The sequence below is a fragment of the Hypomesus transpacificus genome, chromosome 23 (assembly GCF_021917145.1).
Source record: "Hypomesus transpacificus isolate Combined female chromosome 23, fHypTra1, whole genome shotgun sequence".
NCBI classification, from domain to species: Eukaryota; Metazoa; Chordata; class Actinopteri; order Osmeriformes; family Osmeridae; genus Hypomesus; species Hypomesus transpacificus.
In genome coordinates, this window is record NC_061082.1 from 14,233,011 (window position 1) to 14,443,711 (window position 210,701).

The 210,701-nt window shown below is 41.4% G+C and overlaps 3 protein-coding genes across 5 annotated transcripts; 1 reads left to right on the forward strand and 2 right to left on the reverse strand.

Moving 5' to 3' along the window:
- Positions 1-33,273: 33,273 nt before the first annotated feature.
- Positions 33,274-42,291, reverse strand: mstnb (myostatin b). Of its 2 annotated transcripts, XM_047047876.1 has the most exons (4): positions 41,869-42,291; positions 41,101-41,471; positions 39,294-39,483; positions 33,274-34,283 (listed from the first exon to the last, which is right to left on the reverse strand). In XM_047047876.1, the coding sequence occupies exons 1-4, from the start codon at positions 42,233-42,235 to the stop codon at positions 34,276-34,278; spliced, it is 936 nt and encodes a 311-aa protein (XP_046903832.1). In that variant the 5' UTR covers positions 42,236-42,291; the 3' UTR covers positions 33,274-34,275. The 2 variants fall into 2 exon arrangements, with proteins under 2 accessions (XP_046903832.1, XP_046903831.1); XM_047047875.1 differs by lacking the exon at positions 33,274-34,283 and having other exon boundaries at positions 38,246-39,483.
- Positions 42,292-47,235: 4,944 nt separating this feature from the next.
- On the forward strand, positions 47,236-48,517 carry zgc:194221 (uncharacterized protein LOC100191015 homolog). The gene is made up of 2 exons (XM_047047731.1): positions 47,236-47,522; positions 47,614-48,517. Exons 1-2 carry the CDS (start codon positions 47,236-47,238, stop codon positions 48,515-48,517), a joined length of 1,191 nt encoding a protein of 396 aa, XP_046903687.1.
- A 17,422-nt stretch (positions 48,518-65,939) lies between these two features.
- Positions 65,940-179,800, reverse strand: hibch (3-hydroxyisobutyryl-CoA hydrolase). Of its 2 annotated transcripts, XM_047046787.1 has the most exons (14): positions 179,686-179,800; positions 179,428-179,470; positions 179,111-179,242; positions 177,616-177,700; positions 165,935-166,015; positions 165,661-165,713; positions 139,007-139,085; positions 104,519-104,664; positions 103,988-104,074; positions 103,831-103,889; positions 103,239-103,320; positions 85,692-85,811; positions 66,526-66,559; positions 65,940-66,199 (listed from the first exon to the last, which is right to left on the reverse strand). In XM_047046787.1, exons 1-14 carry the CDS (start codon positions 179,715-179,717, stop codon positions 66,042-66,044), a joined length of 1,191 nt encoding a protein of 396 aa, XP_046902743.1. In that variant the 5' UTR covers positions 179,718-179,800; the 3' UTR covers positions 65,940-66,041. The 2 variants fall into 2 exon arrangements, with proteins under 2 accessions (XP_046902743.1, XP_046902744.1); XM_047046788.1 differs by lacking the exon at positions 85,692-85,811.
- Positions 179,801-210,701: the final 30,901 nt, after the last annotated feature.

A 210,701-nucleotide genomic window follows, 5' to 3' on the forward strand; every position in this document is an offset into this window, starting at 1 on the left:
TTTGAGTAATGATGTCAAGCGCAGGCTTATTGATTAGACTACTTAAAAAACGTTATGTTTCATTATGCAAGATAGAGGAGTCTAGTTAGAGAAGGATTTAGGAGTTGTATTATTATATTAGCCTATTGTATTGATAGTTTTCAGAGTAACCTCAAACCTTTCTTTTGTTTCTTTGAACTTACATTTTCTTTGAGGGCTTATGGTCTCGGTGTAACATCATTATTTATAGCGACATCATTATTTATAGCGAAGAAGCCTACCGGACACTGTTAGCTCGCAACGTAGACAAAGAATGCTCCTGCAACAAAGTTGTTACTTAACTTCATTGCCACAGCCTCAACTTTGTCAATGTCAAAACTTTGTCTGTTCATGAAAATACTTCATTTCAGCCTAAACCGCTAGCTAGGATATACATTTGACTGGGTCTTGCAGCGCTGCTTGATTGAATTAGCCGGTCTGTAGAGATCTTGGGACGAAGCCACTTTTTTGGTGTTTTACTGATGCAGAATTCGATCAAATAAAATCGATAGACATAGCCTAATGAGTGGCACATAACGTGAAGTAGGCCTAACATTGCATTTCATTTTATTTGAATTTTAATAGCTTGTCCAGTGCAGTGGGGCAAGTAGCACTATTCTAAATTTCTCTTCCAGACTTCGAAAATCCACTTTTCCCGGAGAAGGCTTAGCTACATGGCTAGACTGTTGCTACAGATCAGAATCCTTCATATCTTGGACACCCAAAATCAGCGAATCTTGCAGCCAAATCAAGTAGCCTATATATATAGATAGGCCTTATATGGCTACAAACTTCTGCTGGGCGTCTAGTATATGGTCTAGCTGGCTATTTGTTATTAAGACAACTCTTTAATGTGACACATTAGGCTACTTACATGCAGGTTTTAAATTGGCTAAATGTACCGGTGTAAAAAATGACCTAATCTCTATGATTTAAACGTCATTATAAGTTTTTCCCTTCTCGTGATATTTTCAGGCATAGTAGCCTACTCATTGCATTGATTCACAACTCTTTAATGTGACACATTAGGCTACTTACATGCAGGTTTTAAATTGGCTAAATGTACCAGTGTAAAAAATGACCTAATCTCTATGATTTAAACGTCATTATAAGTTTTTCCCTTCTCGTGATATTTTCAGGCATAGTAGCCTACTCATTGCATTGATTCATAAGCTTCTTTTAAAAAACGTTAAAAACTGTACTGTACCAGCAGTAGCTATCTCAGATGGAATCGCGATTCAAATAGTACCATCTGCTAACTGAAAATATGCTCCCAAAAACGTAAATAAGCTTGACATTTATTTAGGGGGAAATCCCTCATTCATAAAAATGTCAGTGGTAGCGATCATTGTCAGTAACAAGGCAGAATGCGATAAGCCCTGTGTGGAGAAGCTGCCCCGGTAGATTGTACTACATACTAGACTGTTCGTCTTGGTACTGTAGCGATTGCGTTGGTTGAATTCGATTTAACGTTACATCCGTTGTACGGTCTAGGCTGAAATGAATTATTTTCATGAACAGTTTGACAAAGTTTAGGTTGAGGCAATGGATGTGCCGCCGTTTGAATTCCTACTGTAAACAGCTGTGGAGATGTTTTTGTTAGCTAGCGTTAGTGGACTAGGCTACAGCGTTGCAGTGTCGTGAGCTATACTGGTTTGAAACCACTAGTAATGATAATTTCACCCACAAATCGTTTACTTGTAATCTAATGTCATAATAAATCCGTGTGAGGAATGTTTATTTTAACGATTGAAAACAGATGCATCATAGACAGCTGTAGTATGTGTTTCCCGGGCAACAGAGGCTAATGTCATGATGCTAATGCTTCAGTGAAATTGTAGACTGTTTCTGAAAGTAGATGTACTTCCTTAATAATATTAGCTTATATTGTACATTACACATTACAACTGTGTCATATCACAAAGTAAAATGAGCAAATAGTTATCACCCAGGCCTCTTTGCTTGTGGCGTTTCTGCAACTGCCTTGCAGTAAAGCAGTTAGCCTAGCCATCTCCCAGAAGTTAACAAGCTGCTAAACTAATGTTCTGCTAGAGATAGTCACGCGAGCTTTCGTGACAGAAGTTAACGAGCTGCTAAACTAATGTTCTGCTAGAGATAGTCACGGGAGCTTTTGTGACGTTAGTGACGTTAGTGGCGTCTGTGACTGTGGCTAGCAAGTTAGCCACCGTTAGCTTCACCTTTCGCCACAGATTCTTAATGTCTACTTAAACCGTGCAACGGAACGTAAATCCAAATACGAGCAACTCAATCACTAGCAAGACGAACCTTTTGACATCGACGTTGTCTACGTAGTCCAAATATTGACTGAGCCTTAGGGGGGCAAAAATAAATAATAATAATAAATATATATGTGAGATTACAATGGTCTGTGCTCGCCGAAGGCAAGCACACCCCAATAATATATATGTGAGATAACAATGGTTGTGCCCCTGCCGAAGGCAAAGCACACCCAATAAGCTCATTTTGGCTCCTATTGTTCTGTGATATGGTTTTTTGTTCTTACGTGGAAGTCTAAAAAACAATAAGACATGTTTTTTAAGTTGACTTAAACTGTACCATTCCGTATTGACATTTACATGATATATACAGTACATGATATTTATTGATATTGTGTTTGAGGGTAAAAAAACATATACAAAGGGTTTGACTTAAATTAAACTGCAAATCCTTTTATTACCACCGTCTCACCATGTTGCTGTTTGGCTACCATGCCTCTTCATATTGTTGTATATTATACATCAATCAGTCACATTGGAAGAGTTGTGATGTAGGGAAATTATATTTGATAAATAAAGTTATTTAAAAGAAATCATGTCTTTATAAATATCTATAATTGTATATCCAAGAACAGCAGGTACTTTTTACGCCCAAAATGTGAAGGGTGTGTCATCTTAGATCACCGTTGTCAAATAGCTTAATTTTGTTAAAGACAATTGGTGAAAAGTTAAGGTTTGGGTTAGTATTTGACAATGGTTAATAGAGGTGACAGGAACATTTTGGAAAATGAAAAATGTGCCTATATGTAGGCTAAAATGCAGAAAACCTGACCTCTGGTGCTGGTGCTGCCATTCAAAATAATAAACCATTGATATTTTCTAATCAAATTGATTTTGTAATTGGCTTAGCAATCAGCATACAAATCATCACCAGCCCAGAATGTCGACTACTTCTCGTGGGGGGTCAGATGACTGAGCGGTTAGGGAATTGGGCTACCAATCAGAAGGTTGCCGGTTTGATTCTCGGCCGTGACAAATTACGTTGTGTCCCTGGGCAAGGTACTTCACCGTGCTTGCCTTGGAGGAATGTCCCTGTGCTTACTGTAAGTTGCTCTGGATAAGAGCATCTGCTAAATGTAAATGTATCACAGGATTTGCCATAACTTGTGGCTAATGTGCAAGGCCTGACCATCTCATGTTGTATAATGCATGTCCACCTCAGGCTACAGGATCTGCCAAAATATTGTCATGATAGTCTTTAATATTATGTCACTTCTCCAATGTGCAAGGCCTACAACTCTCAGGTTATGTTCAACTTCAGTAACGGTATACTTCTTTCACAGCAACCAAACTCCATCAACAAAGTAATCAAATAAAAATAAAATACCATGAACTATATTTGACCTTGCTACTTCATTTTTGGCTTTGCAGTGAGAAATCTCTGCACGGTGCCCACCAAAAACTATTTAAAACAATACAAGACAAAATATTTATGCATCCCCTTATTTCACTACAGGGAATTGGGATGTGGGGAATACATAACAACAACATAGTGGGTTATTCAACTGAATGTCCTTGCATCAGGTGTGTCACTCAGGGGACCAGCATTGAATACCACATCTTCCATCTGTTTCTGTGCTTTTTCAAAACTATGTATTTACTGCTGGACTGGTAACATGTGCAGCAGCAGTAGTGGCTGACAGATTTCTGGAGTGAACCCTGGTTGATTGGTTGATTTGAATGCCTTTGGATAGGACACTTTAATACCAGAGGGATACAACTTTACTGCCAGGCAGGCACTGCTCTGTGGCTGACCATTTGTGTAGATGTGTGTGTCTGTGTTTCAGCATTGTAAAATGATACAATTGGCAAAACTGAGCAGTAAAGGAGTTATATAAATCTTCAGCTGTGGTGGTCTATTGGTTGGATGCTCAGCAATGGTGACTGTACACCAACACTGGGAAGCACAATTACGTGTTTCAGGAAAGTTGTATAATTTGAGCAAACTCTTCATATGTATCATTAGACTGATAACGCAGTACAATTCGAAATGTTTCTACCTTACATCTTCCTGAGTGAAATAAATATAATAAAGAATGTTCTCCAGCCTTTTGTCCACAGTTTGCCATAAGGCATAAGGCCTCTCATCTGTGGTATCTGCAGTGTTTCCATTCAATACAAGTAATTTATTGTGCTAGGAATGAGACTGTTTGCCTAAACATAAATTATAGGTTAATAAAGCCAAAGAGAGAGTGCTGAGCACATACGTACTAGACGCTGCCAAGTTCCACACGCCTCATATGTTTTTATTATCCTGCCCTAGCGGCAATACTGAACCTATGTTGTATGATAATAATACCCCCTAATTGTACTCGGAATGATCAGGAGCATGTGTCAGGTTTGTTTGTGGAGTGTCAATCAGTCAAATTCAGACATTTTCAGAAACTCAATAAAAATGTTGTAAGGACTAGGAAGCAATATTAGATCAGAAGTAAAAAGAAAAATATTGTTTAAACGTTTTAATTATCCATTACACACCTTATGATGTAGTTCCAGTAAATATATAATTTAACAGATCAATTACTTAAAAAATAAAACATTATTTGGAATGCTCATATGCGGTGCATTTAACTGTGCCATTAATGTCACTTATTACATTGGTTTCAGTGAAGTACTTGCTCAGACCATTGTGTCCAGTGTTGAACTGGACATAAATGAAATACAGGACATGACCCACAGAAAATTTTAGTGACCCATAAAATTAATGTGGCATCAAGGAAAATTCTTCTTCCTTCAAATCACTTATTTTTAAAACCCTTTGTATGTATTAGCAGGTTGACCGTAAAAAGAAAAGCCTTTTTTTGTGGTGAATGCACTTCTTCATTGTTGTCATAGTGCAGTACTGCGCCTCTAATTACCACTTACAAATTAAGATAAAATGCTCACTAAATGTGAGCATATGTAGACTAAATGCTTGTAGTTAAAAGGGCATGAGTCTATCCCAATTTCTGCCTGTTACCCTCTGTCCATTCCTCCCATATAAAAAACACATTCACGTGAATGGTTGGGGGTGTAGGGAATATCTCATAACTACCTAAAGTGGGGCAGTACCACCTGACATATCTAGATAGGACTGTGATTTCCCAAAGGCATTTTATTTCCTAACCGTAAACATGCATTCTCACCCCAAATTTCTTCCAATACAATTCCCTTCCACTGCACAACACTCCTAGAATGTATTCAATCATCCATCATGAAGCCAGTCTCCATCAGCGTTCAATGTGAGTAAATAACAAGAGCGAAAAGAGAATGCCATGTTCAATAGAGGGGAAAAAAAAAACAAAGTTGCACATTTTGTTGTCACAGTGCAGTCAGGACAATGAAATGTTTTTTGCCTTTCCTGCTTGCAAAAAACATGGACGGAAGCAAGTCAAGGAGGTGACGAAAACCCACTTTATTTTGACAAAGTCAAAGATAATAGCAGATATTATTTTTTTATAATGAGGCTGATTATACCCCCTGCCCATAAATTAATGAAAACAAATAGTGCATTGAAGGTTTTTAATTTTGTTTGTTTTAATAATTGCCCCAAATGAGGGTGACACCTTGCCTTTGCGAGTATGACTGTGCTTTCGCAGATTGCAAGCTTGTGACACTGCAGATCTTGCACCCAACCACTGTATAACTGCCCATGAGCTTCTAGTGATTTATAACATTTAAACTCACTCAAAGCGTAACACTAAATCCAAAAGCAAGATAATTAACAATGTCTGGGTATGTTAGCAGTCCTGGGACAATTCTTGCCTCTGGGGTCAATAACTGTCAACCAGTAAAGACTGTTACCTCACAAACTTTAAGTCAAGGTTTGATTCATCTCGATCTACTGTATAATAGACCTTAGGATCCTCAGATAACATCTGCTGTCAACAACAATGTGTTATTTGCTCTCTGGGTGAAAGATAAGACTGGATGCTATTTGTAGAGAAGCTGAGAAAAGCTTGAACTGTGCATGTTACAGCAGTCAGATAGACTCTGGAGAACTGCAGCTGCCAATGACATTCCGCTCCTGACAAGTGAGGAAGTGAGAGCAAGAGAATAGAATCCACAGTCCACTCGACACTGTCATGGGACTGGATGCTTTTTGTTGGGCCCAGGATTCCCCCAACATCTGGGAAATGTGGGAAGGGGACACCCTATCCCTGACAAGGCAAAAAGCCACAAAATATGGTTGGCAGCCAGGTGTAGTCAAAAACATCTGGACTCTTAGACAAACATACATGAGGCACTGATTTTGACAAATAACTCATCTGGAGAGACATTATCACTCTGACAGTCCTGTCTGTGGGTAGGAAGGACTACCTTTTGGTGCATGGCATTACAGTGATAAGCTGAATGTGGCCGTCAAAATGTAAACGGATGACAACCGTTTTGGTAACAGTATAGTCAAAATTATGCCAGAAAAGACCAAAAGCTGATTAAGTATTATTAAATCTTTTTTCCAAATATTATTTCCATGCTTTTTTGTTAGTTGAAGTTCCACTTTAAATATAGAGCTCATGTTCAGCTGCTTGCGAAAATAGCTTGTGAGGATAAAGCAGGGTTTTTCCTACATAGAGAATATTTTGGCATGCGCCAAAGCCGTTTTCCCGAGCGCCAATGAAAAAATCCCGAGCGCCAAAGGCAAAGAAGGTCCGCAATAAAAAAAATATATAAAAAAACCTGTGTTCATCACGCGTGCAATGCATGTCAGCGAATATGTTCTCAATAGAATGTTTCAAGTAGGCTACAGCCGAACCCTCGATCTGTTTTGATCAATAATAATCAAGTTGATAAGCTGTCTTCTTGACTGATCAATACGCAACTGTGAAGTGCGCGAATGGACAGAGCGGCCACTAAACTGTCGTTCCGCTGCGAGGGTTAGCCCGACGTGCACGAATACACCTGTACAAATGCAAAGTTTGATTCACGATTTCAAACGCAGCCTCCATTTGTATTCTTAACCTGGAATTATAATAATATATGGTGCAGTGTTTCCTCTCTGGCTAAATTTCTGCCGCCACGGTATTAGAAATCAGGCTGTACAAAGGTTTAGTCCGTCTATCAGCAGTAATTGTTAGAGTGCATGTCGGAGAATTGCACGGACACGCGCTTCACACCGCAGTTGAGATTGCGTGTGTGCGTCCTTGAGAACTGTAAGTCGTATAACTTATGATGTCAGTTCTTAAGCCTGTTATTGTATAAGTCTATAGTTCTTGCAAATTTAAATCAAGTTAACTGGTGATTTTCGTTGTTTGTATTCTTCCCCTGCTAGCTAAATTGCACATGTCTGTTGATTTGATAGCGATTGCTGCCCTTGCTCAGGTTTGTATTTTAGGTGCATTAATATGCTGAAGTAGTTTTAATTAATAAAAAGTGGGTTTATTGTTAATATTTGCTACAGAATGTTTAGCCTATCAAGATCAAATGAAGCAGGCAGTGTACATGCTTCAGAGTTGCCTACCTTAATCGATAGGCTAGGCTACTGACCATTTACAATAAGTTGTTAAGTCAATTATTAATTGGCAGCATTTATGCCATTTAGAACATACTTTATAACTTAATTGCTTTAGGGGAAATAGGACAAAAATATGTGTGTGTGTGTGTGTGTGTGTGGGGGGGGTGCAAAACACTTGGGAATAAATACATTGATTAGAAAAAAGAAGAAAAAAAAGAATGTACATATACATATATTATTTTTTTTGAGCACCGAAGACCCATTTTGACCCAGGAAGAACCCTGGATAAAGTAGTCGACTCTCTGGTCCCATTAAAATACACAACATGCACTATCAGGGTGACCAACAAGATTATATTAACTAACAAACATTGGACCTCATTCTCGAACGCAGTTAAGAAGAATTTAAGAAGGAATTTCTTCTGAATTGGATTTAGGAAAATATTTGGCATTCATGAAAGTTTTCTCATCTGGGAATTGTTCTGAACTTCAGAAGACTTTCCGAACTCGAAATAGCAGTCGTAAATCGGCCAGAGTTGTCTCAAATGCGATTCCTTCAAAAACCACAAGGATCAAAGGAATCGCATTTAAGAAAACTTTCCGTGTTTGAAGTGTTAATGAAGTTATGAGAAATCGTTGGTGATTGCGTTCAACCATACAGACTATGGCAAGCCGTTTTATCATTTAATTGCATTTTGGATATCAAGAATTTGAATTTTGGATATCAAGAATTTGAATTTTGGATATCAAGAATTCAATTCTGGATATCAACAATTCAAATTCTGGATATCAACGATACGAATTCTGGATATCAACAATTCATTGGTTAAATTGCTTGCCATAACAGGCATCCTCGGATTTAAATAATTATACTAATTAACCTTGCTTAGTGTGCACACTGTTAGATCCAGTGGAGAACAATTCCACTGCTCATCTTACTGGTATGATGTTGCACCGATGCACCTGTGCACCAGTTGCTTTTCGCTTGGACATAACTTGCGTTTCTGTTGCTTTTCTAATTGTGCCGATTCTGACTGCACACGTCACTGCTGTTGCGTGCCCTTATAAGGAGCTTTCGGGGCGTGTATGTATGCAAATTCAGGAGCACGAGGACGTGCTTTCAACTTGCGAAAACTCTTCCTGGGGAGCACAGCTCAGAAGCCTTCTGCTGCGTAGCAACACATTTTCAAGCGTTCATGAATTCGGCGGATGTCTTTTTTTTACGTTGTTTTTCCGAAGCCCGTAAGAAACATTTTTGAAGAAACTTAAGAAAATGTTCGAGAATGAGGCACAATAACATTACAAACATCTAACTGAACGAACACAACAACTGAAATCCCTCGCAAGGCTGTTGTAACCAAACTATTTTCCACAAGTCTTTACGTTTTTGGACATGCCGCACTGCATGCTGGGTACCCAAGGGCGCTGATGCTGATTACCTAGCTGTGCTCCGACTGAATGATATGAGTATTAGCTTTGGTCAGCTTTGGGACAAAAGTTAAGAAACGGTTGATATTTCAAGGTGAAATTGCGTTAAATTGCGCATGATATTTTAGAATGATGTCTGCCTGTTTAACTAAACAAGTAATCAAAATGAGGACAGGCCAAAAGACTGTGCCTGGATTTGAACCTGTGACCTTGCGCTTTGCAGGACAACATTTCAACCCATTGAGCTTCCCGCAAGGCTGAGAATATCTGGTCAGTTACTGTATAAAAAAAGAAAGCCGTTTCTCCTGTAGCACGGATTATTTGATTTGGCCAAAGTTTAAACAGCTGTAATTCAATGATCTTTTGACATATCAAGGTGAAATTGGTACTTTAGGACGATGTCATCCTGTTTAACTAAACATATATTCAAATTTAAGACAGATTCAAATACCGTGGCTGGATTGGAACCTACGACCTTATACTTTGCAGGTCGCCGTCCCAGCTCATTGAGCTATTCTCAGTGTTGAATATTGTCATAATCAGTTACTGTAGAAAAAAGTAAGCTGTTTCTCCTGTGGTAAGCGTTGTTAGATTCAACCAAGGTTGAAACAGCTCTAATTCAATCATATTTTGACATACCAAGGTGAAATTGTTTGTGGTACTTCAGAATGATGTCATCCTGTTTAACTAAACAGATAATCAAAATTATGACAGGCCAAAAGATAATGGCTGGATTCGAACCTATGACCTTACACTTAAAGGGTAACCATCCCAGCCCATAGAAATTGCTGGGCCCCTGAAAATGTCCAGTTAATGCCCCCCCACCCCCCCCTAATAGGGAGGGAGTTAGATGGCTGAGCCGGGAGTCGGGCTAGAAATCAGAAGGTTGCCGGATCGATTTCCCGCCCCGCCAAAAATGACGTTGTGTCCTTGGGCAAGGCACTTCACCCTACTTTCCTCGGGGGGAATGTCCCTGTACTGTAAGTCGCTCTGGATAAGAGCGTCTGCTAAATGACTAAATGTAAATGTAATAGGTCTGTACTTATTAACGCATGCGCATGTGTGCTCTCTTCTACATAAAACATATGTAAACTTAGAGAGACTTACTCAGTGATGGAAGCTACATTATAGCAAAACAAATACATCTTTATACATAAAACTTCAACATAAAGTTAAATAAATATAACTGAGAGACCTTAACAACTAGTGCAGTGTCGGGCCAGACACACACACACACAACAATTTGACACACTGAGATCTGCAACACTCACACCACATTTTCAAGTATAAAATGCAATTTACCTGCCTTCATCTTTGCCCATTATACAGCCATCTTCCTTGTCTTTCTGGATGGAAAGTCTTTTATAATGTATTTGAAGTCAATTTGTGTGGCCATTTCACACTCAATGGAAAGTATTGTGATTGAGCCTCTCCTGGCTCATTGTGGAGCCACAAGTCATTTTTATGATTTAGAGTTTACTGAAGGACCTTTCTCCTCCTGCCAAGTTACAGGTAAAGTGCAGAATGTCCTCAGAGCAATGCAGAACATGCGCTTTCTCAGTGTCAGCTTTGCTAAAACTAGCTTCCTTTTGGCTAGCATCGTGGCTACTGCTTCTGGTCTCTGCAGCCTGGTGGGAGCTTCTTTCAGAGTTGACTGGAAAAAAATATGTTTTACTTTTATTTGGGGGTCGAATGCCCTTGCTAGCTCTCTCCTTTTTCTCTCTTTTCTTCTCTGATATCCCGATTTCAGAACATCCATAGCAACAAAATGTAGCCTACTCTGACCTACTTTTATCTTCCAAATAAAAGTACCCCCCGGAATAAAAGTACCCCCCGGACAAATCCTCAAAATTTAATAAAAGTACCCCCCGGAATAAAAGTACCCCCTGGGAAATTGCCAAATCAGCACCCAAACTGTGTCCATGTGCGATCCAAATGTGTTCCTATCAGTGTAAGTGCGCATCTTTTACTGTCACTTGCAATCAGGAATAGAAATGGAGAGCAAATATACCATTGCTAGGAAAAAACTTCAACACTTGTAGTTTGGAAATACATAATCATTATTAGAAATGTTCAAAAAAGAGGCTGTTACAAATATATGGTAGTACTTTTCCTCAAAGACTTACAGTCAACATGACTGCAACATAACATGAAAACCACTGGACATACTTAGTTATTACAAAGTAAAAAAAGAGTCTGTCTAGTTACAAACATACATGTACTAGTACTATCACTTTTCCTTAAACAGCTTACAGTCAACATGACAACCACTACCAAATAAAGCATTGCTAGGAAAATACTTCAATGCCTGTAGCTTGGAAATACATAGTTACAAATCTGACAAATAACAAACATGCCATGACTACTGGTATACGGTACCTCAACAAACTTATAGTAGACACGACTGCCGCGCAGCACAATTGCAGGTGCTGTGATATTTCTAATGACATCATCTCGCAGCACCTCATATTCCGCGTCTAGTGCGGCATAGTCTACAATCCTGAACTTGCATCAGTACTAGATACACCTTCAGAGTATCTACTGTACTTGAGTTTGCAAAATATAAAAAAGTATAATTTCTTAAAATATTTAAGACAAACATGATTGCGAACATGATCGCGGCTGGGCCCCACCACGGCTGGGCCCCAGAAAGCTTTGCCCCCTTTCCCCCCTTATGGGCGACCCTGCAGGTCACCATGCCAGCCCATTGAGCTATTCTCAGTGTTGAATACTGTCATGTTCAGTTACTGTATAAAAAAGTAAGCTGTTTCTCCTGTGGTAAGCGTTGTTTACGGTGGCCCTGAAGTGCAAAACACACCCCCTAATATGAGTACATCCCCCAAATGAAAACACTCCCCCCGAATACGAGTCAACTCCCCCCAAATCGGATGACTTGTTCACCTCCCCCCAATACAAAAACACGCTCCCCCAAATGGAAAACGACATTACTTTAACTCAAGAACACATTACATTAACTCTGAACGGAAAGGGTAGGTACTACACTTCAGCGCTGATTGGATGCCGTAGGCTAACTAACAAGATAAGAAATTGATCGACAGAAGTACAAAATGCCATAGCCTGACAGAGTCACGTAAACCAGGACATTTATTAGGGTATCGAAGCATGTAGCATAGGCTACTAATGCAACAGCATACATTGCGTGTTAAACGTAAACATTGATAGCCAAACAACTAGTCCACGTAACTCTGTTATTATCATGAACTTGATTGTTTTGGTTGGTAGGAAAGAAGAAACATTTGTGTTAACAATTCAGAGTCATGACACTACTCTTTATTTTGATCAGGGTCATTCCTATGAAATAATCTTAGATATGCTGTTAACGTTTCACAATATTAAAATATTAAAAGTACTATGTGCACGCTAAAAATGCACTTGACGGAAGCAGGACTTTTCAGAAGAAAAAACTAATAGTCCACTACTAGAACGAAATGCCACAATGACAGAGTAACGTGGACCAGGATAGTTGTTTGGATAGTTTGATTTTTACATTTAACACGCAATACTTTTGTATAAGTATCCTTCTATTTGCTACATTCTTCGATAGCCAAACAAATGTCCTGGTGCACGTACCTCTGTCAGGCTATTGCATTTTGTACTTCTGTCAATCAATTTCTTATCTTGTTAGTTAGCCTACTGCATCCAATCAGCGCTGAAGTGTAGTACCTACACTTTCCGTTCAGAGTTAAAGTAATGTGTTTTTGAGATAATGTAATGTCGTTTTCCATTTGGGGGAGCGTGTTTTTGTATTGGGGGGAGGTGAACAAGTCATCCGATTTGGGGGGAGTTGACTCGTATTTGGGGGGGAGTGTTTTCATTTGGGAGATGTACTCATATTAGGGGGTGTGTTTTGCACTTCAGGGCCACCGTAGATGTTAGATTCAGCCAACATTGAAATTGCTCTAATTCAATCATATTTTGACATATCAAGGTGAAATTGTTTGTGGTACTTCAGAAAGATGTCATCCTGTTGAACTAAACAGATAATCAAAATTATGACCGGCCAAAAGACTTCCAACCTACGACCTTATACTTTACAGGTCACCATCCCAGCCCATTGAGCTATTCTCAGTGTTGAATATTGTCAGGTTCAGTTACTGTATAAAAAGGTAAGCTGTTTCTCCTGTGGTAAGCATTGTTAGATTCAGCCAAAGTTGAAACTGGGTTATTATTAGGGTTCCTCCGGTAGGAGGGAACCTATTATTATTGTTGGTATTCTTATAATTTTTCTTCTCCTTGCGCCCCATTATCTCAAAAAGTCCCTGGTCATAATTGTTTTAATTTGGCACATTGATACTACATCCAAGTGGATAGCCCCACACCAAATATGGGCCACAGCGGACCACAGGGGGCGCCACAGGCCACGCCCAAAAGTCCAATTTTCAAAATGATGGCATTTCCACCCCATTGCTCCAATTCTTCTGAAACTTGGTGTTCATTGGCGTATTTAAAAAATGTTACTTAAGGCAATTGAATCAAGTACAAAATGGCTGAAAGGGGTGTATTTATGTAAATCTCCACATTGCCTCAATATGTTTGTGTCACTAAATCAAATGTATTCTTGAAGGAGAAACCTAATAGGCTTTAAGGTGACATGCCTCTGAAGTACCATGCAAAGTTTCGCATTGATATGTCAAAATATGACTGAATTACAGATGTTTGAACTTGGACCAAATCTGACAATTCTCGCCATTGGAGAAACAGCTATTCCATGCCTGGGAATGGCTCAATTGGCTGAGATATTGTGCTGGTAAGCAAAGGGTTGTAGGTTCAAACCAGTCAGAGGCATAGTTTTTAATTTTTTATTCTGACGAAACGGTTTCTAGTCTTCCGATCATCGGTTGTAAAAACATAGCAATGCGTGTTTATTTGAGCTCATCACAACACTCTGATCATCTGTTTAGCGAGACTGTGTAAAGCACTGCAAAACAAGCCAGGTTCACCACAGTAGCTAGCTACTTGTAGTCTACGCATGGTAAACTGCGTAGACTACGCAATTTAAAGTAAATTGATTGTTCAGGTGGATCCCTTGCCTGTTGCACACATTCATTTCAGTAACCTAAGCCAGGACACATCCCCACTGATGCTAGGCATGATTTAAAATTCCCTTCCATGACAAGTTATGGCATCCCAAACAACCTGTTTTAAAAAACGATGAGAAATATATTCTTTACAGCAGCAACCCAGTCATCCCGTTGTCCCGTTTTCATAGGAAATGTACAACCCTAACCCTAATAATAACAATACCAACAATAACAATAGGTTCTACCGGAGGAACCCTAATAATAATAATAAGAATACCAACAATAACAATAGGTTCCGCCATCTTTCCACTTCCGACTCTTCCGGTCTAGCTTTAAACAGTGGCTTTTTTTTTTCCTTGCTCCGAGACCTTGTGCACGCTTGCAACTAGCTGTACACGTCATACTTTGCGACAACAGTCGCGAGTATAGATTTATATTGTCGCCTGCGTGTGAGCTAAGGCATTGCAGTGGCAGAATGGGGTACAAGTCCGATAAGAATCAGAGACATGATGCAAACTTTATGGAAATGTATGCTGTCACTGTATAGTATTCCTTTCACTTGGTTTTTAGAAATAGGCTATAGGGCTAAATGTAGGGCTATTCTAGATGGAACTCATCACATATGTGGCTTTTTTTCTTTGTGATGTGAGTATGATTTCCAACGCATTGTATCGGATGAAATAAACTGTTAACATGAACAGCTCCGTCATTGTTCTCGCCAGGCAAAGAAAGCTGAACAGTTATTTTGGTAACAGAAATCTTCCATAATGCAGACTTACCATAGCTTACTGTCAAATTTATATTCAAACGAAATGCCATGAAATTCACAATTTAACATCAGTGTAACAATAATAATACATTTGATTTATATAGCGCTTTTCAAGGTACTCAAAGTCCACCACTCAAACAGAGTCAAGCAATCATTCAGGCACTGTCAAACCGGTGGTGGTAGGGAAGCGTGGCTGCCAATCTGCGCCTACGGCCGCAACGTTGTCAACATTCATTACCAACATTCATTCACATTCATACGATGCATGTCTTTACGATGGTGGGGGAAACCGGAGTACCCGGAGGAAACCCACGCAGGCACGGGGAGAACATGTAAACTCCACACAGAAAGGACCTGGAAGCGACCAGGGTTTGAATCAGGGACCTTCTTGCTGTGAGGCGACAGTGCTAACCACTGAGCCACCGTGCTGCTTGTGTAGAAATGTGGCCTGTGTTTTATATGTTCATCCTACAAAACCAAACGCCTATTGATGGATAAAACGTGATCTAACAAGACTTGGTAATAATGTAATAAATAAAAGCTTGAGAACTGTGTCAAAAATATTCTTTATTGAACATTTGCCTTTGAAAGGGGCATATTCACAGAACCATATAGGCTACAAGACGATTCCATCAGATGTAAGTGGGGGTGAAACATAGTCACTGAGGACCTTCATTGTCCCACAAAAGCAGTCTGGCTTGATGACACGATCAAAAAAAGAATAATGGGTGTGTTTAACAAAAGCGTCTGAAGGCAAGACTAATATTATTTTAATATATATCATTTCCTATTGTGGTTAACAGTTAGAGTATTAATCTTCGTCTTTCCTCCAGATACACATATCAACAAAATATGCTTGCGTTAACATAATATAGTTACCATCATGTCATTAACGTTTTTATGAAAAATCAAATCTGTTTTAAAATAACGGGAATTAACTATATTAACAACAATTCATTTAAGTGTGACAACCATTTGATAAACCTGCTACAACAAGGCAGGCAACTCAAGCCATTTCTTCCTGTGCTCATTCAATATAAGTCTATGGCTCATTCAGCTCAATGTAAATCGGCTATCGGCCAATGTGAACTTTTGTGCTCGTGCCCTGTTAGTATCCGCGAGCACATTTGCAGGAAACTTTTATTGACGTAGGCAAATAAATGGGGTGCTAATTTACCCATTTTGGATTGGTTTCAAACTTAGCAAAAATCTGGAAAAATTATTCTATGAAAAATCTAGTAGTATGAGCCAGGTTCAAGAATCGAACATAAAGTATTGGGGGAGATAGTTTGGTAAATGTTGACTGGAGTTAATAGAATAAAAACGACCGGAAAAGTCGGAAGTCAAACACGAAATGCAATACCACCTACATCCACCGGGGCCGTTGCTTCAAGCCGACGGGTGGGGGCTTGATTCCTCCTTGAAATGGCAAAATGTTGTAAAATTGACATAATAGATAGTTACACTGGGATTAACCAGAAGACTTGAAACTGTAATATCTGTCAGAATAATAAAAAAAAAATTGTACCACTGACTGGATTCGACCCCACCACCCTTCACAAATCAATACTGCGTCTCATCCTACTAAGCCATTCACAGACTTTGACATTAGATCATTCAGTTTTTGTATTAGAAAATAAGACATTTCTCCAATGGCACCCATTGTCAGGTTTGGTTGAAGTTCAAACAGCTTTAATTTTGTCCTATTTATATATGGGACATAAAAACGGGACAACGGGATGACTGGGTTGCTGCTGTAAATAACAGCTTACTCGTAGTGCTTTAAAAAGGTAGCTTGGGGTGCCATAACTTGTCATGTAAGGGAATTTCAAATCATGCCTAGCATCAGTGGCGATTTGTCCTGGTTTAGGTTCCTGAAATGAATTTGCGCAACAGGTTTAACAATCAATATACTTCATTCGAGCTAATTCGGTTCTCACACTACCATGCGTAGACTCCAAGTAGCTAGCTACTGTTGTAAACCTGGCTTGTTTTGCAGTGGTTTACACAGTGTCGCTAAACAGATGACCGGAGTGTTGTTATGGGCTCAAATAAAGGGTTCCTCCTACCGGAGGAATCAATCGATTCCTACCGGAGGAACTCTAATTATTGTCACTCCAACCATATACACCAGTGCAACAGTGGGTTAAAGTCTAGGGCGCAGCTCCAAGCAACATAGCAGCATGACAATTTAAATGAACATCTGGTTTACACATCCACACATGAAATATAAAAAAATTAAATAAAAACACACTCCACCAAAGTGCCGTGCTAAAATTCAACTGTCGATCAACCGAAAGTGAACCGACAGCAAAATTGGCTTTTTAGAGAGCACATTTGGTAATTAGCAGTGTTCCACAACAAGTTACCTCAAACTCACAGTTAGTTATACATACATAGTTGTACATCCAGTAGTTACATAGTTGTACATCCAGTAGTTACACATACAAATAGTTATGCAATACCTACAGTCAAAGTTGTAAATTTACAAATACAGTTAGGTCCATAAATATTTGGACAGTGACTCACTTTTCACAATATTGGCTCTGGATGCCACCACAATGGATTAGAAATTAAAGAACCAACATGCAATTAAAGTGCAGACGTTCAGCTTTAATTCAAGGCATTGAACAAAATTATTGTATGAAACGTTTAGGAATTGCAACCATTTTTATACACAGTCCCCTTATTTCAGTATCTCAAAAGTAATTGGACGTATTTACTAAATACAATTCTTATTTGTAATACTTTGTCAAGAATCCTTTGCAGGTAGTGACTGCTTAAAGTCTGGAACCCATGGATATCACCAGGGTTGGGCAGTATTTGTGATACATGTATGTAGAATACGTATTTAAAATACAAAATAGTATTTTGTAATTTGTATTTGACAGGGTTGATAAAAATAGCTTCATATTTTAAATCAAAATACTTCAGTGTCTTGTATTTTGTAGTTTAAAAAAACTGTAAAATACTTTGTGAGAAGTCTATATCACCAACATAAAATGTTGGTGAGAAGTCTATATGATGACATCATAAAAATGCTGCCTCAAATTGGTGATACTCTGATTTTCCCAGACTTGTTGAAATCAGGCTAGAAAATGTATCCATAGCCTACCAGAAGAAGACCACGCAGTGAGAAACATGTAGGTTGCTTTCCATCGATATTTTGCATAATTTGCAAAAAAAGAAAGAAAAAGTACAGTTCATAGTAAATTCTGGTGGTAGTTTTAGTAGTCTAGTTTAAATCGTTTACCAACTTACTAATGTTCTAGCTAACCATTTTGACCTGTGTAGCAGCCCTCACAGACCACGATAGATTGCTACTTCCAGTCCATATTAAGTTTTCGTCAGCTGTGCACAAAAAAATATATAATAAGCGTTTCAGCATTGTACATCAATACGTTCTTATGAATTACTTGTCATTGAGCTGATGTAGGCCCTTCATTATCAAACACTAAGGAACTAAATTAGGATACAATTATGAGTCATTAGCAAAATGCTAGTTAAACATTAAACTGTAAGTTACTTTAAAACTAACCTTCATCTTGGTGATCACAGGGATATTTGATTTGTCAGCTGATTGCATCAGATTCACTGCATGACTTGTAAGCAGAGAAAAGCTGTTGCTATCAAACATTGTATACTTAATCAACTGAATTAGTGTACTGGTGAAGCAATAGATCAAATAGGCTGGTGGGTAGGTTTGTCAATGGATTTAATGCTCCCTTGTAAAAGTATTTTTAGTATTCTTAAAATATAAAAATACAGTAGTTTATTTTGACACATGTTGTGGCTGCTGTATTTTGTAGTTTATTTTGATACTGTCATGGATCTATTCCGCAAAGTCTTGTCTGGCTCTGTAACATGGCGAATTCAAACTGAAAAATGCCAAAACTCACCAAACATTACTAAATAAAGTTTCCACTACTACGTTTATGACATTGACTATTCAAAAAACATAAAAATAAAAGTCTGATCATTAACGTGGATGATCACATCAAAATACCAAAACCCCAAACGGGAAATGCTATATAGCCTTCTGTTTAATCCGCCACCACTTAATAACTTCTGTTAAACTTGAGGGTGTCAAACGAACGACAAAATCACTCAGAAAATGCATGTCACGCTAACCCTATGGCTGCCATGCTGTTACGATGCGCCACCACTCGTTTCTTCATTTAAAGTTTTCATCTGACTTAATTTCGGCCATGGTCTAGTTCTCTGAACCCACAGCATTTATGGCCCTTTAATAATAAATGATCTTATTGGGGTGTGCTTGCCTTCAGTGAGCCTTCAGTTGCCTTCAAACCATTGTTATCTCACATATATATTTGTATGTAAATGTATATTTATTATTATTGTGAAAATGCTGTTAAGCATTCACACTATTGTTTTCCTGTTTCTCTTTATTGTGAGAATGCTCTCACTATTGTTTTCCTGTTTCTCTTCAACTTCTGAGTTCTTCCGCCGTTTTTGGGCCTTTAACTAGTGCTGCATACTTTCACCGATTCCTACAATTTTTGTATCAAAACGTTCAGCTCCGTCACGAGATGATGGCTATGACTTTTGGTATTTCTCAATTTCATACTTTTTAAAGAATTACGGTTTTTGTGCAAATTATTCTCCCATTAAAAGTAATGGTAAATCCTTTCAAATCATTAAAAAGCTTCCTCCTCTTTCAAACTTAACTTCTTCAGCATACTTTCAGCTAGACACACCATTCAACCTTTAAAATGTTCACAGACATTCAGCTATTCCCATATGATTCAACTTTTTTCAAATATCGTGACAGTTTGAAATACATGAATAATTTAGCTCCTTCTTGATTTTTATGATTGAGCTGGCTGCTCTTTTTCTGATATTCAACTAAATTGTCAAACAAATTCCTCTGACGTTCATATAGTTTAACTTACAGAAACGAGTCTTACCTTAAAATGTAGGAAAACTTGTCTTCTTTCAGCCAATTTAACTACTAAAGAGCTCATATTTACAGATTTTCAGCTTTGAGCCTTGAAGCGAGAGCAGCCTTTCAAATTCTCTCACTAACTTCAATGGAGAGGTGGGTAAAATTCGTCATAGAATTTCGAAAGTAGACGTGTTTTTAAACTGCCGGTAGAGTCGTATTTCTGACCACACAGAGATAGAAAGGACATGTCTGGTTTCGGGAGAGTGTTGGGTCTTGGAAAATATCCTCATTTTTTGGATTGGACGTATAGTTTTGCGTCTAGGTTAACTTGTTTGAGGTGTGGATTCCAGCAAAAAAAAGTATTCTCACTCCCCAGCTCGTTAGCGATCACAGCTGCGCCATCACCGTGGCAACCAAACAGACACGCACCATGAAAGCAGAATTGGGTGACGTTTTGGAAACTGCCAAAAGAGTTGTATTTTTAACCACACAGACACATAAAGGATATCAATGGTTTCGGCAGAGTCTTGGGTCTCGGAAAATATCCGTATTTTTTGGATTGGACGTACAGTTTTGCGTCTAGGTTAACTTGTTTGAGGTGTGGATTCTAGCTACATTTCTCGTAATCGAGCTAGCGTGATGGCTCTCCATAACTAGGCTAATAACGGTTCGACTTTTTTCCCACAATCGACCAAATTGGCCAAACAAGGTATGTACATTGATCTTAGGGTGTACATAATCTAGCTAGATCGTTTTTATTTTAGCAAGTTTTACAGAAATCTGTAAACATCGAGGCTGGACTGTCTTAGCTGACCGTCACGAACAGCCAAACCAGGGCTGGGGAAAGTGTTTAATGCAGCTGGTGTTAATCCTACGAAAAAACGCTTCGTAACTGGAAAGTTTTTACTTTTAATTGACGATATTGAACTCAGATGTAAAGTAACTTGTCTTTACTCTAAATATCTTCTCAGTTTTCAATTTGAAGTTGTTCATCTAGCTTATGTAGGAAATCTTCCGTTGCATCCTCTCTAGCTTCACGCCTTCGGTTATTATTCAAGCCTACGGTGTTAATACATACCACTTTGACACACTTACAAGAAATGATCCGCTGGTTCGATGTAGCATGATCTTGTTATTTACGTATAAAAAACTCACCGGGGACAACGACAACATCGGCAACCCAATGAATTATTATTTTGATGTCATCTTGACGTCATTAAGTGTCTGAAGCGTCTTCCAGCAAGTTCAAGTCATTCCAGTGTTGTCCTCTTACCTTCAAATTCGTTCAACCCAGACTTAAGCAACTGGTTTTCTGCTAAGTTTTCACATTTTCCTGCAGCTCATCTTTCTGAAATGTACCCCTTTTTGTTAAGCATTTTTCTTCTGTTTTCTGCCTTCATCTTGCTCCTGGTCCTTTCAAAAATACCTTTCACAGCAGTATCTTCCAACTGCCAGTACTTTAGCTTTTTTTTAAAATCTTTTCTGTACTTTTCTGCCTTCATCTTTCTGCGGGTCCTTTCTAACATGCATTTCAGGCCTTTTGAAACTCTTATTATATCTTATTATAGGGAAAAATATTTTTTCCCTACATTTTCAAATTTTTACGCATTGTTTCTCTTCTTTCAGATTTGTTTCACTTTGTTTTGCATTTTTCTTCTCTTTCCTGTAGTTTTATGCCTTCGTCCAGCTCCAGCCTCTATTTAAAATACCTTTCGGTCGCTTTGAAGCTTAAGCTTATAACTTTCCGTCCGTCCGTCCGTCATCTGCCGCTTGTCCGGGGATCGGGTCGCGGGGGCAGCGACCTAAGCAGGGAGGCCCAGACTTCCCTCCCCCCGGCCACTTCCACCAGCTCTTCCTGGGGGACCTCGAGGCGTTCCCAGGCCAGCCGAGAGACATAGTCCCTCCAGCGTGTCCTGGGTCTTCCCCGGGGCCTCTTCCCAGTGGGACGTGCCCGGAACACCTCACCAGGGAGGCGTCCAGGAGGCATCCTAATCAGATGCCCGAGCCACCTCAGCTGGCTCCTCTCGACGCGGAGGAGCAGCGTTTCTACTCTGAGCCCCTCCCGGATGACCGAGCTTCTCACCCTATCTCTAAGGAAGAGCCCGGACACCCTGCGGAGAAAGCTCATTTCGGCCGCTTGTATTCGCGATCTCGTTCTTTCGGTCACTACCCATAGTTCGTGACCATAGGTGAGGGTAGGAACGTAGATCGACTGGTAAATAGAGACCCTCGCCTTTCGACTCAGCTCCTTCTTCACCACGACGGACCGATGCAGAGCCCGCATCACTGCGGACGCAGCACCGATCCGCCTGTCGACCTCACGCTCCATTCTTCCCTCACTCGTGAACAAGACACCGAGATACTTGAACTCCTCCGCTTTGTTCAGGATCTCCTCCCCGACCCGGAGATGGCACTCCACCCTTTTCCGGTCGATTACCATGGCCTCAGATTTGGAGGTGCTGATTCGCATCCCAGCCGCTTCACATTCGGTTGCGAACCGCTCCAGTGAGAGCTGAAGTTCACGGCCCGATGAAGCCAACAGGACCACATCATCCGCAAAAAGCAGCGACCCGATCCTGAGGTCACCAAACCGGACCCCCTCAACACCCTGGCTGCGCCTAGAAATCCTGTCCATGTAGGTAATGAACAGAATCGGTGACATACGGCAGCCCTGGCGGAGTCCAACCCTCACTGGAAACAAGTTCGACTTACTACCGGCAATGCGGACCAAACTCTGGCACCGGTCGTACAGGGACCGGACAGCCCCGATCAGGGAATCCGGTACCCCGTACTCTCGGAGCACCCCCCACATGAGCCCCCGAGGGACACGGTCGAACGTCTTTTCCAAATCCACAAAACATGTGTAGACTGGTTGGGCGAACTCCCATGTACCCTCCAGGACTCCGCGGAGGGTATAAAGCTGGTCCACTGTTCCACGGCCAGGACAAAAACCACATTGCTCCTCCTGAATCCGAGGTTCGACAATCCGACGGACCCTCCTCTCCAGGACCCCTGAATAGACTTTCCCAGGGAGGCTGAGGAGTGTGATCCCCTTAAGTTGGAGCAGACCCTCCGGTCCCCCTTTTTAAAGAGGGGAACCACCACCCCGGTCTGCCAGTCCAGAGGCACTGTCCCCGATGTCCACGCGATGTTGCAGAGTCGTGTCAACCAAGACAGCCCTACAACATCCAGAGCCTTAAGGAACTCCGGGCGGACCTCATCCACCCCAGGGGCCCTGCCACTGCGGAGCTTTTCAACCACCTCGGCGACCTCAGCCCCAGAGATAGAAGGGCCCCCCCCGATGTCCCCAGACTCTGCCTCCACATCAGAAAGCGTGTTGGTGGAATTAAGGAGGTCTTCGAAGTATTACTTCCACCGATCCAGGACGTCCCCCGTCGAGGTCAGCAGCGCACCATCCCCACCGTATACAGTGTTGACAGAGCACTGCTTCCCCCTCCTGAGCCGCCGGATGGTAGTCCAGAACCTTTTTGAAGCCGTTCGGAAGTTGTTCTCCATGGCCTCGCCGAACTCCTCCCATGCCCGGGTTTTTGCCTCCGCGATCGCCAAAGCCGCGTTCCGCTTGGCCTGCCGGTACACATCAGCTGCCTCTGGAGTCCTACCAGCCAATAAAGTCCGATAGGCCTCCTTCTTCAGCTTGACAGCATCCCTCACCTCCGGAGTCCACCACCGGGTCCGAGGGTTACCACCGCGACATGCACCGACCGGCTTGCGGCCGCAGCTCCGGTCAGCCGCTTCAACAATGGAGGCCCGGAACATGGCCCATTCGGACTCAATGTCCCCGCCCCCCCCCGAGATATGATCGAAGCTCTCCCGGAGGTGGAAGTTGAAGCTCCTTCTGACAGAGGGTTCCGCCAGCCATTCCCAGCAGACCCTCACATTACGTTTGGGCCTGTCAGGCCTGACCGGCGTCCTCCCCCACCATCAAAGCCAACTCACCAGCAGGTGGTGATCAGTTGACAGCTCCGCCCCTCTCCTCACCCGAGTGTCCAAGACATGCGGCCCCAAGTCCGATGACACGACTACAAAGTCGATCATCGAACTGAGACCTCGGGTGTCCTGGTGCCAGGTGCACATATGGACACCCTTATGCTTGAACATGGTGTTCGTTATGGACAAGCCGTGTCTAGCACAGAAGTCCAACAACAAAACACCACTCGGGTTCAGATCGGGGGGGCCGTTCCTCCCAGTCACGCTCCTCCAGGTCTCACTGTCATTGCCCACATGAGCATTGAAGTCCCCCAGGAGGACGAGGGAATCCCCGGGAGGAGCGTTTTCCAGCACCCCCCCCAGAGACTCCAAAAAGGGTGGGTACATAAGCACAAACGACTGTGAGGACCCGCCCCCCCCCCCCCCCCGAAGGCGGAGGGAGGCTACCCTCTCGTCCACCGGGGTGAACCCCAATGTACAGGCGCCGAACCGAGGGGAAACCAGTATTCCCACCCCAGCCCGACGCCTCTCACCAAGGGCAACTCCAGAGTGGAAGAGAGTCCAGCCCCTCTCAAGGGGACTGGTTCCGGAGCCTATGCTGTGCGTCGAGGCGAGGCCGACTAGCCGGAAACTCTCTACCTCGCGCACCAGCTCAGGCTCCTTTCCCGCCAGCGAGGTGACGTTCCACGTCCCTAAAGCTAGCTTCTGCAGCCAAGGATCGGACCGCTAAGGCCCCCGCCTTCGGCCACCGCCCGTCTCACACTGCACCCGACCCCCATGACCCCTCCTGCGGATGGTGAGCCCACTGGAAGAGGGTCCCACGTTGTCTCTTCGGGCTGTGCCCGACCGGGCCCCATGGGAAAAGGCCCGGCCACCAGGCGCTCGCCATCGAGCCCCACCCCCGGGCCTGGCTCCAGGGGGGGGGCCCCGGTGACCCACTTCCAGGCAGGGGCAACTGAGAACCATTGTTGTGTTTCTTCATGGTTGTTTTTTTGAGCCACGCTTTGTCTGGTCTTTTACCTGGAACCTGTTTGCCTTGGGTGACCCTACCAGGGGCATGAAGCCCCCGACAACATAGCTTCCTGGATCACTAGGACACGCAAACCCCTCCACCGCGGTAAGGTGGTGACTCCAGGAGGGGTTATAGCTTTCTAATTAAAAAAAAAATGTTCAGCTTTTTTAGCATGGTCAGCTATCCACATTCAGGTTTTCAGCATTCTCACTGCTGTTTCGCAGGAACAGCCTTTTCTAGTTATTGTTTATTTTCGCGCCCCTAAGGCTCAGTCAATATTTGGACTACATAGACAACGTCGATGTCAAAAGGTTCGTCTTGGTCACGATTGCGTTGGTTCTATTGGGATTTATGTTCTGTTGCACGGTTTAGGTTTTAATTACGTTTTTGTGGCAAAAGTGAAGCTAACGGTGGCTAACTTGCTAGCCACAGTCACTGACGCTACTGACGTCACTAACGTCACGAAATATCGCGTGACTACCTCTAGCAGAACATTAGTTGAGCAGCTCGTTAACTTCTGGGAGATAGCTAGGCTAACTGCTTTACTGCAAGGGAGCTGCAGAAACGCTGCAAGCAAATAGGCCAGGGTGATAACTATTTACTCATTTTACTTTGTGATATGAAAAACAATATAAGCTGATATAAGGAAGTAGTTACATCTACTTTCGGAAACAGTAGTCTACTATTTCACTGAAGCATTAGCATCATGTTGCCTCTGTTGTCCGGGCAACACATACTACAGCGGTCTATGATGCATCTGTTTTCAATCGTTAAAATAAACATTCCTCACAAATACATTTTTGTTGTAGGATTTATTATGACATTAGATTACAAGTAAACGATTTGTTGGTGAAATTATGATGCATCTGTTTTTTGATTAAACTGTGGTTTCAAACCAGTGTAGCTCACTGCAACGCTGTACTGTAACCTAGTCTAGTACAGTAGCTAAACAAAACATCTCCACAGCTGTTTACAGTAGCCTACATAGGAAGTCAAACGGCACATGTTCGGCACTACCATTACTTAAATCAAAAGTCTTTCAATAGGTGAAACTATCTGACTAGTGACTACTAACCTGAACTCCATTGCCACAGCCTAAACTTCAATCTGTTCATGAAAATTATTCATTTCAGCCTAGAACGTACAACGGAAGTAACGTTAAATCAAATTCAACCAACGCAATCGCTACCAAGACAGTCTACTGTAGTAGTAGTTGTAGCCTACAATTTACTGGGGCAGCTTCTCCACACAGCAGGGCTATATCGCATTTTGCCTTGTTACTGACAATGATCGCTGACATTTTTATGAATGAGTGATTAGGGGAGAGCGGGGGCGAAAGTACAATTTTTGAGAAAAACGTCATTTTAAAAGGGAATGTTTTAGACATATATATATTTTTGCTTGGGTCTATAACTTATAAGTGTGGTCTATCAATACCAGATGGTATTTTGGACAAATGTCGAACAACTTCAGTATAATTTCATTTTGAACACAAGTTGCACATTGTTACTTTCGACCTCATCATTTGGGACGAAAGTAACACAGGGGTGGGTCAAAAGTAACACAACGATACAAGCTAGATTTTTTGTGTAACTCTGGTTTTTATTACATATACCTGACTATGACCTTGTTAATATGTAAATGGAAACATATTTTGTCCATTAGTTTTGCAAAAAAACTATGAATTTTACATTTCATTTGCATCAAATATTTATTATCATTTTTTACTGAATCAGACCTCTGTCTGTCTTTCTGACCCTCACTCTTGGCATATTCTGTTGATATAATATGACATAAACATGTTTTGATAAATGCTTTCCACAAACAGAAATTCACCACATACTATTGCATTAGCGGCGGGACAAAAGTAACAAGTGTTACTTTCGTCCCGACAGGAACTCATGACATTTAAACCACATTTACTTTAATACTGAAAAACTCTTGACAAGGCAACTTTCAAAATGTGTTAGAGCACTAAATAACCTGTAGATTGATTTGTGACACATGAAACGGGAAACACAACTTCTAATTAGAAAAAAAGGACCGCCTCAGTAATTTACTTTGCGCACTCGAAAAGTGCTTTCCGCACCTAACAGCGGCAAACGATGACAAAATCACGTGAAATTTGGCAGTTCCATCAATGGTTGCGTGCTGAAGGTGCTGTCATAACTTGGAAAGCAAAAGAAGTCAGGGCTCTGAGAAAATCGCTTTGTTACTTTCGTCCTATGTTACTTTCCCCCCCGCTCTCCCCTATCCCCTAAATAAATGTCAAGCTTATTTACGTTTTTGGGGGCCTATTTTCAGTTAGCAGATGGTACTATTTGAATCGCGATTCCATCTGAGATAGCTGCTGGTAACGTTGTTGTTAAAATAAGCTTCAAAGGGGGTTCTTTATTAATGAATGAATGCAATATGAGTAGGCTAAATGCCTGAAAATATCACAAGAAGGGAAAAACTTACAATGACTTTTAAGTCATAGAGATTAGGTCAATTTTTACACCGGTCTGCCAAATGTTCGTTTTGATTCAACTATGAGGACCACCATTCCCTATTTTGAGTTGTAAATGAGCAGAAAAAAATATGCTTTTAAATCTATGTAATCTTTATAAATAATAAGTAGGCTATGCATTTTAATATAAAATATACAGAAACGTAATTTAAATAGCCTACGGACCCCTGCAACCGACGCAAGTAAGCAAGCACACCCTACAATTTCTCCAGAAATTGTACCCTCTCCTAGTTTGTAATGCATTTTACATTTAGCTAAATCTCAAAGTGCTACATGTTAAAAACAAGAAAAGGCGCAAATAGTTTTCCAGTCCGCCGACTTTTGTCGCTAACACCTGATGACAGGCCGCCAAACAGGACATATTAGGTGCGTTCGACATCGACTGCGGCTGCATGAAACGACCGGCGAGAGCTGCCGCTTGCAGTCGGGGAGGAGTTAAAAACGCCTCCTTAAAGTCGGACATTCCTGCTTCTCGTGGTTTGCTGCGTTGACGTTAGTAATGGTCGATTAAGCGCTGTTTGCTTACTTTATCGCTGTGAACTGCATAGTTGAGAATTTAATTGTTATCGCATTATAACATGTGTTATATGTTCTCAATAGTATGTTTCAAGTAGGCTACAGACGAACCTTCGTTCTGTTTTGATCAATAGTAATCGAGTTGATAAGCGTGTCTTCTTGTCTGATCAATACGCTACTGTGAGGTGCGCAACTACGCTACTGTGAGTGGCCACTAAACTGTTGTTCCGCTGCGAGGGCCAGCCCGACGTGCACAAATACACCTGTACAAATGCAAATGAAATTTCCACTTAAAATGCTGACAAAAGTGTGATTAACGATTTCCAACGCAGCCTCCATTGGTATTCTTAACCTAAAATGATAATATATAGTGTACATAGGCTACATTGATTTTGAAAATATGTATAAAGTTCTATGCGCTATAACTTCTATTGGAGCCGTCCTCGCAATTAATCACTCGTGCAGTGCACGTCCGCGAATATGTTTAATAGTATTTTTCAAGTACAGCCGAACCCTCGTTCTGCTTTGATCAATTGTAGTCACGTAGATAGACTATCATGGCCTTGTCAGATCCTTCTATCAGGGGGTCAACAAAAAGCGAAGGGTGAAATGTTCAGAAGCTGGATGTGACCTCTGCAACTGGCTGCCTCCCCTTCAGGGATGGATTAACGAATGGGCCTACCGGGCCCAGGCCCAGGGGCCCATGAGCTCAGGGGGCCCCTAAGCCAGAGCCTCCGCGCGTGACGTCGCTATTATTAACATTGTATCGATAGGAATATGATGATATGACACGATGCGCCGTAGCCGGTATATGCTAGACTTAATTCATTCATGTCAGTAACAGGGCCCCAATAGTCCTACTGAGGGATGGATTACCGAACGAGCCTACCGGCACCAGGGGCCCATGAGCTCAGGGGGCCCCTAAGCCAGATCCTTTGCGTGAAGTCTCTGTTATTAACTTTGTATTGATATGACACGATGCACCGTAGCCGGAATATGCAAGACTTAATTCATTCATGCCAGTAACAGGGCCCCAATAGTCCTACTCAGGGATAGATTATCGAACGAGCCTACCGGCACCAGGGGCCCATGAGCTCAGGGGGCCCCTAAGCCAGAGCCTCTGCGTGAAGTCGCTTTTATTAACTTTGTATTATTATGATGATATGACACAATGTGCCATAGCCGGTATATGCTAGGCTTAAGTCATTCATGTCAATAACAGGGCCCCAAAAGTCCTACTGAAAAACTAAAGAATAGCCTAAACATTCACTTTGAAGATGTCACAAAAAGAAACCATCATGATACCTTTCAAGTGAGTGTTTATCCCCTCAGTTTATCTATAGGACTTTAGAGGGGCTGAGTACTCCATGCAATATGGGCCCTTCAACTCTGTAGGGAGAAATCCAAAAAGCAAGTGACAAAGAATAGCATTAGAGCTCTGTCTAAGCACCCCCACCCCCAACCTACACACAAATGCGCTGTTTATGTGGCATTTCTGTAAAGTTGTTCTTCATGAAGACCCCATTATGATGTTATCCACCCCTGATCTGTCTGAATGGAGCCCCTCAATCATAACACATCATAACACTGTATGATCCTTTAAATATGTTCTATTGGTAGGCCTTAACTAGGACAAGTGAGATTCCTTACATGAGCTTAAAAAAATATTTTAACAGTTTATAGAAAAAAGAAGAAAAAATCTCGCGTTAATCTCGCGATAAAAAATCGAGGGTCCAGGCCCAGGGGCCCGTGGTTTCTTAATCCGTCCATGCTCCCCTTAGCTTACTTTGTATAATAAAAATTAATCAAAATAATAGATCAACTTGAATTTCATAATTTGTGTGTTTCATTTCTGACCACTGGTTTGTTCTAGATACTATCGATACACATTTCAGTAGTTTGCATATATATGTAAAGAGGTAAACCTTGATAATCTTTGAACCATACATGATAGTACCATGGGGTTTGGACTATTGTCAATCTATTAGCCTATCTATTTTAATCTGAAGTGGAAGCAAAATTATTTCCTCAAGCATAGCCTCCATTATTTATGAAATGGTAAAAAAAACATAAATGTCTGCTAATAAGGTGACACGGTAGCCTAATACAGACTGTTTTGTTTTTTGTTTTTTTTGGAGCACCGAAGACCCATTTTGACCCAGGAAAAACCCTGGAACTCAATTAAACTTTGTTTTTCCGTTAGTGAAGAGGCGTACTAAAACCCAGCTTTCTTCAACAAATATTTAATTCAATTAAAAAGGTTTAGTCCGTATTTGAGTATTGGCAAAACTGAAAGTGTCAGAATAAATACAAAACACGCATCAAAGTTGTCGTGTTGAGTCTGGCCAATCATGAAATTGCTGTGTCATCATTAGAACCTGTGCAGTTGCTCTTGAGAAAATGCGCTCGGTTGCACAGCCGGCTGTTCTCGAATCGATCTCACGGTACTTTGATGGATACGTCACAGTGACCTAGCCTTTGCGCCGTCTCAAGTCGGACAAAAAGTCTAACCAGAATTCACTGTTTCAAGTCAGCCGCCTGCAGCCGGCTGCGGAGCTGCATGAAGTCAGTCCATGTAGAACGCACCTATTTTCTCGCCTCCACCTCTGGTGTCAGAACCTCAAGCTCACTGTCACCCAATAAATTCAAATAAACGCTCCAGCGTTTATTAAATAACGTTCATTTTTGGTGCGGCGTTTATTCGAGGGCGGCTTTTATTCTAAGAAATACGGTAATTCAGACAAAGAAATGACCTCAGGGGCCCATTTATAGTCCATGTGCATATTCATTTACGGGAGGAGGCAAGGCGGGGTCTGTTCACGTGCGGTCTATCTCACGTTGATTGTGATTTATTATGGAAAGGTGCACAGGACCTGGCGTACGACTGGTTTTATACATGTGAATATTTCTGTGCGTAGGTACTTTTCGAGTTTTGGCCGTACGCCATCTTCTGGTATGAAAGCTGCGCAATCCTTTAAATATGAGGCCCCTGGACTTCTGTGTGCGTGCTGTAGTGGCTATTTGGCAAGCTCAGAAGAGTGCGTTGACATGGAATTCTACGGGCATCTTTTGTTTTCGGTTAAACTGCTTTGATTTTACAAGCGTTGATTGGGATAATACGTTTTTCCTTCTGCCTTAAGTTGTCTTCATCAAGTGAAATGAAAGCTCAATTGGGCTGAGATCAGGTGATTGACTCGGCCATTGCAGAATATTCCACTTCTGTGCCTTTAAAATCTTCTGGGTTGCTGTCACAGTGCGTTTTGGGTCATTGTCCATCTGTAAAGTGAAGTGCCATCCAGTCAACTTTGTTGATTTTGGCTGAATCTGAGCAGACAAAATATCCCTATACACTTAAAAATGGATCCGGCTGCTTGTGTCTTCTGTCACATCATCAATAAACACTAGTGTCTCAGTGGCATTTGAAGCCATGTATGCCTATGCCCTCTGTATTTGCTCTCATGAAGTCTTCTTTATGGTAGACTTGGATAATGATAAATGCCTACCTCCTGGAGAGTGTTCTTCACTTGGCTGGATGCTGTGAAGGGGATTTTCTTCACAATGGATAGGATCCTGTGATCATCCACCACTTGTCTTCCTTGGACATCCAGGCCTTTTTGTGTTGCCGAGCTCACAAGCATTATTTTTTCCCTCAGAATGTACCAAACTGTTTGGTGATTTGGCCACTCTGATTTGGCCCATTTCCCTACCATTGAAAACTCCTTCAACCTCATGTTGTGGGTTCACAGTAACAGCTTGTGAATGCCACACTTGGAATCAACTCCGGACCTTTTACCTGCCTAATTGATGAAAACATAACGAAGAATAGCCCACACTTGTCCATGAAACAGCTTTTGACTCAATTGTCCAATTACTTTTGGTCTGCGAAAAATATGGGGCTGCACATCATAGCTGTAATTCCTAAACCCTCCCTCCAATTTGTATGTGAATACCCTAAAACCTAAGCCCATAGTCATTATTTAACTAACTTGGACATGTTTTGGTAAACAGTAAAAATAACAAAACTTGTATCAGTGTCCAAATATTTCTGGACCCAACTGTAATCATGGACCTGACTGTCATCGCAATATTGGGCTTTCAATAATGAACTAATATTTGAACTGGGGCAGAAGGATTGTACAACATACATCTTTAATTAAAAAAATATATAATAATTTGGTTAGCCAGGTTACATTTATTTGTGGTTTTCTGTAGTCAACACAAGGTTAGTAGTATACACACAGAATACAAAATATACCTACAGCACACCTAATATTTAGTTGAATGGCCCTTGAAGTTTCACTTCAAGCAGACTCTTGGTAGCCATCAACCAGCTTAGAGCTTTTTGTAAGAATTGGTCAAGTTTCCAGGCCCTGACTCGACTTTTAAGCACAGTCCACAAATGTTCAATAGGGTAGAGATCAGGACTTTGGAAGGGTATTCCAAAAGCATGATGTTTGCCTGCTTTATCTATTCCCTAAACCAGCTTTGATTTGTGTTTGGGGGCATTGTCCTGTTGGAGTACCCCATTGTGTCCAAGTTTCAACCGGCTGATGGTCTGAGATTATGCGGAAAAATTAAAAAGGTAGTCTTCCTTCTTTATTTTTCCATCCACCAGTTCCATCGGCAGCAAAACAGCCCTAGAGCATAATGCTACCACCACAATGCTTAACCATTGGTACAGTGTTCTTGGGGTTTAACACCTCACCTTTAATCCTCCAACATTGTAGCCAAACAACTCAATCCTTTTCTTATCTGACCATATGGTATTTTTCTTTGTTCATTTGTTCATATGGTCAGCCACAAAGTTTAGACGGGCTTGAACGTGTCAATTTTGGAGCAGGGGCTTCTTTCTAGTATGGCAGCCTTTCAGTCCATGGCAATGTAAACTTGCTTGATTGATGTTTCAGCAGCTTACAGTTTATGGCAGGCCTGTGCCTCGGTGGTTCCTGGGTTTTTCCTGACCATCCGAATCAATTTCCTGTCAGGTTAGGGTGACAGTTTGGGTCTTCTTCCAGACATAGTCAAAGTGGCTACAATTCCCAATAAACTGTACATACGTACAATTGTTTGAACTGATGATCTTAGAATCTGCAATTGTTTAGAAATGGCTCCAAGAGACATTACTGACTTGTGTGAATCCACCATCCTCTTTTTCAGATCTGCACTGTGCTCCTTGGACTTTTCCATAGTACTGTGTTGGTCAGGTCAATGAGTGCTGTCAAACAACCCTTTTTTTATTGGCACAGAGAATCTGCCAGCTGTAGTCAATCATGATCACTAACAGGACATTCAGAGGCTTTGGTCTTGGCTAACTAAAGGACATTTTGGAACTTTCAGCACCACTGAATTAATAATGCAAGTGCGTGTATGTTTATTTTTGACCCTGTATGCATACTTTTGGACCTGTGTTGAAGAAAGCTCCAGATAAATTAAAACTTGTGAACCAAATTCTTGTTTTGTTTTTCATTACAGATATTGTACAATCATTCTGCCCCAGAAATAGAAAAATTCAAAGAAATTATTGAAATCCCAATATTGCCATGACATTCATGTCCATGATGAGTGTATGTAAACTTCCAACTTCAACCGTACACCACTAGTCCTAACATTTAAAAGTATGAGACATTAGACTTGACAGTAGAACGTATGGGATGCATTTGACTGGCACTGGTCTTTCAAACTGATGTCAGGTTCTAACAGCAAGAATTTGGGCAGGACACCTATTAACAAAGATTTCAGCAACTATACTACACATGAGAAAACATAGGTTTCAATCATTCTATTGCTTCTGGTCAACCTGTAAGCATATTGTAAACACACAAAAAACAGCAGAGGATGATAATCTAGGCCAACTGACAGATTGTTTGTGAAGATATCTCTAGGGTCAAAAGAAAGCAATGAAAAGCAATAAAAGAGGCCAGTCTGGGGCAGAGGCAGCCAGATGTCCAGCTGTTGGACGCTACCTGTCTTCACTCCTAAAATGATTTATTATCCCATCCACACTCTGCTTGCTTTTTCACTTAGTGGTGGAATCACAACTCCCATCCCAAAAACTAAAGTAACTCCTGTAAAACTATTGAATGATTAATGACATGGTAAATATACGGCGGTGGAAATTCAATGTATTCATTCCAGACCATTGTTTTATTGTGACTTTAAGTTGGCTATCTATCCATGTCCACTACATTTTCTATGTCTCCATATCAGTCTTTTCCTGTAGAGTTTTGACATAAATGTGGCTTGAAGTATCACAGTAATGAAGCATGGATTCCTTGGGAAATGTGAACTGACAGTGATGGAGGATGGATGTTCCTCTGAGGAGACTGGAAGAAGCCTGGCTAAGGAAACCTCCAGTCTTCCTGGTGTCATACTTTGCAGGTCCGTCGACCGGATAATTTCAGGTATCTGTCAAATGGCAAAATATGGTTTCACATCTCAAGCAAAATTGTATAAGGAGGTTTTAGAGATTGCTATGAACAATTAATCGCAAAGAAATGTATTGATCTAGTTCTGGTGAAATTTCACCTTCAATAATGGACAAACTTTGATGACCAATATTAGAAATACTGACATTGATTACATCCTGTGCATGTCAAAATTTTTGTGGGTATGTGATATGAGATATTTGTTAAACTAGAAAATACATGTTTGTTCTTATGGAATTAATCGTCTGCATTTGTGACAGTCATTTTACGTTTCTGTAGACTCAAAAATATAAATGTGACAAAATTTAAGTTTACCCTCAGGGATTACACAAGAAAACGTCAATTAGGCTAAACTGATTGTTGCCTACTTAATAAATTGTTCTATGAATGAAACGTGCAATTTGTCAATCACAGCCATTTAATTCCTTTATTTGGTTTGTAATTTGAACACTTCCCACATACAGGTGAATTCCACCTTGGCCCAGCTAGTACTGCTTCTGCAGCGCACAGCTCAATGCCACACTGTGTGACAAAAAGAAACAAAAATGTTCAACCTGTGCCTTCCTGCTGCCTTAGGCCCTGGTAAGCCCTTGTGTTACAAAAGTATATCCACCGAACGTGGAGAACAACAATCAATTTGCCCTCTGAACTGGAGCTTATATTGAATATAGAGCAGCACCATACAGTCAAAGCCCCTGGTGCTAAGATGCATGGTGTGGTAGCTACTGTGGAGTGCTGGGGACAAGAGACTTTAAAAACTACAGTGCAGTCTCTCTAAGCTCTAAAAGTCTCCTTTTTAATACTGACGTACATATATACCTGATTACAGTCACCAGGGACAGATCCAAGACAGCAAATTGAGATTTTCTTTGAGTGTGAATGTCCTGTACTTATCACTGACATTTTGACTGTCATGTAGAGGGAAACTTTAGATGGTGTGCATTTAGAGCCTATAACAAAGTTTTTCCTTCCCGCAAAGTTAATATTTTGTTTATTTACACCTTTAACAGTGTGTTGTGGGCCTGTGGTGTACAAGATAATCCTATCTTTGACTGAATTAAACCCTCTAGTATTTCCAGTGGTGTTGTCTACAAAAAGATAAGAGCGGGGGAAATATTCAATAGTTTACGAGAGGTCAAGCCTCAAATTAGCATCAGCTTCAGCACAATACATGGATATTGGAACATTAAGGTTAGCTTAAACAGTTTTAAAGTAAAAAATATAATAATTAACTTTAGATAAATAACTGTAATGGTGTGGGCACCACCACTTTTTTTCCCCTAGGGTCTTTGTCCAGTTGTTCTGTATTGTTTTTATTTGTATAAATACAGCAATCAAAAAATTACAGCTTTTTAGAAAACACTGGGGAAAAAATGGTTCTCTGTCAATCTACTGTGCTTGTCTGGGGCACCTGATTGTTGTGGCATGCCTCCAAGTCACAGCAGGAAAGGAAGTTGTTCTTAGAGAGTGCTCAGTTCGCCCTCTGCTGGGCGGAAGTCATGTCTCCGTGAAATCATCAGTGTAATAGGTCATGCTGTCAGAGAGCAACAGTTCACATCCTCTCATTATGGACTACATCACCTTCTGCATCCCCTACTGCACCCCCCGCCAACCCCTGGAATAGCTGATTCAGGGAAGTTGATGAAAATTTAAAAGGCAACAGAATTCCCACTATTTTTACACACAGTATGTAACACACATCCACAAGCTCCTGGCCGAATCCCAATACTCCCCCTTCCCCTTAGTTTTGCGCGTTCCTGTGAGAGCTAGTGGTGTCCCAATGCTCTTTTTGAGCTGGGGGTAGATCAGCTTCAAACCAAGTAAGATTGGGAGCTTATTTGAAATCTAGGGCTATGTGAAAACTGCGCGACCGGCAACAATGGTGGCCAGATCATCCAGAGAGTCCGATAAATGTAATATTTTCGGCTTAATTAATTGATAAAAAAATTATGACAGTCTTGTTTTGTGTTATATACAGTCATGAAAATATATATTTGCAACCATTTTCCTAATTGAAACGTTTCTAAAAATTGCTAGTTTGGTACGCTAATGTTACAGTGCTGAATTGCACAACAGTCCCGCATTTCTTTGACGAGCATGTCTACAGTTTTAAGTAAACTCAATTAGCAGCGAATTTCATTTAATATCAGTGCATAACACTACTTGCTTTGGAGATATCGATACGTGCTAGATAACGTACCTGTAACCAAGTGGCGTCCCATTTCTTAGGGATATGTAGCCCTTACCCCTCAGTTTTCGAGGGCCAAGGGGGAAGGGGTGAGCATGGACGGATTAAGAAACCACGGGCCCCTGGGCCTGGACGTGTCAAGGCCCCCCCCCATGCACAAAAAAAAAAAAAAAAAAGTTTTTCTTTTTTTTTTACGCCGTTCATTTTTTTTAATCGTGAGTTTAACGCGAGATTTTTTCTTCTTCTTTTTTTATATAAACTGTTAAAATATTTTTTTAAGCTCATGTAAGAAATCTCACTTGTCCTAGTTAAGGCCTACCAGTAAAACATATTTAAAGGATCATACAGTGTTATGATGTGTTATGATTGAGGGGCTCCATTCAGACAGATAGGGGTGGATAACATCATAATGGGGTCTTCATGAAGAACAACTTTACAGAAATGCCACATAAACAGCGCATTTGTGTGTAGGTTGGGGGTGCTTAGACAGAGCTCTGATGCTATTCTTTGGCACTTGCTTTTTTGATTTCTCCCTACAGAGTTGAAGGGCCCATATTGCATGGAGTACTCAGCCCCTCTAAAGTCCTATAGATAAACTGAGGGGATAAACACTCACTTGAAAGGTATCATGATGGTTTCTTTCTTGTGACATCTTCAAAGTGAATGTTTAGGCTATTCTTTAGTTTTTCAGTAGGACTTTTGGGGCCCTGTTATTGACATGAATGACTTAAAGCTAGCATATACCGGCTATGGCACATTGTGTCATATCATCATAATAATACAAAGTTAATAAAAGCGACTTCACGCAGAGGCTCTGGCTTAGGGGCCCCCTGAGCTCATGGGCCCCTGGTGCCGGTAGGCTCGTTCGATAATCCATCCCTGAGTAGGACTATTGGGGCCCTGTTACTGGCATGAATGACTTAAGTCTAGCATATACCGGCTATGGTGCATCGTGTCATATCAATACAAAGTTAATAACAGAGACTTCACGCAAAGGATCTGGCTTAGGGGCCCCCTGAGCTCATGGGCCCCTGGTGCCGGTAGACTCGTTCGGTAATCCATCCCTCAGTAGGACTATTGGGGCCCTGTTACTGACATGAATGAATTAAGTCTAGCATATACCGGCTACGGCGCATCGTGTCATATCATCTTATTCATATCAATACAATGTTAATAACAGCGACGTCACGCGCGGAGGCTCTGGCTTAGGGGCCCCCTGAGCTCATGGGCCCCTGGGCTTGGGCCCGGTAGGCCCGTTCGTTAATCCATCCCTGGGGGTAAGGGGGAGTATTGGGATTCGGCCCACATGTTGCTTATGTAACCCATTAACTGACGCCTATTGCCGAAGCTCTAGTGTGGACCAACTCCTGAAGGGAAAGATGACGTAGGCAATAATTAATACCTGTTAGAATGATGATGCAAGCCTATCTGATAAGTACATATTGTTGAGTTACTTAGGTAACAATACCATGCCATTCTAAGGTCTGATTTGTGAGCATGGACTAGTTGTTTTTTGGTTCTTTGAAAGTTACCCTTTTGGCTGGTCCCCTTCAGATACACTGTATCAATCCCCTGAACTACTCAACAAACAACTAATTAACTAAAATCTGATCATATTTCACTATTACAGCCTTATTTGTTGCAGATGATTTACAATACTTGTATTACTTTTATTGAATTAGATTTTATTGTATCACATGAGTGATGGGTGCTGACCAAAATCATCATTACAAAAAGGTCTGGCATAGGTCTGAAATAACAAAAAATAAAAGCACCTTTACTTTTGACAGGTAAATACTAAAAGTTACACTTTGGTAGGTTGTGCTCATACAGTGGTTGAGAGCAGTAAATCCTGATGAAAATAACACGTAAATCATCAAATATATCAAAACATTGTTTTTACAACTTTTGTAGCGATCCATTATTTATATTGGTTTGCCATAGTGCAAACGATGTTGTTTTGTATGAGTTTGTATGATATTCATACATACTTTACAGCGAAAATTGATTAATTTGCCTTTAACATATCTCAGTTTATACTGTACACTGCATTTGTTGTGCCTCTGGTTCAGTCTTCCTTTTGAGTATGGTTAATTTAGAATAAGAATAATTCAAGTGTGTCAGTGGTTTAAGCAGTTGGATGACAGTGAAGCTATGATTAAAATATATATTTGGATGTATGTACTGTAGGTATATGGGTTGTTATGACAATGTACATTAAGGCAAGTTTCGGTAACTCTTCATTAACTGTTCTCCAAAATGCTTTCAAAGTCCACAGGGATTATCAAACCAAAAGTTTAGCATTTGCCCTAAAAGCTTGGTAGCATGGAAAGAATGTGAAAGAATGTTGTGATTTTGACTAGGTGTACTCCCGAGTCCAGTAAGCACTTGGTTCTTACACCGACCCTGTAACAAGCCTCCATGGCAAATATTTGATTATGAAATAGAGAAAGAAAACAACCTAAACCATCAGATCAAGACATGTATTTTGGTCAAGCACCGCTCAACAAATTGCCGTTGCAGTTCTTTGACTTTCCACTGTTTTGCTCTATTTGTTCTGCAGAAAGCACTGTTCTTGGTGAATGGAATTGTCAGAATTAGGGGCTCTAGTTCATGAGCAGCCACATCTGTCCACCACCATGGAGGGAATTGTGCCGTAGATGATCTGTTCTTTGCGGTTGAAGTAGAGCATGTTGATGGGGGACATCTTGGTGGGGGTGCAGCAGGGGCCTGCAGTGCCTCTGGGGTTGGCCTTGTTTACCAGGTGTGTGTGTGGATACTTCTGCAAGTGCATGTACTCACACTCACCAGAGCAATAGTTAGCCTTGTAGCGCTTCGGAGCAATAATCCAGTCCCAGCCAAAGTCTTCAAAGTCGACAGTCAGCGGGTACCGGCAGCATCGGGATTCGGGCGAGTTCTCGTCACAGTCCAACCCAGAGTCCCTCCTGGAGCGCTTAGGGCTCTCGGATATCTTAACCTCCATGAACGGTTGCTATAATTAAGAGTATTAATAATGCTTAATGTCAGAACAGGAATGTTTAGTACAAGCAATTGGATCATCGGATTAAGTTTCTACTGCAAATTTGAATCTTTGATGCTTGTTAGTTTAAGTGTAAAACTAACACTGAGTTTTTAGAAGACAAGGCAGAAACAAGGTAAAGTATATCTACAAGCAATAGCATGATTGTTATTGACACTTATACAAGCAGGCCATTACATAGATTAGTTAAGTAACAAAAAAGGCACTGAGGACTTCCAGGAAAGGTGAACTCTTATGTGTAATCATGCAATAGGGCTTGAGGTTATTGGTAGCCAGGACAAATATCCAGAAACATATGTTTATCCAGAAGTGTCTTCTAAATGTCAACTGTTTGACACCATGAAACCCAACCCTCTGTCCCCCAAAACCCCATCAAAGAACCAGCAAGGTGTCTGCTATGCTTTATTAACTTTGATTCTTAGATAAAGAAAAATGTGTCCACTTAATTTTACTGTAGTTTGTTTACCAACAAAGCATGGCAAGAATAACAGTGTGCATGTCTTAAGCCATTCTGTTGAATGTGGCTACATTTGGCAATAAGGTTGTGTTCACACTTGTAGTTCGGTTCTCTTGGTTCTCTTTGTCCGGACCAAAAAAGAAAATTATACATTTAGTCCTGGTTCACTTAGCGTTCACACAGGCATTTTTAACACTGAACCTAAACAAAAGTCATGAGGTTAAAAGTCGCAAGCCTGATAGGCTTTTACAGCTTTTCTGGTTCGTTTGAAAGCTGGACTGAGGGTGCTTCTCTGCATCTTTTACTCAAGATGATATCCAGGTCATCAAACCATGGGAATAATTAGTTTTCGTCCGCCTATCTACCACTTTTCCATAGAATATCACACACTTTTATTTATTGCTGCCTACGTTTTTTAACTTTCAAACGACATTAGTCCACTGTGCAAAAATAACCTTTTATTTCAGTAGGCCTATATCACTAAATAATTTAAATACCTCGCTATTCTTATGTGTCTCCACAAGTATCTCTGCGATATGATCATCAGCCCATATTTGAAGAGCTTTCACTTTATCAGTTCCCCACGTTTTCCCTCAACTAACTTTGATGGTAATAAGTGGCACGGCAGTCTCTGTCAAATGTCGACATCCTTTTCAACCCACAATGCACTACATTTTGGTTTGCTTCCTGGAATAGGTCAATAATATGTCCGATTACTTCACACTTAAAGCGAACCGAATCATGGTTCACTTGGAACCGGACCGAGTCCCGTCTTTTTAGGGGGACCATGGTCCGGTTGTTTGGTCCGTACCAGAGTTTGAATGCGTGTTCTCACCTATCCAAACGAACCGGACTTTCAGAGAAAACTGACCATGGTCCGATTGAAACGGATCAAACATGTCAGGTGTGAAAGCACCCTGAGACCTATTCAGTCGGTCTCGGTCCGCTTGTTTGGTGCGACCAAGGTTCGAACGCCAGATTTCACTATTGTTCAAATGAACCCCACAAACAGGGCAGTCGCACAAGAGTTCGTTTTAATGGAACCGAACCTGCCAAGTGTGAACACACCCTAAATATGTGTTCAGTTTTCTCTGTAATAAAGCTGATCTTACCAGGCCCTCTTCGCCCGAGTCTGCGGTGGTTACGGCCAAGTCGTTCCCTTTCGAATCAAATGCGTTTATCTCGATACCCCAGTTCGTCTCAGGCTGTCGCAGCCACACAGTCAATACTTGTTTCACATCTATACTTTGCCAAGAGCTCATTCCAGTACTAATGTCGATCTTTAATGACCGGATTCGAATATGTCTGGCCCCGTCTGAGACAGGCATCAGGCGGGAGATTTGCAGGAACACTGTGGTGGCTTCATTAACAGGTCGAAGGTGCACCCAGAGTTGAGCCCGGACAATCCGGTTAGCTTGAATCTTCGGAGTGAAGGGAAAAAAGCAACACTTTGGAGTCCGATCTACCTGTACGATTGATTCCGCTAGAAAATAAAAATGCAAAACCCATGATGAAATTTCATAAATAATGCCATTTAATTAATAGCCTAATAATTGTTTAGTATTTAAAAAAAAGTCGTTTCCATGAATCCAAAGCGGAAAAAAATACATAGCCCAGTATTTAACAAAACTATATGTTTTCGACAATAGCACAAAATAGACAAAATAGTACAATTGAATTAACTCTAATTGTGTGTGTGTGTGTGTGTGTGTGTGGAGGGGGGGGGGGGACAGGAACCGGGACAGGGACAAGGACTGTGGTCATACCGTGCGCTTAGTTCTGGGTGTGCTTTTTTCCAAGAGTAGAATGTTATGCGCTGTTGAATTATTATCGGTGATAATAGAAAGCATAGCCTATGAGAAACAATTAGTGGAACTTACGTTCAGTGGCCATCGTAATGATAGTTTCCGTGATGGCATGTTCGTCGTCTTCCTCCATAATTCCATCCTTATTATCATCTCCAAGTACATCGTACTGATCAAGAAGTTGCTGCAAGGGTGGTGCCTTGGGTAGTAGCTGTTTTACAACATCTCGGCTAATATTAGGAGCTTGCTTCAATTGAAGTTTGCTTAGAATTTGCGACTTGATCGCATTTATTCTTATTAGTTTAATATGCTGTCGGAAGTCGCATGTTGAGCACTGCTCATCGTCTTCCATAGGCTCACTTTTCCCAGTTTGATCACCAAGAACCATTGGACCAAAGGCGACCATAAAACAAAAATAAGCCAAGAACTGCAAAACAGACATGATCTACAGGAAAAAAATGTTGTTCTTTTATATATTGGTATAAAGGTATACTAGAGACACGTTTGTATGACACCAGCCTCCACAGGTGTCATCCTTCAATTCCGCAGCCCCTTTTATACCGCAACTTTGGCCTGTTCAATGTGTGTCGTCGAATTCTATGATTGGTCGGGGGGACAACCACGGATTGAATGGACAGATATGGGCCTATTAATTAGCCTATGCCTTAGTGTGGGCTATAGCCTATGCTTTGTTTTCTCGGAGGTAAAAAGTAATTAAAATAATAATAGCCTAACGATAACAGTAAAACATTATAAAAGTATAACAACATATTTCGTAACAGTGCTAGGCCTATATGAACAACAAGGCCCGAGAAGGTGGGGCTCCATATTTCCATTCGTGCAAAGCATTACGTTATTTTGAGTGATTATAATTCAATAGGCCATCACCAAGTTGCAAAGTGCCTAAAATAAAAGTTGCCTATAGTAAATGTCATTATCTTACAATAGCCTAGTCTATTGCAGGCAACACAGAAACAGGTTTGACACTGGGAGTAAGTCCTTTGGACTACATTTTACGTAGGCCTATCTTTTATACAAATGACTTCTTACTAAGCACCGTGTCATAAGTTGGTTTCCACCGAGGTGGTCTTTCGAGCCTACATCTTTTAGACCACGCATTTGGTGCCATCGTGCGGACGGTAAATGGATGTTAAATGCCTAGTTGTATGCTACGTAAATCTTACTTTATATATTTGACGGTACAGCCAGAGAGCCTTGATACATCGATTAGGCTATGTGTGATATGTGATCATCAGGGGCGTAGGTTTCATTATACATTTTAAAAATGTTGTGGAAAATGCTGTGGGAAAAATCTCAAAATGTTGACTTGAATAGGCTACATTCAGAAACTTGGTCAAGCTCTAGAGTTGTAATGTTTTTTAGAAGGTCAACTCACGGACCACAAGAGGGTGATATTGTCCAAGAAAAGGCGCAGCGACTCCACAATACCACGAATTATTTTCTAACTGAAGTCTAATTCAGCCAATAATTGTAGTTTGAAAACAATAAAAAATATAGACCTACATTAATTACAATTATCACGTCTTGCGTAGCCTACAATTACCCATAGTAGTCATGGGCATTCCGGCTCTTTTTCGTGAGCCAGCTCGTTCGACTCAGCTCACTGGAAAAAGCCGGCTCTTTTGGCTCCCAAACGGCTCTTTAAAAAATAAACATTTTAACTAAAACTTTGAGTTTGATAGGTGTGAAAACAATTCTTATTAAATGAAATCATACTCTACCTTAACTACAATGTCTTTTAAATGCATTGATTTGTTATGGCTCTCTCCTCCGAGTTTTGACTACAGTCTGACTGTGTGAGTTGGCTCGGCCCTCCGTCGTGCAGTATTTGTTGAAACCGCGTGTATGATTGACATGAACAGAATGTGAGGCTGATCAGACAGTCGAAACGAATGTGTGTGCGCATTTCGGCTTACATCATTTTATTTTAGTTGTTCTTTAAATTAGTCAATTATTTTAAATACAATTAAAATCCTTCATTATGTCATTATTACATAATCCTTTAATTTCTATAGGCTATATTAATCTATTAAAAATAGAGTCAGCTCTTCAGATATGCGAGCCAGCTCTCAGAGCCGGCTCATTCGCGAATGACCCCATACACGTGGAATATTCCATCGAGAACACCATACAATTGACTGCAGTAGGCCTACATCCGATTTACGCGTTTCAGATCACTTAACATTGATTCACTGTTTCGTTTTGAAACGAGGGAGAAGACCGTGCACAAAAAGGACGAGACGAACTGATCAGAAACGGGTGTGGATTTGTTAATCATAACCAATCATGGCTTTCTCTCTGGATTATTTTGACATTCGTGGTAGCCTTTCAATGGGGGGAAATAACCCCCTTTCACTTTCAAGAGCTTTCTCAAAGGTAGGTCATGTTTAATGATAATTTAATTGTAGTATATTATCCAAAAGCTACGTTAGTCTTATATCTGACAATAGTAACTGTTAGACATTAGAAATGTATATGATACAGTAGCCCAAGACTGACCATTTATGGCAAAATACAACGCTAAAGCCTTCTGCCTTTTCCAGTCGTTGAGCCTATAATAAACGATCTTGCCCTATGTATCATATTGTAGTTCTGTATTCAGATAAACAATTCAAATCATTATATTTAAAAAAAAATTATGATGTAGGAGAGGCCAATTGAATTCCAATCCTGGCTCAAGGCTTAATAAATTCTGTAGGCTTATAACACCTTAGTCATAGTATTTACAGTTAACATACAATGACACACATAAGATTTGAATTGGAAAAATTCTAAATTTCAGTCAGGTTATTTATGGGAATTTCCAGATAATGCTATTTCTAGATTTCACCATTTTGTATTAGTGAAACAAAAGGGTTATGGGCTGTTTACAGAAAACATTCAAATTACACTTTTTTTGTGATAGTACGAAAGATGCTAAGTCATAGGAAACATTGTAGGCCCCAAACCCTTTCCTCTGCCATGTGGTATTTTAGACTTGCTCAAATGAAACCTAAATCACTGAAAGCCATTCACCCTCTTTCTCCACAGTGCAAGGGTGAGATGAGTTCTAGCAATCTCAAGAGCTGAAACTGACTATTTCAACACCACTTGATCCATGCAAGAACCAGTGTCTAAGCCATTACTTTTACATTGATTTCACCCTCTCCCACCTTTCCCTTTAAAACCAGTGCAACTTCCAGATCATGGGATGTGTTAAATCCAGGCAGAATGATCCAAGCCAAAATGTTAATTTAGCAGAGAAGTTGGAAGGCAAGCCAGGGAGGATACAAGTTGAAAAGGTGCTCCTTGTCCACTCAGAGACTGGCAAGGTGGAAGACACTCTACAGATTGACCTGGTTCTATTAGAATACGCCCAACGACTGTCTGAGGAGATAATAGCTCGGGCAGTGCAACAGTGGGTGGAGGTGGACAACCGGCACAGCGACATCCCTTACATTGAATGTGATATGGCATAAGAAGATACTATCTGATGGAAATGATAGAATTTGTAATCCACTATCACAACTGAATAAATGCTGAAAGAATACTGACTTATATTCAGGAGTCAGGTGGCTGAGCGATTAGGGGATTGGGCTATTTATCAGAAGGTTGCCTGTTTGATTCCCGGTCATGCAAATTACATTGTGTCCTTGGGCAAGGCACTTCAACCTACTTGCCTTGGGGGAATGTCCCTGTACTTACTGTAAGTCGCTCTGGATAAGAGTGTCTGCTAAATGACTAAATGTAAATTGGTAAATACATCTAGCGTGTGTCTAAGACATTACAATAATAAATAGCATGTCTGTAATGTTATTTTCAGCTGTATTCATATAGCTCCAAAGTATGTGGTGGTGTCATGGCCGTGGGAACTAGAGTTGCAGAGGGTGCTGCAGCACCCGCCTGACAGCACGAGAATAAAACATTTTATGACTTAAAAATCCACCACCGTACGTGGCACAGCTCCGCAGAAGCGGACTGGCCGTCAGGAGCACCGGGAGAAGAATAACAATGGACAACCAGGCTAAGAAACGTATGGTGGGGTTGAAAAATTAAGAGACACCTTCACTAGACAAGGTTTTACCAATTGAAAAAAGGTTATGTTTATTTTACATAAAGCTCAACTATTTTGCACTCAAATAAAAAAATTGGCGATCCGAGCAACAACATTTTGCTGAAAATTGATTCATTTTCAATGGAGCCAGGCAAATCGCTTACGTGGTGCATTGTGGGTAGTGACGCGACGCGATTGAGTTGAGATTTTCTCAACTTTATGCAAGTGAGGAGCAATTTTCGCTAGCGGTGGCCAATCGCAGTGTTTTCCTGTTTCTCGTAACGTAGTAACCATGGTCAACATTTCTAGCTTTCAGTTTTTAAGATGGAGGAGAAACTAATCGCCTGTGGCTGCATATCCAGTCTTATACGAGACGTCTCTGTATTTGTACAAAGACATTAATAAAAAGAATGAGGCCTGGCGCAGGTTTGCCGAAGTTGTCGTTGCTTCTGGTACAAGTCTCTTGACACATTACGTAACTTTGTTCTGGTATAGTAACTAGCTAGTTACAGTAGTAGCCTGGCTGGAACTCCCTGGTCGTATCGACACATTAGCAGAGACTTTGAGTAATATCATAACGTTTTTACAGTAGAATACATGTTACGCCACCGGTCACTCATCCAGTCGTCTGTAGGCTGGGCTAGCAAGCTAGCAGTGGCACAGAAAAGTCACGTAATGTGACAAGACTGAATTTACAAGTATAAAAACACACCAGGGACAACATCGGCAACCCTGCACCATGCATTATTATTTTTATGTAATCTTTAAACTCAGGCTCGTCCGCACATTTGCCATGACATGGCACCGTTACGGTGCGTTCACACTGCAGACTTTTTTACCGCTCAGCACCGCCGGCCTTCCCACAGTGCACCATACTCGGGGGCGTGTCAGAGAGATTCATTCAGAGCTGTAGTTCTCTTAAATCACTGTTGTAGTTCGTATAATGTCATGGCAAATGTGCGGACAAAATACAACTTTTACACACATTAAGCAAAAATCCGACACACATTCTAGATCTGACATGATCTTATCTACAGCACACAATAGGTTATCTTTTTCCACACTTTTTGTAGGCTGAGTGAAAGATTAAATGCCACCCGCACTCTATGGAATGGGTCTTGTGCCGGCTGGAATACAGAGATCGTCCATGTTCTATTTGCGCTCATTTTTATTATTAATGTAGCCTATTGTAATAATTTCTACAAGCTAGCTAGCACGTTAGCAATTTTTCCAGTAACATTGAAAATAGTTGTATGCATAGGCTAGCTGGATTTATAACCACACCCTGTATTCAGAACCAACCAATTAAATTCCCTCCAGCTCTTTATATATTATTGGAGGGAATACATTGGTATAAATATAGATGCTCTCCATCAATATTAGTCATCATGAACAACCGTCAGAAGATTGCTGTCATCGCCCTGCTCTACTGTCGGAGAAGACGCCGCCGATCCTTTTGGGTTCATTCCATTCGCCGTTTGCGGGTAGACAACGGAGCTCATCACCGGCTGGTTCAGGAGCTGCGACTGGATGACGGCTTGTTCCAGCGGTACTTCAGGCTGAACCGGGCCGAGTTCGATGACCTGCTGACCAGAGTGGGACCCCGGATAGCGAGGCTAAACACCTCGTTCCGCGAGGCGATCAGCCCAGCTGAACGCCTCGCTATTTGTCTCCGGTAAGCTTTAATTATTATTAGTATTTCAGTATTAAAATATAGTGTAGTTATTTTCTATGCATTATTTTAAATGTATGGTATTTCTTTGTAGATACCTTGCCACGGGGGATTCGTTCATGACGATCAGCTTCAGCTATCGTGTGGGCTCAAGCACTGTGGCAGGTATTGTTGGGGCTGTGTCCCAGACCATTTGGGACTGCCTGGTGGAGGAGTACATGCCTGTGCCAACCAAGCAGGACTGGAGGGACATTTCTGAAGGCTTCCTTCAGAGGTGGAACTTCCCTAACTGCTTGGGTTCCATTGATGGCAAGCACGTTGTCATCCAGGCTCCTTACAGCTCAGGGTCACTGTACCACAACTACAAGGGGACATTCTCCATCGTTCTTCTTGCGGTTGTGGACGCCGACTGCATGTTCCGGGTCATCGATGTGGGGGGTTACGGTCGCAACAGTGACGGTGGGACCCTGGGCAACTCTGCGTTTGGTTTGGCCCTGAAGAATGGAACCCTGGACCTCCCAGAGAACTCCATCATCCCTGGAGCAGAGCCACGTGGACCACTGCCACACGTCTTCGTAGGCGATGAGGCCTTTCCTCTGCGGAGCAACCTCCTGCGCCCCTTCCCTGGGACGAACCTCTCCAGGGAGAAGAGGCTCTTCAACTACCGCCTCAGCCGTGCCAGGTTGACAGTAGAGTGTGCCTTTGGCATACTCTCCAGCCAGTGGAGAATGTATCGGCGTGTCATTGGTGTCAACCCAGCAAAGGCGGAGGCGTGTGTGAAGGCCACCTGCATCCTCCACAACTACATCCGGAGGTCCAGGATAGGTGCCAGGGGATCTCCTGCAGCCAGTCCTGTTCAGGATTGGTCTGCTGCTCTTCAGGAGGGTCCACGAGTGGGCAGCAACAATGCTGCGCGTGCAGCCATTCGTGTGAGAGATGCATTCACTGCATACTTCAATGCAGAGGGTGCAGTGCCCTGGCAGCAAAATGTCATATAGCCTGTGGCATTGAAAACCAAAGGTTCTTTTAAGAGCCACACATACTAATCACAAAAAAAGCAAACTGTTCCTAATGTTATTTTCATTAAATCAGTGTATGGTTGTGTAGTTTCTTATTATCTAATTTGCACTTATAAAGACAGTTACAAAAGCAGTAGCGAACATGTGCTCCTAAATAGTTAAATACTGAACAACAATACTGAACACCCTTCAGTCCAATCATTACAGATTCTTTGTGTATGTTTAAACAAAAATTATACCAACCATTCATATACCAATTACATAAAATGGACACAAGGTCTGTAGTGACATTTTTATTTTATATAGGTCTGTCACTCTGTGGCCCTCAGCTCAGCCTCTGCCTCAATAAACAAACGGTGGATGTTAAATTTCAGCTCAGAACGCTTGGCTGGTGGCATTCTCTTTAATGAAGGGAGGAGGCTTTTAAAAAAAAGATCATCCTCGTCTTCCTGTGGTGGTGGTGGTGGTTGAGGTGCAGGTGCTTGAATAGCCTCAAGCATCCTCTCCTCAAAATGTGTGAGCCTCTCCTTCCGCACCCTCTTCCTAGCCTGACTGTGAGAGGATGCTGGAGGCTGGCCCCTAATTACAAGGGAAACTCCAGCCTCACTGGCAGGCTCATCACTGGCGTGGCTGGCTGGGGGCTCTGGCTGGCTGGCTGGGGGCTCTGGCTGGCTGGCTGGGGGCTCTGGCTGGCTGGCTGGGGGCTCTAGCTGGCTGGCTGGGGGCTCTGGCTGCCTGGCTGGGGGGTCTGGCTGGCTGGCTGGGGGCTCTGGCTGGCTGGCTGGGGGCTCTGGCTCGCTGGGGAAGTTGCCACTTGTCTCCCTAAACTCAATGTATGGAGCTAGGAAGCTCATGGCCGCAGCGTACTTCCATGGTCTACCACTCCCTGCACCTGCTCCACTCCTGCACCGATCTTTCTCCTTATTTTTTTATTTTTTGTATCCGGTCCTCAACGTCTTCCATTTCTTTTTGCATACATCGACTAGAAAAAGAGCCATCAGACATAAACGTTGACAAGTGTAACCTTTTATTATATTACTCGAAATATCCGCAAATCAATCGCTAGATTTGATCGCTAGACTTGCCACTACACATTCACTGTATGGATAGCGAGTGGCTGCCAGCCAGCATTTCATCATTGAATGTCAATCGTGTGCCGGGTGAGCTAGCTAGACTATGCAGCTAGCACAGAAGAAATTTACGTAATGTGAAGAAACTGAATTGAAGTACAAAATACACACCAGGGACGCCGACAACCTCAGCAACCCTGCGCCAGGCATCATTTTTTTTGTTTACATCTCTGTAATTGAACAAAGACGTATTGTACAGTACTGGGTATGAGGACACACATACGATGAGTAGCTCTTCCATCTTGAAATTGTCAAACCTAGAAATGTTTACCATGAGCAACAGTTGCTACGTGACAAGAAACAAGAAACCAACCCGATTGGCCATCGCTGGCGGTTTCACGCTCGTCATTTACATAAAGTTCAGAAAATCCAACTTTCGCCGCCCCGCTCGCCTTCCCACAATACCCTACGCGAGCGTCGACGCCCCGCTCGCCTTCCCACAATGCCCTACGCGGGCGTCAACGCCTGGTTACATTGAAAATGAATTGGAAGCCGACGCCCCGCTCTGCCCGCCCCGCTGCAGTGTGAACGCACCGTAAGCCCCCCCCAGCACCTGCTTGATAAAATATGTTCCCGTGGCTATGGGTGTCAGCAGATGCAAGTTCAAACCAATATGTGCTTGACTATGCTGTGTATCTTTAATTCAGCGAGAAATATTCTGTTTATGGAGTGGAGATTTGCTTGCGCAGTGAATTTCTGCTTGATCAGCTGATTTCTGCTCACGCCACTCTAAATTACTTTTGGAGAGATACTATACCAGACAGTGGATGGAACTATGGCAGCAACACCTGAAGATTTACATGTAGGCCTAAGTGATATTGATAGATGATGGGTGCCTTGTGTTAGCTGAGTAGTGTACACTAGTAGTGTAGTTTGTGTCGCATCACTCTGTGCTTCTTGTAACGGAAGCTGTCAATCAAGGTACAAGGATGTCCTTGTGGGTGTTATCACGTTGAAAGCGTCCAATGTCCCACGATACCACAGCCCCTTATGAAACTACATCTTACAAATGAGCCTATTTAAATCGTCACTGTGAACCCAGACAATTTGTTACGATCAAAATACGCAAAACCCTAAAGGAAGATTCTTGTTGTGGATTTCTACAGTTGCCCTGTTGCACACAAACACGGTGCTCGATAAGTCTCAAACCATTTAAGACTTAGCACTTATCCGCCCAAGTACCTCTACAAAATCGACAATGTGAGCCAAAATAATACATCCTGACAAGCCATGCTGATCAATTTGATCTATAAGGCCAGTATGCGATCTCTGACACGACTAATGTCTTCCTCATATATATATTCATCTACCGAATATAGGTGTCCCTATATCTGCCTTCGATCTTGTGTGCAGCTGCGTTGGTCTGAAGATAACCACGCCCCTCTCGTTTGCATGTGAGATCGGAAATAAATACAGCACAGAAATAAATGTGGTGTGGAAATAAATGTGGTGTGGAAATATGTGTGGAAATAAATGCGGTGTGTAAAAGTCTCAAAAAATAAATAAATGTGGCATTAGGAAATAAAAGTCCCATGAAATAAATAAATGTTGTCTTTACAAAAACGTAATTTTTAAATAAATATATGTATTTATTTATTGATGTCGGTAAATGGATTCAGCTATATAATTATATAATGCTATATTTATATATTTATTGCCATCTTTTTTCATTTCAGAATTTATTCGTAGCCATATTTATTTATGTATGTATTATGTATTTATTTACCTATTTATTTATTTATTTATTTAATTTTGACTAACTCGGCGTTCCGAGTTAGTCAAGAGACTTGGGTTTATGTACTTGCAACATCGTTCAAAATACAACTTGTAGCCTATAAAAATGAAAATAAATTAATAGACATGCAAGTTGACGTGTAAAAATGTTTTATCATATTACTTGAAGTCTCTGCTAATCTGTCGATACGACTAGGGAGTCCCAGCCAGGCTAGCTAGTAATAATGTACACACACTATATTTATGACATAAATCTGATGCCATGTCATTAGATGCCATAGTATTCAATAACTTAAGGCCAATTTATACTTCTGCGTTTTTACGGACATGCACACAGGGAACGCCCTGTCCGTCAAGGAACTCCCTCTCCGTGCCCTCTCCGAGCCCCTCTCCGAGCTTTGCGTGCACCTCCTGATTTTCCTGACTATCCGTCCGTCCGTCATTTTACGGATACCCCTTGTCTGTGATTAGTCCGTACTAAGAACTGCTTGAGTCAGGGGCGGGGACGGGGTTGCCGTGACCAACAAGAAAACAGAATCCTTTGACCGCCATTGTTGTACGTTTTTACAATTCATATTTCAGCTGAACAGTACATGTAAATCAGTATCTGAATCAAAATGTGACGAGAAATGGGCAGTGTAGTTGCTGAAAATGTGTTTATTTTATTGATGAAACGGCTCATTTGTAAATTTGCTCCGACTTTTCGATAACCTAGCTAGCATCGCAGTGCAGCGCTATCTACTGTTCTGGTGGTGAATTGCTTTCAGCACGCAGAGCCGTCGGAGTAGTATAAATTCAACCAATCCGTCCGACTCCGTGCGTGCGTCTGTCTGTTAACGGAGACGCAGAAGTATAAATCGGCCTTTAAACATCAACCATTGCTGCTGTTGCAACTGCAGCTGTTAATGACTTTCTGCCTCAACATACTTTGGTAATGGGTTACAAATTACATACCCCTGTCTTTGGGATGGTTTGAAAAAGGAAAGGATGAACAGATAGAAAAGTCAAAAATGTATTGTAAGAGACAACTTATAAGAGGGCCAGAGTACAATATTAGTTATCCACAATAAGAGTGGTTCCTGAATTCACAGTACATATTGCAGAACTAATCAAATAAATAAAATAAAAAACTGAGAAATATGCAGCTCTCAAGGGCCCTTATATTACTGAAAGGCATTTAAAACTACAGTGGTGCTTTTTCATAAACTGTTAATAAAAATATTGTAATTTAAGATTGGTTTACAAGACAAAAATCTATAAGATTAGGGTGGATACAACTACCAAAGTCCTATTGAATGGTAATGCAAGCACAATAGTCATAATAAAAGTCATTCTTTTTTTACAACTTGTATGTGTTTAAAATTGAAGTAAACTATTATTTCAGAATCATTTTGTGTGATGAGGCGAATCATGCATCTAAATGAATAAAATGCTCCAGTGCCCCACTCAAATCAACAGGAGCACAGAATTATACACAACTAGTGCACAGTGCCTGTGATGCAGTTAGTGATTAAGATACCAGTGAAACACAGAAATACAGATTACTTGAACTATAGATAGTGCACAGTGCCTGTGATAAAAATGGTGGCACACACACAGATTCCTGGAATTATAGACAGGGCACAGTGCCTTCGATGATGTTGGTGACACACAGAATTCTGGAATTATAGATAGTGCAGTGCTTATCCAAACAATGTCAATCACGGCACTGCACTCCGTTGGATTTTAAAAAGGACACCTGCGAAATATGAAATTTGCGGAGAGCCCGGTTGTCAAGATACTCGTTGGAAACTAAACTCATTCTAATTTGTAGACACACACACAGATTCCTGTTGTTAAACTGTTGCATAACATTTGTGTTCTCGAATGTGCTCTTGATGTTGCCCTCTGTGTGCTGTTGCACACAGGTGCACCTAATCTAATCAATAAATGACTGCTGCCTGTGAAGGTTCGGGTAATGCCAGTTGAATGCAATCCAGTGGCTGTGTGTGTGTCTTTTTCCTCTATCATGGTACTTTCTGTTGGCTATTCCAGCCTTTAAGATATGGCAGCGTCAACAGGTTATGGGCCCAGAAAAGAGTTTGGAAGCCGATGGAATCGTTTATGTTTCGATGGAGATGAGAGAAAATATGAGTTGTGGGAAACTAAGTTCCTTGCGTACCTGCGTCTACAAGGTCTGAAGAGCACCATACTGCAAGAGCCAGACGAGGAGGACGAGGGTGCAGAACAAGACGCCAAAAGAAATGAAGAGGTCTATGCTGAACTGATTCAAGTGTTGGATGACAAAAGCCTGTCACTGGTGATGAGAGATGCAGCTGACGATGGTAGGAAGGCCCTACAGATTCTGAGAGACCATTATGCTGGTAAGGGGAAGCCCCGTGTGATCAACCTATACACAGAGCTTACATCCCTTCAAAAAGCTGTAAATGAGAGCGTCACAGACTATATTATTCGTGCAGAGACTGCCATCACAGCACTGAGACATGCAGAAGAAACTTTAAGTGATGGTTTATTGATTGCAATGACTCTGAAAGGTTTGCCAGACTCATTTAAACCATTCTCTATCCACATTACCCAAAGTGATGAAAAGTTGACCTTTGCTGAGTTTAAAACAAAACTAAGGAGCTATGAAAGCACAGAAAAGTTTAGTTCTGCCAGCTCAGGTGATGACAGCGTGATGAAAGTAAAAGGAAGACTTGGCTGTGAAGGAAAGCTGACCTGTTACAACTGCGGCCAGAAGGGACATAAGGCCATGGGGTGTCCTGCTACTGGTGAACACAGAGAACAGAGACAGTGGTGCAGTTTTTGTAAGAGTTCCACCCACAGAGATGCAAACTGCAGGCGTCGGGGACGAGACAATGTGAAACAGGCGGTGGATGAGGAGGACCACACGTTTGCGTTCAAGGTGGGCCAGGTGGATGACGCCCCCGTTGGTGGACTAAAGAAAAGAGGTCTTATGGTCGATACTGGAGCCACTTCGCACATTGTAACTGACATGGCACAGTTCAGGAGTTTTGATCCGGGTTTTAAGCCGCAGAAGCATATCTTGGAGTTGGCTGATGGAGAGAGAACCAGTGGCATCGCACTGAAGAGAGGTTTGGCCAACGTTAGCCTGATGGACAGCAGAGGACGTGCGGTGGACACAATGCTGACCAAGGCATTGTACGTCCCATCGTTTCCCCAAGACATCTTCTCAGTCAAGGCAGCGACCGCCCGAGGAGCAACTGTCATCTTCAAGGAGGGACAAGATGAGCTCATTCATAAAGACGGTACGAAATTTGACATTCAGGTATATGATAGACTGTACTATTTAAGCACCGTAACACATGAAAGTGATGATGTTGATGAATGTCATGGGTGTTACGATCTTCAAACATGGCACGAGATTCTAGGTCACTGCAACTATGATGATGTGTTAAAGTTGGAAAGTGTCACAGAGGGGATGAAAATTAAAGGTAAAACTGATGTGTCTAATCTGAAATGTGAAGTCTGCATGAAAGGTAAATTCGCCCAGAGCAGAAACCAAGAACCAGATGAAAGGGCAAAGGTAGCACTTGCACTTGTACATACAGATTTGTCAGGACCTATAGAGCCAGCAGCAAAAGATGGCTTCAGGTACGCATTGGCATTTACTGATGACTATTCAGGAGCAGTTTTTGTGTATTTCTTAAAAGTAAAGAGTGACACAGTTAAAGCTACAGAGAAATTCATTGCTGATGTTGCACCTCATGGGAAAATCAGATGTGTGAGATCTGATAATGGTACAGAATTTACATCTAAAGAGTTTCAGTCCTTATTGAGTAAAAACGCCATTCGGCATGAGACTTCAGCTCCTTATTCTCCCCATCAAAATGGGACAGCTGAAAGAAATTGGAGAACACTCTTTGAGATGGCAAGATGCATGTTAATTGAGAGTAATCTTCCAAAAGAGTTGTGGACATATGCAGTTCAGACTGCTGCAGCTATTCGCAACAGGTGTTATACCAGACGAACAGGACAGACTTCGTATTACATGTTGACGGAGAAAAAGCCTGATCTTTCAAGGATGACAACATTTGGGTCAGTGTGCTATGCATACAAACAAAACAAGAAAAAGCTAGACTCACGATGTGAAAAAGGGATTTTTGTGGGGTATGACAAAAATAGCCCTGCATATCTAGTCTTTTACAGAGACACTGGGAGAGTACTCAAACACAGGCTGGTGAAGTTCATCTCAAAAAGTGTGAAGGAAGGTGAGACTCAGACAGATTCTGACATGAGTGAAGATATTCTTTACAGGGAGAGGGCTAAAACGAACCTGCCAGAGGTAGAAATAACAAAACAGTTCAAACAGGAGCCTAATGCAGAGATCTGTGACTCTAATGCCACTACAGATGAGGATGAGAGTAGTCACAATTCACGCTATCCAAGTAGGCAGAGGAGAGCTCCTAAGTACTATCAAGACTGTGACTATAAAGTAAAATGTGATGACGATCATGAAATACCCAGTATTGATTATTGTTACAGAGTTATATATGATGTACCTCAAACCCTGAAGGAAGCTATGAGCTCACCAAGTTCAAATCTATGGGCTAAAGCTATGAACGAGGAAATGGATTCTCTGAGTGATAATGATACCTTTACTCTGACCACATCGCCAAAAGGTAAACATGCAGTGGGGGGCAGATGGGTTTACACAGTAAAAGAAAATCTAGATGAAACAGGAAATGAGACAAAAACATGCAAAGCCAGATATGTGGCAAAAGGTTATAGTCAAGTTGCAGGCATTGATTATAATGAAACCTTTTCTCCAACTGCTAATTTGACGTCTGTGCGTAGTCTAATGCAGCTAGCAGCACAACATGATTTAGACTTGCATCAGATGGATGTTAAAACTGCATATCTACATGCACCTATTGACTGTGAGGTGTATATGGAACAGCCTGAAGGATTTAAAGTTAAGTCAGAGACAGGTGAGGAACTAGTCTGTAAACTTAACAAATCCCTGTATGGTCTGAAACAGTCAGGACGGAATTGGAATAAAACGTTGCATGATTTTCTAACTGACAATGGTTTTATTCAAAATCCAGCCGACCACTGTGTGTACAGTAAACGAACTGAAAGTGAGAGGGTAATATTACTAATCTGGGTCGATGATCTTATCATCGCAGCAAGGGACAATCAAACAGTCACAAATGTGAAAGAGATGTTGGGAGCTAAGTTTAAAATGAAAGATCTTGGTAAACTTAAACACTTCCTAGGCATTGACTTCACACAGAGAGAAGGTGAAGTAAAGATGAGTCAGAAAAGGTATATTACAAAGATATTGGAGAGGTTTGATATGACCGACTGCAAACCAAGATCAACCCCATGTGAAAACAAACTGAAATTTGACAATGAAGGTGAACCTGTCAATCCAAAGATGTATCGAGAAGTTGTTGGCAGTTTGATTTATCTCATGACATGTACTCGACCAGATCTGAGTTGGGTGGTCAGTAAGTTATCACAACACTTATCTGAACCAAAAGAACCACACTGGATAACAGCAAAACACGTCTTGAGGTATTTAAAGGGAACTGTAAACCAGGAATTGTGTTACAAAAAAAGTGACGTAAATCTCAAACTTGTAGGATATAGTGATGCTGACTGGGCAGCGGATCATATTGATAGGAGAAGTACTACTGGATACTGTTTTAGTTTGTCTGAGACAGGGCCTGTTATTTCCTGGAAATCTAAGAAACAACGTACAGTTGCTTTATCCACATGTGAAGCAGAGTATATGGCACTGTCAGCTACAGTCCAGGAAAGCATGTATCTTGTACAGTTATTGAGTGCAATGGACAATGGATGTGACTATGTACCAGTGATGATTTTTGAGGACAATCAAGGCGCTATTGCATTGTCAAAGAATCCTGTATGTCGACAAAGATGCAAACATGTTGATATCAAGTATCATTTTGTTCGATCGGCAATCAGTGATGGGAAAGTCTCCATTGAATATTGTTCAACAGTAGACATGGTGGCAGATATTCTAACTAAGCCTGTAACTAAAGCCAGGATTGAGAAATTTCTGTGTTTTATGTTTGGTGCAATCACATCAAGAGTATAAGAGAAAGTGGGGGTGTTAAACTGTTGCATAACATTTGTGTTCTCGAATGTGCTCTTGATGTTGCCCTCTGTGTGCTGTTGCACACAGGTGCACCTAATCTAATCAATAAATGACTGCTGCCTGTGAAGGTTCGGGTAATGCCAGTTGAATGCAATCCAGTGGCTGTGTGTGTGTCTTTTTCCTCTATCATGGTACTTTCTGTTGGCTGTTCCAGCCTTTAAGATATGGCAACGTCAACACCTGTCATTATTAGAGAAATACTTTTTGTTTACAAAAAGCAATACTGTGACAGAGATGAGGGATAAAGAGCATACAAATATGAGAATGTTTTAGATGTATTCTCAACCAAGTACTGTATGTGGTTAGGTCCTATGAATGTGATCATCGAAAGTCTAATTTGGCACATTGATACTACATCTGAGTGGGTACCCCCACACCAAATATGGGACACCTTCGACGGTAGGGCGTGCCACAAGCCATGCTCTAAAGTTCGATTTTCAAAGTGATGGCATTTCCACCCCATTGCTCCAATTCTTCTGAAACTTGGTGACTAATAAAGTAAATTGTTAAAACTCAAACTTTAGATTTTACTGGGGCACAGCAGATTTATACTGGGCACGTGCCCCTGTAAAAAGGGTTAGGGTTAGGTGGTAAGTTATGTTTCATAAACGAAAAACACTGTGCTCCTAAATTTAACATTAAGAGCACTCTTACACACAATTGAGAGATGAAGCTTCGCGCAAGTTCAGTCAGGCAAGACCGATCACTGCACTCGGGCTTAATCGTAGTGTACACTACTCACTCCCCCCGCTAAGAACGCCCTACCTTCCCCCCGTACCCTGGTTGGGCGTTCACTGGGGTTCAGGTCAATTAGCGCTCCTGCCTAACAGTCAATGGCGTCACATGATCCGTGCCTTTAATTCCAATTCTCTCCCTGTGTAGTTCGTCTATGCTGTCAAGTGCGCGACCCTCCACCTCCCCGTCGCCGCCTGATTCCTGTCTCAGTCTTCGGCGCTGGGCAGGCGCCCGTTGATTTTTATAATTCCCTGTGGGGACCAAGCTCCAAACACAGTTGTCATTTATTATTCTGTAATAAACATATTTCACTCATCCCAGGTCTCTCCTGATTGAACTGACATGTTTGCGCAAAATAAGTAGTTATACCGTTTTCCTGTTCTAATTTAAAATGTAATATTTATCGCCTTCATAATTTTGCAACTAATAATTGTTACAATTTTACAAATTATGATATGTTTGTTTGTTTTAATAAATACACCAAGGGCATAGATTTAGGGGGGGACGCTAGGTACTAGTCCCCACCAATATTTTAAGATGACAATATTGTCCCCACCAATATTTTAGCGAACACCTTTGTGCTGCAATTTGGATCGATTCCGCAAAAAATATTTTGCACAATATATTTGCTAAAATCATTCTTTCTGTACAACTATATTTTGGGATTTGTTCTTAGGTAAGAACAGAATTTATGCACACCTAAGAGCACTCTTACACACAATTGAGAGCTGACATGTTTGCGCAAAATAAGTAGTTATACAGTTTTCCTGTTGTAATTTAAAATGGGATATTTCTCTCCATTATAATTTAGCAACTAATAATTTTCATTATTTTACACATAATGATATGTTTGTTTGTTTTAATAAATGTGGGCGTAGATTTAGGGAGGGACGCTAGGAACTAGTCCCCACCAATATTTTAAGATTACAAAATAGTCCCCACCAATATTTTAGTGAACTCCTTTGTGCTGCAATTTTGGATTGATTATGATTTTTTTTTTGCAAAATGTATTTGCAAAACTCATTCGTATTATTGTTCGTCGCCCAGAAAAGTTAAAAATACATTTCCAAGTTAACCAATGCACCCTTGAGGCTGCGAGACAAGATTATGTAATTAAATTGGCTGAAGTGGCAGAGTCAGAAACACTTTGTGAATCTTGACTTTCAGAAAGAGAGCTGTCAGTAGTCTGACATGGTCAGTGTTGGGTAAGTTACTTCAAAAAAGTAATTAATTACTAATTACTTCATCAATATTGCATTTAAAATACTTTTGTAATTACTCTTTCTGAAAAGTAATTTAATTACTCAACAAGTAATGCAATGCAATACTTCTTACAATCCCTATAAACCTTGACTGGATAGACAACAGAAAGGAAACTTTCAATAATTAAATACAAGTCAAACTTGGAATAGTTTAGCCTTTTAGCTTTTTAAAACAGCCTACTAATACTTAACATTTTAGTAACACATGTATCGTTCTTTGATCTTTAGTTACCAAACAATATGTGCATAACACAAAAGCTCAAATTTAAGTTAAACATGACATCAAAGAATTCTACAGTAGGCCTACGCAGCGTTAGCATCTCTTCCTGCAATCTAGTTTACAATGTTTTTAAGCTCACCTTCAGACACTTTCTGCACTGGCGATGTTAACTCAAGTTTTGCCTGCTTAACAGGTGTTGCTGAGGTGTTATCTGTTGATGCCAAAGTAAATTCCTCGTTCTGATTCTGATAAACATGGATCACAAAAAATGTCCGTCGAATGTTCGTCGATGCTGCCTTGTGAGGTGCTTCAGTAGGTTACTTGTGCTAGCCGCAGCCGCATGTCATTTTTTCTCCCAGGGACATAGGTTGCACTTTACATTAATGTTCTTGTCAACCTGTGACAAAAAGGTAAAGTACTTTTAATTTTTCCATTTGGTAAAACAGCTAAAGCTACTTCTTTGGCCGAGTCCGAAATCTTTCACTTCAAACCACTAGAGCCCGCACTTATGCAGCAAAAACTCTCGTCTCCCGTGCAACTGGACTACAGCTAACGATTTTAAAGAGGCAGTGTTCACTTTGACCCTAAGACGATACATTTAGATTCTAATTCAATATTGATTTATACAGAACTGTTTGACTAATTTACAGTATGTAACGCAAGTACATTACAAGTAACTGTAATTAAATTACCTAAAAATGAACAGTAATCCCTTACTTTACTTTTTCAGTGGATAAGTAATTTAATTACACACCCAACACTGGACACGGTAAACTACTAAATACACTAGGAAATAATAAAGCCTCCTATTAGTATTTTGTTTGGTGTCAGCATTGATATTTTTTACCCTTTTGTGCTTTGTAGATAGGAAAATGTCACCCAAAAAGAAGAGATGTATCAGAAGTTTTTCACCACCCACAGAGTAAGTAGCCATCAAGGTCGTTGTTAGTTAGCTAGTGATTACAGTTCTAGAATTGTACTGAAATGTATTATACATTCTTTGTGTTAGCAACAGCTGGTCTTGTTGAAGCCAGAAGGATAAAGCTAACCTACTCACGTAATGGGACCGTGCTAGTTTAGCACGATCCGTGCTAGTACCAGCAGGTTAGCAACTCAAAAGTGATATTAACTGGTAATAAGTAGGCCTATATGATCCCCTGGATAGTAATAGTGTTATCCCTGTAATCTTGACCAATGTCAGCAGTCAACTAAGCATGGTTAGTGTCTGTGTTAAATGTATGAATTACTGTGCAAGAAAAACAGCACCCTGAAGATACAGATGTAGAGCGGTTTTTTTTTTTGGGGGGGGGGGGGGGGGCTTTGAAATACATTTACATTACATTTATGCATTTAGCAGACGCTTTAATCCAAAGAGACTTCCAAGAGAGAGCTTTACAAAAGAGCAAAGGTCACTGATCATAACAACGAGGTAGTCCATAACATTGCAAGCAGCCAAAACATGAAGCATACATTGTGAAAAACTAAACAAGTCCCTGGTCCCAAGGGAAGACCCATAAGAGCATGCAGTTATACAAGTTACAAATTAAAACAACTTGAACCCCAAAAAATGCAAGACTGTACCTGTAGAAGAACAATCAACAGTAAAATATTTAACAGCGAGTACAAGAGTTCAAGAGTTAACTTCGTTATAACTAACCTACTAGAGCAACAAGTCTCTCAATAAGAGAGACTGTCTGGAGAGGGCTCAGGCAGATTACCAACTTCAAGCCCAGAGCCCCCCACTCCACTAACGACTCTCGACTGGCCAACGACCTGAACGAGTTCTACTGTCGTTTTGAAAGACAATTGGATTGCCCTGAACTATCCCTTCCCTCCCCCCCGCTCCCCACCAGCTCAGTGACAACACTCTCCATTCAGGAGAGTGAAGTTAACAGACTTTTCAAGAGGCAGAACCCACGCAAAGCAGCTGCGCCGGATGCTGTCTCCCCTGCCACCCTCAAAAACTGTGCTGACCAGCTGTCTCTGGTGTTCACCTACATCTTCAACACCTCTCTGGAGACATGCCATGTGCCAGCCTGTCTCAAGTCCTCCACCATCATACCTGTGCCCAAAAATCCCAGGCCAACTGGACATAATGACTACAGACCCGTTGCCCTGACCTCTGTGGTAATGAAGTCTTTTGAGCGCCTGGTGCTGGCACACCTTAAATCCATCACAGACCCTATACTGGACCCCCTGCAGTTTGCCTACAGAGCCAACAGGTCTGCCGGTCGTACTGAATAAACGACAATATAACATTGACAAAACAAGTAACGAACACTAAAATGACAAACAAAAAGCTGGGTTTTTGCGGAGCTCTTGTCGACACGGCCATCTCTTAGGCGCACCGGAAGCAGAGGGAAGCATTAGCTGTCACTGTATTGAATTTACATTTAGTCATTTAGCAGACGCTCTTATCCAGAGCGACTTACATTAAGTACAGGGACATTCCCCCGAGGCAAGTAGGGTGAAGTGCCTTGCCCAAGGACACAACATCATTAGACACGGCCGGGAATCGAACTGGCGAACTTCAGATTACTAGCCCGATTTCCTAACCGCTCAGCCACCTGACTACCTACTGTCCCTACTAATGTATGGTGTACATTTTATTCTTTAAGGGAGTGAGCCAATCACAGAGACAGCTACATTGATTGATTAACCATAGGTATAGATATAAGTGTTTCTAAGTATGTATTTGATGTTCAGCACCACTCTCTCGTACGACTTCATTTTAGTTGTCCTTCGTTATGACATGGTCACATAGTACTCTGTTCGCTAATGTACTGTGCTAACTAAATACATTGTATTAAGCCGGCATCTTGCCTATTCAAATTACACAGTGCCATCAGATTTTCCTTGACAGGCTGTATTATCTGTATAATGCTGTATAATGCACAATGTGTATGTACATTATAGGTCAAAATTATAAATAATATATATATATATATATAGTATTGTTATATAACATCATGAGTCTGTATTCTTTAAGGGAGTGAGCCAATCACAGACACAATTACATTGATTGATTAACCATAGGTATAGATATAAGTGTTTCTAAGGATGTATGTATTTGATGTTCAGCACCACTCTCTCGTACGACTTTATTTTAGTTGTCCTTCGTTATGACATGGTCACATAGTACTCTGTTCGCTAATGTACTGTACTAACTAAATACATTGTATTAGGCCGGCATCTTGCCTATTCAAATTACACAGTACCATCAGATTTTCCTTGACAGGCTGCATGATCTGTATAATGCTGTATAATGCACAATGTGTATGTACATTATAGGTCAAAATTATAAATAATATATATACATATAGTATTGTTATATGACATCATGAGTCTTCATGAGTCTTTACAAGTGTCTGTAACTATGCTTATACTGCATTGTTACTGCATTGTAATTTGTGTATGATGCTGTATAATGCATTACGCATATGGACTTTATCTAAAATGTTACCAAAAAAATAAAACTTATGATCTAAATTTGCCTACCTGTTAAAATCTGAGGGTGTTGTGTAAAAGTTATTGTTCATTTCCATCTAGAACAGTGTTGGGATGGGGCCGTTCAGAGAATGTCGGGGGGGGGGGGGGGGGGGGGGGGCGTTGTGGTCTACTTGGGGGGTGTTTGTGTGTGTTTTTGATTAGCAGTTTAGTTCTACATTTCGAAGCAACATTTTCAAAATGTTATCATTAGACTTACTTTTTCCATCAGCTGATGCTTCTTTTGCCAAGGCTTTCCATGCTAAATACAAAGCTATTTTTCTGAATCTCGTAAATCTTCAGTTTTCTTTGGAACGATGCTAGGCCTGTTACAACTTTTCCATTACAATTAAGAGCGTAGAACACAATGCTTATATAACATAAAGCTTGAAAAACTGAAATCAAACCTACGCCCTTGTTTCATAGAATCAAGCGGAACTGGTTCATGCAGAGGAGGCCAGACATAGCGCATCACTAGCAACTCATCATATCATGCAGTCGGGGCACACCTTCCTAATAGGGCGGGGTATATAGCAGGGTATCCCGGCATATGCATTGCTAGTGCAATACAGACGTCAGTCATCCTGCTGCGTCCGCCTCCCCGGCCTCCACCTTTGGTTCTGTGTTTCCTTTCATAGGGGGAATGCGTCGCTGCTCTCTGCTCGGATGTCGAGACGGTGTCTCCGTTGTGTGCAGCAGGGAGCTGATGCAAGCACAACCATTATGCCAAATCAAGTATAACAATGATATATTGTATCGTGTGTAATAAAGTATAAAGTAAATACTACTACTGAGTCCTCCTGTCTGAACCATGATTTTTTTACATGGTTTCTTTGTTAACACAGCATTTGTTGTATGAGATGGATCAATGCACACTTTTATTTGCATCCATTACACACATTTCCAATGTTTGATTCCAGCCTGAAACTTTATCTGCAACACACAGTAAAGAAACTGGCAGAGAACGACCAATTGGTGCTGGGCTCACACTCAATTTCTAAGTAATTTAGCTAATTTCCTTTGAAAGTTTAGATAAATAAATTATAATATAGGATAGCCTATATATTTATATCCAAAACACCTGATTCAAATGAATGGTCATAAGCAGGCTTCTGTAGAGCTGGAAAACGACCCATTCATTTGGATCAGGTGTGTTGGAGCAGGGAAACATCTAAAATATGCAGGACAGGTGTTCCCTGAGGACCAGGGTTGGGAACCACTGATCTAGAGCCTTAATGACTAGATGTGTCTGTCTTCCCCTTCACCTGGCCCCTTTTTAATATTCATCCTTTGTGTTGAAATATGATCGATAGCTATACACTGTTGATAGTATGATTAATGTTACTTATGAAGATGGGTATAAACGTTAGGTGCATTACCTGACCCTAGTTTTATAGTAAGTTAGGTTGCTAGTCAAATTATTGCTACAATTTACATAAGAACTAACTTGAACATCCTGTCCTCCCCAATTTCTGTTTGCCACGTTGTGTTGCAAAACAGGTATTTGAGATGGCTGTGCTAGGTATCTGAGAACCCCATTCATTTAAATACATCCAAATGACAATAATATATTTAGGTGGAATATGTCATTGTTATAAACATTTCCACACTTACAGATGTTAATCAATTCAATTTGCTCTGCACACAATGTACCAGGTAACAGTTACAATAAGCACAGTATAGAATGCAACAACATTTGAAATGTTATGAGAACCGGAACTCAGAAATAATCAAAAGAACCATGTTCATATCCAGTACCCCAATCACTCATTAACAGACAATCCTTGGCATAGGTACCCAAATAAATGTTTCGACACAATTTATCTTCTTGGATTTTTTTATATAGAGAATATACTATTTTGCTGCTATCAAGTTAACTTGTCAAAATTCAGGAACTGTTCTAACATCAACTTGTTCCAGGGAGCCCTCGAAAGCTGCTATATTGATCTGCTTGAAAAAACTATATAAATTGAATCACATTTAGACAGGATTATATGGCCCATATTGGGAACACAACAGTAAATATACAGTAAAAGAGGACTGCAACCATGTATGCAATAACTTTCTAAAGAAGCGTCTCATTTGAACATGAATCCTATTAAATGCACATGCAATGTATTACTAGCCATGTAATAAATTATTGTTGATGCTTGGTTATAGTAAAGACAATCTTTCAAATCCAAAATACCTTTTCGGGGACTAATTCCGGACTCTGTCGATTAATAAATCATATTATTACTCCATAATTTCAACAATCAATAACAGAGTACAGCTCTACTGAAAAGAGTGCAGCCAATTATTTGCCTGACATGTTAGCTTTGTACCAGTGCAAGAACAAATCACATTTGACTAATAATTCTAATATGCCTGAGCTACAAACATTGCTGATTTTGGCCGATTTTTCAGGTGGACTGAGAGAAACTGACAACACATAGCTTTTGTTTCTCTTCAGAGTACTCTGTTCTGCTTTACCCAAGAGACCACCCACACAACTTGAATCATTCCCTTTTCCTGATTCTTCCTGCTTGTGCAACAATGTTATTGCTCACCTCTGACCTGTTCACAGCTATGTCTTATTGAAGGGGACATTAGTTTGTTTTAATTTTAGTCACCACAAACACTGGACAAACCAACAAATCCTGTTTTTAGTAGCCAAATTGCCTCTGGCAAGCCAGCTTCTGTCTTATTTCAGGGAATGTTGTTACTGTAGCACTGCACTGTTAGGGTATTGTGTAGTAAACTAACAAACGTTTAGAAACATTCATTAGCAAGAGTGTGACAGTGGGACTCATAGGTGGTGGAGAACTGAGGGTGAATGCTGTCTTGGGCCTCTGAGTCGAAGATCCTGGTCTCCCAAGGAGGAGAAACATTCATCCACATCCTGCACTGACACCTCTTCCAGTGTCGAGGGATTCCATTTTGGATTTTGATCCTTGTTTATGAGCACTGGCAACACAAAGTGGCAAAAACGGCAAACACCTTTAAAATGAAATCATTCTAAAATAGAAAATGCCTTCTAAATTGGTAAAACCAAAACACTTCAGGCAACTACATCTGCTTAAATAAAATGCCCCCCCCCCCCCCCCCCCCCCCCCCCCCCCCCCCCCCCACACACACAGGCATTATCATAAACAAAGAGACTGAGCCCGCAAGTTGCACAAGTGGAGCGAACAGACAAGTTAAGCTTCCAATGAATTAAGTACTAATCTCATTTAATTAAAATAAAAAATGGTATAATGAGTTAGGATGAGTTTCAAAGTCAATAATCTTACCAGCTCTAACTCCCTCGTAGAAGTCTTGGCCCCTCTGTAAGAAAAAATACAAAATCCCATTACACAAAAATATGACAGTGCCTTCAAGTTCAAGTCCTTTATTTGTCAGGTACACAGAACAACACAAGGTTAAGGTGCCAGTATGGTACTCAGACTCCGTTACGGATGGGCGGGCCGCCGGATAGGACGGATTAATTAGCATTTCTGTTGCCTTTATGGTTCTACGAAGGCTGGGGGTGCTGAAAACAATTCACCGCCAGAACAGTAGGTGGAGAAGCATTTTTTTGTCGAAAACACGTTGCTTTGTTGCGTCTTTGTAGGTTAGAAATCGTTGTTGTTTATCTCCCACCTCTCATCACACGTGTGACCCTCTTACCAGCTGTCACTAGTCAGACGATGAGTGCAGCAGGTGCAGTCACATAATATTATATTAAAGACTGTATCTAATGCAATATAACCACCTGAAAGAGCAAACTTATCTCTATCATGGTAGGTATTATTTGTGGGGAAAATAGTAGCACTCTATAACAAAATGATATGCTTATCTTATATACCCAGCCACGTCATTTTATGTGGCCCGCGGAAGCTTAATGGGCTATTGAAATAAGTCTACGCTGCTTTACAGCGTGCATTGACCATAAACGACATCTCTCACCATGCATTTCGATTGTGTTACGGCAAAGTGACGACATCCCGCCTCTAGAAAGTAGTGTATGCACATCAGTGTTGAACGCAAAGTTTAAATGGGTGAAGGCGAGCATGGTTTGAATGACAGCACTCCAATGCAGCCGGGTCTGCGAACGTACCCCATGTGCATTTTCAGACAAGGTCCTCGGGCATTCAACCCAAGTTGGTATCGCTCTCGAACTTGGTTAGAGTACTCAGCCAAGCTAGCATGTTTCTGCTTCCCTTGTCGACAATTTGGAGCCAGAAATGATGAACACATCACCTTCATTAGACAAGGTTTTACCATTTGGAAAACGGCAATGTTTATTTTACATAAAGCTCAAAAAGCTATTCTGCGTTCAAATGAAGGGCAAAAAAAGTTTTGCTCTTGCGCTATGCGCGCTTGCATTTTGTCACCAAACACTGAGAAACATTTGCAAATTTATCCTCCAAGAAAAACAGCAGATTGTCCAAGAATTAAAAGGAGGACTTCAATTGCAGCATAATAGGCCCTATGTTCACAAAAGCTACAACAAAAACACCATGCTTTTACATCGTTACTGAAGTTACATCGTAGTTACAACTGGCCCTTTGACGGCAACCATAATGCTGATGTGGCCCTTGGTGAAAATGAGTTTGACACCCCTGCGATATAGACAAGGCTCTGGTTTTGTGAATTCATTTCTCCACCACCAAGTGTATAATCCAATGTGAAAAATTATAAACAAAAAGACTGATATAATTGGAAACAAAAGATCCATACAAACTATGTAATGTCAAAACTACAATGTACTACTCTAGAACTAAACTGTGGCAGTCAGTGCACAGACAACAAACTCACGTTTCTGAATTCGCTAGAGTAGAGCATAAACTAGCTCACAATAAACTTTCTCTCCAAAAAGTTCTCATCACAGACGTCTTTCAAAAAGACGACCTTAGAGAAAACGCCTTTCTGTCGAAGTCGGAAATGATGTCGTTTGGAAATGATGTCGTAGCGGACCAATCACGGCCAAGGGGTATCCGTCGCCGTACAGCACGGCATGACGGATCGACAGGAATTTCAACGGTGCACGGGAGAGCTCTCTGACGGCCCCGTAGACGACGTAGAGGGCGTTTCAGGGCGTTCCATCTATGCGTAGACCCTTCCCATGTGTCCGTAATCGTGAAGTACGGAGTACCATATAACCGCCTTTAGACTGGGCACTGAAATTCTTAAGACAAGACAACGCAAGCACCTGGCATAACATAACATATAAGTACACGGAACACAATTTACATCAATGCTGAGCTTAAATAAGTGAAACTTGCTAAATATACAGAAAGCAATAAATATCGACTATACTAACCCTAATACTAAAACTTCCTAAATTACAGATAACAATAGATAGTACACTATACTAACCCTAAATGCACAAAAAACCCTGAAATGTTTCAATAAAACAAATACCCCACTGGGTCACTACTTTAACTTCTCATCTCCACCATTCATTATGTGCAAGAGGAACTGTTTTTGTTGATCGTTGTATAGGTAGACAATGCCTTTTGAGCCCTTATGTAAGACCACAATACACAGTTGTATTACTCCGGGTTCCTCCGGTAGGGGGAAACCTATTGTTTTTGTTAGTATTCTTATTATTAGGGTTCCTCCGGTAGGAAGCAATGATACAACAGGTCACTCACTACTTCCAGACCGGTAATGGCCCATGTACGCCCATAGGTGGCGCTAGAGGCACCGCCTAAAGTCAATGGGAAGTCCAAAATGTCTGAGAATTGGTATACATGCCTTATTTCCCATGGGGACCAAAAACGCATAAGGTCCGCCAGTGAAAATTTGGAAAAACGTACAAAAATCTTCTTCTCTTGAACCGTACGTCCAGAATACATGTCTGTCTATATAGGGTGATAAGGAATTAAATAAAACATGGCTGAAAGGGGTGTATTTATGTAAATGTACACATTGATTCAATATCTATGTGTCAATAAATCAAATGTAATTTTGACTGATAGTTTTTCAAATCTAACAGTCTTCAAGATGACATCACTCTTAAGTACAGTGCAACGTTTCACCTTTATATATCAAAAGATGACTGAATTACAGCTGTTTGAACTTGGTCCAAATCTGACAATGCTTGCCAAAGGAGAAACAACTATTTTGTTTATACAGTAACTGAACACAGATCTTTCTAGCTCTGTGAATAGCTCACTAGGATAAGACGTTGTGCTGGTAAGTGCACATTCAGAATTTCGAAACCAGCCACATCCATCAAGCCAGTCATTTGCATGCTTTGTCTTAACCAATGACAGTCAAGAGCGCTTGTGTTTAAATAGCTAGCTAGCACAACATGCTGGCAGACAAAATTTGTAGCACAATGGCGTGTGATGTTTTTGTCTCCTTGTGGGCTGGACGCAAGCAATAAAGATTTCTTAAACTTGTTCACCGACTGACTGTGCAATGTTTGATAGATTAAGTTTTCTGACACAATGGTCCTTCGAGCCGGATTCCAACATCCTTTCCATCATCCAGAACCAAGAATTGAAATCGTGCAGACGTGCTTGACGGTGGTGAACCTTGCAGCAAACATGGCTGTTTAAAAAGAAGCCAGTTTTTTTTTGGGGGGGGGAGGGGTGGAAAGGTGACGGAATTCTGGACTAGCTAAGAGACACAGCTTTCGATGGACAAGGTAAGAATAAAATTGTATATGTAGTCGAAGAATACTTGTTTTTACTACCGCGAGGGATGAAAAACTCCACAGTGAAGTCGTTAAAAACTAATAACTGGTTAATAGTCTAAATCAAGAAAAACTCGAGCAGAACACGGAGCAAAACTCCACTGTGAAGTTGTGCACTACACTCACAATGGATTCAGACCTGTAAATGTATATTGGTTGAAATTGACATAATAACTGATTGTTATTGCTGATTAATTGGGAATTGTAATTTACACATGTTAAAAAGGTTCTACATTTGTGCATTTATTGTTGCTGAAATGTGTTTGTTTTGATAGATCTGGGTCTGGTGGTAGACACGTGCCTTACAAACATGTGTTATTAAATCCTTGCCAAACGAACAGGTTGACAAGGCCTGGGCGACCAGGACTCAGATATATGTGTGAACGTAAGATAGGACTTTTCAGTGTACAATGCAGAATTTGAACTCTCGATTTTTAAGTTAAAGTTAAATTAAATGTGCAGTTCTATCACCTACATTTGCTTAATTCAGATCCAGTTGTGAGATAGTGAAGACTAATCACTGAGTCATACCCGCTAAGATGTGGTGCCGGAGACCGGGAAGCAGCGTTAGTAACCTATTTTACAAAGTTTATAAATTACTCTGTGCGTACGTGAAAGGGAAAATAGTAGCTACTAAATAGTCTGAGGACTAATTGTAACGCGGTAAATATAATATAACCATGGTTAATTGTTTTAAAAGTTGTACAGAGGAAGTGTGAAATGCTTAGAAATATGGAAACCAAAATTTGGGTTCAATTGTGAAATTGAAGTTTTGTTTGAATTGCGATTTTTAAAGTTAAAGAATAAGTTTTTTTTTTACGGGCTTATGTTACTCTTGTTAAATTGTGAATTTAAAGGTTTTGATAGAAAAAGGGAGAATTTATATTTACTTTTGTTTTAAGGGCATTGTTTGATTGACGTGATTGCGAGTTGTAGCGTCCCTCCACTGGCTACCCATAACGGCCCGCATCAGATTCAAGACCCTGGTACTGACCTTCCGAGCAGTGAACGGAACTGCGCCCGACTACATCAAGTCTCTCCTGCAGCCTTACACCCCCACCCGCCACCTACGGTCTTCTTCAGACAACCGCCTGGTGGTCCCACCTCTCAAGACCGCCCGGTCCCAGCACAAGCTCTTCTCCTGCCTGGCACCCCAGTGGTGGAATCAACTCCCCACCTCCATCAGAGACACGGACTGTCTCTCCACCTTCAAGAGAAGGCTCAAGACGCACTTGTTCCGGGAGTACAATGGTACTTAGGAATGGTTTACTGAATCCAACGCTAGTTTCCTCAAGGTTCACAATGACTTTTGCTTAGACTGTTGCTCTTGTTGGTTAGTGGTAGCTGATTTAAACTGTTGTATTCTTCTTTTTTAGTTGATCCTATTTTTATTGCTTTCCTACAGGTACACCTGCACTTAGAGATTAATGTTGTGTAATTTTTAACTTGTTTAACTACATGCTCTTATGGTTTCTTCCCTTTAGCACTATTTTTTGGTTGTTCACAATATGTACTTCTTGTTTTTGACTACCCGCAATGCTGTGCGGCTATCTTGTTGTTATTATCAGTGACCTATGCACTTTGTGAAGCTCTCTCTTGGAAGTCGCTTTGGACAAAAGCGTCTGCTAAATGAATAAATGTAAATGTAAATGTAATTCTAGCATGAATTACTTATTCTAAGAGCAGTTTTTAATTGTCCGAACATATATTTCATGAAACAAAATTATGATAACGATAGTTTAAAGCTAATTCAAATGTGGGTCAGAGAATTAGTAGAAGGCTAATTTTGAAATCAAACGGCAAGATTCATTCGGTAATTGCAATCTTGGGAACTTATGGGAAGTTTTTGTGTTCAGAACAGAAAGGGAATGTGTTTAGTTTACGGGTTTGATTTCATCTGAAATTGTAACTTTATTATCTACACTTGATTTTCAAAACGACGTACACATTAAATATCTATTGACATGGAATCAATTGATGGCACTTTTCCAGTAGGGTTATTTTGAAGCTGTATTTTTCACGAATGTTTTATTTTGGTTTGAAGAAATTTATGTGAAATATTATGAGGAAATTATTAGAAAGTTACATAAAAGATTGCTTTAACAGGATCATGGAAGGTTATGAAATGAAACAAGAGAACGTTTTGTGGAAGTGAAGAGATGATTAGTTTAAACACTTTGATGTTCTGAAGAGGGAACTATGCATATACTTTGAAGGTATATGGGAAAACATTTAAAGTCAAAATAGTAAAATCTAGGGTTTTTAAGAATTTTGATGAAGGTATTGGATGCAATTTGGTTAAAAATGAGAAAAATCACATGGATTTTGATTTTGATTGTCAGTTTGATTTTGAGTTTTATCTGGATGTTTTATCAAGAGCCTGACACAATGTTTGGGACAGTTAGGCTGTGATGATGTTGTTTTAATAAATGGTATTGGTGCATAAGGAGGGTTATTTTAACCTTTGTTCTGAAATAATTTGGGAAGACTCATTAAATCTGATAAATTGTGGTTATGATGGTTTGTGCTAATTTGCTTGTTTTGGACTGCATCCAAAGCAGGTTATGAAGTTCTACCTATCTGACCTTTATAAACAATATAGTTGGATATATGTTTGGTTAATGGCTACATAAAGAACATTATGTGGTCTAGATATTTCATTTCTGGTTTGGGATAATGACAATGGTTTTTATGTCTTCAACAAAAAGAGGTGTGATTTGGTAAAATTGAGAATCTGAAACAATATATAGGTCTTAAACTTTTTTTGTTTAAAGTTTTTTTGGAGTGAAAAAAAAGAGATTAACAGTTGATTTTGTTTAAAAGGAACAAAGAAACAGATTTCTAGACATAAGTAATAGGAGTTGAATATCAGATGATGATGTATTGTCTTGTATTATATGCTGATAATTGATTCATGGAAGATCATATGTAATACCACAACTTAAACCTTCCACAAAGCATGATGAAGAGGCGATCAAAACGTTAACCGATTTTATACAAAATGCTAACTAGAAAAGAGATATCTTCTGCTAAGTTCTGTTCCAGGTGAAGCAGTAAACCAAAGAAATGAGAAGTCGAATGAGGAGATTTGGTGTTGATTAAAGTTATCTAAAGAAAGAACTGGTCCAGCCCAGGTGGGAGGGACCGTATCAGGTACTACTCACCACAGCCACTGCAGTCAAAATAACAGAGAGGACGCCTTGGATACATTTGTCACATTGTAAGAAAGTAAGGGACATTGATACAGGGACAGATTAGTTACTCACCAGTCTTGAGGCACAAGTCTGGCTACAAAGGGGAGTCTTTCTTTAAATTGAAAGGCCCATCTCAAACTCAGTGAAGAAACCATCGGCCAAAAGAGACATAGGGTGTAGACTAAATAGGCTAAAAAGATAGGAGACAGTAAGCAGGGAAAGGTATAAAAGATGGGTGACCTATTTCCTTGTCCGTAGTATTGTGACATCCGTGGTACCATATTTAGCTTACTGTTGCTAATATTCATAATAGTCTTCCCTATGCTATGGGGTGAAAAGGGCATTGTAACTGTCTTGCGTGTGCCAAAGCTAGATCTCAACCTGGCACAGTGCTATGCTGGCTGAGTGATCTAACAGATCCCATAGGTTTACAATGTATGCTTCAACATTATAAAATAGTTTTATGTTTACTCTAGAACAATGCAGGAGCCTTCTCATTACTGTTCCCTATGTTCAAAAGATACAATGTTTTATCCAAAGGAAGATATTGATTATGAAGAATTAGTTTGCTCTGCTACAAGTTCATACTGATAACATTGATTTTATTTTTGTGGGAATGCTAAAGCAGATGTGGCAGCAAAAGAGGCAGCCATACAGGATGTCTTAACATCAGGAAAGGTATAATGTGGATGAGACTGTCTTGAGAGATATGCAAAACGTGTCACCAAAATGATGGGTTATGTAAATTCACAGAAGGAACTTGTCATACTAAAGAATCTATTTTGTTATGCTATAGTATTGAGCCATGAGATTAATCATGTGTCAACAAGAGGGAGGGATAACAAAAGAGTGTTTATAGCTTATGGAGTTCCCAACTATCTAAGAAAAACTTTAAGAAAAAACTTTTTTAGCATACCCGATTTGAGAGAGAACATAATATGCATCAACTTTATTGAGCTAAAGAAATGTAAAGATTTAGGAATGGGCTGATGACGAGTCAGTTGCTGTCAACTGACCTCTGTGAGAATGTAATTTTAATTACTGTGTAGTCTACTTCTGAAATTCACAGACAAGAGAGAGATGCTGTCCAAGGACTGGATTGCGGTGACGGATTGAAACGTAAAGTCCTGGAAATGACCCGAGGTGAACGGGGTCATTCTGGCTAGTTTCACAAGAGATGGCATGGTACACCTGAGTCAAGCATGCACTTTGTTTGATGGCGCCAAATTAGGAAAACTCTGCGCTGTGCCTATAGTACAGTGCATTGAGGTTGCCGTTTTGATCAATTAGACTACATTTTCTATGAGAAGATTACACAAACCATGCATACACAATCCTGGCATCCGTTTCAGCAAATTGGACTTTGATAATGATGGGAATTGTCTTGGGAATGACGTTCCGTTTTGAATGTTGAAATACATATGGACTCAATGGTGCTGGATGTAATGATTTAACTCTTTCATTGGTAACAATGTAAATGTTAAATAGATTCAGAAATTAAGTTTTTGATACAAATTAAAGTTATCTGTTGAATAGAATTTAGGTACAAACACTATCATGATACGTTCTACCAGTTACGTAAATATGTTCGATTTGATTTGTTATGTTCCATGGCAGAAGTTTGAATGTTTTGAGAACAGTTATAGACTGTCGGAGGAGGTGATAACAATGCTGTTTCATTTATGTGACTTAATGAAGTATTATTTTGCATTAAACCTTATGCTTTGTTTTTGAGAAACCTGTTTTTACTACAGAAAGTTCATATTAATTTGAAAAGAAACAGAAATTGAGAACATGTAAGGAGATTTCAGGATATGTGCCAAAGTGATGTGTCTTATCATGCAGAGGTTGTAAAAGAGTTAGCAGCAGGCTGGAGAGAAATGTCTGTTGATCTCAAGTCCTGACTGCTCTGCAGGAGATCACCTTCGTGGGAGGGTGAGCTTCTTTTGCCATCTATAAAATGGAGTCAAGTTCCAGGGGAGTACATCTGGAGACAAAATCTAGGGTGATTTAAGGGTTAAACAGGTTTTTGTTTGGTTAACTGAGGTTTATGACTCCCTGACGTGGAGAGAACTGCTTATCACCTAACCTGGAGAGGAAGAGCACAATCAGGGTCTGTCTTAGAAAAACTTGACTGACAGTCTACTGAATGTTTGATGGATTCAGAGATTACCATGTTGACAACAGGTAGGCATGTTCTTATATCCTGATACTCTGGTAGGTCTGATAGGTCTGCCGGTGAATGCATCAGACGTAGGAGGACCACTCTGCTGAGTTATGGCGGGTTTTCATCCCAATACCAAGGGCTTCCCCATCATGCCCAAGCATTTACACGTCTAGACTATAATGCTGTATAGTTTCATAGAATATTAGAGATTCTGTATTTTTATGATTTTTTTTGATTTTATGTATTTTTGATTTTATTGACTGTGTGTAGGCGTGGTTTTGGAATAACACATTTTATTCAGGATAAACAGGAGGGATATGTTGGAAAAATTGAAGATGTAACTGTTATCCTGTATAAGAATGATTCTGAGTTTAGTATTCCCTAGTGCAAAGAGAGGCCTACCCCCAACTCTGAATTCTGGGTAAACATACAAGACCCTTATCTTGGGACTGAGGACTAAGAAGAGTTTTTTTTGTTGTTGTTTTAAGGATATACTGTGTGACAAGGACTATAGGTGGAAGCGCAAGGTCTGCTGACCATTTGTTGACACTTATGTGAAGGAGTTTAAGACCCTAGGACAGGAGATCCTGTTGTTGTGTTTCAATCAGGGTTGATGTCGTAAACACGCACGCCAAGTCTATGCAAGGAGCCAATGAAGAAGAGCTATGGAAAATGTGCATGCTTTGTCTTAACCAATGACAGTCATGAGTGCTTGTGTTTAAATAGCTAGCTAGCACAACATGCTAGCAGACAAACTTTGTAGCACAATGGCATGTGATGTTTTTGTCTCCTTGAGGGCCAGCCGCAAGCAATAAAGCTTTCTAAAACTTGTTCACCGACTGACTGTGCAATGCTTGATAGATTAATATTTCTGACACTAGTCACTCAGTGCACTCACGCAAACATACGCTTGAAACATGATAATGCCCGTGTCTCAGTGTGCTAGAGTGTAGCATCCATAACTCTAGGGCTAGTGGTTAAAATCACAGTGCATGCAGACATTTAGAGTTTAGCAATGTTCTTTCATGGTTCCTTTGACTGCAGGTAAGTTTATCCCTCAATTTTACAGTATTCTGCAATTTTGAGGAGGAATCCACTATTGCTGCTTGCAGCAATATATCTTTTTTGAAATTATTTAATGGCATCCCGGTGTAACAGGCCAAATTATCCCTCGCCCAGATTAAACCTGGGTACATTTTGGCCCAGGCCAGAGTATAACCTGGGGATAAACTGTCCTAGGCCAGAAAGGAAGAAGAAGAGAAACGTGCCAAGGAGAAAAGTATGCAATTTGGATTGTATTGTCATCAATTTTGATTGTATTGTAATTTGCATATTATATTTTGATTATTTAATACGTCTTACATATTTTACAATATATAATTTTAATTGAAAGCAAATTTGCATATATTCTTTTATTATTTGTTATTATTATTATTGTTTGCTAGCTAAGTTGTAATTTGTTTTGATTCGTTAGATCAAAAGTGATTGTGCACTTTGCATTTCTTCTTAGCTCTTGTTCTTGTGATAAATAAAGGTGCAGTACTTTACAGTAGAACTGTTAAGAAGTTTTGAATTTTTCATTTTTGGGGCAGGCGCCAGGGGTGAAGCTTGTTTATATAAGCACCGCTTAATGCAAGCAGAGGAGTACAGTTTGCTTAGGTGGGATAGCTGCTTTTATTATTTATTGTCAGATGGCTGAGCGGTTAGGGAATCGGGCTATTAATCAGAAGGTTGCCGGTTCGATTCCAAGCCGTGCAAAATGACTGTGTCCTTGGGCAAGGCACTTCCCCCTACTTGCCTCGGGGGGAATGTCCCTGTACTTACTGTAAGTCGCTCTGGATAAGAGTGTCTGCTAAATGACTAAATGTAAATGTATTTTTGTATGTTACAATTGCATTATGTTTTGGGTATGTGCTTTTATTTTTATGTGTAACACTAGTAATCTTAGATTTTTGGATGTTATGATGTTGTTATCAGTGTTTAACTTTGAACATTTATATTGTAGCAAGGACTTGCTAGTCTTAGAAGTTGAAGTTTCAGGAAGTAGTAGTCTTTGATCTTTGTGGAAGTCAATTTTTTTTCTGTTTTAAGTTATAAAAGTCTATGTTTTAGAGTTTTACTATTTAAGTCAGTTAGCTTTCTCACTTAACTTACCTGACAAAGCAGAACCCCCAATAAAATGTTGAAAAATCCTTCTTGTGAAAAAGTAATTATTGTGTATATCACTCAACACTACTGATATCATGGGGGTATAATCTGGCCCGAGGGGTATGAATTGGCCTAGGCCATAATATACCCGGGGTATAATCTAGCCTAGGCCCCTTTAACCCCCGGACTGGGGGTATACTATGGCCTGTTACACCGTGACAAAAACATTTTTGGGTTGTTGAACAGCAACCCCACTCCACCAACGACTCCCGCCTGGCCAACGACCTGAACAAGTTCTACTGCAGATTTGAAATACAATTGGACAGTCCTGAACTACCCCTTCCCATCCATGAAGCCTCCCCCTCCCCCCCTCTACAGTGACGACTCTCTCCATTCAGGAGGGTGAAGTTAACAGACTATTCAAGAGGCAGAACCCCCGCAAAGCAGCTGGGCGGACTCGGTCTCTCCTGCCACTTTCAAGCACTGCGCTGACCAGCTGTCTCCTGTGTTTACAAACATCTTTAACACCTCCCTGGAGACATGCCATGTGCCAGCCTTTCTCAAGTCCTCCACCATCATCCCTGTGCCCAAAAAGCCAAGGCTAACAGGACTTAATGAATACAAACCCGTCGCCCTGACCTCTGTGGTAATGAAGTCTTTTGAGCGCCTTGTGCTGGCACACCTCAAATCCATCACAGATGTTTGCGGACGACACCACCCTTATTGGGCTCATCTCTGACGGGGACGAGTCTGACTACAGGTGGGAAGCTGACAACCTGGTGACCTGGTGTAGCCAAAACAACTTAGAGCTCAATGGTCTTAAGACAGTGGAGATGGTTGTGGACTTCAGGAAGAACACAGCCCCACTCACCCCCATCACCCTGAGTGACTCCCCAGTCAGCACTGTGGAGTCCTTCCGCTTCCTGGGCACCATCCTCTCCAGGGCCTCAAGTGGGAACTGAACATTAGCTCCCTCACCAAAAAAGCACAACAGAGGATGTACTTCCTACGGCTGCTGAAGAAATTCAACCTGCCAAAGATAATGATGGTGCACTTCTACACAGCTATCATTGAGTCCATCCTCACTTCTTCTATCACCATCTGGTACGCTGCTGCCACTGCCAAGGACAAGAGCAGACTGCAGCGTATCATCCGCACTGCTGAGATGGTGATCGGCTGCAATCTGCCTTCCCTCGAGGATCTGCACACCTCGGGGTCCCTGAGGCGAGCAAGGAAGATTGTGGCCGACCCCTCCCACCCTGGACACTCCCTGTTTCAGCTACTCCCCTCCAGCAGAAGGCTGCAGTCCATAAAGACCAAAACCTCACGCCACAAGAACAGTTTCTTCCCTTCCGCTGTTGGCCACTTTAACAAGGCCAAGGACTCACACTGTCTTTAAATCAATATCTGCACAATGACACCCTGCACATTGCAATTTGCACTATTGTATCGTTCTCTCTGCACTATCTGTATGTTTTAGGTTAGATTGTAAATTATGGCTACATATATTTTACATTTTATTCCCCTTAGTATTAGCTAGACTTTGCTCCTTTTGTATAGTTAGTCCACATATTTAAGTTTCAATATTCCTATATGTTTAATGTAAGCACCTCCCTGCCAAAGTAAATTCCTTGTTTGTGCAAACATTCATGGCGAATAAAATCCCTTCTGATTCTGATTCCCTTGATGTGGTGCCGTCAGCAGATTATGATCAATGAGTACTGTCTGGCACCTGAGCCTCAGGCTTCTGAGGAGAACGCGTCGTACTCGGATGTCTCATCCGGCAACACCTCAGACTCTGATGGACCCGAGCTCTCGGATTATGTTAACGGTACCGAGCGAGATGAAGGAGAGACGCTTTTTTTATCGACCTAGACCCGACATTTGACCAATCGTAAGTATCATCCAGCTATAGTTCAATGGCTGCTGCCTATTCCTACTACTTACTTACTTGTTTTGTCCACACTACTGATACTCTGTGCTAGACTTAGGCCCTTCCACCTTTCCACAGACATATTGTTCCACTGGAAAAATGGATGACAATGCATAGTTTCAAATTTAAAATTAATATTCTGGGATGTCATGGAAGGGTAGCTTAGCTATTTAAATTAAAATTAGAGACGGTACAATTTCTGGGGAAACTGTGGTGTGTGCTTGCGGTGGTTGAAGATGGGTCCGATCCTAGTTGGCAATATTTTCCTGGTGTTCCGTTCTTAAGGGCAACCAGTAGGCCTAGGCCACATGTGTCAAACTCAAGGCCCGCGGGCCAAATGTGGCTCGCCACGTCATTTTATGTGGCCCGTGGAAGCTTAAATGGTGTATTGAAATAAGTCTACACTGCTTTACAGCGTGCCTTGCCCATAAACTACATCTCTCACCATGCATTTCGATTATGTTACGGGAAAGTGACGACATCCCTCCTCTAGAAAGCAGTGTATGCACATCAGTGTTGAACGCAAAGTTTAACTGGGTGAAGGCGAGCATGGTTTGAATGACAGCACTCCAATGCCGGTTTTGCAAACGTACCCCATGCGCATTTTCAGCCAAGGACCCGGGGCATTCGACCCAAGTTGGTATCGCTCTCAAACTTAGTTACAGTACTCAGCCAAGCTAGTATGTTTCTGCTTCCCCTGTCAACAATTTGCCAAAAATGATGAACACATCGCCTTCACTAGACAAGGTTTTACCATTTGGAAAACGGCAATGTTTATTTTACATAAACCACAAAAAGCTATTCTGCGAAGGGCAAAACATTTTGCTCTCGCGCTATGCGCGCTTGCATTAAGTGTGTAAGTCCCTATCCAGCATCACAACAAACCCACAACACGTCTTAGGTTTGGGCTAATCCCCGAAATGTTTACAACGCCTGGCTCTTTTTCTGGAAAAAGTTTTTCTGGAAGTTTTTCCTTGTCTTCCTTGAGGGTTTAGGTTGGTTGAGGGGCAGTTCAATGGGCGTATGTGAAGCCCTCTGTTTCATGGTTAAGTGTAGAAAGGGCTATACAAATAAATGTTGATTTGATTTGACTCCGCGCCTGATTAACACTTGGATTGATAAGCTTTCTCAAAAATGGTTGGCCTATCAATATAAAACATAATACGATCCCCTTCCATAATCATGATAGGCTACCCCCCAAAAATGTTCACTGCACCCCCAGTCAAAGCAGGCTGCATCTGGCGCTGGATGGAAGGCCGTTTCATTAAAGATGGGAAAGCGAATGTTTGTGCTTCAAGGAGAAACACCGGTATGTATTTTGTGTTATACGGCGATGTCGGTCGTTAAAGAGTACAATCTCTGTCTGCATTTTGACACCAAACACAGACATAAATATGCCAAATTTATCCTCCAATAATTAAAAGGCGGACTGCAATTGCAGCAGAATAGGCCCTATGTTCACAAAAGCTACAATTAAAACACTATGTTTTTACATCGTTACTGACTATACATCGTAGTTACAAATGGCCCTTTGAGGGCAACCATAATGCTGATGTGGCCCTCGGTGAAAATTAGTTTGACACCCCTGGCCTAGGCTAGCAAGCCTACATTTTTCTATAGGCTACCCATATTTTATTGTAAACATACTGGTAAGCCATCTTTTGTTCTTGTAATATCTAAAATTGTCCCATTATACCACCTGTTCAACCCAAGCTCTACATACACATTTTTAACTCCTACTGCTCTTGCATTCCAATAGGCTACTTGGAAGTCCGACTTGAAGTTGGTTAGCCCTGCCTGGCCATAAGTGCTGTGTTTTATTTAGCTTTCTCAGTGGAATCTTCCATCGCATTATAACGTTACCTTAGACAAAAGAATAATTATTTTTTGTTGTCACAATCCACTTCTCCCCTCCTTGAGTCACCACCTTACCGCGGTGGAGGGGTTTGCGTGTCCTAGTGATCCTGGAAGCTATGTTGTCGGGGGCTTCATGCCCCTGGTAGGGTCACCCAAGGCAAACAGGTTCCAGGTGAAAGACCAGACAAAGCGTGGCTCAAAAAACCAACCATGAAGAAACACAACAATGGTTCTCAGTTGCCCCTGCCCGGAAGCGGGTCACTGGGGCCCCCCCCTGGAGCCAGGCCCGGGGCTCGATGGCGAGCGCCTGGTGGCCGGGCCTTTTCCCATGGGGCCCGGTCGGGCACAGCCCGAAGAGACAACGTGGACCCTCTTCCAGTGGGCTCACCATCCGCGGGAGGGGTCATGGGGGTCGGGTGCAGTGTGAGACGGGCGGCGGCTGAAGGCGGGGGCCTTGGCGGTCCGATCCTCGGCTGCAGAAGCTAGCTTTAGAGACGTTGAACGTCACCTCGCTGGCGGGAAAGGAGCCTGAGCTGGTGCGCGAGGTAGAGAGTTTCCGGCTAGATATAGTCGGCCTCGCCTCGACGCACAGCATAGGCTCCGGAACCAGTCTCCTTGAGAGGGGCTGGACTCTCTTCCACCCTGGAGTTAACCTTGGTGAGAGGCGTCGGGCTGGGGTGGGAATACTGGTTTCCCCTCGGTTCGGCGCCTGTACATTGGGGTTCACCCCGGTGGACGAGAGGGTAGCCTCCCTCCGCCTTCGGGTGGGGGGACGGGTCCTCACTGTCGTTTGTGCTTATGCACCAAACGGCAGCTCAAAGTACCCACCCTTTTTGGAGTCTCTGGGGGGGGGGTGCTGGAAAGGGGATTCCCTCGTCCTCCTGGGGGACTTCAATGCTCATGTGGGCAATGACAGTGAGACCTGGAGGGGCGTGATTGGGAGGAACGGCCCCCCGATCTGAACCCGAGTGGTGTTTTGTTGTTGGACTTCTGTGCTAGACACGGTTTGTCCATAACGAACACCATGTTCAAGCATAAGGGTGTCCATATGTGCACCTGGCACCAGGACACCCGAGGTCTCAGTTCGATGATCGACTTTGTAGTCGTGTCATCGGACTTGGGGCCGCATGTCTTGGACACTCGGGTGAGGAGAGGGGCGGAGCTGTCAACTGATCACCACCTGGTGGTGAGTTGGCTTCGATGGTAGGGGAGGACGCCGGTCAGGCCTGGCAGGCCCAAACGTAATGTGAGGGTCTGCTGGGAACGTCTAGCGGAACCCTCTGTCAGAAGGAGCTTCAACTCCCACCTCCGGGAGAGCTTCGATCATGTCTCGGGGGGGGGCCGGGGACATTGAGTCCGAATGGGCCATGTTCCGGGCCTCCATTGTTGAAGCGGCTGACCGGAGCTGCGGCCGTAAGCCGGTCGGTGCATGTCGCGGTGGTAACCCTCGGACCCGGTGGTGGACTCCGGAGGTGAGGGATGCCGTCAAGCTGAAGAAGGAGGCCTATCGGACTTTATTGGCTGGTAGGACTCCAGAGGCAGCTGATGTGTACCGGCAGGCCAAGCGGAACGCGGCTTTGGCGGTCGCGGAGGCAAAAACCCGGGCATGGGAGGAGTTCGGCGAGGCCATGGAGAACGACTTCCGAACGGCTTCAAAAAGGTTCAGGACCACCATCCGGCGGCTTAGGAGGGGGAAGCAGTGCTCTGTCAACACTGTATACGGTGGGGATGGTGCGCTGCTGACCTCGACGGGGGACGTCCTGGATCGGTGGAAGGAATACTTCAAAGACCTCCTTAATTCCACCAACACGCTTTCCGACGTGGAGGCAGAGTCTGGGGACATCGGGGGGGGCCCTTCTATCTCTGGGGATGAGGTCGCCGAGGTGGTTGAAAAGCTCCGCGGTGGCAGGGCCCCTGGGGTGGATGAGGTCCGCCCGGAGTTTCTTAAGGCTCTGGATGTTGTAGGGCTGTCTTGGTTGACACGACTCTGCAACATCGCGTGGACATCGGGGACAGTGCCTCTGGACTGGCAGACCGGGGTGGTGGTTCCCCTCTTTAAAAAGGGGGACCGGAGGGTGTGCTCCAACTTTAGGGGATCACACTCCTCAGCCTCCCTGGGAAAGTCTATTCAGGGGTCCTGGAGAGGAGGGTCCGTCGGATTGTCGAACCTCGGATTCAGGAGGAGCAATGTGGTTTTCGTCCTGGCCGTGGAACAGTGGACCAGCTTTATACCCTCCGCGGAGTCCTGGAGGGTACATGGGAGTTCGCCCAACCAGTCTACACATGTTTTGTGGGTTTGGAAAAGGCGTTCAACCGTGTCCCTCGGGGGCTCATGTGGGGGGTGCTCCGAGAGTACGGGGTACTGGATTTCCTGATCGGGGCTGTCCGGTCCCTGTACGACCGGTGCCAGAGTTTGGTCCGCATTGCCGGTAGTAAGTCGAACTTGTTTCCGGTGAGGGTTGGACTCCGCCAGGGCTGCCCTATGTCACCGATTCTGTTCATTACCTATATGGACAGAATTTCTAGGCGCAGCCAGGGTGTTGAGGGGGTCCGGTTTGGTGACCTCAGGATCGGGTCGCTGCTTTTTGCGGATGATGTGGTCCTGTTGGCTTCATCGGGCCGTGAACTTCAGCTCTCACTGGAGCGGTTCGCAACCGAATGTGAAGCGGCTGGGATGCGAATCAGCACCTCCAAATCTGAGGCCATGGTAATCGACCGGAAAAGGGTGGAGTGCCATCTCCGGGTCGGGGAGGAGATCCTGAACCAAGCGGAGGAGTTCAAGTATCTTGGGGTCTTGTTCACGAGTGAGGGAAGAATGGAGCGCGAGGTCGACAGGCGGATCGGTGCGGCGTCCGCAGTGATGCGGGCTCTGCATCGGTCCGTCGTGGTGAAGAAGGAGCTGAGTCGAAAGGCGAAGCTCTCTATTTACCAGTCGATCTACGTTTCTACCCTCACCTATGGTCACGAACTATGGGTAGTGACCGAAAGAACGAGATCGCGAATACAAGCGGCCGAAATGAGCTTTCTCCGCAGGGTGTCCGGGCTCTCCCTTAGAGATAGGGTGAGAAGCTCGGTCATCCGGGAGGGGCTCAGAGTAGAACCGCTGCTCCTCCGCGTTGAGAGGAGCCAGCTGAGGTGGCTCGGGCATCTGATTAGGATGCCTCCTGGACGCCTCCCTGGTGAGGTGTTCCGGGCACGTCCCACTGGGAAGAGGCCCCGGGGAAGACCCAGGACACGCTGGAGGGACTGTCTCTCGGCTGGCCTGGGAACGCCTCGGGGTCCCCCAGGAAGAGGAAGGAACGGTCAACGGACAAAGACGTTGACGATACTTTCTGTTGCGAGTTGAGCTTGAATTGGTTTATTTCAATGGAAGCACAAGAATCGTAGCTTTCCAACGAGGTATCATATGTGTAGCAGTCTAAAAAATATATTTATTCAATTGTGTGCGTTATCACTGAGGGAGGGGCGCGTAGCATTTGTGGCTCGCCGGCGAGCCAAGGATCCAGAACAGGTTAATGCCCCTCTTGTGGATTATTGCTTTGATAATCTTTCAGCCCCACCACGATTCTAGCGGAGCAACAAAGAAAGTATTTAGCTAACTGGTTCACGGTTCACACCAAAAGTCGAGATGTAAAGCCAATGCAAACATGCAAATATGCGCGTATGACGGCCAATTTGCCCTATTCGCGTCTATCACTTGAGTTGAAAATGTTCAACAATGCATAAACACAGGGTGCTTTGTCTGATTCATCAGTATTTATTTCTGATACTTCCTAAGACTATTAACACCTGTTATTTTAATTCATGTACTTGAGTTGGATGTACTTGTATTCATTAGCATTTATATTTATCATTATTTCTACTTTGTATATCCAAAAATACTGCTTGGTTTGTTCTTTGAAGATCAATGTCAATGAGTAATAATGATAATCATAAAAAAAAAGAAAATGATATAGATAAAACATTATCACCTGACTCCAGCCTTCACGCCGAGTGCATTCTTTCATCAATTCTTGGAGCAACTATTTAGTTTTCTTAGTCCATTTTGCCATGATTCGAGATCCAAAAGTGTCGACAATACCAAAACGTATTCTGTTTTGGTTTAGCGCATGGGCACATGCCATGTGAGACAGCTATGCGCGCAGACTTTTAAGTTGAAGGTTCCAAAATTCACCCTAAACCTATATCAATGAAAGCTCCTATTGGGTCAAATGAGGTGTCAATCAAAAGGTCAGAGTGCATTGGTCATTTTGAGGCTGAGATTTGAGAATCTGAGAATGTTTACATCTGAACTGAAGTTATAACCAAGTTTACATGAATGACTGGATGTTTATGGATGTAATACTTTGTTTGGACAAAATATTTTACTTGGTCTAAATGTGTGTGTCGTATAGTTTAGTACCAAACAACTTGGAGTAATTTTTAAGAAGGCTTAGATTCCTTTGCCTGACGAGCCGCTACTGGTTACATACCATGCATGCCTGACTGAGCCTATACTCCATCACCAGCACTTCCTGCAGACTCATGGTGGCTCCCTGCTGCAGTTGTTTGAAGGTTATCTTTAGCGACGTAGGAGACATCTGGGACAAAATCTGTGAAATAACACAAAAAGATAAAACGATATAGTTGTACGCTTAAATCATACATGAAAAAAGCACAAAACTTCACAAAAAGGTATTTACCCAACATCTGAATTCCATAGATTTCTTTAAAGAGTGTACGTTTTTCCATAATTACTAGAATTGCCATAAACGGTTATTCAGATTCCAACTCTAATCTCGGTATCATGATAAATACTCAATGAAACATTTTAAATTCCATTCAATTATGGTATGATTAGCCAATTTAATCGAATAGTTTATATTTGTAAGAATATTATCAATAGCACCCCAGACCACTGGCAACGTTTCTTGGACATAGACAATGAGAGTGGCAAAGCAACAATCAGCCACGGGAAAGATCTAAAGTAAAAAATGTGTGCGGTTAAACTGACTGTGTATGGCCAAAATAGATAACGCTTTTTAGGTAAACCTTTTCTTTGCTTTGACTGTGATTTTCTGTAAAAAAAAAACGAAAAAAATTAATTAAATACTAACACTTTTAGGAAAAGTCAGGATCAGATTTTATATTTTTGTCAAAGTTATGGAGCATATTTAAAATAAATTAAATTATCGTAGTGTTAAGTTACACTCAGTGTTTCCCCTATGTAGATTTAACGGTTAAACTTCTGCCGCCACGGTATCAGAATTAGAGCTGTACAAAATTTTAGGCCGTCTATCAGCCGTGATTATTAGAGCGCAAGTCGGAGAATAGCACAGACGCGCTTCACAGCGCAGTTGACATTGCGCGTGTGCGTCCTTGAGAACTGTAAGTCATATAACTTATGTTGTCAGTTCATTTAAGCCTGTTATTGTAGTAGTCTATAGTTCTTGCAAATTCAAATTAAGTTAACTGGTGATTTTCGTTGTTTGTATTCTTCCCCTGCTAGCGAAATTGCAAGTCTGTTGATTCGATAGCGATTGCTGCCCTTGCTCAAGTTTGTATTTTAGGTGCATTATTATGCTTAAGTAGCCTAGTTTTAATGAATAAATAGTGGGTATATTGTTATTATTTGCTACAGAATGCTTAGCCTCTCAAGATCAAATGAAGCAGACAGTGTACGTGCTTCCGAGTGGCCTACCTTAATCTATAGGCTAGGCCACTGCATTTACATTAAGTTGTTACGTCAATTATTAATTGGCAGCATTTATGCCATTTAGAACATACTGTAAGGTGTCTTTAAGTATGCTAATTTTATTTCTTTAGGGGAAATAGGACGAAAATATGTGCAATATTACATTAGCTATTAGACTATTACATAAGCTGCTCCGAAATATAGGGTTAGCACTTTGTTTTGGCCGGGGGGGAGAGAGAGAGAGGGGGGGGGGTAGACCTGACCTGCCCCCACTGCTAAAAAAAAATCCTAGGGGAAACACTGTACACTTACTGTATTATTAATACATGAGCGACCGAGAGCATCATATAATGGGCATTTCTGCATTTCTATAAAGACTTCAAAACATAAAATTTTGAATAGACAAGGAGAGTAATGCTGGTCAGAGATTCTGAACAGGAAAGCAATAATCCATTCCAAGTCATTGATTCAATGGTTGGTAACCATGAACAATAGGTGTGACCAAACTCTGTTGAATGGTAACACTTTATATTAAGGTACACATATTCACCCTTTACTAGTTGCTTATTAGCATGCATGTGTAGCGGGGTCTCGTCGTGTTAAAATAGAAATACTTAATTTATCATAAAGTTCGGGGCACCACCCTAATATTGGTTTCGGACATTAGGGAAATCCTATATTTAACATGTAATAATCAGTCTCATATTTAGGAATGAATTCATTCTAAGTGTAGAGCCAATCGTGACATCAGTGAACACGCACGTCAAAATATCTTTACAATGAATTTATTCAAGTACGGTAAACAGATCTTATGAACAAGTTAGATTGTGGGTTTGATATGAGTTATTGGTTTCAATGAACAGAATGAAATGGACTAACTTAAAGAAAGACAGAAATGGTAAGTCAATGATTACATCCTTACAAATCATAAACAGAGCTCACGCCAATGCCAAGTCGGGGAGGAAAGAGCGTTAGCCATAATTACGTTTGATCAGGGGTTGATCAATGAGGTTGAGGGCGGTTTGCGCCAAAGGTCCATTTGAAGAATCGGAAGTGAAAGTGCGGCTGCGCTGCCGGAGTCGCAATGATAATTGTGTTTTTGGTTCTTCTTTTGAAACGTCCAGATAGTGTCGCGATCACTATAAAGTTGAATCTCAGGAGAAGCTTGGGGACATCCCGATGGCGTTCATGCCATGGTTGGTTTCGCTGGAGTCCGAGATTGATAGTCATCTCAGATATTTATACAGTTCAGAGTTCGAGGGAGGACCTGTCTGGGGTCAGACGTTGATTGGGGGAAGCTGGGCCCTCAACTACCCCCTCCTTTCTTCACACCTTCCAAAGGTGTGATATGGTCTCTGGCTGGTTAAAAAAAATCATTCAAATATTGTTCTGGACATCTTGGTACAGTTACAAAATATAGTTGAATGGTTGTTTTATTATGAGAGCTTTGTGTAGATACCAAGAATGACATGGTTATCTTTCAGGAAGAAGGAGTAGTTACTAGAATCAAGATTTCAGTGAACACAACATTAAAACAAAGTAACAAACAAAGTGACACAAATATCCCTCTCATAATTCTCCACCTTGTACTCTTGTGGTAAAGGTGAAGTCTGAAGAACTTTCCTCAAAAGTTCTGATTGAGGTATGTTCTTTGTTCAACTGCCGCCAAAACGGATGCAAATGGTTGCTGGAGACGTGTTGTCTCAAGCAGGCCCTTTGAAGCTTGCAAGCTAGCAGGAGGGCTGAGATTGGGGAGGTCCCCCCCCAATTCTATGGTTCCTTTGCATCGGCGTTTGGTGGGTAATCAGCATACTGAGGGTGTCACAAGGGCTGATTAGGTTTGTCTGATGTGATTGAATCACTTCAGGTGTGGCAAGATGTTGGCTCTGTGTGGTCTTGCTGACCTCACTACACATGTTAGTAGCAACTTGACATTTTATTATTCATTAATTATCACTCATTAATGACATATTATGCATGACCATATTCTACAACTACTACGCCATTAACTACAGGTTTTTCCTCACTAACCTCATAATTACTGGTTATTGATAGTAAGTAAGGACATTGTTTAACATGAATTAAGATCTTAATATGCTTTGCTCAGTATGGGCTTTATAAGACGGTAGTACCACAGGAATAGTAATTATACCTTAATAAGGCCTAATTGTAAATTGTATATTTAAATATAATAAACACAAAACTACAAGTGTTAATAGTGTCCTAATAGCTTTAAATTAAGTATTTCTAACTAAGAATGTGTTCCCTATTCTAAAAAGAGGTCTTGCTCATTACTCTTAAACTAGTAGTTAGAAACATATTAGCCCATATAGGTTCCCTATTCTAAAGTTACCTCCTCTTCACACCTATTATAGCACACAACTAACCCTTAACAGTGCATGTCCACTACAGTGTTTTTTAACGCGCTGCATCGCTTGTCTTTCCAAAGTACACCACGCTCGGGGGCGTGTTAGACAAGTTAATACAGAGTTGTAGTTCTCTAAGGTCACTGTTGTAGTCATGGCCAAGCGTGTAGACTTGGGTTCATATACTCACAATATCGACAGAAGATACAACATTTTACCAGTGCAATATTACAGTAGAATACATGTTACGCCACCGGTCACTCAACCAGTCGTCTGTAGGCTGGGCTAGCAAGCTAGCATTGGCACAGAACGTTACTTAATGTGACGAGACTGAATTGACAAGTATAAAACACACCAGGGACACTGACAACATCGGCAACCCTGCACCATGCATTATTATTTTAATGTAATCTTTAAACTCAGGCTTTTAGTCACATTATGTAACTTTTTTCTGAACAGCGCGCGGAGCGGCGGCTTCCAAATAATTTTCAAATAAATCGGGCGTTGACGCTCGCGTAGGGCATTGTGGGAAGGCGAGCGGAGCGGAGCGTTGCAAGTTGGATTTTCCCAACTTAATGTAAATGAGGAGCGTGAAAATGCTAGCGTTGGCCAATCTGATTACTTTCTTGTGCGTCTGCACACCCAGTTCTGTTCAGAACAAAGTAGCAGAATCACACTTTTTTTCAATTGGTTGTTGCGTTAAATCTTACTCAGATACAAAAGTGCTATTTTCTGAATAGCTATTGTGTAGACCTTTTCTTTTTTTGATTGGATGATAAGTGGCAGGCTCAACTAAGAACTCCAGGGGTGACGCGCTTGATTCCTGCCGGTTCCATAGTGAGAGAGGCGCGGCCAAAGAAATTTCAGTTGGGCGCTGCGGCATATTAAATATATTATCAATAGAGTTTCCGCGTGAGGAATACAATATGTGGCGGGAGTGCGTGACAAAGAGACCGAAAAGAGTGACTGTCACGCTCAGTGCGTGACACTTGAGAGCCCTGTATTGGGTGTGCTCAATTCTTCGAAGAGAGCACAACCATTGTTCTCTCTCATATATATTTGGTGGCCAAGCAGCGAAGACACTTACGTGTTCCTACCTTTTCTTATTGGTGGCCAAGCAGCGAAGCTGCGAAGCCACTTAAGTGTTTCTACGTTTTCTTAGTATTATTGTTGGTGGCCAAGCCGCAAAGCGGCAAAGCTACTTAAGTGTTTCTACCTTGTCCTATTGGTGGCCAAGCCGCGAAGCGGGAAAGCCACTTAAACGTTTCTACCTTTTCTTATTATTATTGGTGGCCAAGCCGCGAAGCGGCGAAGCCACTTAAGTGTTTCTACCTTTTCTTCTTCTTCTTCTTCTTCTTATTATTGGTGGCCAAGCCGCCAAACCTAATCCTAACCATTTGGTTGAACATTTCTACTCACGTATTTGTAGATTTCATTAATTTCATTGAAGATAACATCACAACAGAAAATTCTAAACTGCTCTGTCCTCTGTTGTGTAATACTAAGTTTTCCAAACTGATTTTGTATTGAATAATTGAATAATGGGTCAAAGTTGGACTTGTGTTTACACACGTAACTTTTGAACCGTAAGACCGATTTAAAAAAATGAGGTACTGTTGGATTCCCTGGGTCAAGATGAGTTCAACACACCCTATGACGTCAACTTCCGGTTAAATGGATTTTCCGCCATTTTGAATTTGAAGGAAAAACGTTTTTTTGCTTCTCCTCCAATTTTTGTCAAACCTTCACTAGAATTGGCACACATCATCGTCACAGCAACCCTCACTAAAAATGTCGAAAGGATTTTCAAAACCGGTAACAAAGCAACCAAACAGGAAGTTGGGTAATTGCTTTTTGTAGATGATGAAGATAGCAAGTATAAAGGATCTTTCAAAACAAGCCTATTTCATTTGTCGTTTTCCTGAGAAAGCGACCTACGTTAGCCAGGCTAGTTTCACTCGGTCAGCCTATTTAAAGGTCTCTGACAGTCAGAATCACTGTTTACAGGCAAAGGTCGAGCTGGTCTTTAGTCAGATGTGTATATTGACCAGTTTAGAGCTAGATACTCTTGCCAGAGCCTTGAATCGAGCCAGATGTATTTAGTGACTTTGCATAGGCCGGGTCTCCATCAGGTCAACACATTTGGATTCAAGTTCAAGTAATGCCACTGCATTTCACAGTCAAAACTGTAGTTTATGTCAAGTGTAGATATAAAAAGCTTCATTTTTCACAACTAACGTGGATCCTTTCTTCACTTTTACAGGTCTGGAGGGTCATGCAGAGGCCTGCTCAATAGAGTTCAACAGAGGATGCTGAGAGAAAAACAGATCCCTTGCTGGACTACCCCCCTCTAGCTGGACAGCTTCTCTTCAGCCCTGACCCCAGGACAGCTTCATCCAGCTGGCCTGCCCCGACTGCCTGCCTGCAGGCCCTGCTTGCCCCTGCCTGCCAGCCCTCCAGAGACAGACAGTCACCCCACAGACACAGTAGCTCTGCAGACTGCTTTTTTAAGGACATTGATGAAAAAGGACAAACCAGCATTTTTTACTTTGATGAAAGTCTAAATGTTTCATCCTTTCCATGTCCCAGCATGCCAAGCTGCTGACTTTTAGTGTCTAAAGTAATGAAACCAGTTCAAGTTATAGACTTTTGACCTGAATCCAATGATTAGTCATCTGAATAAAAATCACTCAAGAGAAGTACTGCTTCTTGGATGATTTGTGCTCCACATCAGTACATCTCACACATTTGCCTTTGTTTCCATGGGATTCATGGAATTGCTAGTTTCCGCTCCACCATTGTGTAATAAAAAATATTATTTAGGACAGCAATAACATTTTTGTGTTATCCTTTCGCATAACTATTTACATTTTGCACTACACTCAATTCCTGTAATATTTGTATTTTATATTGTAAATTGGCAACTTATATTTTACTTATTGCATATTTTAATTTAATTGTATTCCACTTAGTATTGCTAGTTTATGTATCCTTAGTATAGTTAGACCGCATATTTAAATTTAAGATTCCTATATGTTTACTGTATGCACCTTCCTGCCAAAGCAAATTCCTTGTCTGTGCAAACTTTCATGGCGAATAAATCCCATTCTGATTCTGATTACACACATTTAGTCAATGTTTTTAAACTCAACCGATTGTTGTCATTTTACCATACTGTTCATATTGAACAGACATCAGTGTTTGGGAAGATTACTGTATATTTCCACTTTTGATTTGTATTTCCATCGTAAATTTGGTCCTTAATTTCAATTGGAAGTGGTATTAAAATGTCTGAAAAAGTCTTAAATTTAACTTATTTACACCTGTAGACGTCCTGTGAAGCCCCCACCCCCCACTCCAGAGACAGTTGGTGACAGAGAGGTGCAGACATTAAATTAAACATAGTTATGCAAAAGAGTAGAGTAAAAAATGTGTAAATTAATGTTGAAACTCAGTTCTCTGAGTTGGTGCATGTCAGTTTAGGCAAACGTTGTCTTTTAAACCTCTAGGTTTAAAAATAATTCAGATTTGATTGGAACTCTCTCTTTTTTAACATTTATAGTTGGATTTGAAATTTAACAGCCATTTAATTCATTAAGCAAGTTGTTTAACTCAAACAACCATAACACAGTACATATGGTATACAAAGCTGCAGTCAGTTTTGGCGAAATTGTTAGCTTGGATGTTATCTTGACGTATAAATGGGGTCTTGATGATGATGCACACGCAGCTTCAAGGCAGAAAGACGCGTTCCATTTCAGGACATTCCGAGACCTTAGCGCGTTACTAGCATCTCGTCATATCACGCAGTCGGAGCACAGCTTGATCATCAGCGTCAGCACTCTTGGGTACCCAGCATGCAGTGCGGCATGTCAAAAAACGCCAAGACTTGTGTAAAATAGTTTGGTTACAACAGCTATGCAAGGGATTTCAGTTGTTGCGTTCGTTCAGTTAGATGTTTGTAATATTATTGTTTGTTAGTTTAAATAATCTTGTTGGTCACCCTGAGAGTGCATGTTGTGTGGTTTAATGGGAAGTGAGAGTCGGCCATTATACATCAATACTTTCAAGGAGTTGATCATGGGCTGTGCCATAGACTTATTGCCAATGAGGCTATTCTTGATTGTAAATTGACTGTGGTTCTGGAAAGCGGTCTTCAAGCCATCTTTGAGAAATTCTGGAAACAAGTGTTGCGATCAATGTGTTTTGATTGAGGGAGGCAATTTTTGGTCGACATCTAAACCTTATGCGTCCGCTAAAGCATTTCTGCTTTGGCGTGACTTGCGCTGGGAGGGAGGTAAATGGCATGGATTGGGATAGTGTGCGGGCAGGTGTGTTTTTATATAAGGTGAAATGGAATGAGAAATGTAATACAAAATGTCTGAAAGGGGTGTATTTATGTAAATGTCCACATTGCCGCAATATCTTTTTGTCAATAAATCAAATATCATTTAGATTGATGGTTTTTAAACCTTATTATGTTCAAGATGACATCACTCTGAAGTACCATATACAATTTATATATATATATATATATATTTGCAGCTCCCCCTGTCAATGACCTAGCACCCCCTCAGCACCTCCATAAAAAAGTATCTGGCGCCGCCCCTGTACCAAGGAAAAATTGTAGATATATATATATATATATTTATATATGTGTTTATATATATATATATACTATAAATACTATCAGGGCCGGAGTGGGACCCATTTTCAGCCCGGCAGTGTAATGGCCAAAACCAGACCATCCCTACCAGGGGCCCAGCCATACGTTGAACATTCGGTGCTTAACCCGAACCTAGGACCTAGTCAAGGTTTTGACGTGAACTGAAATCGGAACTTGAATGCGAGCGGGTATAGATAGCGAGATTTTTTGCATTAATTTCAGTGCAAAATTGTTTTTTGAGCTTTATCTAGCCTAATGTAAACACTACGTTGGACTCATATTGTTAGCCTATATTTTCCGGAAATTACAACCCACATTTTTACCTGAAAGATTCAGGGCTTTTGCGAAAATGTATTTTTCCCACCCTTGCAGGAACCTATGAAGTGACAGCTAGATCAAATACATTTTTACCTGGCTTTTTCATTTTCTCCTGGCATCTTTTTTTCCCCATCCATTTCATTATTTTCGAATCAGCTTAATCTTGGTGACTCCCTCCACAACAATAAATGAGGGTTTAGGGTTGTCTCCATGAAAACAACCTTGGTACACGCACTTGTTTGAGAAAGAGAGCATGCGCAACAACTGAAAACTGCACTTTTTAATGCACGGTCTGATCATGCGCTTATTTAAATTAAAACCTATTGTAGCCTATAAGCTTACATATCGGTCACACAGTAACTTAACAAACTTAACACATTTTTTTTTCACACCGAATAAAACTAAGACAAAGCAGGCGATCTGCTGGCCCAATTTATGAGCGGGTAGAGCGGCCCACCAGGAATTCTCCCGATTCTCCTGATGGCCACTCCGGGCCTGAATACTAATACTAAATGAGCAATATTTTAGGGGGTGCCATGGGGGTGCTTTGGTTTTTCTTGGGGGTGCTGAAGCACCTGCTAGCCCATCCCTAGCGCCGCCCAAGCCTTGGTATGTCAAAATATGATTGAATTAGAGTAGTTTAAACTTTGGCTGAATCTAACAACTCTTACCACAGAAGAAACAGCTTATTTCCTCCATTGAAAATAACAGCTCCATTGCCTTACTAGATCCTGCAAAGTTTATAGAGCAGTCATTGTGTGTCTCTCTCCAGCTGTAAACTCCAGCTGTGAAGCACTCCAGCTCCTCTTCTTTGGCTCTCGACGAAGGCGGTCACATTTTTCTCTCCTCCCCTCCCTGACCTTCCCTGCTTGGCTCTTTCTTGTCTTGTCTGTCTCAAGATACTCTCTCACCATCACTCTCCGAAACTAGAAGCAGGGAATTAATTAGCTGGTCTCTCAATGCAATTGACACCATCTTCTCGAAGAGAAACTCGGGTTCGGGGGAACCCAACTGTCCTGACGGGACGTTTGCAGCTGGTTACACGATGGACGCGTGGGGGAATTGGCGTGTTGTGTGTCTAGCGGCGCTTTCCGTGGAGGACGTTGAGGACATCTTCATATTCGGAACAGTGATTACAGGCTTTCTGCTGTTTGGATTAGGCGGTTGGTTTGTATATCGGAAAATCAAGGAAACGGCTGTGGCCATCAAAAGCCCCGTTAGGCTGCCCGACCTGGTTGATTCGGTGGGCAGAGCTGTTGGAGCTCAGACTGTGAACTTACAACACAGTATGGATTACAACAGGGATAAGTTTGCGGCTCTGCAAAAGAAGATGGATGAGTTGGAGACCTTCCTGAAGGGTGGACGTGAAAATTGAGTCGCGGCTACTCGTCTAAACAACTACACCAATCTTATCTACTTTCGGTCCCGTACCCAGCACAGGTCTTGGCCAAGGCCGTTGCTGGAAAACAACTCCCCCGGAGAGCGCCGAAGCGAGACTATCTTGCTCTCCCCCCCTCCCCCCCCCCCCCCCCCCCCCCTTCTTGCCAACACAATCTGCATAGGGAGAATCGGACTGATTGTGGCCTAGGTCGAGGGTGCCAACCCAGACCTACTCACACACTAACTTTCACCTACTACAGATACCCCCACCCCCCCCATCCAACGCCTTCGACTGCTTGTTTCCCCAGGCTGGCTGGCGGGTCTGTGTCCAGCGCCTACCATGGCTGCAGGTCCAGATGCTGCTTGTCTACCCCCCCCCCCCCCACTCCCCATTGAAAGTCATGTTTGTAAATGTTGTTGGGCTTATGTGCTGAGCTTACCTGTTCCCACACTGTACTCCTATAGGAGCATTGTGTGGGGGTTGCCTTTTTCTCTCCTCCTCTCTCCTCATGTTATGCTGTAACTTTTCTAGTTGGCGCCGAAAATGGCTGCCTAGGTAGGCTCTCCCGCCAAAGTAAATTCCTTGTCTGTGCAAACTTTCATGGCGAATAAAACACAAATTCTGATTCTGAATAACAGAGCAGAACTAGTCTGCTCTTATTTTTTTTATCTCGCTTGGCATTGTCCTTCAGGGCACAAGGATGACAATATGAGGATAGGACCTCACAGTAGGGATGCACCAAATCCAGGATTTCGGCCAAACGCTTGCAATACGTGCGCTACGCTGGTCAACATAATGACGCCGCCGTTGATTACGGGAAGTTGTTTACGTAGGTAGACCGTTCAATGCAGTAGGCTGAGAGAAAGTGAAAATCGAACTTGTGAGCAGAAAAAGTGTTGTTTGGCAGTTAAAAGAACGCGATTCAAGTCATATTCAATTTGCAATGCCGATTTGTCTCGTACTGGCAAGGACCCTAAACAATACACAATATATCCGCTGTTAAAACATTTGCGTATGAAACATCCAAAAGAAATCTAAAAGGCTAATATTTTGGATATTGATTGGATCTTGAGGTAAACCTAGGCATATGGTAATTGTCAAAATATTTTTTCCCACTTGTCTTCCTGGCATAATGTTGCCAATTCTTTTTTTTTACAGAAAAATAATTAAAAAATACACTGCTGTAGACATTGTTTACTTCATTAATGTGTTTACTGTGTTACTTCATTAATGTGTTTACTGTGTTAATGGACTGAGGATGGGAGTAGGATTCGGTATTCGGTTTCGGATTCAGACTAATCTTAACCAGTGGATTCGGTATTCGGCTGAACCCCAAAAATCTGGATTTGGTGCATCCCTACCTCATAGTCTATCACCAGTTCTGAAAGGAGGTCAATGCACACACCAATTCCATAGTGAGAGGGTGAAGCCTCTTTTCTGCCAGGTGCCGTTAAAAGACAGACTGGTGTTTATGACTGCATCTGCATCCTTCCTCAGCAACTCTGCCACCTCTGGGTCAACATCTGCGTAAGTCTGCCTAATCTGCTCCCTGTTCCTGTGCAGTGACTCCAACCCTCTCTCAATTTCTGCCACTTAAATGAAATGTAGTGTATCACAAACTGTTCACCTGGTTAAGTTTTGTTGATACAGGACACATTTCTTTTTACTTTAGTGGCAGAAGCATGACACACAATAAGAATAACCTATCTCCCTCCTTTTCTTTGTAAGCTGCCTCCATGTCCTATCCAAAGCACATATTTATTGTGTGTTATGTTAAAGGAAAAATAAATGTATATTGGTAGGCTACATTATTTAAATATTTTTCATCTTTGTTCACTTTGACATCGAAAGGAAAAGTCTGTCCTACAAAAGTAGATAGATGGAGGCTACAGTGGAGCCAGCAGTAATATAGGGGAGGGGGGGAGAAGAAACATAACAATGCCACTCTTCATTAGTTTTTGAAGTTTTCAATAGTGCCACCACTTTTACAGCTAGAGTGAAAGAGATGCATTTATTGTTACCCTACAGCTTAAAGTTTTCTTTATTTCAACTCTGTTTCCATACCACTTTACCTATTTTCTTCAGAGTAGCGTACCCCATCCCTAACTCATGCGCTAAGAGCACCATTTGCACATTCACAAACGCGACGTCGTACCTGGTTCCGTCTTGAAGACGCATGGATTTGTACACACTTTTGCGGTACTTCTCTATTTCACACCAGACTGCACTCAAGTTGTAGTGGAAAAAAACATCACACTGCTGTAATTATGAAGTTGAAATGATTATGGATTACATGATTGAGAATGAACCTCTTAATCACCTTTATTACTGTTATATGCTATATTACTGAAAACCAGATGCAAAGCTGTTGACTGATTAGTATTACAACTAAAACGTAGAAAATATAAAGGCCAAAATGTGGAAGTCCAGATAGATAGAGTTTGAGAGCAGCAGAGATAAGTGTGTGTGTAGGCCTCTCCCATGAAAGACAACAAGGCCCAGATATTGAGAACTACAAGCGCCAGACATCAGGGGACATATTTATGTCCTTAAACTCTGTATAACCTGTGCAGCTGGGCTGCAAGGCCCCACGTGGGCACTGAATGGGGTAAAGTTAAGGAAAGTCCAGGCTATGCAAAGTCTGTGACAATGGACCAACCAAGTGTCAAATGCATACATGAATCTGTGACTACATGCAATGTACCAATGATAAAATAGCATAAAATAATGGAGGAAAAATATATAAGCAAATGTCCGGAGAAAAGTTTCAGTCGGACTCCGCGGTCTACTCACGTTTGTTGGAATCAATCCTTTGTGTTGGATTCGAATAAACACTTTGCATCATACCTTGCTGCCTTTTCCGTGCTGTTTTACATTTTTATATTGGTTAGAAACTTAGACTATTTTTTCGACGACAAAGTAGCAAACTGATGCAGAACCCATGATTCTGCGGATCTATGTTAATTTAAAGGCCTGTCCCTGCGCAATTAGGACAGATTAACCCACTGACCAGTTCATTCAAACGCACTACATTAATTATCACCCACTGCTGTGTGGCGCGTTGGTCACCCTCGCTATCTTTTAACTTTCTGAATGACAATTTACATTTGGATGCACTTGGTGAAGGAATTTTATTATCTGTTTCATTAGTTGGTCTCTTTTGTGTTCTTGCTACTGATAATTGTTGTCTTTTCTGAGAGGGTTTTATCTGCGCTGATTTAATCATTTTTAGATTTAAAGGTCCCGCTAAAAGCTAAACAAGGAAGTTTCAGAACACGTAACGTAATGCATCTGAACGAATCACGTTGTCAGAAATGGACACCAGCCAATGGGATTTTGTTTTGAGGTCTAAACCCTCCTTTGTACTTTCACAATTGGTTGCTGATACAAAGGAAATGACAATGTTTGGATCCGATAATACTGTGCAGGAGAGAGCTTTACAACAATACCATTGATGACAGGGTGCATACAACGATCGCGGTACAGTACGTTGCATTAGAATGGTAACTTTTGTTGAATATGTGAGGAATCTACAGACGCAAAGAGACAAAGTGTACAAATATAAACACCTAAATGTGTATTTTGGATGTTTTACTTTTAATTAGTTTGAAAATCTCCCAAAGATCTCAAAATTGGCCAGTCCATGATAAAACTATTTTTGCCTGCCGTGTCTGGCGTTAGACAGTTTGCCTAAATTTGTTTCGGGGTTTGGGATGTATATGCACGTTTACCAGCGTTTTGCCACAAACTTTAAAAGCTCCATGAAGCGCGTTGAATCCAATCTTTCTAATTCCAACAAATTATGTTCAAGATTTATATTTTTGAGCTCTACAAATCAACTCTAAATCATCTGCGGATTTCCCTTGATGTCTACACAAGGTATGTTCTTTGTTTGAATGCCTACCACAACTTGGAGAACAAATTGTGGCTGAAGAAGTACAGTGCATCCGGAAATAATTCACAGCGCTTCACTTTTTCCACATTTTGTTGTTACAGCCTTATTACAAAATTTATTCAATATGTTTTCTCTCTCAAAATTCTACACACAATACGCCATATTGATAAGTGATAAGTATAAATGAGTGATAGATAAGTGATAAGTATAAAAGGTTTGTTTTATATTTTTCATAGATTTGCAAAAATTAAGAACGAAAATATAACATGTCATAAGTATTCACAGCCTTTTCTATACTTTGTTGAAGCAACTTTGGCAGCAATTACAGCCGAGTATGATGCTACAAGCCTGGCACACCTATTTTTGGGCAGTTTCTCACATTCTTTGCAGGACGTTCTCAAGCTCCATCAGGTTGGATGGAGAGCGTCGGTGCACAGCCATTTTCAGATCTCTCCAGAGATGTTCAATCGGGTTCAAGTCTGGGCTGTGGCTGGGCCACTCAAGGACATTCACAGAGTTGTCCCAAAGCCACTCATTTGTAGTCTTTGCTGTATGCTTAGGTGGTCCTGTTGGAAGATGAACCTTCGCCCCAGTCTGAGGTACAAAGATATATTTACATTTACATTACATTTAAGCATTTAGCAGACGCTTTTATCCAAAGCGACTTCCAAGAGAGAGCTTTACAAAAGAGCATAGGTCACTGATCATAACAATGAGGTAGTCCCAAACATTGCAAGCAGCCAAAACATGAAGCATACATTGTGAAAAATCTAAACAAGTGGCAAAGGGAAGACCCATTAAAGCATGCAGTTATACAAGTTACAAATTAAAACAACATGAACCCCAAAAAGTGCAAGACTGTACCTGAAGAAGAACAATCAACAGTAAAATATTTCACAGCGAGTACAAGAGTTCAAGAGTTAACTTTGTTATAACTAACCTACAAGAGCAACAAGTCTCTCAATAACAGTCATTGTGATCCTGGAGGAAACAGCAGGTCCAGCCAAGCATTCCTAAGTCCTGTTGTACTCCCGGAACAAGTGTGTCTTGAGCCTTTTCTTAAAGGTGTGGAGACAGTCAGTGTCCCTGATGGAGGTGGGGAGCTGGTTCCACCATTGGGGGGCCAGGCAGGAGAAGAGCTTGTGTTGGGACCGGGCGGTCTTGAGCGGTGGGACCACCAGGCGGTTGTCTGAAGAAGACCGTAGGTGACGGGTGGGGGTGTAAGGCTGCAGGAGAGACTTGACGTAGTCGGGTGCAGTCCCATTCACTGCTCGGAAGGTCAGTACCAGGGTCTTGAATCTGGTACGGGCGTTGATGGGTAGCCAGTGGAGAGAGATGAGGAGCCGGGTAACATGGGAGCGTCTGGGTAGATTGTAGACCAGGCGGGCCGCTGCATTCTGAATCCTCTGAAGAGGGCGGGTTGCCCCTGCTGGGAAAGCAGCGAGTTGCAGTAGTCCAACTTGGAGAGGACCAGTGCTTGGACTAGCAGTTGGGTGGACTGCTCAGACAGGTATTTCCTAATCTTCCGGATGTTGTAGAGGGTGAATCTACACGACCGGAAGACTGCAGCAATGTGGGCCGTGAGGGAGAGCTCGTCATCCATGGTTACCCCAAGGTTCCTGGCAGAGGATGAAGAGGTCACATATCTGGAGCAGGTTTTCATGAAGGATGTCTCTGTACATTGCTGCATTCATCTTTCCCTCAATACTGAATAGTCTCCCAGTTCCTGTTGCTGAAAAAGATCCCCACAGCATGATGCTGTCACCACCATGCTTCACTGTAGGGCCAGGTGATGAGCGGTGCCTGGTTTCCTTCAGACATGAAGCTTGGCATTCAGGCCAAAGAGTTCAATCTTTGTTTCATCAGAGCAGATCATTTTGTTTCTCATGGTCAGAGTCCTTCAGGTGCCTTTTGGCAAACTCCAGGTGCGCTGTTGTGCATTTTACTGAGGAGTGGCTTCCGTCTGGCCACTCTACCACACAGGCCTGATTGGTGGGAGTGCTGCAGAGATGGTTTTCCTTCTGGAAGGTTCTCCTCTCTTCACAAAGCAATGTTGGAGCTCTGTCAGAGTGACTATCGGGTTCTTGGTCACCTCCCTGACTAAGGCCCTTCTCCCCCAATTCCTCAGTTTGGCCGGGCGGCCAACTCTAGGAAGAGTCCTGGTGGTCCCAATCTTCTTCCATTTACAGATGATGGAGGCCATCAGGCTTATTGGGGACCTTCAATGCTGCAGACATTTTTCTGTACCCTTCTGTGCCTCGATACAATCCTGTCTTGGAGGTCTACAGACAATTCCTTTAACTTAATGGCTTGGTTTGAGCTCTGACATGCACTGTCAACTGTGGGACCTTATATAGACAAGTGTGTGTCTTTCCAGATAATTTCCAATCGACTGAACTTACCTCAGGTGGACTCCAATCATTTTGTAGAAAAACATCAAGATGATCAGTGGAAACAGGATGCACCTGAGCTCAATTTTATTGAGTGTCATGGCAAAGACTGTGAATACATAAGTGAAGAAAAAAAAAAAAAATTGTGGTGGGCATAGATTTTCTATTTTTTATCTAGATTAATCTCACTGTAATCTTGGAATTAATGGCTCATTTGAATTCCACCGAAAGGCATTCTTAAAATGTGTGCTACCCAAATAATGACAAAAAGTAAGTCTTTGAGAACGGGCTTCTCAAGCCAGGTGAGCAAGGAGATTAGTTAGCTTGGCTGATAGAGCTGTGCACAGGTTCTCGCCCCCTACAGTGCAATTCGGCTAGGTATACATCTGCGCTAAAATATCAAGGTAATAGTCATCATCGCTGGCGTAGTATAGACCCAGCTCCCAACCCAACTTTGAGAATAGATTAACGGCGATATTTTTTTAATCGCCCGATAAGAGTCTCACGTTAACGCAGCACGTTAACGCCGATAACGGTCCACCACTAATAATAATTCAATCCATTTTGGAATATAGCTGTAACATAACATGTGGAAAAAGTGAAGTGCTGTAAATTTTTTCCGGATGAACTGTATTGTCTAAAACAAAGCCTTTGAAGCTTCCTTGTAGAAATACAAGACCATTGCATGCAGAGTGGAGAGGTCCCCCACTTTATTGTCCTTTTGTGTGGCTATTTGGTGATGTGGTGACTCTGCTACAACGTGTACAAGAGAAAAGGGCAATATTTGGGAGGATGAGCAGCACTGATCTCATCCACTGCTTTTACTCCCGACACACCAAAAATCTGTGGCCCCTTATCAGTGGTAGACTCTTTGGAATCTACGGAAATGCACCTGATGTAGCATGAAAAACATCAAAGGCACAGACCGTTAACCATTAGACGGCTGCATGACCCATGTACAACAGCATGGTTGTACCCCTCACCTGTAAAACGTCTAGCCTCCCCTTCCAAGAGCCACAGCATGTGGAAAATGTTTCAATTGACCTGAGGCAAGTAAAAATCTGTGTCTTGCACAGCCATTTGTGTTCTGCATTTCATTCATTAAAAAGGCTAACTGATAGATTAGTTTGGCTAACCGCTAGCTGGAAGTTTGTTGGCTTCAAATTTTAGTGCAGTGTGCATTCTTGCAAGATACCAAACCGCTAATCCAATTTCAGTTGAAACTCCTTGGATCCTGAGCTATATCCTGAGCTACACCTGCCAGATTTCAAATCCAAACAGTGCCCGGTTCTCTAGATAGACGAGCCACACACACACAGACAAACCCACCTCAGCCTGTTTAAGTGCGAATGGTGATCCCTCTGTCTTCAGGTTCAGCAGAATCCCTTCCACACTGCTAGAGTTGAAAAGTCTGCGCTCAGAAAGAGGAGAGGAGACATTGGTAAGATAAAGTGATTGTACAGTGTACTCTAAGTTTTTGGATAGTATACTCTAAATTGTCATGTTTGACACTCAAGACATTTGAAAATATAATTAAAAGGTGAATATGATGTCAAAGTAGCCTTTTAGTCACATTTTATTGACTAATAAAATGCAACACATTGCACCAACTAAGAATAACAGCACTAACAAAGATATGGTGCAGGAAAGGCAAAATCTTTCACTTAACATTTCATACATTTACCTATTTGCTCAACATACATAATGTTACGTAGACCTAAGGTCAATTTATTTAGTATGTCCATCTTAGGCAACACAGTCCATCTGATCTGGAAAACAACACTGTAATCTCACTACTCTGGATTGTAGATATCTTATTGAATTGAAGCTTGTGACTGATAAATTACTTTGAAGTGGTGCTTCTAAGGGAGATGTTGAGGGTTGAAGACTAGGGTACTTGAAGGATACTTGAAGGACTTACCTATCAATCACATCTGTGTGCTGTTGAAGGACAAATCCATTTTCTGCATCCAGAATGCTCTGGGAATGCCAAATATCAAATTAATGCCTTGATAGTACACATGTCCATGATCAAACCTTTTTAGAAATAAAAGATTCATTTTCCAATTGTGTTTTACCTGTTTGTGGTAGGAATCTAGTATTCTAGAAACATCTGCATTGGAGGGAGACCTCAACTCAACCAGTTCCTTCTCAAGGGCTGCAATCTACGGCGAAAAAGATAATAGGAAGTCAGTTTGGATATTGCTTAACACTGAGACTGACAGAGAAAGACTAGATAATTATGGTAAAATAGGTGTGTAACTGCTTCTACTGGCTTGAAATTTTTTAATATTTGTGAATCCTTAACTTGTTTTAGAACCCTCAAAAAGAATACCCTCCCAAAATGGAACCCTTGCTGACAAGTGGTCTTCTACTAGGTATGTATTGTTACACCCAATATTAAAGTTAGAAGAGGAATCCAAAAATAAGATGATGATGTGTGGTTGCAAAGGCTTCCTAATTTTTATGCTGACGTTAAACATCTTAATTGCCATAGGTTTAAATGAGTACACTTGCTTCAGAGCTTTGGTGCTGTATATATTCTTAATCAATTTAAAGACTTCCCCCCTCAATTGTAGAGATTTATTAGTGAGTGGTTTGAAATTTACCTTCTGAGACTTCACAAAGTGAGTGGCCACCCCTGCTCTCTGCACATCAAGTCCTTTAAGACGAAAACCCGTCAAGGCAAGGAACAGACCTAGCTTGCCTTGCAACCTCGGCAGGAAGTAACCACCTCCAACATCAGGAAACAGCCCTGACAAGTCAAGACACACCAAGAGTTCAGTAAACTACTGTTGGACTAAAAGTAGTAATTTATGGGATTCAATTGATTGATTAGAGTCCATAAGAAGAAAGATGACCACATATATCCATGTTTTCCAGGTAAAAAAGTTTTTGAATAAATGTTTTTTGTATAAATTATAGACATACCTATCATACCCTCTCTGTTGAGATTGACTTCTACAGTATTTGCGTGACCCTTAATAATTATGTACAGTCAACCCGACTTATTGGCACACCTGCAAAATTTACAAAAAATTCATCTATTTGTAATTTAGCTTAATGTGACATTGAAATAACAATCCAACCTTAATTGAAGCAAATACATTTTGAGGATTGTTTTGAGAAAATATGTGTGCCAATAATTGTGGCACCCATGGTTTCATAAAAAATTGTTTCTTGTTAACAGATTTTTTCAGTAACTTCGAACTTCAATGTAAAGTTGGATTGTGAAACAAATCTATAAATTAGACATTAAGCTAAATTTCAAAAAGGTTGCATCTTGTATACACTTTTTACTCATCTTTGGCAGGAGTGGCAATAATTCCAGAGTTGACTGTAAATACTCTACATATATTTGCTGTATACTATACACATACTGTATACAGTATTACATTGTATGTTATTTCAGAATTTTTGCAAGAAATACAGCTTTCCCCCAAAATGTTGTGATGTACGGCAGAATCAAATGAGAGAGAAGTAAACAGTAGCAATTTATTTACACAAATCTTGCTGTGGTGGCATGACGGGAAGGCTCATGATGAATGGAGTCCTATGATTAAGTAGGATCAGGGATTTAGATTGTTTGACCTAATTCCAGGCTGAAAATGTAATATCATAATTGCAGATTATGGTAGCTCTTCAAGATAGGGGCAGGGAGGGGTTAAAGAAACACTACATCTCTTAATCTCACAATCAAGGGGGTTAAGAAGAGGGGTTGTAAATGTGCATGTGGGGGGAGGATTGTATAATCTCAGAATGCTGGCACATTTTGTTGTAAACAGAGGGCTTCTTTCTGTGCTCTAAAACGTGCTTTAAATGTTTCCGTCTTTTGGGGTCACTCAGTAAGTTTGACTGCATAATGGCTTCTGACATGTTCCACGATTATATCTTTTGGGTCAGAATATCTGGATAAAGCAGTTCATGCACAAAAGTACCAATTTCCTGGAGCTTCATGTTTAGATCGTTCAGATGGCCCAGTATGACCACCAAAAACAAAGTTGGCCAGCCAGTCTGTGTCTTGTAACTCGGGGAAGTTGTCAGCTTTACCAACCATTTCCAAGAACATACCAATCTCCTCTCTCAGCTCCCACACACGTCAAAATACTTTCCCCAGGCTTAGCCAGCACACATTTGAATGATACAAGTCCTGGTGCTCTGCCTCTGTGTCATTAAGCAGCTGAACAAAGTGACAATGGTTAAGCCCCCTTGCCCGTATGAAGTTTCACGACCACTTTGACAACATGTTGGAGCTTCAACACACCTATACACAGGGCTTCCGGATGAAGACTAGGGCTGTGTCTACTACCGCGCACTTTGTGAAGTACACTGCAATACAGTGCCCTGCAAAACAGTGCACTTACATATTCAGTGCACTTTGTCACTAATAAGTGCTGTCTCAAATGGAACACTTACGTTAAACACTTGGTGGAAGTGACGGACGCAAATCTGCTCGCCACACCCGCAAAACCTGCCAAAATTAACGCGCTTCTCCACTCAAGTGGAAAAAGCTGCCGAAAGGGGTCCTCCTTTTCCGCTACGTAGCCAAGATGGCGCTCGTTTAGGGCGAGTAGTGTCCATCGTTGTACACAGTTTTTTTGGACCGTTTGCAGTGCGCCATCCTGGTACTTTCAGTGCACTGAATTATTCTGGTTTTGTGAGTGAAGCGCCCTAAGCACTGAAAGTCAGTGCTCGAAGTGCACGGTAGTAGACACAGCCAAAGAATATATAAATTCCTCACTTTGGGCTTTCTTTTTTTATTTTGTCCTGTAATCTTTTTAATAGGCCAATGTTCTTTCCAGTTAGATTTGGGGATCCCTCTGATGTGACGTTTGTCAGATTACACCACGGTAGGTAAATTCTTTCCAAACAGGCAGACACACTGTCATAAGTCCGAGCACCTGGTTGTCCCCATCATCAATTCCATTGCAAGTTCCTTTTGTTTCAACTTTATCATGAATTCCTCTGACAGAAATGTAAAGATGAGCGGTGTCTTTCATGATAGTACTCACATCCAGTGCGATTGAAAAAAGCAATTAAACCAACGATTAAAACCAACTTTCTTTTTCAGCTCGGAGGTTCTCTCATCTTCTATGACTTCAACACGCCTGGTGATGGTTTGGCATGACAAGCAAATTTTCTCAAATTGGCTTATACTATTAGGACAAAGTTTGCTAGCAGTCTCCACCATCCACTCTTTCACAAACTCCCCTTCACCAAAAGGCTTGCTATGCTTTGCAATTTTATGTGCCACTATTTATCTTGCCTTATTTACTGATTGGAGTAGAGGTCTGTTTAATAAAAAAAAACATTTTGTCAGGTTTTTAGGTTTGTGGCAAGTTTAGAGGCCTTACGTGACTTTTCCTGAAAGGACAGATTGATAGTATAGTTGGCATCTTTGCTTGAAAGAGTACGACAGATTGCATTCCTTAAAGGTCCCATGACATGAAATGTCCACTTTATGAGGTTATTTAACATTATTATGAGTTCCCCTAGCCTGCCTTTGGTCCCCCAGTGGCTTTGTTTTTTCCTCGAGACATTATGGCTTGTAAACGTCCGAAGCATGGCAGTTAGCCCCGCCTATTTTTTTCTCATAGCATTTAAAGCTACAGAGACAGAAAAATGGCACGTCCTGAGGAAAGCTCATTGTGGGACTGCTCGTAGTGGCTGTAATTCTGCACCAAGGCTGAATTTAGGGAAAGAGACTTCAGATACAGTATTAGGGTACCACTAAGGTCTATATAAAATCATCCAAAAACAGCATATCATGGGATCTTTAAAAACTGCAATACTTTCTTGAGATATCAGACATACTATACTGCCTTTTGTCTTTCATTGGTTAGTCTACTTTTCTTTTTACACCCACAAATCTTTCCCATCAACGTTGTCAAGCATGGAGGTAACCGTGAGCCCATTCAGATTAAGTGAACTTAGTCCATCTATTGAATTCTTTTGTAAGAAGTGATTTTTCATTCCAAAATCTAATAACATTTCTTTAGTGTGTTTGCTGGAAGCAAAAAGACTATTGTTATTCTGCATACTTATTATTTTTATTGTTGGAATGCTGCTTCAGCATTCCAAGTATTGTTCTTTGAATCTTTAATCAACTTATTCTTGATTAAAGAATAAGTTGGCAGGCGCCAGTGAGGAGGCGCCTCACTGGCAGGCGCCAGTGAGGTGGCAGGCAGCCGTGAGGAGGCAGGCAGCAGTGCGGTGGCAGGCTGCAGTGAGGTGGCAGGCAGCCGTGAGGAGGCAGGCTGCAGTGAGGTGGCAGGCAGCCGTGAGGAGGCAGGCAGCAGTGAGGTGGCAGGCTGCAGTGAGGTGGCAGGCTGCAGTGAGTTGGCAGGCAGCTGTGAGGTGGCAGGCAGCCGTGAGGAGGCAGGCAGCCGTGAGGAGGCAGGCAGCAGTGAGGAGCCAGGCAGCAGTGAGGAGGCAGGCAGCAGTGAGGAGGCAGGCAGCCTTGAGGAGGCAGGCAGCAGTGAGGAGCCAGGCAGTAGTGAGGAGGCCTCGGGTAGCCGCGCCACAGAGTCAGATGATAATACTACACTTTACCCTGGTGACCGGGCACATTTCCCGGTGGATATTACTGATGCTGACATGAAAAAGTTCATTTTAAGGCAGGGACCATGTAAATTTGAAGGTCCGTATCCTAAAAATAAAAAGGGGAGATGTTTTTCAAAAGATTATCATTGAGTGTCAAAAAAAGGAACCAAGATACAACGCAAATGGCTGTGTTACTCCCCAAAAATTGACAGAGTATATTGTGAGCCCTGTTGGCTTTTTGGTGAGAGAAAATCTGCATGCCATAACAGTGCCTGGGCTACGGGAATAAATGATTGGCAAAGACTTTCTAGAAAAATAAAAGAGCACGAACACACTCGCTCACATATGGCAGCTTGTGTAGTGTATGAGACATGGCAAGGACATCAATGTATTGATGAGCAGATTCCAAGTATTGTTCTTTGAATCTTTAATCAACTTATTCTTCTATTTCTTCCGTGGCACCTTTCAGCACCTTCAAATCTTCAGCTATTAAAACCGTTCAACTATCAAAAAATTCAGCAGTTTCATGCCATGGGTGCTATGACTTTTCAGCTTTGTACCTCGTATGCTTGAATTAATATAAATCAATATTCATAAAATTTTGAACATGGGTTTCCAATGGAGTTCTTTCAAATCCTTTCAAACTTCTTAAAACTTCTTCAACTTCCAAATCCTTCTTCTTCCTCAATCTTTCAGCTAGAGCCACCATTTAAACTTTAGAATGTTGACAAAACCCTACACTATTTTTTAAATAATTCAGCTTTTTGATATCTATTCAACTTTTTTTAATATCACTGATTATGTTTCATGACTTTTTCAAACCCTTTCTGAGATTTACATGGGTGTGTACGAGAAAGCCTAGAGTGCAGACTGAAACGCTTAGAGTGGAGGGGAGCTTCGAAATCAGTTTCAAAAAGTATGTCTAGTTTGCCAGCATTGCCACAATTTTCGCTCTTCATGCTTCGTTTTTGGATCAATAGATAGCAAATTTTGTGCTGGTCGTAGACAGTTGTCTGTGGAATCCACCAGACTTACACATTTATTCAGAGCCCCACGAAAGCGAGACAAAGTCCAACTCTCGCCCCATAGAGTTCAATGCAAATCTGGTGACAAATTCGTCACAGAAAACAAAAAATAACACGATTTATAAACTGCGGGTAGAGTCGTATTTGTGAACGCACAGACATATAAAGGACATCTCTGGTTTCGGCAGAGTCTTGGGTCTCGGAAAATATCTTTAGTTTTTGGATTGGACGTATAGTTTTGCGTCTAGGTTAACTTGTTTGAGGTGTGGATTCTAGCTAAATTTCTGGTATTTTCTGCCCTCAGCACATTAGCAGCCATAGCTGCACCATCACTGTGGCAACCACACAAACACGCGCCAGTCTCTTACACAGGTGATTGGTATTAGCTGATTAGTGGAGACACAAGACAAGCTATTCAGTCAACTCGTCTCATTAAAAGACTAAGAGCACCACAACACAACTACTACCACTACCGATACTGCTATATCTTATGCCACTACTACAACTACTAATTCTGCAGATGCTGCTAATATCTCTTTTACTGACTACTATGCTAATGGTAGGCTACTGTTTTGTTCTACTACGCCACCGAGTGCGTTCACTTGACTATGAGAACCCCGATAGCCATTGTCGGTTTATGCCAATAATAGTATTGCTCCGTTTACATGTGTAATTAGTAGGGATGGGCGAACGATGCCTTGTGAGGCATTGGTGGTTTCTTCCGGATTGCTCCGAACCAAAGAGCCGAACTATTAGCGCATTGAAATTGGAGAGCACAGTGACATCTAGAGGTCAGCTAAAATTATAGCAGCCGTTTAAACCAACAATGCGATGTACCAGTAGTTTCTGGCGGTACTTAGCCTCGTTAATTATTCAATGTCGTTCATTTTTGTAAGGCTACGTGATCAGGCCCGTAAAGAATACCCCTGCAGCCCCCGCACCGCGGGGGGGCCTCGCAGGGACGGGGGGCCTCGTGGAAGGTGTCCCGTTTATTTATTTATTTTTTTCAATTTGAATTACATGGGATGCACACTATGGTCTTATTGTCTTGTCTGTGTTTCCAGAGGTGATATGAAAATGAAGAAAAGTATATTTAATTGTGCTTTCATTGTTAGCTAGGTAAGTGACGTGACGAAGCAGGTCAGGTGGTCACACAGACCGGCGAGCCCGCTGTAGAAAAAATGAAACGCTCATTTGAAAGCGGGGCCCAAAAGCGGCATTCCAAAAGAAAAAAATCTGAACTAAATGCCAAACGTATAGAAATGACTAGTATTTTTCGACCAGCCGGTGAGGAAGGGTACACAGAAGAGACAGGTATTGTACTGTTTGCTATAGCTAACATTACTGTACCACGTAGTGTAAGGGGCCCCATTATCGTACACTATAAATCTCTAATTTGTATTACAACGACATTTTGGTAACATTGCTAACGAGCGTCGAGAGCTGTAAAACGTAGTCATTGCTTTCTACAAGATTCACACGACAGATCAAAAATACATTAAACTTCACAGCTATTTGACAGTTGCTATGTGAACGATGCCCGGTTTGTGCACGTTCCAAACTTCCTTTGCTTTCCCGATCTCTATGGGCGTCAAAGTAAAAGTCCCATTCACCGTTTACACTTAAATCATATTCTGTGACAGAGGATAAGGGAGATCCAGGCGTGCGCCAAGGTTTTGCAAGTCCAGGGAAGTCAGGCAGCAGTGAGGTGGCAGGCAGCAGTGAGGAGCCAGGCAGCAGTGCGGTGGCAGGCAGCAGTGCGGTGGCAGGCAGCAGTGCGGTGGCAGGCAGCAGTGCGGTGGCAGGCAGCAGTGCGGTGGCAGGCGCCAGTGAGGTGGCAGGCAGCCGTGAGGAGGCAGGCAGCAGTGCGGTGGCAGGCTGCAGTGAGGTGGCAGGCAGCCGTGAGGAGGCAGGCTGCAGTGAGGTGGCAGGCAGCCGTGAGGAGGCAGGCAGCAGTGAGGTGGCAGGCTGCAGTGAGGTGGCAGGCTGCAGTGAGTTGGCAGGCAGCTGTGAGGTGGCAGGCAGCCGTGAGGAGGCAGGCAGCCGTGAGGAGGCAGGCAGCAGTGAGGAGCCAGGCAGCAGTGAGGAGGCAGGCAGCAGTGAGGAGGCAGGCAGCCTTGAGGAGGCAGGCAGCAGTGAGGAGCCAGGCAGTAGTGAGGAGGCCTCGGGTAGCCGCGCCACAGAGTCAGATGATAATACTACACTTTACCCTGGTGACCGGGCACATTTCCCGGTGGATATTACTGATGCTGACATGAAAAAGTTCATTTTAAGGCAGGGACCATGTAAATTTGAAGGTCCGTATCCTAAAAATAAAAAGGGGAGATGTTTTTCAAAAGATTATCATTGAGTGTCAAAAAAAGGAACCAAGATACAACGCAAATGGCTGTGTTACTCCCCAAAAATTGACAAAGTATATTGTGAGCCCTGTTGGCTTTTTGGTGAGAGAAAATCTGCATGCCATAACAGTGCCTGGGCTACGGGAATAAATGATTGGCAAAGACTTTCTAGAAAAATAAAAGAGCACGAACACACTCGCTCACATATGGCAGCTTGTGTAGTGTATGAGACATGGCAAGGACATCAATGTATTGATGAGCAGATTTCCGCTGAATATAAAAAGGAAGTCACGTTTTGGTCAGAGGTATTAACAAGAATTGTTGATGTTACGTTGACACTTGCATCATGCAACGTTGCATTTCGTGCTGATCGTGAAAAACTAGGAGAAATCAATAACGGAAACTTTTTATCTGTTATAGAACTTCTCGGCAGATATGACCCTATATTACAGAGGTTAATTTCCAGCGAAAGTAAAACTAAATACTTAAGCCCAAAAATTCAAAATGAAATGATTTCTATTATGGCACAGAAGGTTCAAAACGAGATAGTGAAAGAGGTCCACGACGCAGAATTTTATTCGGTAATAATGGACACAACTCAAGACAATTCCAAAGTAGATCAACTCAGCCAGGTGCTGCGCAACGTAACAATTTCAAAAGATGAAAGTGACACTCCGTTAGAGGTCAAAATACATGAAAGCTTTATGGGTTTCCATGCAGTGCATGATCAAAGCACATCTGGGTAAGAGAAAGACATAGTTGGCCTTTTAGAGAAGAAGGGTATATCTGTCAATAAATGCCGAGGACAGGGATATGATGGTGCAGCCACAATGAGTGGGGCGTACTCCGGGCGACAAAAACGCATCTCAGACAGAGAACGTAACGCAATCTATATTCACTGCGCTTCTCACAATTTAAACCTTGTCCTGAACGATGCATGCCAAAATGTAACGAAGGTAAAAGATTTCTATGATACTGTACAAAAACTATGTTTTTTTCAGTGGTAGCATCAAAAGATGGGAACTCCTGGAGACAGAGTTCAAAGCAGGGCCTACACTTAAACGGCTATGCCCAACGCGTTGCAGGTATAAACCTGCAAACCTGTAGAAAGTGTATCGACTATATGTAGTCCTATTTGTTATGTTGTTGTAACATATGCTCTGTTTGAAAGTTTTTTTCTTATTGAATAAATTTCCCTCACAAGACAAGCTTGAGTTTTGATATCGTGCATCTATTATAAGGCTCTCAGAATGTTCCAAAAAGTTTAGTTGATCGCATCTGGGTCCTGTTCGGCCCGTCGGTATTTGTATTACATTATCCCTTACATATGTGGGGGGAGAGGGGGGGGGCTCTCAGACTTATTCTGCGGGGGGGCCTCATGTGTTTCCGTTACGGGCCTGTACGTGATGGTCTAATTTTCGTGTTCATTCATTTAAACCATACATGTGTATTTGAGAACTGTGTAATTTTCATACAATAAATATGTTTTACTGTGATGTACTGGTCTACACCACACTTTGTAATGTTCAGCAAACAGTATAAGGGCGGTAGAATGCTTAAGTGTATGGAAGTATTAAATGACTGCTGATACAGAGTGGTAGCTTACACAACCACTCTGCTTATATAGCTGTCTCATTCCTTACATTTGTGATATGTATTGTGAATCGGGGGAATACTTGTGGGGACAGTGGGGGTGTGCTTGTGCAATATAAAAAGGCAGTGTACCATAACAGGGTTCAGAGGAATCGCTCTCTTACTCCGGTAGCATCCATACTCTATCGTCTTTTACTTTCTGCTCTTCTGCTAATAATTCTCAACCGTACTACTCTTCTGCTAATGAACTATACTCTTCTGCTAATATAACCTACTTCTCGTCTGCTAATGATAATTCTCTAATCGTCCTTTAATAATAACTATGTACTCTATTAATAACTGCTTGCGCTTCTGCCTATGTAGTGTTCGCCTCCTATTAAGACGACAAGCAGTGGTTTCTTTCCCTCTTCTAAGGTTTAGAAGTGCGCCACAACTTTGAACCAGTTTGTGACGTCTTAAGCATTGAACGTCATCAATCACGTGGCATCGTCATTTCACACAAGCTCCAAACCACTTTTTCGAAACTGTGCGTATTGGTTTTGCGACACAAGCATTGATGCGTCAGTGCCATACGTCCCTTCCCTAGTAATTAGTTATGCGATTACTTAAACAGGTCTACATGATTCTTTTTATTAATCGTTATATGCTCCACGGAAAAAACTTGCACCCTCATCCTTCTGCAAAAAAGTGTCGCTGTGTCTTCCTGTATGTTGTATGTTTCATTCAATCAACACATTGAATCCTACTAAGAAAGCCGAGTAAACGCACTCAATGATAGGCTACATCTGCTACTGATATTACTATCCCAACTAATTTAAGCTGTTAAAACTATAATATTCTTGTTACAACTAGCTAGCCTACTTCTTCTTCTGTTTAACAGTTCAACTTTCAGCTTCTCCCCCATTGTAGGCTATTTAAGCTCTTAGCTTTGTTAGATGATACAGTTCAGCTACCACACTGCCTCTTGAAATTCAACTTTTTCTTCGATTGCTTCACAACGTTCAAACTTATTCTCCCGCATTGCATTTAAGCACTTAGCTTTGTGAGATGATGCAGTTCAGCTACCACACTGCCTCTTAAGAGTGAGTCACACATTTTTTAAATTAATTTCAGCTTGCAGGTATTTTCTCATTTCTGTATTTTCAGCCATTTAAAAAATAATAATTCAGATTTCAGCATTCCAACGCATTTTCAGCAGGAAATGCCTTTTCGAGTTGTGAGAATCTCACAATTGTTTTTCAACTTCTCAGTTCTTCCGCCGTTTTTTGGCCTTTAACTAGTCCTGCATACTTTCACCGATTCCTAATTTTTGTATCAAAATGTTCAGCTCCTTCAGGAGATGATGGCTATGACTTCTGGTATTTCTCACTTTTATACTTTTTAAAGAATTAAGGTTTTTGTGCAAATTATTGTCCCATTAAAAGTAATGGTAAATCCTTTTAAATCATTAAAAAGCTTCCTCCTCTTTCAAACTTAACTGCTTCAGCATACTTTCAGCTACAGACACCATTCAAACTTTAAAATGTTCACAAGACATTCAGCTATTCCCAAATGATTCAGCTTTTTCAAATATATTCAGCCAATTTTGAATTGTGACAGTTTTAAATACATGAAAAATGTAGCTCCTTCTTGATTTTTTTATGATTGAGCAGCCCTCTCTTTTTCTCTTTCTGATATTCAACTAAATTGTCAAACAAATTCCTCTGACGTTCCTATAGTTTAACTTACAGAAACAAGTTATACCTTAAAATGTAGGAAACCTTGTCCTCTTACAGCCAATGTAACTACTAAAGAGCTCACATTTACAGATATTCAGCCATGAGCCTTGAAGCGAGAGCAGCCTTTCAAATTCTCTCACTAACTTCAATGGAGAGGTGGGTAAAATTCTTCAGAGAATTTCGAAAGTAAACGTGTTTTTAAACTGCCGGTAGAGTCGTATTTCTGACCGCACAGACATATAAAGGACATCTCTGGTTTCGGCAGAGTCTTGGGTCTCTCATTTTTTAGATTGGACGTATATTTTTGCGTCTAGGTTAACTTGTTTGAGGTGTGGATTCCAGCTAAATGTGTTTTTTCTCTCTGCCCAGCTTGTTAGCGATCACAGCTGCGCCATCACCGTGGCAACCAAACAGACACGCACCATGAAATCAGAATTGGGTGACGTTTTGGAAATTGGCAAGAGTTGTACTTCTGACCGCACAGACACATAAAGGATGTCAATGGTTTCGGCAGAGTCTTGGGTCTCGGAAAATATCCTTATTTTTTGGATTGGACGTACAGTTTTGCGTCTAAGTTAACTTGTTTGATGTGTGGATTCTAGCTAAATTTCTCATAATCGAGCTAGCGCGATGGCTCTCCATAACTAAAAACGGTTCGACTTTTTTTCCACAATCAACCAAATTGGCCAAACAAGGTATGTACATTGAGCTTAAAGTGTACATAATCTAGCTAGATCGTTTTTATTTGCAAGTTTCAGAAATATGCAAACATCGAGGCTGGACTGTCTTAGCTGACCGTCACGAACAGCCAAACCAGGGCTGGGGTAACGCTAAGTGTTTGCTGCAGCTGGCGTTAATCCTACGAACAAACGCTTCGCAACTGGAAAGCTTTTACTTTTAACGATATTGAACAGATATGTAAAGTGTTACGCAAACGCCTAGTGGCAGGGTGAGAGGGAGGTTTAGATTCCTGTCTCAGGAGAAACTTTTAATTGTAACCTTAGTGGCACGGCGGCCTTGCACATGGTGGTGATTGGAGGAGACTGGAACGGTGTCCCAATTGGGGCCTGGGTAATTAAGGGGAGGAGTTTATTGTTTTTAAACTCCCGGATGGCGGAAAGAAGGGGGGAACCTGAGAGTTGTTTTGGAGAGTGTCACCATTGACGCGACCGGTTGTCCCCCGTGTTTCCCCACGTCTGCGGATCCATATTACGTTGCATACGCCGTGCTTAACATACCGACTAAATCTATATACGCTGATCAACCCAACCAACCGAGAGCGAGCTGTCCGCCGAACCGAACGGCGGCTTGGGCTGTTCTGGAGACCGGGGTGGGAGTCTACTGGAGTGGGGTGAGTGTTCCCGTCTTCTGTTTCCACTTTCCACCTGTCAGGGCCTGCCGCTGCTTAGTGTAGCCTTTGGTTTAGCCTTGATATTGCCCCCTAGACAACGACTAGCGTAACATAAAGTAACTTGTCTTTACTCTAAATATCTTCTCCGTTTTCAATTTGAAGTTGTAGATCTAGCTTATGTAGAAAATCTTCCATTGCATCCTCTCTAGCTTCACGCCTTCGGTTATTATTCAAGCCTACGGTGTTAATACATACCACTTTGACACACTTGCAAGAAATGATCCGCTGGTTAGATGTAGCATGATCTTGTTATTTACGTATAAAAAACTCACCAGGGACAACGACAACATCGGTAACCCTCCACTATGAATTATTATTTTGATGTCATCTTAAATTAAGTGTCTGAACAGGACTGGGTGTGCAGGCACGCATGATTAGTTTCCCCTGCGTGTTGAACTGTTGATCTGTTGCCAATGACCAACGGTTGCTACGTTTTTCCAGCAAGTTCAAGTCATTCCAATGTTATTCTTTTACCTTCAAATTTGTTCAACCCAGACTTCAGCAACTGGTTTTCTGCTAAATTTTCACATTTTCCTGCAGCTCATCTTTCTGAATTTTTCCCCTTTTTGTTTTGCATTTTTCTTCTTCTTTTCGTCTGTTTTCTGCCTTCATCTTGCTCCAGGTCCTTTCAAAAATACCTTTCACAGCAGTATCTTCCAACTGCCAGTACTTTTCATTTGTTTTCACTTTTCTGTATTTGTCTGCCTTCATCTTGCTGCAGTTCCTTTTGTAACATACATTTCAGGCCTTTTAAAAGTCCAGCAAAGAATTTTCTGCTAAATTTTCACATTTTTATGCATTGTTTCTCTTCTTTCTGATTGTTTTAACTTTTTGTTTTTTATTTTTCTTCTCTTTTCTGTAGTTTTATGCCTTTGTCCAGCTCCTATTTAAAATACCTTTCTGGCGCTTTGAAGCTTCAGCTTATAACTGTCTAAACATTTTCACAATTGTCAGCTTTTTTAGCATGGTCAGCTATCCCCATTCAGGTTTTCAGCATTCTCACTGCTGTTTCGCAGGAACAGCCTTTTCTAGTGATTTTTATTGTTTATTTTTGCGCCCCTAAGGCTCAGTAAAAATTTGGACTACATACACAACGTCGATGTCAAAAGGTTCGTCTTGGTCGCGATTGCGTTGGTTCTATTGGGATTTATGTTCCGTTGCACGGTTTAGGTTTTGATTAAGTTTTTGTGGCAAAGGTGAAGCTAACTTGCTAGCCACAGTCACTGATGCTACTGACGTCACTAACGTCACGAAATATCGCGTGACTACCTCTAGCAGAACATAATTTTAGCAGCTCGTTAACTTCTGGGAGATAGCTATGCTAACTGCTTTACTGCAAGGCAGCTGCAGAAAAGCCACAAGCAAAGAGGCCAGGGTGATAACTATTTACCCATTTAACTTTGTGATATGAAACACAATTGTGAAGTTTAATGTATAATATAAGCTGTTATAAGGAAGTAGTTACATCTAGTTTAGGAAACAGTAGCAGAGCCTGTTTAAGGAGAGCCTGCCCACTCCCTATTAAGCCCCATTGTACCGAATTTTGTTGCAGTTCCACCAGAGTTCCACTGGGAGTGATCGTGGTCGAGTGCAAAATGAATGGGAGTCTATGGAGCTAAACGGCTAAATTTGTCTCTTTCGCCTGATTGTCGTTAACAATCTCAGATTTGATTGTAGTTTTTGCATGTTCAACATGGATTACAGGTCAAAAGTTGAATGAACGAGTACTTATGTCCTTTCGATTTCTTACATGGTAAGTCGTTGTGGCCCATAACACGCTAGCATTCTGCTAACAAATGCTGATTGGTTAGTGAAGGACTGACTACGACCAGAGATCCCGCTTGATGGCATCCGAAGCAGAACCAGAATGTCAGAGCATTAGCAACATTAGCAACAACATTAGCAAGCCAAAACTATTTCTAGAATGTGTATTGACACGGAGAGCCTAACCTGTCAGCTGTGTTGTCGATGCCTCGAGAGAAAAGTGGAAGTAACCAGAGCTTGCCGTCAAGCAGTAGCTCTGGTTGTACGTTGTGTATGACGTCAATGCCATTTTCAAAGGTTTTTTTAGAACAGAAAGGCGACTTAAAAAAATCCAACACCCCGCGGTGTGTATTTTCTTTGCCTCCCCTTTCGATTTCAGAATTCAAATTACTAGACAAAGAAAAGTGGGAAAAGTGGATTTTGAGGGGTATAGCTCCATAGACCTCCATTCATTCTGCACTCGACCGTTAGCGCCCTCATATGGAACTTGAGTGGAACTGCAACCAGTTCAGAACCCGGAAGTTTCCCGAGAGTGGGAGTTCTCTCTTTATTAGACATTCTCTGACAGTAGTCTACTATTTGCCTGAAGAATTAGCATCATGACATTAGCCTCTGTTGCCCAGGCAACACATACTACAGCGGTCTATGATGCATCTGTTTTCAATCGTTAAAATAAACATTCCTCACAATTATATTTTCGTTGTAGGATTTATTATGACATCAGATTACAAGTAAACGATTTGTTGGTGAAATTATCTTTACCTGTGGTTTCAAACCAGTGTAGCTCACTGCAACGCTGTACTGTAGCCTACTCTACTAGGCTAGCTAAAAAAACATCTCCACAGCTGTTTACAGTGGGTAGGAAGTCAAACGGCGGCACATGTTCGGCACTACCCTTACTTAAGTCTTTCAATAGGTGAAACTATCTGACTAGTGACTACTAACCTGAACTCCATTGCCACAGCCTACACTTTGTCAATCTGTTCATGAAAATAATTCATTTCAGCCTAGACCGTACAACGGAAGTAACGTTAAAATCGAATTCAACCAACGCAATCGCTACCAAGACAGTCTAGTAAAAGTAGTAGCCTACAATTTACTTTTCAGTTAGCAGATGGTACTATTTGAATCGCGATTCCATCTGAGATAGCTACTGCTGGTAACCTCGTTGTGAATATAAGCTTCAAAGGGGGTTCTTTATTAATGAATGAATGCAATATGAGTAGGCTAAATGCCTGAAAATATCACGAGAAGGGAAAATGACGTTTAAATCATTTACATTTATTCATTTAGCAGATCATAGAGATTAGGTAAATCTTTACACCGGTCTGCCAAATGTATTCGTTTTGATTCAACTGAGGTTGCTAATCACAGCAGTATTTTGAGTTGTAAATGAGCAGAAAAAAATATGCTTTTAAATCTATGTAATCTTTATAAATAATAAGTAGGCTATGCAATTTTATACACCTTTTTCCTGGTTAGCGAATTTACCCATGATTCATAGCGGGTTTCAACCGGAAGCTGGTTACCGTTTTCCGGTTCGAAGCTTGTGTATATTTGATAGCTCGTAGATTGCTATCTCGTTTGCTGTAAAAGCCGGTGTTTCTCCATGGATGAAGCACAAATGGACAAAAACGGAGGTGGATACACACCATGGATGTTTTAACAAGTTGTGACGACAGTACCGTAACAGTCCCTCATCCATCCCGTCTGACGGAGTGGCTAGATGACATGAAGCAATGACCCAATGTTAGCTACATCGCCGTTGTTAATTACCTTTTATTTTCTGAAGGTGTTGATGGCGAAGAGTTGCATAATTACACAAGCACAGAAGCATATACTTACTTGCATAGTAACAAAATAGGCAGCCTACAATATTGTTGAAGAAACACAGCAGCTTTATATTTTTGAAGGCAGCAGTAGAGCCCAGTCAGAGTGTCAATGAAGCTAAACATACAGCATGGGTAACGCTGAGGGAAAGTGGAGTCATTGACATTTACTCATTTAGCAGACGCTTTCATCCAAAGCTACTTCCAAGAGAGAGCTTTACAAAGTGCATTGGTCACTGATAATAACAACAAGATAGCCCCAACAACATTGCGGGTAGCCAAAACATGAAGCACATATTGTGAACAACCAAAATAAGTGCCAAAGGGAAGAACCATAAGGGCATGTAGTTAAGCAAGTTACAATACATTAGCTACAATACATTGAGACAGTCGGCAGCCGGGTTAGGGAAGTCATGTAGCCATGCAGCAGCTATTCTGTGGAAGGTAAAAATATAATACTACATATGCAGAGCACTTGACAAAATGTACTTTTACACTTGTAATTTAATATGTTCATGCTTACTGTCTTTATTTATCCACCTACTATTAACATTACCATTAATAATAGCATTATTGATAGTGATGCCATTATTACATTATTGCGTAGCCCAGATAAAGCTCCGGATCAGGATACAGTTCGGTTGGCTTTTTTTTTTTTTTTTTTAAATGGAAAGAGCAAACATACACTTCCATTGGAGGGTGTTTTAGTTTCAAAGCTGCAAGCCACGCTGTTTTGCGTTCCTTATTCCTTGGCATGGAGTGCAAAGCATAGGGCGATGGACACGGACAATTTCTTCGAAGTTGTTGATGTTCGAAGCAAGACGTTTCCGACGAGAATCTTAAATTTTCTTGAATTGTTTTGGCAACCAACAACGGCACAAGTGTAACCTGAGCTCATTTTAACAGCATTTAATTAAACACAACTTATTCTAATCAATGTAATGTTGCTTTCTCTGTCGATATCATGTTACACTAGTAGAGGTTAGCTGCTGAACAGGAAACACAAAACCGGAAGTAGTTCAGCACCTATTGGTTGCTGGAGAAACAGGTGGATATAAAATATACAGAAATATCAGTTGTAAAATGTAATTTAAATACGGACCCCTGCAACCAGTTCACACCTTTGGTAGTTGTGAAGGATAGAGGGGGAGTTGAGAACCCAGCTTCCCCCAAGCAATGCTACTACCATGCTAGTGTTACTTGTTAGCCTTCTCATTAATACATTTTGAAGTCTGTTTTGCTATAAAAACATTCTATAAGCCGCATCGAAATATAAGCCTCACCACCACAAGAAAAATGTGAAATCGGGGTATAAACCGCGGCTTTATTTCTTAAAAATACGGTAGTGTCTGGCAGGGCCGGCCCAAGCCTTTACGGGGCCTTAAGCAGAATTGATTTGGGGGCCCCTTGGCGTTGTTAATATATACAGTGCCCTCCAAAAGTATTGGAACAGTGAGGCGAATTCCTTTATTTTTGCTGTAGACTGAAAACATTTGGGCTTGACATCAAATAATGAACGTTCCAGGTATTTACATCAGGATCTGATGCACAACTAAGAAAATATCACATTTTGTTTGAATCCACCCATTTGTCATGTGAGCAAAAGTATTGGAACAGATATACTTAAAACATATTTAAGTGAATAAGACTTAATATTTAGTTGCAAATCCTTTGCTTTCAATAACTGCAGCAAGTCTGTGACCCATTGACGTCACCAAACTTTTGCATTCTTCCTTTTTGATGCTTTCCCAGGCTTTCACTGCAGCCTCTTTCAGTTGTTGTTTGTTTTGTGGGGTTCCTCCCTTCAGTCTCCTCTTAAGCAGGTAAAATGCATGCTCTATAGGGTTTAAGTCTGGAGATTGACTTGGCCAGTCTAATACCTTCCATTTCTTGCCCCTGATGAACTCCTTTGTTGTTTTGGCAGTGTGTTTTGGGTCGTTATCTTGCTGCATGATGAAGGCTCTGCCAATCAGTTTGGTTGCATCTTTCCTTAAATTGGCAGACAAAATGTTTCTGTAGACTTCCGAGTTCATTTTGCTGCTGCCATCATGTGTTACATCCTCAATGAAGATTAATGAGCCCGTCCTAGAAGAAGCCATGCAAGCCCAAGCCATGACATTACCTCCACCGTGTTTCACAGATGAGCTTGTGTGTTTGGGATCATGAGCAGTTCCTTTCTTTCTCCAAACTTTAGCCTTTCCATCACTTTGGTAAAAGTTAATCTTTGTCTCATCAGTCCATAAAACTTTGTCCCAGAATTTTTGAGGTTCATCTCTGTACTTTTTGGCAAATTCCAGCCTGGCCTTCCTATTCTTCTTGCTAATGAGTGGTTTGCATCTTCTGGTGTAGCCCTTGTACTTTTGTTCATGAAGTCTTCTGCGAACAGTAGATAGTGATACCTTCACTCCTGCCATCTGGAGGTTGTTGCTGATCTCACTAACAGTTGTTTTAGGGTCTTTCTTTACAGCTCTCACAATGTTTCTGTCATCAACTGCTGATGTTTTCCTTGGTCTACCTGTTCGACGTCTGTTACTTAGTACACCAGTAGTTTTCTTCTTCTTCAGGACATTCCAAATGGTTGTACTGGCTATGGCCAATGTTTCTGCAATGGCTCTGATTGATTTTCCATCTTCTCTAAGACTCACAATTGCTTGTTTTTCACCCAAAGACAGCGCTCCGGTTTTCATGTTGTTTTCACCTCTGAATACAGTCTGCATAGACAAAACCTATCTTACCCAATCTGAACCTGAGTGTAGACATTCAGTGGTATTTATTGATTGAATAATGTATGTAATAGGACACACCTGGGCAACAAAACACACCTGTCAGTCATATGTTCCAATACTTTTGCTCACGTGACAAATGGGTGGGTTCGAACAAAAAGGTGATATTTTCTAATTTGTGCATCAGATCCTGATGTAAATACCTGGAAATAAAAGCTGAAACGTTGATCTCTGGTTTCACATTCATCGTTTGATGTCAAGCCCAAATGTTTTCAGTCTACAGCAAAAATAAAGGAATTGGCCTCACTGTTCCAATACTTTTGGAGGGCACTGTATATATATTTAAAAAAAACATTAAACCCCGGGGGAAGAGGCCCCAGGGAAGACCCAGGACACGCTGGAGGGACTCTTGGCTGGCCTGGGAACGCCTCGGGGTCCCCCAGGAAGAGCTGGTGGAAGTGGCCGGGGAGAGGGAAGCCTGGGCCTCCCTGCTTAGGTCGCTGCCCCCGCGACCCGACCCCCCGACAAGCGGTAGATGATGGACAGACGGAAAAAACATTAAACTGTCATTTCATGTGCTCTTGGGGGCCCTGTGGTGGCCACGGGGGCCCCAAGCAGTCGCTTAGTTCGCTTATGCCTTGGGCCGGCCCTGGTGTCTGGACAATACTACCTGAACATTTCTACAGGAGAAGTACCCAAAATGCAATTTTAATTGGAACCTTACTGACATCACGCAGACTCAGTTTCATGATCCCTGCAGCACAGCCACGCTTTGACCCTCAACCTCATTAGTCAACCCTGATTAAGCGTAACTGGCTAAAGATCTTCCCTCCCCGAGGCAGGGAGTCAGGTGGCTGAGCGGTTAGGGAATCGGGCTAGCAATCTGAAGGTTGCCAGTTTGATTCCTGGCCATGCCAAATAATGTTGTGTCCTTTGGCAAGGCATTTCACCCTACTTGCCTCGGGGGGAATGTCCCTGTACTTACTGTAAGTCGCTCTGGATAAGAGCGTCTGCTAAATGACTAAATGTAAATCTACACTTAGAACAAATTAATTCCTTCAGATCACTGAATATTATAATAATAATACTTTATTTGTACAAAAGGCTCTGGACTTATTTGCAATTAAGAAATGTTAGTTCTGCTTTTCATGCGGAAGGACTCTTGATTGGTTACTGGTGGTGCCATGCGTCATGCCGGAGGGAGAACACACTGTTTGACTAATCTGTCGCGTTGCCGAAGCAGTAATTTCATGTCCATGTTGAGACGAAGTTAGAAACCCCTTCTTAGTTTGACGTGTGAGTCCATAAAATATGTAAGTTGTTTACCATGATGCTAATTCCATATATCAACCCGTGTAATATGTTCAGAGATGTTTAGCATTTATCGTTGGTGTTTGCAATTTTAATTGGAACCTTACTGACATCACGCAGACTCAGTTTCATGATCCCTGCAGCACAGCCACACTTTGACCCTCAACCTCATTAGTCAACCCTGATTAAGCGTAACTGGCTAAAGATCTTCCCTCCCCGAGGCAGGGAGTCAGGTGGCTGAGCGGTTAGGGAATCGGGCTAGCAATCTGAAGGTTGCCAGTTTGATTCCTGGCCATGCCAAATAATGTTGTGTCCTTTGGCAAGGCATTTCACCCTACTTGCCTCGGGGGGAATGTCCCTGTACTTACTGTAAGTCGCTCTGGATAAGAGCGTCTGCTAAATGACTAAATGTAAATCTACACTTAGAACAAATTAATTCCTTCAGATCACTGAATATTATAATAATAATACTTTATTTGTACAAAAGGCTCTGGACTTATTTGCAATTAAGAAATGTTAGTTCTGCTTTTCTTGCGGAAGGACTCTTGATTGGTTACTGGTGGTGCCATGCGTCATGCCGGAGGGAGAACACACTGTTTGACTAATCTGTCGCGTTGCCGAAGCAGTAATTTCATGTCCATGTTGAGACGAAGTTAGAAACCCCTTCTTAGTTTGACGTGTGAGTCCATAAAATATGTAAGTTGTTTACCATGATGCTAATTCCATATATCAACCCGTGTAATATGTTCAGAGATGTTTAGCATTTATCGTTGGTGTTTGTGTTAAACGAGTGAAAGAATGCTAGCGTTTACTGTGTAACTAACGTTTGTTTTAGCTTGCAACTGACCTTGCATTGAGCTTGCATGCGTATGCTATTTGTGTTTCTTATGGTGTAGCTACGTACTTAAGAATGTGTATTTACATGTTTGGGGGCTTATTTTAGTTATTTACATGTTTGTTGATGCCGTGAGCTGACTAGCCTGTTAAGTTAACATGTCAGCTTAATATGTGCACGCAGGCTACATATAGTTTTGTACTTATTGTTTTCTCAGTGACAGAGCTTAAAATTTGCTGCGATTAGCCTAATTATTGTGATTAATCTAGATTAATTAATTTCGAATATTGGATCGATTAACCCAAGACCATGTTGATATCTTAGTTTTCTTCTCTAAAAACCTTGAACTAACCAAAAAAAGCTGTGCAATGCTGTGAAAAAAACTGTTATCTTGTTAGCTGAATGGCTGCACTGCTATATCCACTGATGTCTAGAATGTGTCTGAGGACACTATAGTTGTTGCACTATGAGCATTAATTGCACATGTTTTTATATTGTTATGACAAGTATTTTAATAAAAAAGTTCATGTTTCAAGTAGGGATAGGCATAATTAATCGACGACCGATCATTAAGAATTTCGTCTATGTCATTATTTGTTCATCGATAAAACGAATACGTGTTCTGTTGCGTAGTGTGAGTCTTGAAGGAATGCAATGGATTTCGCTATTTGCAATTAAATTAAACATTAAGCAATTAAACATTTTATCAAACGATGCCAATGTTTGGAAAAAAACGCCACAGGCCTACTCAGTTACCGGCGATTTTCCATGTATTTCAAAAGTAAACATGAAGAGGTCACGGCGAAGTGTAGCGTGAGACCATTTTGACTTAAAAATTACTTTGTTCACTGCCAACACTGCAAATCTGAGTATAAATACAACTCCGCGACTCAAATGATGTACCACCTGAAGAACGTACATCCGACCCTGGATAGTGGCGGTGCATCCTGCTCTCGGTGTTAGCACAGAGGAGCTGCGATGCACAACGAGCAGAGAAAATTACCCAACGGATCTGCAAGTCCATCGAGATGGATATGCTATCGTTACGTATTGTTGAGGGCAAAGGTTTTTTATGCATCTAGGAGTTACAGAAACGGTTGTTCTTCTTGTAATAGCTACAGATCTCAATGCGGAAACACTCTGTGTTTTTCTATTTTTACAGATTTTTTATATAGCCTATAAATAGTGAATTGAAAAAAAATTTTTTTAATGATTAATCGAAAATCGATCGTTAATTCTCCCGACGATCGATTAAGACATTTTAATCGAATACCCATCCCTAGTTTCAAGTTCAAGTACATATAAAAGTAGAAAAACGTATTTTACCGTGGCATTGAAATTGGCTTGAGTATCGTGTTATTTTACTGGTATTGGCACAGATACGCGTCAGGGAGGATGGAAGGGAAGGAAGAGGCCAGGAGCCAGGGGCTGAAAAAGCCAGGTTCAAAAAAAGAAAGGCATTGGAGGAGGATGCTGCCAAATGTGCCAAGCTTACCGATTCATTTTCAAGAGGACAAACACAAGAAGCAACTGGTATTGAGAGATATAGGCCTAATGATTAGCATTAGCAACGTAATTATTTGGCTAATATCATTGTAGCGTTCTCAACCTATTCGCAAGCTAAATATTAAATTTAATAAAATGCCTTTGGTATTTACATTTAGCAGACGCTCTTATCCAGAGCGACTTACAGTAAGTACACATTCCCCCGAGGCAAGTAGGGTGAAGTGCCTTGCCCAAGGACACAACGTCATAAGCGGTATACATATTTGAATATTAAATGTAATTAAATATTAGCCCGATATATGGGAGTCAGATAGCTGAGCGGTGAGGGAGTCGGGCTAGTAATCAGAAGGTTGCCGGATTGATTCCCCGCCGTGCCAAAAATGACGTTGTGTCCTTGGGCAAGGCACTTCACCCTACTTGCCTCGGGGGAAATGTCCCTGTACTTACTGTAAGTCGCTCTGGATAAGAGCGTCTGCTAAATGACTAAATGTAAATGTAAATATATGATACAAAAAATAAAAGTGGGCCGGTCTTGGGCCTGAAACTCCCTGGCTGAAAAGTGGCCCCACTCCGGCCCTGGCTGCAACCATAGCATCTTATCGTGTCAGTTGGTTCTTGCAAAAGGAAATAAATCTTTTTCAAGGATGGTGAGATTGTAAAAAAGAAGCGTTCATGGAAGCCACAGATATGCTCTTTGCCGATTAAAAAAATCGAAAGGAGATTGTTTCTGCTATTAAGGACTTGCAGTTATTAAGATTTAAGAGCTCAATAGTTCTTGGGTCTGCTTTTTTATTTACTTGGATATTTAAGTCTCCGTTTAGAACTACTTTGTCATATCTGGTGACACAGTGATAATAGTTCAGAGAATTCTTGTATGAATATTGGAGAGTGCTTGGGTTGCCGATATATAATAACAAAAAGTATTGATTCGGTTTTGAGCTCTATAGCAAGATATTTAATTGATGTAAATTCACCTAGCTTAGTGATTTTGAACAACATTTTATATGAAAAAATAGCTGCGACGACTCCACCTCTTTTTGATTTCCTAGAAACTTGGTGAAAGCTGTAATCAGGCGGACACGCTTCTATCAATGTTGTTGTTGCCGCGTCTTTGTTTCTGTTAGACAGATGCAGTCCAAGTTGTTTTCTTTGACCTAGGGGGTGTTCCATCAACGTCGCTAACGCAAGTCGCGCTTACACAAATAAGTCTCACTTGGGTAAACGTCAACTTAGACTTAAGCCTCAAGCCATTCCACTAACGTTACGTTCCAGTAACAGGCTACGCTAATTCAAGCTAGACCTCAATAAGCTTAGACTGTGCAGCCCAGATCAGGTGATCGTCGAAAAGAGGAGTTATAAAGCAAAAAGCAAAGCGTAAACCAGCAGAGTGGCTTTATTTTCAGCAGCATAAATTGATTTTTGGAAGAAAAAAAAATTTTGTCCCCAAAAAGGGCAATGTTGCCACAATTAACACGGCAAAGGAGGCATTTGTCCAACCATTACGACCGTTAAAATGCGTAATGTGTAGGCCTATCAAATCTACTTAACATAACTATATTTATAAAATCATTCGGGGGCCGTACAGACTAACCCTTATCAACTTAAGAATGTGCCTGCTATATTTGGTCGAACATTTAATTAACTCACCCCTAATGTGATGGCTGGAACTGCTTCTCTTTGTGAGGTTTGTGATGTTAGCTGGCACGGATGCAGCCTGCTTTGACTGGGGTGCAGTAAACATTTCTGGGGGGGTAATATCATGATTACGGAAAGGGATCGTATAATGTTTTATATTGCTACCATTTTTGAGACTGTTTATCGATCCGAGTGATCAGGCGGGAGCCAGACGTTGTAAACTTTCAGGGCTTACGCCAAACCAACAACGTATTCTGGGTTTGATTTGCTAGTAAGGAATTCAACACTTAATGCGAGCGCCCAGAGCGCGCAACATTTTTTGGTACATTGCTGCGCACTTCCACAATCCTCTTCCACATATTTAAATAGTGCTGCTGCCAACAAATGCAGTGCCATGGCGGGCCAGACCAAATGATGTTGCGGGCTGGCCGGACGTTCTCCACCCCTGCTATATGCAGTTAGCGGGCCGTATGCGGACGTGAAGGCGTGCAGCGTCGCGTAGCAACGTTTCACGCCTTCAAGGTGTTTGTTGAAGGCGCGGAATGATCCATTCTGACTGGAGTGGGTCTGTCTGGGTCTCACAAAAATGTAGACTACAAAAAAATTCAAAGATGATTCAGAATGTCGATCTTGGTAATGGACAAATGATTATTTTTTGGGGGAAGTCAAAGGCAAACCTGTGTGCCTAGTTTGTGGCGATGCATTAGCTATATGAAAAAAGCTAATCTGGAGCGTCATTGCAGCTCAAAACATGCTAAACTTAACGCATTGGGAGGCCAATTGCGTCTGGATAAAATTAATGCTCTTCAGCGGAGTTTGGAATCACAACAAGCCACTTTCAGTAAGCCTCGTTGTGACAGAGACAACGTAATCAAGACAAGTTATGTAGTGAGCAAGCTAATCGCAAAGAAACTCAGGCCTCATGTTGAGGGAGAGTTTGTGACAGAGTGTATGGTTGCTGCTGTAGAGTTGTTAGCACCAGACAAAGTCAAATTGTTTCAGGATGTTAGTTTGTCTCGGAGAACCGTGTCAGATCGGATTACTAACTTTGCACAAGATATTGAAAAAACACTGAAGGATTCTGCAGGAGATTTCCAATTTTTCTCTCTGGCTTGTGATGAGACAACGGACATAACAAATACTGCTCAACTGGCCGTTTTTGTTCGCGGGATTACTGCCGAGTTTGACATGCGAGAGGAACTGGTTTCCCTGGAACCCATGCATGACACACAAGAGGTCAGGACTTGTTCGAGAGACTTGTTTTATCAATGAAAAAACGTCATACAAATGATTTAATTATATGCCACTGCATCATACACCAGGAAAGTCTCTGTGCACAGTCGTTGCGGCTCAACAATGTGATGTCAACCGTAGCGTCGTGCATAAACTTGATCAAAACAAGAGGGCTTAACAGCCGCCAGTTTAAGGTGCTACTGAGTGATCTTGACTGAGTACGGTGATCTTGTTTATCACTGTGAAGTGCAATGGCTGAGCCGCGGGAACATGCTCTGGAGGTTTTACGAACTGCAGGATGAAGTCAAGCAGTTCATGGACATGAAAGGAAAACCTGTCATGTACAAAAGCCTTCTATGACACTAGAATATGCTGGTGAATGCGCAAAATTAATTGAGGCATTTAATGAAAGATTCAAGGATGTGAAAAGTAAACAAATGGAATTGAACATCTTTGCTACACCCTTCAATGTGGACCCAGCTGATGTGCCTGATAACCTACAACACAAAATAATTCAGCTGCAATGCGATGATGTTCTGAAAGCTAGGTACAACAACAATTCCACTGCTTGAGTTCTACAAACGTCACATACGTAAGGATACATTTCCCACTTTGAGAAGACATGCATCGACGCAAACCTGGAAAACCAGTTGCGAGTAGCAACATCATCAATACCAGCTAACATCACAAACCTCTCCAAAGAGAAGCAGTTCCAGCCATCGCATTAGGGGTGAGTTAATGTTTGACCAAATATAGCAGGCTGATTTTTAAGTTGATTATTCTGTATGGCCCCCAAATGATGTTAAAAATATCCAAATGGCCCTTGGCAGAAAAAAGGTTCCCCACCCCTGGGCTAAATGCTGAGCTTTAAGATAAAAGAGAAAGATAACCATGACTAAAAAGGGGATTGACTGAAATAAGTATTATTGCACAGATCCAGCACAAACTTTCAGAAGGTGACCAAACTGTAGCACACTTTGCTTGGCAGAACAGTCATTTAAAATTGCTCAGTATGACTTAGAATATATAATTATTATATTACGAGTGCATATTTAATCCAAATCCAAATATTACTATTCTGTCTGACAGTGTATGGACAGCTGCCCCAGATTTCCAATGAACATAGTCTGCCTCCACAGATCCAGAGGGGGCTTGGACAGTGGCAGACTGTGGCTGTTTGAAGGGCAGGGGCGGAAACATTTAAAGGGCTGCTACTGCACGAAAGGGGCTCTCACCTGTGTAACAATGGGAATGCTTTTCTTCTAACTGGCTGGAGATGAACAGTCTGGAGGACACACATTTTGCATATACCTACAGGTACAATCTGGAGATTTTGTTGCTCAGAGACAACAGGAGTATGGTTTTGCAAACACTGCCTATGATTAAGTCATAGATCAAACAGCCAACAGAGACTCCAAAACTAAAGTTGGACTAACTGGATTCTCCTTAAAGATTCAGTGCATAGATGCACCACATCACTCCAACACAGTGACCTGCATGAATCATAAAAGGATATTCAAAACTTGTCAACAATCAAATGTATGATCAACCCATTTGACCAGACCTTGGAGGGATAGTCACATAACATCATGAAAACTAGCTTCAGATGCTGTTTTTTGAGGCTGAAGAGAGAATAGACAATGCCTTTGTAGAGTTTGTACAATAAAGGAGTGAAGAGATAAAAAAACATAATCTTTAGATGTTTAAGGACAGAGCAAGAAAGACAATGACGAAGGCTAAAGGTCGGGAAATAACTTTTAGGGCAGACTGATACCTATCGCTCGTTTGATTATGTTGACACAGCTTTGTCTCCCATCTTCAGCCAGCTCAGTCTACTATCTCCGGTCAGCTCAGTCTCCCACCTTCAGCCAGCTCAGTCTACTATCTCCGGTCAGCTCAGTCTCCCACCTTCAGCCAGCTCAGTTTACCATCTCCGGTCAGCTCAGGGTCCCATCACCAGCCAGCTCAGTCTACAGTACAGGCCCACTTTATTAACTGACATTAAGAGCCTTAAGTGGAGGATCGATTTGTTAATCTTATTATTACGTTATTGTATAATGTCAAACAGACTCATTCAATCCCATACTGTCGTAAGGAAGCACATGAACAGTGGTTACTGTACTTTCAAGACAAATGAATGCAAGCTACTGTAGAGAGCCTTAAATTAACAGTACAGCTAGCCTAGCAGGATTTTAAGAAGCACTTTTAGTTGTTCGGCCACTTAAATACATATTATTACAAACTTAAGTCCAGACATGTGCAGAGCATTAAAAAGAGAACCAAGAAAAAGTCTAAATGTACATTAGGAAAACATTTTCTAATGATTGAATGTGCCTAGCTTGCTAGCTGATGATACTCAAGACAACTCTTAATTATTAGCCTTTTTGAAATACAAACTTCCACCAAACTAGTTTTAAAGCTAGATATACTCCTGATGGTGACTCGATCCTAGTTACCTACACACGATATACGGCACAGACATTTTCAGGTAGGTTAATTGGTCTAGCGTTAGTTAGCTTGCTAGTGCCACTTCAATGATGTTTGCTCGGTGACGCATAAGCGGAGCTAAAGTTGTTTCTTCACAGATAACTAGTGTTACTGATAATATTGCATTTTACTGGGCAATATAAGGCTACTTATGACACCTAGGCCTACTACTAAACATAAAAATATACTTACCGAAAGCTCTCGAGGTGTCTGCCTTGCATCCCAAGTGCAGCCACGACGAGTCTAAGGAACCACTTGAACCACCCAGCAATGTCATGTTGCCTTAAAAATCACTGGACCGCTATACTGCCAACTGGTGGTATGGAGGCTTTACAGTTACCGAGGCACATGTTGTCGCACATGCACACGTGTTTTGGATTTGTACCATGGCAGAAGTGTAGCAAAAGTCACGTGTAAAAACACAGCCAATCGAGAGGCCAGCCTTTGTGACTACCGTAATTTTTGGACTACAAGCCACGCCTTTTTTCCAATTTTTCGACCCTGCGGTTTATGTAACGGTGCGGCTAATCTATGGATTTTTACAGCTAACGGCCACTAAGTGGAACCGAGAGTGGTACGAGAGACAGAACGAAAGACAGAACGAGAGCAAGACAGACATACATTACGAGAGTGAGACAGTTTGTGCAAAGGAGGTTTTCATGCACAAACCTTCATTATGGAAAACAAACGTAGAAATGCATATGATGCAGCTTTTAAGTTAAAGGCAATCAATCTGGCTGTAAAAGAAGGAAATAGAGCTGCTGCAGGTAGCCTTGGCATCAATGAGTCCATGATGAGACGTTGGAGACGCCAGCGGGAAGAACTGTCTCAATGCAAAAAGTAAAAAAAAGCTTTCAGAGGTCATAAAAGCAGATGGCCCGAACTTGAAGACTTTCTTGAAGATTGGGTGAACACACAGAGAGCAGACGGCCGAAGTGTTTCCACCGTGCAGATCCGACTGAAAGCTAAAACAGTCGCCACTAAAATGAAAATTCAACATTTTAAAGGTGGACCATCCTGGTGTTTCAGATTTATGAGACGAAAGGGACTGTCCATCAGGGCGCGGACGACTGTGTGTCAGCAAGTCCCTCCCGACTACCAGGAAAAAATAACAAACTTTGGCGAATTCACCAAAAGAAAGAGAGTGGAATATTCCATCGGACCGGACCAGATCATAAATATGGATGAAGTGCCATTGACGTTTGACCTGCCTCTCACTAAGACTGTTAACAAGAAAGGTGAATCGTCCATCACGTTGAGAACCACTGGCACGAGAGAACAAATTTTACTTGTGTTCTTGGCTGCACAGCATCTGGACTAAAGCTTCCGCCAATGGTGATTTTTTAGCGGTTTACAATGTCAAAAGAAAAGATCCTGAACAGCATTTCCTTTAAAGTCAACAAGAAAGGGTGGATGATGGAAAGCGTAATGAAGGAGTGGCTGAATGAGTACTACGCCCTGGAGGATTCTCTTGCCAAAAAAAAGCTTTGCTCGTTTTGGACAGCACGAGGGCCCATATCACAGATCCTGTGAAAGCAGCCATCAAGAGCACAAACTCAATTCCAGCTGTGATTCCTGGGGGTACAACGGAGCATCTGCAGCCACTCGACATCAGTGTCAATCGTGCGTTCAAAGTGGCACTACGCGTTCAGTGGGAGGCGTGGATGACTAGCGGCGATAAATCATTCACCAAAACTGGTTGCATGCAAAAAGCAACTTTCGCTCAAGTTTGCGAATGGATCCTGATAGCGTGGAGGAGTGTCAAACCATCCACGATAATCAACGGGTTCCGAAAGGCTGGACTGCTGCGTGATGAAGAGGAGGACGCCGCCACAGCCCTTCAGAGGCTATTTGATTCCGTCAGTGACGAAGAGAGTAGAGTGATTGACAAAACCCTGAGCCTGTTCGATTCCGACAGTGACGAAGAGGAGTTCGTTGGTTTTAGTACGCAGGAAGAAAACAGAGATGAGGATTGAATATGTTATACAAATATTTAACTTTGTTGAAATGTTAATAAATGGGAACTTTCTCAAGCAGCAATCTCTTTCCCGACAATCCCCTCTGTGCACGAACTAGGGATGCACGATAATATCTGCACGTCATCAGTATCGGCAGATAAAAGCTTCAAAACGTAATTATCAGCATCTGCAGATATGAAACTTTCTGCCGATGTACCTGGCCGATAAGGTGACGTGCAAATTATGCGCACGCGAAGCAAATGTTTAATTAAGCAATAAGCCCGTCGCGTTGTGCCTAACAACTCCCCTTACCTGTTCTAAAATCAGCGCAAAACACGGACTTGCGGGCCTTATTGCTTTTCTTAAACTGTTACTTCAAATATTTGATATGGTTGAATAAATAAAGACATAAAATAAAATAACATTTAAGAAACAAAATAGTTTAATAATAAACCGTAATTCTTCCGCCACTACAAAGTATAGTTCCTACATAAATCGTTGCCACGCAACAGATTGAAAACAGTGGACGGCCCATATCGTCTTTATAGTGCCGGCTTCATTCCTTGCCTTTGGTAACGCTTCGATTTCAGCCTCTGTCTTCTCTGCACGCCTGGTCTTTTTAAACTCTTTCTCCTCCATTCTGTTAATAGTCTCCCACCACTCGTCAAACGTCAGCCCACCCAGCAAAACAAAATTCACAACAAATGTTGCCATTCTCTTTACGACTAGGTTGCTTGCTACCGTGTAACTTTGTAACATCTTTTTATTTGAAATATTCGATGCGCAGTAATATGGAATGTTATGTTATGAGGACAACTTGAAAGGTTATGCTGGATTCTACAACGGCATGGAACACGATATAGCTCAGATATATATCAGAATCAAGGATTGGAACTATCAGTTTTAGAAGATACTATGAGCGCCAACAACATGATTCAACATGTCGGCTGTGTGGCAGGACTTTACAGTATCAAAGGATGATGACAAAATGGCTATTTGCGGAGTTTGTGTCAGTGATGCGATACATTTTAAGTTTACAGAGTGACAGCTGCATTTCTGTGCATATGTGTCAAGAATGTGTCATTGTCAACAACACAGTTTTAAGGAAACTGTAGTTGTTCAAGTTCAAGGAGGTACTGTTCAAGTATGAAAATTGTGACGTGAATATATAAATAAATCTGCCATATTTGAAATCATTTCAATAGTTTTGTGTCTATGTCTATTTCTAAAATGATACAAATCAAGTTTTTAATGTCCCGTATCTACAGCAAGTACCCCATCATAATTTACATTTACATTTAGTCATTTAGCAGACGCTCTTATCCAGAGCGACTTACAGTAAGTACAGGGACATTCTCCCCGAGGCAAGTAGGGTGAAGTGCCTTGCCCAAGGACACAACATCATGTGCACCGACCGGGAATCGAACTGGCAACCTTCAGATTACTAGCCCGATGCTCTACCCGCTCAGCCACCTGACTCCCTTAATAATAACAGATTAACTCTAGGAAGGAGAGACTTTTCAATAATTAAAAAGCAGAGGTGTATATATCGGTATCGGCATCGGCAATCGGCCAAAATGAGCTTGTAAATATTGGCATATCGAATATCGGCAAAAATTCAATATCGTGCACCCCTAGCACAAACGTGTTAGGGGTGTTATTAGGTATTCAGTAGGTATTCTACCTACTGATAAAGTGGAACGGATTTGATTGTAAAGCAACGGAAAGATCGCTGGACTAGTAGACCAGTCAAGCATTAATATTTTGATCGCAATTGTGGGGGGGTCCAAACAACTTTTTTTCTAAAGTGGGGGGGACATGACCCCCCCAAGTTACATTGCGGCGACGCCCATGACAGTTGCCAAATGTATTGCATTAGATTGCTATTGTTGAGGACGAGGGGTTCACCAAAGTTTTGCGAGTGGCAACGGGTGACTCGAGCATCAAGGTACCGCAAAATCAAAGACGCACACTAATGGCAAAAATTCGGAAAATCGGTAATATGTAATTAATCATGATTAATCCACAGAAACCTGTGATTAATTTGATTTAAAAAATATATAATTTCACAGCCTTATTATTATTATTATAGGGCCATAAATGCTGTGGGTTCGGAGAACCGGACCATGGCAGAAATTAAGAAGAAATGGTCCGATGTAAAACTTTAAATTAGAAACGAGTGGTGGCGCATTGTAACAGCATGGCAGCTATAGGGTTAGAGTGACATGCATTTCCTGAGTGATTTTGTCATTCGTTTGACACCCTCAAGTTTAACAGAAGTTATTAAGTGGTGGCGGATTAAACAGAAGGCTATATAGCATTTCCCGTTTTGGGTTTTGGCATTTTGATGTGGTCATCAACATCAATGATCAAACTTTTATTTTTATGTTTTTTGAATAGTCAACGACATAAACGTAGTAGTGGAAACTTTATTTTTTGGGTAATGTTTGGTGAGTTTCGGCACTTTTCAGTTAGAATTCGCCATGTTACAGAGCCAGACAAGTCTTTGCGGACGGCCCGCACATTCTCACGTCAAGTAAATCTTTATACATCACAAAGTGTGTGTGAAAACCAGCGTTTCATTAGCGTCTGTACCACTCAGACGTTTCCACTCATTACAGCCGCACCATCATAAGTCTGAGCGATCAGCTTTTCTCCCAGTTTCAGTGGTTTCAGCACACCCTTGATGCTATTAGAGAGGCCGAATCCAGTTTTGTCTTTGACTTCCACAAACCTCTCTGTCACTGTTGTCAGGCAACACGTATCGCAACACATCCACCATTTGTGATTTACAGGATACATCAGTTGTCTCATCTGCCTGTACGGCAACAAATAATGTCTCGTCCACTAGCTTTGCTATCTCCTCCTTGTACACTTCATACATTATGTCTAACAGTTCGTTTTGTACAGTGCTAGATGTCCCTTTGAAGATGGGCTGAGCGTCGTAGTGCCTCTGCAATCGCCCTCACAGAGTCTCGAAAATACATCTGAATATTCAAGGATCCAGGAAGTCCACAGACTCGTCGTGCCACCGCAGTGCGGTTTCACATTTTCCACACAGCTTAATACAGGTTATGATCCGACTGAGAACGTACCTGTTCTCCTCCACCTGTTTGTTATGTTGCTCAATGGAGCGTCTGTATGCACTGTCGACTTGGGCTGCGACATTTACCCTAACAAGTAAGCCCAATTTCACAGCATTGTCCAGATGACTCCCGCTGCTGTCATGTTTGGCAATTCTCTCTGAAAGATGTTTTAAATCTTTGTAACCCATCCTCGACCAAGTACCATCTCCACCAAATAGCAAACATGGAAAGCAGAAGAGTGCATTCTGTTGTATGCTAACCGTTAGCCACTTTTTTCTTTAAAAACCACTCCACATTACACCCACGGTTAATTTTACCAGCAGTTTGAGTTGTTACAATATCCCGTTGATATCCAAGTCGCTTGACTTCAAGTTTCTCCTCCAAATTAAGGGTTTCAAACGGGTGCTTTAGTATGAAATCAACTGTATTCATTTTCTTTGAGTTATCTTGCGTTTCGTTTGTGAAGCTAACAAGCTAGTGACGACAATCTACTCGCTCTTCTTCTTGCCGACTAATGTTGGCGTCGGACAGACAGCCAATCAGGTCTGAAATACGAAATGACGCTGTGGGGCTACCGGCTCTCAGCCCCACTTGGCATTAAATTTGTGTGATCTACATTACATTACATTCTGAGCATGCATATTAATACTTTCCCACGTCCAATGTACATTGCATTTTGAGAGAGGGGCTAACCCCACCAGAGCCCCACCTTCACGATTAGCCTATGGCCACTACTGCGAACTTGAATCGGCAAAACGCAGTCTGAAGCAGCAAGGCAGGGACCAATGAACATGAAACAATGAACATGAAACAAAATCCTAACACAAATGAATGATATGCAATTTAGGAAGATGCTATATTCATAGATAATAAATTATAGGAAGTAATCTTTGAGAAATAAAAAATAAAAATGTTGGTGCAGTTCTTTCTGTTGACAACAGGTGTGGCTGACAACAGATGATACAGAATGCTGCAGCATGAGTCCTCACCAAGACTAGAAAGAGGGCGCACATCACACCAGTCTTAAAATCCCTGATCTATCTTGAAGAAAATAATTCTAGATTATTTATCTATAAATCTGTCAATAAATTATTTGTCTATAAATCACTCCATAGTCAGCCACCTAAATGTATTCCCGGCATGTTCTCAAGATACGCACCCAGTAGATCCCTGAGGTCCTCTGGCACTGAACTCTTCACAGTTCCAAACGCCAGGACCAAGAGACATGAAGAGGCAGCTTTTAGTTGTTATGCTCCCAGCCTTCGGAACAATCTGCCAGAGACTCTAAGAATGGCTGAAACTGTGGAAACCTTTAATCTCGCCTTTTATTCCCTTAGATATGTCTTGTGGCTTTAAACCTCAGCGGCATAGATAGGGACTTCGTAGTAAGCAGTGTCTCTTCACCATTCTGCTGAGCGGGATTAAAAAGACGGCAGCACGGATATATACTTTGTGGTCTGTAATCTTTACTAGAGCGGACTTTACAAGCCAGTAGCATCTCCACTTTACCGTTGCCGTATAACTGGAGTCCATGGGTATTTATGGATGTAATACTGTGTTTTGGACTCAATGTTTTACTTGATTGGATCGCTTGGACCTTTGACAATGTAGCCAGACCATTTTAGTTGGAATGTTTTGTATAAGTGGACAACTGTGAGGCTCAATAGATGAGTCGTCTCGGTTTTCTTTCGGTTTGTTGACATGTTGGTGGCCGGACAAATAAGTTGATTGTACCTGCTATTGCAAATTGATCTTGAAATGGTTTATATCGATAGAATCACAAGAATTATAGCTTTCTAACAATATATGGCATGTGTAGCAGTCTAAAACAATTTTGGGGGGATAGGGGGTGATTTTTCGGCCCGCCGGCAGAGGTTTTAAGCCTACCATCCCATATGAGAAAAAGAGACAAGAAGTTTGGATGCAGGGGGAAAAAGAGTATTCTAAAGAAAGAAAAATTAAATTGTTTAAAAGTAAATTACTGTGGACCTCGGTTCCTCTACATTCCACAATGCTGCCTTGCGATTACTTATACAATTGATCACGTCTTAATCATGCAAAGTCTGAACTTGGAATTTTTCCATTGCCATGATTGTCTTACCAATTGCTGTCTCTGGCATGGCAAAAAGCGTCTTCTCCGTCGCCACCCTAAAACGCCCATGGACGGAGAGGCCGACACCCTAAGAAAAGGAAAATAACAAAAATGTCATGGGTGTAATGGGCTCAAGGGGTTGAAGCCCTCTGTGACATGTTTGCGTGTAAAAAGGGCAATACAAATACATTTGATTTGATGATAAGCAGACTGATACAAATTGTAAAATATATGAGAAAGACTCAGAGGAGGAGATAGAGGGTATGAAGGGAGGACATGTGTATAACCCAGGGGTCGGCATAGCCTGACGTTGTCATACTCATAATTCTATTCAGAATATGAGTCTGAGAACTCTCCGTTGGGCTTTGACTACAGGGCGTGTTTCAAACGAGCCTGGAAAACAAATGCCTCTTCGCTCAATTGGATAGATCTATAACCAATCAGAGCAACAAAGTATGTGACGTATGTTAAGCACCGCATAGTTGTTGTCAACAGAACTAAACTACAAGCAGACTTGAAGTATGCTTGAAGAATGAATACAAACGATTTTTGCCGGTGTTGTAAAATTAATTTAAGGGTAGGGAGAGTACTTGTTCACACAGTCAACCTTTTTGAGCGAAACAATAAAGGGCAATGCATATACGAACAAGTTCTCCGTTCAGGATTACAACTCCATCGGGGCCAGCTGATAAATTAAACTTTTACCGAATCCCGTAGGAAGGACGGCAAAAACAAATTTTCCATTGACAAATGCCTTGATTGCGTCTCTCTGTTCCTCTTTCAAAATTAATGCGCTCCCGATGTCTTCTAAAACAGACTCGATGGCAGAATCATAACATCCCAGATCCCCAGCGGTAGCCATGTTTGTTCAAAACGAATTCAACTTAAACGCTCTTTTGTGATGTGGGTGATTACGTTACTGGTTGATCATCTGTCCATCATCCTATAAAGCCCGCCCGGCAATTTAATTGGTTCGCCCAGATTCTGGTTTTCTGTAGTTGGTCCCCAATACGAGACCCTCCAGACCCAACTTCCCGAACAAATTCTTTTTTGGGCGGGGAGAAGTTGGGCTGGCAGCCAGGCTAGGGTCGGCAACCCAAAATGTTGAAAGAGCCATATTGGACCAAAAAAACAATTCTGTCTACCTAGCAACCTAGCATAACACTCGTAATGCTTCCTGTTAGTGTTAGCTCTACTTGCTAGCCTCCTCATTGTAAAATTTGAGGCCATATGATAAAGTTTCCATAGTCAATAAGATAGATAGGTACTTTATTAACCCCCGAAGGGAAATTATTGTGTCCAGACAGATAGCTAGAAAGCTCACACAGTCCAGAAAATCTTTAATCGATAAGTTGGATATTATAGCTACAGTACAGCAGTAGCTAGCGATCTCAGTCACTACGACGAGTTTGATACACCGTTAGGCTACAATATTACCGTTATTCGCTAAAAATATCAACAGCAACGACATCGGGAACGTCTTGTTTTTCAGTTCACAAGATCATAATCATGAAACGTGTTATAATCCTAATAATCATAAAACGTGTTCGTGGTTAAATGACATGGAAAATCCTGTTGGCTTCAATGGCTTGTTAAGGGCTCTCAAGTGTCACGCATTGAGAGTGACAGTCACTCATTTCGGTCTTTAGTCACGCCCTCCCACCACACGTTGTATTTCTCACGCCGAAAAAAAATATTTATAATATATTTAATATGCCGCAGCACCCAACCAAAATTCCTCTGACCGCCCCACTCTCACTATGGAACCGGTAGTCAAGCGCGTCTCCCCTGGAGTTCTTAGTCGAGCCTGCTACTTATCAAAAAAAAGAAAGGGTCTATACAATAGCCAAATCGGAAAATAGCACCATTGTATCTGGGTAAGATTTGATGCAACAACCAATGGAAAAAAAGCATATCCTGTAATTTTTCGGGATTCTGCTACGTCTTCCGAAAGTTTTGTTCACCTACAAAGCAAACCGCTGGAGCTCGAGCATCACTTTGAGCACAGTCATGATCTCCTGTTTTAATGTTACAACAAATTCTCAACTTGTTTGACACAAATAATGACAACTTGACTGCTGTTAAAAAATGTTTCCCAGATAATTATCATCAGTTTTTCACGAGTCTCTTAACCAACAGTTTTACAGCCTGTTCACTGACTACACCTGCTCAGAACAAGTAGTTCATAGATATAGCCGTTGTGTATCGGTGAAACTCACTCTTCAGGTAAGTAAAACGCCGCCCGCATCAATGGTTATCAAGCTTTTCGTTGGTGTAGTTGGTAGTGGCGCCGCTTGGAATGTCAGAGGTGTCAGGATCGAACCCAGTGCGGCATGCATATTGGCCCGATCCCTTTGACTTTTAAAATAATGTAATATTTCATTATTATACCCTGGCCATGGATGCATTAATCATTGCTGCCTTTAAAATATGTCAGGTAAAAAGCAATACATTAATTAATTTTGAACCCCCGACGGGGTGGGGGTGGGGGGGGGGGGGGGGGGAGGAAGGGAGAGTGTCACTCTTGCCTGTCTTCAAAACTTGAGAGCCCTGGTTTACTATCGCCAGCCAAGATCAACGTTATCCACCCAGATGTAAGATATTTGTTGTTGTGACGTCAGGCTGAAATGCGTTTGTCATATAGTTTTTGTCTATCGGAAAATAGTAGGTTGGAATGTTCAGAATCACACGTGTGACGGTACTCTGTGGGGCCCGCTTTTGAACGACCACTTCTGTGACGTTAAGAGGTGAAAACACAACCATTTTTAAGCCAAGGACAAATGCCAGAAATTCCCAACTCTGCTACAGAAGCACTACACACTGCGTGACTGTGTGTGAACACATCAGGACTGCAGCATGCTGTTGTGGTTTGTTTGATGAACCCATGGTGAACTGGTCCTCTGCATATGTATTTTGGCCTCACGTTCATATAGTTGTACCTAGCTGAAGCTAGCAGTAAACTGAGGAGACCCTCGAGTGAGACAAAGACAGGGTTTTACAGACAGTCAATGCAGAGACAAAGCCATCAGCTTATGGGTGGGATGCTGAGAAAGCTACTCTATCACTGCAACAGACGATTAGGATGCAGTACTCAGTTCTCCAGTAGACAAGGTCTGAGGAAAACTGACCTTTTAATGGATTTACAAACATTCCTCAAGGACTACACGACTCATGGACACTATTTCGATGACAGTAATTGATGTGTTATAATGTGTGCTTTTCTCATATTTTAGAATGTGATTTTAATTGATATTTGATTGTAACTTCCCTTCAGGTAAAGATAAGTCTCTCATTTTATATATTTAAAACCATTGAAATTGAACCCTTTTTTAACCTTTAGATGCGTGAGTTCTAAGTATTTCCAACGCTTCCACCAGAGTGAGCTATTTTTCCAAACCTAGCAACCTAGCAAAATACTCGTAGCAATGCTACTACCTGCTAGTGTTACTTGTTAGCCTCCTAATTGTAAATTTTGAAGCCATACTATAAGCGTTTGTCATATCGTTTTTGTCTATCGGAAAATAGTCAGTTGGAATGTTCAGAATCACACGTGCGACGCTAAGCTGTGGGACCCGCTTTCGAACGATCACATATGTAAGACGCTACTCCTTAACGGGTTAAAATAGGGTTTTTAAATTTATTTATTACAACCAAGTATCTTAGTAGCTTTACTTTCCACTGGGTTACACCCTCTCCCTTCTAAATGTCTGATGTCCTCAACAGACTTAAACTGGACTATTAACTCAACATAAAGGGAGTAGTGTGAGTAAGTATAGCTTTCTAGTCTAGCTCTTCCTAATTTTAATAACAACATCTCTTTGAACAATGGTAACAGGTTGATCTCTGGCTTTACCGGACTCATCATATGTAAGTCTCATTGGTTTAACTGATCTTTTTGGTATAGTCTGTTTAGGAGCCACTTCTGTTTTAAAGGGGCGATTGATTGCAAAACCGATTTTACCTTGTCATAGTTGAATAAAGACAGTTTGGTGGGTAAAATGAACATAAAGTGAACCTCAAAGTCCATTGACACCTCTTTCCTATGCAAATCTCAAAATGAAAAAATGTGGCTGTAAAACGCTAGCTTTTCAACAAAGCCACCGGACTGAAGTCAGTCCGGGGACCGCTTTTATTGGCTCTGGTCTGTATCTTTGTCACGCCCAAAAATTTACATCCAGACCAGCCCACTTGCCCAGTCCGAGGTGGCGTAGATCTCCGATGCTAGTTTAGCTGCGCGCTGCTTTCAAAGAATATTGAAATTGGACCATGGTCGTAAATGCTGTAGTCCAGGTTGTACAGGGAACGTTAACACTCAGTCCTCCCAAGGAGCCAAACATTCGACAGGCATGGCTGCTGTTTGTCTATGAGAAGATCCCAGCGAAGTTCGACACAATTATTCATTTGCTCTGAAAATTTCACCCAAGACAGTTTTGACAACCTTGGACAATTTCAAGGAGTATTTGCTAAGAAACTGAATCTGTAAGGAGGTGCTGTTCCAACCGTATGCTCATCGCAACCACAAGCTGTAAGTACAGTATGATTTTGTCGCTAACAGTTATTAGCAATGCTAACGTCTCCTGTATCTAGCATAGGTAGAATGCTAAATACGTTTCTAAACACATCAACAGACTTTCATTAGCGAATGACTCTAGCTAGACTAGCTGTAGTCGGCATTAGAAGGGAAGCTTCCGAAAAAATTGACAGAAAACAAATTGCAGTCTGGCTTATTGTTAACGCCAGGTGCTAGATACAGGATACGTTAGCATTGCTAATAACTGTTAGCGACAAAAATCATACTGTAGTTACAGCTTGCGGTTGCGATGAGGATACGGTCGGAACAGCACCTCTTTTCAGCAACAGCTTCATAGCAAATCCTGCTTTACATTGTCCCAGGTTTTCAAAACTGTCCTTGGTGAAATTGTTCGCGCAAATGTGTCGAGGGTCGAACTGCACAGGGATCTTCTACGCTACGGTATAAACAAACATCAGCCATGCCCGTCTAGTCAGTTAGCTAGTAGGGGTGGAACGGTACACTGAAGTCACGGTTCGGTTCGTACCGTGGTTCAGATATCACGGTTCAGTACGAGTTCGGTACAACGGAGGGAAAAGCAAAACAAAAATGCAGAAGCAGGGCTCTAGACTAACTACTGTACATGCAAGTCTTAGCTAAATGTATGATGCGCTTGTCGATCAGTCCTCCTACACCACGACACGATAGGCTACTAGCTGAGCAACAGCGCAAACACGGGCAGGGATACAGTAGCAGCAACGCCGGCCCTGGGGGCTGTTGCACAAAAGTAGAATAAAGAAATCCAGGATAACTGAGAAAGCGCAGCTGGACTTAGTGTGATCCGCTCATCGCGGCTTATTCGGTTGCACGTTTGCCAAACCAGGATGAGAAGGTGAAGATATGTCAATCCAGATGTACATAGTTGTGCACCTTCATGGATTTCTTAAATAGACCATGGTATCGATCACAGATTGACTGATGCAGAAATGGAGAAGACGCGTGCAGCATATTTTTCACCCGCTATAAGCAGCAACTAATTACGGAAATTGAAGCATAGTGAAGCATATAAAATGTAAAAAAGGAAATACGGCAGCTGTTATTAGACAGAGAGAAAAGCCTGGCAGACAATCGTGAACCGACTGAAAGCGTAAAGATTGAAAAATATCTAGGCTACTTACTAAGAAAGTTGTACACTGTAATTGCTTTAATATGCTTGTTTTATGTATTGGTTGTATTGTTGTATCTGTGTTTATGGGCTAAATGTGCTGGTTTTACTGTAAAGTGTCTTTGAGTAGCCTACCATGTAAAGCACTATGTAAATAACATGTATTATTATTTATCCCACTTTGCCTTAAAAGTGAGCAGAAGGAATGAATTTTCCTTGGGAAATTTCCCCTAAAGACTAGGCCTAATTTCAAACCCTTATTCACAATGTAAGAATATGTTTTACAACCATACACAAATCTCTATAAGCGGTGTCTGATTCTAAATGTATTTCTACAATTAATATTCATACAGAACAAACATGACTGGATAAAAAGAATCCTGGCAACAAGTCAAGATAAAATATAAAAACATTTTGCAGGCTGGTAAGTGCCTTAACAGTTTGTAAATGGTATGTAGAAATTACTTACAAGATGCCTGCTACATATTCTGCTACAGTCTGGTGGCAGGAGAGTAACTGTGTCTCTGGACACACAAGGCCTGCAAGTACCTTGTATGAAGAGGGCAGTTTTTGCAGGTGGTCAGTAGCTGTCCCACCTTGATTCCCTTCCATCACAGGCCTTCCTTGGTTTAAAACACAGTTACTCTCCTGCCACCAGACAAAGATCCAATGAGTATTATTCATTAAAAGCACATGGCTTGGTACATCCTGTCAGCACAAATTATATTCAATATGGCAGGGGGAAGGAACTTCTGCAGTGTAGGAAGGGGCTTCTGTAGCTGATGATGAGGAGACTGTGTCACTGTACTCCAGAAGGCCTGAGGTATCATGTAAATCGTATGGAAATGCATATTTAGCCCATAATGGATGAGAAGGCATTTCAGTTTATTCTTTGCTCCAGAAGGGCAATTTGTATGCAGCAAGAAGGCATCACATGAGAATATACAACTCAAACCACACAAAAATTAACACAATAAAAGTCAGTTATATAGCACTCATAATACATATTTGTAACAGGATCCAGACGCAGTAAGCTACAGCCTGACAGCCAGCCTGGCAACATAGTAAGTATGGGCTAAAGGAAATCTAAATCATGCACAATTCCTGCTGTGCTAATCAATGGGTGGTTTATAGAATTCACAAACTGTCAGATGTTACTCAACATCTGAAAAAGCTAATTGAGCTGGCAGATGCAGATTGCTGTCAGTAAAAGTCTCCAGGATCTAGACCTTGCAGTTGGGAACCTTCAGGGCCTTCTCCGCCTTCAGAGAAGGCCTAAACAAATTGTAAATAATAATATATTTAATACTAATAATAAAGTATTCAATAAATAATAAATAAATAAGTTATATCTCATTTAATTTAATACAATACATTGAATACATTTTCTCTCATCTATGTTCTATAGTTAAGCTTACTGTCAAGTTCATGTCCTGAAAACATGTTATCCAATCAGAATCGTCTGTCTCTATTAAGGCCCAGTTAGCTGGCTCATTCATTGGTTAGGACTTCACAAATCCTGGGGAAGGCCAAGCTATGTGTTTTGGTGTGAAGAGTGATGGGCAAATCGACCAATCACGCTGTGATTTCAAGTGGGCGGGAACAAAACAAAACATCCTAGGCCTTCATGAAGTCCTAATCTCTTGCAGAGTGGTGAGAGCGGTTGAGAGACAGAGCAACGTCCACACTAGCCCGGGTAAATTTAGAAACACATACATAAGTCTGCGTTTACACCTCCCGTCCACACTAATACGGCGTATTCGGACACTGAAAACGGAGCTTATCGAATACGCTCCCCTAGCCGGAGACATTTGAAAACGCCGGGTTCGCGTAGTAGTGTGGACGGGGTCCACTGAGCTTTTCAGATACGATGACGTTCACTTGCCATGACACTGGGGTTAGCTTGCGCTCTATAGACCAATTATCACCCTACGTCACACAACTGTCAAGCAGGCTCAACTGTGCATGTGGGTTGCAAAAGAAGAACTTCTCCCCGTTCTATTACTCTTGGAGTGTCGTTCAGGACATCATATATCTCTGGCCACTGGATTGCAGGGCTTGATATTAACTTTTTGAGGCTCTTGGCCTTTGGACAAATACGTTTACGTTCACTTGTCAATGCTCAAAAGTCACTTGACCCCGATACCCTTAAATAAATAGCCTGTCCAAGTGATCGGGCAAAACTAGCCTGGCTAACGGAGGTCGCTTTCTCAGGCAAATGACGAATGAAACAGACAGATTAAAGAAATCCGAGATTCTGGCTATCTTCACCAGACTCGTATCTACATTAGGCAGTCCTCCCTGACGTTTCTGGTGTAGCATGGAGTGAAATACAACATTGTGCACACTGCCAGTGAGCGAGTCTGACTGAGGCTAACGTCAAAACAGTGTAACTGGAATGTAGTCTCACTCAGATTGCCAGTTTAAACAAATCAGAAAAATAATTGGACCAGCTGACTAAAAGCAGAATTCCCATATCTCTTGAAAACTGCCCTGCTCGACTTTTTAAGTGTAGAATTGACTGTAAAAGTGTAAAATTATGAACTTTGTGACATGACGTGAAGACATGGTTGCCGCTCGACTATGCGGTCTGTACCAGGCGACATTCTCACTCAAATTTCAAGACTTTCGTGACCCAAATCAAAATTCTGATGCGACAGATCATTGGGTAATCGCTTTCTCTCCCAAAGGCATGTCCTCCTCAACGCTTTTGGTCTTTTTAAATCTAACTATTTGTATTATCCGTGTGGTCCTTTTTCCATTTAAAATGCTATCCTTTCCCAGTTTTCTGCAGCCACAGTGCGCGCGCATCCCAATTGTTTACAAACAAATAATTGGTCTATAGCTATAGCTAATGTCAAGATGAACATGGAAGGTGAAAGAAATATGCTGCTCCATCTCTATAATTTATGTACCAGTTTAGTTAGTGTACTACTTCAGATACAAGTATTATCACTTAATAGATACGCGTTACTCCTACGCAGAAGGCGAGCGTTGTACTTGGTGTGCCTGAAGAGATGTTATTGACGTTATGGTCTATTTGTTTACATCCGTGTCATCGTTACTGTAGCTAATTAAAGGATTGCACTTGTTTAACCCATTCAATTAATCGTATTGTTGCTTTTTTCCGCAATTATTTTTTTTCGGCGGTGATGGCCGAGGTGAAGGCCCAGCTGTTGTACTCACGGTTCGCCACTGAGACCTTGGTATTGAAATCAAGAAGGAAACACTGAGGAAACTGTATCTGGAGTGAAAGAAACTAGAAAAATACGTGTCTTCAATCCACACTTAAGCATATCTGTAAAACAATGTATTAACCTCTCATGTCTGAAAGCACGTCTCAATATCAATGCTTCGTCATCCAAAACTTAGTTCAGAAATGGGCATGCCATGGTGCAATAAGAAACACAGGTGAATGGGACTTTATACACTGCTCAAAAAATAGAGGGAACACTAACACATCCTAAATCTGAATGAATTAAATAATCTCATTAAATAGGCTACTTTTTTCTTTACATAGTTGAATGTGCTGACAACAAAATCACACAAAAATGATCAATTATCAATGGAATCAAAGAAAAAGTATTTTATAAAATTATTTTATTTATTCAGATCTATGTGTTCATTTAGTCTTCCCTTTATTTTTTTGAGCAGTGTAGGCTATATCGCCTTCATTACTGACTTCATTGAAATCACAGTTGCAACTTCATCAACCATCTCTAAACAACTGCAATAGTAGGGTTTAAATTAAACTCGTGACAGCACTAGTGACAAGTAATGCATGTTAATAAAAAATACATAAGAACACATTCAGAAGACAGCGGAATAACTGTTAAAAACGTTTATTTCGGATGTGAGCGGCAGCTGATTTAACACGAGACTCCAGAATTAATCTTAGCCTGGCTGTTAAGCCCAATTTATACTTAGGTCGCAGACACTTTTGAAAAGGTCGCCGACAGAAATGGCGTCACGGTCGACACTTAACCGTCGCTTGAAAGTGTCGCCTACCAGGAGAAATTTCTACTGGCGCTGATGTCGTCACATTGAGTCGTGCAAGTTTGATTGGCTGGATAGATGGCACGCGTCGTTGACTGCTTTGTTTTAAATTTTCAGTGAACGCTCAACAGCTGTTTAAGATGTAAGGAATAAAGGAGAGATTGGCAGAGCAAGTTAGAACATATCCACACCTTTATAATGCCTCTCAAAATTAGCTACAGCCATTTTCTCCGATCAATCACCTAGGCTGCAAAGCGTAAACAATGTAACCATAGCTATGAATGTAACGGTAAAAAGATTCTGTTTACGTCACGCGAACCTTGAGCACAGGCGACTGTTTGCCGAAGTATAAATGCAGCAGCCTGAGCGACACTTTTTTTCGTCGGCGACCATTTCAAAAGTGTCGGCGACTAAAGTATAAACTAGGCTTTAGCCTGCTCGGGAGCAGGCTAGCTGCAAAGAATACATCTCCATGGTTACTTGGCTGGGTTTAATTCAACCTGCTTTCGTGCAACCAACTCAAAGCTGAATTCATCCAGGATAATTTACATATCCCGACTTAATCCCTTATCCTGGTTTCGTGCAATAGCCCTGAGGTCCCTTACATATACAACAAAACACGGACATTGATGGAGCGCGAGTTGTCAGCTGCACCCTCCGTTTCACTAACAACTGATGGTTGGACTTCTCGTGCTACCGAAAGCTACCTCACGGTGACTGCTCATTTTATTGACTGAGTGCGAAATGAAAGCGTCAGTTCTACAGACACGGCCCCTGTATGAGCAGCACACAAGCACTCACCTAGCTGAGAAGCTACAGAAGATTGTGGCAGAGTAGAAACTAGAGAGGCCTGGACATTTTTTATTTATTGGGTGTATACAACGTCAGCACACGTTAGCAACAACTCATAGATACTAAGCTCTGGATAAAAGCGTCTGCTAGACTAAATGCACGTTCTAGTAAGACAGCAATATCAGCGAGCCCTCAGCATTAGTACCGCAGCTAAAAGTCTAGGAAAGTTTAGGCTATTTTTCGCTATACTTACACTACGAACATTCATATTTAGCACTAGCGTTGCATAGGCTACGTCTTTGGTGCTGCTGCTAGCTATCTCTGACTAACTCAGGCACAGCTCGGCTACACAGGTGGCGGCGCCAATCAGTTTCAGAGCTAAGGCGGGGCTAGAGATTGTCCCTAAAGAACACAAATATATTACAGTAGTTCCGCATTACATTAATTAATTTGCACGCGAGTTTTATTAATTTTTATACCGTGTATTAGTGATGGGGGAAACAAAGCTTTCCGAAGCAACAAGCTATTTGACACAATTGTGTCAAAAATGTATCGCTTTTTCGAAGCGTTCAATAAATTTTCTCCCTAGGGACATCTACTGGTCGAATTATGGTATGGCGACTGTATCGAGCGATGGAAAGAATTAAGTGACGTCAAGTCCTCGAGACGTCAGTATCACAATCGTCATTGACAACTTGATAAATAAGGGTTATGTGACAAATGTGTCGATGTGTAAGTGTCAAAAATATCTTGTTGTATTATAAACAACGCAACATCTTTGCTATTTTACGTTCATAATATTTATGTTCCGGTGCTTATAAATATTTTCTCCTGAACAGTTAGACTCAGTATGGCCTCATGGTAAGAGCTCTGCCTGACAAACTAATCTTACAAGTTTGAATCTTGCTGACCACATTTTAGAGGAAGTATGTGCTAAATGAATACATTATTATTTGCTAATGTAGACCAGTGTTTCCCACACATAGACTTATTTGTGGCGGTGCGCCACAGAATCAACACCGGCCGCCACACATTGCGTTTCGTAAAATATATATTTTTATCGCTATTTAGGTTAAAACACGCAGCGTATTCGTTCAGCTGCATTTCCTTTCCCCTGCTCTCCCTCCGTCTCTGTCACTCATGCGTCTTTCTCACGTATGCACACAGTCACAACGTCAGCACACGTTAGCAACAATGCATACATATTCCGTTCTAGTAAGACCGACAGCTATATCAGCGAGCCTTCAGCATTAGTGCCGTAGCTAAAAGTCGAGGAAAGTTGAGGCTACTTTTCGCTAGGTAGCTGACTCACATTTACATTTAGTCATTTAGCAGACGCTCTAATCCAGAGCGACTTACAGTACTCGAAGTTTCCCCTTGGTTCTTTTGGTGAGAAGTCTCAGGAGCTAGCTACTTACCTGGCGTCATGGAGCCGACCAGTTAAATAGTTGTTTAGCACTCGCGTTGCTACATGCATGATGCAGAAATGATATGTTAGTTGTTGTTAATTTTGTGAAGGTGTGAATCATTTTGGATGAATATGTAATGTAACAAATTATTAACAAATTAACTGTGTAACGAATTATTAACGAAGGAATTATTACGACCCCCCCCCCCCGTCTGACAACTCCCACCCCTCCCCGCCACAATTAGATTTCTAATCTGTGGGAAACACTGATCATCATACATGGCACAGAGCTTTTCAGCATGATGTTGATCCTTGCAATTCATATCCGTGCACATTAGGGCATCCCTAGACAATTCAACATCACTAAGTAAGCTGTCAGTTAATAGAGAATATCTGTGCATAACCTCTTTGGTCAATTTTGACCAGTCCAGTTTTCTTGAGGGAGCAGCATTACCCTTGTTGGCCAACAAGGGTAAACTCTCAACATTTAGCTGCATAGCAACTGGTATGTGATCAGTGGTGACCAGCCCATAACATATCTCTATACTTTCCAGTGAGTCATGAGCATCAGCTGTGGTCACAATATGGTCTAGCCAGGAAGTTGTGTGCCACGCTTCACTTACATAGGTAAAACTTGTATCAGGCAATAACGCTTGATATAATTAATTTAGTTTCATTACAGAACTGCTGCTGCAGATGTTGTGCAAATAAACACTTATCTGACATGTCAGCATTAAAATCACCCATGACATAGACACAACATGAACTAATGTCCTCTATGAAGGACTGAATAAAAGCTAACCTGTTCTGAAATTCATCCTCATGGTCATAGGATTCGTATGGTGTGTACACATTTAAAATAGTAAATGTATTTTCATTATGATTAAACTCCAACCCAATAGCTCAGTCAACGTTAAGCCGCACCACCGTTCGGTCATATTTTATGTTTCACAGTATAGCTACACCACCAGCTATCCTCCCATGAACCATTCTCATGCTGAGATCGGTAGTGGACTCTCCAGCACCATGAAAGTTGTTGTGTAGGGAGTTCAATTTGTCCAGATCTTGCTTGGCCATCCAGGTTTCTTGAAGGCAGACAATGGCACTCTCGTCCAGCAATGTGTCCACCACCAAACGTCTTGATCTATCAGCAGCAGTATGTCCTACTCGGAGGCCATGAGCGTTGTAGGATACAACTCGCATTAATGATCTACCACGGACCCATCAGGGCAGCTGGCCGGTGTGTCTGTCTCCCTGGTCTCTACATACAGGCCTACATTCATCCCAGCATCATGACTGAGCTGAAGCTCGGTACCCTGAGAGCGGGGGGTATGCTCTGGTCTAGCTTTTTTGAAAGTATAGACCAAGAGTAATTACCACACCACAACTGGCCCACCATTACCCATAGGTGGTGCTACATTCCACGCCCTAAAGCACAAAGATACAAGGCTTTCTGGAATGGATAGGCTAACCAAGTCCCCTCCCTGCACTCCTTGGGTTGAAAAAAGGCCCTTGTGGATCTTGATGGTATTGCATTTCAGATTTGGTATCCCATTGGTAATTCTGCAGCATAGATTTTTCTATACAGTTACAATTTGTCAAGAATATACATTTTTCAATGGTTCGCAATGTTTGGAGGAATCCGCCATTACTGCTTGCAGTTATATATATATTTTTTATTCTTGTACCATGGAAGTCAATGGCAGCCCCTAGAACCCTTCGATAACTTTTTGAGAAATTTGGCACACTCATTAAGGACAGTCCCCTGGTCCAACTTACCAAGTTTCATGTCTCCCATTAGACCACTCTAGCGCCACCAACGGGTCAAAGTTGGACTTGTGTTTACACACGCGACTTTTGAACCTTATGACTGATTTTCAAAATTGAGGTACCATTGGATTCCCTGGATCAAGCCGAGTTCAACGCACCCTATGACGTCAATTTCCGGTTATATAGATTTTCCGCAATTTCCGGTTTTATCAAAAACCTTTGAAAGCCTACTCCTCCTACAATTTTTGTCCAATCTTCCCCAGAATTGGCACACATCATCTTCAGAGCAAGCCTCACTCAGGCATTATAAAGATATATGATATTCAAAACCGTTTGTCCGGTACAGCCAATCAAAATCGTCAACAAATCAACCAAACAGGAAATTGGATCAAATCTCGGCAAATCAACTCAAATCTTTGAGTTGTCAACACCAAACTTTGTTTGATGACTCGGAACCCTTTTCTGAGGATGTCCATACAATTTGGTGTCATGTGATCACTGGGCGTGGCCGCAAGAAGCAAAAATGTGTTTTGGCCAATAACTATTGATTTGTTTGCCTTTATTAAGTGATTCCTTTGTCTTATATCTTGGGACATCCCGTGTGTGACTCATAATAATTTGTGATAATAGCCGAATTGATGCGGCCGCCATTTTGAATTAATTGAAAAACGTTTTTTCTCTACTCCTCCTACAAATGTTGTCCAATCTTCACCAAATTTGGCAGAGATTATCTTCAGACCAAGCCTCACAAAAGCTACCACATGGTGTTTTGATTTTCGAAACCGTTTGCCCGGTACAGGCAATCAAAATGCTGTTAAGCCAGCAAACAGGAAGTTGGGTTGTATTTCAGTAAATTTTCGATGGATTCACACCAAACTTGCTGCGTGTACTCGTTACCCTCTTCTGAGGATGTCTGAAATGTTTTCTGGGTCATTGACTGCTTGGCCACCTCATTGCTGCTTGCAGCTATATTTGGATTTGGTCAGATTTGGTATCCCATTGGTGAGTCTGCAGCATGGATTTTTCTATACAGTTACAATTTGTCAAGAATATACATTTTTCAAGGGTTCGCAATGTTTGGAGGAATCCGCCATTACTGCTTGCAGTTATATTTATTATTATATTTCTCCGCTAAATGGCCCAATAGCTCAAAAAGTCCTGGACCCGATTTTTCCCAATTTGGCCCAATGATACAACAGGTCACTCATTACTCCCAGACTGCTAGTGGCCCATGTGCGCCCATAGGTGGCGCTATTAAACACGCCCAAAGTCTACGTGATTTCCCCAGCGCCCCATTACTCCAAAATGCCTGAAAATTGGTATACATGCATTATTTCTCATGGGGAACAAAAAAGCCTCAGGGACCCATATTGTCAGACCTATGAATTTTTTTTTTTTGTACTGTCCAAATTTGGTACAACCTTCAAAACCCTTCTACTCATAAACCATAGACCCAATCGACTTGAAATTAGTTACAGATGTGTAGAATACATGTCTTTACATAGGGTGACATGGAATAAGAAATGCAATACAAAATGGCTGAAAGAAGTGTATTTATGTAAATGTACAAATTGCCTCAATATTTTTTTTTGTTAATAAATCAAATATAATTTTGACTGATTGTTTTTCAAACCTAATAGGGTTCAAGACGACATCAATCTCTAGTACCATTAACAATTTCACCTTGGTATGTCAATATATGATTGAATTAAATTGAATTGCTCCACAGTGCGCGCGCTTCAAATTCTCACAGACTTATTCTGCCCCTTGACACTAGGGTGACCACCTGTCCCGCTTTGCGTTGTGTCGCACCGCATTTTCACCCCTTGTTCCGCACGTCGCATATTGAAAATGCTGTGCTATACAGCGCAAAGAGGAACAGGTGGTCAACCTACTGACACACGCGCGAGCTTGGCGAGACGCGCACACATCCTTTCTGGAAATGGTGTGCTGACCAAGCCCCACCCTCACCCTCAATTCGCTTCCAATAGCAGCTCGCCGTTACGAATATAAATTATTTTTTGGCGGCCATTGTTGTTTTCAACTGGATGAAAGATGTGTCGGAGGCAGCCACGTTCGGTAAGTCCTATTTTTACACATTTTAAGCTAGAATCAATGATTTGGTTTGTGAAAGTACACTACTCTTGAATTATGGTGAAGGTTTGAACACTTTGAGACCTTTAGATTGTGAGTTTGAAGTGACGGAAAACCGCACTCGAAAAGTAGCTAGCTTTTTCCCTCTGTGTAATTACTGAATCATGTAGCATCTCGGTGAATTCATCAAAAAGGTAGAGGAGGGCAGCTTTTAGGAGAACAAGCAATTCCCCACAGACCTGTCGGCTCAGAATTTAGATTTGGGTTGAGAAAGTCTTTGTTATTAGCCTATGCGCCAGGGAGACCGCATAGGCTTAGGCGGCAGCCATGTTTTGGTCGCGTCATGTTCATAAGTTCACCATTTTACAGTTCGGTCAAAACCCAAAAATGTGTTTGTTACCAAACCTCGAGGAGGGAAGCCTTTAGGAGATGTAGGAATTGTGGTTGTAGCCAGATGCTCCGATTATATTTGTGGAAAACTTGCAAGTGGAGTGAGACTGCGTCCCGAGGGTACATTGTTTTGACTTAGCCTCAATGACAGACTCGGCTCGCTCACTCACTGGCAGTGTGTAAACGATATCGTAATTCACTAAATTCTTGTCCTAAAATGTCAGGAATTGCTGCTTTTTGTGGACAAGAGTCTACTGAAGATAGCCAGTATATAGTATCTTTCAAAACAAGCCTATTTCATTTGTCATTTCCTGAGAAAGCGACCTACTTTAGCCAGGCTAGTTTCACTCGGTCAGCCTATTTAAAGGTCTCTGACAGTCAGAATCACTTTTTACAGGCCAAGTTCGAGCTGGTCTTTGGTCAGATTTGTATATTGACCAGTTTAGAGCCAAATACTCTTGCCAGAGCCTGGAATCGAGCCAAATGTTTTGAGTGACTTTGCATGACATCAGTTAAACACATTTGGATTCAAGCTCAACAAATGCCACTGCATTTCACAGTCAAAACTGTAGTTTATGTCAAGTGTAGATGTAAAAAGCATTTTTCACAACTGACATAGATCCTTTCTTCACTTTTACAGGTCTGGAGGGTCATGCAGAGGCCTGCTCAACAGAGTTCAACAGAGGATGCTGAGAGAAAAACTGATCCCTTGCTGGACTACCCCCCTCTAGCTGGACAGAATCTGAATCAGGACAGCTTCTCTTCAGCCCTGACCCCAGGACAGCTTCATCCAGCTGGCCTGCCCTGACTGCCTGCCTGCCTGCAGGCCCTGCTTGCCTCTGCCTGCAGGCCCTGCTTGCCTCTGCCTGCAGGCCCTGCTTGCCTCTGCCTGCAGGCCCTGCTTGCCCCTGCCTGCAGGCCCTGCTTGCCCCTGCCTGCAGGCCCTGCTTGCCCCTCCAGAGACAGACAGTCACCCCACAGACACGGTAGCTCTGCAGACTGCTTTTTTGAGGATATTGATGAAAAAGGACAAACCAGCATTTTTTACTTTGATGAAAGTCTACATTTTTAATCCTTTCCATGTCCCAGCATGCCAAGCTGCTGACTTTTAGTGTCTAAAGTAATGAAACCAGTTCAAGTTATAGACTTTTGACCTGAATCCAATAATTAGTCATCTGAATAAAAACCACTCAAGAGAAGTACTGCTTCTTGGATGATTTGTGCTCCACATCAGTACATCTCACACATTTGCCTTTGTTTCCATGAAATTCATGGAATTGCTAGTTTCTGCTCCACCATTGTGTAATAAAAAATATAATTTAGGACAGCAATTCCATTTTTGTGTTATCCTTTCGCATTACACACATTTAGTCAATGTACTTAAACTCAACCGATTGTTGTCATTTCACCATACTGTTCATATTGAACAAACATCAGTGTTTGGGAAGATTACTGTATATTTCCACTTCTGATCTGTATTCCACCGTAAATTTGGTATTTAATTTCAATTGGAAGGGGTATTAAAAGGTCTTAAAAAGTCTTAAATTTAACTTGTTTACAACTGTAGAAGCCCCCACCCCCCACTCCAGAGACGGTTGGTTACAGAGAGGTGCAGACATTAAGTTAAACATAGTTATGCCCATGTGGTATAAGAGTAGAGTAAAAAATAGAGACTAAATGTGTAAATGAATGTTGAAACTCAGTTCTCTGAGTTGGTGCATGTCAGTTTAGGCAAAGGTTGTCTTTTAAACCTCTAGGTTTAAAAAGAATTCAGATTTGATTGGCACTCTTTTATACATTTGTAGTTGGATTTGATATTTATCAGTCATTTAATTCATTAAGCAAGTTGTTTGACTCAAACAACCATAACACAGTACATATGGTATACAAAGCTGCAGTCAGATTTGGAGAAATTGTTAGCTTGGATGTTATCTTGCCATATACATGGGGTCTTGATGATGATGCGCATGCAGCTTCAAGGCAGAAAGACACGTTCCATTTCAGGAGACTCCGAGACCTTAGCGGGTAGGGATGTCACGAGAACCGATACTTACGGTACCTTCCGATGCTAAAATAACAAAACACCGACGATGCCCATTTTTTTGAAGCACCGTAAGTACCGTGAGCGCCGATGCCAGATGTTAGCATCGGTGCTGCGCCTTCAGGAGTGTTCCAGTCGACGATTACATTGAGAAAAACAAGATAACAACTGCTGCTTTAGCAATCTCCCCGCTTCGACTTGTTGACAAGAAAGGCAAAGAAAGTTGTTTGCGTTTGAGGCAGATGACCCTGGCGTTATAATTAATCCGCAGAATCCATTATGCAAAAAATGCTACCGCAGTCTTCAGACCAAGGGGGAATACTTCCAATTTAGCTAAGCACCTGAAAGATCGTCATCTGGATTTGTTTAAAGAATTCAAGGCAAGTTCTGATTCAGAAGAGGCGCAGCACCGATGCTAACATCTGGCATCATACAAAATAAATCAATGTTTGTTGAAGTCGCGGCGAAATTCTGAATACATCCAAAGAATGCTCTTTTTCTGTTTGTTTAATCTGTCATGTTAAAATACACGTTACATGATGTTTGAGATGGTGGGCACGTGTGTTACAATGGCTTATGTACATAGTTTAGGTTAGCTGTAGTTTTAACGTTAGCCCATAGCTTAGAAGGTAAACTCATGTCATGTTCATCTTGTTAGCTGAATGGCTTAATTGCACTTTATTATGTTGTGCTATGCTCTATTGCACATGTTTTGTATGTCTTTGTAGGACATTTTGCTATTTTTCAAATATTTTAAAGAAGTTCATGGTTCAAGTAGCCTACATGGAATCTTAGACAATCCTCTTTTTTTTTACCATGGTATCGAAATTGGCATCGAGAATCGTGTTATTTTAATGGTATTGGCACCGACTACTGAATTTTTGGTATCGTGACACCCCTATTAGCGGGTCACTAGCATCATGTCATATCACGCATTCGGAGCACAGCTATATCATCAGCGTCAGCGCTCTTGGGTACCCAGCATACAGTGTAGCATGTCAAAAAACGCCAAAACTTGTGGAAAATAGTTTGGTTACAACAGCTATGCAAGGGATTTCAGTTGTTGAGTTCGTTCAGTTAGATGTTTGTAATATTATTGTTGTTAGTTAAAATAATCTTGTTGGTCACCCTGAGAGTGCATGTTGTGTGGTTTAATGGGAAGTGAGAGTCAGCCATTGTACATCAATGTCCGCAAGGACTTGATCGTGGGCTGTGCCATAAACCTTTTGCCAATGAGGCTATTCTTGATAGTAAGTTTACTGTGGTTCTGGAAAGCGGTCTTCAAGCCATCTTTGAGAAATTCTGGAAACAGTGTTGTTACCAATGTATTTTGACTGTAAGAGGCAATTTTTGGTCGTCATCTAAACCTCATGCGTCCGCTACAGCATTTCTGCTTTGGCGTGACTTGCGCTGGGAGGGAGGTAAACGGCATGGATTGGGACAGTGTGCGGGCAGGTGTATTTTTATATAGGGTGAAATGGAATGAGAAATGTAATACAAAATGTCTGAAATGGGTGTTTTTATGTAAATGTCCACATTGCCGCAATATATTTTTGTCAATAAATCAAATATCATTTTGACTGATGGTTTTCAAACCTTATTGGGTTCAAGATGACATCACTCTGAAGTACCATCAACAATTTCACCAAAATATGATTGAATTTGAGTAGTTTAAACTTTGGCTGAATCTAACAACTCTTACCACAGAAACAGTTTGCTTTTTTATGCAGTAACTGAACATGACAATATTCAACACTGAGAATAACTCAATGGACAGGGACAGTGACCTGCAACGTCTAAGATTGTAGGTTTGAATCCAGCCACAGTCTTTTACCATGCGCAATTTCATGCAATTCCACTTTGAAATGTCAACCGTTTCTTAACCTTTGTCCCAAAGCTGACCAAAGCTATACTTTGCCCTTTCTACTCTTACATTCTCAACAGTTGGTGTGTAGCAGAGAGGATAGAAAGGCTGCCTTGTAACCTTATGCTCATGAGTTCAAATCCCCATTCAGCCTATTGTAGTTGGCCCAACATGAAGTAGTTTTGCTCTCTTGTTGTCCAACTCTTGACCTTCTACAATGTACATTTTGTATATTATATACAATATTTTGTGGAGGAACCCGCATCGCTGCTTGCAGCTATATTTTTGTAAAATACATTTTGTCGAGTTTTTATTTGTCAACAATATTGCATTATACATTTAATTATAGTCATTGTCACATGACCAGCATTTACGTTGCGTATCATCTCATTTGTCACTTGATAAAGGTTCGTTGACGACGATATTTAGTCCTAATTTTCATTGACGAAAGCAACACGAATTGGGACCCATTACGGACGCCATTTTCAGATTTCGGTCCAAAACGACAACATATTTTCTTCTTATGAACAGTAGGTCCGATCAATTTATAATCTGGATTCCCATGTTTGGGATACACGTCTGACCAAAGTGTCATTGTGAATAAGAAATGTTATCTAATATGGCATTATTGCACTAGTGCACAGTGCCTGTGATGTGCCTGTGATGCAGTGATTAAGATGTCAGTGAAAAACACATACGGATTCCTTGAACTATAGATAGTGCATAGTGCCCGTGATAAAATTGGGTGGCGCACACACACAGATTCCGGGAATTATAGATAGATAATGCAGTGCCTGTGATGTAGCTGATCATGATAGTTCTTCTCAGTGGTTTTGGTACCCATATTTCTCAGATCACAATAGAAATTCTCTCATCTCTGAAGTACTCCACAGTCGACCCTAACCAACCTCCACAACTATTCTCATAAAATTAAAAGATGTGGTAAACTACATGCAAATTATTATGTAGCTTTCATTTGACTGCCGTTTCCTACATTATAAATTGCTTATGTTATGTTGATCAAAATGTACCATATTGGTTCTCTGTTAAATTGTCTTACCACCACAAACATCTAGACCTTTAGTTCATAACCGAAGTCAATACATGCACAATGGTTTAGCCCAGGGGTCCCCAAACTAGGGCCCGCGGGGCAGATACGGCCCGCCAACGCATTTGGACCGGCCCTCTGAACAATGCCGGTCTTTTTTATTTTTATTTTTTTTATTAAGTAGATGTTTTGATTTCAATAGCAATGAATATGAAAAAAGTTCTTTACAATATTAATAATGCTCTTTTAATAGGCTGTGATATGTTCGAATGTACGGTGCATAACATAGTAAAACTAATCTAGCATAATAAATACTAGTGCTGTCAGTTTAACGCGTTATTAACGGCGTTAACGCAAACCCATTTTAACGGCGTACATTTTTTATTGTGCGATTAACGTTTTTTCTGGCCCAGCAATTGTTGTAGTCTTTTTCACATGCTGTTGCAACAACTACTGACGTTAGAAAAACTACAACACCACACCGGATCTAGCTACACTGGAAACAAAACAACAGGCACGCCGCACACTTGTTTGGGCTTGCGAGCCGGCTAAAGAGTATTGGCTAACTTTACGCTTTGAGTAGATGGCAAGTGCCAGACGCCGAAATGGATGCCAATAAGATTCTGAATGCAAAGTTTACTATTAAAAAGTTGCCAAATGGTCCCATTGACAAGAGCAAAGTGATTTGTGTGTTTTGTCGTTGTGAACTGAGCTATCATCGCAGCACGTCCAGTCTGAAATACCACTTGATGGCAAAGCACACAGCTGATGCGAATTCTCCGCCCCTCGAAGCCAGGCGATTGCAATGTTATTTTCAATAAAAAAAAACATTTGCACCAAGCAATCCGATCCACTTTTCCATGTTGATAAAAGCATTAAAATGAGAAAAAAATAATTGGACAAAAATAAATCAAGGGACATTTAGAATAGACAAAATGTGCGATTAATTGTGATTAATCGTGAGTTAACTATGACATTAGTGCGATTAATCGCAATTAAATATTTTAATCATTTGACAGCACTAATAAATACATTTAAAATCATAATAAAATCTCCACAATAATACTGGTAGTTACTCCGGCCCAAGTAGTTGTTTTCTGTTCCGACCCGGCCCCACATTAAAGAAAAGAAAATTATCTGGCCCTCGCAGAAAAAAGTTTGGGGACCCCTGGTTCAGCCAGTTGTCCTAATTGTGGGCCTAATTCACCATTCACCACAGCGCTTGTGTACATTTGCAGTGTGCATGCAGCTTTTACATCAGTAAACAAGTTAATTTACGCAACAAAATTCACTGAAAGTATATCCACTTTATATTGTAATTCTGTTAGCTAGCCAACCAACCCCTGTGAAAGCACCTGATTATCAATTGTAAAAGTGAATTTGCTTCTAAATAACATTTCACTATTTTCCTCACTACGAACTCCAGTGCGTTAATTGCTTAGAGTCATTTCAATGTAAATGCCTTTGTTAATCACATTACTTAAATCAGGGTAGTGCACTCAGTTGGATTATAATATAAATTATATACAAAATATAAACTTTGCCAAGTGCCCGGTTCTCAAGATATTTGTAGGAAACTCACTGCACACACAAACACACAGTTTCCTGGCATATGAACAATTTATTCGTTCTGCCAAATGCCTTGGAGGACACTGGCCTGTTGTTGATAGTAGGGCTGTCCCCACTCAGTCGATTAATTGATGTTCTGGGGTGCGTTTCCCGATAACGATGGATCGTAGCTGTTACGAGGGTTCTCTACGATGAAAATAACGATCCATCGTTATTTCTTACGTGCGTTTCCCGAACATGCTCGTAAGGAGAACCATCGTACGTATCTCTTAAGTTGCACTTAACAAGACGCTGTCCATTGTACTGAAATGTGATTCTTCTGACGCAACTTGAAGACTTTAAAATTAAAACGTTAACCAAAATATTTGACGAATTACGGTACACAAAAAAAAAAATTCTGTAGCTACAGAAAACTTTACATTTATTATAGGCTACTTATTTGAGTACTTTTCAATGTGATGCTACATGAAGGTAAAGACAATAAGGTGAACGTGCAAACTATGCTGCATCTGAGTTTTACACCGGTGTTAGGACCTTGCAATCAGCGACACAGGATGCTAAATACCAATAGGAGGTCTTGGAAATTAAGTGGGCTCGTCTCCAAATTGAGGTGAGGAAGCTTTTGTTTGAAGAGATGAAGTTCACAAGGCCCTCCATTTATGTGCCTATTCTTCTGCCCAATCAACAAGGTAGTGTCACATTTAGGTTACCTTATAGCCTAAAGCATACAATATTTATTTAAATTAAGTAAAGGCTGAATTGTGTATTGTATCATATATTCAGTGTTGCCTGTCCAATCCTTACATGTTTACCTTATAGATCCATGTGAGGAGCAGGAGCAGGGAGAACAAACTCCCATAAAACAACTATTTCTCAAATTACTTGTGCCTTGGTTTTTAACTCTTCTTGGTACTCCACTTTCCATAGGCATATATATATGAGTCCTATATTTACTACTTGATTGAACTACAAGGTTAAAAACCATGCATATGAATGGTATCACACATGGCATGTCCCAGCTAGCATCCTAAACAATTCAATGTACAAATACAAGCATCTCAATCCAACATATTTACTGTCTTATTTTCTAGTGCTGACTATATCTACAATCTTGCATAGGCCAACAGCTTCCCAAGACCATGTTTGCAATCACATAATTATCACATATTGGCCACAAATGACATTGTGACAAATGACAAACACATAAGTAATGAATACCCCATGTCTTCAACATGGAATCATTGTTTCTGACATGAATAATCAACTCTACTTTAATTGATGGTTGATCAATTATACTCATTATGAGTGTAAGATATGTCAGATGACATCATGATATCATGATGCTCCTGAACCACATAGAAGCAGACCTGCAGAGGCTAACAAGGAGGTCCTTTGCATTGACCCCTGTAACCCAACTACTGGCAGTGTTAAGGTTCTATGCCATTGGCAGTTTTCTGGAGGTTATTGGAGATGGACATGGGCTCGCCAAGGCCTCAGTGTCAAGATCTGTGCAGACTGTCACAACTGCATTACTTTGCCACATCTCAGACCACATCCAATTCCCCATATCAGAGGGGACAAGTCTGCAGTGCAGGACTTAGGCTATCTTCAATGGCTTTTATGATTTTCGTACGAGTTTTCACTCCCTCCCAGCCCCTTCACCCTGTGTGACTTCCTAGTCAACCCTGTGGAGTCTTTCCATTTCCTGGGCGCCACCATCTCCTAACATCAGGCTCGGCTCTGCCACCAGCCTCTTCATCCACCGGGCTTGGCGTGCTACCAGCCCTATAATTCTAATAAACATCTTCAATGTTCAATTGTTGTTGTGTTATTGTACTCGTAAAAGCGTTACGTTAATGCATTTCTAGTTTCTATTGCACATTACAAAAGCCATATTTCAATGTTATAGTATTTTGAATAAGACTGACCTTTGTTTTTTAAATACCTTCATTGCATGCGCCAAACCCACTAAATCAAATTATTTTGTGTAACCTAAATTTACTTGAGAATAAACCGGATTCTGATATTTTTTCGGCAGTTAAACTTGTATGGTTCACTAAGAAATATCCCAGTTCCAGCGTAACTGGTGTACAAAGAGGACCAAAAAAATCTTATTTTCCATCGGAATTAACTTTCAGCATGAGTTTAATGTAGTTTTCATGGTCGGCCTACGCGTGTCTCCACTGAGTCTCTGTGTTACGATGCACTTAGCGATCTACGACTGGTCTGGAGCTCTCGTTGATCTACGACGATTTTCAAGTGCCTCTTTAGCTACGATGGTTTCGGGAAACGGCCCGTACAACTAAGATCTATCGTACGATGGACTCTACGATCAACTTAGGCTTACGATGCTTTCGGGAAACGCACCCCTGGTCGATATGCTCTTGGTCGACTAAGATTTTTTTAGTCGAGCTGCCGTATGGCAGTGTGACATTTGACTCCCGCTTGTGTCATCATTGCTGAATTAACGAAATGTTCTACAGAACAGTTCTAAATAAAACAACTCTGAACTCGGGAGTCAGATGGCTGAGCGGTGAGCCAAATGACGTTGTGTCCTTGGGCAAGGCACTTCACCCTACTTGCCTCGGGGGGAATGTCCCTGTACTTACTGTAAGTCGCTCTGGATAAGAGCGTTTGCTAAATGACTAAATGTAACTCAAAAAATATATAATTTAAAAGAAAAGGTGTTACTGTTTCCCCTTTCGTTAATCTGCGCTTTGTTTTGGTTTGGTATTTTGCACACGGCACAAGCACAATTGGCTGCAGAATTACAAATTCTGCCATAGCCTACTTTGTCTGTGTTGTTAGTCAAAATGGCAAAGAAATCTGTGGTATGGCAGCATTTCATTAAAGTACATTTACATTTACAAAGTATTGGGTGACTCGAAAAACGTTGAATGCAAACTCTGCCAACAGCAGTTTATTTTTCATAGTTCGACGTTGAATATGATGTAGCCTACCACCTGAAAAACGCAAGTTGGCCTAGCCCTACTTCGCTCATGCTAATGCGCTGGGTGGATAAATGAATATGCCCATTATAAGAATCACATCCAAATCGTATGACATTATCTTCTCCAGCCAAGACAACAAAATCTTTCTCTATTGCACCGTTCCCCACTCAGCTTCTACGTAAGTTCGCATGCTGCAAGTTTTCAGGCAGTGATAAGCACGCTCTGATGAATTGCATGTTAAACAAACAATATTTTTTATTTGTAGTACATTGTAAGATATACTAAATACCATCGGAATTCAGCTACAACAGGACTGGTGATACAAGTCTTATTATTAGTAGGCTATTAGCGGCTGAATCTGCAATGTCCAGCAGCCATTGAGTCAGATCCCGAAAATGTTTGTACGTTCAAAAAAGTTTGATTAGTCGATTTTCAGAGTCTTATTATTAGTAGGCTATTAGCGGCTGAATCTGCAATGTCCAGCAGCCATTGAGTCAGATCCCGAAAATGTTTGTACGTTCAAAAAAGTTTGATTAGTCGATTTTCAGATGTTTTAGTCGAGTCTTGGTCGAACAAAGAAAATCTTAGTCGGGGACAGCCCTGGGATGAGTGGGATGAGTTCCCATGGTGCCGTAGAGGCACATGAAAGATGGGGATTGTTTTTGGAAATGTTGAAATGCTGGTGCGAACACTGCACTTTTTTATATTATACAAATTATAAAAAGGAAACCTGCAAAATATGAACTTTGCAAAATAGCCAAGAACTACGTAAACCTACCGCCTAGTGGTAAAAAATGAGAACTTCTCAAATACTATTCAGTACAACTACCGTGTACTGTGTTTAACAGTGATAGTAATGGTCGTACTTGGTAATTGTCAGTAATAATTACAATAATTAACCTAGATCATTTGAGATAGCTACGTTGTTTCAAATGCAAATACATGTTGAGCAACACCATAGCCCAGTTAAGTTCTTATCTAGACAAAACTGCATGAAAATTACCAATATGTGCAATGAAAAAAACTCACATTGCAAACAGATTGGACAATAACTAAAATACTTACCCCTCCCATAGTGATTCCATCAATAAGGGCCACATATGGTTTCTGTAAAGTTCCTGAAAATGTGGTGTTAAATGTAGATAATTTGTCCATCTATACAGCACATTATAACTGATCACACATAAATAGATGAATCATTCACTTTTGACAGTTGCAATATGATTACCCTTTTTTTAAGAGAATAAATGGAAATGTTTGACAAGGTTGTGTTTCTGAAAAAATATGCTTTTCTCTGAGTTGTTTGGCAAATCTTGAGATATAGGTAAATGTTACCTACCAATTGCATGGTTCAGAATGTATTCCTCGCGGAAGAAATCCTGTGCGAGAGGATCTCCAACCTTTCCTGCTTCTGTGACAGCTAGGAGACAAATAACACCTAATTCAGCAGAACACCCAGAGACTCATTAATATGTAATGCTAGTACAGTGCTCATGATACCTGTGCCCACGATGCAGCCAGTGATTAAGATGTTGGTTAGTTGGTCAAACCTTTTCAAAGTTGCATTAGACCAAATGGCCAACCTCCCTCAGCCTTTGCTCCTCTAAACCAGAGTAAACCAGGACAGAGAAATGTCCAAAACTGACCATTATTGATGTACAAAACATTTCACAAGGACCACAATGTTCATGGACACTACAGGGATGATTGGAATTGATGTGTGATAGTGTATGCCTTTCCCTTTTATACTCTGTTGATTTAATTGTATGTTGTAATGTAACTTCCTTTCACATTACGATAAGTCAGCCAACCTTGGTATCCAAATTATTGTAATGTACGAACAAAACCATTTATCACTGTTGTGAAGATACATTATGAAGTACCGTATTTCTTTGATTAAATGCTGGGGCATTTATTACACAGTGATAATTTTTTGTGCGGCGTTTATTAGAGGGCAGCACTTAATTAGTGAGGGAGATTTAGTGAATAGCAGCTGCAGTGTGGCGATAAACAAACAAAGAATAGACAAGGAGGTCAAACACAAAGCCTAGTGCAGGGGTCCCCAAACGACGTCCCGCGGATTAGGACCGGCCCTCTGAACATTTGATTAATATGCATAAGTAAGTAAATTTTTTGATTTCAGTAGCAACGAATATGAAAAAAGGTCATTACGATAGTAATAATTCTCTTTTAATAGGCTATATATCCCTTGATATGTACGGTGCATAACAAAATAATAAACTAATCTAGCATAATGAATACATTTAAAATCAAAATAAAATCTCCACAATAATACTGGTAGTCACTCCGGCCCAGTGCCATAATCATAATATATATTGGGGGACACATCCCCCCCCCCCATTATTCAAATCTGGTCAAAATGTCCCCACAAATATTTAGAGATAAAAATATGGATAAAATATAAATGTGCTATACTACGACAGGAAACCAAATATAAAAATAAATACATTCTAAAAAAAAGTTCTCGGGGCCGGACCCTGAGACTCCCCAGCAGATTTTGTCCCCCCCAATGTTGACTCCTGGCTACGGCCTTGCTCCCTCCCACGTCATTTTCTGTTACAGACCGACCTGGCCCCACATTAAAGAAAGGAAAAATGATCTGGCCCTTGCAGAAAAAAGTTTGGGGACCCCTGGCCTAGTGTAAAAGTCTGAAGTAGCATGCCGAAACTTTCTTACACTAGCTTTGTAACAGAAAGCTGTGCAGAAAGCATTCACCAGCAGGAACATCTGTTCCACATGAACTAGGGGCTGATGAAGTAAGTAAGTAAGTAAGACTTTATTTATATAGCACATTTCATACAGGAATTGCAGCTCAAGGTGCTTTACATAAAATCAACTAAAACAATAATACAAGCTATAAAAGTAATAGATCTAAAACATATAACAAACCAGACTAGCCGCAATCTATCTGCGGTCTCTCGAATCCGTCTTAGATCCGAGCTGCCTCGTGCAGTTTCCGAACATATAACAACCCAGACAAGCCACAATATATCTGCGGTCTCTCGAATCCGTCTTAGATCCGAGCTGCACTTGCAGTTTCCACACATAACAACCCAGACAAGCCGCACTATCTGCGGTCTCTCGAATCAGTCTTAGATCCGAGCTGCACTTGTAGTTTCTTAACATCTAACAAAACACATGCACTCTCGCACAGTCTTTGTGGTTTCCCAATTAAAATAAAAAACAAATAGTGAAATTATAATAATTATCATAAAAACTACAAAATACAACTCAACAAAATAGATAAAATGTAACACATAAGCAAAAGTGCAAGACAAACAAGCAGCAATCTTTGCGGGAATACAAAGCAAATCTATAAAAACAATAATATAACTACTAAAAGTTGTAAAACCCTTTTGAGATCAAAATTAGTTAAATAATTTGGTAAAAGGGTAGGTTTTAAGCTGTCTTTAAAAAATGTCTTGCGTATTTGCTTCCCTAATATTTATGGGTAATTTGTTCCATAATTAGTTCCATTGGGGCGTAATTGGCAAACGCTGCATCACCGATCTTCTTATGCCTGCTTCCGGTGACCTCTAATAGGCCTGCATTTGAAGATTGCAGTGTTCTAGCTGGTGTGTAGTTTATAAGAGAGTTAGCAATGTAGCTAGGTTCTTGTCCGTGTAGAGCTTTGTATGTGAGGAATAGGACCTTAAAGTCAATTCTGAAGGTAACAGGGAGCCAGTGTAAAGTCGCTAGGACAGGACTTTAGGTTAAGTTAGTTGTGTTCAGTGATTCTTCAATGGGCAACCTTCCAGATGGAGGGACTCCAGTTGTCAGGAGCACTTTGGCAGGAGAGACTTTGGCTCTTGCAGATGGCATTGACAATGCAATATTCTTAGCCACACTGTTTTCAGAACTTACTGTAGGCGACTGCAAGCACAGAGGTCTACCTATCTTATGTGTCACTGACAATCGCTCACTGCTTGATGCTGTTAAGTCAACCAAATCAGTTACTGAGAAGAGACTGCATCTTGAGATCAGCAATGTCAAAGAACTCATTCAATCTGAAACCATTCAAAACATCATGTGGTCAGCTTCTAAAGAACAGCTCGCTGACTGCTTGACAAAGAAAGGAACATCAACACTTGTCCTGTTGAGGGCTCTCAAGGAAGGTGTATGGCAACTTAAAGAATGACAGGACAGGATAACAAATCAAAGAGACTGATAAGAAAAATGTTGTTTGTTTAGTGAACTAACTTTTCCTTAAGAAAAAGGGGGAGATTGTTAAGTATGACTGCGCATGAGCAGTTAGGGGCGGGAAGTTTTGTATAATGGAACAATGCCAGTGATGCATGTGCTCAAGTAAAGTGATACTTTTTGATACTCAACGTTGTCGTCTGTTTGAGTTAACAGGACTAATGTGTTCTTTCCTTTTAGTTTTGGTTAGTAATCTAGCTGCAGAATTTTGAATTAGCTGTAGTCTTTCAGTGGTTTTCTTGGTAAGACCAACGAAAAGTGCGTTACAGTAGTCCAGCCGGCTGGATGTAAAAGCATGAATTAACTTCTCTGGATCATTTCGGTTTATGAATGGTCGTACCTTTGCTATGTTCCTCAGGTGAAAGAAAGCAGTTTTGGTCACTTTATTGATGTGAGACTTGAAATTCAGACTTGAGTCCAGGATTACACAGAGAATTGTCACCTCTGGTTTAAGCCAGGGGGTTAAACCTCCTAGATTCTTAGTAAGCATATCTCTTTTGGATTTGGGGCCACAGAGTAGGACTTCAGTTTTGTTTTCATTTAATTTAAGACAGTTATCATTCATCCATTTGTTTATTGCCAACAGGCAGCTGGTAATGGAATTGATGGCCGTTGCATCGTTGGGTTCAGTGGATATAGTTGTGTGTCATCTGCATTGCTATGGAAATTCATGTTATGTGCTCTGATTATGTCACCGAGTGGTAACAATAAATAGAGAAAAAAGTAATGGACCTAGGTAACTTCCTTGAGCAACCCCATAGCAGTTCTCATGTTTTTTAGACCTATGGTCTCCTAAACTAACATAAAACTTCCTGCCTGTGATATATGATTTCATCCAGTTCAGTACACTATCTGTGAACCCAATAATCTTTTCCATTCTATTGATTAGGATGTCGTGATCAATGGTATCAAATGCTGCACTGAGATCTAACAGGATAAGGATACAACATTTATTTGCATCAGAGTTTAGTCTGAAGTTGCTAATTATTTTGGTGAGAGCAGTTTCAGTACTGTGATATTTCCTGAAACCTGACTGCAAGACTTCCAGAATGTTATTTTCTTCGAGAAAATAATTTAATTGGACTAAAACTATCTTTTCCAGTACTTTACTAATAAATGGAAGGTTTGATATTGGTCTGTAATTTGCAAGTAGACTGTTATCCAATATGGGTTTCTTTAATAGGGGCTTTACAACAGCTGTTTTGAAGGCATCTGGGAAGACGCCAGTTCTAAGGCGGTGATGAAAGGCGAATTTGTGAGTGGTGAAGTCAGCTACCTCTCTATATTGTACATGTAATTGTCACAATTACATTGTAATAATGTATAATATGTTTTCAACCAATATCAATTTAGAATTATATAATTGCATTCAGTATTATTAAGTGACTTTATTTGGTAAGAGTACAGTGCCTATATTTTGAAGGCCTTGGAACGCTCGTGAGTAAGAGTCGACAAGCTAACAGCTAGTAAAGTAGGGCTGGGCGAAAAATCACTTAAAATTATCTAATTAATGACTTCCCTCAATATTAGATATGCTCTCGCTGGCCAATTCACCAACCAATGGCTGTTTATAAATCCACATTTTTTTCCGTTCTTGTGTTCTTGCGAACTCGCTTGACATCATCTTTCATTCCCCAAGTACGGTTCCAGTCCAAAAAACATAAGTTACCAAGAACGCTAAAAATACCCCGAAATGTTCTTGATCCGCCCCTTTTATCGAGGGTGATTCGGATGGTGATTTGGTCAGCAAGAACCATAGAGTTAATATAACTAGAGACAGCTACTTCTGTCTTCCAAGATGGCGTCCCCATTCATTTCTATGAAAAGTGCTCAGTGGCACAGTTAGGCAAACGAGAGCTCCTAATGGACCGCGCCATCTTTCCAGACCGACTCGTCCGGTCTTGCGCAGAAGCTTGTTCCTAGCTCCGAAACCAGACCCCCACCCCTCGCCCCTCGGCTTGAAGCAAAGGCCCCGGTGGATGTAGGTGGTATTGCATTAAGGTTAGGTTCCCGTGTCTTCCGGTCGTTTTTATTCTATTAACTCCAGTCAACATTTACAAAACTATCTCCGCCAATAATTTTTGTTCGATTCTCGAACCTGGCTCATACTACTAGCTTTTTCATAGAATAATTTTTCCAGATTTTTGCTAAGTTTGAAACCAATCCGAAATGGGTAAACTAGCACCCCATTTATTTGCCTACGTCAATAAAAGTTTCCTGCAAATGTGCTCGCGGATACTAACAGGGCACGAGCACAAAAGTTCACATTGGCCGATAGCCGATTTACATTGAGCTGAATGAGCCATAGACTTATAGTGAATGAGCAAAGGAAGAAATGGCTTGAGTTGCCTGCCTTGTTGTAGCAAGTTTAGCAAATCGTTGTCACACATACATGAAATGTTGTTAATATAGTTTATTCCCGTTATTTTAAAACAGATTAGATTTTTCGTAAAAACGTTCATGACATGATGGCAAATATATTATGTTAAGCGCGAGCATAGATTGTTGACATGTCTATAGAACAAAGACGAAGATTAATACTTTAACTGTTAACCACAATAGGAAATGATATATATTTAAATAATATTAGTCTTGCCTTCAGAAGCTTTTGTTAAATACACCCATTATTCTTTTTTTGATCGTGTCATCAAGCCAGACTCCTTTTGTGGGACAATGAAGGTCCTCAGTGACTATGTTTCACCGCCACTTACATCTGATGGAAACGTCTTGTAGCCTATATGGTTCCGCGAATATTCCCCTGTCAAAGGCAAATGTTCAATAAAGTATGTTTTAGACACTTTTCGAGCTTTCATTTATTATATTATTAACACGTCTTGTTAGATCACGTTATATCCATTAATAGACATTTGGTTTTCTAGGTTGAACATATAAAACACAGGTCACATTTCGACACATGTGAAATTGAAGGCAGTGTAAATTTCGTTTGAATATAAAGTTGACAGTAAGCTATGGTAAGTCTGCATTATGGAAGATTTTGGTTACCAAAATAACTATTAAGCTTTCTTTGCCTGGCGAGAATAACGACGGAGCTGTTCATGTTAACAGTTTATTTCATCCGATACAATGCGTTGGAAATCATACTCATATCACGAAGAAAAAAAAGCAACATATGTTATGAGTTCCATCTAGAATAGCCATGTATTTAGCCCTATAGCCCATTTCTACATTTCCGTTAAGTTTACATCATGTGTCTGATTCTTATCGGACTTGTACCCCATTCTGCCCATAGATTCTGCAACTGCAATGCCTTTGCTCACACGCTTGTAACCATATAAATCTATGCTCACGACTGTTTGTCGCAAAGTATGACGTGTACAGCTAGTTGCAAGCGTGCACGAGGTCTCGGAGCTAGGGGAAAAAAGAGCCACTGTTTAAAGCTAAACCGGAAGACACGGAAGTGGAAAGATGGCTGCGTCCAGTCTCGCGCTCTCGCTTGCCTCACTGAGCACTTTTCATAGAAATGAATGGGGACGCCATCTTGGAAGACAAAAGTAGCTTCAGAGCCTGTTTAAGGAGAGCCTTGCCACTCCCTATTAAGCCCCATTGTACCGAATTTGGCTGCAGTTCCACCAGAGTTCCACTGGGGGTGATCGCGAGCGAGTGCATGTTGAATGGGAGTCTATGGAGCTAAACGGCTACATGTGTCTCTTTCGCCTGTTTGCCGTTGAGAACTCTCCGATTTGATTGTAGTTTTTGCATCTTCAACATGGATTATAAGTCGAAAGTTGAATGAACGAGTACTTATGTCCTTTTGATTTCTTACAGGGTGAGTCGTTGTTGCCCATAACACGCTAGCATTCTGCTAATGAATGCTGATTGGTTAGTGAAGGACTGATACGACCAGAGCTCCCGCTTGATGGCATCCGAAGCGGAATCAGAATGTCAGAGCATTAGCAACATTAGCAACAACAATAGCAAGCTGTCATTAGCAATGACATTTTCAAAAGCTTTTTAGAACAGAAAGGCGACTTTAAAATAATCTAACAGCCAGCAGTGTGTATTTTTTTTGCCTCCCCTTTCAAATTCAGAATTCAAATTACTAGACAAAAAATTATATCCTAAGAAAAGTGGATTTTGAGGGGTACCGCTCCATAGACCTCCATTCATTCTGCACTCGCTCGTTAGCGCCCTCACATGGAACTTCAACCAGTTCAGAACCCGAAAGTTTCCCGAGAGTGGCAGTTCTCTCTATATTAGACATTGGCTGTTTATCAATCCACGTTTTTTTCCGTTCTTGTGTTCTTGCGAACTCGTTTGACGTCATCTTTCATCGCCCAAGTACGGTTCCAATCCAAAAAACATAAGTCACCAAGAACGCCAAAAATACCCGGAAATGTTCCTGATCCGCCCCTTTTATCGAGGATGCATCGGATGGTGACTTGACCAGCGAGAACGCTTCTGACTTCTGAAGTCATTGCAAGATGTCAAGCGAGGCGGACAAACCTCACATCTGTAATTTTTTACTTTTCATATTTCAGCTAAACGGAACGTGTAAATCAGCATCTGAATTAAAATGTGACGAGAAATAGGCAGTTCAGTCGCTGAAAATGTTCTTATTTTATTGATGAAACGGCTAATTTGTAAATTTGCTCCGACTTGTCGATAACCTAGCTAGTAGCATCTCAGTGCAGTGCAGACGAGAAGGGTCCAATTGCAGTGCTCCCTCCTCAGGCCCCTCTAAACCGGAACTTTCTCCTCAGGCCCCTGAAGCCGGAACTCTCTCCTCAGGCCCCTTTTTTTATGTGTATCCGAGGTATTAGCACCACCGCTGGTCGGAGGATACTGTACGCTATTTATATTAATAGGCTAACTAAAATTGAACTTCGGTTTTAGCATAAGTCAATAGTGTTTAACAAAGCGGAAATTACTTAGCCCTTCCCCTAGCTCCAAAAGAGAATTGGGACACCACTAGCTCTCACGGGAACGCGCAAAACTAAGGGGAAGGGGTAAGAGGGAGTATTGGGATTCGGCCTTAATTAAGCCTATACCTTTGTTACTATTATAATGATGATGAGTGTTGTTTACTATTACTAGCTTATTGTTAATGCCATCGTTGTGGTCTTAACTGACTTAAAGTTCTAACAATATAACGACCATAACAATATTGAGGTTATCAGACATGATTTATTCATCTTTGTCTTTGCCTCAGAATAACATGTCAACAATATATAATGACGCCGTAACATGCCACGATATTATAACTAATTAGCCTATATTAAGCTTTAATTACGTTTGTCATGCCATGAGCATAATAGCGTTCATTACAAAATGGTTAAATCTTCTTTAAAATAACTGAAATTAACTCAACAAACAACCGTCATGTATGTGCAACCATTTGTAAAACGTGCTACTATAAAGGCAGGCAGCTGTAGATTATCAAATACTTTCTCCTTGTTCTTATTCAGCTCAGGTAAATCAGCGATTTGCTGTTGCTCCCTTTTGTGCTAGTTTATTTCTCGTATCCGTGAGCACGTTTCCAGGCAACTTTTCTTAACGTAATGAATGGGCTGCTAGTTGAAAAATCAGGAAAAATTCTTCTATGAAAAAGCTACTAGTATGAGCCAAGTTCGAGAATCACAAAAATTATTGGGGGAGATAGTTTTAGATATGTTGACTGGAGTTAATAAAATAAAAATGACCGGGCGAGTCGGGTAGAAAATCGGATATGCAATACCACCTACATCCACCGGGGCTGTTGCCTCAAGCCGAGAGTCGAGGGGTGGGGGCTTGGCAAGAACATATCTGATTTCCCAGAAGTCATTTCAAGAACACATGCATCTCAAATCGTTCCCCGTCCTCGCAGTCTTGCAAAACTGTTCTCGCAAGACGCTTGGCAAGAACGTTCTTCTCAAGACGCTTGGCAAGAACGTTCTTCTCAAGAAAGCAAGTACGTTCTTAGCGTTCTTTAGATTGATAAACAGCCAAAGCATCCTCTATAAAAGGGGCGGATCAAGACCACATCCGGGTATTTTAGGTGTTCTTGGTGACTTCTGTCCTTTGGATTGGAGCTATCCACCTTATTCCTAGCTCCCATGATCCATTTCCTGAATTATGGGCGAGACTTCCGGAGCCGGCGATTGTCATGGTAACGCTCATAAACAGTCATTGCAGTAAGCTAATTCTGATGCGAAATTAAACGTGGGAACACAGCCTGTTTACACCTGAAACGGGACAATTTGATCATACCTCTGCCTTCTACTATCGAGGGATGGGAGGACGACCTGAAAAAGTGGCCTCAAATAACGGACACTAGCATATTTAGCTACTTTATTAACTCGGTGAAGTGATGAATACTATAACCTGAGAAGCTCTGAGTCTTATCAGTAGGTACTTCCACAGCAATAAAGTTGTTTGCGTTTTAATAAAGGATGTGGACCATGGGACACAACCTTGTCTATCTTTAAGCAGACATAGAGCCTAGTCAGAGCCTCAAAGTCCCACATCACCAATCCTGGGTTTTAGTTTCATCATCAGGTGAAATACAAACGGCTGGGTGCTCATGTGTTGCTGGACCAGGGCACTACTAACCCACAAAAATTCCTATATGAACACTTGCATCCCACCTTTACTGGCAGAACTGGGACTAAATCCGTGGAGGTCTTTCGTAGCCCAAACACAAAGTAGGATGCGGATTTCCTCCGTCGGTTTTTTGTCCACAAAATGAAATGAGTAGCATACACATACGATAGTGTTTTAGGTGGTTTCTTCAAGGCTAGGTTTTTCAGCTACATTCTTTTGTAGTCCTTATCTGTTGGCAGGCGATGGAAACTGTACCGTTTGTCACAAGAACAATCCCTTTCTGTTGTGGGTGTGTGTCGTTGAAGCCACAGATTTAGCCAAGTCTGGTTGTTAGTAAAGCCGCGAACAGCGCAGGTAGCTTACCAGAGCTCCGCAATGACTTTTATAACAATAATAATAACAATATAAATGACAACATATGTTTAGAAACTAACCCGTTTTAGTTAAATTACAGTTGAAATGACTGTTGACGGCTGGCTGGGACTAACGTATAGCAAACCGCAACTTCCGCTACTCAACGTAAGTTGCACCCATAATCATTTCTACAGTAGACCCCCTGAGAATAAAGTGGATACTTGGGCAATGAAAGATGATGACAAACAAGTTCGCAAGAACGGAAAAAAACATGGATTGATAAACAGCTAACCTGTTACAGCTCACAGCAGGCACATACTACTGTGCAATTAGCAAGCATTTTGTAGAGAAATGAAAAACGTTGTGCCACAACAGTCATTTGCACTCACACAAATGCTCCTTTAAGGAGTTGGAAAGATGGGAGGTCGGCAAACTTCTCCCTTTTGGCACACAGCTTTGTGCGTCTTACTCAAGTAGGCCTACAAAGACAATCCTTTTTGAACAGAAAACGTAGCTAGCTACCCACAATGTTGCCCAGACCTTAAAAGGTGCAGTGTCCACTTGAACCTGTCCACTTGGGAGTCAGATGGCTGAGCGGTGAGGGAGTCGGGCTAGTAATCAGAAGGTTGCTGGATCGATTCCCCGCCGTGCCAAATGACGTTGTGTCCTTGGGCAAAGCATTTCACCCTACTTGCCTCGGGGGGAATGTCCCTGTACTTACTGTAAGTCGCTCTGGATAAGAGCGTCTGCAAAATGACTAAATGTAAATGTATTAATTAGAAGGTTGTTGGTTCGATTCCCGGCCGTGCCAAATGACGTTGTGTCCTTGGGCAAGGCACTTCACCCTACCTGCCTCTGGGAGGATGTCCCTGTACTTACTGTAAGTTGCTCTGGAGAAGAGCGTCTGCTTAATGACTAAATGTAAACCTGTCCAGTGAATTACGTACAAGTAGTTTGCTACACTCCCAAATATGTTTTGAGGTCATACAGATTGAAAAGAGGAAATGCGACCAATATCTAAATTGAGCCTGAAAAAATGAGAAATCAAATACGAGTAAGTACTTTTTCTTCGAAATTGGCAACTCCATGTGGTATTTAAGGCGTACGCCCCAAAATGTTCTGCTGTGATGAAAATTATATACGATACTGTGTCCTTCGAATAGTCAAGATGCTGGCATATTACAATTTATTTAGTTTGTACGGTAAATTAGCAAACAGAGCGCTTTGCGACCAGTCATAACGGAGGACATCTATAATAGTCGTTCGACAGAGTGGTGCTGAACATCATATACATACAGCCCTATCTATCAATGTAGCTGTCCCATGTCTCTTCTGTGATTGGCTTACTCCCTTAAAGAACACAATATAGTGACAGCCGAAACCAGGTTCTGATATCCAAAGATCCTCTCTAAGTCAGGGAGTCATAAGCCTCAGTTAGTTAACCAATCCAAAAACCATTAACCCGTAAATCACCCCAGATTTCATGTCTCCAGACATACTCCCCTGGTTGAATTAATCTCCATCGTATAGATGCAAGGCCATTTAAGATGCTTCACCCATCCTCCAAGGGCAACCTATCCCGCAGGGCAGTCAGCACCTTCAGTCAACAGAAAGAAGGCCATCTAAAGCCTTCTGCTAACCATTTACTCTCAACCTTATCCCCCTTTTGACCTGACTTAAACTAGTCTCAGAACGTTAATGAACAAAGGAGTTTACAGATTACATAAAAACACATACATTGTACATAAGCCTTAACATTGTTTCACACTGCATGTGCTCCTTACATTTTCAGTTCGGGGCTACAGTGCACCTAGTAAAAACAAGTTAGTCTGGAGCCCTGCTGGCGCAATTTCAAGATTGCCGACATGCTCAACTTTTTACAGTTTTACAAATGTTGTTGCTTACCCCTGATGTCTCCACCCGCACAAAATGCCTTTCCACCTGCTCCTTTAATAATGACAATGGCTGCCTCTTCATCTACCTGCCATTTCTGCATGAGACACATTAAAAACATATGTAAGCATGTGCGATAAGATTTTACATTTACATAAAAGATAGAACGTGTATGGTTGTTGATGAGTCGGGTTTGCTTTGTTAGTTAATAATTGTGCTCCTTAATGCTCAGTCAAGTATTAAGCTGCCAATAGAGGATCGGGGTGCCGCCCCGATCCTCTATTGGCATTTCTAGAAGCTGAATCTGCTAATGCTATGACAGGTCCCCACCAGTGTTGGGTAACGTTACTTTTTAAAGTAACTAATTACAGTTACTAGTTACATTCCTTGTAAAGTAACTAGTTGCGTTACTTAGTTACTTGCTGTAGAGAGTAAGGTGTTAAGTTACTTTTGCGTTACATTAGGAAAAGTCTTTTATTTCTAAGACAATTCACCGTGGTCACTCTTATGCCCAGAAGGCACATTTAATGGGTTGACCTCAGCAATAGCACATATTGTACTGAATACTCAGTGTCACTCGCATATAACATGATCAATCCTCATTATACAGCAAGACGGATCAAGGTAATAATCCACCATAATGAAAAGCAATATTTGCATGAAGTTCTTGAATCAAGAAACTCTTTAATCAATAAATAATGTTGTAAAATGCCAGGCAGAAGTCTGGTAGTTAGCTAGCTCTACAATTTACCAGTGCTAGGTTTGAATCTAGGAGCAAAACGAAGCTAAGCTATAGCTAGGTATATGGTAGCAAAATGGTGTTCACTTATGTACTGAACCAGACTATTTTACTTACTGTTATATAATCTTAAACCTAAACCACTGAACGATACAGCAACACATCACACAAGCTTGAGTTCAATACATTATTTAATGTGACAATACGTAGGCCTGTACATGCAAGTCTTAAATAACTATTAAGCTGGTCGGCTGCATGACACCGGGTAAATTGGGCTTGTGAGACTGCTCACCAAAAGAACAAATAGGAACCCATTAAAACGTTTTCGTATACCTAGCGAAAAGTATCCTCAATCTTCCTTGACTTTTAGCTACATATTGAGGGCTCGCGACTAAAGACAAAATTAAGTAACGCGTTACTTGTTTGAACAAGGAATAGTAACAGACTCATTCAATTAAATAAGTAACGCGTTAAGTTACTTGCAACCCAACACTCGTCCCCCGGGTGATAAATCTTGCTTAGGGCGCCAAATGTAGACTACTCAATTAAATTTGCATGTACAAGACATTTTTCAAATGAAATTCTAAACATGTGAAGGGGCATATGGACCACAAAGCTAATGTAAAATAGTTTGAAACAATATCCCATTTTCCATTTCTTATGCCTTTCAAAGCATGACAACCTACTGTCAGTTTTGAGTAATGGAGGAGGTAGTTTGAACATCTGGCCCATGGCTTTGTGGTAGAGTACTTGGTGTAACCTTCTCACCTTAAGTTGAGGGTAAATCATTCGGATCATAGACAGGTTCAGTGCATTCAGAGCTTTTGGTCGGTTTAGTGTGATTATCCCTGCAGTGCCCACCCTCTCAATCAGAACCTCTGGCCCAGCTTGATTGTGCATCTGTTCCAAAGAAAACAAATACAATTACAAGTTTAATTACGTCTTCAACAGTGATTAGGCCAAGGGTATTGCACTTTGTTCAAACACCTGCAACACAGGCAAATGCAACAGCGCAATTCTCCCACGCCCTGCTATTTTGATTGCACTAATATTTTAGCTTGTATACGTTCTGGAAGAATGCTTACCATGCGACCACGAATACTCTGTAATATGCAGATGTAGGTCAATCTAAAGAGGAGATTTGCAAAATGACAACTTAAACATTATCATAGGTAGTTAACTTGTACCTAAACTGTATTGGACTAGGTTGCTCAAGCTAAAGTGACACTGCTTTTACGTAGTTTATCTTTACTTGACTAGCAAGCCAGCTTACAACATCCGTTACTCGGGCTCACTGCTTAGCTAATCGTACAATATGTTTAAGTCTACCGGCTAAAACATACCTGCGGTTGGCATTCAAAATTGTTACTGACATAATGAATTAGGCAATCAATTTGCTATTCATCAAGGTTGATATGTGCTTGAACGGAAGGCTGAATTGAATCTTTTTCTTTGGTGTTGACGTTGGCATCCAAAATGAGGGGCGTGTTACTGCCACCTACCGAATTGGGGTGTCTCTCAAAGAAACTCCAAGGACCTAATAAAAAAAAATTATTCACGTTAAAAGGTGTCGCAGGACAAAACAGTTACATATGGAAGGCCATTCGTGCATTTAACGTCTTAGAAGAGCATGTTTATCGAAGACTTAAAGTGCCCCAATTAATTAAATAAATACACCATTAAATAATTACTTAAAGGAGACATGAAATGCTGTTTTTGGATGCTTTTATATAGGCCTTAGTGGTCCCCTATTAATGTATCTGAAGTCTCTTTCCTGAAATTCAGTCATGGTGCAGAATTATAGCCACTATGAGTAGTCCCACAATGAGCTTTCCTCCGAACGCGCTGTTTTGGTGTCTGTAGCTTTAAATGCTAATGAGGAGGAGAGGGGCGGCAACATGCGCTAATGTTTGCAACGGATGTATCGCAATGGCTCGTAGCCCCCGTTGCTGTAATATGCCTCGAATTTGCCCATTCTCATCTGATCACCCTGGTTTGCAGAGGTGCACACTCAAAGTCATTTCAGTGAAGAGAAAGGCGGATATCGCGCGCCATAACACCAACAGCAGAACGGTTATCCAAATAACAAAGAAGTGTACAACACTGGCGTTACAGCGTTTGTATTCACACACACACTTGATGCCATCTACCTTTAAATTAGCGACAGTAACTCAGCTAGCTCGTAGCCCCGTTGCTGTAATATGCCTCGAATTTGCCCATTCTTACCTGATCACCCTGGTTTGCAGAGGTGCACACTCATAAATAATCTCAATGAGGAGAAAGGCGGATATCGCCCGTGCCATAACACCAACAGCATAACGGTTATCCAAATAACAAAAAACAACAATATTTAATCAGGTATGATCATCGGTTTAATAAGATTAACAAGCAATATTTCACCTACATGCTACCAGACGACATTGCTCGTGATCTGAAGGAGACGATGTCCGTCATTATGGCAGGTTGTTGAAGTCCACATAGACACGTTAATGTGTGGCTAAAATTGGAAGAGACGATCTGAGGATATCTTTTAGAAAAAATGCATTTGTGGATCAAAGCGCGTCAGGAAAGTTCCAAAAATCCACACGAACGAATGCAGGGATTCACACCAACGAATGCAGGGATTTGTAACATGTGTTTGTCAGGTTGCAAACGAATGTAATAGGGTCATTTATTTGTGAATCGCGTTACATTTGTGAATCACGAAATACATTTGTGAATCGTGTTACGTTTGTTTGAATCGTGTTACGTTTGTTTGTTTGAATCGTGTTATGTTTGTATGAATCGTGTTACGTTTGTTTGGATCGTGTTAAGTTTGTTTGAATCGTGTTGCGTTTGTTTGTTTGAATTATGTAACTAATCTAACTCCATACGGGTAGCCCATTACATAGCTGAGGAGTGAGTTTCACAGGTTCACACCCGTTACATTCACCCCTCTGAAATTCTCTCCGGCGGTTAGCTAGTGCTAACCTCGTGAATCCGGGTCACGGCACCAATGCGACGGTATGCAACGGACGTGGCCACACTCCGTCACTACAAGGCGTCGTTCGCCACTCGCTGGGCTCGAACGCACGACCTCTGACTTGCCAAGCGCGACCACTACCAGCTACGCCAAAGAAAAGCTAGCTATTCGTTGACGCGGGTAGCCCATTGAATACCTGAGGAGTGAGTTTCACAGGTTCACACCCGTTACATTAGCTGCAGAGCTAATGTTACAGCCACATTCTAAGGGTAGCAAGTTAGGTAACCATATACAGTAAAGCAACAAAATGATATAGCGTTAGTTAACTTACTTGTCCAAGGTTTGTAGCTTGACCAAGGAGTTCGTAATGATCCAGAATTTTATTTCAGCAAGGCCAGTTTTGTATTAGCTCAAGTTGAGGAAACAGTAGTGGCTGAAATGTTTGCCACAGACATACAAAACTTTGTGAAGTTGTGTCGGCGCAATTCCAGCGAAAATCAAATTAAGACACTGGTTGTGCAGAAGCTTGGATGAAGGAACTAAAAAAATAATTTTGTTTTGATTTGTACATCCAAGCACTGAGCAACTATTATGCTTAGTTTGTTTGCTCGCCATGATGTCTCTCCAGGAAAAACTGATATCGCACTCACTCTTGGCCGGTGGTAGCTCAGTTTCTCATGGGCGGGCCAGATGATCTGGGCGGGCAAAGCAGAGAGAGGGGAGGTAACCTTCCAACCTATCTACGTCACTAGGAGGAGATTTTCAAACAGAGCAATTGAGCCTTCATTTTGTCAAAGGCGGAGAAGAACACCCAGGGCTTTGTTTACACCTATCGAAAATTCTAGCCACTGGGGGACCAAAGGCAGGCTAGGGGAACTCATATTAATGTTAAATAAGTTTTCATGTCATGTCTCCTTTAAATCTATTCCCAGCAGTCACTAGTCATAGATAACACACTGTCGCTAGTTTACACTCGAAATTTAAATAAAAGCATGAGCATAGAAGGCAGCATATTTAAACTTGATGAGTTTGTTGATCGATTTGCTAGAAATCATCACAACCAGAGAATACAGCTGCTGTAAACGGTTAAGTAACCAACATCCGTTAAACAGTTCTGGACCATAAACAGCCTCAACAATAAAAAGGACGAGCTAGTGATATTTTTCATCTTTAGTTTTTCCTAGAGTGTATTATGGGACATAATACACAGACAGACACTCTCAAATGTGTTCTTAAGAATAAGAAATAGGCCTAAGCTAACAAACAAAAAAGACACTCTCACACATGTAATATTTGCTTTTCTCTCTCTTTAAGTATACATGTATATGTATATATGATCGAAATGAATGGAATATTGCACTTAAAATGCTAAAGTTGACCTAAATAAATTATCGCCTAAAATGACAATTCATATCGTCTCTTTCTGTCACTTGCACTAAAAACATCCCCGTCTCATGTTAAGGTCCCGAACCCCCTCACTTAATGACACATCGCATTCGCACATTATCTAAGCACCCATTCCAATAACATGGGATTATCAATTAGACATCATTAGTGTCCATAAGACTAGATGAGCCGTTAGAAAACTGCTGTGCTGAGTGATGCAGTCTGTGAGTTTTAAAATAGTAGTTTTTGACAATCATGTGCCACCCCAAATAAAAGACTAGCCAGAGCTGGGCCCACCAGAAATAATGTCCTGGCTATGCCCCTGCTGAGGAGAGAGTTCTGGTTTCAGGGGCCTGAGGAGGGAGTGCTGCAATAGGCTATATGCACACGGGGGTGCTGACGTACTTCCGGTAAAATCTCAGCCACTGTGTTACTTCCGCTGTCACTGTTTTGTATACACAAATCCTGCTTGAAATTGTCCAAGGTTGTCAAAACTGTCTTGGGTGAAATGTTCAGAGCAAATGAATGATTGAGTGTCAAACTTCGCCGGGATCTTTTCATAGACAACAGCAGCCATGCCTGTTGAATGTTTGGCTCCTTGGGAAGACTGTGAGTGTTAGCCTTCCCTGTACAGCCTGGAACACAACATTTTTATATCCTTGTTATAATTCAAAACGTTCTTCTTTGTAATTCCTTATAAGTAGCCTACACAGAGCAGCGCGCAGCTGATCGGAGATAGACGCTACATCGGGCTGGTCTGGATGTAAATTTTGGGGCGTGACAAAGATACAGACCAGAGCCAAAGAGGGCGGTCCCCCGTCCTACGTCACACGGGTGGCTTTGTTGAGAAGCTAGCGTTTTACAGGCAAATTTTTTCTTTTTGAGATTTGCATAGGAAAGAGGTGTCAAAGGACTTTGATATTCACTGTATGTGCATTTTACCCACCGAACTGTCGTTATTCAACTATGACAAGGTAAAATCGGTTTGGCAATCAATCGCCCCTTTAAATGCGTTTTCTTTGATCCTTGTGGTTTTTTAAGGAATCGCATGTCTTCTGAAGTTCAGAACAAATCCCAAATGAGAACTTTCATAAATGCCAAATGTTTTCCTAAATCCAATTCAGAAGAATTTCCTTCTTAAATTCTTCTTAACTGCGTTCGAGAATGAGGCCCAATGGGCTCTAGTCTAAATGTCCAAAAGTAGCTCTACTCTAGAGCTACTTGTCTAGAGCTGTAGCCTTCACCTGTCCAAAAGTAGCTTCAGCTGTTTTGTATTTTCTGTATCCTTAAAGAGACGACACCACTAGTGTGTAGGCATCCAATTTAGAGCTAGTTAGTGCTATTGATAACATTGTTAACTACTGTACAAATTAAGTCGACACAATGTCTCAATTTAGCCGACTTAGAAAACCAGTGCCAACTCCAATTGGCTAGAAATTAATATACATTAATTTTCGATATGGCTATTTCACGTTGGATAAACATACAAATACAAAGTAGAGCTTAAGTTTGTATTTAAACATATTTACATCAAATTCTGTCCTTCGGGTGGCCCACCTTCACAGGAGTGAGCAAATTTTTTTGGGGCGACCGTACATTGGTTACAGTTTATGGCTAATAGCAGAGACCTGATGTAAAAACAAGAGCCTCAAGTAGATAAACAAGAAGCTAACGTTCTACTGCTAACAATGTTAGCTGGTCGGTTTTGCGGGGGAATCTCAAATACATGTACTGACTGTAAAAGTAATCAAACGACTGAATTCTAGAGGACCTAAGCTTTCAAACAAAGTATAGCAAATACATATGCCCTGCAGTGAAATTGTTAGAACATCTTATGTTTGTGGCTAATGTAACTTATCACAGCACAGCAGTGCGCAGGCCAGCGATCTGACTGGCAAACGAATTATATAAACACTTAGAAGTCATTTTACATTTAAGTCATTTAGCAGACGCTCTTATCCAGAGCGACTTACAGAGGTCAGAGGTCATGGTATAACACAACAATACAAAATTACATTGTCAATTACATATGGTTGTACATAATTAAAACGAAACAGAGTTTCAAGTTTAAGTATTTTATTGTCAGATGCACAGACCAACACAAGGTCAGACTGGGCACTGAAATTCTTAGGACAAGATAACGCAAAGCAACCTGGCATAACATGACAGATAAGTACTCAGAGTAAGGAAATAACATGACAGGACAGTATGTTCAGTGACAGGACAATATGTACAGTGATTTGAGGTAGCAGTTATGAAGTGATAGGTTCTCGTGCCAATTGCCATTGTGATGCCAATTTGTTAAGTGGTCATCTTCCTTGTATAGACCTAGAAAAGTGAAATACAAGCCAAGGTAACAGAAATAAAGGGTCATCGGCTGTCCTTCACATTCACACACTGTTGTCTTTATACTTAACAGATCATCTATGATGTCCCAAAGGCCCAACTCATTTTCAGGTCACCTTCTGGCAGCAACCATGCAGCTGGATTTCACTGTGCAACCAGGGTTACCCAAGCTGCTGCTGGGCCAAGGGCTGATTGTAATGGTACACTGGGAATTGCAGATGACTTGAAATACATATTATTTATTTCTGCTGATGTGTATGTGATTGTTGGCTCTATGTACATTGTTTGCAGTTAAGAAGAATTTAAGAAGGAATTTCTTCAGAATTGGATTTAGGAAAACATTTGGCATTCATGAAAGTTTTCTCATCTGGGATTTGTTCTTAACTTCAGAAGACTTTCCGAACTCGAAATAGCAGTCGTAAATCGGCCACAGAGTTGTCTCAAATGCGATTCCTTAAAAAACCACAAGGATCAAAGGAATCGCATTTAAGAAAACTCTCCGTGTTTGAAGTGTTAATGAAGTTATGAGAAATCAACTCTAGACTATGACAAGCCGTTTTATCATTTAACCAATGAATTGTTGATATCCAAAATTTGAATTCTTGATATCAAGAATTGCATTTTGGATATTGTAGTGTATGGATACACAGGAATAATTATAGTTTTATTTTGTATTGTTGTGTTATACCATGACCTCTGACCTGACATGTTGATTGGATAGACAGAACTGTATAAATGCATGCGCGCAATCCTTGAGCGCCCTCTTCGTCTTCTCACCCTTCTTTCTTACGTACTAAAGGTATATTGTGTAATGAGCTCAGATAATTTTACTGTGTTAGCAATACAATTGGAAAAGATCAAAGAACCTGTTTCGGAGTATATTAGCTTCATTGTAGATACACAACAGTAAATTGGCGACGAGGATGGGATTTTTCCTTATTTTATATGCAACGGTTGACTCCCGTCATGACCAGTAAAAGTTGAAGAGCTAGCTGCTAGGCCAGTGAAGTTGACTAGCCTATCTTAGACGATGGCGTTGTACAGTACAGAAACCGGACTGCGGTTCGACGAAACGGCAGAAACATTTGAAAACTACGAAGAATGGCTGATGTAATTTTTGGCTGCGAACAAAATCGAGCAAGATCGAAGACGGGCAGTATTTGTGTCGGTGGTCGGACCAAAGAGTTTTGCGTTGTTAAAAGACCTCATATCGCCTCAATCGTTTAGTGATGTGTCACTCGCAAACTTGCTAAAAGTATTGAAGGATTTTTACATGCCAAAGAAAAACTTATTGGCTGAGAGATTCACTTTTAGAAGTCGGCGACAACAGACCGGAGAGGCCTTTGCCGATTACATAGCCAGTCTGAAAGGATTAGCAGCTACATGCGATTTCGGAGGGAGCCTTGAAGAGCAGGTCCGTGATCAATTTGTTTGTGGGACATCCAGCAAAGACCTAAGTCGACAACTGCTAAATGCCGCCATTGGCAAGGGACTGACGTGGAAGAAAATGGTAGAAATAATAAACAATTTTGAGTGTACGAGTACTGGCTTGGAGAGTATGGAGAAGGGACAGCATGCTTCTGCGCCTCCACGTGCGGACCATGTCGGAATGAGGAGACACCGGGAGCCCAGGGCTAATTAGAACCTAAGAGAGAAGGTTGGTGACAGCAACCAGGACTGCTACAGGTGCCTCGGGAAAGGACACGGATTGGCGAACTGTCGCTTATAGGACTTCCAGTGTCAGGGATGCGGAAAGAGCGGACATCTGGAACGCGCCTGCAGAAATAAGCGCCAGGACCAAGAGAGGCGGTTTTCTGGACATTCATCTGCACGCCCGCCAAGTTATACCTTAAAATGTAGGAAAACTTGTCCTCTTTCAGCCAATTTAACTACTTAAGAGCTCACATTTATAGATTTTCAGCTTTGAGCTTGAAACGAGAGCAGCCTTTCAAATGCTTTCACTAACTTCAATGGAGAGGTGGGTAAAATTTGTCAGAGAATTTTGAAAGTAGACGTGTTTTTAAACTGCTGGTAGAGTCGTATTTCTGACCGCACAGACATATCAAGGACATGACTGGTTTCGGGAGAGTCTTGGGACTCGGAAAATATCCTCATTTTTTGGATTGGACATATAGCTTTGCGTCTAGGTTAACTTGTTTGAGGTGTGGATTCCAGCTAAATGTGTTTTTTCTCTCTGCCCAGCTTGTTAGCGATCACAGCTGCGCCATCACCGTGGCAACCAAACAGACACGCACCATGAAAGCAGAATTGGGTGACGTTTTGGAAACTGCCAAAAGAGTTGTACTTCTGACCGCACAGACACATAAAGGATATCAATGGTTTCGGCAGAGTCTTGGGTCTTGGAAAATATCCTTATTTTTGGGATTGGATGTACAGTTTTGCGTCTAGGTTAACTTGTTTGAGGTGTGGATTCTAGCTACATTTCTCATAATCGAGCTAGCGCGATGGCTCTCCATAAATAAAAACGGTTTGCCTTTTTTTCCACAATCGCCTTTTTTTCCACAATCGAATCTTAGTTAAGACTGGTCGTAAATTCTGTTGGTGCAACAGGCGTTAGATATGGGCCTAAGACCGTTCTTAACAAAGACTGACTTAGGACTTAGGACAGTCTTAGCAAAGACTAGTTGGTGCAACCCACTCCAGGCCTTTTGAAACTCCAGCAAATAATTTTCTATTAAATTTGTATGCATTGTTTCTCTTTCAGATTTTTTTCAGTTTTTGTTTTGCATTTTTCTTCTCTTTTCTGTAGTTTTATGCCTTCGTCCAGCTCCAGCCCCCATTTAAAATACCTTTCGGGCACTTTGAAGCTTCAGCTTATAACTTTCTACAAAATGTTCAGCTTTTTTAGCATGGTCAGCTATCCCCTTTTCAGCATTCTCACTGCTGTTTCGCAGGAACAGCCTTTTCTAGTTATTATTATTGTTTATTTTCGCGCCCCTAAGGCTCAGTCAATATTTGGACTACATAGACAACGGTGGTGTCAAAAGGTTTGTCTTGGTAGCGATTGCGTTGCTTCTATTCGTATTTACGTTGCGTTGCACAGTTTAGGAGGTTATAACGTTTTTGTGGCGACAACGTGCCTTTAGTCGACGAAGGGTAATCTGTGCTAGCTACGTCACCACGTCAACACACGTTAGCAACGACGCATGGATACAACGTCATAGAGACGTTCTAGCACACAAATTGGAGCTTGGATTACGAGTGAAAAGTACCACCCCAAAAAATCCCAACTATTTGGCTTTGTTGAGAAAGCGATTTCGAGTGGAACTGAAATCTCGGATGTTTGATTTAGGTCGTCAAAGTCTTTGTAATTTGAGCGAGTGCGGGTCGCCCATGAGACCGCCTAGTCTCTTAGGCGGCAGTCATGCTAGAAAGCGTCATAGTAGTATTTTCGTAGCTAATTTTATAGTTCAATTTTACACGAAAAAACAGAAAGAAGGACATTTTATGACGATATGACTATTGTGAAGACAGCCAGGTGGTGAGATTTTAATGTAGGTTGCTGTAAAAACTTTGATTTGTTTGCTACGGGGGAGACCCGACAGCCTCCATTGACGATTGCGGCAGCAACAACAGTGTTGTCGATCTGCGTCTGATGAGTATTTTCCTAATTTCGTACCAGGGTACATTCTACATCCAAATGGAGAGCAGTGTTTTAAAGATATGGCGATTGTGAAGACAGCCAGCGGGTCAGCATATTTTTGTTATTTGTGTAAATCTGGAATTTGAGTGAGACCGCGTCTTGTTTTGACGTTAGCCTCTGAGTCACAGACTCAGCTCGCCCACTGGCAGTGTGTAGTAGTAGGCTACAGTACTGTCTTCAATGCCACAGCTATGGCTAAACTTTATTATGTCTTATTACACGGCTGTTCTTAATACTGTAGAATGCTCCATTCACTTGAATGGGGCTTCCCAACGAAATGCGGTGAACAATCTTCTCATATTTGACCGTTGCTATGCATATTTGACAGCTGTCAAGGGAAGTGGCCTTTTGGCCTCGGATTCACGTCTTTCGTAGCACTCCGCAAGTAGTCCGGCAACTTTTCAACCCCAGCGTACGCTGTTGCTTAGCGACGTCAGCTGATTTGAAGCCTAAAGAATGTTCAAAGGCTATGAAGTTCAACATCTTTGGCGAACTATTTCTCTGCTGATTAACAATACGAGTGGTAACAAATACATTGTAAAAAGACACACTGTGTTAAGTTATTTTTGTTGGTAAGTAGCCGTGTAATAAGCGGGATAATGTATAGAACGCCGGTCATTATTGGGAAAATAAACCCCGACAGGGCGAACAGCACCCCGACGCGAAGCGAAGGCGTTTTGTTTCGCCCTGAAGGGGCTTATTTTTCCAATAATGACCGGCGTTCTATACATTATCCATTACAAAAGAAACTTTCTCAGTTCCCGCGCTTTCAAACGATCAGTGAAGTGTGGATAGTAACAGCAGCTAGCTTGCCTCTAGTAAACTGCTTTTTAATTAGCCATGTCCCCCTAAATTAATATGGAAATTATTGACGTTTTGGGGGGCTTATTTTCAGTTAGCAGACAGTACTATTTGAGTCGCAATTCCATCTGAAATACTGCCAGTGAAAAAGTTGTTACAGTAGCTTGTTTCAAAGGGGGTTTCTTGTTTCAAAGGGTGTTCTTAATGAATTATGCAATAGGCTCTGTGCACAATCGTACTGACGAACTTCCGCTGTAGCCAAAATTCGGGAAATCAGTTTCCGGTTTACTGGAGACCATCACCTGAGTTTCCAAAATGCTCAGCTTTAGTAGATGTTTCCAAGACCTGCCTTAAATAAGCGTCAGTGACGTCCATCGCATCGTAAATGCTTTTTTTCCCCTGCTCCAACAAGCAAGCGGGACAAGGGATTCAAACTGTACATATCCAGTTATCGGCACAACTATGAGCGTAAGTAGTATAATGTGGTGTTCCGGTCGGCTAGCGTCTAAGCTAGTTAGCGATGTGTTCATTTTAGTGTAGTATAGAAGCTTGTTTTTCTTTATTTGAAACGCTAACTGTATGTTTTTATGTATTATCATTTGAATTTCTGCCCGTCTCTATCCATAATCGTTTTTCTTTGAAACATGATAGCCTAATATAGCCCGATAGCCCGAATTTTGGCTACATCGTCAGTACGATTGTGCACAGAGCCTATATGAGTAGGCTAAATGCTTGAAAATATCACTAGATGGGAAAACGGACACACCTGCGATCGACGCAAGCAAGCACACCCTACAATTTCCCCAGAAATTGTACCCTCTCTAGTTATTGATGTGTTATAGCATGACCTCTGACCTGACATGTTGATTGGATAGACAAAAATGTATAAATGCATGCGCGCAATCCTTGAGCGCCTTCTTCGTCTTTTCACCCTTCTTTCTTACGTACTAAAGGTACATTGTGTAATGAGCTCAGATAATTTTACTGTGTTAGCAATAAAAGTGGAAAAAATCAAAGAACCTGTTTCGGAGTATATTACCTTCATTGTAGATACACAACAAATATCAAGAATTCAAATTTTGGATATCAACAATTCATTGGTAAAATGATAAAACGGCTTGACATACTTACTAAAAAAGCTTAGAATTGTATTTTTGATATCAAGAATTCGAATTTTGGATATCAAGAATTCATTGGTTAAATGATAAAACGGCTTGCCATAACAGACATCTTCGGATTTAAATAATTATAATAATTAACCTTGCTTAGTGTGCACACTGTTAGATCCAGTGGAGGACAATTCCACTGCTCAACTTACTGGTATGATGTTGCACCGATGCACCTGTGCACCAGTTGCTTTTCGCTTGGACATAACTTGCGTTCATGTTGCTTCCCTAATTGTGTCGATTTTGACTGCACACGTTACTGCTGTTGCGTGCCCTTATAAGGAGCTGTTGGGGCGTGATGTGTGCAAATTCAGGAGCACGAAGACGCGCTTTCATCTTAAGAAAACTCTTCCTGAGGAGCACAGCTCAGAAAACTTCTGCTGCGTAGGAACACATTTTCAAGCGTTCATGAATTTGGCGAATGTCTTTTTCTTACGCTGTTTTTCCGAAGTCCTTAAGAACCATTTCAGAAGAAACTTCAGAAAATGTTGGAGAATGAGGCCCAATGTTTTTTATTGGTTTGACTTCTATCCAGCTCATAGTGCAAACCAAAATATGTTGCTAAGCTATGGCTCACCTTAAGTGCTTGTAATTGAAGAGAATCATCATAACAAAGTTATTCCATTCAATCTCAATGTTACGACCCTCTATTGTGTGGGCAATGTGAAAGATGCGTGACTGAGGGCAAAAAAGGTAATGTGTATGTAAACAATAATTGAATTTATATAGATATACAGTCTATACAAGTAAAATACTATGCTTGGTTGAAGCAGAGCGAGTATAAAATAAGGGTAGGTGATGTGGCAAAGGAAGAAGTCGGGCAGAGCGTGAATGATTTTTAATGCCAAACGAAACAAAACAAACTCAAACTACAGGGCAGATTGGGTCCCGTATAGAACAAAACCGTGGGAAAATAACCTAGAACAAAACCAAAAGACAAAACCCTAGTCAGCGTTTCTTCAGCGCCTCGATTCAGCGACTGCGGGGTGCCTGCTCAGTTTCGTTGGCCGAGTCTGGGAAGGAGAGACAGCGAAAATACAGCACGTTAGTGAATCCTTCCTTGTTCAAAACAGTGCAATCACAAGACAGGCCCCCTGGGATTGGTCTCGTTTCTCCCTCAAGACACGGCTGGCGAGTCCTATACATGTGCAGGTGTGTCTTATTGTCCCTCATCAGCCATGCGTAACGGGATGTGTAGGCTTGGGAGGAGCTGTCCATGGTGCTGATCGTCCCTTTTGGACGGCGGCTGGACCTACGCTTATAACTGCTGTTACGTTGCCGCGCCTTCACAGTGACTATAAAGACGCTATTTGCGTATTTTCTCAAGATAACAGCATAACAAAAGTGGGCTATTCCATTCAAAAATCCACTGTCCAAACTGGAGCGAGGTTAATGACTCACAATCCAAAATAAAGCAGATGCGGAGATCCAATGTTAGAAATCAGGAACAAATCTACTGTCCAGGCAGAATCTCAGAGGTTTGTTTATTTCTCGAAGAAGAAGATGACGGAACAGTCCTTCTCTCAGGACCCGTGGCATAAGAGAACAGAAAGTACACGGTTTATAAAAGAAAACCTCCTCGTAAGGGAACCAAAACTGGGGTGGATGGACAAAAAAGAAAATAGTCCACAACTTCCTCCACTATTCCTACTAATATGTGTCCTGTCACACTTCTTCCAGTCATCTCTCTATCCCCCAACCAGAATCCTCTGACATTATATGGGTCTCAGCTAATTACCCAAACTTGCTTCAGGTGTGTATAATTAGTCCTATCCACATTCTGATGGAAAGCTGGAGCTCAGTAGGTCTGGGCTTTGCCTCCACCTGCTGGGCACATAGCGTCCCTCCAAGGTGATCTGGGACCATATGTCACTCTCCTTCCCCCTCAGCTCTGAGCCCCATGCTGGGGCACAGGCGGCCCACAGGGCCCCTCGCCTCAAGAGGGCATCCGCGTTCTGGTGTTGCGACCCGGGTCTGCGGAGCACAGAAAAGCTAAAGCTTTGCAGTGTTAAGAACCACCTAGTAATGGACACCACCACCAGCTGTTGGTCGCTTTGTTGTGGGCCATCTAGGTGAGCAAGGTATGGTCCGTCACCAGGGGGAATTTCCTACCCAGCAGATAATACTTGAGGCTGTCCAGTGCCCACTTGATGGCCAAGCATTCCTTTTCTACAGTCGAATATCTCTGTTCCCTCTGTTCAGTTTACGGCTCAAAAACAGAATTGGATGTTCCTCACCGGCTATGTCCTGAGATAAGATGGCTCCCAAACCGGTCTCCGATGCATCCGTCTGGACCACCATCTCCTTTGAGAAGTCCGGGATGACCAAGACAGGTTTGAAACAGAGGGCAGCCTTCAGGTCTACAAAAGCCGTCTCTGCTGCTGGGGTCCATTCTATTCGGTTCGGGTGACGTTTTTTTCGTCAGGTCTCTGAGAGGACAGGCTACGGTTGCAAAGTTAGGTATGAAACGTTTTTAATATCCAGTCAATCCCAAGAATGCTTTTACCTGCTTTTTGGTGGCCTCCACCTTCTTGACCTGGGGCTTCACATTACCCCGTCCAATGGCATATCTGAGATATTCAGTTTCAGTCCACCCCAACTTAAATTTATTTTGGATTTGCTGTCAACCCTGCCTCTCAGAGAGAATCTAACACGGCTTGTACCTGCTGTAGATGTGCCGACCAATTCTCACTGTGTATTACCACATCATCTAGGTAGCAGTATTTCCCACAGATTAGAAAGCAATTTGTGGCGGGGGGGGAAGAGGGTTTGAAAATGATTAACACATTCACAAAATCAACAACAACAAAACAAATAATTTCTGCATATGCAGGTAGCAATGCTAGTGCTAAATAACTATTTAGCTAACTGGTCGGCTCCATCTCACCAAAAGAACGAAAGGTAACCTTTGATTAACACATGTTTGTAGGTACCTAGCGAAAAGTAGCCTCAACTTTCCCAGACCTTTAGCTACGGCACTAATGCTGAAGGCTTGCTGATATAGCTGTCGGTCTTACTAGAACGACGTAGGTGTGCATTGCTGCTAACGTGTGCTGACGTTGTGACTGTGCGTATGTGAGAAAGACGCGTGAGTGACAGAGAGACGGAGGAAGAGCAGAGAAATGAAATGCAGCTGAACGAATACGCTGCGTGTTTTAATCTAAATGGAGTTAAACTTTTTTTTTTTTTTAAACGCAATATGTGCCCGCCGGCGTTGATTCTGTGGCGCAGTAACCTTTGGTTAGATCTAAAGTGGAGATGAACCGTGCATGACCTAGGTGTTGTTTCAGTTCATCTACCCTAGGCATGGGATATGCATCAAACTCAGACACAGCATTGAGGTTTTGGAAGTCGTTACAGAACCGCACCGTACCATCTGGTTTTGGAACCAGGACAATCGGGCTTGACCAGGCACTGTGGGATTCCTCTAAGATGTCCAGGTTTAACATCTGGTTCACTTCCTTGTAAACTGCCTGCCGCTGGGACCCAGGTATCCGGAAGGGCTTCTGATGTATAACCTTCCCCGGGATGGTATGAATAGGATGCTCCACTAAGGTGGTTCTACCTGGGAGCTTTGAGAACACACCCTCATTGCGATCTATTAATTCCCGTAGCCCCTGCAGTTGTCTGCCCTAGAGTTCAGATCCCAGAGGGACAACATCACAGGAGGCACTCTCGCTTCCTAGGGGTAGGGAATTAACACTACACAATGCTTCATGGTCATACCATTTATTTAATAGGTTAACATGATATATTTGGGTTGGCTTCTTTCGCCCCGGATGGCTGACTATAGTTGACTGGTCCTACCTTTTCCAGCACCTCATATGGGCCTTGCCAGGAGGCCAGGAACTGGTTTTGATCGGTGGGTACCAACACCAATACACTATCTCCTGGCTAAAACTCCCAGGGTTGTGCCCTTCTGATATAGGCCCTCTCTGCTGGCCTTGGGCCTGTGTCATGTGCTCCTTTACAAGCGGCCCGACAGTCTTCTTGTGGTCCTGCATACCTTCCATGTGCTCCTTTACAAGCGGCCCGACAGTCTTCTTGCGGTCCTGCACACCCTCAACGTGCTCGATGAGGCTCCGGTGTGGGCTGGGCTGCTGTTCCCAGGCTTCCTTCGCTAGATCTGTGCGTTACTGAGACTTACGTTGGACAAAATCATCGCAATCCATTTTTGAGGCACCAGCGCACATGGTGCATTGAGGTAAATTCGAAAGAAAAAACATACAAGATAATACGCGGCTACTAGGTACAACCAGGCTAACACTAGGCACCAGCTGCCACCAGGCTACCACCGGGCTACCACCGGGCTACCACCAGGCTACCACCAGGCTACCAGCCAAGCTCCCAAGATGGCTGGGGGGGGGAAAGGACAAAGATAAGGACAATGCACAGTACACTACTTGACCAACAAAAAGCTGTCTATAAAGAAATGCTATAACAGCAGTAAAGTTACTTCAAAGCCTGCGTGCACATCTTGATGGACACTCCTAACTCCATAATGGATGCTATGATGAAAGAGCTACAAGAACTTAAGGCTAGTCTCCACTTTACACAAAAGGAGATGGATGACTTGAAAACCACTAATGCTAGTCTGTCACAGAACCATAAAACAAATGAAACTGACATACACAAGCTAGCAGAATGTATGACTGCAATAGACAACAAAACCAACTTTCTCGATGGTCAATCCAGGCGTCACAACCTGATTATTGATGGAATTCCAACCAGAGCTAGATCACCACACCATTGGGATAGAATGAATCCAACGGACTGGGAAGGCACCTAAAGCAGAGGGAGACTTCCCTAGGCCTCGCCCCCATCCTCTACTGGTGAAGCTGCTGAGGATTAAGGACAGAGACCTAAGCAACGCAAATAAGCTTAAAGGATCCAGAATCTTTATCAATGAAGACTACCCTGATGCAGTTCGCCAGAAGAGGAGGGAGCTTCTTCCTCAGATGAAAGCTGCAAGAGAAAGAGGGGACTTTGCTGTCTTAAGGTATGACAAGCTGATTGTCCACAAACAGGAAGCGAATGGCCGAGGAAGGGGCCGAGGAAGAGGCAGAGGGAGAAGAAATATGGAAAATAGACCAGGCAGTTGCTTTATATGTGGACAAATGGATCACTGGGCAAGAGAGTGTAGACATAGAAAACGAGACTTCTCACCAGGAGAAGATGAACAAGCATGACTAGAGAGTGAAAAAGATGAATGAAGATGGTTTTAAATATTGAACATGTAAATGATGTTACAAAAGGAAGAGAGACCAGAAATTGTGCTACTTGTAAAAGGGACAGAGGTGAAGTTTTTGTGTGATTCTGGAGCGGCTAGAAGTTTAATTCACCCAAGTGAGGCCCCTGGTGTTTTGAAAACGAATTCCTGTGTTTATGTGCGGTCAGCTAGCGGGCTGATACACAAAGAGGGCTTATCTGCATTAACATGGCTAGAGGACCCTGAGACAGGAAAAAGTGTGCGATGCCAATTTGTGCTGTCCAATGGTTGCCCATGTAATTTGTTAGGGAGAGATATGATGCAAGCATTAAACATCGCAGTGGTACCGACCCAAAGAGGTGTTAAAGTATTAAGAATATATGATAATAATGTGATCGAGGGAGAAGACGTTCCTCATTACTGGTATAGCTTGGATTTAGTGAATTCGGGTCCCGGGAGTGTGACGTCATCTCTCGTCAAAACAGTCAGAAAGAGAGTGCCGCCTGGATCTATGATAATGAACTCGGATGAGTTACATTGTACATTATTTTACAAAATGTCTAAAGGGTCTGAACCAAGTTATGAGGAACAACTATCCAAATGATCACAGTCTCAGGTACACATTACAACGCTTTACTGGTACGATAAGGGAAATTCCGCAGCCCACTGTGTGCTGCCTTCTGATGCACGAAAATTGTTTTGTGCCGGGGGAACACCGCATGTGTCGACTTCAAAAAACAGGCAAACTACTTGGCAGGATTTAGGCAAATTAGTTTTGAGGGGGAGTGCAGCAACTGACTGGCAGTCGCAAGGGAATGGAGACAGTTACAGCCCTGATCAAGATATTTTCTCGAGAACTCTAAATTGGACAACTCATTCAAAGGTAGCAACACATTTAGATGGGACAAACAAATCTAGGCATGATTGACATATGTTTACTTTAACTGAGGAACAGGAACAGATATTAAAGGAGGTTCCAGAAAGCCTCTGGTCAAAAGGGAAAGCAGACGTGGGGCTAATAAAGGGTATTCAACTAATTGAGATAACAGCCAAATCCACCTTTAGACACATCAGAGACAATACCCATTGAAACCAGACGCAGAGGAAGGCAAAGATCTAGGGATCTTTTAAAAGCGGGTGTTATAATTCCTTGTTTAGATTCACCATGCAATACCCCGCTCTTTCCTGTTAAGAAGTCACCTCCCTCATCTGGGTGGAGGATGGTACAGGATTTACAGGCTGTCAACACAGCAGTGATACCTAGGGCCCCCACTGTGTCAGACCCACACACTTAGTTGAATGATTTGAGACCAACTGGTAGAATATTCTCTGTGGTTGACATCAGTAATGCATTCTTTTCAATACTTGTACATCCTAATAGTCAATTTTGGTTTGTGTTTACTTATAAACAGAAACGCTATACCTATACAAGAATTCCACAGGGTTATTGTGAATCTCCTACAATTTTCTCTCAAGCTATGTCTGCCGAAATTAGATTCTGTAGCAAGAGCACTGCCCCCGTGTGTACAAGCAGTTGTGGCGGCCTCTTTGGCGGTTCAAAGTAGTGCAACAATAGTACTATTTCATCCACTCACTCTAAGATTACCTCATGCTGTGTCAGTGACCTATTGAAGAACAAGATTTCGTATATATCGCCATCTAGACATTTATCTTGTATGACGGTATTATTGTCTCAAACACATTTAACAATTGAGAAATGTAACACACTTAATCCCTCCACTCTAGTGCCCGTGGCCACAGATGGAGATTGGCATGATTGCCTGGCAGATATTTCTGAGAAGGTGCTGCCAAGAGCTGACTTAAAAGACACGCCCTATGTGGATAGTGAAATCACAATGTATGTTGATGGGTCCAGTAGGAAAAATCCTGATGGAACAAATGCTACTGGGTATGCTGTAGTTACTCAAACCAAAGTTTTACAGGCTAAACCACTTCCTAGAAATTACTCAGCTCAAGCCACTGAATTAATCGCTCTCACAGAAGCATTAAAACTTGCAAAAGGAAAAGTTGTGACTATTTATACCGATAGCCAATACGCCTTCTCAACTGTGCATGTGTTTGCACAATAATGGAAAAATAGAGGTATGGTTACGTCAACAGGAAAATACATAACCCACAAAGATCTAATACTTGCATTACTTGATGCTATCCAGTTACCTCTGAAAGTAGCCATATGCAAATGTGCGGCGCACACTGGGAAATCAGACCCAATTTCAATAGGCAATGCTAAAGGCGACGTTGCAGCCAAGGAAGCAGCTCTGCAGGACATGTTAACACTATCAGATACGCCGAGCTATATAGATGAGACAGTGTTGAAAGATATGCAAGATGTGTCCCCTAAATCTGAGAAGACTAAATGGTTAACAAACGGGGCAACCGTTACTAATGGGTTATATAAATGACAAGACGGCAAGTTTATATTACAAAAGAATCTGTTTCGTTATGCCGCTGTATTGAGCCATGGATTGAATCATGTCTCAACAGGGGGGATGGTAGGACTGATAACGAAAGTTTTTACAGCCTATGGGTTCATAAACTACTCAAAAAAATGTTTTGCCTGCCCTATCTGTGCAAGACACAACACTCAAGGGAATGAGAGACCAAAGCGAGGACAATTTCCCAAACCTCAATATCCATTTCAATATATATGCATGGACTTTATTGAACTAAATAAGTGTCAAGGAAGAAAATATTGTTTGGTTATTATTGACATGTTTACAAAATGGATTGAAGTATTCCCAAGCTCGACACCAGATGCTTTAACAGTGGCTAAAGCATTAGTAAAATACATTATTCCAAGGTTTGGGATACCGGAAAGAATATATAGTGACAATGGGAGTCATTTTGTTAACAATACCATCACAATGATAGCACAACATTTAAGCATTAACTTAAAAAATCATTGTGCTTATCACCCACAATCAGCAGGTCTAGTGGAAAGACATAATGGTATTTTGAAGGGTAAATTGAGGAAGACCATAGAAGAGACAGGGAAGAATTGGATTTACTGTTTACCATTGGTTGTGTTGAATATGCGCATTACTAAAACCTCAGCAGGACTAACACCATTTGAAATGATTTATGGAAGACCTTATATCATACCACAACTTAAACCATTTACAAGGAATGATGAGGAGGCAGATCAAACATTGGCAGATGAAAATGCTAATAGGCAAATAAGTTGCTTGTGCTAATTCTATTCCAGGGGATGCAGTGGATCAAACTTCTGGAGGAGTGAAACCAGGAGACTGGGTGCTGATTAAGGTTATTAAGAGAAAAAGCTGGTCAAGTCCCAGGTGGGAGGGACCATGTCAGGTACTGCTCACCACACCCACTGCAGTCAAAATAGCAGAGAGGACGTCCTGGATACATTTGTCACATTGTAAGAAAGTAAGGGACATCGATCCAGGGACAGATTAGTTACTCACCACAGTCTTGAGGCACAAGTCTGACTACAAAGGGGAGTCATTCTCTTATAGAACGACCCGTCTCAACCTCAGTGAAGAAACCAACAGCCAACAGAGACATAGGGTGTAGACTAAATAGGCTAAAACGATAGGAGACAGTAAGCAGGGAAAGGTAGAATCAAAATGTGGCATCCAGGTCCTTGTCCGCATTACTGTGGTGTCCGTGGTACTATATGTAGCCTACTGCTACTGCTAACATTCATATTATTAGTCCCTATACTCTGCTCGGACAAGAGGAATTGCTGCAAGGAAGATTCCCCTAGTGAAAATAGACACTATCGTAGTACAGGACAGCGAACCTCAGGAATAAGAAAGCCAGCAGGAATTACTGTATACTGCAATGAATCAAGTGACTGCTCTTTTACCATTGATCTCTGTAATATTATAGATTGTGGAGGAGGGGGTGAACAACAGTGGCAAGATTATGAAAACTATATGTGTATGTCAACGTGTTCCAGCTTAATTTTGAATGAATGTAAATGTGTCCACTGGATTGACACAGTATGTAACACTGGAACAATAGATTTGGGGTATGCTGCGAGTCCTCCTAATAATCCTACACTGGCACAAAGAACCACCATTATAAAAGGCAGTCCAACTACCTCATGTAAAGTCAAAGACTGCAATCCTCTTATAATAACTATAAAGCAGGCCAGGCAAGTTGATAATGGTACATATGTCGTGTTACCATATGTAAGTGGCATTCAAGGTAGGAATCCAGCTGGATTCATACATGTTGAAGTACTTCCTGTGCAGGTGCTGCGTACACGTTGTAGTCGGTGAATCGAAAGGCCAGAGACACTTGGTGTTCGTCCCTATGGAAGCAAATCGTGACCAAAATTCAAATGAAAATGCATTTCCAGAAATGCATTTTCATTTTAAGAATGTGGCTGCATTATTTGACTCATAAATCAAATTAGTATTCAATCATCCTATTTGCATTTTCATTTTCTTCTTTAAGACTGCTCATTCTTTCCCTTATTTAAAATGAAAACGAAAAAGACATTTGAAATTTAATTTTCAAAATATGCCCCAGCAAATAGATACCAAAATTCAATTTGAAATGTAAAATTTGAAAATGAAAATGCATTTCCAGAAATGCATTTTCATTTTAAGAACGTGGCTGCAAAATCGTGACCACAATTCAAATTCAAATGCATTTCCAGAATTGCATTTTCATTTTCAAGAACGTGGCTGCAAAATCGTGACCACAATTCAAATTTAAATGCATTTCCAGAATTGCATTTTCATTTTCAAGAACGTGGCTGCAAAATCGTGACCACAATTCAAATTCAAATGCATTTCCAGAAATGCATTTTCATTTTAAGAACGTGGCTGCAAAATCGTGACCACAATTCAAATTCAAATGTATTTCCAGAAATGCATTTTCATTTTAAGAATGTGGCTGCATTATTTGACTCATAAATCAAATTAGTACTGATTAGTACTGAGCGGACATTGCATTTTCATTTTCATGTTCTGCCCGCAAAGAACTGCCCATAATTCGAAAACGAAAATGCATTCTGAGCGGCGCAGTAGAGTGACGTCAGTAGCCGCTCTTCTTCAGCTCCCTGCTGACCGAGCTACCCATCTTGTTCGGTAGGGGGCGGTGTGCACATACGCATTGCATTACATGACAAATGTGCTGGGAAATTGATTGAATTGCCGGGTCTTTAGAGGACGCATCATAGATCATGGCGCTCCCTCAAATTGTGCAGACACTGATAGAATTAGCTGAGCTGGTAGAAACTAATAATATATCTGAGTCTGATGCCCGTGACCGAGTAGAACAAGTCACAGAGAGCTTGGCTGCATACTCTGCCGTCACAGACGTACACATTAATGAGGTTGCCATAGTAAACCTCTCTTCAGTCCTGGAACGGCTGGATGCTGTGGAGCCTCAAATGGGACGGGGACGACCAACCATCCACATCCCGTTCGAGTCCATCGAAAACTATTTATTAAATGGTCTACTTTTTCCTGTGAAAGCAAGCTGTTTCACCTTTGGCCTGGTTCAGACAAAATCTGAATTTCCGCAATCTGAATTTGAATTTCCGCAATCTGAATTTCAAGAATCTGAATTCCTGCAATCTGAATTTTAGAATGTTTTATTTTTGGATCAAAATAATTCAGTTGTATTAAATTTGGCATACAAATAATTCAGATATTATATATTCAACAGCAATATATTTCAGTTTTATGAAATTCGACACACAAATATTTCAGATCTTTCATATTCAAATTCAGATACTTTTGTCAGCTTTCTAGCTCCATAAATCCGTTGCATCCTCCGACGGATGGTCTGGTGGCCGACAACAGCTCCGCTATGTCCTTTATTTTTAAACCATTTAATAAATAGTTTTCGATGGACTCGAACGGGATGTGGATGGTTGGTCGTCCCCGTCCCATTTGAGGCTCCACAGCATCCAGCCGTTCCAGGACTGAAGAGAGGTTTACTATGGCAACCTCATTAATGTGTACGTCTGTGACGGCAGAGTATGCAGCCAAGCTCTCTGTGACTTGTTCTACTCGGTCACGGGCATCAGACTCAGATATATTATTAGTTTCTACCAGCTCAGCTAATTCTATCAGTGTCTGCACAATTTGAGGGAGTGCCATGATCTGTGATGCGTCCTCTAAAGACCCGGCAATTCAATCAATTTCCCGGCACATTTGCCATGTAATGCAATGCGTATGTGCACACCGCCCCCTACCGAACAAGATGGGTTGCTCGGTCAGCAGGGAGCTGAAGAAGAGCGGCTACTGACGTCACTCAACTGCGCCGCTCAGAATGCATTTTCGTTTTCGAATTATGGGCAGTTCTTTGCGGGCAGAACATGAAAATGAAAATGCAATGTCCGCTCAGTACTTATCAGTACTAATTTGATTTATGAGTCAAATAATGCAGCCACATTCTTAAAATGAAAATGCATTTCTGGAAATACATTTGAATTTGAATTGTGGTCACGATTTTGCAGCCACGTTCTTAAAATGAAAATGCATTTCTGAAAATGCATTTGAATTTGAATTGTGGTCACGATTTTGCAGCCACGTTCTTGAAAATGAAAATGCATTTCTGGAAATGCATTTGAATTTGAATTGTGGTCACGATTTTGCAGCCACGTTCTTAAAATGAAAATGCATTTCTGGAAATGCATTTTCATTTTCAAATTTTACATTTCAAATTGAATTTTGGTATCTATTTGCTGGGGCATATTTTGAAAATTAAATTTCAAATGTCTTTTTCGTTTTCATTTTAATTAAGGGAAAGAATGAGCAGTCTTAAAGAAGAAAATGAAAATGCAAATAGGATGATTGAATACTAATTTGATTTATGAGTCAAATAATGCAGCCACATTCTTAAAATGAAAATGCATTTCTGGAAATGCATTTTCATTTGAATTTTGGTCACGATTTGCTTCCATACGTCCCTGGCTTGGGAACCACAATTCACCTTAGGTTAGATTCTCAGGGAGATAATTGACTCGTTAATATCTGACTCCAATTTTAAGACACGTGCACAAGTGCGTTACCTGTAACCTCGAGCGCTAAACAGTTAATGACATAAACTCTGACGTAGGTAAAAATCGTCTGCTTGATCAGAGCACCGACCCTAAAGTATGCGTGTTCACTAAACAGTCGTTTATCTCTACTATAATATAGATTTAACCATAGTCGACCTAGTAGGATATGTAATCGATCACTCAGAGGCCGCGGTAAATTCCTTCGGAGCGTGGAGATCCACTGTAAGTGACTCAGAGGCCTTAAGTTAAAACCTACTCAAAAGTCTATGTTTATAATCAGTTAGCCGCATCAACCAGACTAGATCTAAGTTTTCACCGCCGTAGCCTGATAGATACGTTTCAAAGAGAACAAGTAACGTCAAAATGCACAATAATAGTTTATTATCTAAATAGTAAGATAATCAATACAATTATAATGAAATATCATCAAATACAAAACATACCTTCAGAGCAATGGTTAACAAAGGTATGTCACAATGAAGACTAGGCGCCTAACTCACCGGAGCTGTATCGTAAACAAAACTCGAAGTGATTGAACCTGACTAAAATGGGGACAACGGTCACATGACTGAAAATTAGTCTAAACTCATACAAATTCAAATTGGATCATTAATCAAGGCTACAGTAGACCAAGTGGTTCCCTTGCAAGACAGGGGAATATGGTAAACACATGTTGGTCTGCTGTAGGCACAAACTCTGTAAACCCTGTACATGTACATGTTACAGTATTAAAATTAAGCATGTAATACATAAAATAAGAAACAAAAGCTTATCAAACATGACATTAAAAGCTGTTTAGAACCTTATTTTCAAGAACACAACTTTTAATGTTAATTTCAGTCTTGCTCTGTCCACCTTCCTCTTCAACTGTTGAGACCACCTCTCCAGAGGTGTGTCATTAAGGTGTGATGGTCATTTTAGCATTCATGCAAATCAACAACTGTCCCAGACGAGTGTCTGGGTGACCAGTGACAAAGGGGCTGCCAAAACAGCCCTACAACGTGGTCAAGGAGCATCCAACCCTCCATTAGGAAATCCCTTCCATGTTGAATATTTAACCAATATGACTTATGAAGACAAATTGGCACTAGAAACGGGGTTTTCAGATAGAAACGAATGGTTAGAGTGGATGGTGTTTACAGCCCATCAGAATGGTCAATCTAATTGTCTTGCCTGTGCAAGAGCAAGACCAGAACTGGGCACCGTGCCTTTTAAGCTGACTGATGATAAGGATTCAGCAGGCTTGCAATGTGTTCTGCAACTTTTCAATCACAATGTAAAACTCTATCTTTATTGTTCCCTCAAGTTAAGAAAATGGATGTCCCAGCATCAGTTACAGTATATCGGGGAAATTATACCTGTTTCTTACGAAAAGGAGAAGGTTATGATGTGGGAACACTACCACATAACTATTGTAGCAACACCATGGATATTACTAGGAATCACGGTGACTACTTGGCAGTGTGGTTCACTGACCACACCTCAATGAGAGCAGATTTGTGGTGGCTGTGTGGGGACATGAAACGGCGCCCTCAACTTCCAATTAAGTGGCATGGCAGCTGTGCATTGACTCAACTACTCATGCCGTTTCATCTATTTCCCACATGTGATTTTGGGTCCTTATCTCACCAATTCACCAAAGCAGGGTCTCACCAGGAGGAGGCGCTCTCAGGTGCCAGGAGGAGCATTTGATCCTCATATTTACATAGATAGAGGGGTACCACGTGGAGTTCCTGATGAATATAAGGCAAGAAATCAGGTGGCAGCAGGTTTTGAATCCCTACTGTTCTGGTGGTCAACTGTTAATAAAAATGTTGATTGGATTAACTATACTTATTACAACCAGCAGGGATTTGTCAACTACACTAGAGATGCTGTTAAAGGTATTGCAGAGCAACTAGGTCCCACTTCCCTGATGGCATGGCAGAACCGAATGGCTCTGGACATGTTGTTAGCAGAGAGGGGAGGTGTCAGTTTATCCCTAATAACACTGCGGGTTACGGGTAAAAGGATCATCAATACCGGAATTCTTGTGGATCTTGTGGACCTGGATGCCACATTTTGATTCTACCTGTCTATTGTATACAACAACAACAACCACAAGTAATACTCATTACTTGTGGTTGTTGTTGTATACCATGTATTAGAGGCTTAGTAGCCCGTTTGATAGACAAAGCCCTCACAAGGACTATGTATCAGCAATTACAGAACCGTGTTGATGATGACTATGACAGAATGAATGATCATGCTCATGACACCTATGATGATGCCTATGTATAAAAGTCAAAGATGTTGAGTGAATTCACAATGACTCGTTTAACGAAAATCTGGCGAAGTGTTAAACGATGATATTGCCGACAGGCTTGAAGAAGTACAGACATTTTTTGTTTTCTATATATCTCTGTATGTGATGATGTGATTTTTATAGTTTCTTACTCTTCTGCATGACTTTATTTCTTTTTCCTGTGTTGTACTTTTTATTGATCATGATTTAATGTCGTCATCTGTATGTTTCAGTATATTCAGGGGGGAAATGTCGGAGAAATTGTTTTATACTGAACAATAAAGATGCTTAGCATTCTTAGTCAGCAGATAACAGAGCCCCCTAAGTTAACTTCTATGTTTTCTTATCACCCTGGGGGAAGGGTGAGCATTTGTTAGGACGAGAGGATGTTGGGGGTTTTGGTTGTGTTAAGGAGAGACTGTGTGACTAGAACTGTAGGTGGAGACGCCAGGTCTGGTGTCCATTTGTTGACACCTATGTGAAGGAGCTTTTACGACCCCAGGACCGGAGATTCTTGTTGTGTTTCAATCAGGGTTGATGTCGTAAACCTGCACTCACACGCGTGCCAGGTCTATGCAAAGAGGGCCAATGAAGAAGAGCCATGGGACATTTGCATGCCTTTGTCTTAACCAATGACTGTAAAGAGCGGTTCTGCTTAAATAGCTAGCTAGCGCAAAATGCTAACAGACAAACTTTGTATTGCGATCAGACTTTGTCTCCTTGCTGGTGTAACAGGTCAAGGAATGATTAATATTTCCTGTATGTATATTTTATTTCACCAAAATTGTGGTTTCTTTTATGGTAGCTGTTGAGAGCATTGTTTGTGTGAGCGTCCCCTGTTGGATGGTGATACCTATATATGCTGCATTTTCGCGCGCCTTGCTCTGTGTTCTTGGCTGAGCAAGGTACGTGTTCACACTGTAGTGAAATGCAAATTTTAAATGAATAGGTCCGAACTTAAGTTTTTTGGTGCACACTTGTATTTATGTATGTGTTCTGTATGAATGTACACAGAATTGGGCAAGTTGTTTGGGAACTTTACTGTTGTGGGAGCTTGGGGGATGTCTGACATAGCTAACTTCACGTAGCTACTGTTTTGCTGTATGCTAGCAATCGCCATTCTGTAGCCCACGTTTCAATTGTCCTTTTCTTTTTCTGCTGTCTGTGTTCTTGGCTGAGCAAGATCGGTGTTCTTGGCTGAGCAAGGTCTGTGTCATAGACTGAGCAAGAGACGAGAAATAAAGTGCCGAAAAGAAATTCAGCGTCCTGTAATATGCACCGGAACACAACGCAGTAGTCGGCGAAGAGGCAGACCAAGCCGGCTACACTGGCAAGAATTAAACTATTGTACTTTCTTTGAATCCGACGACTCTGTGCATTACTTGAGAAATTATCCTAACAGTAGGCAAGAACAACTCCCTACTCTCACAGGAGAACAAGCTCAACCCTCTTCTTGTGTTTTTTGTTTTACTGCACTGTATAATAAATGCTGGGGCAGGGACAGATAGTTAGTTGGACTTTGTGAACCAGCCCAAACTCTGTTGCGGGTAGGGAAACGTAGACAACCCCAGAGCTCTGTACTTGTTGATTTCCAACTGCTGCATTAAAGCTGATATTATTGGACCTCTGCGACTCCAGACCACTCTTTCTAGAACACAGACTTGTGTCATTGAATACCATCATTACATATTGGATTAGACACAAAGATTTTGATTCCTTCAAATGGTGACCCCGACGCTGAAAAGAGGGAGACCAGAGCGTTCCGGCCCGACCGACACATCGGGAGAGAGACCCATACACCGGTACGAGGAGGCAGATGTAATCGTCAGACGCACCTCAACACAAAAAAGGTAAGCAGACACCTGTTAATTCAAAGTACTGCTATTCGGAACTCAGAACCAAATTTAGACGATTACTATGTTTCATCGTACCTAGTCAAACCAACAGTAATGGGAAATCAACCGTTTTTATGATTCAAAATAGTTAGGGCTTGAGGTTAAGTGTCCTCAAAATAGTTAGCGCTTGAGGTTAAGTGTCCTCAAAATAGTTAGCGCTTGATGTTAAGTGTCCTCAAAATAGTTAGCGCTTGAGGTTAAGTGTCCTCAAAATAGTTAGCGCTTGAGGTTAAGTGTCCTCAAAATAGTTGGTGCTTGAGGTTAAGTGTCCTCAAAATAGTTAGTGCTTGAGGTTAAGTGTCCTCGAAATAGTTAGCGCTTGAGGTTAAGTGTCCTCGAAATAGTTAGTGCTTGAGGTTAAGTGTCCTCAAAATAGTTAGTGCTTGAGGTTAAGTGTCCTCAAAATAGTTAGTTCTTGAGGTTAAGTGTCCTCAAAATAGTTAAAGTCCCTAAACGATATTTGTGTGGAGTCAGATTGTTCTGAATAAAAATAGAGAGGAGTATGGTGTGTATTTTCTTTTCTTTGTCCTCTCCGGTACAAGAGGGTTACAGTCCTTGAAGAGTCATATATGTGTGGAGTCAGATTGTGTTGAATAAAAATAGAGAGGCGTGTGGTGTGGTTTTTTCTTTGACCAAGAAGTTAAAGAAATCAAGGGGAGAGATGGAGAAAGGTGGGGGCTAAAAGAGTCCCGTTACTTGAGATCTTACAAAGGTGATCCCAGAGGGTATAGTTCTGCATGATTATGTGAGTATTAATGCTGAGAGACGTGTCTGTTTAGATGAATTCCAAGTTTGGTGGTTAACAAATGTAAGATCAACATTTGTTATAATTTCTAGCCAAACAGGGAGGTTTTTTGAAACCTTTCCGACCAGAACTTTTATTTATAATCGGAGAATCTGTGATGTGTAATGGTATTCAGTAAAAATGCAGAAATTAAACCCCCGGTTTTTAAATTGGTTCTAATACAACTGGGAGAGTTATATTAGAGTGAAATTAAGTGAATAGAAACTAAACGCTTAACAGCTGTGTTGATGAAAGAAAAAAGTTGTGCCAGCGCGCGCGGTTTGTTTCAATCAATCAATCAATCTTTATTTATAAAGCACAACTAAACACAACTTTCGTTGACCAATGTGCTATACAGAGTGCTAAAATCAACATGACAACAGATACATACAGACATGATATGGCAACAGATACATACAGACAAAACAACTGCATCAACACTCATCCCTATAGGACACATCAAATAAAAAGGTCTTTAACCTCACTTTAAAAACGGACAAGGAAGGCGCTGTTCTAATGTCCAGAGGAAGACTATTCCATAGTCTTGGAGCAGCAATAGAGAATGCTCTATCTCCTCTCGTCTTTAATCTCGATCTAGGAACTGTTAAAAGGCCGACGTTTGCAGATCTCAAAGCTCTTGTAGGTTGATGAGCTGGTCAGCAAGTCAGAGAGGTAGGACGGAGCTGACCCATTTATTGATTTAAAAACTAAAAGCAAGATTTTAAAATTAATTCTGTGGCACATCGGCAGCCAATGGAGTTTCTGAAGGACAGGAGTTATATGTAGCCTATATCTTTTCGAGTTCCTGTCAGAACTCTGGCAGCAGCATTTTGGACTACCTGGAGGCGGTTGATGGAAGATTGACTCATCCCCAGATACAGCGAGTTACAGTAATCCAGCCTTGTTGTTATAAAACAATGTATGACTCTTTCAAAATTTGTTTTTAGAAAGTCTGTTTCTAGTTTGAGACGCGCGTAGATAGTTAGGCTAGCTATTGTCTATTTGAGTTGATTCATTGAGTAAAAACTAAGAGTCATTGGGAAAGTGAGAAGAGTATTACGTTCAACCATAAACTAACAACAAAATATGAAAATAAAATATTTTCATTAGCGATCTACGGGTCCGCAAATGTCAATTTGAGGTCCGTGCATTACGCATGCAGAGGGCGTAATGACTGGCAAATAGCCTAATATAGGCATATATTCAAAGGAGTATTCTATATTACATGCTTTGATAAGACTTTTGAGAAGTTAAAGAGTAAGGGTTTGTGTCTTACGGGTTACATTGTTAAATTGCGGGTTTGAAACAGAAAAGGGGAGCATTTTGAGTTATATTTTCTTTTTGTCTTGAGGGCATTGTTTGGCTGACATGATTACAGAGCGTAATACTGACATGAGTGACGTAGGTCTGGGTAGGGATGTCACGAGAACCGATATTTACGGTACCTTCCGATGCTAAAATAACAAAACACCGACGATGCCCATTTTTGTGAAGCACCGTAAGTACCGTGAGCGCCGATGCCAGATGTTAGCATCGGTGCTGCGCCTTCAGGAGTGTTCCAGTCGACGTTTACATTAAGAAAAACAAGATAACAACTGCTGCTTTAGCGATCGCCCCGCTTCGACTTGTTGACAAGAAAGGCAAAGAAAGTTGTTTGCGTTTGAGGCAGATGACCCTGGCGTTATAATTAATCCGCAGAATCCATTATGCAAAAAATGCTACCGCAGTCTTCAAACCAAGGGGGAATACTTCCAATTTAGCTAAGCACCTGAAAGATCGTCATCTGGATTTGTTTAAAGAATTCAAGGCAAGTTCTGATTCAGTTCCAGAAGAGGCGCAGCACCGATGCTAACATCTGGCATCATACAAAATAAATCAATGTTCGTTGAAGTCGCGGCGAAATTCTGAATACATCCAAAGAATGCTCTTTTTCTGTTTGTTTAATCTGTCATACTAAAATACACGTTACATGATGTTTGAGATGGTGGGCACGTGTGTTACAATGGCTTATGTACATAGTTTAGGTTAGCTGTAGTTTTAACGTTAGCCCATAGCTTAGAAGGTAAACTCATGTCATGTTCATCTTGTTAGCTGAATGGCTTAATTGCACTTTATTATGTTGTGCTATGCTCTATTGCACATGTTTTGTATGTCTTTGTAGGACATTTTGCTATTTTTCTAATATTTTAAAGAAGTTCATGGTTCAAGTAGCCTACATGGAATCTTAGATCGAGAATCGTGTTATTTTAATGTTATTGTCACCGACTACTGAATTTTTGGTATCGTGACACCCCTAGGTCTGGGAGCAGTTGTATCCTATCTTAACATGGATTTCTTGAAACAAAGTTATGATATAGATGGTGCTAAGCAAATTCAAAAAAGCAAACGTTAATTTATTTTGGTTTGAGGAAATGTGAAAAATTATGAGAAAGCAATCGGAAAGTTACATAAAAGATTGGTTTAGAGAGGATCATGGAAGGTTATGAAATGAAACGGGAACGTTTTGTGGATGTGAACAGATGACTGGTTTAAACACTGATGTTTTGAAGAGGAAACTATGCATATACTTTGAAAGTATATGGGCAAACATTTTAAGTCAAAATAGTCAAATCTAGAGTTTTTGAGAGTTTTGATAAAGGTATTAGATGCATTGTGGTTAAAAATGAGAAAGAGAAAGTATTTACAATGTACTTTTATTTAGAGTTTCATCGTAATTTGGTTTTAAGTTTTTGAGTTTTATCAGAGCCTGGCATACTGTTTGGGATAAACAGTTAGGCTGTGATAATGTTGTATTAATAAATGGTATAAGTGCATGAAGAGGGTTATTATAACATTCAGTTCTGAAATAAT

Bases quoted from the DNA above. Each gene is read 5' to 3' on its own strand.
- mstnb (XM_047047875.1), bottom strand. From the start codon at position 42,235: ATGTCTGTTTTGCAGTTCTTGGCTTATTTTTGTTTTATGGTCGCCTTT. The intron at 41,472-41,868 runs GTAAGTTCCACT...TTTATTTTCTAG, and splicing joins CATTACGATGGCCACTGAAC to CGGAATCAATCGTACAGGTA. The intron at 39,484-41,100 runs GTAAGATCAGCT...TCTTAATTATAG, and splicing joins ACTCGGGCGAAGAGGGCCTG to CAACCGTTCATGGAGGTTAA.
- zgc:194221 (XM_047047731.1), top strand. From the start codon at position 47,236: ATGAACAACCGTCAGAAGATTGCTGTCATCGCCCTGCTCTACTGTCGG. The intron at 47,523-47,613 runs GTAAGCTTTAAT...ATTTCTTTGTAG, and splicing joins CGCCTCGCTATTTGTCTCCG to ATACCTTGCCACGGGGGATT.
- hibch (XM_047046787.1), bottom strand. From the start codon at position 179,717: ATGTCAGTAACAATTTTGAATGCCAACCGCAG. The intron at 179,471-179,685 runs GTATGTTTTAGC...TCTCCTCTTTAG, and splicing joins ATTTTGAATGCCAACCGCAG to ATTGACCTACATCTGCATAT. The intron at 103,321-103,830 runs GTAAGTCCTTCA...TTCTGAGCGCAG, and splicing joins CACACAGATGTGATTGATAG to ACTTTTCAACTCTAGCAGTG.